Consider the following 288,358-nt stretch of genomic DNA (forward strand, 5'->3'; position numbering starts at 1 on the left):
TATAACTGTAGTTGCACTGTAGTGGAACTGATGTGCACTGTGATGGCACCTATGTGGCACTGTGATGGCACTGGTGAGCACTCCAAATCCACTCATGCTGCTGCCCTGATAAGCACTTACTGATGGGCACTGATGAGCACTGTAGTGGCACCGTAAGGCACTGATGTGCACTTTAGGACACTGATGAGCACTGTGGGCACTCCAAATCCAACCCACTCACACTGATGTACCGATGGCACTGATAAGCACTCACTGGGCACTGTAGTGGCACTGATGAGCACTGTAGTAACACTATAGGGCAATGGTTCTCAACTTCAGTCCTCAAGTACCCCCAACGGGTCATGTTTTGGGAGTTTCCCTTGGATAAAATACCTCTTATCAAAACCATATCATTGATATTTATTTAATGCAGCTGTGCAAAGTAAAGGAAAACCTGGACCGTTGGGGGTACTTGAGGACTGAGGTTGAGAACCACTGCTGTAGGGCACTAATGACACTGTAGTGGCACTGATTAGCATAGAGATGGCACTAATGAGCACTCCAAATCCAGCCCACTCACATTGCTGTACTGATGGCACTGATAAGGGAGGTAGGTTGATGCTTAAATCTGCTAAACGTATCTTAGGGATCTGTCTGAAACATATAACAGAGGCCCCCCTCTTATTCCCCAATACTCCATTGTGGTTCAACCCTTGTCTGAAAAATTTTTTCCATCTCGAGGATGGCTATAAATGGTCTAAATTTGGACTCATGTACCTTCACCAATTATATGATGCGGGTGACATCAAAACGTTTGCAACTGAGAGTTTCTGACTCCTGGGCATTCCAATATACCAGACTAAAACATGTGGCACAAACTCAGTTCGGGACTGAATCAATATCCTTAGAAAATACAAACCTGGAAAAACTCCTTGGCACCCCTGACCACACTAAATTAATATCTAGCTATTATAGTCTATTGATAGGCAAAGAAAACCCAAAAGAGAAGAAAATTAGGGAAGGATGGACCACTATTATACCTAAGCTAACGGAGGAACAGTGGGAGACAGTGTTGGCCTCATATACGCCCACAGTTATCTCGGCCAGGGACAAAATGATACAACTCAGGTACTTGTACCAAATGTACTACACACAACTTAGACTGTATAAAATGGGCAGAAGAGACTCTCCCACATGTCATAAATGTTTGGCAGCAGAGGGGTCATTTCTCAATATGGTGTGGGACTGTAACAGGATACGCCTTCTCTGGTCACAGGTGACCCAATTTATTGCCGATAGATTAGACCTCCCAAATATTTGTAGCCCATTATTGGGACGTGTAGGCATTTTTCAGGATGAAGTTATGAGTAACAACATGAGGACTTTGCTGTAATTACTATTCTATGTCCGTAAGCTGATCATCAATTGGATTAAGAGAGACCATCTTACATTAACCTCCTGGAAGGGCCTGGTTAATGCCAGTGTAACATTATATAAAATTAATGTATTTATTGGCATATAACACGGACTTCTTCACCCTGAAAATCGGGTTCAAATATTGTGTGCGTGTTATACGCCGATACTGCAATTTGGGCTGCCTAGGAGGGAACCGGGACGAGCGCCATCAGATTACATACAGCGAGAATCTCCTGTTTACCCAGCGGCCTCTGTAATAGGAAGTCCCATCTCCTGGGCTGGCATTGGACCAGTGTTCTGTCTATCATAGAAGTCAGTCCAGGAGGCGGGACTTTGTATTAAAGAGGCTGCCGATTAAACAGGAGATTCTCGCTGTATGTAATCTGACCGCTCTCGTCCCACCCCCCTCCATGTTCCCTCCGAGGCAGCAGTAATCTGAATTGAGGCTGCAGATGGGCATTGATCAGGCTGCATTCATGGCAATGGTGAGGCTGCAGATGGGCATTGATCAAGTTGCATTGATGGACAATTGTGAGGCTGCAAATGGGCAATGGTGATGCTGCATTGATTTTGCTTCAAAGTTCTTTAAAAAAATTTATTTTAACTTAAATTTTAAATAACGTTTTTTTTCCTGAAACTTCTCTCCTAAAATGAAGGTGCGTGTTATATGCCGATAAATACGGTACTTATGAAGCCAGAGGAGGCTTAAAAAAATTCAATAGAGTTTGGGGTAAATGGCCTAATTCTGGACATACTGTACAAACTGACACTTAAGATGCATTGTAATATGAGAATATGCTTTATAGATAATGGATGAATAACAGCACACATCACGAGAGTTTACTGAGGAATTTACCTCTGGATTAGTTTTATTTCTTCTTTACATGACTATGTTATACGTTATACATAGGATGGTAACAAAAACAAAACAGAAAAAGTGCTATTTGTACTATTGGCTATATTAAGTTTAGAAATATGGATGTCTAGGACTTCATAAAGAAAATGATGTGATATTATGTAGACTTACGATTGTAACCTGCTTTCATTTTTTCCTACTATGTATGTACACTTGGCAAATAAAGACATTAAAAAAAAATAGCAGAAAAATGGTACTGGTGGAAGTGAAAAAGACAATTCCCTTTCTCAGGGTGGGTCCCAGTCCAACCTTTTTTTGGCAATAGTAATCACTTTTAGAAAAACAACCTAAGAATTTACTAATATTGCTAAGTTACTAATTTGTAATAATTAGGAAACAATCCAATAGAAAGCTGATCCATCCCATTAAAATAGGCAAGTGACAGGTGTTCTTTATTAATGGATTTGTCAAGCTTTAAATACATTGAATGGATATGTTGGTGGTGGCACAGGTGGTGGTTGAGTATAGGTGTTAGTTACAGGAACGGGAAAGGCACCAGGATTCACAGCACGGCCGGCATCATTTTGTATCACAAACACCTTCAGAAGTGAAAAGAACAAGAAAATAAAGGATATTATTTTTGGGGAGAAAGACAAAATATTATGACCAAGGTTTAAGGCTAGAGGGTATGAAGACAAATTTCTGATAAATGTGAATCATAGAAGGAAAGCTCTTAGACATGAACATAATCCACAATAAAGAATAACAAACAAGATGAAGCTTCTATTTGTTTTATTCCCAGGTTTTTAAAACAATCCTAAGGTAAAAAAAAAAAGTGGTTCCAGGAAGGTCTGGTTATATCTAAACTTGTTTGAGATAGTGGAATATTTGGTGCTGGAACATTAGGTGGATGCTACTTGGTACATTTGATTGGTTTTATCAAAACTATACTGATACTGTCTTAATGGACCATCTCAGAGATATGTGGGCGGATTTTGTACATCGAAGACCTCCCTGGAAACCTTGGGATGTAAATGTAGTAGTTAGGTTATGGATAAAATCTGGAAAATTGTATATTAAAGAATCTCTGTGCTCTTAAGGAGCTGATACCTGTTGCAGCCCATGATCCAAGTCCTTAACAGCCTCTCTTTTAGGCCCTGATGAAGGGAGCAAAGTGTGGCCCCCAAAATGTGATGGCTATTAAGTTTACTACATGCTTGGAATAAAATCTTTTTTGGAATTCAACATATTGTTGTGGCGCTCCAATCTTCTGATCCAGTTATTACATATCTAAGCTTGTGACACCTTTCCCTTACCATCTATTATATATATACATCTACACTCGACAGGGGATCATAAGTTTGGAGTCACTTTTGTATAAATGACTAATTATGCTAAAATAAGGGCACCTATAAACGTGGGGCCTGTTCAACTTACAAATTTGTATACACTGGCATATGGATTGATTTATTGAATTGAAAAACTTTGACTTCTAGACATTTTGCTAACTGCAACACAGAGTTATTTATCTCCTCCTTCCTGGTTACTGTGGCTTTTTATGGTAGTAAGACAAAATGTCCATTTACAGTGCAAATGTAATCAATTACTCCGAAGATTCTATCTTGGGGTAGGGAATGAGGTATAGTCATGTAAATAAAATGGAAAATTGTATACTCACCCTTCTGTAATTTTCCTTTCCTGGTGCATCTTCATGGCAGCATACACATGGGTTGTGACTCCGCCCCCACAACCTGATAGGACTGGTTAACTATAAATCAAAGACAGACCACAGCATTCTCTGTAACTCTCACCATTTGGGTGGGCATTTGTATGCTGCCATGAAGATGCACCAGGAAAGGAAAATTACGGAAAGGTGTGTATACAATTTTCCGTTTTCCTGGTGCATCATGGCAGCATACACATGGGGACTAACTCGCCTACGGGAGGGTGTAAGAAAAATTTTGTAATCATCAGTAGCGGAAGAATGCACCATGAATTTTCCAAATTTTACTGTCACGAGCCGGGTTCACCTATTAAAGTGTAATGAAGGTGTCCTGGGAGGACCATATTGCTGACTTGCAAATAACCTCAGGAGACACTCAGCACTGAGCTGTCCATAGAATGGCACTGCCCTAGTTAAATGTGCTCTTAGGACCTCCAAAACAGGAAGACCTTGAAGGTGTCAGAGGAATAATCCTTCCAGTCACACCAGCCGTGTCCCTGCGCACATGCACGGCAGAACAGCGCTCCGGCGCATGCGCATTCATGGCCCGACGCTACGGAGCACGCACATGTGCACTGGCACACGCCCAACGTGACCCTTGGGGCTGTCCTATAAAAGTTGCTCTTGTGCTCAGACAAATTGCTGGTTCATCTTCAGCTTCCTGTTAAAACTTGATCCTGTTTCTTGTGCCTGATTACCTGTTGTAACCCGGATTGCTACTGACTCCTCTGCTCTTCTCCTAGACCTGACCCTTGGCTTGTTTAACGGATCTCCGCCTATCTCCTGTGTTTGACCCTCTGCCTGTGACCCGTATTTGCCTCCTGTCTCCTTGCCTTGACCGCCTGCTTGTGACCTGGACTTGCCTGGTGTCTTCCAGACACCATCCCTCAGCCTGCGGTTGGATTTACTGATCTTTGTGTTTGACCCTCAGCCTGGTTCTGGACTTTCTGTTTGTTCTCTTCCAGCAAGTTATCCTGTTTGCCAGTCTCTGCACAGCGGCTCATTCCTACAAGGACCACCAGGCAAGTCTACACCTGTCCACTGGGTAGCCTGTGCCTCTTTGTGCCAATCACTCCCTGTACCACCTCCAGGGGGCGGACTGCTCTTAGTCGCAAGGGTGAACTGCTCTCGGCATCTCGGCCTCAGTAAGTACTTTCCTGACAGTAGGCTCTTTTAATTGTCTTAGTAATCTAGGAGGTGACTGAATGTGTTGATGCTGACTGACCCTGCCTTAAGCCACGCTGGAACCAAGAACATATTTCAGCTTTCCTGAATGAAAAAGGTAGCTGCCAAGCAGGTCACCAGCGTTAGCTCAACATCCAGGGGGATGTGGTTCTCTCACTCAACCAAGGAACAGGGCAAATTGACTTCCTGGTTAATTTGGAAGGAGAAAGACACCCCATGGATAAAAGCAGTCTGGAGTTTTAGGACTATCATGTCCGGGTAGAACGTTAAGTGAGGCTCCTTGAGTACAAAGCCTGCAGTTCTGACATCCCTTTTCACAGAGGCTGTAGCAACCAGAAATACGGTCTTTAGGGTTTGCAGAGTGTAGTCAATTCTGTAGGATAGAAATGAGGCCTTGATAGAAATGAGAACCATAAGCAATTTCCACATAGGGAACAATGGTTTCTTGGGAGGTCTATAACTTCATGCAAGCCTTTTAAGAATTGCATCACTAAAGGGTTAAGGTCTGCTTAAACCCTTGCAAGTGCAGACAAGGCTGAACTTTGAGCTTTAAACATATTTGAACCTAGGCCCCTGTTCAGCCCCAGTTGTAAGAACTGTAGAACCTTGGTTGGTTTAGGTAATAAAGGACTCCAGGCTTTTGCTCTGTGAGATCTGCATCATTTTCCCATATTCTTTGGTAAATCTTATTCATGAAGACCTCTCTGGTTTGACACAAGGTAGGTACTACCTGCACTGAGCATGCTTGACTTGGTAGCCACTGCTTCTCAACTTCCATGCTATCAAAAGTAGTCTCTTGGAGCTGGATGGCAAAACTGTCCATTAGAGAGCGAATCCGTCATCACTGGAAGAGGCAGTGGTGATTCAATGCTTAAGAGTAGGAGAGAGAGCCTCAGAAAAGAGGAGGGGGGATGACGTGAGACGTGCGACGGCATCTGACGGGGAGGGAGGAGCCTGGGTGTGCTGGCAGGCCGGCCGCGAGCGTCGATGGGGAAGCCGCAGAGGGAATGAGAAGGGGGAGAGAGAAGCCGGAGCCAAGATCTAGCCCTGTCGGAAGCACTCTGGCCCTCTGAGGCGCTGGAACACCTATCCACATCGTGGAGCACGAGGCGGGCACTGTGCAGCCTGGGCGGCGAGACATACTGTTCGGGTCCGGCGTCCGTTCCCCTCCACCCCCCCCCCCGGATCCCCGTTCATGGTGGCTCTGTGTTGGAGCAGGGAGGCTGAGCGTGGATGAAAGGACGAATAAGCTAACTGCTTTGCTATGGAAGGAGAAACTCCCTAGCCCCACCGATAGGCTCTCTGTATGTACAGCGCTGACACCTAAAACCCCGGGAGAGAGAGGTAAGAGTGGATTACTCCATACCGTGAAGATCAAGATATGACTGTCTTCCATGGAGTGTAATTGATGTAAGACGTTTTTCCATTCCGGCGGGGTGGTCTCATTGAAAGTACTCAGGAGTATGCTTTGTAACCGAAGGGGGCTGAAAGGAGGAGTGCATAAACAACTACAATTGGTCTTGCCGACTTGCTGAACTTCTGATTTACTTTTGAATGATTTATGAATTATTGAATCACTGAATATTGCTGTTAGTAGCATTATACCTGATTCTCTGCAGGGATAAGTCGGGGGGGTCTGCAACATTTGATCTTTGAATTACTTTTGAATCATATATGAACATTTCAACTATCGAAACCTGCTGTCAGTAGCACCTTACCTGATTTGTCTGCAGGGGATGTCAGAGGGGTTTGCAACATTTGCTGAACTTTGAATTATTTTTAAATCGTATATGAACTTTTGAAATTTTGAAACTCGCTGTCAGTAGCACTATACCTGATTTCTCTGTAGGGTGAAGTCGGAGGGGGCCGCAACACTGGCTGAACTCCTGAACTACTTTTGAATTATTTTTGAATCGCTGAAAACTTGCTGATAACAGTGCAATACCTGACTTCTCTGCAGGGAGAAGCCGGAGGGGTCTGTATAGTAAAGGAGGCAAGGGCAGTCTGTGAATAGGACCCTCGTGTTGAGGATTGCGGGTACAAGTATAAGGGAATAAAAAAGCTCAATAAGCGGGTATACCAATAAGGAAAACCAAGATCGAACACCTAGATTGTAGGGGGGGTCTGCTGACCCACCATGAGTAAATCCTTGTCTAAAGCCGCCGGGGGGGGCACCTAAAACCCCAAGGGATAACACCTCGGGAAGTACAATCAAACAGTACCTGGCCCAGGGGCTTAGCCCAAATAACAGCAATTCAGTACCCCAAAAGCAAGGTAAAGTGGACAAGAAGAAGGGATCTGAGGAGAGGAAAGAAGGTACCCCAAATCAGTCTAAAGAGGACTTAGCAATTGAAAACGAACTAGAATCAACTACACTAGAAGATCAAAGGACGGAGGCCCAACTCCCCACAAAAGGAGATATCCTGGCAATGTTCACGAGATTAGAAAATTCCATAAAAACTGAGATTAACATGCTGAGGTCTGACCTGGGACACCTACTGGCTAGAACTGAGACGGCAGAAGATACATTGGATAAACAAGCCCTGGAGATATGTGCTCTTAAAGATCAAATTAAAAACATTCATCTTAACCAGGCCAAATTCCTTTACAGGTTAGAAGATCAAGAGAACAGAAACAGAAGACAGAATTTGAGACTGCGCTCTGTACCGGAAAGAAGGGGGGGAAGACCTCAGGAAGGTTATAGGAGAGTTATTCTCCCCAGTACTCGGTGTAGGCATGGAGGACTTTCCGAACATCGAACGGGCACACCAGGTGGGGAGATTTGATTCTAACAGGCCCAATAGAATGCGAGATATTATTGTAAGATTCAGATTTTACGAAGATAGAGCTAGGATTTGGGCAAACTTAAGAGGGAAAACTCCACTGCAGTTTGAGGGAGCTGAAATCCAGGTTTTTTTCGAACTTGGCACCTGAGACACTGGCTAGAAGACGTATGCTAAAACCCCTTTTACACCAAATGAGGACACAGAATATAAAGTACAGTTGGGGCTTCCCTGCTTGCCTCCTCGGGTCAAAAGATGGGAAATCAGCTAGGCTAAGATTCCCTGATGAACTTGGGAACTTTTGTAAAAAACTAGACATGCAAGAACCACAGTTGCCAGAATGGTTTAATGTGTGGGGAGAGGAGGGGGTTATGGGATCTGGTTAGAAATTTAGTATGTCAGCAAAATGACGGGTGGGGTTGGGGGAGGGGGGTGTGGAGGGATGGGAGAGCATAACGAGGAAAGGTTAGGTGGATTTGGAAGGGGTGCACGGGGGGTGACCGGCCAACTTCCTCTAAAACCCACTCTGTAACGGACGTGGAGGAAGATGGGGCACACCGAGAGGTCCACCTCTGGATTTGGAGACCTTCTGAGGTACATGAATTATCGTGTTCTTTGAGGGTCTATGGGCCTGATTGGGGCTGGGGGGGGGGGGAGGGAGGATGGGTGGAACAGGGAGGATGGGGAGGAGGGATACCTCTGCTACATTGTCCGTAAACACACTTAAAATTAGCTATAGATCAAAAAGGAATGACAACAATTCATTTTATGACCTACAACGTTAGGGGACTGAACATTCCCAGTAAGAAACACACGATAATGAAAGAGCTCAAACGGTACGGGGCGGAAGTGTTTTTTCTTCAAGAGACACATATCTCCCACGAGTCAAAAGTTAAACATCCAGGGACTTTCCGCTATGGTTTTATGGGGACACAGGTACTAAAAGAGCGAGGGGGGGTTGCAATTGGATTCGCAAATGGAATCCGTTTTGTATTGAAAGATAGGCTAACCGATCCCGAGGGCAGATTCCTGTTTTTAAAAGGGAAATTAGGCGACGAGGAATATACACTGGTAAACATTTACGCCCCCAATAAAAACCCGATGAAATATCCTCAAGGTATCTTGGCAAAGCTGGGGGATTTCAGGCAAGGACATACGATCATGATGGGTGATTTGAACTTCTGTTTGACACCGGGTCTGGATAGTGAGACCCGTGCGCGGGAGACTACTTGCGTTCAACTTAAAGAGGTTAAACAAAAACTGTATGCCAGCCAAATGGTTGACATTTGGAGGATTCAACATCCTAAAACACAAGATTTTACGTTTTACTCCCCCGTGCACGGGTCCTACTCCAGGATAGATTACATTTTTGTAGAACATAGGGATATAGATAGGGTGTTGGAGTCTAAGATTAAAATCTCTACGTTATCGGATCATGCCCCGGTGAGTATGAAAATGTCAGCATCAGGGAAAGTAGGCCAGCGGGCCGGTTGGCATTTGAACAAAGAGCTGATTCGAGATAAGGAAGGCTCCACATTGGTAGCAAGGGAACTTGAAAACAATTTTTCATATAATGACACAGGAGAAGTAACGGGGTCAGCCTTGTGGGAGGCTCATAAGGCCTACATCAGGGGGATCTTGATAGAGCTAGGGTCACGGAAAAAAAAAGGAGAGATCTGAGAAAATATGTATACTTATTAATGAATTAAGAAAAGCTGAACAAGAACATAAAAAACACCCGGCCCGCCATCAAGAGTTATATCAAAAGGTAATAAATAAAAGAACTGAGTTAAAGGAATTATTAGACCATGAAACTAAGATGGTTTTGAATAGGACTGCAAGGGATAGATATAAGTGGGGTAATAAACCTAGTAAACATCTGGCAAAAATTTTACAAAAGAAAAAAAACATCAATTATATAGAGAAAATTCAAACTAAGGATGGCAACATGGTCTACTCGCCTAAAGGAATTGCAGAAATATTTAGAACTTATTACCAAGAACTATACTCAGTACAGCAGCAGGAAGTCAGACCTGGGGATAAGAATAGGAAAATAATTAATTTTCTTAGGAATGCAGGACTCCCGAAAATAGCCAAATAGGCCGGGAAAGCGCTGGAGGCCCCGATCTCCGAGGAAGAAATAGGGAAGGCCCTGTCAGAATCGGCTCCGGGGAAAAGTCCTGGCCCGGATGGATTTACAATATTTTATTATAAAAAATTTAAAACAATCCTGGTCCCAAGGCTTTGCCAATATATGAATGGCCTGGGGGTAGAACATAAAATTAGCAAGGAGGCTTTGACGCGGACATAAAACTTTTCGCCAAAGTTTTGGCTGGGAGGATGAAGGGACTAATGAACACACTAGTAAACCCAGATCAGGTCGGTTTCACCCCTAAAAGGGAGGGGAGAGATAATGGGGTAAAAACTGTACTCCTGCTCCAAATGATAAAAGAAAGGGGACCCCCAGGACTGCTACTGTCGATTGATGCCAAAAAGGCCTTCGACAGGGTAGACTGGGGGTTCATGATCCAGACTCTTGAGACAATGGGCATCGGCCCTAGAATGATCGGTTGGATTAAATCACTGTACCATCACCCAATCGCATCAATAAAAGTAAACGGTCTAATGTCTCTCCCTTTCGAGATGAAAAATGGGATAAGGCAGGGATGTCCCCTGTCCCCAATGCTATTCGTCCTATCCCTGGAACCACTTCTGGCCACGATACGTAACGACTCTAGTATATCTGGATTCAAGCTGGGAAAGGAAGAGCATAAACTCTCCGCTTTTGCAGACGACATACTGTTTTATGTCACAAACCCCCGGAATACAATGCGTAATCTAAAAAATACCCTGAAACAATATGGGGAAATCTCTAACTTTAAAATAAATCTTGCAAAATCTGAGATACTAAATATCAATATAAGCCAGACAGAAGTAAGAGCACTAAAAAACGAGTTTAAATTTACTTGGACAAAAGAATTAAAATATTTGGGAATTAAACTAGCAAACACAAGGGAGCAGATTTATAAAAAAATTATATCCCCCTACTAGACGAAGTTAGGTCTGACTGTAATAAACTCCTCGGAACGTCACTATCTTGGTTGGGACAAATTAACAGCATAAAAATGATGATCCTCCCTAAGGTCATGTACAGATTTCAGATGGTGCCGGTGGCCCTTCCTCAACAGTACCTGAGAAAAATGTTGCTATCGAATTTAATTTGGAAATATAAAAAACCGAGAGTCTCCCTTCAAACGTTGAAACAGGGGAAAAGGAAAGGAGGTCTAGCGGTCCCTGACATCTCAACCTACTACAAAGCTGTTGTGTTGTCCAGAGTGGTAGAATGGGCCAGGGAAAAAAATGAGAAAAAATGGGTTAGTATAGAAAAAACACTAAGTAAAGCACAATTGGGTAGTATTATGTGGAACCCCCCACAATATAGAAGATTATGTGTCAGTGTTTTCATCTAATGTCTTTAAAATTTGGGATGGGATATATAAACGGGTTAATGGTAAATATAATTCACCTTTAATTATACTGATAGACAATGAATATTTTCCACCAGGAATGAATAGCATAGGAGGAGTTTGGTTAAAAAAGGACGTCACACAATTAAGGGACATAGTAAACAAAGGAAAAATGATCCCTTCACAGGATTTGATGCACAATAATCTTGCACGGGGGATGGTAGAATTGCGGTCTCTCCAGTTGAGTCACTTTGTTACAAACTTAACCCAACCTATTAGATCCGGTGACGACCTTTCCATTTTTGAACGTGGAAGAGGATCCGAGAAACACTATATCAAAAATGTACAAAGTATTGTTGAGGGCGGACGAACTGGAGACACCGCCATTCATTAGTAAATGGGAGAGGGAATTGGGCACATTGCATGATAAGAAGCTCATCGGAAAAATCTTTAATCTTGCTCATGCTTCCGCAGTGGACAGCAGAACAGCAGAGATGAATTATAAGTGCCTTTTAAGGTGGTACGCTACCCCAGATAAAATAAGCAAATTCCAGTGCAATACATCAGTAGAGTGTTGGAGAGGATGTAAAGAGGTGGGCACCATGACACGACACATTTGTGGTGGGAATGCCCTAAAATTAGGGAATTCTGGGAAAAAAATTCTGCAACTGACCAAGGAGATTACAAAAAAAGAAGTAGTGGAAGACCCATGGGTGGTGCTGTTCCACGGAGGGGCAGGTGACATAAAGCAGTATAAAAGATCCCTGATCCCTCACCTCTTAAATGCTGCTAAGAGACTCATACCCAAGAATTGGCAAAAAAAGGAAGCACCTTTTATTTGGGAGTGGATAGATATGGTTGAGGAAACATATATCATGGAATGCTGGGGAAGCACTTTGGAGGAGGAGATTGACAGAGCTACGGCAAAATGGGAGGGATGGATAGCTTTTAAAGACATGGAGTTACGCCCAGGAATTGAGATTGTAGATCTTGGGTAAGGAGTCGAATGGTCTAGGCTTTAACCTTGCGACCGGATGGATAGCAGAGGTGGGAAGAGGTTAATGGGGTAGGGGTAAAGGGGGTATATTGAGTATTGTGTCTTATTTGTTATGTTGAAAACTGTAGGTAAATTTTGTTGCTTTTAAAATTGCTACGATGATGTGACAATATTGGGACGGGAAAGATGATCGGCAAGGCTCATTCAAGTCCCTCATTGCTGACTGCTGAAGTGGCAAAAAAAAAAAGAGTAGGAGAGAGAGAGAGAGACTAGAGCCTCCTAAGCCAAAATGGTATATTTGGAATTATTGATACAGAAAGCTCCACTGACAGCCTAAGAATTCTACCATTCCACTGCTGTCTAGGCACAGTACAAATCTTGCTCCTCTTGCTAAAAGGAGTGAATGACAGAAGTGCTTTGAACACTACTTGGTTCAAGAAAATTCAATACTATTCCTCATAAGCTTAACATCCTATGACTTTGAGCAGCCTGCTCTTTGAAATGTGTCCCCCAACCTTTCTAGCTGGGGTCTGATGTGATAATGTTCCATCTGAATACAACTGGTCAGTTACGAAGATCCAAGGATACTCCGCCACTATTCTGCTGGAAGAGACTTCACTCCCAAAGCACCTTTGGCTTTCTCTATCAGAGGACGGAAATTCCCTTGTGGAAGTTCTACTGAATTTTTCCTGTCGCTATTGCAGACAGTAAGACCTTTGTGAATGCCCTGGGGGAGATGTACAGACCGAAGGGGAAAGGAATCAAACCGGTAGAGGAATTGAAGATGAATTGGGACAAGTAGGTGTCTGATAAACCTACAGGAGAATCCAGTCTCCCAGATTTATGAATAATATAATTGATTGGAGGTTTTCCATCTTGCACGACTGTAACTTCCTGTGCTGTTTGTCAATTTTTTTTTTCAAATTTTAGCACTGGGCACAGATTACCTGGTTTTTATTTTTTATTGATTCATTTTTTTTTTTTTTGCTAGGAACAGAGGTGAAGCAAATCCTCATCTCCTCTGGGTAACTAGAACCTTCACGATTGTTCGTTTTTTTTTTTTTTTTTTAATCCAGCTACAAACTGGACCAGAATTATTTTTACTTTTCCAGTCAGCCAGGCTACCAGAGTTCATGGAAGAAATTGAAAGGTGGACTTCCCACCTGTCAATGTTATATGATCGTTATGCTCATTGAATTATGCCCCTGCATTGGGTGAGTCTGTCATGATGTTATACTTTTTCAATAAAAATTATTATTATACCAGAAAGGCGGACCTCCCTTAAACTTCCACCAATGTCACGCCAATATAGCTGATATGGCCCACTGATCCTGAAGGTTTTCCATCCAGGTGTGTACGTAAAGCTTCGCACAGGCACCCCCTGGATTAGTGCGCCCTTAAAATGGACTTCCACTGTTCTCCTAAGACAGGAGCCTTAGATCTTTAAGGCTTCAATAATGAAGATTGGGTACTTCTCCAGTTCGTTTACTAATCTTTTCCCCAGTCCGTAGGATTTTGCCTCCTGGTATCTACTTTGGAGTCGCCACCTGTATGCTGGACCTTCTGGAATTTTCTGTTTTTTTATCAGATGATATTCGCCCTGACCTGCTCATGGTCACCCTTGAGATGGCTGTATCCTGTCTACTCCCAAATAGATTGAATCTGTGTTCTGGTGTCTTGCACCATTTTTTTTTTTTGGCGGGATCCACCAACCATGGCTTCAGCCATAATGCACTCCTTGCCATGACCGCGGGGAACACCGCTCTTCAAAAACATCAATTGACGTCACATCCACCACAGAGTATGCCCCCAATTTCAGCTCTTACAAAGCTGTTACCACCCTGTCTCTTCACTTCTTCCAGACAGGGTTATTTAACCACTTAAGCCCATTTGGCTGGCCAAAGACCAGAGCACTTTTTGCGATTCGGCACTGTATCGCTTTAACTGATAATTGCGCAGTCGTGCTCCCAAACAAAATTGATGTCCTGCTTGTATGACTGGCTCACTGATTTTCCCAGAAGTCTGCACCAAGATAAGCCAGATTTTTTGGCATCCACTGCAATAAAAATGTCATTTTTGATGTGATTCCCTATAGGGAGTATCTTGTTTGAGGAAAATGACAGGGTCTGCATCCCTTTAGATTCCTGCAGGTGCAGCATCTGGTTGATAATTATGCAACCACTCCCATTAGACTCACTCAGCACATGGGCTGGTTATTGCTGGTGTGCCAGCACCTGCAGATGCTACAGTATGTAGGAGCACTTCAGATTTAGATCTAATTTTCGGACTAGAGCCTCCTTGAATGTGACATGTTTTGCCAGCTACATTCATGATGCATCCATCATCAGAGGAGACTGCAGCAGGTTGACCTTTAGCTTTTTCAGGGTATACAGTTTTGACAGCCTGTTTATAAGGGCATTTTTTTCTGACCCCTTCAATTCCTACTGGATTAACTCTTCCAGTTGTTCAGTGAAGGAAATTAGTACTTTCTAACCTTGTGGAGAGTTTCCTCCATTTCAACCCAGGCAATTGCGTCCTTAGCTGCCCTTACAAAAAAGTCTCTATTGGGCAATCTTCAAAGCTTGTGGCCCCTTTAATGCTTTATTCTCATGGCAAGCTTTCCTATTTGGACACCACCTACTGGCTCTGGTTGGAAGTGCTAGGCAATTCACACACTGTAGCTTGTCAAGCAATGGCTTTCCATCACGAATGCAGCAACCATTAGTGCTGGTAATCTGTGGTGTTTGTAAACGGGGAGCAAACAAAATGAGAGGCGAGATGATGACATTTATCAATGTTGCCTGTATGTCTGCGCTTGAGCGTTGACTGTTCTGGCTTTTAGCAGGCTCTCTTCACCTTGAGGTCCTTGCAGGGCTGTATAGTGCTTGTTTCAGGCAGATTTGACATACTAGCTTGGCAGGCAATGACTTTCCACAACAAATTCAGCGACTATTAGGGCTGGTAACTTGTGATGCTTGTAAACGGAGAGCAATGATAATGAGGGGTGAGATGATGAGCTTAATCAACATTGCCTGGATGTCTGTTCTTAGATAGTGACTTGTCTTGACTGTCAGAAAGCTCCCTCCATCTTGTAGTCCTTACAGGACTATAGATATTGGCTCTCTTTTTCTCAATCTTCACTACTTACCTAATCCCTATACCTTAAAGGCAATGAGTGGTCTGACTGGACAGCGTTTCCCATAGAAACAGAGCAAAGCAGCAGACTGAAATGAAAAAACAGCATAATGTTAAGTCTCCACTATTGCGACCTGAAAGTTGTATGATTTTGCCGCAAATTTGATGCGACTTGAAGCAATGCCTGTGTTTTCTTGAGGTCTATGGACGGTACTCATTGGAAATCATGGGGTACGACTTTGCAGTGACAAATTGCACTAGTGGAAACTGAGCCCAACACAGTGATCCCAGAGCAAGCATTGAAAAGGGGATAGGAAGAGCCCAGGTGAATGCCTTAAAGAGCAAAATGATTCTAGAGCAACACTGAGAAGGAGATAGGAAAGTCACAGGTGAATGCCATAAAAAGGAAAACATACCTGCAAACAATGACCACATAAGCATCCAGCATGCATGAGTAGAGAGCTCCACCATTTGTTGCCCAAAAATGCCATAAAACCATTTAGAACTTAAATTTGCCATTAGTGATGATATCAGTGCCTGAGCGTGTTCAGATCACCATCCTGGAAAGCTCTAGCCAGGAAACACAGAGGCCGCATCACTTCCTGCCTCTCATGCTCAGAGTGTACTTGCACTGCTGCAGCCATCTTGGGAGTGGCAAACGCCCATAACACAGAGAAAAGTAGTAAAAAGCATATGGAAAGCAAAAGTAAACGCTGTCACTTACGTCAAAGCTTGTTTAAAGCTTTCTTTGAGAAGCCTGCACCACCAGAATGGGGCTCCAACCATATAGCTCATTTAGAGACTGTAGAGGAAGGACTTCCGTCCAGGAGAGGCTGAAATATGCCCCCCAGACCACCAGAATGGGGTTCCAACCATATAGCTCATTTAGAGACTGTACAGGAAGGACTTCCACCCAGGAGAGGTTGAACCTAGCTTGGTGCGACAACCGGTAAGGGAAACCTCGCGATTTCAGTCCTGATCAGGTGAGGAAAAAAAGGAGAATGCTGTGAGCCAGGTCTGTCTTTGATTCATAGTTAACCGGTCCTATCAGGTTGTGGGGGCAGAGTCACAACCCATGTGTATGCTGCCATGATGCACCAGGAAAGTTCTTTGCTACTTTAGTAAATTTTCTTGATTTTTACATGGACGCATATGTCCTTTCTTTCAAGGAACATCTGAAACGTCACATATTATTAACCCTTTGAATTAAAACAAAATGTGGTCAGTAGGTTTCATAAAGACTTAAAGCCTAACATATAACATTTACTTTGGAGTGGGGCAGAGGTAGGTTCTACCAGGATCTAATTTCCATCTGTGACCACATTGGGGAGTTGTTCCCCTCATTTCCTGTGCCTGTGATACTCATAGAAAGGTAAGGGAGCTGTCATCAGATCAGTAATTCATGGACCTCATTCTGCTAAAAATATGTTTTGAGAACTTCCGGTTCCGGCGCCGCATGGAGTAGCTGCATCTCCTCACAGCTCCCGCTCTGAGGACACTAAATAGGCCTAAAAAATCTGCCCAGAAGCCTAACAACACCCTCGGCCACCTTGGGCACATACACCCGCTTTATGGACCGATTCGTGGAGGTCCTCGGCTCCCGCTCCAATACGGCCCTGACGGCGCCGCCGGCCCAGCCGCAAATCGAGGCCCCGGCTTCGGCCTACACGGCAGCTCACACAGGCGCGCAGCAGCAGCAGTCGGCGGAGATGGAAGTAAGTGGAAGCACAGCTCCACACACATCCCTTCAGGCATCTCCTGCCCAACCACACTCCCAAGCCTCCTCTCCTCAAGCACCCTCCTCCCAGGCCTTCTCCATGTCAGCCACATCTCCACAGCTTGCCGGGGACCATAAGACAGAGCGCATTGCACAGGCAGTGGCCCATGATATCTGCATCAGTGAAAAAGGCAGTAAACGCGGGGATGAAACAGATAAAGGCCCAGCTAGGAGAACATAGCACTAGGCTAAACGAGCTAGAACAACGCCAATCAAGCATGGAAGAAGAGATGTACCAAGCTCAAGCCACGGAACAAGCACAAGACAAGACAAATCAATACATAATCCAAAAACTTGACGATCTGGAAAACAGATCCAGAAGGAGCAACCTGCGATTCGTGGGGATTCCCGAATCGCTCCAAGCATCTGCCTTAACAGACTTCTGCTCTCAACGCATCCCCGAGGCGCTAGGCCTAACAGGCTCCTGCACGGTGGAACGCGCTCACAGGATGGGGTCGTATAGTGAAGAACGCAAAAACCCTCGGCCCATCATAGCCAAATATCTCAATTACGCTGATAAGGCTCTAATCCTCCAAAAATTCAGACAAACCCGCTCGCTTCAAATTGACGGGGTGAGGGTCCTGATTTTTGCTGACTATTCCATCGAAGTCTCCAAGAAACGCAAGGCCTTTCAACAGATATGCTCTGAACTCTTTAAACAACAAATCAAATTCACCCTAGCCTTCCCGGCTACCCTACGCCTTAAGACACCTAGCGGGGACCAGCTCTCCTTCCAGGAACCCTCAGAAGCAGAAGCCTACATACAGTCTTTGTTCCCCAACGCTCAACAACACACCTCTTCAAAAGGCACTCAACTCAACCGCTCCCTGGATCAACGAAGCCCGCGCAAAGACTCTCCCAAGCGCTTCAGATCCTCGGTTCCGGACCAGCACCGCTACACTCCTCGCTGAACAGAAACCGGCATCCTACCTCTCTGGTCTCAAAATTTTTTTTTTCTTTTGGACAGTAGATTCCTCTGTCCCCCCTCAGGTTCCTCCTATCCTCTGTCGCACAACAACACGTAATGTATAATGTTTTTATATACAGCTGTTTTTCAATCTTCTAGGTTACATCTTAGTAGTTACTTCTCTGAAATATGTTCTTCACTTCCTCCTGGCCTCACTGTGTACGGCTAACTACACCCCACCTCCCCTTTCACCCAAAGCCATGACCCCTTGGAGCCTACACAAACACCTGTCTCAATTCCAAAGGCTCTCTGGGGATATACCGCAACTGTCCTGATATGGGAGTTGACCTACACAGTGACTCCATGCGGAAAAAAGCGAAGTTTCCATGTTTAATGGTTTTAATTGTGATACTCTCCTGTATGTTACTCCCCTTATATGTTATAACCCCTCCCCCTCCTCCCTCTCTCCTCCAAGGCCCTTACCAAATTAAGTGCACTTTTGTTCTAATTCACTTCCCATATAACATCATCATGCCCCCGGCCACAGCTGGTACATCACCATACCACACACATAATGTTACACCAAACCTTTCAACACATACCCCCTTTCAACCTCCCTTAATATGAAAATAATCTCATGGAACGTAAAGGGTCTCAGATCCCCCCAAAAGAGAATGAAAATCCTAAGGCATCTCAAACGGCTCAAAGCCGATATAGCACTACTACAGGAATCACACCTATCAGCCCCAGACTTTCATCGCATGAAGAAGCTCTGGGTAGGCACTGTTCTAGGCTCAGAGGCAGCTGGACGCAAAGCTGGCGTCCTCCTACTCATACATAAGAACCTCCCTTGCACAGTCCTGTCTGCAAAAAATGACACACAGGGCCGCCTCCTCACGGCTCACGTCAAAATAGGCTCTAAAGAGCTAGTAATAACTAATGTTTACGCCCCCAATAACCCAGGCAGACAATTTTACACTGAACTAACCAGTTGGCTACTAGACAACACGCATCTCCCCCATCTGATCGGAGGAGATTTTAATGACACTCTCCATCAGCTAGATGACAGATCCTCTCCGAAAGGACCAAAACAGGGCACTAACCCCCCAGCCCCCTCCCTCCTAGCCAACACCATGGATTCCATCCACCTCCAGGATTTATGGCGCCTCTCCCACCCGGAAGACAGGGAATTCACTTTCTACTCCAATCCACACAAAATATTTACTAGGATAGACTATTTCTTTGGCTCGGACAACCTTCTCCCTTTCCTCCAAAACTCCACTATCCACGACATAACCATTTCTGACCATGCCCCTTTAGAGGTGACTAGGGATGAGCTTCGAGTTCGAGTCGAACTCATGTTCGACTCGAACATTGGCTGTTCGCAAGTTCACCGAACAGCGAACAATTTGGGGTGTTCGCGGCAAATTCGAATGCCGCGGAACACCCTTTAAAAGTCTATGGGAGAAATCAAAAGTGCTAATTTTAAAGGCTAATATGCAAGTTATTGTCATAAAAAGTATTTGGGGACCTGGGTCCTGCCCCAGGGGACATGGATCAATGCAAAAAAAAGTTTTAAAAACGGCCGTTTTTTCAGGAGCAGTGATTTTAATAATACTTAAAGTCAATCAATAAAAGTGTAATATCCCTTTAAATTTCGTACCTGGGGGGTGTCTATAGTATGCCTGTAAAGGGGCGCATGTTTCCTGTGTTTAGAACAGTCTGACAGCAAAATGACATTTTGAAGGAAAAAACTCATTTAAAACTACCCGCGGCTATTGCATTGCCGACAATACACATAGAAGTTCATTGATAAAAACGGCATGGGAATTCCCCAAAGGGGAACCCCGAACCAAAATAAAAAAAAAAAAATGACGTGGGGGTCCCCCTAAATTCCATACCAGGCCCTTCAGGTCTGGTATGGATATTAAGGGGAACCCCGGCCAAAATTTAAAAAAAAAAAATGACGTGGGGTTCCCCCTAAATTCCATACCAGACCCTTCAGGTCTGGTATGGATTTTAAGGGGAACCCCGTGCCAAAAAAAAAAAAAAAAACGGCGTGGGGTCCCCCCAAAAATCCATACCAGACCCTTATCCGAGCACGCAACCTGGCAGGCCGCAGGAAAAGAGGGGGGGACAAGAGTGCGGCCCCCCCTCCCTCCTGAACCGTACCAGGCCACATGCCCTCAACATTGGGAGGGTGCTTTGGGGTAGCCCCCCAAAACACCTTGTCCCCATGTTGATGAGGACAAGGGCCTCATCCCCACAACCCTGGCCGGTGGTTGTGGGGGTCTGCGGGCGGGGGGCTTATCGGAATCTGGAAGCCCCCTTTAACAAGGTGACCCCCAGATCCCGCCCCCCCCCTGTGTGAAATGGTAAGGGGGTACATAAGCACCCCTACCATTTCACGAAAAAAGTGTCAAAAATGTTAAAAATGACAAGAGACAGTTTTTGACAATTCCTTTATTTAAATGCTTCTTCTTTCTTCTATCTTCCTTCATCTTCTGGTTCTTCTGGCTCTTCTGGTTCTTCTGGTTCTTCCTCCGGCGTTCTCGTCCAGCATCTCCTCCGCGGCGTCTTCTGTCTTCTTCTCCTCGGGCCGCTCCGCACCCATGGCATGGGGGGGAGGCTCCCGCTCTTCTCTTCTTCTCTTCTTCTTTTCTTCTTTTCTTCTTTTCTTCTCTTCTTCATTTTCTTCTCCGGGCCGCTCCGCAATCCATGCTGGCATGGAGGGAGGCTCCCGCTGTGTGACGGCGCTCCTCGTCTGACAGTTCTTAAATAACGGGGGGGCGGGGCCACCCGGTGACCCCGCCCCCCTCTGACGCACGGTGACTTGACGGGACTTCCCTGTGGCATTCCCCGTGACGTCACAGGGAAGTCCCGTCAAGTCACCGTGCGTCAGAGGGGGGCGGGGTCACCGGGTGGCCCCGCCCCCCCGTTATTTAAGAACTGTCAGACGAGGAGCGCCGTCACACAGCGGGAGCCTCCCTCCATGCCAGCATGGATTGCGGAGCGGCCCGGAGAAGAAAATGAAGAAGAAGAGAAGAAGAGAAGAAAAGAAGAAAAGAAGAAAAGAAGAAGAGAAGAAGAGAAGAGCGGGAGCCTCCCCCCCATGCCATGGGTGCGGAGCGGCCCGAGGAGAAGAAGACAGAACAAGCCGCGGAGGAGATGCTGGACGAGAACGCCGGAGGAAGAACCAGAAGAACCAGAAGAGCCAGAAGAACCAGAAGATGAAGGAAGATAGAAGAAAGAAGAAGCATTTAAATAAAGGAATTGTCAAAAACTGTCTCTTGTCATTTTTAACATTTTTGACACTTTTTTTCGTGAAATGGTAGGGGTGCTTATGTACCCCCTTACCATTTCACACAGGGGGGGGGCCGGGATCTGGGGGTCACCTTGTTAAAGGGGGCTTCCAGATTCCGATAAGCCCCCCGCCCGCAGACCCCCACAACCACCGGCCAGGGTTGTGGGGATGAGGCCCTTGTCCTCATCAACATGGGGACAAGGTGTTTTGGGGGGCTACCCCAAAGCACCCTCCCAATGTTGAGGGCATGTGGCCTGGTACGGTTCAGGAGGGAGGGGGGGCCGCACTCTCGTCCCCCCCTCTTTTCCTGCGGCCTGCCAGGTTGCGTGCTCGGATAAGGGTCTGGTATGGATTTTTGGGGGGACCCCACGCCGTTTTTTTTTTTTTTTTTGGCGCGGGGTTCCCCTTAAAATCCATACCAGACCTGAAGGGTCTGGTATGGAATTTAGGGGGAACCCCACGTCATTTTTTTTTTTAAATTTTGGCCGGGGTTCCCCTTAATATCCATACCAGACCTGAAGGGCCTGGTATGGAATTTAGGGGGACCCCCACGTCATTTTTTTTTTTTAATTTTGGTTCGGGGTTCCCCTTTGGGGAATTCCCATGCCGTTTTTATCAATGAACTTCTATGTGTATTGTCGGCAATGCAATAGCCGCGGGTAGTTTTAAATGAGTTTTTTCCTTCAAAATGTCATTTTGCTGTCAGACTGTTCTAAACACAGGAAACATGCGCCCCTTTACAGGCACACTATAGACACCCCCCAGGTACGAAATTTAAAGGGATATTACACTTTTATTGTTTGACTTTAAGCATTATTAAAATCACTGCTCCTGAAAAAACGGCCGTTTTTAAAACTTTTTTTTGCATTGATCCATGTCCCCTGGGGCAGGACCCAGGTCCCCAAACACTTTTTATGACAATAACTTGCATATAAGCCTTGAAAATTAGCACTTTTGATTATTCATGTTCGTGTCCCATAGACTTTAACGGTGTTCGCATGTTCGAACGAACTTTATTCCTGTTCGCATGTTCTGGTGCGAACCGAACAGGGGGGTGTTCGGCTCATCCCTAGAGGTGACACTAGACCAGTGTTTCTCAACTCCAGTCCTCAAGGCGCCCCAACAGGTCATGTTTTCAGGCTTACCATTATTTTGCACAGGTGATGTGATCAGTTTCACTGCCTTAGTAATTACCACAGCTATTTCATCTGAGGGAAATCCTGAAAACATGACCTGTTGGGGCGCCTTGAGGACTGGAGTTGAGAAACACTGCACTAGACAACCTAGATTTACCCCCACACCCCAATATATGGCGATTCCCATCCTACCTGCATAACAACACTGACTTTCAACAATATATCTCAGACGCATGGGCAGAATACTCCTCAAACAACTCCCCACACATGCACGACCCCAACCTATTCTGGGACGCTGGTAAAGCATTCCTAAGGGGCCGTATCATATCCTATGCAACCTCCTACAAACGCAACACCCTAACTAAATACAAAGAGGCTAGCTCTCGCTTACATCAAGCACAACGAGAACTGTACACAAAGGACTCCCCAGCTGCACGCTCTGAATGGCATGTAGCAAAAAGAGAATTTGACACTTGGGTAAACACCCTGGAAAAAACCAAGAAGGCCTATTTAGATGCTACATTCCATAAATTTGGAAACAAAGCAGGAAAACTCCTATCCAGATTATGCAAAGGTCCATACCGCCCCACCCACATCATATCTCTACGAGATGACACAGGCGCCATCCACACCACTCCACTTCCAATTAACAAAGTCATGCAAAAATTCTACTCCACTCTTTATGCCTCAGATCCCATAGATACACAAAAAGCATGCGCTTTTCTCGAAAAAATAACCCTACCCAAAATTTCCCCAACACAACTAGAAGCCCTTAATGCACCTATCACGCTCCCTGAACTCTCGACAACCATCCGTAACCTAACCCTATCTAAGGCCCCAGGCCCAGATGGTTTCACCAGTGAATTTTATAAAACCCTACAACCCCTCCTAGAACCCACTCTTCTCCAAGTTTATCAGCACATATGGATAGGAGGTGCATACCTACAATCAAGGAACCAAGCCATTATAAAACTGTTGGCAAAAAAGGGCAAAGACCCCCAGGAACCGGGTTCATACAGGCCCATATCACTTCTCAACCTAGATGTGAAAATCCTCTCAAAAATCGTTGCCACTAGGCTGGCAGATATTATGCCCTCTCTAATCCACCCCGCCCAATCAGGCTTTATTAAGGGAAGAACTGCCACCCTTAACACCCGCAAAGTTATGCTGGCCCTCGAACATGCACTTCATTCCCCGAACACTGATCATGCCATCATCACGTTAGATGCGGAAAAAGCTTTCGATAACGTCAGTTTCGACTGGTTATCCATGACAATGTCAGCAATGGGTTTCACGGGTCCCTTCCATCATCTTATTACCGCCATGTACACAGCTCCGACAGCAAGGTTAGTGGTAGCAGGTCTTCTGTCAGAAGAACTCCGCCTCCATAAGGGCACACGCCAAGGTTGCCCCCTATCCCCGCTCCTCTTCAATATCGCACTAGAACCACTCTCCAGGTATCTAACATTAATAGCCCCCCTACATGGCATAAAGATAGGTACACACGACTTACGTACCTCCCTATTTGCAGACGACTTCCTCATATTCTCAGCCAACCCCACTTCTGATATGCTTACCATAAAAAATGTTTTCGATGAATTTCGCCTGTGCTCTGGTCTCCGTATTAACTACAGCAAAAGCGAAATTCTACCCATCGGTTCTCACGCCCTACCAAAATGGACCCAGCAATCAATCTTCCCTGTTGCTAAATCTCATATAACCTACTTGGGAATAAAAATAGGAAAACTCCCTTCTTCATTATACCACCTCAACTAACCCCCTTTATTGTCAAGAATAACTCAGGAACTAAATACCTGGATGGATCTGCCCCTCTCGCTTTTGGGAAGATGTCATCTAGTGAAAATGGTCAGTTTTGCAAGACTACTATACCCAATGCAAACTATCCCACTACTTCTCCATCATAAAGATGTGAATTCACTCAATAACTCTATATCTAAATTCATATGGCAAAACAAACGACCACGTATAGCTTTCAAAAAACTATATCTTCCCAGACGCAAAGGGGGCATCAGTCTCCCTCATATCAGAATTTACAACATAGCATGTTTGCTTAGAACTAGTCTAGACTGGATAACACAGTCTTCCCGGTACTCAAATTTCTCCTTGGAATCTGACATGGCCCATCCTTACTCTCTAGTAGCCCTCCTACACTGCAGATGGAAGTCAGTCCCCCTTCCCCACCAACACAATCTCCTATTAAGAGATACCGCAGTGGCATGGAGAGAAGACCGGAAAATTCTCAAGATATCCCCCTTTGTGTCAGTTCACCTCCCGATTCAAGGAAATCCAGCTTTTCCGCCGAGTCTAGAGCACAAATCTTTCAAAACATGGGAACAGAAAGGCCTAACTAAATTCGCCCTTCTCTGCAACATTCGGACAGGTCAACCATTACCCTTTGCCAGTATTGCGGAAACCTTCTCTCTACCCTCAACACATAACTTCTACTATGGTCAACGCACCAGTTTTTTAAGGGAGGCGTGCAAACAAGTCGACAAGAGGTTCCAAACAAACGTCACAGACCAAATGATCTCGCATAACTCATACAAAATCTCTGACATATACAAACCTCTTCTCAACAAGTCCTCTTTGCCTCTCTCATCATCATCAATTAAAAACTGGAACAAAGACTTCCCTGACCCAAACCTAGTGGAAAAAATCCTCCATGGACTCAATTCTGTACAAAAGTTAACACCCAACGAAATATGGAGAGAAACACCGCTGAAAATAGCCCACAGAGCATATATGCCTTTCCTATCATCAAAAACGGACAAAAGCAAAGCCTTCTGCCCACTATGCAACCATCAGAAACCATCCCTGGCTCATCGTTTTTGGGACTGTTCTTACATATCCACATTCTGGGAACAAGTTCTTGCCTACATTTTTGAAGTGACCCTAATTAAACTACCCAAGGATCCTTTGCTTCTCATCTTCGGCCACTGGGACCCAATACTCCTGCCTTGGTCCAAAACCGCCAACATCTGTACTGGACCCACAATGATCTCGAAAGATGCCACCCCACACAAAGTGTGGTCCTTGACATGCCTCTTAATCGCAAGAAGAACTATCTTGAAAAACTGGATTTCACCTGTATGCCCCAACATCACCCAAATCAAACGAGATCTCATGCATCTAATTATCAAAGACCGCCTAAACACGGATTTCAAACAGGAAAACGCCTCAGAACACTTCCACTCCAAAAGGCACGCCTTTATGCACTCTTCTCTCTCACAAGAGGAAATAGCAAATTTCAGCCTAACCTCATTCTTCTACTATGACTCCTCTCATCGGATGCCATCTCAAGTGAGCTCAAACGGAACCCCATTCTAAACTCTGACACCACCCTGATCAATGTCAATGGGACAATATAAACCTGGACAATCATAAGCTGCACTATATTATACCAACTCTCTTATTTTCCTTATTCTATTTTAGGGCCTCCCCCCCCCCCCCCCCGGTTTTGTTCTTCTTCTCTGTATTATTATTATCGCATAAGTTAATATACTTAGGGATTTCCCAAACAGATCCATCCAGGTATCCATTAATTATAATCAATTGTGGAAATGTTACGATCTGACAAAATGTATTCTTTTAGCCAACTCATATGGGCAAATACACTGGAAACCCTCCTCTACTTAGACCTAAGTTTGTACAAAGTACTCCTTTCTTTTGTCGCCTCTGTACATGCTACAAAATCTGACTGTACACAATACTATACTGTTAATGTATTATTTGAAAATCAAATATATATTTTTTTTTTTTTCAAAAAGTTTTTATGTTTTTGTTTTGTCTGTGCTGTAGGTGGAGTGCAACGTGGTGTGGCAATAATAATGTCACACAGTCAGGTGCAGTGAAGAACTTGTATTAAAATAGTAAAGCAGCAGTTCAACAAACCCCGTGGGAAGGTTGCCCAACTGGGTGCACTCATGGTTTACAGTAATGTGAAGCATGAAAACAGTTATCAGACAAATTGAAAGTTTCTGTTCAGAGAGCAGAATGTGGCCTGGCCATCTTGTGCCCAAACAGGAGGAGTCCCTTCTCGTCAGGAACCTTTCCCTTACCACTAGTCCTCTCTCTAACAGGCAGGGTACCTATTCCTACTTTACCAACTCACAAAAAGTGCACCAAGCCTGGGAGCCAGGGCTTTATAAAGTCTCTGCCTGACCCAGAATGGCTGCTAGGGTCACCGGGGGTGACAGTGTCCAATAGGATAGCTTCCCTAGTGACCCAGGAAAACATAGAGGTTTTTTTGACTTCCTCTCCAACAACAGTGCTGATACAGAAGAGCTCCAACTGCAGTGGAGAAAGCAGACTGCACCTTCTTATAGTGCCCCCATTGGAGAGCTTTCCCATCTTTTTTTTTTTTTTAAATCACTTCATTTTTTATTATTGTTTTTTTCATACAAACAATAACTGAAACAACAAAGAGCATACAACCCCGGCACATAATAAAAACACATAAAAAAAGACACCCCTCTTACGCCCGTACTCTTCTCTCTCCCCCCCTCCCTATTCCGTCCTCCAATTACATATCCAAAATATCAAGCCATCTTCTCCATATCTTTTCAAAATTCCCTGGGAGTCCTCTATGCAGACAAATATATTTTTCCTTAACAAGGGTTTCCCTTATTTGTATCTTCCATTCTGCTAATGTAGGTGGAAATGGTGATGTCCACTTTTGCGCTATAAGCTTAAGAGCCTGAAATAGGCTCCTAATTATTGAAATCCTGTATTCCCCTGGGATTTCTCCTTCATCCAGGATACCCAAGAAGCATCCCCCTGATTCTGGAGAAAACCCTGTCCCAAAAACGCTATTAATCGTAAACACCACCTCATTCCAGTAATGATAGAGTTTGGGACATCTCCATAGCATATGGATTAAGTTAGCGGGGGTCCCTTAATATTTAGGACATTGCGCTGCATCCCTACATTTCCATTTGAGTAATTTCTCTGGTGTGTAATAAGCCCTATGTAATATAAATAATTGTGTTAGGTTTTTTGTTGAAGATAAAGATGCCAGCGGTGTTACCGATAGTGCCACTGTCCATTGTTCATCTGAGATTGGCCCTATATCACCAGACCAAGCTGACCTTGCTGGTATGTCCTCTGTTCCCCTAAATGTATCATATAATATATCATATATGTGTGATATCAAATCCTTTTTCTTTTCTGTCTTTTCCAGCAGGGTTATTACCTCTGATTTATAAAATTGCAATTCATACATTCGGGCCTGTGCTTGTAATGCATGTGTAGCACCCTCTACCAATAGGTAGGTGCTAGTAATGTTTTTTTACTAGGGATTGTCAACACAGGCAAATTTAGGCAGGCCTATGCTGCAAGCTAGGCCTGTCTGTTTGATCTGGGGACTGGGAGTGGTCAGAGTAGCAGTGGGTGTGATCACCTGTGCTCTAGTTCTGGGGCGCCTCCCCTGCTTCCAGAGAGAAGATTCTGGAAGAGGGGCTGGGCCTGGAACTGGAGTGGTAGGCAGCTCATGTGGGAGCCCTGACCAATCCCCAATTGGTATTGGCAGGGGGCGGGCCTCCTGTATAAGCTGAGGGTATATGCCACTGGGAGGAGTTGTTGGCTGGGTGAAGTGAGGAATGGAATGCTAGGCAGCAGCAGGAGGGCACTCCCATCTGGGGGGGTGTACCGATCGCAGGAGGAGGCCCAGAGAGAGCTGTGAAGGAACTTTGCCTCTACACGGTCATTGGCAATGTCTTTGCCACCACACGGTCGGTGGTAAAGAACTCCTGGAGCAGAGGGGCAGGTGAAGCTGTCGGAATGCATGGTCCGGTCACGTTCCTCATCAAGGACTCAGGGCAGTAGAAGGTCGGTGAGTGTTACCACAGTGGAGGGCTGGATGTGCCAGGAAGTCTGTGAGGGATCGCTGCTTCTACACGGTCATTAGCAGAGTCTTCATCATGCATACGGTGAATGATGGGGAGTCCTAGATCAGAGAAGAGACTGTGGGGATCAGAGTTAAAAATGATGTGGCCTGAGGGCGCAGGATTTGCAAGTTGGGCTGGCTGGGAACAGTAGGCCACAATCCAAAGAAATGCCTCCGGGGAGAGATACTGCAGGCCTCAGGCCTAGTAGCAGCAGGCAACCAGGACCCGGTTTAGGGGCTTATTCAGAGTGGGTCCCTATTGCCAAAAAGAAGAAGATGTGTCATTACTTTACCTCAGAAATTACAAGTTTGTGCAGGAGGAAATAAGTTTGTGCAGAAGGAAACAAGTTTGGAGTTCTGAGACCATCACTTTTACACAGTCAAAAGTGATGTCTTCATCCCTCACACAGTGAGGGATGGGGAATTCTCAGAAGAAATAGTCTGTGGAAGTTAAGCAGAGGAGGAGCAACAGTCTGCATGGAGATGCAGGAGGAGATTCATACTCAGTATTAATGCGCATACAATCTTCTGGCTCCAACTATTTGCTGTTGTGCTTAAATCTTAAAATATGATGGCAATTAAAGATTCTATGGGCATCCCATATTCCTATACCCTATCCAAGTTGTACCTCCCAAAAGACTGTTCATTGTCTCTGAAAGTGATGTATGAAGTCTGGCAGCGGGGTGAATTGATGGATTGTTTGTTGCTAGTGGCAACTACATCTCTACACATGCCTGAGCTGTAAAAAATTGAAAGAATCTTTAATTTGGAATATTATATTCATTTCTTAGTTCAGTAAAAGTTTTTAGAACATCTTCCTGGAATAGTTGTATCATATACCTTAGTCCCTTAAGCCTCCATGTCTTAAACCCTTCCAATTTCAACAATTCCCCATAACTACTATTGTTCCAGATAAGGGTGTATACGGTATCGCCATTTTTTTCATTTCCTTCCATACCTTGTCAAACAATTTACCCGAAACAAATCCCTTATTGGACAATTGATTTTGCGTCTCTAATAAAGAAATCAGTGGGTAATCAGGATAAACTGATAATAGCAAACCTTGTATAGGATCAGAACCTGATATTACCGTCCATCCAAAAAAATGTTGTATTTGTAAAGCTAAATGATAACTTTTTGGATGGGGAATCGCCAGTCCTCCCGCCTCTTTATTTAACAGTAATGTTGTTAACTGTATACGTGGTTGTTTTTTCTTCCAGATAAATTCTCTAAAAAGAGATTCTATTTTTTTAAACCAGAGTACTGTTATCCATACGGGTGAATTGTTAAACACATAAAGTAATTGTGGAGTCCAAATCATTTTAACAAGATTTGCTCTATCTATCACTAATAGTGGTAACTTACACCAACTTCGGCATTTATCCTTATCTTTATCCTATGTCAGATATTTACTGCTGCTTGTGTCTCTAAGATGGGAAAAAGGTTTTAACTTCCCCGTTCTATACTAAACAGAATTAAACATTTGGCTGGCATTAGGCTTTAGTTTACTGAAACTTGATACGACAGTTTTGGGTGATGGTTGGCAAACTTCTTCTTAAAACATTGGAAGAGACCAAGGTGAAGTCAGCAGCACAAAACTATCTCCCTTTTCTTGTTTAGTGGTGTGTATGTTTAAAGTATATTTAAAGCCCCAATTCATTTTGAATAGAGTAAGGGTTAAAACCACTACCATTTTTTTTTTTTTACCATCTGTGTCTCAGGTGATTTCCTTTCACTTCCTGTAGACTGAGTAGGATGTGAGAAGATATAATTCCAATGTGAGGGAAATCCCTTCTAAGGCTTTATGTACCCTAGCCTACACTGGCAGATCCTAAACTTTGAGTTAAGGAGTAGGGATGAGCTTCGAGTTCGAGTCGAACTCATGTTCGACTCGAACATTGGCTGTTCGCAAGTTCGCCGAACAGCGAACAATTTGGGGTTTTCGCGGCAAATTCGAATGCCGCGGAACACCCTTTAAAAGTCTATGGGAGAAATCAAAAGTGCTAATTTTAAAGGCTAATATGCAAGTTATTGTCATAAAAAGTGTTTGGGGACCCAGGTCCTGCCCCAGGGGACATGGATCAATACAAAAAAAAGTTTTAAAAACGGCCGTTTTTTCAGGAGCAGTGATTTTAATAATGCTTAAAGTCAAACAATAAAAGTGTAATATCCCTTTAAATTTCGTACCTGGGGGGTGTCTATAGTATAAGAAAAATAAAAGGTTGCGCTAATACTAGTAGTGCGTAATGTAAAATCCACAGTGCAAAAGGTTTATACCGTGATCATACATAACAAATAAATAAATATAAAAATAAACCAATGTGCAAAACATATGGTAATGGTGAAAGAAAACAGTCCCATCCAATGAGGCATCAAAAAAGTATCATAGTGAGTTTGGATCACCAAAAAATAAAAAATAAAAGTCCAAGTGACAATAGGTATATTTCTGTAATAGCGAAGAGAGGTCCACCACCAGAGAATAGAAGGGGTTACTTCTTACCAGAAGGCCATGACCCCCCACCACAGAGGGTCACAGCAAGCAGAAAACTTTAAAAGCCAAAGGATGAGAACTGCCAGCGGTGTCCACCAGAGGTCATCTCAACATCAGCCACACCAACGAACCCATATCAAAGGTATCATGGAATATAGAAGGGGCTCACATAGTGTAAAACTGATAAAATTTATTGAAATGTAATAAAAAATAAATGAACATCATCACGTCTTCCAGGGGCACTAATAGATAAAACAGCCTTAAGTCCGGCTCCGTGGCCACCGGAGCTCAGACAAACCCGTCCTACTGGAATAAGCTCGCTCGGGGGTGACGTCAGCGTGTCGTCTGGCTCCGCCCTACGCGTTTCGTGACATCATCACGTCTTCCAGGGGCACTAATAGATAAAACAGCCTTAAGTCCGGCTCTGTGGCCACCGGAGCTCGGACAAACCCGTCCTACTGGAATAAGCTCGCTCGGGGGTGATGTCAGCGCGTCGTCTGGCTCCGCCCTACGCGTTTCATGACATCATCACGTCTTCCAGGGGCACTAATGTCTATAGTATGCCTGTAAAGGGGCGCATGTTTCCTGTGTTTAGAACAGTCTGACAGCAAAATGACATTTTGAAGGAAAAAACTCATTTAAAACTACCCGCGGCTATTGCATTGCCGACATACACATAGAAGTTCATTGATAAAAACGGCATGGGAATTCCCCAAAGGGGAACCCCGAACCAAAATTAAAAAAAAAAAAATGACGTGGGAGTCCCCCTAAATTCTATACCAGGCCCTTCAAGTCTGATATGGATATTAAGGGGAACCCCGGCCAAAATTTAAAAAAAAAAATTACGTGGGGTTCCCCCTAAATTCCATACCAGACCCTTCAGGTCTGGTATGGATTTTAAGGGGAACCCCGCGCCAAAAAAAAAAAAAAACGGCGTGGGGTCCCCCCAATAATCCATACCAGACCCTTATCCGAGCACGCAACCTGGCAGGACGCAGGAAAAGAGGGGGGGACGAGAGTGCGGCCCCCCCCCTCCTGAACCGTACCAGGCCACATGCCCTCAAAACACCTTGTCCCCATGTTGATGAGGACAAGGGCCTCATCCCCACAACCCTGGCCGGTGGTTGTGGGGGTCTGCGGGCGGGGGGTTTATCGGAATCTGGAAGCCCCCTTTAACAAGGGGACCCCCAGATCCCGGCCCCCCCCTGTGTGAAATGGTAAGGGGGTACAAAAGTACACCTACCATTTCACTAAAAAACTGTCAAAAATGTTAAAAATGACAAGAGACAGTTTTTGACAATTCCTTTATTTAAATACTTCTTCTTTCTTCTATCTTCCTTCATCTTCTGGTTCTTCTGGTTCTTCTGGCTCTTCTGGTTCTTCCTCCGGCGTTCTCGTCCAGCATCTCCTCCGCGGCATCTTCTATCTTCTTCTCCTCGGGCCGCTCCGCACCCATGACATGGGGGGAGGCTCCCGCTCTTCTCTTCTTCTTCATCTTCTTCTCTTCTTCTCTTCTTCTTTTCTTCTCTTCTTCATTTTCTTCTCCGGGCCGCTCCGCACCCATGCTGGCATGGAGGGAGGCTCCCGCTGTGTGACGGCGCTCCTCGTCTGACAGTTCTTAAATAATGGGGGGCGGGGCCACCCGGTGACCCCGCCCCCCTCTGACGCACGGTGACTTGACGGGACTTCCCTGTGACGTCACGGGGAATGCCACAGGGAAGTCCCGTCATGTCCCGTGCGTCAGAGGGGGGCGGGGTCACTGGGTGGCCCCGCCCCCCGTTATTTAAGAACTGTCAGACGAGGAGCGCCGGTGTCTTGTCAAATACAGTCCCCTATCATATAGTGTCCGCCCTGTACTGCGCAGGCGCAGTACGCAGGACAAACGAGACGCCGAAAGTCTCCGAAGTTTAACAGCTGATCATCACCTGTACACGGCGCCTGCGCTTTTATTCTCACCCTATGTCCAGGTTCATTCCCTACTATCCAAGTGGACATAGAGTGAGAATAATAGTTGCCGAGTGCAGCGAGGCCGTGCCCGAAGCGTGGCGAGCGAAGCGAGCCTGCGAGGGGCCCTCTTACACTGCCATCGCTAAGAAGTGCCCAAGCGCCGTGTACAGCTGATGGTCAGCTGATCAACTTCGGACACTTTCGGCATCTCCTTCTGCTCCGTACTGCGCAAGCGCTGCGCCTGCGCAGTACGGAGCGGACACTATCCGATAGGTGGACAGTATATGTCAGAACACCGTCACACAGCGGGAGCCTCCCTCCATGCCAGCATGGGTGCGGAGCGGCCCGGAGAAGAAAATGAAGAAAAGAAGAAGAGAAGAAGATGAAGAAGATGAAGAGAAGAGCGGGAGCCTCCCCCCATGCCATGGGTGCGGAGCGGCCCGAGGAGAAGAAGATAGAAGACGCCGCGGAGGAGATGCTGGACGAGAACGTCGGAGGAAGAACCAGAAGAGCCAGTAGAACCAGAAGAACCAGAAGATGAAGGAAGATAGAAGAAAGAAGAAGTATTTAAATAAAGGAATTGTCAAAAACTGTCTCTTGTCATTTTTAACATTTTTGACAGTTTTTTAGTGAAATGGTAGGGGTACTTTTGTACCCCCTTACCATTTCACACAGGGGGGGGCGGGATCTGGGGGTCCCCTTGTTAAAGGGGGCTTCCAGATTCCGATAAGCCCCCCGCCTGCAGACCCCCACAACCACTGGCCAGGGTTGTGGGGATGAGGCCCTTGTCCTCATCAACAAGGGAACAAGGTGTTTTGGGAGGCTACCCCAAAGCACCCTCCCAATGTTGAGGGCATGTGGCCTGGTACGGTTCAGGAGGGGGGGGCGCACTCTTGTCCCCCCCTCTTTTCCTGCGGCCTGCCAGGTTGCGTGCTCGGATAAGGGTCTGGTATGGATTTTTGGGGGGACCCCACGCCGTTTTTTTTTTGTTTTTTTTGGCGCGGGGTTCCCCTTAAAATCCACACCAGACCTGAAGGGTCTGGTATGGAATTTAGGGGGAACCCCACGTCATTTTTTTTTTTTTAATTTTGGCCGGGGTTCCCCTTAATATCCATACCAGACCTGAAGGGCCTGGTATGGAATTTAGGGGGACTCCCACGTCATTTTTTTTTTTTTAATTTTGGTTCGGGGTTCCCCTTTGGGGAATTCCCATGCCGTTTTTATCAATGAACTTCTATGTGTATTGTCGGCAATGCAATAGGCGCGGGTAGTTTTAAATGAGTTTTTTCCTTCAAAATGTAATTTTGCTGTCAGACTGTTCTAAACACAGAAAACATGCGCCCCTTTACAGGGATACTATAGACACCCCCCAGGTACGAAATTTAAAGGGATATTACACTTTTATTGTTTGACTTTAAGCATTATTAAAATCACTGCTCCTGAAAAAACGGCTGTTTTTAAAACTTTTTTTTGCATTGATCCATGTCCCCTGGGGCAGGACCCAGGTCCCCAAACACTTTTTATGACAATAACTTGCATATTAGCCTTTAAAATTAGCACTTTTGATTATTCATGTTCGTGTCCCATAGACTTTAACGGTGTTCGCGTGTTCGAACGAACTTTTTTCCTGTTCGCATGTTCTGGTGCGAACCGAGCAGGGGGGTGTTCGGCTCATCCCTATTTAGGAGCATTTGGCATTTTTTTGCCAAAGCTCCTAAACTCAACTCCATAAAAGCCTACGTTTCAATGTACACATAGGCTTTTAGCAGAGTTTAGGACCTGCCGTATTTAGGTGAGTTTTAACCTCCGTCTCCTGAAGAATCACGTTCAGGATAGGAACGTTTTGACCTAAAAATGAGTAGAGAAAATGCAAAACATGGCAAAAACATATTGAGATTTTGTGAAAATATATAATCTAAATGGAAAAAGGGTAATAAAAAATGAATGAAGCTTCTATACACAAAGTGCTAAACACGTGACAATACATAAATACAGCGCTTACAAACATAGACCTATGGTAAGTGAAAACATAAAGTCCATATTAAACTATAAAGGTGCTTCACATCTAGTGATGTGCAAAGTTGCAGGAAGTGCTTCACATCTGTTGTGCAAAAAGTGCAAAGAAAATGTTGCAGATAAATTTTCAGGCATACCAAGACACCCCCACATGTGTCCCCACTCACCAGGTCACGATGACACCTTTTCAGTCTGGGAGTCAATACATGCTTATAGCGATATCCAAAGGATGTCACAGGATGGCAGGTTCACTGATGATGTTTGTAATGTTTATGGTTTATCTGTTCCCATGACACCAGAACTGACGTCAAATCATGATGAAGTTTATCTAACCAATGCTATGGCGTTTTAGTCCCTCATATGGATTGTGCTCTATCCATATGGGCGACATGTTTTCCCAACCAACAAAATGGCTGCTGTTTCCTATTTGATTGGTGGGAGGAAGGGGAGTGTACTCTCTCTTTTGTTATTTAAGGCAGTCAGTCCCAATCGGAGGTTAGGTCCTTTGATGACGCCGTGTGGGAGGGCGAAATGCATTGGCTCAACACACTTCCGGTACTGACGTCACTTCCGGTCTCGTGGAACGCCAACAACCACATTTGCTGCATTCTGTTACCATTTCCATGTCTGTTTTTAACATACGTCTGTAAATATGTCCTTTTATGCACAATAAATATCCTTTCTTAACATACTTCACTATTGGTCCCCTTTTTTTCTTTTATGGGTACCTGTTTTTCATGGCTGAGAATTAACGTTGAAGGATCGTGTATCATCCAATCTCATCAGTGAACCTGCCATCCTGTGACATCCTTTGGATATCGCTATAAGCATGTATTGACTCCCAGACTGAACAGCTGGGTGTCATCGTGATCTGGTGAGTGGGGACACATTTGGGGGTGTCTTGGTACGCCTGAAAATTTGTCTGCAACATTTTCTTTGCACTTTTTGCACACCAGATGTGAAGCACTTCCTGCAACTTTGCATACTAGATGTGAAGCACCTATATAGTTTTAAATGGACTTTATGTTTTTGTTTTCACTTACCATGGGTCTATGTTTGTAAGCTCTGTATTTATGTATTGTCAATACAGAGATTTTGCCGGATTTTGCTTTCTGCCATGGTCACAGCAAATGTAGGCCAGTGTACACAAAGCCTTAGACAGCTTTTGCGGGAACAAGTGTCACCATTGGAAGATTTCCTCTCTATTCCTGTTCTGGTGGCAACTCAAATTTTTGGATTTACCCTCAGTACCATTACTGGTGACATTGGTGATTGGGGCAAATAAAGGAAGTGGATCTCCCTAACAAGGACTAAGACAGCAATACAAATTGTAACTTGGGTTATGCTATCTGCTCCCCACATTGCTTTTATTATTGTGATCACTTTTTATGTATTATGGGTTTTAATAAACCTATATTATTGACCTGCACTATTGGAGTCCCCCTCTCTTCTTTTATACATATTAATTTTGAGGAGAGTTGCTGTGGCGTGTTTTCTTAGATACATTGTGCCTCCAGTCCTGCAGAGCTTCATGAGGCTGTTCGGTGACATCCGTGGAGACCCCGGACTTCCATTTCCATCTGAGGGAGCCACTGTTTCGATCATCTAAGCCTTATTGACCCAGTGTCGCTGACATCTGGGTCCACCCTATCCGGTAAGAGTACCTCATCTTTTTCATCTCTTGGATCCACCACTGTTGAAGTCCCATGAGGCCGTGTGCACGATAGAAGATTGACCCTTCATTATCACACTCTTCCTTTGGACTTTGTTTATTTATTTTTATTTTGAACTTTTCACTTTGGGATCAATTGTCTCACTTTGGGTCTATTCCCCGCATTTGTCCCCCCTTTTTTCCCTTTGCACTGTATCACAGAGCATATATTCTGTTAGCACTCCAAAATTTTAATAGTTTTCGTTTAAATTTTGGTCACATTTTGTGTAGCAGCTGTCACTATTCATTGATATTTGCGCAGTATTTTTTTCACCTCCCCAGCAATACAAATTGGACAGTGGTTCTAACCCCTCACCACAGATCTAAAAGAAAAGAAGCTTAGCCCCTGGTTACACTTTAAGTAGCTCCATCTATAAAGTGTAAGTATAGCACAAACTTTTTAAAGTCTTGAATAGAGTAGGAAAGGCTGAAAACCTTGTCAGATAATTTTTTTTGCTTATTTTGTGTCATGCTGGGGAGTTTCCACTTCTTCCTATTGCATCTCCAGGAAAGAAGGGAGATTTTCTTCTTCACTTCAAGTGAGATGAGATCCACTCTTAGGGTTTGTTTACACCCTAAGGGTGGTCTGTGGTGGGTTGCTTTTCATAGCTGTGCAGTTGCAGATGATAGGCATTCAGGAGGCAATGCTGTCACCTCTTGAATGTTTTCTGTGGTATCCCCATTGGAAGATGTCCAATACATACAGGTACACTTTTAGATTTACAACCTAACCTCTCCAATATGAATAGTTCTATATATTTTTTACTAAAAAAAAATCATCTGATTAAAGAGGAGGAGCCTGTGGTGTTATCATTCATAAGTAGACTGTCCCACCCCCTAATGCTAGTATTTATATCTCCACCCCCTGATGTCTCAGATCAGGTGACCTGACAAAGGGGTTAATCCCCGAAACATGTAGTACCTGACTGAGCTCTGGCACTTCTCCATATCATCCGCACCTTTCCCTCCATTGCCTTATGGATTGTGCCTGTTGGTGCTTGCCGCTGCCTTTCTATGCACCAACCTGGATGCTGGCTCTCTTGTCTGCTCCCGTTGTTCCCCAGATTGGGACTGACTAGTCCTGCAATATCTCCCTGACCATCGGGAGTGGAGCGCGCTCCTCCAGAATTCTCAGCCTTCCTCCAGGAGCTCCATGATTTTTCTACAGCCTCCTTCCATCTGGCACTGCTGGAGACTCAGAAGTGTAGCCTGCATTTCTCCAGGTTCACCATCCCTCCTCCACAGGATTAGGGTATCTGACAGCCATCCATCCCTTTCTTGTGGTTCTTTGGAGTATACTACGGCAGCCATTAGTCACTATGTTCACTGAGCACTTTCTTTTTACTGCTTAACAATTGACATTTGTTACATGTTTTGCTACTGTTGCCATTAAAGATCTAAATGTTTAATTCCATTGTTTGCTTCTACTAAATCACCGGAACAGCCCTCTCTGTGTCAAATTTTCTAATCTGTCTCAGCTGGTCTCTTGAGTTTGGGAGCAGCGGCCGGAGTACATTACTAGTCATTTACAGGCAACTTTGATTACATTCATGTGCCTAGTCCCTGTGTTGGTTATCATTCATAAGTACCTAGAGCAGGGTGATGGCTAAACACAATACTAGTTAAGGCCACAGAGGAGAGCTGGGACAGGGATCTCAAAGCAAATGGGTTTTCCAAAGATGGTGGATGTTAGACCTTTCTGGTGCCTTGACTTGACACTTTTTTTACAGTAATCTCGTATGTCTCTTACCTGGGTGGCTGGCTGTACTTTGGAGAGAGATCGGATTTCAAAAACAGAGATGGAAATGGTGACACAGAAGAGCAGCAAATTTATCACAAGCAGTAGAGAAAGAACTGCATAACTACCTTTCTGTAAAAACACAAAAACAAAAAAAAGGTTAATAAATCAGTGGCTTATTCTTTTAGGGAATTTTTATTTTCTAGTTTATTTATATATTTTACAGGACGCCGAGGCTGTGTCCTGGATGGCAGGTACCTTTCTCTATTATTTGGATTGTGGTCCCCTTTAACCCTTTCGCTGCCAGAGCTGTTTTTGCATTTTTCTGTTTACCTTCCAAATAAATCATTTTAGGCCTGAAGATTACGTTGTACATAAAACCCCCAAAACATTACGTAGTTTCTAAAAGCATTTAATAGGGGAGAGAAGATATGGTTACGTAGAATAGCAGATTTACATAGAGGGGGTGGGAACAGAAAGTGAAGTGAAACTTAAAAAAAAAAGGTTTACACGCGGCTTACTGCTGGGTGGAAATAAAAAAGTTCTTCACAAGATTTATCTGACAATCCATCATTGCTTCCACAAAATCTACATGGGGACAGAAGTGAGATCGCTGAAACATCATGGCTCAGGATCTATGTGTTATACAACCCCTAATCTTTGATAATGACATTGTTAACAACTGGCTGAAATTCAAAAGAGAATGGGACGTGTACAGCAAAGCAGGACTCACAGACAAGTCAAAAAAGGTACAAGCTTACACTCTTCTTAATTTTGCTGGTTCAGATGCACTAGATAAATATCAGTCATTTCATTTTTAAGACAATGAGGACAAAGAGGATCCTGATGTCTTAATCAAGAAATTTGATGAGATATGCTTACCACAATGTTACAATAGACAGACATGCATTTAACATGATGGCTCAGAAACCTGATGAAAGAATACAATCCTATGCAGCCACACTGAGACTGCTGGCTAAAAAATTTGTATGGGGTATCTACAATGATGCAGTTCGTGCTCAGTTGTTAAGGGAGAAAGATTTAACACTGGGATCAGCCATCAGAATATGTATGTTGTTTGAACATTCTGAAAGGACCACTAAGGAACTAAAAAGAGAGGAAGAAGTGTTTGCGGTGCAACAGAACAAAAGCCAATGCAGCAACTGTGATAGTAAACACGCTACTGAGCTCAACAAGTGTCTGACTTTTTAACAAAGGGTGTAACTCATGCAACAATTGGAATCATTTTGTAAAATGTTGTAGGTCCAAGCCTCAAAATAGAGGTTCGTGGAAGACACCATCTAGTGACACTAAACAACAAAATGTGCACAGAATTAATGGAGTGGAATGTTATGATCACGAAAATGTGTTTTTATTGTGAAAGTGTGGACCTTATTTCAAATAAAGGAGACATATTCACAACCTTCTGAACAGCATGCAACAAACATGTCAAGTTGAAAATTGACCACTCAAATAGGTCAGCTGTTGTGATAGACCATGACATTGGACATGACATTGCATTTGACACCAGTGTCAAACAAAGATTACCTGGTCTTGGTAGATTCATACTCTGGCTGGTGGGAATTTAATGTCCTCCAAAACACCTCAAGCAACACAGTGATCAGGACATTAAAGCAGATATTCTCTACACACGGAATTCCCTATCAATTGATGACTGACAATGCAACATCGTTTTCAAGTAGAGAATTCAAGAACTTTGCCCACCAATGGGATTTTCAGCATGTCACTAGCAGTCCCAATTACCCTATATCCAATAGTCTTGCGGAGCGTAGTGTAAGGTCGGCTAAGCATCTCCTATAAAAATGTGCATGTGATGGTTCTGACGTTTATGCAGCCCTACTCAACCTCCACAACACACCCAGGGATGGCATGCCTTCTCCAGCACAGCGTTTACTATCACGTCGAACCAGGACTCTGATTCCCATGGTCCCATCCCAGCTTCTGCCAAAGGTTGAGACTGATGTTCAGGCTGCTTTATTTACACTCAGGCACAAAGGTAAGATAAGCCATTACAAATTGGCCAGACGCATATCCCCTCTGGAGCCGGGGCAGGTGGTAAAGATGGAGACAACCCGTGGGTTTGACAAACTGGCCACAGTTCATGGAAAGGCCTGTCAACCAAACAGCTTGTCCATTCTGATGGTGGGACCTATGTAAGGAACCATCATCACCTCCTACAGGTACCTGAATTATACTGTACTGCTGCTGCCCATGTGCCTATGATCACTTTAGAGCCCCAAGCACAGCCATCTGCTGCTGTGGCAATTGACACTTCCAAAAATGGATGTAACACACAACCACGACAAAATTATGATGGTGACAGGCAAGAGGCTTCAGACTCACTCTTCCAGATCAAGTAACAACTTGTTGGGCTTGTGTGTAAACCCAATCCAAAGTTTGAAAACTTTATCACACACTGACTCTTAGCATTTTGTGTTTTATATTGTAGTTTGTTATTGATCCTTGCTAAGCTGCAGTCCTTGATGGTTCTATAATACAATTCATTTATATATGCATATCTTTTCTTTAAGGCCTTATGCACACGAGACGCCGGTGCAAACTCTACTGTACATATGTTTTTAAAAGCTGAAACCGGCGTTTAGAAACACCTGTTTTGCAGCGTTTGCATTCCGCGTTTAGCCGCGCTTTACCGCGTTTGCGTCTAGAAGCGTCTGCAGAGCAGAGAATTACATTTTCTGACCTGACTTTAGGGCCCCATATCTTGGGGGCCAGTTGGTGCTAGGAACCCCAAATTCCGTGTGCCAACACAGTGGAACTGGCACTACAACATACCCAAAGCTGAGGTTATTAGCACCAAGTGGCCCTGAGATATGGGGCCCCAAAGTCGGGTCACAAAATGTCATTCTCTGCTGCAGTTTACCATCATATTTCTGTGTTTTCTGGTCCAGAAAATAGGGTTCCTTTAAAAACACTTATAAACGCAAACGTGGCTAAATGCGGTACCGGCATGTGGTTCACTGCTTGCTGGAAATAAACAAGTTCTTTACAAGATTCATCTGTGTACTCATCATTGCATCCACAAAATCTACAGGTTGAAAGAGAGCGGGCCATCATTCTTATGCCCCGTACACACGGTCGGATTTTCCGACGGAAAATGTGTGATCGGAGCGTGTTGTAGGAAATTCCGACCGTGTGTGGGCTCCATCGGACTTTTTCCATCGGATTTTCGGACACACAAAGTTTGAGAGCAGGCTATAAAATTTTCCGACAACAACATCTGTTGTCGGAATTTCCGATCGTGTGTACACAAATCCGACGCACAAAGTGCCACGCATGCTCAGAATAAATAAAGAGATGAAAGCTATTGGCTACTGCCCCGTTTATAGTCCCGACGTATGTGTTTTACGTCACCGCATTCAAAATGATCGGATTTTCTGACAACTTTGTGTGACCGTGTGTATGCGACCACGGCATGAGGATCAGATCTGTGTGGAGACAGTGGACGGATCTGTAGACAGACTTCAATCCCTTATGTGAAACCATACCCTAAATGGGTGTATACAAAACTATGAGTGCCGAAAAAAATTTTATATGTAAATAATGACAAAATATTGACAAAAAGTTCATATATGTGGCTATATAGACGTGTCAAAAAATATTTTGAATAAAAAAAGTTCATAAATGTGACAAGATGAAAGTGTTGAATCCACAAACGAGCCAAATAAAGCGTCCGGAGTTACATGATCCACCATCAGTGCAGCCCACCACCAGATGATAAATTTGGAGGCTTACCAGAAAGCCTGCGACTGCCCTTACTCAGGGGGGGTCAAAACAGGCTTAGTAGTGGAAGATGAACTCCTAGATATATCCCACAATGGACTCCTTACGTTGTCCTACCGGTCTCCTCTTTCCACGGCTGATCCGCAATAGCAGGGGCACCAATGTGGAGGAAATAATCCTCAGAGTTCCTTCCGATATTCCCGTCCGGACTTTTTCCAGGCGGATTTGTAGGGCCCGGTACGCCGCTCTCTTTCTCTCCTTTTGCTTCTCAGCTATTCACCCCCCACAGCTGCTCACTGCCTCATTCCAATATGGCCCAGAGGCATGCACAGTGACAGCCTGAGAAAGCCGATCATGCTCCCATCCAAATCCCAGACACAAACAAAGGAGGCTGTTTTGGGCCCTTCCATCCTACATTAGAACTACCTCATACCTTATGATTCACAAGGACGTGATGCGTGAGGGGTAGGGGAGGGGCCTCGCAGTGGGGTGGCGGAGGACAGAGGAGGAGGTGAATGATGAGGGAGACAGCGTGAGGTGAGAGCAGCGCTGAGCTCCGGGAAACAGCTGAGCTAACAGCTGAGCTAACAGCACAGAAGCGCCAGGCATCCGGCAGGGGATTGGAACTTATTCCTGAACCCGGAACTAGGACATAGACCGGCCTTAGCAGCAGCACGGAGAGCCTCGGGAGCCCTAGGACTGTCATAGATGCTGGCTGCCGCGGCGGTTCGTTTCCCGCCCCCCCCACCCCCTACCTAGCGTGGAGAAAGACCTGAGCAGCATCCCCTCCCTGCCTCTCTCCCTTTCCTCTCTTCCCCTCTCCTGTTTGTAGTGGGAGAGGGAATAGGACATTTTGGCCCTGTATTACAGTACACCAGCACCGACAGGTGCAAATACCAGTGCATGAAGCGAGACTGTGGAGTCAGTGGAGCCCTGGAAGCAGTGGAGAACGTCCCCGAGGAGAAAACCCCTGTCAGCTCTGTGAAAGGAGGAACACCAGCTCTGTGACCCCTGCCTCAAGACAACACCAGGTAAGAAAAAGCGGATGCTGATTGAATTCCTGAGTGTTATGTGCGTGTAGAAATCTGAGGCAAGAAGATAAGGAGAAACACAATTAGGGGGTGCAGAGTGAAGTAAGGAGACACAGGAAGCAATACAAGAGAAGTGCAGAGTGGGGGGAGAAGAATATGAAAGGACGCTGCAGAGGTGAAAAAATCAAGGGAAAGTTTAAACACAAGTACCATCCAGAAATATATGACAGAAATACAATCTAGAAGCCCCAGTATGGATAACAAACAACAAAGTGGTAAAGACAAAAAGAAAGACCCCCCTAAAAATAAAGCCGCAGATCCTGGGTACAAGTTACTTGTCCTTTTTCTCTTGCCTTTTTTTTTCTTTTTTTCCTTCATTCTCCGCTTATTTTTGTTCCTTCGCTTCCCTGTGTAATGGTGACAGGCTAACTCAGGGAAAAGTTGAGGTGAACTCGAGGGATATGAGAGCACATATAATGAGGGGCGGTAATGGAAATTAGATGCTTGTCATTTAATGTGAAAGGACTTAACTCACCAGGGAAAAGGCGCAAATTAGGTCAAGAATTAAAGAGAATGGAAATAGATATTGCCTTTTTGCAGGAAACACACTTAGTGCATGAGGAGGGTATTAAGCTGACCTCAAGGGGTCACCCGGTATGGATATATGGTGATTCCCCCTCTAAAAGGGCGAAGGGAGTGGCTATCGGATTCTCTAAGCGGATGAAATTTAATTTAGTGGATAAGCGGGTGGATCCAGAGGGATGATTTTTGTTTGTGCAAATAAAAACAAAGGAAAAGATTTATACATTAGCTAATGTGTATTGTTCAAACAGAGACCCGATAAAATACCTCTTCCGGACCTTGATTAGTTTGGAGGAAATCAAAGAGGGGAACGTGATCCTGGTGGGTGATTTTAATTTTGCTTTAGATCCAGCCGTGGATAGGTCAGTGGGTTCTGTGTGGGCAGATAAAAAGGGATGCTTTAGAATTAGGAAGAGATTGCAAGACCAGCAGCTGATTGATGTATGGAGGGTGATGCACCCAAAGGAGAGGGATTACACCTTCTATTCACGGGTCCATGGGACCTATTCAAGGCTGGACTACCTGTTAGTAAATCATAGTTTACTGGACGCTGTAGTGAGTTCAGAGATAGAGATCCAGACTTGGTCCGATCACGTCCCTGTGGTGATGACACTGGAGATTGAGGGTTTTCAAAGGATCCCATATACATGGCAGTTAAATGATTTCCTGTTAGAGAAAGAGCATAATGTAGAAAAGGCTCAGAGGGAGATCGAAGGGTTTTTTCATAATAAAGAATCCGAAGAGGTCTAGGGACAATCATTTGGGACACCTTCAAGGCCCATATAAGGGGGGTGCTAATATCGATCGGTGCGGGGGAGAAGAGAGAAAGAGTGAAAGAGCAAGAGAGTCTAATAGAAAAGATCTATAATTTAGAACAACTTCATAAAGCTAACAAGGAAAAGGACAGAAAGGTATTTAGTGAACTGACAATAAAAAGGGAGGAGTTGAGAGAACTGTTTGAAGGAGAAGCCCTCAAAAAAGGTATACATACTGTAAAGACCTCCATATAAAGGGGAATAAAGTAGGGAATCATCTGGCCGCAACTATTAAGAAAAAGAAGGTGGAGAATTATATAGAGAAGGTCAAGAATAAAAAAGGAGAATTAAGACACTCAACGAAAGAAATAGCAGAGGAATTTAGAAGGTATTTTTCTTCCCTTTATTCAGTGGGGCAAAGAGATAAACGGGGGGGAGAGAGAGCAGAGGGTAAGAGAATTTTTAAAGGAAGCAGCCCTCCCAATATTGTCACAAATAGATTCAATAGAAATGGAGAGACCAATTACGGAAGATGAGGTGCTGAGAGCTTTGAAGCATTCGCCCGGGGGCAAAAGTCCTGGGCCGGATGGCTTTACAGTAAGTTTTTATAAAAAATTTAAGGATTTCCTGGTCCCAAGGCTTCGCCGGATGTGGAACGGCCTGGGAAATCAGGAAATGTGTGGGGAAGCCTTACTGGCAGCAGTGACGCTAATTCCCAAGGAAGGGAAAGACCACACCCTATGTTTGAGTTATCGGCCAATTGCGTTATTAAACGCAGATACCAAACTGTATGCGAAAGTGTTGGCACTCCGGTTGAGGGAGAAAATGGCCCACCTGGTTCATCCGGACCAGGTGGGATTTGTCCCCGGAAGAGAAGGAAGAGACAATGGGGTGCGGTCTCTCCTTATAATGGAGGCATTTAAGGCAAGTGGATCCCCAGGGCTACTTCTGTCGATCGATGCCGAAAAGGCGTTCGACAGAGTAGACCTGGGATTTATGTTCAACACACTGGAGGCAATGGGAGTGGGGCCAATAATGTTAAAATGGATAAAAATCCTATATAACCATCCAGCGGCCTTCGTGAGGGTGAATAATGTACCTTCTGCATGGTTTGTCATGCAGAATGGTACCAGGCAGGGCTGTCCGCTGTCCCCGCTCCTATTTGTTTTGGCTTTAGAGCCACTCCTGAACACGATCAGAAGACATCCGGACATTAGGGGATGTGCGGTAGGCGAGGAGGAGCACAAATTGGCGGCATTCGCCGATGATATACTCTTCTATATCTCGAATCCTAGAATCTCAATTCCAAACGTTTTGGCCATAATGAGGAAATATAGTGAACTCTCAAACTTTAAAATAAATATAGAAAAGTCTGAAGCTTTAAAGATTAATATCAACGAACTAGAAGCTAATAGATTAGCCGAGATGTTCCATTTTCCGTGGAGAGATAATATTAAGTACCTAGGAGTGAAGTTGACGAGCTCTAGGGGTAAACTGTATAAGATAAATTTTATACCTCTCCTGAACGAAATAAGAGTGGAAATAAAGAGAATATCGTATGGCCCTGTCTCGTGGACGGGGCGAATAAATATTGTGAAAATGGTGCTAGCACCTAAAGTGCTATATAAAATACAGATGTTGCCCATCCCGGTCCCCCGGGAGTTCTTCAGGATCCTGTCGGAGTTAATAAATAGATATGTGTGGGGTAATAAGAAACCGAGAATTGCGCACGGGGTGTTGTGTAGAGAGAAAGCACGAGGGGGGTTAGCGCTCTCCGACTTTAGAAATTATTATAAAGCAATTGTAATAGCGCGGGCACTTGAGTAGGGCAAGAGTAGTAAAAATAAAAGGTGGGTGAATTTAGAAACAGGGTTGAGTAAGGTAAGTTTGAGTCATATGATTTGGAATCCACCACACTACAGGAATTTAGGTAAAGAGACACATTATATAACACACCATACACTTAAAATATGGGACCAGATTCACTATTTAAATAATTGGGAGTATAACTCACCATTAATTTTTATAAAGGACAACCCGTTTTTTCCCCCAGGGATGGGATCGATAGGAGGGAATTGGATTTTTGAGAAGGGAACACAGATAAGGGACATAATAAGTAGAGGTAAATTAAAAACATTTCAAGAATTAAATGCACTAAGGGAGGTATTGTCAGTGAACGGGTGGCGGTATAATCAATTAAAGCACTTTATTAGAAGTCTTCCAGGCCCCTTAAGGGAGGAGGCGGATTATAGGGGGTTGGAGAAATTAGCATGTAGGGAAGAATTAAAATGACAGTTTCTGAGGTTTATAAAATTCTGATGAGCAGGGGCGGACAGGATCTGCCCACGTTCATCAGAAAATGGGGGGAGGACTTGGGGACCCACTGTGACAAGGAAATGGAGAAATGTATCCTGGGGGCAACGCATGGGACAGCAGTAGATATGAAAACAAGGGAGAGTAATTACAAGTGCCTGGCCAGGTGGTATATGACCCCAGCTAGAGTGAGCAAATTCTCATTAGATAAATATCCCAACTGTTAGCGAGGGTGTGGAGGTCTAGGAACAATGGCGCACTTTTGGTGGGAATGCCCTAAAATTAAAACTTACTGGCAGGAAGTGATAAGGTTAATAGAGGAGATAACAAGTAAGAGTATAGGATTCGACCCCTGGAGCTGTCTGTTTCATGGCCTGGAAGGAGGGAAGAAGGGGTATAAGTCCTCATTAAAACCAATTTTACTTAACGCTGCAAAAAATGTAATCCCAAAGAAATGGCAGGAAGAGGAGCCTCCAAAAATTAAGGACTGGATAGTGAAAGTAAATGAAATTTATAGATTAGAGAGAGTTGAACATCTGGATGGAAATAAAGAGGAAGAGAAGGGAAAGTGGAGTCCTTGGGGGGCATTTAAAAAAACTGATAGATTTGTAGAAGCAGTGTTAAGATAGCACATGGGGTTTAAATCAAGGTTGCTTAGGACTAGAAGAGAAGGAAAGGGTCTGCGGGGGAGAGGGGAGAGGCGGGGGGGGGGTTTGGGGGGGAGGAAGGGGGGTGGGGGGTCCAGTGGGGGAGGTAGACTTATTAAGTAGATCAGGGAATCAGGGAAAATGGAAAAGATGATGCCATGAGAGGTACGGAGACCCTCCCAGCTGGAGGGGTTTTATATGTATGTTAAAATATTTGTTTTTTGTGAAAATTAAATAAAGATTTATAAACCTCATGCCATGGTAACCCCCCCCCCCCCCCCCCTGGCCCCAGTCTGTTTGTACTCCGTTTGTGTGAGTAATAGAGACATATTTGAGCACAGTTTATATACCTCTTGGCTATACTTTTATGTTCATCCATTGTGACACTTTTTAGTTATGCCTTAACAAACTTTTCTGCCATTTCTTAGTATTGGACATGTGACAGGATATGCAGCCTCTTTGTATGCAATAGTTACATGTATCATATTGATTTTAGCTGCACTCCATGCTCATCTATATAACCTTTGCCTTTTACAACACATAAGTATTGTGCTCTTATATGGTTACAACATGAGTTTTTATGCTCAGACATTGTTGATTCCCCTAATTTTTTCACTCCCCTTTTCTTTACCAGATTCCTTGTGATCCCATAGTGGCCATGCATGATGTGACCCTATTTGGTCCTTGCCTCCCTCTGTGTATTTGGAATTAGCTGTCTTCCTGCTGCTGTGATGGGAGCTGTTGTTGGTTTTTAATGTGTTTGGCTGTTGTATAGATGCCTTTAGCCTTATAGGGACATGTAAGTGTATAGTATTACATACACACACATATATATATATATATATATATATATATATATATATATATATATATATATATATATATATATATATATATATATAAAGAAAGTTCTCTGCTACTGTATGTATTTGCAGGTTTCTTGGATATATTTTTCTATGTATTTGTTCTATAAACAAAAGAATATTTTAAGTACAGATACTTACCTTACTGCTACTAACCCCCTGAAGAGGGAATCATTATTCTAAAATGCGTCAGGTTCTTGTGTATGTAGCAGTCGTGTCTCATCTACTATGAGACCAACAACATATGTGTAATTTTCTGTATCTGTGTTTCTTGCCTTGTTGTTGTTTTAGCCGTTACACCAGCCATTCATTGCTTCTTCTTTTAAATTTGTTGCAACAATAAAGTTTTAAATAAAACAAAGAGTCTTACGAGCCACAATAATCCAGTGCCCAATAAAAACCGCAGATGTAGGTACCCAGCAGCAAACGCAGACCACGTTTCCTAACCGTGCAAATCAATATAGAACAAGATTGCGCTGCGCTAGAGTAAATCACATTATAATATGAACTTCTCAACGTGACTATAATACCAAAAAAATTATTTTTTAGAAAAAGTATATAACTAAAGGATTATAAAAAGTGTTTACACAAAATTGCACAGAAGTGCAATGTGCACATAAATTATGTATGAGTTTTCCAACATGCAATCATGAAATAACACACAAATGTACTGTGCAAATAAATATGGATACATAATGTATATATAAATTCATAAAAAACGTGTAATAATTCTTATGGAGTGCAACATGTATATACTATAGTATAAGTAAAAGGCAAAATACACAAAAGTGCCAAGTGAACCATATATAAATTATATAAACTTATAAAAGTATCTGTGCAAAAATCGCCCAAAAAAGTGCATATACCAGTGTCAAAAAATAACCAAAAAAGTTGTACATATATTAGTGTCCAAAAATAGCATTAAATGTCCAAATTAAGTGTTATCCAGCGTGCTTGATCCAAGTGTTGCAAAACCATGCCACGGTGCACCTCGGTGACCCCCCAAAGTGATTGCGCTCACCTTAGAGCGTGTGACACAGTGATTAGCTGTGTCAAAACACGCTGTGGAGCCACCCCCGGGCTCTATATGGCTAATTAGATGCGGTCTCCAACCTGGATCAATGTAGCTCCATAGGCTCCATACCATAAATAGAAAGAGAGACTGTATAGTGTAATACTGTAAAAAATGTCTTTATTTAAACATAAACCCACTCCCCACAAAGGGGTACTCATATTTCCCTGGTGCATGAGTGCACCATTCAGTACAAGCCTTCATAAAAACCGCCAGTCGCGTTTAGTATAGTATGCGCTTCTCCCAGCTATGCTCAGTGCTGCTCACTCCGTCCTGGCCCCTCCCCTACGCGTGTTCGACACATGGGTCACGTGTCTTCATCGGGGGTCACCGAGGTACACCGTGGCATGGTTTTGCAACACTTGGATCAAGCACGCTGGATAACACTTAATTTGGACATTTAATGCTATTTTTGGACACTAATATATGTACAACTTTTTTGGTTATTTTTTGACACTGGTATATGCACTTTTTTGGGCGATTTTTGCACAGATACTTTTATAGGTTTATTTAATTTATATATGGTTCACTTGGCACTTTTGTGTATTTTGCCTTTTACTTATACTATAGTATATGCATGTTGCACTATATAAGAATTATTACACGTTTTTTATGAATTTATATATACATTATGTATCCATATTTATTTGCACAGTACATTTGTGTGTGATTTCATGATTGCATGTTGGAAAACTCATACTTAATTTATGTGCACATTGCACTTCTGTGCAATTTTGTGTAAACACTTTTTATAATCCTTTAGTTATCTACTTTTTCTAAAAAATAATTTTTTTGGTATTATAGTCACGTTGAGAAGTTCATATGATAATGTGATTTACTCTAGCGCAGCGCAATCTTGTTCAATAAAGTTTTAAATACTGCTTTATACATATCTGTCTTGCTACTTTCTTTGTACACTTCGAACCCACATAATCCCATCAATCTGGGGGCTTCTTCCTTGTCTAGTTTCTAAAAGCAGACACCCTAGAGAGTAAAATAGTAGTTTAGGAAAGTTAATATTAGGGTACAAAAACACAATAAATTACCCAATGTCTGATAAAATATAAAATATGAGGTTGTGCCCAGTAAATAGATACCCAATAAACTGCATGCACCCGTGAAACGCCAACAAACTTCAGTACCTTACAGTATATTTTCCACAAACACAAACTAAAGGGAGAGTGGGCTGCTCTAAGTGTAGTATTATTTATGAAATAAAATGATAAATGGTAAAAATTTACTAACATGTGGTAAGTAAAGCAACAGGCAATATGCCAAAAACTTCCAGGAGATGGCATTATTTCATGGGTCCCAATGCATAGTCAATCCTGGATGGTCATAGGTGGATAAGTATGCCAAGAAACACTTCTTCTTGGTTTTCAGACTATGAGAGACAAATTGTAGTGTTGTTGGCATATGACCCCTGATTGCGTGTCCCTGTGTGCTCCTAACGTGTCCCTATTGTGTTGTTGGGGCTGTAGGGAGCGGGGTACCTTACTTCACATTTGCTAGACTTGCCCTCTCATGTATGTCTTGATTAGAACTGTTCTGACTGTGTCCCTGGCGCATAACCTGTGGAAAGCTTATTAACATAACCCTATAGTAACTCTGACCAAAATCAGCGGAGATGGGTGGGCTTTGTTTTCTCCTGAATTCCATTTTCCTGGTGGCAACAGTTCCTCAACATAGCTGAGGTTAAGCATCAACTCATGGTGCACAAGAAGCTCACCTCCCATTGGGTGCACGCATACCCAATTTTTGAAAATGTGGGAGCCATGGCTCACACATAATGCTGATTTGCACCTAGACTGTTCTGTGATTTCAACCTGAGGACGCTGATAAAACTCCCGTTGTGGATATGTGATGGTCTCCCATGGGACCCTCCCCCTTCCCTCCTTTCTTTTCTTCCCCCTCCCCTTTCTTCTGTCTCTTCTTCTTTCTCCTCATCTGCCGTGTTTTTTATTTTTATTGTTTTGGGATCTTATGGGCCAGTTCGTCCAGAGAATATAGCCTTCTCCTTAAGGTTGCCGTGGCCGTGGCCCCGATCAATCACGAGACGGAAACCCCGCAAGTTCAAATACTCCTGCACAGCTGTATATTTGAAGCCTGGTTTTGTGTTTTTTTCGGCTGTTATTGTACCAATAGCTGTTTTGTGTTACAATTCAATATGGGCCAAGCAGTCAATAATGGCAAGAGCAGTGCATTATATTATTTTGTTTTCTTGCTACTTTTACCTTTTGTATTGAGATCTTGTGCTGTATGTTATTTTTGAAAATCTCAATAAATATTTTGTAAAAGAGAGACTATAGTGTTTCTTGGCATACCTATCCATCTATGACCATCCAGAACTGGCTATCCATTGGACCCAATGATACAATGCCAACTGCTGGAAGTTTTTGGGTGCATTTTTATCATTTATCCTTTTATTTAATAAACAATACTACACTTATGGTGGCAAAAAACATAAAAATAGGTTAGCTTAATCTCCCCTTGGTTTATATCTACTGAAGAGACCATTCACTAGCGGCAGCTCCCTATCCACCCTCCATACATCTCCATTGAGTACCATCAGAAGGATGCCACCTGTTGGATACCTTGAGTAATGCCTGTGCTACACAATCTTCCAATTAGAAGGATGCAGGGTGGATTTGAATTAAATCAACTCAATTTAAATCATCATTTTTAAAGAGCTACTGTCATCTCTGTTCCTCAGCGGCTCCTCCTCTGACCAGCTGTTGACTCACCGAAAGTCCCATTCACTTTAATGGGACGACTGGTGATTGGGGCAGTGACACAACAATATTAAATAAATTGTAGCGCTAAAACACACATGCGCAAAATAAGTAAATATAAATCAAAAGTCTCCGTGCATGTGAACATAGTGTCCCAAGATGACGTGTTGTCAAAGTAAAAAGAGTCCACAGTGAATGTGAATAATCCGGGTGTCAGTTCTATCTGCTTCTCAACTGTCAGCTCAGATGTCATCAAACTTGACGAATAGATGGGATACGCTTACCGGAAATGTTGGATTCTACTGCCATGAGCATAGAATCGATTGAGCTTTGTGCCACCCAGGGCAAAGGTGTAGAGCGTTGGAGGCAGGGTAGAGCCTCTGCAAAACCGAGATGTCACCTCTTGATCTACGGAAGCAAGGCAAGATGGGTTTCAAGGTAAAAAGTGGTTTCTCAGTTCCCCGGAATATGTGGAAAGAAAGAGGAATGCTTCCACATAGTGTAACTCAGGGTATTTTATTACTAAAAAAAACGCAATACATAAAAAGGTGATCATGAATATGTATGTGTACAGGGTATGTAAAAGCCGCCCTACGCGTTTCGGTCCAATGACCTTCAACAGGGGCATATATGATATATGCCCCATATATGAAACACATAGGGCGGCTTTTACATACCCTGTACACTGCCTTTTATTTGTGATCACCTTTTTATGTATTGCGTTTTTTTTAGTAATAAAATACCCTGAGTTACACTATGTGGAAGCATTCCTCTATGCTCATGGCAGTAGAATCCAACATTTCCAGTAAGCGTATCCCATCTATTTGTCAAGTTTGATGACATCTGAGCTGACGGTTGAGAAGCAGATAGAACTGACACCCGGATTATTCACATTCACTGTGGACTCTTTTTACTTTGACAACACGTCATCTTGGGACACTATGTTCACATGCACAGAGACTTTTGATTTATATTTACTTATATTGCGCATGTGTGTTTTAGCGCTACAATTTATTTAATATTCGTTCACATTTTTGTCACATGGTTTGTAGCAGCTTGTTCAGTTTTTTCTGGGTAGCGCATTAATCATCCCCCTTTCCATTGCCAGTGACACAACAAGGTGAGGGACGTGGCGGCAGCAGGTGAGTGGATGACCGCTAACAAGCGCTACCATGATGGATCTAAAATGACAGATGCCCTTTAAATGTAAGGACTCATTCTTGCTGGTAGTTGGAATCTTTAATATTCGCAAACAAAATGAAGGTTTCCTATTTAGAATAATAAGCTGTCATGTTAGTAAAACTGCGATATCAGAACCAATTCAATCATACAGTTTGTAGTGTACATAGATTTACAAAACAATAGAATAAAGAAATATTCCTGAACTTTGTTTTAGCTCATGGTTACTGTGAAATTGTGTGAATGCATCAATGTAGTGCATGTTATCTCAGCTTGCAGAGCTTGGATTCATTGAATGAGTTTACCAAAAATGCAAATATTGCAGAATATACAGCCTCATGCTACATAACTAAGCTCCATTTCATGCTGAAAAAAACTAAATTATTAATGTATCTTAAAGCGGGGGTTCACCCACACCGCCCAAAAAAAAAATATTAAAAGCCAGCAGCTACAAATACTGCAGCTGCTGACTTTTAATACATGGCCACTTACCTATCCCAGGGTCCAGCGATGTCGGCAGGGGACGCCGAGAACCCGCTCAGTTCTCGGCAGCTGCCGCCACCATCCTAGGTGAGGGAATCAGGAAGTGAAGCGTTGTGGCTTCACTTCCCGGTTCCCTACTGCGCATATGCGAGTCGCGCTGCGCCTCCCAAGTGGTCCCCGCTCTCTCCTGGGAGCTGTGTGTTCCCAGGAGACAGCGCGGTGGGGACGAGAAGAGGCGTAGACTCCCATGGGAGTCTATGCCGGAAGTGGGTGCAAATACCTGTCTTAGACAGGTATCTGCACCCCCCTCCCCCCTGAAAGGTGCCAAATGTGACACCGGAGGGGGGGAGGGTTCCGAAAAGCGGAAGTTCCATTTTTGTGTGGAACTCCGCTTTAAATGGAAAACTATATTTAGACAGCATTTTATTAAAATAAATTTGATAAAAAGCAAAAAAATCTGATTAAAAAAAAATCTGTAATTACCCGTAAATCAAAAACATACCTTGAGTAATGCCTGTGTTACACAATCTTCCATCAGAAGGATGCCACCTATCGGATGCCTTGAGTAATGCCTGTATTTTGTGTATTTATATTATAGTGTGTCTGCTTCAGGGTACAGGAATAGCCACAGGAGTTCAGCAGTCAGGAACCTTGGCTCAGTCGTGGGATTGTTATACCAGCGATGAGCTGTAATCTTGTTTGCAATATACAGTCAGGTACATAAATACTGGAACATCGACACAATTCTAATCTTTTTGGCTCTATACACCACCACAATGGATTTGAAATGAAACAAACAAGATGTCCTTTAACTGCAGACTTTCAGCTATAATTTGAGGGTATTTACATCCAAATCAGGTGAACGGTGTAGGAATTACAACAGTTTGTATATGTGCCTCCCACTTTTTAAGGGACCAGAACTAATGGGACAGATTAACAATCATCCATCAAACTTTCACTTTTTAATACTTGGTTGCAAATCCTTTGCAGTCAATTACAGCCTGAAGTCTGGAAAGCATAGACATCACCAGACGCTGGGTTTCATCCCTGGTGATGCTCTTCCAGGCCTCTACTGCAACTGTCTTCAGTTCCTGCTTGTTCTTGGGGCATTTTCCCTTCAGTTTTGTCTTCAGCAAATGAAATGCATGCTCAATCGGATTCAGGTCAGGTGATTGACTTGGCCATTGCATAACATTCCACTTCTTTCCTTTAAAAAACTCTTTGGTTGCTTTCCCACTAAGCTTCGGGTCATTGTCCATCTGCACTGTGAAGCGCCGTCCAATGAGTTCTGAAGCATTTTGCTGAATATGAGCAGATAATATTGCCCGAAACGCTTCAGAATTCATCCTGCTGCTTTTGTCAGCAGTCACATCATCAATAAATACAAGAGAACCAGTTCCATTGGCAGCCATACATGCCCACGCCATGACACTACCACCACCATGCTTCACTGATGAGGTGGTATGCTTTGGATCAGGAGCAGTTCCTTTCCTACTCCATACTCTTCTCTTCCCATCACTCTGGTACAAGTTGATCTTGGTCTCATCTGTCCATAGGATGTTGTTCCAGAACTGTGAAGGCTTTTTTAGATGTTGTTTGGCAGACTCTAATCTGGCCTTACTGTTTTTGAGGCTCACCAATGGTTTACATCTTTTGGTGAACCCTCTGTATTCACTCTGGTGAAGTCTTCTCTTGATTGTTGACTTTGACACACATACACCTACCTCCTGGAGAGTGTTCTTGATCTGGCCAACTGTTGTGAAGGGTATTTTCTTCACCAGGGAAAGAATTCTTCGGTCATTCACCACAGTTGTTTTCGGTGGTTTTCCGGGTCTTTTGGTGTTGCTGAGCTCACCGGTGCATTCTTTCTTTTTTAAGGATGTTCCAAACAGTTGATTTGGCCACACCTAATGTTTTTGCTATCTCTCTGATGGGTTTGTTTTGTTTTTTCAGCCTAATGATGGCTTGCTTCACTGACAGTGACAGCTCTTTGCATTTGGAATCTGTTGCTGTCAACTCTCAATATGAGATCCAAATAGCACACTTGAAATGAACTCTGGACCTTTTATCTGCTCCTTTTAAATGGGATAATGAGGAAATAACAAACACCTGGCCATGGAAGAGCTGAGCAGCCAATTGACCCATTACTTTTGGTCCCTTAAAAAGTGGGAGGCACATATACAAACTGTTGTTATTCCTACACTGTTTACCTGATTTGGATGTAAATGCCCTCAAATTAAAACTAAAAGTCTGCAGTTAAAGCACATCTTGTTCGTTTTGTTTCAAATCCTTTGTGGTGGTGTATAGAACCAAAAAGATTAGAATTGTATCAATGTCCCAATATTTATGGACCTGACTGTACCAGAATAGGGACTGTTTGTGTTTGCTTTGCTGAAGAAAGCTGTTTTTTGTTCCCTTTATTTAGGAACAATAAAGACTGCTTTCACATTCCAGTCTTATTACACCATCTTTCCCCTTCCTCCAGAGTCTGGTCTACTTGCCTCTTCTCTCTCCCTCCTCCAACATCTGGTTCCACTGCCTTTTGAAAACACACACCACCTTACCACCCCCTCCCCATCCGCCATACCACTACACCCCCACTTACAGCCACCACCCTATGACCCTCCCCACCAAAACAGCAATAACATCAAAGGACCTAAAAATGTAAAAAATATACACTCACTAGGAACTTTATTAGGTACACCTGTTCAATTGCTTGGTAACACAAATTGCTAATCAGCCAATGACATGGCAGAAACGCAATGCATTTAGGCATCTAAATGTGGTGAAAACGACTTGCTGAAGTTCAAACCGAGCATCAAAATGGGGAAGAAAGGAGATTTAAATGACTTTGAACATGGCATGGTTGTTGGTGCCAGACGTGCTGGTCTGAGTATTTCAAAAACTGCTGATCTACTGGAATTTTCACGCACAGCCATCTCTAGGGTTTACAGAAAATGGGCCAAAAAAGAGAAAATATCCAGTGAGCAGCAGTTTACAAAAATGCCTTGTTGATGTTAGGGGTCAGAGGAGAATGGGCAGACTGGTTTGAGATGATAGAAAAGCAACAGTAACTCAAATAACCACTCATTACAACCAAGGTTTGCAGAATACTATCTCTGAATGCACAACACATTGAACATTGAAGCAGATGACCACACCAGGTGCCACTCCTGCCAAGTAAGAACCAGAAACTGAGGCTACAATTTGCACAGGCTCACCAAAATTGGACAATAGAAGATTGGAGAATTGTTGCTTGGTCTAATGAGTCTTAATTTCAGCTGCAACATTCAGATGGTGGGGTCAGAATTTGGCGTAAACAACATGAAAACATGGATCCATCCTGCCTTGTATTAGCGGCTCAGGCTGGTGGTGTTATAGTGTGGGGGATATTTAATGGCACACTTTGATGCTCAATTGGTATGAAGGGGCCCAATTAAAAGCTAGATACCTGAGTATTGTTTCTAACCATGTCCACCCCTTTATGATTACAGCATACTCATCTACTGATGGCTACTTCCAGCAGGATAATGTGCCATGTCACAAAGCTCAAATCATCTCACCACTGGTTTCTAGAACATGGACAATGAAGTCACTGTACTCCAATACAATAGAGCACCTTTGGGATGTGATTAAATGGGAGATTTGCATCATGGATGTGATGCCGACAAATCTGGAGCAACTGCGTGATGCTATCATGTCAATATGGACCAAAATCTCTAAGGAATGTTTCCAACACCTTGTTGAATCTGTGCCATGAAGAATTAAGGCAGTTCTGAAAGGGGGTCAAACTCTGTACTAGCAAGGTGTACCTAATAAAGGGGCCAGTGAGTGTATGTCAACATATAGAAAAAACAAAGTTAATTTAGCAATTGCAATATCCCATGCAGGATGGTTGCAAAGGCCAGTGGTGATATGTTGCAATGTCGCAATGACAAAAAAACAAATAAAATAAATTAAAGATACCTCTAGCATACAATATGACAGGTAACAAATGGAACAAGGTAAACAAATTACAGGGCATAATGTTAGGACAAGGATAAGTGTAGAAAGTCATGCTGGGGATGGTGGGAGGGAGTGTGGAAGGTAGTGGGGTTTGAGATTCCCCTTTATCCAAACCTTCCAGAGACCAGTGGTTCAGAGCATTTCACTTGGGGGAAGCCATTCTGCTATTGTTAGGCCCAGTGTCTCATAAATCTGTGGAGTTTAGGTTGGACCTTGGCAAATGAGTGCTCCATTAGAAAATGATCATTAAGAATTTGGATAACGTCCTGGAGGTGTAGTGGGTTTGTAGATTCTCATCTCCTTGATATAGCCAGTAGGGCTGCTATGAGGACATGTGTGGTAAATGCTTGCAAGGGTTTAGGCATGTCGGTTATTCCCACTCCAAGTAGGGCTAGGCATGAGAAAATAAGAAAAGGGATGTGGGTGACAGAGCCATTGAACTCACGAATGTAATGAGAGCCAGGCAAGTCCACCAGGTGTAGTACAGGGGTGCCACATTAACCAGAGTTGCGCCAACAGTATGGCAATTGATTTGTGAAAATGGAGGCCAGTCAGGAGGTATTGTAATACCACCTATGGAATATTTTTTGGAGTGATTCCCTATGTGAGAGGCATTTAGAAAATGGTCACAGTTTTGCAAATGTTGAGTACCATTGGGTGGTAGGAATTGAGAAATGGAGGAGGTCTTCCCAAAAGGTCATCAAATCTACCTGTAATTTATTTTGGGAAGCATGTTTGAGGATTAGATGATAGAAAAAGGAAATGCCTAAGACCTAAGGTAACCCTGGAGGAGCTGCAAAGTTCCACAGCAGAGACTGGAGTATCTGTACATAGGACGACAAATAAGCTCCAAAGAGTTGGGCTTTATGGCAGAGTGGCCAGAAGAAAGCCATTACTTTCAGCAAAAAACAAAATGGCACATTTTGAGTTTGCGAAAAGGCATGTGGGAGACTCACAAAATGTATGGAGGAAGGTGCTCTGGTCTGATGAGACTAAAATTGGACTTTTTGGCCATCAAAAAAACGCTATGTCTGGTGCAAACCCAACACATCACATCACCCAAAGAACACCATTTCCCACAGTGAAACAAGGTGGTGGCAGCATCATGCTGTGGGGATGTTTTTCAGCAGTCGGGACTGGGGTTGAGGGAAAGATGGATGGTGCTAAATACAGGGATATTCTTGAGCAAAACCTGTAGCACTCTGTGTGTGATTTGAGGCTAGGACGGAGGTTCACCTTCCAGCAGGACAATGACCCCAAACACACTGCTAAAGCAACACTTGAGTGGTTTAAGGGGAAACATCAGTGGCGGCCCGTCCATAGGGGGTTCATGGGAGTTGCCCCCCCCCCCCCTCCTCCAGGCAGTCAAAAAAAAAATGTAAAAAAAAAAATACTGGCCCTTTAAAAAAAAATACAAAAAAAAAGGGCCTTAAGTGCACTGTGGTGACGCCGGACACAGTGCACTTATGGGAAGCGCCACGTCTGCCCGGCGCTTGTAGTAATATATTACTACGGCCGGGCGGTTTGATTGACATCTCAGTTTGATGTCACTTCCTGTTTCATTCTCCCATTGCGCCTGGGAGAAAGGAAACAGGAAGTACTATGAGAGGAACGGACGGACCTCTTTATCGCTGCTGTGGAACAGGACACCACAGGACAGGAGAGGACACCACACAGCAAGGTAAGTAGTACCGCTGTGCTACCGGGGGGGTTCGATGTGACACAGGCAAGGCTGCATTTGGGGGACACAGGAGGCTGCATTTGGGGGACATAGGAGGCTGCAATTAAGGGACACATGCTGCATTTAAGGGACACATGAGGCTGCATTTGGGGGACACAGGAGGCTGCATTTAAGGGACACATGCTGCATTTAAGGGACACAGGAGGCTGCATTTGGGGGACACAGGCGGCTGCATTTGGGGGACACAGGTGGCTGCATTTGGGGGACACATGCGGCTGCATTTGGGGGACACAGGAGGCTGCATTTAAGGGACACAGGAGGCTGCATTTGGGGGACACAGGAGGCTGCATTTGGGGGACACATGCTGCATTTGGGGGACACAGGAGGCTGCATTTAAGGGACACATGAGGCTGCATTTGGGGGACACAGGAGGCTGCATTTGGGGGACACAGGAGGCTGCATTTGAGGGACACATGCTGCATTTGGGGGACACAGGAGGCTGCATTTGGAGGACACAGGCGGCTGCATTTGGGGGGCACAGGAGGCTGCATTTGAGGGACACATGCTGCATTTGGGGGGCACAGGAGGCTGCATTTGAGGGACACATGCTGCATTTGGGGGGCACAGGAGGCTGCATTTAAGGGACACATGCTGCATTTGGGGGACACAGGAGGCTGCATTTGGGGGACACAGGAGTCTGCATTTGGTGTGACAGAGGCTGCATGTAAGGACAGACTCCGCTGGGGACACCTGATGGCATCTGGTGGCAGGCAACGTGGCAGGTGACACACTCAGGGCTCCCGCTGATTCTGCATTATGGTGAGTTGAATGATTTAATTTTATATTACATTGTAATGATAGAAATAATGCGCTTCAATCATCCTGACACCATAATAACCATGGTGCCGGGATGATTGAAGTGCTAACACCAGGTGTTTGGAATATATTTATCTGCTGATTGTTAAACTTTCTAGAATACACATTTCTATTGTTGTGTAGGATCTGGGTCTGCTGTCCCTTCATCCCTCTCTCCCTCTCCCTCCATCCCTCGTTCATCTCAGACGCTAACCACACCACCTTAGAGCCACACCCACTATTTCGCTGAAACCACGCCCATTTTCACCAAGTGGAAGGGGTCAAAAAGGAAGGGCGGGGTCTGGCGCCCCCCCATCCTAAAACTTCACCAGCCGCCACTGGAAACAAGTAAATGTGTTTAAATGGCCTAGTCAAAGCCCAGACCTCAATCCAATAGAAAATATGTGGTCAGACTTAAAGATTGCTGTCCACAAGCGCAAACCATCCAACTTGAAGGAGCTGGAGCAGTTTTGCAAAGAGGAATGGGCAAAAATCCCAGTGGTAAGATGTGGCAAGCTCATAGAGACTTATCCGACTTGGAGTTGTGATAGCCGCAAAAGGTGGCTCTACAAAGTATTGACTTTAGCGGGGTGAATAGTTCAAACAATCCATGTTAATTCCAGGTTGTGAGGCAACAGAACACGAAAAATGCCAAGGGGGGTGAATACTTTTGCAAGGCACTGTATTTTCAGCGATTTGTATAGAAAGCCCACTGATCAAATCAACTACTGCATTATTCCACCATTATTTTCACCCTCCTGGGGTATTTAAATTGATCCCTCAGAGTCAATTGACACGTATATCAAGGATCGTGGGTGACACTGAGACTCGTGAGATGAGATTGAATGAGACGGAGGGTAGACTCCGACAGCGGGGTTATCCTAAAGAGGTTGTTAAAGGAGCACAACATGATTTGCATTGTAAAAAAGTGAACACTGTGGGTCGTAGGTAGGGATGGGCGAACGATTCGACCCGAGCATTAGTTTGGGCCGAACTTTCGTTGTTCGGACGTTCGGCTAACAGCCAAACAAACGGGTCGTTTGACCATTTGTTCGGCCCCCCGAACCGACCACAATGCATTGTGGCGTTAAACAGTGCATTGCAAGCCCTGATTGGCTGAAGCAGTGAAAGCTTCAGCCAATCAGGGCACAGAGCACTGTCAGAGTCATGATTGGACACTGTCATCATGACTTTATTCAATCATGGCTCATTCCCGCCCCACAGTATCAAAGTATTCTTTCATTGGCAGCCATTTTCAGTGTGATTTTGGCGTGGAGAGAGATATAACAGGGCTCTGTTCAGTGCTATTAGTTAGTGTGTTATACTGTGCTATTTTACTTCAATTGTCAGTTTAGAATTTTAGTTTAGTGTCAGTCTAGGGATAGTGTGAGTGTAGTGAGGAGGACCATCAATCAGATTTTGATAGTGTGCAGCTAGAGTAGGGACAGCTCAGATAGTTTCAGTATAGTGTAGTGAGACAGTGTCAGTAATCTTGACATTAGTATATAGCTAGATTAGGGACAGTTCAGATAGCTTCAGTGTAGTTACGGACGGTTGAACACGTCTATTTGATTGTGTTACTGCCAGTTTATTGCCATATCGTATTGCGTGTGTTACTGCCAGTTTAACGCCATATAGTTCTGTGTGCATTACTACAAGTTTAACACCATATAGTTTTGTGCGTTACTGCCAGTTTAATGCCATATCGTTTTGCGTGCGTTACTGCCAGTTTAACGCCATATAGTTTTGCATGCGTAACTGCCAGTTTAAAGCCATATAGTTTTGCGTGCGTTACTGCCAGTTTAACGCCATATAGTTTTGCGTGCATTACTACAAGTTTAACGCCATAAAGTTTTGTGCATTACTGCCAGTTTAACACCATATAGTTCTGTGCATCACTGTATGTTTGGCGCATTATATTGCAGTATATTATATTGTATCCGTGGAGTGTGTCTGTGTAGTGTGAGTACTCAAATTAAATGGCACCAAACACCTCTTTAAATTGATTAAAGTGCATCTACGTGCAGATTTCAACTTCTCCTTTACATTTTCTTATAAGCACCGCCCTTCCCTCCCAATAATGTCTGGGAGAACAACAAGAAGAGGCAGACGTTCCCTTGGGACTGTAAGGGGGCCAGTAACAAATGTGTCCACATGCAAAGGTGGACGTGGTGGTCAGTCCTCAGGCAGGGCATCATTTCCTCTGTTTAGTGAGTTTGCCCGTGCTATCAAGCCACAGCATGCAGAGGATGTGGTGGACTGACTTACTAAACCTTCCTCATCCTCCTCATCCTCTGTCACACAAGCAGAGACAAGTGTGCAGTCCCCTGCAGTTGCCAGAGTGGATAAACCTGCCTCTTAGTCCACATCTATTCCTGCCATAGCCCCAACATCAGCCATTGAGGAATCAGCTGAGTTATTTGACCACATCATCAGCCACTTGCTCCTTGATGATGCCCAGCCATTACTGCATTCAGATGCTGGTTTTGAGGTTGAGGATGACAGGAACATGATCCTAGAGAGAGGGAGGAACACTGGTAGACAAATTGGCATTCATGTTCCCCAAGCCGAAGCGTATTACCAAGTTGTCTCCAGTGGTAATGATGAAGATGGAGGAGATGGAGATGATGATGATGAGGTCACTGATGCGACTTGGGTGCCAGATAGAGCAGAGGAGGAAACTGAAGGTGAGGCGGCACAACCCAAAGGAGGTCTGCATCAAGAAAGAGTAGAAAGCAGCCACCCTATTCCATCACATTCTGCAGCTGTTATCTCCCGGCCCACTCCCCACAGCTCAGCTGTCTGGGCCTTTTTCAGCACAACTGCAGCAGATCGCACTGTTGCTATCTGCAAACTGTGTCACAGGCACATCAAACAAGGCAAAAACACCAACCATTTGGGTACCACATGCCTAACAAGGCATTTAACGTCCAACCACTTAGCCCATTGGCAAGAGCACCTAAAAGCCACACAAAAGGGGCACAAATCTGTCCCTCCTCCTCTTCCTCCTTACCCACTTCAGTCTGCCCCTGTGATACCGAGTCATTACCTTTCAGCAGCCTCCACTGACAGGGATGATGGTATAGCACAGGGTGTCCAAGGTCCTAGCAGCTCATCTACCAGCAGCACATCACCAGCTGTAGACTGTAGCCGGCAAATTTCTCTGCCCCATCGTCTGCAGCAAAAAAAAAATACAGTCCCTGCCACCCACATGCTCAGCGCCTGAATGCAAGCTTGTCAAAGCTGTTGGCTCTCCAACTTCTGCCTTCCAGCCTGGTGGATTCTGCCCCCTTCTGTGAATTCGCACAACGTGCTGTACCACAATGGCAGGTTCTCAGTCGATACTACTTTTCACGTAAGGCTGTTCCATCTCTCTACCATCATGTGGAAGGGAATGTTCTGGCATCGTTGGGCAAGGCAGTCAGCCGTAAAATCCACCTTACTGTTGACACATGGTCCAGCAAGCATTAGCAGGGACGATATATTTCGTTCACAGCACACTGGGTAACGCTGCTTGCAACTCGAAAGGATGCAGGACAGGGCTCAGTGCTGCAGCTTGTTGTGCCCCCACGTTTCCATACAGCTGGTGGTGATGATGCCAGACCTGTGAGCTCTACCCCCTCCTCCATGCCCTCCTCTGCAGAATTGTCTTATGAACATCAGGTACCCCCTAAGCGTTCAAAGGGCTTTTCCCAGAGTCAGGCTAAAAGGTGCCATACAGTGCTTCAGCTGGTGTGTTTAGTGGACAGGAACCACACCAGAGCAGAGATTCTTGCAGCTCTGCAAGGACAGGCCCACAGGTGGTTCACACCACGCAAGCTGGATCCAGGAATGGTGGTGTCTGATAATGGCTCAAACCTCCTGTCCACCCTTAGACAGGGAAAGTTGACACATGTGTCATGCCTGGCACATGTCCTCAATTTGATGGTGCAGCATTTCCTAAGTACATACCTAGGTTTGCAAGATGTACTAAAGCAGGCCAGAAGAGTCTGTAGCCATTTCAGGCGGTCAAACACAGCCAGTGCCCCGTTGGCTGAAATTCAGCCGGAATTCCACCTGCCCGTAAACCGCCTAATTTGTGAGGGCCGTCAACAAGTACTTGTGTCAGTACGGCACGACAACAGGCTCAGGCCGCCTTGGCTTTTTTTCCCCATGCCAATGGCTGATCATTAAGGATTAATGCACTGTATTGTCACCATTTGAGGAGGCCACAAGGATGGTGAGCGGTGACAGTGCATGTATCAGTGACACAATCCCTGTTGTGTTTCTGCTGGAGCAGACTCTGCGTGGCATTATGGACAGGGCACTGGAGGCAGAGCAGCAGGAGGAAGAGGAGGACTTCCTTTCCTCTCAAGGCCCACTTTATGCAGACACCATCATTCCTATGTCACAGAACACACAGGAGGATTCTGGCACTTTCATAGGCTTTGAAGAAGAGGAAGACATGCGCCAATCTGTAAGCGATGGCTTTGCAACCCCAGGACCCTTGGGAGTAGTACATGGCTGGAAGGAAGTTCCAGATGCTGTCATCCTGAGTGACCGCGTTGAGTCTGCTTCTCAAGCTTCTACTAATTTGAGGCGCACGGGCAACCTCATGCTTCAAAGCCTGCAAAAGGACCCAAGAATACGTGGCATAAAGGAGAAGGATGATTACTGGTTGGCAATCCTCCTTGACCACCGTTATAAGGGGAAGGTCTCTGCACTCTCTGTGGGGACGGAATGAGTTCAGAGGATAAAATCTCTTGAGGACACATTAAAGAGGATTTTATTGAACGTTTTTCCTAACTCTAGTAGGTTACAGTGTGGTGGAAAATGCCGTTTTGAGACTTCTGTTGGTCAAGAAAGGAGCGTTGGAGAAGGCATCCATCTAATTGAGGCATTTCAGAATTTTTTTAGTCCTTGCCACCCAGGGCTGTCAGCTTCCACATCCCATCGGCAGCGTCTGCATCACATGGTGGATGATTACCTCGGGGCCAAAACAGAGATGGAGAGCTTTCCAGCTGACGATCCACTGGCTTACTGGGTCATGAGAATAGACCACCGGCCAGAACTTGCCCAGTATGCTATTGTTGGGCTGCCCTGCATCCAGTGTGCTTTCAGAACGGGCATTCAGTGCTGCAGGAGGTTTTGTTACTGATCATAGAACGCGTCTATTCACAGACTCTGTGGACCATTTGACTTTTATAAAAATAAATCAGTTCTGGATTACCAGCTATGAAGCCCCTGATGCCGATGTCACTGATTAAGTCTTTTTGGGATGTGGAATCTCTGCAGGACTTCGAGGCTGCCTAGCTTTGAGGGTGTTCAATCATTTCATCTGCAAGAATGTTTTTGGTATAGGTTTCATGGGCACAATTAACACCCAAAGACCAATTTTCCTACACCTGTCTGACAGGTGCATATCATTGCAATTTTTTACAGCAAGGCAAATTCTTGCTTTCATCAAGAGTACCTCTTAAGGTGGGAAGGCACCACCGACACCCAAAGACCAATTTTAACGCACGCGTTACTTCTATCCAAAGTCACAGTGACACCAGAATGTATCCAAAAAATCTCTAATCTTGTTCCCAGTGCACTACATTGTGGCCTCATCATACACACTGTCTCCCCAGCTGTTGCTGAGCAAAATAAAGGCAGCTTGCAGGAAAAATGTCATTTTTTTTTTACCTTTCTAAATTCAATTATTACTGCAGCAGATTCTAGACATGGTACAGATCTGCCACCTTACAGTTAGACTAAGGGGACCCCCCCTGGCACTATATTAGAAGGAATTTTTCATTTTTAGGCTTTAACTTTAAAAATCAAAAAATCACTGCTCATTTAAAAATGACATTTTTCACAAACTTTTTTTTATTGATCCATGTCCCCCAGCGCAGGACCCGGACCCCTATAACCATTGTATGCCTAAATACTTGCATTTAAGCCATCAAAATAGGCACTTTTGATATTTGACATTCGGGTCCTATTGACTTTAATTGGGTTCGTTGTTCGGGTCCGAACGTTCGCGTTGTTCGGAAGTTCTGGTCCGAACCGAACAGGGGTCCCTTCGGCCCATCCCTAGTCGTAGGATACCCTTCATTTCCCAAGTTCATCTTTTTTCTAATAGTCTATTTAATATAGTTAAAAAAACACTGGTCTAAAAATTACCCATTAGTTACAGAATTTTATGCTCTTCCTTTAACTTCTTACTGCCAAGGAAGGACCATACATGATCGCAGACTGCACCAATTACATTTTTAGGTCCATGTAATAAGGGTTCTTATCCTTGTTTAAGTTGTATTCATTGTACCAATATGATAAAGGGAAAATCTTTTTCCCATCCAGATAAAGGTTATAGTATAGCGATAAAAGATCATTGCACATGTCAATCTTCTTATGGGGTGTATATCATTAAGTGCCCATACGGGTTCTTCTATGTGGGGGAGATTACTCAAATATTCTGAGTAGTCTCCCCCACATAAATATTCTGTGTCATGCAATCCTCTCTTTAATCCTCTGTTAGAGACAAACTTGACAAATTGCTATTGGCAAGACATTTTTTTGGAAAAGGGACATCATGCATCACAGTTAAAGTATATGGTCATTGATGGTATACCACGCAATCGACGAGGTGGGAATAGAGAGAACTTGCTTTAAAAAACAAGAAGATACACTGTTTAGACACTTTGAGCCCAAAAGGGTTAAACTGTGATTTTGATCTATATTTATTTTTGTAATGATGTAATACATGTGTGTATTCGGCTATTTATTTGTATTTTTCATTTTCTTTTATTTTAATTTTTATTATTTTCGTTTTTATTTTTATTTATATTTTTTTTTTTACTTATTTTTACTTATTTAGTTTTTGTTTGTAATAAGTTGTAGTATTTTTTTTTTTTTTCGATTATATGTTTGGTTCAGAATTCAGTGCATACATCCAGTATATGTGTATTTTTCTACTTTTTTGATAATAGGTGCCTTTTCCTGGTATCTTCATGATGTGTGGGGAACGCATTACACCTGATGGGTCTGTCGTTCCAATCATTATGCTAATTTCTATGTTTATGATTATTTAGTGAATGATTAATTAATTGGTTCCAGATGATTATTGTGAATATATGTAATGAACTTGTATCTTGATATCATTTATGCTTTTGGTCTGAAGAAGGGAGTTATCGTCTTAGCGAAACTGTCACCTTGCATAACATGGAAAGTATGTAACTTTTTTTCTAATTGTTTTGAATAAACATTCTATTTGTGCAGCAATCCCTCTCCTTTTTCTCTATATATGGCCCCTGGGAAGGCCCGATTGCTTTGCACGTGCATCTGCGTGATGTACCTCACCCTTTTCAGTATTTGATATATATATCTCATACACACACTATATTACCAAAATTATTGGGACGGCTGCCTTTACACACACACGAACTTTAATGGCATCCCAGTCTTAGTCTGTAGGGTTCAGAATTGAGTTGGCCCACCCCTGACAGCTATAACAGCTTCAACTCTTCTGGGAGGACTGTCCATTAGGTTTAGGAGTGTGTCTATGGGAATGTTTGACCATTCTTCCAGAAGTGCATTTGTGAGGTCAGGCACTGATGTTGGATGAAAAGGCCTGGCTTGCAGTCCCCACTCTAATTCATCCCAAAGGTGTTCTATCAGGTTGAGGTCAGGACTCTGTGCAGGCCAGTCAAGTTCCTCCACCCCAAACTCACTCATCCATGTCTTTATGGACCTTGCTTTGTGCACTGGTCCAAATCATTTGGTGGAGGGAGGATTATGGTGTGGGGTTGTTTTTCAGGGGTTGGGCTTGGCCCCTTAGTTCCAGTAAGGGGGACTCTAAAGCATCAGCACACCAAGATATTTTGGACAATTTCTTGCTCCCAACTTTGTGGGAACAGTTTGGGGATGGCCCCTTCCTGTTCTAACATGACTGTACACCAGTGCATATAGCAAGGTCCATAAAGACATGGATAAGTGAGTTTGGGTTGGACGAACTTGACTGGCCTGCACAAAGTCCTGATCTCACTGTACTCAAATGAAAATTTTATCATTTTGTTCACACAAATAGAGCTTTATTTTGGTGGTATTAATTCCCAAAAAGTTTTTTTATTTTTTGCTATATAAGCGAAAAAAGAGCAGAAATTTAAAAAGAAAACAATATTTTCTACTTTCTGTTTTAAAAGAAATCCAATAAAATCAAATTTTGTCATAAATTTAAGCCAAAATGTATTCTTCTACATGTCTTTGGTAAAAAAAAAAAAATGCCGTTAAATACCATGAACCATACCAGGCCACATGCTCCTGTGTGAATTTGTAATGGGGTACCCCTACCATTTCACAAAAAAAGTGTCAAAATGGTAAAAAAGACAAGACACAGCTTGGGACAAGTCCTTTATTAAAAAAAAATAAAATAAAGATGTCCCACGAAGTGACCAATCCGCCGTGACTGGTCTGCCTCCATGGGAGGCGTTCGCCATCTGACGCATCTTCGCTTTGACAGCTCTTATATAACTGAGGGCCGGGTTACGTCACCGGGTGGCCCCACCCCCTCTGACACCACAGGGACTTCCCCATGGCTTCCCCGTGGCGTCAGAGGGGGCGGTGTCACCCGTATATGTCACCGGGTGGCCTAGCCCCCCTGACGCCACGGGGAAGCCATGGAGAAGTCATTGTGGTGTCAGAGGAGGGCGGGTCACTCAGTTATGTCACCGGGTGGCCCCGTCCTCAGTTATATAAGAGCTGTCAAAGCGAAGACGTGTCAGACAGCAGGAGCCTCCCATGGACCAATTTCTGTTTCGGTCCATCTGGCGCCGTTAACTTACTTCATGGGACATATTTCTTTTTCTATTTTTTAATAAAGGACGTGTCCCAAGCTGTGTTTTGTCTTTTTCACCATTTTGACACTTTTTTATGAAATGCTAGGGGTACATTTGTACCCCGTTACCAATTCACACAGGGGGGAGGCCGGGATCTGGGGGTCCCCTTGTTAAAGGGGGATTCCAGATTCCGATAAGCCCCCCACCCACGGACCCCCACAACCACCGGGCAAGGGTTGTGGGGATGAGGCCCTTGTCCCCATCAACATGGGGACAAGGTGCTTTGGGGGGCTATCCTAAAGCACCCTCCCCATGTTGAGGGCATGTGTCCTGGTACGGTTCAGGAGGGGGGTGCTCTCTCATCCCCCCTCTTTTCCTGTGGCCTGCCAGGTTCCGTGCTCAGGTAAGGGTCTGGTATGGATTTTGAGGGGGACCCCTACGCCATTTTTTTTTAATTTGGCGCCGGGTTCCCCTTAATTTCCATATTAAAGCCGAAGGGCCTGGTATGGATTTTAGGGGGACCCCCATACAATATTTTTTAAAATTTTGATTCAGGGTTCCCCTTAATATTCATACCAGACCCAAATGGCCTGGTAATGGACGGGGGGATCCCATGTTTTTTTTTTCAATTATCTGTATCTATATTGCCGAGACCCGACAATTCATTGCAGCTGCGATCAGTTTTAAATGACAATTTTTCCTTTAGAAATGTTATTTTGCTGTGGTACTATTCTAAACACGGGAAAAATACGCCACTTTACAGGCATATTATAGACACCCCCCAGGCATGATAATTTAGGGAATATTTTATTTTTATTGTTTCACTTTAAGCATTAAAAAAAACACTGCTCCAGAAAAAACGGATGTTTTAAAAAAAAAATGTTGCATTGATACATGTCCCCTGGGACAGGACTCAGGTCCCCAAACACTTTTTATGACAATAACTTGCATATAAGCCTTTACAATTAGCACTTTTGATTATTCATGTTCGTGTCCCATAGACTTTAATGGTGTTCGTGTGTTCTGCCAAATTTTTTGCCTGTTCGCATGTTCTGCTGCAAACTGAGCAGGAGGGTGTTCGGCTCATCCCTACCTCCAAATAGACTGGGGTTCATTCCCTGAAGATACTAAAAGTTTGATAGAAGCTGCCTGGGACTTGGTCGGGAGATGTGATAGATCCAATGTGGGTATCCCTGATAAATGGTAGAAGATATTTGTTGACCAGAAAAAAGATACATTTTTGAGGATTTTTAGTATGGGATTAGAAGGTATAGTCCTCTTCTGTATCATCAAGGCACTGGCAATGATCATAAAGATCTGTGAAGGAAGTAACGGAAGGAAGGGAGAGTGGTAGTTATTTTTCTGTGTGTATTAAAGGAGTCAAATGTGGGATCAGTAACTTTATTGAAATGTTTGCATAAGATTCTCTGATGAAACGTTGGAGTTTATTCATAAGGGACTTATGGAATCTGTGACAGACACAATCGTGAGAGAGGATTTTAGAGGGGACTGCAGGCTAGCTTCTTGTCTACTCACTATAGTTCCTGGCTTTTAAGGGAGCACTACACTTTGGGAGGCGTGTGCCTGGGGGACCCTTGCAGTAATGTCACTTTGGATTCAAGTCCATGTCTCCCCAAAACACACAGACTTTGGGAACTGGAGGACCCATATACATATTTGGAGTCTCTAGACCCAAAACAGAAATGACTGCTTCACACTGTGAGACTCAGAGCAGATGTTAATATCATCAGCTCAAAGCAACCTGTCTGGGGTCTCCTGCTAAAATGTGTTTTATTGTAAGGAGGTCTCTCCCATAGTGTGCCTTCTAGGTGTCTTTGTCCCATTGGTAATTGTGTTAACCACTTGCCGACCGCCCACATTCGATTGGCAGGGGCAGAATGGCACTCCTGTGCGAATCCACCTTAGCTGTACCTCGGGCGCTTTAAGGAGTATAGGCCACGTGCACCTGCCATGTGACAAAGGAGCATGTGCACGCGGCTGGCGGCCTCGATGTCCATCGGCTAACCGTGATTGCTCCTGAGCAGGACAGAATGGAGATCTGTCAATGTAAACAGACAGATCTCCGTTCTGTCAGGGGTGAGGAGAGCGATCTGTTGTTCCTCCAACTTATGAACAACAATCAGTCTCCTTCCCCATGCAGTCCCATCCCCCTACAGTTAGAATCACTTCCTAGGACACACATTTAACCCCTTGATCAGCCCCTAGTGTTAACCCCTTCTTTGCCAGTGACATTTATACAGTAATCAATGGCTATTTATGGCTCGGATCGCTGTATAAATGTCAATGGTCCCAAAATAGTGTGAAAAGTGTCCGATCTGTCCGCCGCAATGTCGCAGTCCCAATATAAACCGCACATTGCCGCCATTACTATTAAAAAAGAATTATAATAAAAATGCCATAAATCTATCCCCTATTTTGTTGACGCTAAAACCAATCAATATACACTTATTGCGTTTTAATTTACCAACAATTTGTAGAAGAATACATATTGGCCTAAACTGAGGAAGAAATGTATTTTTTTTATATATTTTTGGGGGATATTTATTATAGCAAAAAGTAAAATTTTTTGTTTATAGTGCAAAAAATAAAAACCGCAGAGGTGATCAAATACCAGTATACAAGTGAAGGCGCAAAATCTGGAGAAATATAAAAAAACCATAATATGCAGACAGTATGTATAAAATACTAGTATATGTAGATTTAACAACACATTTTTTAGGGAAAGGGGGAATTAGTCCATAGTCTATGAAGGTCCATAATTAAAAACAAGGGGAGAGGGGATGATGGTGGAAAATCCACATACAGGGCTGCCTTCAAAGGAGAACTGAAACCAGGTTCCAAAAATCTAAGAGAAAGCACAAGGAGATGTAAAAAGCAATTTATTAAAATCATATATACAGGCAACTCACATTTATGTAGTCATCAATAGGCATGTAGTGAGGGTAAAAACAGATGGTTGGCAGGCGAGGAGAGATGACGTCACTGGAAAGCGACGCGTTTCATGAGCGTACGGGCTGCAATGACGTGCCACGCCCCCTGAATTGTATAGGTTCTGGACTCAGCTGAAAGTCAGGAGGAGTATTGCTCCACACAGAGATGAAGACAACTTGAAAATTAAACTACGATTTGTTTTTTTTTTCTGAATGAAGATGGTTGATGAGTAGACCAAGCTGGGATACTGCGAACTGAGAAACCAAGCCATAGAGGAGGGAGCTAGTATAGCCTTGAGCTTGAGCAGGACGGAGGAGGAGGACGGAGCCAGAGCGGAAAGAAGGCTATACTAGCTCCCTCCTCCATGGCTTGGTTTCTCGGTTGATGAGTAGACCAAGCTGGGATACTGCGAACAGAGAAACCAAGCCATAGAGGAGGGAGCTAGTATAGCCTTCTTTCCGCTCTGGCTCCGTCCTTCTCCTCCGTCCCACTCAAGCTCAAGGCTATACTAGCTCCCTCCTCTATGGCTTGGTTTCTCAGTACGCAGTATCCCAGCTTGGTCTACTCATCAACCATCTTCATTCAGAAAAAAAAACACATTGTAGTTTCATTTTCAAGTTGTCTTCATCTCTGTGTGGAGCAATACTCCTCCTGACTTTTAGCTGAGTCCAGAACCTATACAGTTCAGGGGGCATGGCACGTCATTGCAGCCCATCCGCTCATGAAATGCGTCGCTTGCCAGTGACGTCATCTCACCTCGCCTGCCATCCATCTGCACTCCTGGCCTTGATTTGAGTTTCATCTCCACCGCGGCTGGCTTTACCATCTAGCAGTGTTCAGCATATACAGCCACACGCCCAGCAAGCAGGAAGAGATCTTCTGACCGATCTGATGACTACTCCCACAATGGATGTTTTTAACCTCACTACATGCCTATTGATGACTACATAAATGTGAGTTGCCTGTATATATGATTTTAATAAATTGCTTTTTACATCTACATCCAGAGGCGCCTTTCTCCTTGTGCGTGATCAAATACCACCAAAAGAAAGCTCTATTTGTGGGGAAAAAAAGGATGTCAATTTTGTTTGAGTACAGCGTTGCATGACTGCACAATTGTCTAAAATTGAAGCGGTGCCCTATCTCAAAAAATGGCCCGGTCAGGAAGGGGGTAAATTCTTCCGGGGCTGAAGTGGTTAATTAAAGGGTTTGTTATTTAAAAAAAAAAAAATTAAATAAATTTTACTTTTCCAAAATGTCTATACTTACCTTCTCTTTTTGCCAGGAACCTCCTCTTTTTGGGTCCCCCTGCAGGTGGCGCTCCAGGCCCCTCCTCTCTGTCCAGTGCCCCCATGGGAAGCGGCTTCCCATGGGGGTACTCGTGTGTGCTCGCACCTGAGTCCCTCTGCTGCGTCCATTGACAAAGACAGAGGGGCTCTGCCCCACCCCCTGGTACGTCATCACTGGCTCTGATTGACAGTACTGGGAGCCAATGGCTCTGTGTGCCCCAGCAAAGCCAACGAGACCTGGAAAAGAGGGGAGAAATTATCTGTGGACGTGCACGGGGCAGGATCCAAAGGGGTCTCAGGTAAGTAAAGGGGGCTGAGGGGGCGATGCTAACACCTAAACATTTTTTTTGCCTTAATGCATTCCTTGCATTAAGGTAAAAAGTGTTTTAGTGTCAGCATCGCCCCCTCACCCCCTCTTTACTTACATGACACCTAAACATTTTTTACCTTAAAGGGGTTGTAAAGTCTAAACATTTTTTACCTTAATGAATTCCTTGCATTAAGTCACCTATTGTTTCTGTCTGATTATCTCTTACAGAGCCGATTGAAATTGTGACCACTGTACCTTGTTATTAAACCATTGTAGGTTGGTTATGTGGTTATACTTATGATAATGTGTAATGTACTTTGTATCCAGGGTGGAGGGGCTTGGTGCCGAATAGTCTTTGTGGGCACTGAGTCACCCAGGTGGCTAGTTGTTTAATTAACTTAGCCAAACAGCTAAAATATACTATTAGCACTATGTTGATTGTGTTCCTGTTTACAGTTTGTATTGTTAGGGTAATATGATCAGGAGGGGAATATCCTCCTGCAGGGTATAAAGTATGTATATGAGTTTCAATAGCAGTGTTTCCTTTGGAGTTCACCTCACATCTTGTCTGTGTACGACGTTTGGGGTAAAAATAGACTGGTATTAGCTCTCGGTCTGCTCAGAGTGGTTTGGAGGGCAGAAGGCACTGTTTGGCTGAAGGAACCACCTAATCGGGGTGGCAAGTGGTTCCCGTCACAGAATCTTTTATGGTGCGTGTTGGATGCATAGACGTTGACTATGACTAGGGGGTTTATTGAAAGAGGATGAGAGAATGATATATTGACCCTGGGGATCAGGATCTACATGGTGTAACTGAAAAGAAACTGAGTTTCGGAGTGCTATCATTACTCCATGCTTCTTACGGTCTGCGTTTGTCTCCTGGGCACATAGTATAAACTTCCTTCCAAAGTACTTGTCAGTTAAATAGGCTGTGAAGTGCTTTAACATTACGATTTTGTATTATTTGTATTATATCCAACCTTGTCCATTTTGGTAGTATAGCATATAATATTATTTGAATCAGTATACATATTTTTAGTAATTAATGTATTAAAAAAATTAATCAAACATATATACAAAACTATATATTCTATTTATATAATGATCAGAAAAACACTTACAAGTTTCTGTTGGCATAGACTCAGACCTTCATAGTCATCAAAATAGTACCCTTGGTAAAAGTAACTGTAAAGGTAGCACTGCAGGATTGCCAAATCGATACAATTTAAAATCACAGCTACCATGCTGAAAAGGGAGCTAATAATGTTCAGGGACAGAGAGCCTTTGAGCTGTAAAGTGAAAACAGGAAGAATAAACCAATGATACAACAATACCATAGACACCCTTATTTATAACATTTGCAAAGTGTTAAAGCGGTATAAAAAACAAAAATGTAATACAGTATATTGCAGCTTATCATTTATTAGGTGTAGTGGCTGCATTTCTTTCTTTAATGCTTTTTTTCACTCTGTTTTCACCTGGTGATCTACCCAGTAACACACCCCCTGTATTAGAGTGCCCCCACTCCTGGGTGAAGGAGAACAGGGGGCACCTTTGGACAGCAGCATTTTTAGTTTTGTTCCTTTTAGGATAAAGATTTTATATAAATAAATAAAAGCTGATCACACCCGGTGGCCCTCCAGCCATTTCAGAACTACAAGTCCTATTATGCCTCTGGGAGTCATGCTTGTAACTGGCAGTCTTGCAATGCCTCATGCGACATGTAGTTCCACAACAGCTGAAGGGCTACAGTTTGCACCACTCCTTTAACTGCTACATCTGGGTGCTTGTTCTGTTGAAACAAACAAACAACAGACTAACTGACTAGACCACCATGGGAAAATTAAAGAAATGAAGCTTAAAAAAGATAACTAATGCAGCCATCACATCTAAGAAGTGGTAAGCTGCAATATAATAGATTTTTGGGTTTAATATCACTTTAAATCAGTTACAAAACATCAAAAGTGATATTTTATTTTGTCGGTAGAACCTGATGGATTTAAGCTAGCCAAACATGCATAGATTTCTCCATCCACCCCAAACTGCGTACATGGAGCGATTTCCCTTGCTGGCTGCTATATTCAGACAACTGCAACACCTGTGGCTGTCTGAATAGCTGTATAGTCATTTGAGCCAATTACTGGAGGCACTAATCCCAGTGCCAGCTCTTCAGGCACTGCCAACCCACCTGGCTGCAGCTGCTTCTCTCACTAGCCCTCCTGGCTACTTCTCCACAGTCCTCCCAGACTGTACACTCACCAGCCCACCCAGCTGACTTCTCCTGGAGAACTCCTGGGCGTGATGACCTGCTCCTGCTGTCCTCACACTTGCTCTTATGCCTCCAGGAAAGATTCCTTCATGTGTTGTAGAGGATCCCTCCAGCACCCGAGCCCCAGGCTCGAGTCCCCCCCCCCCCTCCAAAATAGGGGGCGCCCTCAAGGACCACTGACAGCCTCCTCAGCACTCCACCCAACTGCCCCTTGCTGGCATGACCTGGGTGCCCGCCCCCTTCCAGCCCACTTGAATTGGCTGGGGCCCTCATCAATACTACAAGCAGCTGCTCCTAGGCTCCCTAATCCACTTCTGGAAGCTTCTCCAAGGCTCCAGAGTGCAGGCAGAGTTACCATAGGGGCTGCATGATGAGTCACCCAGCCTCTCTGAGTCATTCAGCCCTGACGCAGATTCAACTCAGGCCTGGCTCTCAGCCAGGCCAATATACCTACACTAACAACTATGTACACTAATCCAGCACACTAGCTAAAAGGTGCTACACTAGTGACTTTAGGGCTAATGTAGCACCCTCCTAGTTAGGCTGCTAGGTAAATTGAGTCTTGGCTTCCACTGTAATCACAGGAGCAGTGATTGTTTGGTATGGTCTGCTCAGAACTTCAGAGACTGAGAGTTTGATTACTTCCCCCTGCCTCTAGGAGACGTTTCTAGAGCTTAGGGTTGGAGCATTGAAATGTCCAGTCTGAATATTCAGCAGGGCCTAGCCAATATCTGGGGAGGTGTGCCCAGATGGAGCTAGGTTGCTGGTAAATAGTCTTGAGCCCTGAGGAGATTGTTCTCCAACCCCCCCCCCCCCCCCCGTGGGATTGAATCCATGACAGGAGAGGGGGTACATGCCCCTGGAGCCCTATGGACTGAATGCTGGATCACTTTGTAAGAGGCTGCATCTATGGACTGTGTATGTACCAGGATCTAGTGCGTAAAGCCTTTACCTGTGCTCATAGCTCCCAACTGTTCCTGATTTGGAACAAAGTCCCTCTGTCCCTCTTTCCTCCTTATTTGTCCCTCATTTTGATCTGATCTATATAGTTGTATATAAAATGCACTTTTTATCTTTAAAGTGTTTCCCAGTGCTAAACCTTTCATTCAATTTCTAAACTACTGCATCTGTAAATTTTGAAAGCCAGAATAAAGAAATAGCAGTGGAAAAAAAAGCCCTTATGTGTTTAACCAATAATTTTTTGTATAATTCTCCTTTAAGGGGGCGTGCCCTATACCTACATAAATTTGCTAATAGGTGTCCCTCATTCCCATCTCAAAAAGTTGGGAGGTACGTATGTGCTCCTGCTACTTCATGGCCCCAGCCGTGACCCGTGGACTGTTCCAGTGTGCCTTTGCCTGTACTCCACGGTTCATGGATGGGGACTATGAATCAGTATGACTGTTCCAGTGTGTCTTTACCTGTGCTTATATTACTTCATGGTCCCCAGCTGTGAACTGGACTGTTCCAGTCTGCCTATACAGTATAGTGCTACAGCTGCTAAGCTAGAAGTGTCCCCTGCTAGCAATACTCTAAAGGCCCGTACACATGATCGGACTTTTTGACAACAAACATTCAAATTAGCTGTTTTGGAGCAACATCCGACCGTGTGTACGCTCCATCGGACAAACTTTTTCTGTTTCCATCGGACTTTTGTTGGCTGTGCGTACGCACAAACTTTCCAGCAACAAAAGTCCGATGGATCAAAGTCCGATCGTGTGTACACAAAACCATCAGACTTTTGTACAAACTACAGTACGCAGCCACAAGAATCTGGTTCTCGGCGACAGGGTACTGTACATCTCGCGCTGGCTGCAATAGGAAAAACACATTTTCTTACTGCGGCAAGCGCGAGAGGGAATTCCTCTCTGGGGGAATTCCAGGCCTTTCAGTCTGGTATGGATTTTAAGGGGAACCCCCTACGCCGAACAAAATGGCGTGGGGCCCCCCAAAATCCATACCAGACCCTTATTTGAGCACGCAGCCCAGCCATTCAGGAAAGGGGATGGGGACGCGCAAGCGCCCCCCCCTCCTTAACCGTGCCAGGCCGCATGCCCTCAACATGGGGGGTGGGTGCTTTGGGGGAAGGGGGCGCCCTGACCCCCCACCCCAAAGCACCTTGTCCCCATGTTGATGAGGACAAGGGCCTCTTCCCGACAACCCTGGCCGTTGGTTGTCGGGGTCTGCAGGCGAGGGGCTTATCGGAATCCAGGAGCCCCCTTTAATAAGGTGGCCCCCAGATCCCTTCCCCCCACCCTATGTGAATGAGTATGGGGTACATCGTACCCCTACCCATTCACCTAGGGAAAAAAAGTGTCAATAAAAAAACACACTAGACAGGTTTTTAAAGTAATTTATTAGGCAGCTCCGGGGTCTTCTTACGACTTCGGGGGTCTTCTTACGATTTCGGGGGTCTCTCTGGCCTCTTCTCCCGGTGTTCAACCTCTTCTCCCAGTGCCTGGTTCTTCTGCCGGCTCCTCCGCTATCTTCTGCCGCTCTTTTGCTAGCGGTGGCCCGGACTTCTGCGTCGTCTTCTTCCCTCTTCTCTTCTTCCAATGTTGACACGACGCTCTCTCCCACTGTAATGCTGTCTGAGCGCTCCGCTAAGACTTATTTAGGCAGTGACCCCGTCCCCTCATGACGTCACAGTCCCGGGGCATGCTGGGACTGTGATGTCATAAGGGGGCGTGGTCATCGGGTGACATGACCATGCCCCCTTATGACGTCATAGTCCCAGCATGCCCCGGGACTGTGACATCATAAGGGGGTGGGGTCACCGCCTATATAAGTAATTGTGGAGCGCACAGACAGCATTACAGTGGGAGAGAGTGTTGTGTCAACATCGGAAGAAGAGAAGAGGGAAGAAGACGATGCAGAAGTCCGGGCCACCTCTAGCAAAATAGCGTCAGAAGATAGTGGAGGAGCTGGCAGAAGAACCGGACACTGGGAGAAGAGGTCGAACAACGGGAGAAGAGGCCGGAGAGCGGTAGAAGAGGCCGGAGAGAGCGGGGAAGTCAGAAGAAGACCCCCGAAGTCGGAAGAAGACCCCCGGAGCTGTCTAATGAATTACTATAAAAAACTGTGTAGTGTGTTGGTTTTTATTGACACTTTTTTCCCTAGGTGAATGGGTAGGAGTACGATGTACCCGATACTCATTCACATAAGGTGGGGGGCCGGGATCTGGGGGCCCCCTTATTAAAGGGGGCTTCCGGATTCCGATAAGCCCCTCGCCCGCAGACCCCGACAACCAACGGCCAGGGTTTTCGGGAAGAGGCCCTTGAACTCATCCACATGGGGACAAGGTGCTTTGGGGTGCCCCTCCCCCAAAGCACCCACCCCCCTATGTTGAGGGCATGCGGCCTGGTACGATTCAGGAGGGGGGGGTGCTCGCTCGTCCTCACCCCTTTCTTGACCGGTCGGGCTGCGTGCTCGGATAAGGGTCTGGTATGGATTTGGGGTTTTTTTTCGGCGTAGGGGTTCCCTTTAAAATCCATACCAGACCTAAGGGCCTGGTATGCCCCTGGAGGGGAACCCATGCCGGTTTTTTATTTAAAATTTGGCGTTGAGTTCCCCCTCAAGATTTATACCAAACACAGTGCCTGACATTGGCAGGGATTTTGGGGGGACCCCCACCCTGTTTTTACGGCGTAGGGGTTCCCTCTAAAATCCATACCAGACCTAAGGGCCTGGTATGCGCCTGGAGGGGAACCCATGCACTTTTTTTATTTAAAATTTGGCCTGGCATTGGCGGGGATCCAAGTCGGATCCCCGCACCAGTGTGAACCCGGCTCGCAAGGTGTCAATCTCGCCAATAAAAGTGGTGAGATTGACACAATATCAGACAACAAAACAGAAGTTGACCAAAGGGTTGTGGTAAAGAGCTGAAAAACCACGTGATTTGGTGAAAGTTGGCTGAAAAAGTTCTGCCGTGTGTATGCAATACAAACTTATGGCCAACGCCCTTTGTACAAAAATCCAAGGGAAAGTTTGTACAAAGTCCTATCATGTGTATGAAGCTTAAGACTGATTACTGATCCGGAGTGAATGGACTGTTGTGTGCATGGCTGCCTCTGCACTGTTGGGTAAAGAGCCTGTCTGCAGCTCCTTCTGGGGTAGCGCTACATGAACAGTCACGAGCTGTTTTTTTTTGCTTTTGCAGTTGCTGCTTGACATTCACTGTAAGTACTGCTATTCAATCAGTTTAGCCCAGCTAAATAATCATTTTTTTAATCTTTGGAAAACATTTATACACATCTTATCGCAATGTTACTTTGCTACGTAGAAAATGAAAACCAAAACCCACAAAGCAGATGTTGGGTTTTGTCTGAGCTGCAAGTGTCAGAGATCCGGCAATGATGTACTGCAATAAAAAAAAATGAAAAAAACATAAATAATAAGTAAGAACACAACTGCACATCATTCTAAAACATTACTTGCACACATTTCAGAAGGATTTGTGCAAACTGAACAAGATGTCACAGTTTTTTCAGAGAAATTCTTGTATTGTTAGCGCCATTTAGTGGCCAAAATGCAGTCTAGTTTTCTGAAATCTGATATAAAGTGTATAGTGACAATCAGCTGCAAAAAATCTAAAGTGCAATGTGCATAAAACTATATAGATATCAAAATGAATATGAAAAAAATATATACATATAAAAAAAAAAAAACCTACAGCTGCTATGACACTCACTGTGATTCACCACACCAATTGGACAATTGTTTCCTTATAGTGAAGCGCTGTATAGCATTTACATATTTATATAATTTTTTTTTTCTAAATTAATGAATTAGTAATCAACTTATATTCAAAAGAGTGATTGATATACCAGTGAAACCAGTCCATATGTGTATAACATCTATTAGTAAAAAAAAAAATTCATCAGGCTGATGAAGCCCAATCAGAGGGTGCCACGCGTATAGAGGGGAGGAGCCGAGCCCGTGATGTCACACAGTCACCGTGAATCCATGGTAGTGGTGAACGAGTGGACGTTTATTCTTCTGTTGTTTTTATCCTTGGATCCTGTAAGTGTGCTTAATTTTAGGGGCTGTTTTTAATAAAGTAATAAGCAGAAAGCACTATGGAGATTGTGTTTATTATTACATGTGAACGATCGATTTGAGAGAGAAGCGGAGCTGAGCTGTTAGCGGTGATTACATGTTAATGATCGATTGGAGAGAGAAGCAGAGCTGAGCTGCAAGTGATGAGGAAAGGAGAAATTGCCTCGATTTAATCTCTGCAAAGCTGTCAGCGTGTGCATACTGTTTGGAGAGTGTAGGAGGATCAGCTGTTGTGGCGTGGAGGAGAGAGATTGTGGAGGAGAGGAAAGGAGTGACCATTATATGAGTTTTTTTGCTCATCTGTGAGGTGAGCAGGCAATTTGGCTGGTGAAGGATACACAAGTATTGATCTCAGTTAGGACGGATAAGCACAGCGGTGGATTATTTTATACCCTGTGATAAATAAACTTTTTTTATTTTATTTTTTCATTTTTTTTTACTAATAGATGTTATACACATATGGACTGGTTTCACTGGGATATCAATCATTCTTTTGAATATATATAAGTTGATTACTAATAATTTTTTTTATACAAATATGTAAATGCTATACAGAGCTTCACTATAAGATAAAAATAAAAAATAAATAGTTTTCTGAAATACCTCAACCAGAAAACTATGCTGCATTTTGGCCACTAGATGGTACAGGAATTAATCTTACATAGTTACATAGTAGGTGAGGTTGAAAAAAGACACAAGTCCATCAAGTCCAACCTGTGTGTCCGCTTTTATGTCAGTATTACATTGTATATCCATGTATGTTGTGGTCGTTCAGGTGCCTATCTAATAATTTTTTGAAATTATTGATGCTCCCTAATGAAACCACTGCCTGTGGAAGAGAATTCCACATCCTTACCGCTCTTAAAGTAAAGAACACTCTACGCAGTTTAAGGGTAAACCGCGTCTCTTCTAATTTTAGTGAATGGCCGCGTGTCTTTTTAAATTCCCTTTCGCAGAAAAGTTTTATCTCTATTGTGGGGTCACCAGTAGGGATGGGCTGTCTGTTCAGATCGAACATGAGTTCGACTCGAACATTGGCTGTTCGCCCGTAAGCCGAATAGTGAACAATTGGGGGTGTTCGCGGCAAATTCGAAACCCGCGGAACACCCTTTAAAAGTCTATGGGAGAAATCAAAAGTGCTAATTTTAAAGGTTAATATGCAAGCAATTGTCATAAAAATAGTTTGGGGACCCGGGTCCTGCCCCAGGGGACATGTATCAATGCAAAAAAAAGTTTTTTCGGGAGCAGTGAATTTAATAATGCTTAAAGTGAAACAATAAAAGTGAAATATTCCTTTAAATTTGGTACCTGGGGGGTGTCTATAGTATGCCTGTAAAGTGGCGCATGTTTCCCGTGTTTACAACAGTCCGAGAGCAAAATGACATTTCTAAAGGAAAAAAAAGTCATTCAAAAGTACTTGCGGCTATTAATGAATTGTCGGGTCTCTGCAATACACATAAAAGTCATTGAAAAAAACGGCCTGGGATTCCCCCACAGTGCATTACCAGGCCCTTTGGGTCTGGTATGAATATTAAGGGGAACCCCAAACCAAAATTTAAAAAAATAAAAATGAATGGGGGTCCCCCCAAATTAAATACCAGGCCCTTCAGGTCTAGTATGGATATTAAGGGGAACCCCGCGCCAAAATTTAAAAAAAAGGGCATGGGGTCCCCTAAAAATCCATACCAGACCCTTATTCGAGCACGCAACCTGGCAGGCCGCAGGAAAAGAGGGGGGACGAGAGAGAACCCCCCTCCTGAACCGTAACAGGCCACATTCCCTCAACATGGGGAGGATGTCCCCATGTTGATGGGGACAAGGGCCTCATCCCCACAACCCTTGCCTGGTGGTTGTGGGGGTCTGCGGGCGGGGTGCTTATCGGAATCTGGAAGCCCCCTTTAACAAGGGGACCCCCAAATCCCGGCCCCCCCTGTGTGAATTGGTAATGGGGTACAAATGTACCCCTACCATTTCACAAAAAAAAGTGTCAAAAATGTTAAAGACAAAAGCCGGTTTTTGACAATTCCTTTATTAATTGTGAAAAAATATATTAAAATGAACCAAAGCGCCAAAGGATGAAAGTAAGTGAAAAAACCTCATGTATGTGTTATTATGGATAAAGAAAACTAATTGCTTTACCACATAATTACAGTAGCTGCAGTGTGAAATTGATGTGAACAATTAAAAAATGATAAAAAGTATACCGAGCTAAATGCTAAAAAATTACATACAGGTAATAGATATAGGTGATGCACTGGTAACAATTAATACAATTAATAAAACAGTCCCCAGTAAAAAAAAAAAAAAGTACTTGTGCTAGTGGGACAGTATCCAGTGCTGTGACTTGAATAATAGATGGATGATTCCGTGCTTCTAAAGTGCTTAAAATAGGGTGCCCCCCCTGTTGGATGTGCACTCACCCCTGGGAGTGGATCAACTATCGCTAGTTAAGTCAAATGCGCGTGTGGGGCGACCCCTGTGGATGTCCTCTGGTCTGATGATTGGCTGCGGTGAATGTTCCTCATATAAATAGATATAATAGAAAAAGCCTCATTGCACAGTACCGTTGATAAAGAGCGTTTTATTCCAAAAAATATAATGGTATTCAACTCAATGTATGAGTGCCTAATGTCCTGACACCCGGAGTGAACAGCAGGTATAAGTAAATCCGTGAAATCCGCCTGATTAGTTCATACAGCCGCTGGCTTCAGTGAAGGCTTGATTTCCGGGTTGAATGTGTGGGCGGAAGTGTGTCACGATAACGTGACTCAACCTCTATGCATTTCGGCCTATCAGATTGGCTGTCCTCAGGAAGTGGGTTGTAAACACGGGAAACATGCGCCATTTTACAGGCATACTATAGACACCCCCCAGGTCCGAAATTTAAAGGAATATTTCACTTTTATTGTTTCACATTAAGCATTATTAAAATCGCTGCTCTTTTTAAAACTTTTTTTTGCATTGATACATGTCCCCTGGGGCAGGACTCGGGTCCCCAAACACTTTTTATGACAATACCTTGCATATAGGCCTCTAAAATTAGCACTTTTGATTATTCATGTTCGTGTCCCATAGACTTTAACGGTGTTCGCGTGTTCAAACAAATTTTTTGCCTGTTCGCATGTTCTGCTGCGAACCGAACCGGGGGTGGTGTTCAGCCCATCCCCAGTCACCAGTATGGTATTTGTAAATTGAAATCATATTCCCTCTCAAGCGTCTCTTCTCCAGAGAGAATACGTTTTGTGGTCGTAATCTTTCCTCATGAGTAGGGATGAGCTTCGAGTTCGAGTCGAACCCATGTTCGACTCGAACATCGCCTGTTCGACCGTTCGTCGAATTGCGAACGTTATGGGCCGTTCGCGCCAAATTCGATTGGTGCGTCACGGCCCATAATTCACTGCGGCATCACAGTGCATTGCTGGCTGATGACTGCCCACGCATGCACTATGACCCGCATGCTTGGCCAATCACAGCGCCGTCTGTACAGAGAGCTGTAATTGGCCAAAGCCAGGGTGGCTTTGGCCAATTTTGGCTCAGGGGGTTTAGTACACGCCCCACACTATATAAGGCCACCTACGTGGCGGCCTTGTGTAGTGTGTTGCGGCGGCAGAGAGAGATAGACAGAGAGAGAGACAGTGTCATTTGATTTAAGTTAGATAGAGTAGGCAGGCGAGTTAGTTAGCTGCACTTACAGTGTATTGTGTATGTATATGCATCCCAGGTGTTGTGTGTATATATATATATATATATATATATATATATATACTGTATTCAGTTTAGCTAGATCCGTTCCTGTTATTCTCTTCCTAATATACTGACAGGCAGGCAGGTGTTTTTACAGTATTTACAGTTAGTGCACAGTGTGCACCTATAGCTACTTGAAGACAAGTGCTGGTGTTCTTCTTCTGATCCTATTAATACCACGGGCAGGCAGCTTTAAGTATTTACAGTTAGTGTACTGTGTACCCTGCACAGTGTGCACCTAAAGCTATATGAAGACAATTACTGGTGTTCTCATACTAATACTACTACAGGCAGGCAGTTGATTCTGCTAGCTGCAGTATAATCAGTATATATATATACATCCCAGTTTTGTGCAGCTACATCTCACTGCAGGCCATTAGTATGTCTGGAAGGCCAACAAGGAGAGGCAGACAGTCACAAGCCAATAAAAGAGGGCAAGCGGGCTCTGTGTCTTGAGGTTACAGTGCTGGTCGTGGACACTGTGCATCCTCATCAGCACGTGGCCGAGGGACACGCTTGTCCTTTTTTCTGCAGCTGGCCGCGTTGAACCGCAACATGCGGAAGACTTGGTAGAGTGGATGACCAAGCCATCCTCATCCTCCTCATCCTCTCTCACCCAGGTGCAGGTTACTTTGTCTGGCAAAGCAGCTGCCAACGCCGCTTCTTTCCTCGGCTTAATGGCATCAGTCACTCCTTCCCTAGCCCCACCATGTCCTCCTGAGGAGTCCCCAGAACCATTTGACCACAGTGTTGGGTACATGTTCCAGGAGGATGCCCAGCGTTTTGAAGGCTCCGATGATGGTACCCAGCTAGAGGAAGGCAGTAACTTGAGCCCAGAGAGAGGGGGTGCCCAAGAAGGACAGCAATCTGGCAGTCATGTTCCCCCAGCTGTAGCATACTGCCAGCTTTGCTCCAGTGATGAGGAGGGAGGGGATGATGAGGTTACTGACTCCACGTGGGTGCCTGATAGGAGAGAGGAGGTGGAGGAGGAGGTACATCACCAACGAGGCAGGATGCCCTCCAGGGGCCAGCTTAAGGGCAGCACACCGACTGCATCACACCGCAGAGGTCTGCATGTGCAGGGTGCTGCTATCTCTGCACGTTATTCCAAAAGTTCTTTGGTGTGGGCCTTTTTTGAGATGAGTGCATCAGATCCCACCGCTGCTATTTGCAACATATGTCTCAAGCGTATCTCGCGTGGACAAAACATCACCCGCTTGGGCACCACATGCTTGACCAGACATATGTCGACCTGCCATGCAGTTTATTGGCAAACGTACCTAAAAGACCCACACCAAAGAACAAAGAGGACCTCTCCTTGCTCCTCATCAGCTGGGATCTCCAACCCCACTATACCTTCAGTCCTCTCTGAGACCTGCACTGAGAGGAATGAAGGTGTAGAATTAGGTGTGTCACAGCCAAGTACTTGCGGGCAATCTGCTATCGGTACACCGACGTCAGATTGTACCAGGCAAATTTCCCTGCCCCAGCTGCTGCACCGCCGAAAGAAGTTCCCTCCCAGCCATCCACATGCCCAGCGGTTGAATAAATTGCTAGCACTTCAACTGCTGCTTTTTCAGTTGGTAGACTCTGCCCCCTTCCGTGAGTTTGAGTTTGTGGAATGTGCGGTTCCTCAGTGGCAGGTTCCCAAACGCCACTTTTTCTCATGGAAGGCGATTCCGGCTCTCTACCGGCATATGGAAGGCAATGTCTTGGCCTCGCTGGACAGGGCGGTCAGTGGTAAGGTGCATATTACCACTGACTCATGGTCCAGCAGGCATGAACAGGGACGTTACCTATCTTTCACAGCGCATTGGGTGACTCTGCTGGCAGCTGGGAAGGATGCAGGACAAGGTGCAGTAGTGTTGGAGGTTGTTCCACCACCATGCCTCCAAAATGCTACTACTGGTGATTCTGACACACACCTCTCTCCTCTACCCCCTCCTCTTCTTCTTCCTCCATGGCCTCTTCCTGTGCTTTGTCCTCGGAACCAGCGGTGCTCCGTAGGTGTTCAAAGGGCTACGCATGTATGCAGGCCAAAAGATGCCATGCGGTGCTTGAGCTGGTGTGCTTGGGGGACAGGAGCCCACTGGGGCAGAGATTCTGTCAGCTCTGCAGGGGCAGGTTCAGAGATTGTTGACGCCACACCAGCTTAAGGCAGGAATGGTGGTTTGTGACAATGGCACCAACCTCCTCTCTGCCCTCCGACAGGGACAACTGACCCATGTGCCCTGTTTGGCTCACGTCCTTAACTTGGTGGTGCAGCGGTTCTTGGGCAGGTACCCGGGCTTACATTATGTCCTGAGGCAGGCTAGGAAAGTCTGTGTGCATTTCCGCTGGTCATATAATGCCAGTGCTCGGCTGACGGACCTCCAAAAGGAATTTAACCTGCCCAAGAACCGCCTAATCTGTGACATGCCCACTAGGTGGAACTAAACGTTGGCCATGCTGCAGGGGCTGCACACGCAGCAGAGGGCCATCAATGAGTACCTGTGCGACTATGGCACCAGGACAGGGTCAGGGTCAGGGGAGCTTGTTTTTTTTTTCCTCACGCCAGTGGGCCATGATCAGGGATGCATGCACTGTCCTGTCACCATTTGAGGAGGCCATGAGGATGGTGAGCAGTAACAGTGCATGCATCAGTGACACTGTCCCCTTTGTCTACCTGTTGGAGCACACGCTGCGTGGAATAATGGACAGGGCACTTGAGGCAGAACAGAGGCAGGAAGAGGAAGACTTCCTTAGCTCTCAAGGCCCCCTTTATCCAGACAGTGTCCCTACGTGCCCGCCAATCACACAGGAAGAGGAGGAGGATTGTGTCAGCATGGAGGTGGAGCCTGGCACTCAGCATCAGCAGCAGTCTTCAAGGGATCCTTTACAGTCCCAAGAAACCCATCAACTTGTACGTGGCTGGGAGGAGGTGGCTACGGATCATGTCGTCCTTAGTGACCCAGAGGACTCCGGACCAAATGCCTAAGCAAACCTACGCTGCATGGCCTCCCTGATCCTGCAAAGCCTGCGGAAGGATCCTCGTATTCGTGGTATCAAGGAGAGGGATCATTACTGCCTGGCAAAGCTCCTTGATCCACGTTACAAGGGTAAGGTTGCGGACCTTATCTTGCCATCGCAGAGGGAGCAGAGGATGAAACATCTTCAGGAGGCCTTGCAGAAAGGTCTGTGCAACGCGTTCCCAGAGACTTAGAGGTTACAAACTCCTGTTCCTGGACAACGTGTTGCTGAGGCTTCGGTCAGTCAAAGAAGGAGCGGTGGAGAAGGCGGCCATCTGACCGATGCGTTCAGACAATTTTTTTAGTCTGCAGCCCCAAGGTATGATCGGTTCCAGCACCATCGCCAGCGTCTGTTTTACATGGTGCAGGAATACCTAGGGGCAAGATCTGACTTGGACACCTTTCCCACCGAAAATCCTCTGGGTTACTGGGTCTTGAGGATGGATCACTGGCCAGAGCCTGCACAGTATGCAATTGAGCTACTGGCCTGTCCTGCATCCAGTGTTCTTTCGGAACGAACATTCAGTGCTGCTGGAGGCTTTGTAACCGATCACAGGGTGTGCCTGTCCACCGACTCGGTCGATCGACTGACCATCTTAAAAATGAATCAGTCTTGGATCACCACCAGCTACCAAGCACCTAATGCTGATGTAACCGAATAATTTTTTTTGAAATGTCAGATCCCTTCAAGACTGCCTATGCTGATGGTGAGTGACTATCCTGTTATGCTGAGTGACTATCCTCTTCCTCTTCAATGATCATGCGGGTCATGTAATTACAATTTTTGATGCAATATTTTGCAAGAGGGTTCGTTGCTGCGCTTAACTAGAGTATCTGTGAGGGGTTGCAGTGTTGTGGCACCAGTGCCTAAGGCCCAATTTTTCAGCCCCTGTTTAACAGGGGCATGACATTACAATTTTTGATGCGATACTTTGCAACAGGGCTCGTTCCTACACTCCAACTAGAGTATCTGTGAGGGGTTGCAGTGTTGTGGCACCAGCACTAGTGCCTAAGGCCCAATTTTTCAGCCCCTGTTTAACAGGGGCGTGAAATTACAATTTTTGATGCAATACTTTGCAGCAGGGCTCATTCCTGCACTCCAAATAAAGCATCTGTGAGGGGTTGCAGTGTTGTTGCACCAGTGCCTAAGGCTTAATTTTTCTGCCCCTGTTCATCAGGGACATGTAATTACAATTCTTGATCATATATTTCACAGCAGGGCATGTTTCTGCGCCCACCAAGAGTAACTGTGAGGACTTACAGTGTTGTGGCACCAGCACCACCACCACCAAAGGCCCCATTTTTCCACCACTGTTCAACAATGGCATGTAATTACAATTCTTGATCTAATATTTCACAGCAGGGCCCGTTCCTGCGCCCACCAAGAGTTATTGTGAGGGCTTACAGTGTTGTGGCAACACCAACATCTAAGGCCCAAATTTCTGCAGAGTATATAGGGCAGGCCCCTACTTTCAAACATCCAACTTACAAATGACTCCTACTTGCAAACGGAAGGAGACAGCAGGAAGTGAGATGAAGTCTACCCCTAGGAAGGGAAATTCTCTCCTGTAAGAGTTAATATGGGAAAAAAGTGTGTCCTCTCCACTGATGCTTTATTATCAATCCTTGTTTCACTAAAAACCCCAAATTTTCAAAAAACATTTGTCAATGGGACAGAAAGTGAGGTGAATTCTTCTGAAGAGGTGCACAGACAGCAAAACAAATGTTACAGGGGTGATAACCCTTCCCTATGTTTTCCAAAAAGTTTAAAAATAGATTTTTTGGCTGGAGCTACACTTTAAAAATGTACCAGTTCAAAATTACAAACAGATTCTACTTAACAACAAACCTACAGTCCCTGTCTTGTTTGCACTGCCTCTATACTGCTGTTCAGAGTATATAGGGCCTGGGGGCCCCACGCCTTTCCTTTTTTTAATTTGGGTGCGGGGTTCCCCTTGATATCCATACAAGACCCAAAGGGCCTGGTAATGGATTGGGGGGGTACCTATGCTGTTTGTCTCACTGATTTTCATCCATATTGCCGGGACCCGACATTACATTAAAGCCGCAAGCAGTTTTAAATTACTTTTATTCCTTTAAAAATGTCATTTTGTGCAGGGACTGTTCTAAGCACAGGAAACAGGCACCACTTTACAGGCATACTATAGACACCCCCCAGGTACGATATTTAAAGGAATATTTCACTTTTTTTTCCACTTTAAGCATCATTAAAATCACTGCTCCCTAAAAAACGGCCGTTTTTAAAACTTTTTTTTGCATTGATACATGTCCCCTCGGGCAGGACCCGGGTCTCCAAACCCTTTTTAGGACAATAACTTTCATATTAGCTTTTAAAATTAGCACTTTTGATTTTGAACGTTCGAGTCCCATAGACTTTAATGGGATTCTAAAGTTTGCGAGAACTTTCGGTCCGTTCGCAGGTTCTGGTGCCAACCGAACCAGGGGGTGTTCAGCTCATCCCTACTCATGAGTCATAACTAACATCCTCCAGACCCTTTATTAGCTTTGTTGCCCTTCTCTGGACTCCAGTTCCAGCACATCCTTTCTGAGGACTGGTGCCCAGAACTGGACGGCATACTCTAGGTGCGACTGGACCAGAGTCTTGTGGAGCTGGAGAATTATTGTTTTATCTCTGGAGTTAATCCTCTTTTTTAATGCATGCCAATATTCTGTTTGCTTTGCTGTCAGCAGCTTGGCATTGCATGCCATTGCTGAGCCTATCTTCTACTAGGACCCCCAGGTCCTTTTCCATCCTAGATTCCCCCAGAGGTTCTCCCCCTAGTGAGTAGATTCCATTGATATTTTTGCCTCTCAAATGCATTATTTTATATTTTCTACATTCAACCTCATTTGCCATGTAATTGCCCACCACATTAATTTGTTCTGATCTTCTTGCAAGGTTTCCACAACCTGTGGAGAAATTATTGCCCTGCTTAGCTTAGTATCGTCCGCAAATACTGAGATTGAGCTGTTTATCCCTTCCTCCAGGTCGTTTATGAATAGATTAAATAGTATTGCACCCAGAACAGAACTCTGGGGGACCCCACTTTCTACACTGGACAATTCTGAGTACTCCCTATTAATCACTACCCTCTGACCTCGCCCCTGTAGCCAGCTTTCAATTCATGTACTCACTAGACATGTGCATTCGTTTTCATCCGAATGCATTTTCGTCCGAATTTCAGGTATTTTCGTTATCATCTTAACAAATGATAACGAAAGTGCAGAATCTGAAAAACGAAAGATTCAACATAAACCAATGCTTTATTTTCGTTTTCATTGCTACATAAGTTTGTTATTGTCATCATTATGTCGAATCACCTATCTATATCAATCTGTGTCCATCAAACCTGTGGTCGAATATGCCTAACCTTAACTCTATTAGTCCAAGATTATTCTACATAGAGAGAAAAGATTCGACGTAGGGGAGAAAAGTTTCGACGTAGGGGAGAAAAGATTCGACGTAGGGGAGAAAAGATGAATAAAAATAATGATGATGAATGTTATTGGCTGATTGTAACCAAAGAGGAGGAGCAGTAAAATAGCTAGAACTAAGTACACACGTACTTTGGCTTATGGTGTCTGTTGAAAGTTCTAAGAATATTCGACAGAGCAGGTAAACTATATGGCGTCATACAGTTTAGCTGCTCCGTCGAATCTTCTTTGAACATTCGACAGACACTATAAGCCTTCAATGACAGATTTGACCTTAATTTGGATTTTTCGGACGATTTTCGGGAGTAACTAAATAAATTTATTTTTCGGACGAAAACGAAATTCCGAAACGAAATATTTCAGTGTGCACATGTCTAGTACTCACCCTATGGTCCATGCCGACAGACCTTAGTTTGTACAGTAAATGTTTATGGGGAACTGTTTTAAATGCCTTTGCTAAATCCAGATACATCACAGCTACAGGCCTTCCTTTATCTAGATGGCAGCTCACCTCCTCATATAAGGTTATTAGGATGGTTTGGCAAGAACGATTCGTCATAAATCCATGCCGATTACTGCTAATGATACCGTTTTCATTACTAAAATGTTGTATATAGTCCTTTATCATCCCCTCCAACATCTTGCATACTATTGATGTTAGGCTAACTGGTCTGTAATTCCCAGGGATGTATCTTGGCCCTTTTTTAAATATTGGAGCTACATTGGCTTTTCTCCAATCTGCTGGTACCATTCCAGTCAGTAGACTGTATGGGTGCAACAGATCAAAAAACTCACAGATCGTATCGTTCCTCGGATCAGAGTCACGGATCGGATCATTTTTCGGATCAGCAAATAATAATTGAATTTGCAAAAACCTGTTCCACCACCATATAGTCCCCACTGTAATATCCACGTCATCTCCCCCACTGTAATATCCACGTCATCTCCCCCACTGTAATATTCACGTTATCTCCCCCACTGTAATATTGGCTGAGTATGGCTGGATACGGCTGAGCATGGCTTGGTACGGCTGGGTATCTATACTAAATGAGCATTCATGTATCTATGGGCGTTTCAACTAGGTGGGAGTAATTATGTATTGGATTGATGTCTGCCCCTGTTCCCCTTCAGCCAATGAATGCGCTATGCCACTGTAGCGCTTGTGTATTTATAGCGCATGCGCGAGCGTGGTCACGTACCCCTGATGACGTCAGTTGTGACGAAACAGCCGTAGGGTCACAACGCCGACACGCATCGCGCATGCGCGAATTGATTTTAAACAGCTAAGAAGTTTTTTGCACTGTCACTTTGCTGTAAGTGCTTTTGTTGTGTTTTAAGCCCAATAAATCGACCCCCCTTTTTAGTCAATCTGCACTATTGGAGTCCCTTTTGTTTTCTTTTGGGATCTGTGGATTTTTCATGCCTGGCCCCTCCGGGGAGGAGTATTGATGGAATCCATGGGAGCACCTTTTCCATATTGGAGTCCCCATTGCTGAGGACCATCCACATTTGTTTGGTGAGGAGAGCGTGAGAACGGTCCAGGGAACACACCATGTTCGGATATTTTCCACTACTAAGCCTGTATTGACCCCACTGAGTAAGGGCGGTGGAAGGCTTTCTGGTAAGCCTTTAATTTTACCATCTGGTGGTGGGCTGCACTAAAGGTGGATCATGCAATCCTGATCTTCGCAATAGCCTCTCTGGATTTCGTCTGGATTCATCCTCTCATTTGAGATACCTATGAACTTTATTGTTTATTTTTGCACTTTTTTTCTCTATATACACCCTTTAGGGTATGGACTCGTAATATAAGTCATATGAGTGATGACCCTTATAAAAGTATTATTTATGACGGTATAGATTTCAGGTGAATAATTCACAAGTGTCCTTATTATATATGTGTATTGTATCACTTTAAACCAGTGTCACACTGATTATTGTTTAGTATCACTTATTGACTCATATGTTAATATGTGTAAATATGCCAAGACCCACAAAATTATCATGTGTTTCTTTTCACTAGTCTAGCGCTACACTGTTTTTCTTTCTGTTATTCTATGTGCCCTTGTATTGGGGTTATTGTGTTTTAGCTGCAAGACTTCCTTCTCAGTCCTTTATTTCAGTTTTTATTATCATTTATATCTAGCACCTAGCGCAATCCCCCCCCCCCCCTTTTGTATTACCGAGTATTGCAGAGTATGGCTGAGTATGGCTGCGTATGGCTGAGTATGGCTGCGTATTGCAGAGTATGGCTTGGTATTGCAGGGTATTGCAGAGTATTGCAAGGTACGGCAGAGTATTGCTGGGTATTGCAGAGTATGGCAGGGTATTGCAGAGTATGGTAGGGTATGGCAGAGTACTGCAAGGTACGGCAGAGTATTGCTGGGTATTGCAGGGTATTGCAGAGTATTGCAGAGTATGGCTGGGTATTGCAGGTTATGGCTGGGTATTGCAGGGTATAGCTGGGTATTGCAGGGCATGGCTGGGTATTGCAGGGTATGGCTGGTTATTGCAGAGTATGGCTGGGTATTGCAGAGTATGGAAGGGTATTGCAGAGTATGGAAGGGTATTACAAGGTACGGTATTGCTGGGTATTCCAGCCTTGTGCATTAACTTTTAAAACATTTATTTGATAAAAAATAGTAAAGGAAATAACTCACAGGCGATAGGTGGAGGAGGCACAACATAAAATCGCACCGGTGGACAGTCTGCGATTTGACTGCATAGCTCTGAGGAAGAGGGGACTTTCCCCTTGAAACGCGTTAGCGGATTGCAGCGTCTGTGCGTTCCTCCACGACCCCTGGAAGGTTCCGCTAATCCCAAATCGCAGACTATCCACCGGTGCGATTTTATGTTGTGCCTCCTCCACCTATCGCCTGTGAGTTATTTCCTTTACTATTTTTTATCAAATAAATGTTTTAAAAGTTAATGCACAAGGCTGGTGCGCCCTTGTCTTCTTTTTATTTCGGTTTCCAATAGGATCCCCATCCTTGAGGGCAGCAAGGCCAGTGCTTACCTACTATATATGGTGATCCACCTGTGCGCAGAAGTTGCTTTTTTTTTCTCTTTTGCTACTGTATTGCTGGGTATTGCAGGGTATGGCTGGTTATTTCAGAGTATGGCTGGGTATTGCAGAGTATGGAAGAGTATTACAAGGTACGGCAGTGTATTGCTGGGTATTGCAGGGTATTGCATAGTATGGCAGAGTATTGGCAGGGTATGGCAGAGTATTGGCAGGGTATGGCAGAGTATTGGCAGGGTATGGCAGAGTATGGCAGGGTATTGCAGAGTATGACAGGGTGTTGCAGAGTATGGCAGGGTATTGCAGAGTATGGCAGAGTATTGCAAGGTACGGCAGAGTATTGCTGGGTATTGCAGAGTAATGCTGGGTATTGCAGTGTATGGCTGGGTATGGCAGAGTATTGGCAGGGTATTGCAGAGTATTGTCAGGATGTTGCAGAGTATTGGCTGGGTATTGCAGAGTATTGGCAGGGTATTGCAGAGTATTGGCAAGGTTTTGCAGAGTATTGGCAGGGTATTGCAGAGTATTGGAAGGGTATGGCAGAGTATTGCAGAGTATTGCAGGGTATTGGCAGAGTATGGCAGGGTATTGGCAGAGTATGGAGGGATGGCTGAGCATGGATGGATGGATCCATGGATGTGACTGCAATTGTCACACAGCAGCATTGTGGGCACTACAGATCCAGCCCACAGCGCTGCTGCCATGCGATCTCTCCCCTCCACTGTACAGATCAGCACACAGAGGGGAGAGAGGATTCGACATCATGACATGAAGCTGGTTTGTTTACAAGTTTACTAAGGCCGAAGCAGCAGAGTGCTCCGCGGATCGCGTAGTGTGCCGATTCGAACAGGTTGACCCGTTCAGATCATGGATCGGTGACAATCCATTGCACCCCTAGTAGACTGCCAGACCAATGTTCCTAATTTTTACGAACAATTACTTGACTGAGTTCCTTAAAGTGGTGTTCCACCCTAAAAAAAAAATGCATGACTGTGTCTAAAAAAAAAATGTAAAAAAATATTTGGAAATTATTTTTTTTTTAACTTACCTCTAAATGCCTGTTGCTAGGGGGTCCTTCGTAGTCTGCCTCTTTCAGTGCCTGGGCTGGTGACATCACTTCCCTCTCAGCACAGGAAGGACTCAGCTCTGTTCCTTCCCACTTGTCAATCATCTGGGACCCAATACAGCTGCCAATCACAGCGCGCTGCGCCGCTCGCGCATTCGCAGTGGGTGCCAGGCTGTAAAGCCACAGCCCGGCGCCCACAGTTGCAATGCCGGCGCCGCCGAACGGAGGGGGAGACGAGCGGGGCTTCAATCCCCCGCATCGTTCGACCCTGGGACAGGTAAGTGTCCAATTAAAAGTCAGCAGCTGCAGTATTTGTATCTGCTGACTTTTAATTTTTTTTTTTTTTAATGGGCCCTCCTCTTTAAGGACCCTCGGGTGCAAACCATCTGGTCCTGGTGACTTATTAATGTTATGTTTTTCAAGTCTATTTCTAATTCTATCCTCTGTTAGCCATGAGGGTGTTTCCTGTGATGTGTCATGAGGATAAACATTGCTGTTTTGGTTTTCCCAGCGAAGACTGAGAAGAAAAAATTCAATACCTTCGCCATCTCTCCATCCTTAGTAACCAGATTCCCTTCATCATTCTTTATGGGACCAATATGATTTGACCTCCCTTTCTTACTATTTATATACTTTTTACATTTATTTTTAAATTTATTTTTATATATAAGAATTTCTTTTACTCTCCTCCGCTACTTGCCTTTTGTGTTCAATCTGCCCTGATTGCACCATTACATTTCCTGTTGTATTCTTTTTAAATTTGGAATGCTGATGATGATCCCTCAGCCTTGTATTTTTTGAAGGCCTTCTCCTTTGCTTTTATATGCATTTTTACGTTGGAGTTAAGCCACCCAGGACTTTTATTAGCTCTTTTAAATTTATTTTCCATTGGGATGCACTGGCTAATACCCTTATTTAATATGCTCTTAAAGCATACCCATTTTTCCTCCATGTTTTTTGTTCCTAAGATTTTATCCCATTTAGTATCTTCTAGTAAGGATCGTAGTTTAGGAAAGTTGGCACTTTTGAAATTAAGTGTCTTTGTATTTCCTTTATGTTTCCTATTTGTGTGATTTATACTGAAACTAATTGACCTGTGATCGCTGTTTCCTAAATTGCCCCATATTTCCACATCCGTGATCAAGTCTGTATTGTTGGTAATCAGTAGGTCTAGTAATGCTTTGTTTCTAGTTGGTGCATTTACCATCTGACCCATGAAATTGTCTTGCAAGACATTTAGGAAATGGCGAGCTTTGGATGAATGCGCGGCTCCTTCCACCCAGTCAATGTCTGGATAATTAAAATCCCCCATTATAATAACACTTCCCATCTTTGCCGCTAATCCAAATTGTGATAGGAGGTCCACCTCCCCCTCCTCCCTCTGGTTAATAGAGGGAGTATGCTATAGGCCCCCTAATTTCCCCTTAGTTTCCTCCCTTTGTAGCTCTACCCAAAAGGATTCCACCTCCTCCCTAGCTCCCTTAGTGATGTCATCTCTCACATTCACTTGTACATCATTTTTGATATACAGGCATACCCCTCCCCCTTTTTTACCCTCGCTATCCCTGCAATATAGGGAATACCCTTGAATGGTTGCCAGCCAATCATGAGAGCTGTTGAACCAAGTCTATGAAATTCTCCTCGTACAACAGTAGCTCTAGTTTTCCCATCTTGTCCGCCAGACTCCTGGCATTGGTGAACATGCCACGTAGTTTAGACCGGTTGCATACTATCTCCTTATTGGGTGTTCTGAGGTAGCAAATAGGACTTGTTACTGTACTTACCTCGAGTTTAGGTGCTTTAGTCAACCTACCACTAATGCCCCCAATACTACCTTCTGGAATTTGTTCCGCGCTGACTATCTATACTTCTGGACACCCCCCCCCCATCGCCTAGTTTAAAAGCCCCTCTAACTTGTCGGCCATCTTCACTCACAGCCAATCTGCACCTTCCCCATTTAGGTGCAGTCCGTCCCTGCTAAAGAGCTGGTAACCGACTGAGAAGTCGGCCCAGTTCTCCAGGAACCCAAACCCCTCCTTTCTACACCAGCTCCTCGGCCACTTGTTTACTTCTCTAATCTCCCTCTGCCTTTCTGGTGTGGCTCGAGGTATACCGGTAGTATTTCTGAGAATACTACCTTTGGAGGTCCTTTTCCTCAATTTAGCTCCTAAGTCCCTAAAATCATTTTTTTAGGACATTCCACCTTCCTCTGACTTTGTCATTGGTGCCAATATGCACCAATCTCTTTAAAAAAATACGGTGGCATTTTGTTCAGTTTGCACAAATGCACAACAGCTAACCACACTGGGTGGATGACATGCTCTTATCCTTATGTATCTTCTGAGTTGCCATTTGTTATTTTTATTAAAGTATTTTCCTATATACTGTATTTAGTTGGCGCCCTCTGCTGTTTCCTTTATATATTGCAGAGATCACTTCAGTCTCATTGAGGAGCTGCTACGGATATTTTTGGACCTATGGACTTTCTAGTTTAATCCTACAACTCCACTGCACATGCATGTGTAGGATTATTTTTTTTTTAGCTCAGCTGTATCCTTATCTGCTCCATTTTTGATTATTCCTTCTGTGACCTATATACTGCACTTAGTTGGTGCCCTCTGCTTTTTCCTTTGTTGAAACACTTGTGCATATTTAGATGGCAAATTTTCACTTATGACTATCTTAAGTGAAACTCCAGCCAAGTTTCTTTTTGGATACCATAGGCAAGGGTTGGAACTTTTTCATGCTATTCTTTTTGTCTTTGTTCTTATTGAGGAAGATTTAAATTCCATTTTCTGTCCAAGTGATCGAATGGCAGTGGTCAACAACATCTTACATTGATTCAAACATTCTCAGCTACATTGGTGAAAGTTAATCGATGATTGGCTAATAGGTGAAACTGCAGGCTGATGCTTTTTTGCACCCAGTTATTACACATCACAAACAGCAAATTGTAAAGGTACTTACAAACACTGGGCCCCAAAAAGGAATGCCACTTAAAAGTGTGTAACTAAGGATAAGGAAGGCCAATGCAATGCCGAGAGCAATCTCCAAGATGGCTGCAACAATGAGCAGAATCTGAAGTGGAAAAGAACAAGGCTTAATTAGTTTGATGCAGCTTTGCACAATACTCTGCTAAATGCCATTGATATCTAATGGTCTACTAGAGATAAATGAAAAGATTTGCCTAGTTGATGATTCAACCCAGATGGGGATTCTTTCAAGGCAAGTTCAAGTTCCTCAAAGAACTTTTCTCATTTTTTTCAAACAGCAATTTGAACCTGACGTGACATTTGCTAGGATCCCTGTACAGACTTATATCTGCCCATCATCAGCCTATACCTTTTTTAATTCTGTTCTTAAATCAATCTCTAGCACATCTGCCAGAACATGCGCAGCTTCTCCATTTCCCAGGAAACCATTGTGACCAAACCACTATGAGGTCCAAGTTAAAAGCTGAATACCAGGTACCAACTGGGATTATCTTGGTCGGAGATATACAAAAGATCAAGGAGCACCTCAAAAGCTACCATCCATACGGATTATACCCCTGAGGGGAAGGCGTGAATAGACCCAATTGGGGGTTTTAAGGGGAGGTGAGTGCATAAGTTGACTGGTGGAGGGTCCTTATCACCTTGAAGAGTTCTTTCACAGAAAGATTCCAATATTTTCACAGTTGGCAAGGACTATCATCACTTTAGCCACAGGGTGGCACTGTTCCACAGCTTTTTAACTTTATGTATAGTTTTTTAAAGTTACCATTATTTTGTTTTATTTAGGTAGCGCTTCACTGTTTGATTATTACCATGTGATAGCTGTGGGCCAATCACAGCATAGGAAACAGCTATTTTGAATGAATTCATTCATAACAGCTTTGTTGACACTGTGATTGCATAGCGATCACATAAACATGGGGCCCTGAGTACCAGGATACACAGTCTGCTGTGTCCAGTGCGCTGCACGCCCCTAACCCAAAGCAGGCTGGATGACATACATGTATGTGATCCTGCCTGCCTGCCTGCTCCGCCCACCTGCAGTAAAAGTATTGTGGGCAGTTGGCAAGGGCTTAAACCTTCTTTTGCATTCCAATACATTTGCTTTCTTCATGGAATGTTCACCATAAACTTTTTGTAACCAAGCTAGTTTTACTCGCACTTTTGCCAATTTTCACGCAAAATTTGATGTTAATCCTCTGCTTCAGGTTTCTGTCGCTCTTTTTCAGCACACATTTTATTTCTTCTGTTACTCCATAAGTCTGAGTCAACTGGTCTGCAACCAAAGCAAGTGCAAGTTAGAAGATGTCAGAACTTGAGTGAGAATGGCTGTGTGACCACCATAGTGCTACGCCCCAGACATTTTGAGAATTTAATTGTCACACCTCCTATATTTCTGTGTGCTAACAGTGCTGAATTATGGATTACATGGAAAATACAAGGACAACAAGTAGGTAAAACACTTTTAACTCAATTTGAAAAAGAAAAACAGTTTGCCCCACTTATAAGTTTGACAATTGCTGGAGCTGTTAACACTCAGAACTAAATCTTAAAGTGGTTCTAATGGCAGAAGGTTTTTTATCTTTCAGTTCAATAATTTTTATTGAAAGAGAACATTTTTCAGATTTAACAAAAAAGAAGATAACAAGACAAATACAAGATTACAGAAATATAGGAAATGATGCCAAGTTGGTGAACATTACATTTCAAGACATTGAATATGTATGAACATTTACATGGTCTGATATCAGGAAACACATTTATCAAACTTTCATCAGCTAACTGAGTCACAAGTATGGTGGTACTATTATCCATCTATATAGTCTACACTTCGCCTGAGTGCAGACCGCCCCTCATGAGTGTATTTTTCCGGTTCCACCCCGGGCATCCAACGCCCCAATGAGATCATACTGCATCCGACGCCCGGGATCGACCGGGTCACTCTGTTTATTCCATTAGTGACTTACATGAAATTTTTGTTATACCAAACTGGAAGAATTTGTGTACTCCATATTAGTAGTGCATACAATACTCAAGGTTATCAAGATGCCACAAAATTTACATAGCTAATTGTTAAACTATATATCTGTGAAGAGGTTTTCTCCATTATGCTAAGTATTCCAGTGAGCCTTGTTATTTTGAAACCATTCAAGCCACAGACTCCAGATATGGTATTGATAGTTACCCTGGGAAGCAGCGAACATCATCTCATAGGTTATGTGTAGATTAGCAGAACTTATTACTTCTATGAGAGATGGGGTTTCAGTGTTTTTCCACTTCCTAACTATCGCTAGTCTAGCACCCACAAGGACATGAAAGACTATGTTTCTAAGAGGTGGTGGGACTTTCTCTATTCCTAATGATAGAATAGCAAGTTCTGGATTTTTGGGAAGGGGGGTGTCAGGGAGTTTTTTTATTAGACGTGACCAGAAGGTCTTTAGTGATGGGCAAGCCCATAATATATGCATGAGTGAACCCCTGTGTCCACATTGTCTCCAGAAGAGTGGAGGTGTTTGGGAATGAAATCCAGCTATCCCTGTGGGTGTTAGATACCATCTTAGGAGTATTTTGTTGGAAAGTTCCCATAAATTGACGCATTTGGTAGCTACATAGGTGATCTTAAGTGAATTTTGCCATTGCTCTGTAGAGTCGGAAGATATTATTATTATTATTATTATTATAATACAGGATTTATATAGCGCCGACAGTTTACGCAGCGCTTTACAACATTAGGGCAGACAGTACAAGTACAAAACAATTCAATACAGGAGGAATCAGAGGGCCCTGCTCGTTAGAGCTTACAATCTAGGAGGGAGGTTTTAAAGGGGTTGTAAAGGTAAAAATGTTTTCACCTTAATGCATTCTATGCATTAAGGTGAAAAAACTACTAATCATACCGCTGTCCCCAGCCCCCCCGTTTTACTTACCTGACCCCTCGAAATTCGGCTGCTCGTTCACGTCCTCGATTCCGCTGCTCAGCCTGGCCGCTGATTGGCTACAGTGGATGGATTGGAAGCAGCGCAGCCATTGGCTCGCGCTGCTGTCAATCACATCCAATGACGCGGCGCGCTGGGGGGCGGGGCCGAGTGATACAGCAAGCGGCTATAGCCGCCGGCTGTATCACGGGAGCGCGTCCACAATAACTAACCACCATGTGAGCGAGCTCGCATTAAGGTGGTTAATTATTGCGGGGAGGAGCTGAGACAGCCGCCGAGGGACCCCAGAAGAGCAGGTTCAGGGCCATTCTGTGCAGAACGAGCTACACAGTGAAGGTAAGTATAACATGTTTGTTATTTTTAAAAAATAAAAAAAATACCTTTACAACCCCTTTAAATCTACTTCCCAAGTTTTCATGGATGGAGTTCAGATTTTTGGTTCAAGAAGTTGTAGAAAAGGCATATACCTTTAATGGAAGTGACAGGGTTAGTTAGATATAGGAAGATCCTAATTGGTATAGAAATGTAAGGTGTGGGAATGACTGATAATAGATGTGATATTTGGTTATAAGTATATAGGTCCTTTGGTTCTAGGCCATGATCTATTTGAATTGCTCTGAATGTTTTAATTGACGGACCAATGGTGATATCTTCTACGGTAGTAATGCCCCTTGACGTCCATTTTCATACATTTAAGTCAGGGATTAGTAATTTTAGGCTCGAGATGGGTAATGGTATGGATTTGGTGTTATGTGTGGACATAGAGGTATTTAGGAGTATGTTCCATGCTCGAAGCGTGGCTTTCATACTGGGTGACATATTACCTGCTTTCAAAGGGTTAAAGGTGCTTGTTAGGAGCAGGTCGTATGTATTACTGTTAATGCATTGAGATTTCTCTAATTCTATCAATCTGGGTGGTTTTGCGGGAACCACTGTTTTGCTTGAGCTAGGATGGCGGCTAAGTAGTAATCTTTCAGCAGTATGTGACCTACCCCCCTTCTCTCCTAGATTTGATCAATTTTTGAAATGCACACCTAGCTTTTTTCTTTTGCTATAAGTATGTAATAATTACTGATTGGGCTTTGAAGAAGAAGATTTTGAGGCCCGAAATAGGGAGGACTCTAAATAGATAAATGAATTGGGGTAGGACCATTATTTTAAATGCCGCTAATCTTCCCGACCATGTCATTTCTGTTTTAGTTATATTGCAAAGTTTCGAGTTAAGACCTTGGAGGAAAGGCGTGTAATTTGCGCTAAATAGTTGTTCGGTCTGTTCAGTTAATGTTGTGCCTAAGTATTGTATTCCCGTTGAACTCCAAGCATAAGGGAATTACTTCTGAAGTCTAGTTTTCGTATGGTCATCTACTCCTAATCCTAATATTTGGGACTTACTTTCATTAACCTTGTAATATGATATTTGATTAAACAAAGAAAGAGCTTCATGTGCTGCAGCCAGGGAATGTTCCACTTCTGAAAAAATCATGATAACATCATCAGCAAATAGGCTGATGGGGCGATCAGTACCACCAGCTGAAAATCCTGTGATTTGTGGATGCAATCTAATATGGATAGCAAGGGGTTCCATCAATAAGTTAAACATTAGAGGGAATAGGGGGCATCCTTGCCTTGTTCCATTGGATATAAAGAAGGGAGAGGATAGCATACCTGATAAATACACCCTGGCGGACGGTTTGGAGTATAGAGCCATGATGGCCGAAAGTATGTTCCCTCCAAATCCAAATGTTTCTAGCACCTTAACCAAATACTGCCAGTGTATACGGTCGATGGCCTTCTCTGCATTCAGCGTTAGGAGCAGAGAAGGCCTTTTCTTTAGCTCCGCTAAGTGTATAATATTGATTAGTCTCCGGGTGGCATTGGACGTCTGTCTATTTTTGGTGAAAATCGGTTTGATCGGGATGAATAAGCGTTGGTAATATGTCTACTAGGTGGGGGGGCTATTCATTTTGCATAGATCTTCAGGTCAATATTCAGAAGTGAAATTGGCCTGAAGTTCGGAGGGGAGTCTGGTTCCTTCCCTGGCTTAGGTAAAGTTACAATAAGTGCTTCTAACATTTCAGGAGGGAAAGAGGCAGAGGCAGCGGGGGTATTGAAAATTTGGTTTAAATGTGAAGATAAAATGGGACGGTGTAAGTAGAGCAGTGGAGGGGGGTTGTACTAGAATTGGAGATTGGGGCAGTTCTATGGGGGAGGAGCCGGATGTGGGCGGAGTTTAGACGCCGTGGCTGAGTCTGGGTGGCTCGGCGTCCCTCTAGCTGAGATACTCGCACCGAGCGGCTCCCGGATCGCGCTCTGACCCCTGGTCGCCCCCCCCTCTCTGAAACGCTTAGCTCTGCGTGCCGTTCCTCCGCTACACCACCCAGGTATTCGGTCTCGAGGGTCGGCTGCGGTGGACGGAGGTGGTGGGAGCAGTGTGCCCGTGAATGGGCTCACAGCGACAGGCGGCGGTCGCAGTCTGGGGCCCGATCGGGGATGCCGTGCTTCCCCCAGCGTATGTTGACAACCATAGGCCGAGGAGAGAAGAGGTGAAGAGGCAGGATCTAACGTGGAGCGGGCTTGGCAGGGATGAACTGAAGGAGTTGAGGAAGAAGTCCTACAAATGAAACAAGGGAACATCTACTGACAGGTGAAAAGCCCCAGGAGTCCCACAGGTGAAGCGTAAGCACTGCACGGGTAAGAGTTTGGTCTTTCTCTATATGGAAAGGAGGGTAAGTGTCCTGCTGGAACAAATATCTTATCTCAAAAATCTTATGGATGCTCCCACGCAGGGGACTGTGATGCATTTTTGTATTGCTATCAATAATCTTTTAAATATGCAAGTATAAAAGCCATGGAAAGCAGCGTCCTGCTGAGCCTGAACTGTTAAATTGGGAATGTGATAGAGTTCTCTATGTTGGCGGCCGGAGGTGAGCAAGTTCTCGAGGTGGCGGAGCAACAGTGGTGAGACCCTCCTGACTGAAGAGCCCCGGGGAGAATAGGAGCTTTTTTAGGGCAGAGATTTAGATACTGTCTGTATAGTGACTTTTTTTTTTCTACCCTGCACCAACGAGACCCCCTCCCCCTCCCCTCCTAAAACCACTCACACAAACGAACATAAGTGCTCTTGGTAGGGAGATACAGGGCGCCCGGGGTGGAGGGGTTAAGGGGCGAACTGCACAATTTACCGTGGGAACCTGGTTCTGCCATTTTTTACGCCCTCTCTAGCGGGGAAAAAAGGAAATGAGAGGCAAATCAGCAAGAGGGGCCACGGCGAATCCGCCTAGACTAAGCGCTAGCCCAGGAGCCATCAGGAAGTACATGGTGAATGAGCCTAATAAAGTCAGCTCTGACAACGCAACTGGGACTAAAAATAAAACACCAGAATGCCCAGTCAAAGTCGGGACTAGGAGCCAGGTGGTAGATACCGAAATAAGACCCCCCATTGGTGAAATAGAAGCAGAAGCGCTAATGCTACCCCAACAGGAAAAACATCTCCCCTCTAAAGGGGAAATCGCAGAGATGTTTGCGAAACTGGAGGCCTCAAACAAAGAGGAGATTAGCACTGCGCATGAGAATATGAGCCATATTTTAAAAAGAGTGGAGGAAGTTGAAAACACAATGGACAAACAAGAGGTAGAAATCAAAAACCTGATAACTCAGATGGAAGCACTGCGGAGGGAACAGAGAAATACAAGGTATAGAATGGAAGACCAAGAGAATCGCAGTAGAAGAAAGAACCTTCGGATTAGAGGCCTCCCGGAAACGCACGGGGACAAAGAGAATCTACAGGACAAAATGGAGGTAATGTTCAAGGATCTGAGAAAACTGAGTGACGACAGCAATAAATTAAAAATGGACAGAGTGCATAGGATTAGAAAACCAGCGGAAATTAGAGAGGACGTCCCGCGTGATGTCATTGTGCGATTCCACAATTATCAAGACAAAGAAGAGATTAGTTTCAATCTGAGGAAAAACATGCAGGCAAAATATGGGGAAACAAACCTGCAAGTTTTTCAAGACCTGTCAGTAGAAACACTCAATAGAAGAAGAATTTTGAAACCATTACTTGCGACCCTAATAACACATGAGGTGCAATACTCCTGGGGCTTCCCTGCCTGCCTAATTGGTCGCAAAGAGGGCCGGTCGGCCACGCTGAGATTCCCGGAAGAAACACAACAATTCTGTCAACGCCTAGGAATTCCCCTGGTGGAGATCCCGGGTTGGTGGGAAAAAATTGCCAACCAGGAATCTACAGGGGAATCAACTACCTGGAAACCAATAATCTCTGTAAAAGAGTATAGGGGCCAAAAAGTGCAGAGGCACCAATAAGGACAGAAAAAGGACATAAAGAAAGAAGGGAAAGAAAAAAAAAAAAAGAAGAGAAAAAGAGAGGAGGGGCTCAGCTGTGCCCGCTGTATGCCGGGGGGGGGTGGGGGGGGGATTCCGGGGGGTGCGGGTGGGAGGGATGACCGGGCCTGGTAAATCTTATCACCCAGGGTCAGTTTCCAGGTCTGACTAGCTCCCCTACCGAGCTCAACCTCAGGGGGCAAACCGGGGGGCGAGGTGGAGCTGGAGAGCCACGGTTTTTTTGTTAGGCCCAAGGGGGGCCAGTTTTTCCCCCAACGGGAATGGGGAAGGAGGGAGGGGGGGGAGGGGTGTGGAGGGGTAGGGGAGGGGGGGTGAAGAGGGGTGGGGGGTGAGGGAGGGGGCAGGAAAGGGGGGGAGCCCTATTGCTAGCTGGGTTTCGAGTCTATACCACAAAAAAGAGGGTCTAACCTATGTAAAAGTACCAGGAGCTTGTTCTTCAGAAGGGAGAAAACAAACAAGAGTGAGTGATGACACCTAATTTAAAAGTTATTTCTTACAATGTAAGGGGACTGAATGCTTGTGTAAAACGTGCTAATATTTTAGGGGAATTGAAGTTCCTGAAGGCTGGGGTCGCTATGCTCCAAGAGACTCACTTAAGTACCAACAAGAACCAAAAAATCTTCTCTAGGGACTTCCCAGTTTGGTACTATAGTGACTCACCAATTAGGGGTGCAAGGGGAGTGGCCATAGGGTTTGCCAGGGAGATCAGATTTGAACTTGAGGAGGCATTATCGGACCCGGAGGGTCGGTACCTCTTCTTGAAAGGCAAAATCAATGGTCTGAAGTACTCCCTGGCAAACATCTATGGGCCAAATAAAAACACATACAGAAAAGTAATAAGTATACTGACTAAATTTGAAGAATTCAAGACGGGGAGAGCTATAGTTGCAGGGGATTTTAATCTCTGTCTAGACCCCGAGAGGGATTGTATGTCGCATGACAGGGGGAGGGGGGGAGTGTGGGCTGGGAAACTCAAAAAGAAACTGCACCAACTTCAGTTGGTGGATGTATGGAGGATCCAGCAAGGAGACATAAGGGATTACACTTACTACTCTCCCGTGCATGCGACATACTCGAGACTCGATTTTTTTTTGGTAGAGCATAGGTTGCTAGAAGAGGTCACAGAAGCAGCCATCGGTAATATGACATTCTCGGACCATGCACCTGTGAGCATACAGTTAAAATTAGGTGAAACTGACTTACAGGGCATGGGATGGAGACTGAATGAAGATCTATTAAAAGACAAAGACATCTTAAAAAGAATTAAGGAAGAGCTGGAGTGGTTTTTTAAAATTAATACCCCCGGGGAGGTAAACGAGGCTACAATCTGGGAAGCCCACAAAGCCTATATTAGGGGTATACTTATGATGGTAGGGGGGGGGGGAAATAAGAGATTGAAAATTGAAAGGACAGCCCTTACTAGAGAGATCCAGGAACTAGAACAACAACATAAAGTATCAGGTGGAAGGGAAGTATGGATAAACCTACTGAAAAGAAGAGAAGAGATGAGGGCCTCCTTAGAACAGGAAACACGTAAAACCTATAACATGGTCAAGAAAGAGAGATACATCTTTGGTAATAAACCAGGTAGGCTTCTGGCAAGGGTCCTGAAAAAAAAGAAAATGAGCAATTACATCGAAAAAATTAGGACCAAGTCGGGGGAGATCAAACATAAAACGCGGGACATAGCGAAAGCTTTTCAAGAGTTCTATGGGGCATTGTACGCAATTAATGCAGATAACTCCCAGAAATCGGATAATTGTAAACGAGAGGCCAATAAAACATTCTTGAAAGAGGCTAACTTAACTAAAATAACGGAAGAAGACAGTGATATGTTAGATGCCCCAGTGACCCTACAGGAACTAAGGAAGGCTATCCAGAATATCCCAAATGGGAAAAGCCCAGGGCCTGATGGACTGACCGCCCTGTACTATAAAAAATTACAGGAACCATTGCTCCCCATATTGTGTTCTTACATCAATGGGATTGGGGAAGGTTGGGAGATGAGAAAGGAAGCACTTGAAGCGAGGATCGCTGTCATAGGGAAGGAGGGAAAGGATAGCACCTTGTGCTCAAGTTACAGACCCATTTCCCTCTTGAATGTCGATACGAAGATCTTTGCAAAGATTCTCGCCGACAGACTGAAAAAGATAGTGAAGGAGGTGGTCCACTCCGACCAAGTAGGCTTCATACCTGGGAGGGAAGGAAGAGATAATAGTATTAAAACACTAATGGTGACCCAGACAATGAAGGAAAGGGGAGCCCCAGGACTACTCCTGTCGATGGACGCTGAAAAAGCATTCGACAGGGTAGACTGGGGCTTCATGTGGAATACTCTGGAAGGATTTGGCATAGGCAACAAAATGATAGGAAGGATAAAGGCCCTGTATACCGCCCCCACCGCCAGAGTCAAAATAAATGGCACCCTGTCCGACCCCATTGTACTGCAAAATGGTACCAGACAGGGGTGCCCGCTGTCCCCGCTGCTTTTTGTGTTGACATTGGAACCGTTGTTGGCTAGGATAAGACTTAGCCCAGACATCAGTGGAGTCAAAATTGGGGAAGAAGAATTCAAACTAGCCGCCTTTGCCGATGACGTCCTATTGTATGTCACGCGCCCGAGGATCTCCCTTCCCAACCTACTCGAGATGGTCAGGAATTACGGTAGACTATCAAATTTCCGTGTAAATGCAACCAAGTCGGAAATACTGGAAGTTGTAGAGGATAAAGTCAGGGATAAAGCCTACCAAAAATGCCTCCCATTTAAATGGGGGATAAAAGAACTTAACTATCTAGGAGTCAAAATATCAGCAGCAAAAGAGACACTGTTCCAAGCCAACTACATGACCCTCCTCAATGAGATCATTGAGATTATCTTGGGGAGGTAGGATAAATTTACTTAAAATGTCAGTTCTCTTCAAAGTCACATATAAAATCCAAATGCTCCCAATAGCAAAACCACTGAGTTTTCTGAATAAATTACACACACTGTTTCTAAGGTTTATATGGAGGGGGAAGAAACCACGAATTAAGTATGCACAATTAGTGAATGTTAAGAAGAGGGGGGGTTGGGGGGCACCAGATATTAAAAAATATTATACTGCAATAGTTCTATCACGTATTCCAGATTGGATAAATAATAATAAAGATTAGCAATGGGTGAAAATAGAGAACATAACGAGTGGGATTGATTTAGGTAAAAATGTATGGATACCACCACAATATAGAAAACTGTGCACGAAAACAATGGACATCACCAAACACGCCTTAAACACATGGGATAAAATACACACTAGGGAGAAGTGGGGATACAATTCACGACTAGTCCCGTTAAAGGATACAGATTACTTCCCGCCAGGGAGGGAAGAATTGTCTGGGAGATGGATTCTACGTGAAGAAGCCCAACTCAAAGATATTACTAGTATGGGGATACTATGCTCCTACCAGGAACAAAAAGCTAAAGATAATTGGTTTGTTATGGATAGTTGGAAATACAGGCAGATGAAACACTTTGTTGAATCCCTCCCGCAGCCAATAAGGTCAATAGAAGACCTTCGCCCCCTTGAAAAAGTATGTATTAAGAAAAGTAGGAGAGGAGGAATGTCCAGGATTTACAGAATACTGATTAGAATGGGAGAGGTGGAGCGTCCAGGATAGTTCATGAAATGGGAGGAGGAATTAGGCAAAAAGATCAGTGAAAATGAGACTGGGAGGGTCCTGAATAGAGTAAACTCCACATCAGCAAATTACAGGATAGCAGAAATGAATTTTAGAATTCTTGCCAGAATGTATGTCACTCCGGATATAGCGCATAAAATGCAGGAAGAAACTTCGCAGTATTGCTGGAGGGGGTGTAAGGAGATTGGGACAATGGCGCATATTTGGTGGATGTGCCCGGTAATGAAAAAATATTGGGGGGAGATAAGGGGGAATATACATGTGATCACGAACAAGAAGGTCCCAGATGACCCCTGGGTATGTTTGCACCATGGAAGCGATATGCCCTCTAGGATCTATTTGAAAACACTGCTACCACACCTTCTCAATGCAGCTAAAAGTCTTATCCCTAAATATTGGCTGGACAGTAGGAGACCTTCAATGCGGGAGTGGTTCAACAAAGTAGAGGAAATTCACTGCTTAGAATATCTAAGATACAGTGAAGGGTTGGAGATGGAGGAATATGAAGAAACGTGGAGAGACTGGGCAAGGTATAAGTTCTCCAACCAGGCGGCTGAGGTGTGGGATGGGGAGTCAGATAACTCACCTTAAACAAAAACACAACCTCCAAATCGAGTTAAAACATCTAAACAGGCATTAAGAGTAGGTGGCGGATTGGCAGAGGCAAGGCTAAGGCTCTCTTGGGGAGGGTGGAGGGGGGGAAGGGGGGGGTGACTGGTTTTGGGGGGGGCAAGGGGGGGGGGATATTGCTCCCCGGGATAGAGATAAGATATAAGTATAATTATATATCATCAGGAAAGAGAAAAAAAAAAAAGACTATGCACAAAAAGAAAATGCCACAAGGATGTGAAAGTATCAAGGGATAAGTTTGACTTGTAAGTTGAAATAATACCCCTTTATGAAAAGTACTTGGCTGACGTGGCAAAAAAAAAAAAAAAAAATGTGAAGATAAAATGGTTTTAAATTCCTTGTAGTATTCCCCGCTAAATCCATCAGGACCTGGGGATTTATTTGGAGGTAGGGAATCAATTATTCTATGGATCTTTGATCCAGTGATCAGGGCATTCAGGGATTCCAATTGGCTATTCGTCAATTTTGGTATGGACAGCTGGGAAAGGAATTTGTTAATTGCTTCTGGGGTTGGTTAATGAGTCATAGGGTCATTTTTCAGAAGGTTTTTTATCTTAACCACTTCAGCCTCGGAAGGATTTACCCCCTTCCTGACCAGAGCACTTTTTACAATTTGGCATTGCGTCGCTTTAACTGCTAATTGAGCGGTCATGCAATGGTGTACCCAAACGAAATTTGCGTCCTTTTCTTCCCACAAATAGAGCTTTCTTTTGATGGTATTTGATCACCTCTGCCATTTTTATTTTTTGCGCTATAAACGGAAAAAGACCGAAAATTTTGAAAACAAATGATATTTTCTACTTTTTGTTATAAAAAAAATACAATAAACTCAATTTTAGTCATACATTTAGGCCAAAATGTATTCGGCCACATGTCTTTGGTAAAAAAAAAGTCAATAAGCGTATATTTATTGGTTTGCGCAAAAGTTATAGCGCCTACAAACTAGGGTACATTTTCTGGAATTTACACAGCTTTTAGTTTATGACTGCCTATGTCATTTCTTGAGGTGCTAAAATCGCAGGGCAGTACAAAACCCCCCCAAATGACCCCATTTTGGAAAGTAGACACCCCAAGGAAATTGCTGAGAGGCATGTTGAACCCATTGAATATTTATTTTTTTTGTCCCAGGTGATTGAATAATGACAAAAAAAAATTTAAAAAATAAAAAATTTACAAAAAGTTTCCACTAAATGATATATTGCTCACACAGGCCATGGGCATATGTGGAATTGCACCCCAAAATACATTCAGCTGCTTCTCCTGAGTACGGGGATACCACATGTGTGGGACTTTTTGGGAGCCTAGCCGCGTACGGGGCCCCGAAAACCCAGCACCGCCTTCGGGATTTCTAAGGGCATAGATTTTTGATTACACTCCTCACTACCTGTCACAGTTTTGAAGGCCATAAAATGCCAAGATGGCACAAAACCCCCCCAAATGACCCCATTTTGGAAAGTAGACACCCCAAGCTATTTGCTGAGAGGTATATTGAGTCCATGGAATATTTTATTTTTTGACACAAGTTGTGGGAATGTGACAATTTTTTTTTTTTTTGCACAAAGTTGTCACTAAATGATATATTGCTCACACAGGCCATGGGCATATGTGGAATTGTACCCCAAAATACATTTAGCTGCTTCTCCTGAGTATGGGGATACCACATGTGTGGGACTTTTTGGGAGCCTAGCCGCGTACGGGGCCCCGAAAACCAATCACCGCCTTTAGGATTTCTAAGGGCATAAATTTTTTATTTCACTCCTCACTACTTATCAGAGTTTTGAAGGCCATAAAATGCCAAGATGGCACAAAACCCCCCCAAATGACCCCATTTTGGAAAGTAGACACCCCAAGCTATTTGCTGAGAGGTATGTTGAGTCCATGGAATATTTTATATTTTGACACAAGTTGCGGGAAAGTGACAATTTTTTTTTTTTTTTTTTTTTGCACAAAGTTGTCACTAAATGATATATTGCTCAAACATGCCATGGGCATATGTGGAATTACACCCCAAAATACATTCTGCTGCTTCTCCTGAGTACGGGGATACCACATGTGTGGGACTTTTTGGGAGCCTAGTTGCGTACGGGGCCCCAAAAACCAAGCACCGCCTTCAGGATTTCTAAGGGCATAAATTTTTGATTTCACTCCTCACTACCTATCACAGTTTTGAAGGCCATAAAATGCCAAGATGGCACAAAACCCCCCCAAATGACCCCATTTTGGAAAGTAGACACCCCAAGCTATTTGCTGAGAGGCATGGTGAGTATTTTGCAGCTCTCATTTGTTTTTGAAAATGAAGAAAGACAAGAAAAACGTATTTTTTTTTTTCTTTTTTCAATTTTCAAAAGTTTGTGACAAAAAGTGAGGTCTGCAAAATACTCACTATACCTCTCAGCAAATAGCTTTGGGTGTCTATTTTCCAAAATGGGGTCATTTGGGGGGGGGGTTTGTGCCATCTGGGCATTCCATGGCCTCCGAAACTGTGATAGGCAGTGAAGAGTGAAATCAAAAATTTACGCCCTTAGAAAGCCTGAAGGCGGGGCTTGGTTTTCGGGGTCCCGTACACGGCTAGGCTCCCAAAACGTCTCACACATGTGGTATCCCCATACTCAGGAGAAGCAACAGAATGTATTTTGGGGTGTCATTTCACATATTCCCATGGCATGTTTGAGCAAAATATCATTTAGTGACAACTTTGTGCAAAAAAAAAAAAAAAATTTGTCTTTTTCCCGCAACTTGTGTCACAATATAAAATATTCCATGGACTCGACATGCCTCCCAGCAAATAGCTTGGGGTGTCTACTTTCCAAAATGGGGTCATTTGGGGGGGGTTTGAACTGTCCTGGCATTTTATGCACAGCATTTAGAAGCTTATGTCACACATCGACCACTCTTCTAATCACTTGAAGACAAAGCCCTTTCTGACACTTTTTGTTTACATGAAAAAATTATTTTTTTTGCAAAAAAATTACTTTGAACCCCCAAACATTATATATTTTTTTAAAGCAAATGCCCTACAGATTAAAATGGTGGGTGTTTAATTTTTTTTTTTTTCACACAGTATTTGCGCAGCGATTTTTCAAACGCATTTTTTGGGGAAAAAACACACTTTTTTAAATTTTAATACACTAAAACACACTATTTTGTCAAAATGTTTGATGTAATAAAAAAGATGATCTTAAGCCGAGTACATGGATACCAAACATGACATGCTTTAAAATTGCGCACAAACGTGCAGTGGCGACAAACTAAATACATTTTTAAAAGCCTTTAAAAGCCTTTACAGGTTACCACTTTAGATTTACAGAGGAGGTCTACTGCTAAAATTACTGCCCTCGATCTGACCTTCGCGGTGATACCTCACATGCATGGTGCAATTGCTGTTTACATTTGACGCCAGACCGACGCTTGCGTTTGCCTTTGTGCGAGAGCAGGGGGGGGGGGGGCAGGGGTGCTTTTTTTTTTAATTATTTTTTTGCTTTTTTATCTTATTTTTAAACTGTTCCTTTCATTTTTATTTTTTTTTTTATCATTTTTATTGTTATCTCAGGGAATGTAAATATCCCCTATGATAGCAATAGGTAGTGACAGGTACTCTTTTTAGAAAAAATTGGGGTCTATTAGACCCTAGATCTCTCCTCTGCCCTCAAAGCATCTGACCACACCAAGATTGGTGTGATAAAATGCTTTCCCAATTTCCCAATGGCGCTGTTTACATCCGGTGAAATCTAAGTCATGAAATGCTCGTAGCTTCCGGTTTCTTAGGCCATAGAGATGTTTGGAGCCATTCTGGTCTCTGATCAGCTCTATGGTCAGCTGGCTGAATCACCGGCTGCATTCTCAAGTTCCCTGTTGGGACAGGAGAGCCAGAGAAAAACATGGAAGACGGTGGGGGGGGGGCATTCCCTCCCACTGCTTGTAAAAGCAGTCTAGAGGCTAATTAGCCGCTAGGATTGCTTTTACATGAAAGCCGACCACTGGCTGAAAAGAATGATACCAAGATGATACCTAAACCTGCAGGCATCATTCTGGCATAACCACTCAAAGTCCAGCAACATACCAGTACGTTGCTGGTCCTTGTTGGGCATACATTGTAAACTTTTTTTTCATGCAGCCTATGGGCTGAACGAAAAAAAGATATTGATCGGTGGGTATGCCCACCATTACAATACCTCCCTTCATCCACCCACTTCTAATGATGGGCATACGTGCACCGTATATATATGCCGAAGCATGGGGGCATCCTACCGCAAAAGGCAGGAGCAAATCGCTCCTCCACCCACTGCTGCCCCCACGCTTCGGCATATATGCTGAAGTATGTAACTGTGGTGGTGAAATCACCTCTGACAGCGCTGGAGTCACGGCTTTATGTATCGTGGGAGCAAACGCTGTTGCTGTCAAGATAAATAAATCCGTGCTGCAACTGAATGGCGTACCTGCTAAGCAAATGATGGTTAACAAAAAACAAAGTAACATTACAGTATAACAGTAATACTTACCATACCTGCAAAGCAAAATACAAAAAAAACATAGTAAAAAATAAAACATTTAACGCAACCTGTGCCTACCTAAAAAATATATATGCCGAAGCATGGGGGCATCCTCCCGCAAAAGGCAGGAGCAAATCGCTCCTCCACCCACTGCTGCCCCCACGCTTCGGCATATTTGCTGAAGTATGTAACTGTGGTGGTGAAATCACCTCCGACAGCGCTGGAGTCACGGCTTTATGTATCGTGGGAGCAAACGCTGTTGCTGTCAAGATAAATAAATCCGCTCTGCAGCTGAATGGCGTACCTGAAAACAAAAAAGTGGTTAACAATAAAAAAAACAAAGTATAAAAAAATTGCATACCTATAAAGCAAACATGATAAAAACATAACAATAAAACATTGCAGTATAGAATGCAGAACAATAGAGAATAGAGAGAGAACAATAAAACAACAACTATTTTTGTTTTTTTTATTTTATATATTTTTTTGTGTTTTTTTCTTTTTTTTTTTTTTACTTTGTTTTGTTTTTTTTACACTTTTTTTTGTAACTTTAACTTTTTTAACTGGTACCAGGTTTGGGTCTCTCAAAATGCAACAGCATCTTGGGAGACCCTGTGGAAGTGTGTCCTAGTCTGTGCAGTGCTGTACCCTACGCTAATACTCCACTAGTGTATGGTAGCGTTCAAAACATTCACCAATGCAAAGACCAGGATTGCCAGGACAGAGGGGACAATAATACCGGGTGTCACGCCTAAATCCGCGCTTGCTGCAGACACAACATCTTTTTTGGGGGGTTCGTTGGGTAGGGGTACTCGGGAGGGCATAAAGAAAATGCCTCTCATGCAGCTGGCTTACTGCATTTGGTTGGGGATGGTGAGGTGGAGCACCGTCTGGATACAGAAGGGCTCTGACGATCTCTTCCTGGAATTTAAGGAAGGATCCAGTCCGTCCTGAAGCTCTGTATAGCACATAAGCATTCAGCAAAGCCAATTGAAATAAATAAACACTTTTTTGTACCTGCGTCTGGCCTTACGGGCAATTAGGTACGGCGCCAACAACTGGTCGTTGAGGTCCACCCCTCCCATATTAAGGTTATATTCGTGGACAAAGAGGGGTTTCTCCACAACACCAGTCGCCGTAGGAATTTGGACCATCGTGTCTGCATGAAGGGAGGTGAGAACGAAAACATTCTTCTTATCCCTCCACTTCATAGCGAGCAAATTATTATACTTCAAGCAGGCTCTCTCCCCCAGCCTAAGACGGGAATCTACAAGCCGCTGGGGAAAGCCCCGGCGATTAGGTCGCACGGTGCCACATGCTCCAATCTGATGATCAAAAAGGTGGCTAAAAAGTGGCACGCTCGTATAATAATTGTCCACGTACAAGTGGTACCCCTTTCCGAATAAGGGTGACACCAAGTCCCACACTATCTTGCCAGCGCTTCCTATGTAGTCAGGGCAGTTTGTCGGCTCTACGTGACTATCTTTGCCCTCGTAAACCATAAAACTATATGTATAGCCTGTGGCCCTGTCACAGAGCTTATACATCTTGACCCCGTATCTGGCACGCTTGCTGGGAAGGTACTGTTTGAATGACAAGCGGCCAGAAAATTTAACCAGGGACTCATCAACGCAGAAAACTTGATGGGGAGTAAACAAGTCTGCAAAACGTTGGTTGAAGTGGTTTACGAGGGGCCGAATTTTGTAGAGCCGATCGTATGCAGGGTCTCCACGAGGACGACAGAGTTCATTGTCGTTGAAGTGCATGAACCGCAAAATCTGCTCGTATCGTGCCCTGGCCATGGAGGCAGAGAACAAGGGCGAATGGTAAATTGGGTCAGTGGACCAATATGACCGCAACTCACTCTTTTTATTCAACCCCATGAGGAGGGAAAGGCCCAGAAAGATCTTAAATTCGGAAACCGTAATTGGTTTCCAATCTCTGGCAAGGGAGGACTGGGGAATAGTGGCGATGTGTTGACCAGCGTACAAATTGCTTTGGTCCACAATAGATCTATAGAGATCTTCAGTGTAAAAAAGGGAATAAAAATCCAGTGGCGTAAAGTCAAATGTTTCCACCTGAATTCCGGGTTGGCCAGTGAAAGGGGGAAGTACGGGTGCTGCAGAAGTGGTGGGTACCCAATTCGGATTGGCGAATGCAGCAGGAAGGGCACTATGGGCACGACGGGCCTGTGTTCGTCTTCTTGGTGACAGCGGGACACTACTTGTGCTTGCCACCTCGCCAACTTGAACTGCACTTATAGGACTCGCCACGTCACCAAGTGTTACTGCAGTGCTGGATGTACGACCAGGGTGTACTAGGCCGCTGGTGCTTGCCAGTTCACCAGAAGGAATAGCGGCACTAGTACTTCTCTGCTCCATACGAGAGCCCTGCGGTTCTTGCACTTCAAGGACAGAATAAGTTCGGGGTCTGGTACGCCTGACCTTAGCAGGGACCACAACTCCGTCGTCAGAGCTATCTGTCATGGAGCCGCTGTCCTCTACAGGATCGTATTCTGAGCCTGAACTTGACAGATGAGTGACTTCCTCTTCACTATCTGTCATGCTCAGAAACCTGTAGGCCTCTTCACTAGTGTACCTTCGATTTGCCATTTTGGGCTCTAAATTTAGGGGTACACTAGTGAGACTCACAGGCAAAAAAGCTCCTGACTGTCAGCGACTGATTCAAAACGCTACCAAAAAACTGTTAGCGATCGCAGGGATCAGGCCTGACTCTGCGAACGCTGCAGTTATGTGTGCTTAGTGTTTTGTAAGTGTCAGTTATCGATCGATACTGCACTTGGGTGGGCTGGGCTGGGCCGAGGAGCAAAACGCAGGTGCTAGCAGGTATCTGGGCTGATCCCGCTAACACTGCGTTTCAGGGAACCCTAAACTGCTGGGGAGTATAGATCTGATCGGATCAGATATCGATCCGTTCAGATACTATAGCACTAAGGGAGGTGTATGCTGCGTGCGTGGGTTTTAGCGGTACTGGCACTAACCTGGGGCGACGCAGACCTTATCTGATCCTAAAAACTTAACTTCTATCACCGCCGGGCAATTAGGGGGTTAAACCTTTATAAGGTAATAAACGGCAGGTGCCCTAAAACTATAATAAACTATAATAAACTACAAAAAACAAACTATCTAACCAGCGTCACCCGTAACACTTATACGCTGATCGCTGGTGAAAGGGTTAACTAGGGGGCAATCAGGGGGTTAAAACCTTTAGCAGGTAGTATATGGGGGTCCCTGTCGCTATAAAACACTGACAGCGAACCTATATACTTACCTCCCTAAACTAGCGTCACCTGTGTCACTAATACAGCGATCAGAAAAATGATCGCTTAGCGACACTGGTGACGGGGGGTGATCACGGGGTTAACCTTTATTAGGGGGGGTTAGGGGGGTACCCTAGACCTAAAGGGGGCTAACCTAACTGCCCTAACACTTATAACTGTCACAAACTGACACCAATAGCAGTGTTTTTTTTTTTGCATTGGTGTCAGAGTGACAGGGGGTACAGGGGGGTGATCGGGGGGTGACAGGGGGGTGAAAAGTGTGCCTGCGTGTTCTACTGGAAGTGTAGTGTTGGTGCACTTACTTGGATGTCTTCTCTCCTCGGCGCCGGATCAAAAAGACCGGCTCCAGGAGGGATGACATCACTTCTTCTCCCTCTGTTTACATTACAGAGGGAGAGGAAGCATTTGATTCGCTGGGAGCGATCGGGAGGGGGTGGCCATCAATGGATGGCCTCCCCCTGACCTCTCATCGCCCGCGAACAAGAGGCGACCGCCTACGGCACCGGGGGGGGTCCGATTGGACCCCCCGCCCGCGGGAAGGCATCATGTATCAGGTACGTGATTTTGCCTGCCCGTGCTGCTCTGTTCACGTATATAGGTGTGAGGCGGTCGGCAAGTGGTTAATGCATTCTATGCTTTAAGATAAAAAACCTTCTGTTTGCAGAAGCCCCCCGAATACTTACTTGAGCCCCTTGATCTAGCAATGTGCATGAGAGCCTTAGCTGTCCACGACTCTCCGTCTTGATTGGCTGAGACACAGCAGCAGTGCCATTGGCTCCCGCTGCTGTCAATCAAAGTCAGTTAGCCAATGAGGAGAGAGAGGGGGCGGGGCTGGACCACAGCTCCGTGTCTGAATGGACAAAGAGCAGCGGCTTGGCTCGGGTGCCCTCATAGCAAGCTACTTGCTGTGGGGGCACTCGACAGGAGGGAGGGGCCAGGAGTGCCAACGAGAGACCCGAGAAGAGGAGGATCCGGGCTGCTCTGTGCAAAACAACTACACAGAGCAGGTAAGCATAACATGTTTGTTATTTTTAAAGAATAAAAAAACAAGACTTCAGTATCACTTTAAAGTATTTGTGAACATGGTGGGGTTGATTTACTAAAACCAGAGAGTGCAAAATCTGGTGCAGCTGTGCATGGTAGCTAATCGGCTTCTAACTTCAGTTTGTTCAATTAAGCTTTGACAAAAAAAAAAGCCTGGAAGCTGATTGTAATGTCTGGTGCAGCTCTGCAGAGAAACCACTCTCCAGTTCTAGTAAATCAACCATTGCTACACAAGAAAATACAATTAAAAGAAATAGGATTTTACAGTAAGTGTACCCACTATTATTTTTGTAACAAACATTTTTTTATTTACTTATTTTTAATGTGTTTTTCCATGGTCATGTGACTGCACAGCCACCCCCTCTCTTACTTCCTCATAGTAAGTGGGCTGACTTCACATACACAGATGGGGAAAGTACTTCCCATCTGTATTTGCTATGGGCAGCTTCAGATTGACAGTGATGCGCCTATTTGGGGGCCGCTGTCAGTCAACTACGGAGAGCTAGGCAGGCAGCATGGTTATTAAATGTAATATTGAGATCTTTATTGTAGATCTTTATAGATACAGGACCCTATCTTGATACACAAGATCTACCTGTATCTCCATTTCTACTCTCCCCCTACACATCATATTGTCTATTGCAAAAGGACAGGTACACGTTTAGATGTGGTTCACATAATTTCCTGGGCTCCCTGTATGACTAAACTGTCTGCCATATGGTCACTTTTAATACTTACTCCCAGAGCCTTTGGTTGACCCTTCAAAAATGTTTGGAAAAATGGTACAGATGGGTCCATATTTTGGGGCATGATGGCGGACTGCTGCGATTGTGGTGCCACAGTGGGATCACTCCAGGTCTGGGTTGCAGGAGGGCCCTTGTACATGGGGGGTTGTGGACTGACATGCTTGAAATAAGATTGTACAGGCACATTTGACGCTGGGACTGCAGGTGTGTATTCAGGTGGAGCGCTGCTCACTGCAGTCTCATAGATATTAGATACGATTTCACTCTCATAATCTGACATCATGAAATCTAAAATAAAAGAAAGAGGTTTAAAAAGTTAAGACCAGGGTTTTGCATGCCTTCCCTAATAAATCAACAAAACAGTGTGACAATATTTTGCTGAACCACTGTATTAGGAGTAGGGATGAGCTTCGAGTTCGAGTCAAACTCATGTTCGACTCGAACATCGGCTGTTCACCAGTTCGCCGAACAGCGAACAATTTGGGGTGTTCGCAGGCAAATTCGAAAGCTGCGGAACACCCTTTAAAAGTCTATGGGAGAAATCAAAAGTGCTAATTTTAAAGGCTTATATGCATGGTATTGTCATAAAAAGTGTTTGGGGACCCGGGTCCTGCCCCAGGGGACATGTATCAATGCAAAACAAGTTTTAAAAACGGCAGTTTTTTCGGGAGCAGTGATTTTAATAATGTTTAAAGTGAAACAATAAAAGTGTAATATTCCTTTAAATTTCATACCTGGGGGGTGTCTATAGTATGCCTGTAAAGTGGCACATGTTTCCCGTGTTTAGAACAGTCTGACAGCAAAATTACATTTCAAAGGAAAAAAGTCACTTAAAACTACTCGCGGCTATTAATGAATTGCCGGTCCGACAATACACATAAAAGTTCATTGATAAAAACGGCATGGGAATTCCCCACAGGGGAACCCCGAACCAAAATTAATAAAAAAACTGGCGTGGGGGTCCCCCTTAGTTTCATACCAGACCCATCAGGTCTGGTATGGATATTAAGGGGAACCCCGCGCCAAAATTAAAAAAAAAATGACGTAGGGGTCCCCCTCAAAATGCACACCAGACCCTACAGGTCTGGTATGGATTTTAAGGGGAACCCCGCACCAAAATTTAAAAAAAAATTGGCGTGGGGTCCCACCAAAAATCCATACTGGACCCTTACCCGAGCACGATACCTGGCAGGCAGCAGGAAAAGAGGGGGGACGATAGAGCGGCGCCCCCCCCTCCTGAGCCGTACCAGGCCACATGCCCTCAACATTGGGAGGGTGCTTTGGGGTCCCCCCCAAAGCACCTTGTCCCCATGTTGATGAGGACAAGGGCCTCATCCCCGCAACCCTTGGCCGGTGGTTGTGGGGGTCTGCGGGCGGGGGGGCTTATCGGAATCTGGAAGCCCCCTTTAACAAGGGGACACCCAGATCCCAGCCCCCCCCCTGTGTGAAATGGTAAGGGGGTACAAAAGTACCCTTACCATTTCACAAAAAAGCTGTCAAAAATGTTAAAAAATGACAAGAGACAGTTTTTGACAATTCCTTTATTTAAATGCTTCATCTTTCCATCTTCTTTCTTCTATCCTCTTTCTTCTATCTTCCTTCGGTTTCTTCTGGGTCTTCTGGTTCTTCCTCCGGTGTTCTCGTCCGGCATCTTCCTCCACGGCGTCTTCTTCCCTTCTTCGTTCTCGGGCTGCTCCACATCCATGGGAGGCTCCCACTGTGTGACGCTTCTCATCTTCTGACACTTCGTAATAACGGAGGGCAGGGCCACCTGGTGACCCCACCCCCCTCTGACGCATGGGGACTTGACAGGGACTTCCCTGTGGCATTCCCCGTGATGTCAGAGGGGGGCGGGGTCACCCGTTACATAACGGGTGACCCCCTCTGACGTCACAGAGAATACCACAGGGAAGTCCCCGTCAAGTCCCCGTGCGTCAGAGGGGGGCAGGGTCACCGGGTGGCCCCGCCCTCCATTGTTTAAGAAGTGTCAGAAGACGAGAAGCATCACACAGCGGTAGCCTCCCATCATGGATGCGGAGCGGCCCGAGGAGAAGAAGGGAAGAAGATGCCACGGAGGAAGATGCCGGACGAGAACACCGGAGGAAGAACCAGAAGAAGAAGAAGATGGTGGAAGAAACCGAAGGAAGATAGAAGAAAGAAGATAGAAGAAAGAAGATGGAAAAAAGAAGCATTTAAATAAAGGAATTGTCAAAAACTGTCTCTTGTCATTTTTAACATTTTTGACAGTTTTTTTGTGAAATGGTAGGGTACAAAAGTACCCCCTTACCATTTCACACGGGGGGCGAGATCTGGGGGTCCCCTTGTTAAAGGGGGCTTCCAGATTCCGATAAGCCCCCCCGCCCGCAGACCCCCACAAACACCGGCCAAGGGTTGTGGGATGAGGCTCTTGTCCTGATCAACATGGGGACAAGGTGCTTTGGGGGGACCCCAAAGCACCCTCCCAATGTTGAGAGCATGAGGCCTGGTACGGTTCAGGAGGGGGGGCGCTCTATCGTCCCCCCCTCCTTTCCTGCGGCCTGCCAGGTTGCGTGCTCGGATAAGGGTCTGGTATGGATTTTTTTCAATTTTGGCACGGGGTTCCCCTTAAAATGCATACCAGACCTGAAGGATGTGGTATGAATTTTGAGGGGGACACCTATGTCATTTTTTTTTAAATTTTTGGCGTGGTGTTCCCCTTAATATCCATACCAGACCTGAAGGGCCTGGTATGGAATTTAGGGGGACCCCCACGCCAGTTTTTTTTTAAATCTTGGTTCGGGGTTCCCCTATGGGGAAATCCCATGCAGTTTTTATCAATTAACTTTTATGTGTATTGTCGGACCGGCAATTCATTAAAAGCCGGGTGTAGTTTTAAATGATTTTTTTTCCTTTGAAATGTCATTTTGCTGTCAGTCTGTTCTAAAGACGGGAAACATGGGCCCCTTTACAGGCATACTATAGACACCCCCAGGTATGAAATTTAAACGGAATATTACACTTTTTTTGTTTCACTTTAAAGTAGAGTTCCACCCACTTTTACAACTCTTCAGCATCCCTCACTAAACTGTGCACTGTAAACGAATTGGATATTTTAATTTTTTTTTTTTCTCAGCACCTACTGTATATCTGCTGTATTCATTTTTCACTTCCTCCTCCCTGGCCGTGGCCCATCGCATCATTTCCTGTTTGCAATGCCTTCTGGGAAGGGGCGGCAACTTCCTTTGACACTGCCGTTGCTATGGAAACCTGACCTGAAACCTATTATACAGCTTGTGCTGCACTGAGCATGTGCGAGATCTGCAAGGATGAGATCCAGGAAGAAACACAGTCTGGCTTCAGATGCCCACACTTAAGATGGCCACGGCCTGCTGTAAGTTTATAAAATAACAAACTACTGCTATAAACTAACAAAACAGACCTTAGTTTACAGACTAATGCCCCATACACACGGTCACATTTTCCGACAGAAAATGTGTGATAGGACCTTGTTGTCGGAAATTCCGACCGTGTGTAGGCTCCATCACACATTTTCCATCGGATTTTCTGACACACAAAGTTTGTGAGCAGGATATAAAATTTTCCGACAACAAAATCCGTTGTCGGAAATTCCGATCGTGTTTACACAAATCCGACGGACAAAGTGCCACGCATGCTCAGAATAAATAAAGAGATGAAAGCTATTGGCCACTGCCCCGTTTTTAGTCCCGACGTACATGTTTTACGTCACCGCGTTCAGAATGATCGGATTTTCCGACAACTTTGTGTGACCGTGTGTATGCAAGACAAGTTTGAGCCAACATCCTAGGATTTTGTTGTCGGAATGTCCGAACAAAGTCCGACCGTGTGTACGGGGCATTACTTTACTAGAATACATTAAGCTTGTTTATTATAGTGGGATTTTTATTTAAAAAGTATAATTTTGGCTGGAACACCACTTTAAGCATTATTAAAATCACTGCTCCCGAAAAAACGTCCGTTTTTAAAACTTTTTTTTGCATTGATACCCAGGTCCCCAAACACTTTTTTAGGACAATACCATGCAAATTAGCCTTTAAAACAGTGGTTCTCAACCTTCCTAGTGCCATGACCCCTAACAGTAAAATTATTTTCGTAGCGTTGGTTGTCAGCACCCAAAGCAAGACAAGTAATTTGTGCCCCTAACCCATGGACATTTGGCGCTCCCTGAGTTTCTTTCACGTGTACAGTATTAAAACCCCTTATGGTACATTACATCTTTCTCTTATTCTTTCTCCCCCTTTTTCTTTGTTCCTTCCCCTCTTTTCCTCTCCCTTCCATGTATTCTCTATTTTTATTCCCTCTCTTATTCCTTGGTGGGGGGGGAGGGGAATGGGATGAGTGACATTGCTGGCAGGGAGTTGGGATGAGTGGCAATGCTGGTGGGGGTTGGGATGAGTGGCATTGCTGGGGGGAGTTCTGATCAGTCAACTTAGGTGCTCTTGATCAAGGTCATCTTCTGATCTGAGAACTGTAGTGAGGACTTTTAATGGAAACTCTAATAACAGGTGTGTCTCAGGATTCACTGTGTTTCCGACTTTGTGGTGTCTCGCAGCAGTGACACCTATGCCGAAATCAGGAGATTCCTCCAGCCCCACCCATTTCATTCCTCACCAGTCAGATGACCCCTAGTGCCCCCCAGCCATGCCGTGAACTGAATGGGCAGCTGTGAAGAGGCTGAGTGGGCGGCCGCGGGCTCCACGGATAGCCCTGCTGGGCGCCCGCGAAAAGGCTGGGAGAGCATTTTGGCTTCAGGAACAGCCCAGGATTCGGTGACCCCTGGCAAATCGCCATTTGACCCCCAGGTTGAGAACCACTGCTTTAAAATGAGCACTTTTGATTTTGAACGTTAGAACCCCATTGAAGTCTATGGGACTCGAACGTTCATGCAAAGTTTTGGTCTGTTCGCAAGTTCTGGTGCGAACCGAACCGGGGGGTGTTGGGCTCATCCTTAATTAGGAGAAGGATCCTAATATAAATGTAGCAAGGTCCCGGGTCCCCTTTGGTCTAATGAGAATCTCCAGCTAGGGACAGCTGACATCCTTCTGTGTAGAGTGGGTTACAAGTCATAGTGGGTGTGATCCAAGATAGATTCATGGGCTCCACACGCTTCTTGAATGCAAAGACATTTATTTTCTCTTGAACAGAACTGTGGGAGAGAGAGTTTAGGGCCAGGACACCCTTTAGAGGTTGCAATGTTAATTAACAGACTCTGAGACTACTATAGGTAGACAGCCATGCAGGAAAAGGAACCCAGCAGGACACCACATCTACATATGTAGACACACTGTCTCCTATGGTACAGTCTTATAACAGTTTTTGTTGTGCTGCAAATACTGTTATACTGCAAATAAACAGGTACAACAGAACAGTATAACTTATGTAGGAGGATTTGTTTCATCTCTGTGTACCACCTGAGGCCAGTCACTCTACTGGATATATGTAAGGGACTATAACCAAGTTCTGTGCAGGGTACAAAATAAACCTCCTCCATCAACCCTTATAGAAAGTTTGCTTTTCACCGAAGCACAGTTTCCCACTCTCCTGCATGAGCTGGATTTAATGGAAACGTGCTTTTTTTAAAACATATGGGACAAGAATCCCTGACTGTTACTGTCCTTGTAACTGTAGCGCTACCACTGCAGGAGCCACTGGTGAATGTTGGTTATCTCCCACCCTGCACAGCCAGGCACATACATTTTCCAATCACTCCTGAGACAAGTAGCAGTCTTGTAGCTTTGTTTGTTTTTTTTTTTATTTTTTATTTAAGAGGATTAAACTTGGATGGGAAGGAATGTTATGGGATGCCCATTTGATCGTGATAAACTCTTCAGAGACTAAACTATATACTTCCAGTATATACACACTTCTCCTTCTTCTACCTCCAGCACAGACTTGCTTGTAGAACTACAACTCCCAGGACCAGCTAGCACTGATAGTTTGATCCAACACAAACTAAGTTAGATCCTTGTAAATGCCCTTTACAGGTAGGGACTGCGGGTCCCTTTAGTAGTGCAGCAAACATAGAGGTTTTTGGTGCTATCTGTCCTATTGCTGTGGCTACTGCTCCCAGTACCACCTCTTCAGGCACTGCCTGCCTGCCCACAGTCCTCCCAGACTGACTATGCATCCATCCCAGACTGCTTACACCCAGTCCCTTCAGGCATGCCTCTCAGTCTTCTGACTGCAACGCTCACCAGCCCTTTTGGCTGCCTTCCTTCCTGGAGATTTGCCCGGCTGTGTTCTCCTGCTGTCCTCTTTTTGCTCCCGTGCCTTTTGGTCAGGATCCTTCTGTGTGTCATGAGAAGGGGTCCCCCCCCGCACGCAAGCCCAGGCCTGAGTTTACCCCCCCAAACTGGGAAGCTACTCTCAAAGGCCCGGACAGCCTAACACTCCATCTTCCACTCAAACTTCACACTACCCCAGCTGGGCTGACCCTAAGTATTTGAGGGGGCTGCCCCTGCCAACCCTTCTGCTGGGAATGGGTCAGGGCCCTCAGAACACCACAGCTAGTTCCTCCTAGACCCCTCCCAACTGCTTCTGGAATCTTTTCAAAGTTTCCAGCTAGCAGGGAGAGTCACCAGAGAAGCTTCTGATGAGTCATCCAGCCTACCTGAGTCAATCAAACCCTGAAGAAAGCAATAAATACACCTCTGTTACAGATGCTGACCAATGTACTTAAAAACATAAAGAAACGGCTTGAACGAGGTGACACCAGTGAAAGGAACGGATACCATTATCTCAAGAAATTCCCCACAGTACAAGTTGTCCTTTAAATGTCCAGCTGTGAGAACTATTGCCGTTTGAAGGGTTAGATCAGTGGTTCTCTATTATCTTTATTTGTTCTGTTATTGTAAAACTCTCAATAAACATATTGAAAGAGACAGTGGTTCTCAACCCTCCTAGTGCCATGACCCCGTGATGAAATTTCCCAAGTTGTGGGGACCCCTAACAGTAAAATTATTTTCGTAGCGTGGGTTGTCAGCACCCAAAGCAAGACAAGTAATTTGCGCCCCTAACCCACGGACATTTAGTGCTTCCTGAGTCTCTTTCACTTGTACAGTATTAAAACCCCTTATGGTACATTGCATCTTTCTCTTTTTCTCCTTTCTTTCCCTTTTATCTTTCTCTATGCTCATTTCTTGTCCCCCCCCCCCCCATCCCTCTCTCTAGCCGTCTTTCTTGATCTTTCTCTTATTCTTTCTCCCCCTTTTTCTTTGTTCCTTCCCCTCTTTTCCTCTCCCTTCCATGTATTCTCTTTTTTTATTCCCTCTCTTATTCCTTGGGGGGGGGGGGGGGGGATGAGTGACAGTGCTGGCAGGGAGTCGGGATGAGTGGCAGTGCTGGGGGGAGTTCTGATCAGTCAACTTAGGTGCTCTTGATCAAGGTCATCTTCTGATCTGAGAACTGTAGTGGGGAATTTTAATGGCAACTCTAATCACAGGTGTGTCTCAGGCTTCACTGTGTTTCCGACTTTGTGGTGTCTCACAGCAGTGACACCTATGCCAAAATCAGGAATTCCTCCAGCCCCACCCACTCCATTCCTCACCAGTCAGCTGACCTCTAGTCTCCGCAGCTGCCCATTCAGTTCACGGCATGGCTGGGGGGCAAAGAGGCCGAGTGGGGGGGCAAAGAGGCTGATTGGAGCGGCCGCGGGCTCCAGGGATAGCCCTGCTGGGCGCCCGCGAAAAGGCTGGGAGAGCATTTTGGCTTCAGGAACAGCCCAGGATTCGGTGACCCCTGGCAAATCGTCATTTGACCCCCGAGGGCGTCCCGACCCCCAGGTTGAGAACCACTGGGTTAGATGTTATGTGCAAAAGCTCATGGATCCTCAAAAGTGGGTAGACATTTTTGCTGATAAAGGGGTTAGTCAAAGTCCCATCCATCATATTTAGTAGCAGCCTAGCCATTCTATTAACATTGGAGTAGAGCTTCAGACCCAGGTCTAGTCACTGAAACATCTTACACAGACATCATATGAGGTGCTAGAGTGATGTGAACGTAGGTTAACATTTTAAATTCTCAACCACCCATATTGGCATTGCATGTCTATTAAAGCATGTCGTGGATCAGAGGGTTACTAGGGGAATACATGAACAAGGGAGCCACATCGTCCATAAGGTATTGCTGTTCGTTAATTGTGTTTGGAAGTCACCCAGCATGGAAAATTATCACAAGGACCTCAAGCTTCTCCCAATGCAGGCAATGGTAGTAGCTATAAACTCCACAACAAGCACCAGCTAATATTTAATCTGCCACTATCCAGAAATTACAGGCTTGTGGGAAACCTTATGCCTGACACCTCTGATCAGCACACTTGGCTCACAAGTAGACTGGTACACAGGATTTGAAGACCACATACACTGATCTCACTATCAGTTACAGGTTAGCTAAGCAAGGCAATATTCCTTCTATAGTTAGTACAACACCCACTCATGATATCTTACCACCAGCCACCAAAAGAGGAGACTCACCCAAAATCTAGCTGGCTGGACACACGCAGGCAAATCTAAATGTTGCATCCAGTCTGATGTACTCCGATAGCTGTGTGGTAGCCGGAGTAATTTCCTCATTCCCCTGATGGTTGTTTTGGTAGCTTAAAGTATTTCCTCATTCCTCTGAGATGTCCCAAGCTATTCTGTGAGATACAGACCCTCTGTCTGACAATGAGATCTGTCAATGCCTGTGATAACTTCCACACACTGGTACTAATCTGCATGCAATCAGACTGGACATCGTGTTCTGTGTCAGCCAATTGCTGCAATACAGAGAACATGAGAGCACATCCACATAACGCAGTCTGATACAAATAACCACTTGCCAACCGCCCTATAGCAGTTTTACTGGCTACAGCACAGGCACGAGTGCGCACCACTGGCGGCACGCTCCCGCTGTGGTTCTCCACAGCAGGAGCTGATCAACATTTCCCGATGTCCGTTGGCACCCGCTGATCATTCGGTACACAGGCAGAACGGCAATCTGTCTATGTAAACAAGGCAGTTTGCCATTCTGTCAGTAAGGAAGGCATGGATCTTGTGTTCCTGCAAAGCAGGGACACAGATCTATGCCTTCCCTTAGTAAAAGCACCTCCCACACTACAGTAAAACACCAGCTAGGCACACAGTTAACCCTTTGATTGCCCCTGATGTTAACCCCTTCTCAGTCAGTGTAATTAGTACAGTGGCAGTGCATATTTTTAGTACTGATCACTGTATCAGTGTCACTGGTCCCCAAAAAAGAGTCAGTGCCCGATTTGTCCGCCGTAATATCACGGTTCAGCTACAAGGCGCTGCTCGCCGTCATTACTAGCAAAAAAGAAATAAATAATAAAAATTCCATAAATCTATCCCATAGTTTTTAGACACTATAACTTTTGCGCATACCAATCAATATACGCTTATTCAGATTTTTTTTTTTTTTACCAAAAATATGTAGCAGAATACATATTAGCCTAAATTGATGAAGAAATTTGATTTTTTATATTTTCTTATTGAATGTGTTTTATAGCAGAAAGTAAAGAAATATTTTCTTTTTTTTTTTTTTCAAAAATTTTTTATAGCACAAAAAAAAACACAGTAGTGATCAAATACCACCAAAAGAAAGCTTTATTTGTGGACAAAAAAAAAAGTCCAAAAATTTTAATTGGGTTCAGTGTCGCACGGCCGCCCAATTGTCAGTTAAAGTAACGCAGTGCTGTATGGCAAAAAATGGCCTGGTCAGGAAGGGGGGTAAATCTTCTGGAGCTGAAGTGGTTAACAACAATTAACAACTGAGCTGATGGTACAGCACAACAATCATACAATAGTCCTTTTTAACATGGAGGAACCCTTAAAATAACGTTCTGGCCCTGCTCATAATTATCGTATATAGTTTAGTTATTCTGCGCTCACCAAACTTAATGATATGATCAATATTATATAAAATATGATATTATAAGTGAAAAAAATTAAAAATATATATGTGTATATGTATGCTGCTATCTCCAAGAATTAAATACTTAATTCAACATATATAGATAGTAATGTGTTTTTAGGTTTGCGCAATCTTCTTTTTTCATGCAAAAACACATAACATGTGAATGAATCAGTCCTTGTGAATCAATTGTTAATGTGAAAAAAAGTCGCAAAAAAACAAAAATATATTTTTTTTTAAAATGTGACAAATAAAAGCAATTTCTGATTTTTTTAGTTACAAAAGTCCCAAATCTCACGAGAAAAATGAAGTAACATGAAGGCAACTTCTGGTGCAGCACCTAGAAATCTTCATATTACAACCCCTCCAGTTGGCATTGCAAAGACAGATTTCCAGAAGGGAAACCCGATGGATTTTTGACCTTTGCTCCTACAATCCTATGGGGCTCAACATAGAATGGGACATTAATTGTTATATTAACACCATCTGTTTTTGCATTTTTTTTTTTTTTTTTGGCATATGTTGTATTAACCCCGTCTTTAGGGGCTGTTGGACGGGATAGTTATACGGCTAGAATGTCATTATTAACTGATTATTTTTATGTGGGTATTATCCAATATTACATTTGAATTTAAATATTTCCTTTTAATTTTTTAATTTTAATAATCTGTGAAGGTTTATTATATACATAGTGGTTAGACTGTTCTGTGTATTACTAATATCACTTTGTGATACTACTACTTGTCAGATTAAATTAATTAATTATTGGATAACATTCTGATGAACAGTATATCTGACTGATCCAAAATATGTCTTATAAGTAATTTTTGGTATGTGACATCCCTTTACGGAAAATACATCTGTATTTATACAACATTGTATGTTTAAGAGTCTGTCTGACATTCCAAGGAAAGGACAATGCAAATCGTTGGCATGCCATCAGCCAAACTGGATTTTCATGTTTCTGAACCTTAGACCTCACTTCTGTGTTCTATAGTTACATTTAAAAAAAAATAAACATAACAATACAGATCAATCAATATAAAAAAAAATAGAAAACCTCTATATACACTATCCTTTACCCATACAGTAGTTGATCCAGAGGAAGGCAAAAGAAAACACCAATAAAACATGGTCCGATTTGCTCCAGTGGGGGAGGGGGGGGATCCTTCCTGATCCCCCAGGAAGCAATCAGATATTCCCTAAATTAACTACCCCTGGTGTCATTACCTATAAATATTAGTATCCAGTTAAGTTGTATTCCACATTTTAACCGCTCTTACTGTTAAGAAGCCCTTCCTTACCTGGAAATCTCTTCCTTTAGACGTAAATAGTGCCCCCTTGTCCTCTGTAATGACCTGAAATTGAATAACTCAACAACACATTCAATATTAGACATGTGCAATTCATTTCGTTATGAATCAAAATTCAGCTGAATTTAGAATCTTTCGGATATTCAGATGCATCCGAATGTTCGAAGAAAAAAATAAGGAATTTCAACTAATACGAAAGAAATTATAGCGAAAAAACAAATTAACGACATGATTTGTTTGTACGTTAAAGATCCAATGTAACAAAAGGTCAATTTAGAGTAAAGCTTACAGTCCAATCAGCTGATTAATTTTGTGCTGGAGGTTGGATTACTGGAAAAGTGCATTCCGGAGAACTGAGTGAGAAGGTTGTTATATTGTCATTGTGTGTGTTAATCGATTCAATGAACAAATACAATACCTCTTCCCCTCTGCTCAAATCACTTTCCAAACTACGAATCATTATAACGAATATACATACAAAACAAATCGATATAACGAATATTGACTCCCTACAAAATAACGTTAGGTAAATTCGTTTTTGAATAATTTAACGAATATAACAGTACGAAATTATGTATTTTACGAATGAAAACGAAAGAAAACAAAATTTTTCCATTGTGCACAAGTCTATTCACTATATGGACCCCTTATATATTTGTACATGTTGATCATATCCCCCTCTAATCTCCTCTTCTCAAGAGAGAATACATTCAGTTCCTGTAATCTTTCCTCATAGCTGAGCTCCTTCATGCCTCTTATCAGTTTGGTTGCCCTTCTCTGCACTTTCTCCAGTTCCCCGATATCCTTTTTGAGAACTGGTGCCCAAAACTGAACTGCATATTCCAGATGAGGTCTTACTAATGATTTGTACAGGGGCAAAATGATATCTCTCTTACTGGAGTCCATACCTCTCTTAATATAAGAAAGGATTTTGCTAGCTTTAGAAACTGCAGCTGTCACGAAAGGCTTGCCCATAGTGCAAATGTAGTCTTCCGGGGCATACATATGCGCATGTGCAGGCCGGCAACTGGCCGGGCGGATGTGCATGGATGTGGGGATAGGTGTGCACACTTGCCTGTCCCCAATGCTGGCACCAAATGGGCTATTTAAATAGGCTGCAGTATTGGCTCATTGCTGTTTGGTCTACAGCTTCTGTGTTCTCGTTCTTGATTTCTGTGTTTGACCTTTCCTTGACAGGCTTGCTCCTGACCTTAGTTTGTCTGCTTCCTGCCTCCTGTTCTTGCCTGATTTACCTCCCATTGCTGACTTGCCTTGTGACCCAACTATCCTGCTGCCTGCCGTCTATGCCTGATCTGACTGACTGTTACCGACCCGGCTTCTCTGACCCTGCATCTTGTTCATCCAGCCTGCTACAGCTCTTCAGTCCAGCGAGTTCACATCTGGTTCCTGCTGCATACCCACAGTCTGCCACCAGCCAAGCTCTGTGCCACCAGTTGTTGTCATCAAAATCCCAGCGAGTTTAAGTTTTTCAATACAAAATATTCATATGCAATAGTTCATTTTTAAAGAAAAGGTTTAGAGGTGCATCCGGTGTAGAAGTACATGTAGAAGAGGTTATATTTTAGGAAGTTTATTGGAGAACTTAGTTCACAGGTAAAAAGCCAATGCATTTCTGGGGAATTGCCTCCCCCTTCATCAGGCCTCTGTAAGTTGATGTGTTCAATACAGGTCTGGAACTGGAGATCAACTGCAGGTGAGAGCCTTTCTGGTGCTGACATATCAAACCTGTTAAACCTGAGAATCAACAATCTGACAGCAACAAGAAGGCTCTCACTTGAAGTTCATCTCTGGTTTCAGACCTGTACCGACCACATCAACCTACAGAGCCCTGATGAAGGGGGAGGCAATTCTCCCAAAATGCAATGGCTTTTTAACTGTGAACTAAGTTCTCCTATAAATTTCTTATATCCAACCTCAGTTTTGACGTACTTGTACATTAGGTTCACCTCTAAACCTGTTCTAGATCATCCCCTGGAGTATCTGTCACTTTCAGAGAGGCAGCAGCCAGAGCCCTAAACCAGTCTCACCAACACCATACCCTCATCAGCTACGGAACTCTCTGAAGGACAAATTAGCCCTGTTTTCCTTCACTTAATACTCAACCATAAATGGGTCCAGTGCTGTCATACACACACATTGGATTTTTAAAGAAAAGGAGTTTTTAAAATGATTTTGTAGCCCTGACAATAAAATAAAAAATGCTCTTTGTAACAAGTAGACCTGGGCTTTGGGTCACATGAACAAGCTCAAGAACAACATTGTTTTACCCATAGCTTAAAAAAAAACCTTTTTACTAACAACAATCATGTGATTTGGCAAAGCTGACACCTTCCCTAATGTAATTTACCTTTTTAATCCTTTGCCCTCTTTAAAACTGATTGCAAATTTTAACCTCTTCCTGCCAACAATCTAAACCCCTTCCCACCGCACATCCCACCCCTTTAAGAGCTTCTAAATGGCAGGAGGCGGAGATGGGCATTCGGGTCATGTGACATGGTTGGAAAGCTCCCGATCGCAAGTATGCATTAGGACCTTTCCGGTCCCCACCGGTAACTGCACTGGGAGCACGCAGGGTGCACGCTCTCAGCACAAAAAAAGTTTTTACATACAATGCCTTGAAAAAGTATTCATACCCCTTGAAATTTTCCACATTTTGGCATGTTATAACCAAAAACATAAATGTATTTTATTGGGATTTTATGTGACAGACCAACACAAAGTGGCACATAATTGTGAAGTGGAAGGAAAATGATAAATGGTTTTCAATTTTTTTTACAAATAATTATGTGAAAAGTGTGGCGTGAATTTGTATTCAGCCCCCTTGACTCTGATACCCCTAACTAAAATCTAGTGGAACCAATTGCCCTCAGAAGTCACCTAATTAGTAAATGGAGTCCATCTGTGTGTAATTTAATCTCAGTATAAATGCAGCTGTTCTGTCAGAGGTTTTTTAGATAACTTTAGTGAACAAACAGCATCATGAAGGCCAAAGAACACATCTGACCTGTCAGGAATAAAGTTGTGGAGAAGTTCAAAGCTTGGGATATTTTTTTTATAACCTAACCCTACTTTAAACATCTCACAGAGCACTGTTCAATCCATCATCCAAAAACGGAAAGAGTATGGCACAACTGCAAACCTACCAAGACATGGCCGTCCACCCAAACTGACAGGCCGGGCAAGGAGAGCATTAATCAGGGAAGCAGCCAAGAGGCCCATGGTAACTCTGGAGGAGCTGCAGAGATCCACAGCTCAGGTGGGAGTTGTCCTGTGGTCAGATTCTATTAGTTGTGCACTCCATAAATTCGGCCTTCATGGAAGATTAGCAAGGGAAAGCCATTGTTAAAAGAAAGCCATAAGAAGTCCTGATTGCAGTTTGCGAGAAGCCATGTGGGGAACACAGCAAACATGTGGAAGAAGGTGCTCTGGTCAGATGAGACTAAAATTTAACTTTTTGGCCTAAAAGCAAAATGCTATGTTTGGTGGAAAACTAACAATGCACATCACCCTGACACACCATCTCCACCGTGAAACATGATTCCTTCAGCAGGAACAGGGAAACTGGTCAGAGTTGATTGGAAGATGGATGGAGCCAAATACAGGGCAATCTTAAAAGAAAACCTGTTAGAGTCTGCAAAAGACTTGAGACTGTGGCGAAGGTTCACCTTCCAGCAGGACAACGACCTTAAACATACAGCCAGAGCTACAATAGAATGGCTTAGATCAAAGCATATTCATGTGTTAGAATGGCCCAGTCAAGGTCCAGACCTAAATCCAATTGAGAATCTGTGACAAGACTTGAAAATTGCTGTTCAGACGCTTTCCATCCTATCTGACAGAGCTTGAGCTATTTTGCAAACAAGAATTGGCAACATTTTCACTCTCTAGATGTGCAAAGCTGGTAGAGATGCCTAAAAAGACTTGCAGCTGTAGATGCAGTGAAAGGTGGTTCTACAAAGTATTGACTCGGGGGTCTGAATACAAATGCAAGCCACACTTTTCAGATATTTATTAGTAAAAAGTTTTGGAAACCATTTATCATTTTACTTCCACTTCACAATTATGTGCCACTTTGTGTTGATCTATCACATAAAATCTCCAAAAAATACATTTACATTTTTGGTTGTAGCATGACAAAATGTGAAAATGTCAAAGGGAATGAATACTTTTTTAAGGCGCTGTATACAGGTAGCTGGATTTTTTTACCTTTTATTTGGTTTATCCATGTGATGCACATGAGGGCCTCTTGACCCCCTCCCAGGGAAAGAGAGCCTTGACTGATGGGGGCATGGCCAGGTGCAGGGCAAGGTGGATGAGTGGTCACCAGGGATTGGGGGTTATGGGGGATGGGCTGGGCCTGAGCTCATAAAAGTTTTGTTCCCAGGGAATTCTGGGTTTTTCGAGGAATGTGGCTGGAAGAGCTGAAGAGACCCTGTCCCTCCATCGTGGGTACCGAACTCCTGCTGGCCGGGGTCCACGAACTGGCCCTGCAAGGTCAGGTAGACTGGCTGTTTGCCCTCCTCTCCCCTGCCGTGCCTTCCTCTCCCCCCCCCTCTCCTGAGGGCTCTGCTTCGGGGCTCCTGGAGGCGAGCCCGCCTTCCATCCCGTTTAGCCCAAGTCCTTTCTGGGCCACTTGCATGCTTGCCTGCCCTCCCTGCTCCCCCAAAGCCACTGCTTATCCGGGTGCTGGCTCTTCCCCACCTAGGAGGCTCCATACACCTGCCCGCCGCCACCGGAGTTCCGCCCGGTGGGCTCAGTCCCAGCCAGTGTCCTCTGCAGCCCAGGTCTCTGTCAGTTATCCCCGCTCCCGGAGCCCCAGAGCCAGCCCCCCCGGGCTCCTCCAGCGTTTTCCTGTGTCCGGACAGACAGGTGCTGCGGCACTCCCCGCCCCCATGCCTCACTCAAGTGTGCCCACAGCTGCCGTACCTGGTGTTGGCTCCGCTCCCCCGGCACGCGGGGGGGCTGCCGGGGCGCCACGCAGATCCGCACGGGTGTCTTCTGCCAGGACAGCCCGTCCAATAGCTCACCATCTGGGAGTCTCTTCTGGGTCCCCGCAGGCCGCCCACTCACATCTCTGTGCGGGCAGTTCTTCGGCTCTCCCGGCATCTGCGTTGCTGCCCCCAGTGGCTCATTCTCTCCCTGCGCCCAGCAGGGCGGGAGATTTGAATGTGCCAGCTCTCTTCTCAACCTATGCTGCTTGATCTGCATCTCCCTGCGCCCGGCTGGGTGGGAGACAGTCGAGCTGCTCCGGCTGTCCTCCCCTCCTCGCAGACCCCTGCATACCTGCACCTCCCTGCGCCCGGCTGGGTGGGAGATTCCCGCAGGCTGCCCGCCACCACAGCCCAGCCTCAGTCTGCTGCATGGTCTCATCTCCCTGCGCCTGGCAAGGCGGGAGATTTGAATGTGCCAGCTCTCTTCTCAACCTATGCTGCTTGATCTGCATCTCCCTGCGCCCGGCTGGGTGGGAGATCCCACTGCATTCCATGCTACCCACTCACTGCTCATGTCTCCTGACTGCACAGGTCCCCCTGCGCCCGGCTGGGCGGGGGACGGCCGCTCCACTCATGCCACACACCTCTACCAGCTGACCCATGTACACCAAAGTCTCCCTGTGCCCGGCTGGGTGGGAAACGGTCAAGCTGCTCTGGCTGTCCTCACGGACCCCTGCATACCCACACCTCCCTGCGCCCGGCTGGGCGGGAGATTCCCGTGGGCCGCCCAGCACCACAGCCCAGCCTTAGTCTGCTACACGGTCTCATCTCCCTGCGCCCGGCAGGGCGGGAGATTTGAATGTGCCAGCTCTCTTCTCAACCTATGCTGCTTGATCTGCATCTCCCTGCACCCGGCTGGGTGGGAGATCCCACTGCATTCCATGCTGCCCACTCACTGCTCATGTCTCCTGACTGCACAGGTCCCCCTGCGCCCGGCGGGGCGGGGGACGGCCGCTCCAGCGTAACAAATAGACTGCCTGTGTTGTCTTATGGTATGAATGGCAGTCTATTTGTTACGCTGTTACCTGGACAACTAAGAGCCGGCATATTCACGTATGTAAATGTGAGGGCTATATAAGCTATTTGTCGAGGTTATGGCGCATGCTCTGAAGAAATCCCTGTGACGGTTGAAACTCATCAGAATGACGCCATCACGCTCAACTTAGCATACACACCGATCCACCCACAAGCCCTGGGTATCCCGTCCACCTGCTGGTGAAGCCTGCTGCATAGAATCAGGAAGTGGATGATGACCTATACCGCCTACATGCGGCACGCCTCAACACGCCTCCACTCCCGACGATCCTTGCTGGCATCCCACTAAACAGATGAACGCTGAGCCGCACCAAGTTGGCCTGAGAAGGATCTAGCTGTCCTGTACAGTGTGAGATGGTCTGAAAAGGACCGGAGTGCTTTGCATGCCTGCCGTACATCGATGTCCATGGATTGGTGAGACTGTACCTGTTTATTCCTTACCCGTGATTGCTGAACCCATAGCAATACATGTGTCTCTCTCCCCATGATCCAGCAACCATGCTGTGACTACTCACAATCATCCATGCAGGCACACTCCCATCTCTACCTATGCACAGCCTCTATATAGCATCAACCCCACATTACCATTTAGTGTGAGGTATCTAGTTACACTTGCTGCAATCAGATCTTGCAGTATGGGCCATGAAGGTAGCTATTTAAAGTCTGTTATTAGCATTTCGCTGGGTGGACCCCCATTACTTACGGCTGCACACACCTACCCCCGTCCAGTGTTGCCAACCTACCAGATTGAAATTTACTGACACAACACCCAAAATTTACTGGCACAGCCAAGTTTTACTGGCATTTCCAACAGTTACAAAATTACAGTTTTAAGCGCAAATTACAATATTTAGTCTACAAACAAATACCATATGCAATTAGCAATTTGAATTAAGGTAGATAATAAGGCAAAAAAACATATTTCTTATTTTATTTTTCGATATAGTAAGTAAGTAGCTCAGGGACAGGACTCGGGAGAGCAAAAAATTTGAATGGGGACACATAAAATTAACTCTCACAGTAACACCGACAGCAGTGTGCAGCAGCACAGATGATGATGATGATGATGATGTGACCTCACTGACACAACACACAGGGCTGGTGCAAGGATTTTTGACACCCTAGGGGAAACCTAATTTTGCCGCCCCCATTGGCTCCACCCCCGACTCCACGCCCTTTGCCCTGCCCATGTGACAGAAGGCGTTACTATACAGGAAGCATCGGCTCTGCTTCCTCTAGCGCTGGCTCCAGTGCCATGTTGCACCTCTAATTACACTACCGATTGTACTGAGTTAGTTACATGCTGCAGCCTGCAAAGCATGCAGACGTGGAGGGAAACCAGCGGCCGAGCGCCCCTAGGCAGCAGTGCTCCCTAGGCGGCTGCCTAGTTTGCCTAGTGGTAGCACCGGCCCTGACAACACACCACCTCCTGAGTCACAGTGACAGTCTCTCTTCAAGCCAAGTGGTTCCTATAGTCCACTCCAGGCTAAACAGTAATGACAGTCCTGGTCCCAGCCCACCTTGCTCCCATACCGCAGACCCGCACACGAGGCTCAGGCCACTCTGCTTGGCTCCACTGCACCATAACATCACATGACATGCTCAGGTACCGCCTCCGCCACAGCCACCCAATCACACTGTAGCAGGCACTCAGATGGTCTCAGCCGGCTCTGGACCAAGTCGAGCATCATAGCCATATTTTTTACTGGCAACATTTTACTTTTACTGGCATTTACTGGCAGGAGAAAATGTCTTGTTTTTTACTGGCTGTCAGTAAAAATACTGACGGTTGGCAACACTGCCCCTGTCCCATCCAGTATTTTTCAGATATACATCCAGAAGACTGTCTTTTCAATTTTTGACCCAGCTGGGTGTATGTGTGTGTTTGGTGGTGGCCATCTGTGTGTTATTCTGTTTTTAGACAACGTTGTCTATTTTTATTTTTTAGTGGAGGTTTTTGGTTCATTAATTGTCACATTGTTTGTTTGATTTTTTGATTGGTGTATATGTGGAGTTGCTTTTCTAAATAAACTTATTTATATTTTTGCTATATTGCTGGTTCCTTGTTGAAGAATTCTTGGGTGGAACTGGTATTCTATCCCTCTGCAATCCACAGACCCCCTGGATGTTCGCAAATAGCTTTATGCATATATAGGTGTTGTAAGTCAATTATCCTTACCTGTTGTTACTTATATTGAATTAAGCAAAGTTTTTTGGTTCATATATTCTCTCCTTTTTGTTCAGGCTAACCAACAGTCAGCTAGCTCCCCTCCGGTTGCGTCGTTTTTTAGTTTTAAAATGCTTGCAGTTCATCATTTGTTTTAGAGCTAGGCATGCCCCGGGGACGGCTAACGATATCACTGAAGCTCTCTCTCGCTTACAGTTTGACCGCTTCTGCTCCCTGGCCCCATCGGCTTCCCTGGGGGGCCTCCACTGTCCGGCCCACTTGTGGAACCTCGTTTCCGATGTTTGCTAGACCTCCTTTGAGCGTCACTGTCTCCGCAGATGTGGGCGTCATACTGTCGGGTGTGGAACAAACGGGTCCAAGTATCGAGTTCTTAATTTCGCCTCAACATGACAGACTCATGGCTTTGTTTTCTTACCTTGTTCATTTGCTTCATAAAGGTTCTTCGGGTTTCCATGGTCTTGTTGTCCATGTCTGCATTGTCCTTTTGTTTTCATCTTTTTGGGTGGGAAGACATAAAAAAAAAAAAAGCGTTTCCTGTCTGATGGGTCCTGCAGGGCTGGAGGCGTGCTATCAATTCCCCTGATTCTCGGCGCCCGGTATCCCTCCATATCCTCCCCGGCATCCTTTCCCTTTTGCCATCTGTGCCTCCTGTTTTAAATTGTTTCAGATTGTTACCCGGCTCCGATCTGGATAGTTGGAGATTCCTTCATCTACTGGGCCGCTCGTCGATCGGAAGTTCGGAGCTATGGGAAGAATTTGGGATTCACCCATGATCTTGCCAGGATCCGCTGGCTTGGGTGCCCTGGATTACGCTGGCATCAGGTTCTTCTGGAGTGTTTGCACCTTCGTGCACATGTTTCTGGCCCCATTGTCTTGATACTTCATGCTGGAGGGAATGACGTGGGTTATATACTTTCTGTGGATTTGATCTCCACTATCAAGCGAGACATCGCCCAGAGTTATGCAGCATATACTAATTTGATTCTCATTTCGTCGGAAATCGTGCCTCGTAAGTTATGGGCCCGGGTGTTTCCGGGCCCCCACCTGGAATGTTTTTGTTGCAAGGTTAACGCCCAGGTCGCCAAGTTTGTTCGGCAGATTGGGGGGTTTGTGATCCGGCACATGGATTTGGAGGGTGCTAATGATGATCTGCTGAGATCGGATGGTGGTCACCTAATGATATTGGTTTTGGATACCTTTAACCTTGGCCTTCAGCGTAGTGTAGAAAAGGAGCTGGCTGCGGTGGGGCGCCCGTCAGTTATTCACTGACGGGCGGGTGGCGGTTTCTTGACCTTGCCAGCATAAAAGTGGCTGTAATGGGCTATGCCCTTGATGGAAATCGGAAGTAGCAATTATGGTAAGAACATGCCCCCCTCCTTTGGAATTGTGTGCTCACAGAACAACTGTGACTGGCACTGGTTTAAAGTGTTAACATGTTATGTGTTGGATTTTAATAAAGCTGTGGCCTTGCCCTTTCCAACCTAATGGTTATAAGTGTGTTGATTGGGGTGAAGGGGCAAGAGTGAAGGTTTCTATACATTATGTTACATTTAATTTGTACCGGGCCCATTGCGCCTCAGCAGTCATGAGGGCCTCTTGACCCCCCCCTAGGGAAAGAGAGCCTTGACTGATGGGGGCATGGCCAGGTGCAGGACAAGGTGGATGAGTGGTCACCAGGGATTGGTGGTTATGGGGGATGGGCTGGGCCTGAGCTCAGAAAAGTTTTGTTCCCAGGGAATTCTGGGTCTTTCGAGGAACGTGGCTGGAAGAGCTGCCCACCCCTTTTTTCTATGGTATGTCACAGCTTGCTGCGGTTTCTTGACCTTGCCAGCATAAAAGTGGCTGTGATGTTTTATACCCTTGATGGAAATCGGAAGTAGGCGGTCTGTCCAGCACTTATGGTAAGGACAGGCCCTCCTCCTTTGGAATTGTGTGCTCACGGTACAACTGTGACTGGCACTGGTTTAAAGTGTTAACATGTTATGTGTTGGATTTTAATAAAGCTGTGGCCTTGCCCTTTCCAACCTAATGGTCTAAGTGTGTTGATTTAATGGGGTGAAGGTTTCTATACATTATGTTACATTTAATTTGTACCGGGCCCATTGCGCCTCAGCAGTAGTAGTGCATACATCTTGATGTCAATGTGCATTATGGTGCATTATGGTGCAACATGTGGTGTTATATCGCACCTCCCACCACAATGCAAGAAGAATGTGACCTTTGAAAAAAAAAAAAAACATATTGTGTTTTCCCCCTTGATGTTCTAACCCCCTTCTGACAGAGCTACTGGACCTGTGTGTTGTCGCTATTATTATTTCTGTCAGCAGGATTCATAACCTTCTTCTTACATAAATGTTGTAAAGTGTACAGTTAGTGGTAGGATACGATGTTTGTCTGTTTTGCAGGACTCTTCAGGATGTGACGGCTGTCTATCTATCCCTGGCTGGAGCAACGGATCCTGTGGACAGAGGATTTCTCCTGAGGGGGAGGTGATATGGTCCTAATATGTGTGTAAATTGTTTGTAGCTGTAGGAACTTATGGTTAGGAATACAATGTACATACTGTAAATGCTAAGAGAAGATCTATATTTTTGATATGTAATTTATTTGTATATGTGTAGCGATACCCCCGTGGTTGCAGGAACAACTAGTAAATGGTGGTTAGACCTGACACTGGCTCAGTCAGGCCTAAGTAACTTGCCCTTGGCAGGCAGGGACCGCAGGCCCCTATAGTGTAGCAGAAAATATCTTAAGGCTCTTCAGTGCTAGCTGTCCTAACCAATGGACTACTGCTCCCAGTCAGCCCTCCAGGCTGCAGCTGCCCAACTCCACTGCCCGTAACATCACAGTCCTTACTGCTGGCTCTGCACCCATCCCAGACTGCACACTCCCTGTCCTCCCAGGCATTGCCTCCCCAGTCCTCCTGACTGTCCATGTCACTCACCAGCCTTCCTGGCTGCGACCGGTGGTTCCGTCCTGAAGACTTGCCTGGCAGTACTAGCTCCTGCTGTCCTCTCTGACTCCTCCTGTGCCTCCTGTTCAGATCCTTTATGAGTTCTTGAAGGGCTCCGTCCTGCACCCAAGTCCCAGGCCCAAAGTCGCCCACCCACCCACCCCATCCCCACCCCCCCAGACTGGGGAGCTCTCTCAAAGGCCCCTGAAAGCCTAGTACTCCATCCTCAGTTCTTCCACCCGACAACTCCCCCCAGCTGGGCTGACTCTAGGTATTTCAAGGAGGCCTGCCCCCTGACAGTCCTAGTTGGGGATTGGTCAGGGCTTCCTGAGACACCCCAGACAGCTCCATCTCTCTTCCCCTCCTCTTCTTCTAGAACCTGCTAGAAGAAAGAGGGAGGTAACAGTGAGGCGATGCTGTCTGTGAGTCATAGCTGCTACTCTGAGCCACTCCCAGCCCACACAAACTAAAACAAATAGGCTTAGCTTCCAGCCAAACTGGCCTAAATTTATCTACACTTACCAAAAGAAACTTGCTCTAGCACCTACCTACGTAGAGGGTACTACATACTGTATGTCCCATCCAAGTTTGTTCCCTTTTTCCCACTCCCAACTTACTATATGGGATGCCCTTGCTCCTGGACCAAAGAGCAATTTTTCAAAATTTTTCTAAATTCCCCAGTCAAGGGACGGACTGGATTTTGGTGGGGGGTGAGTGTAGCACCCTCTAGTTAGGTAGGTGCTAGAGTGAGGATTTTTATTGGCAGAGTAGGTACATCTAGGCAGGCCTAGCTAGTTGCTAGGCCTGTTTGTTTTCATTCTGGGCTGGGAGTGGCTCAGGGTAGCAGTTGGTGACTCATAGGCGGCATCACTTCACTGTCACCTCCCTCATCCTTCTAGAAAGTGCTAGAAGGAGAGCCTGGGGTATCTTAGGAAGCCTCGACCAATCCCCAACTTCGATTGGCAGGCCTCTTTTTAAATACCTGGTGTCAGCCCAACTGGGGAGGAGTTGTCGGGTGGAAGAGCTGGAGTGAGAGAGTGTGGAGGCTGTCGACACCCACAGGGAGCTCCCCAGTCTGGGGGGGGTTTACCCTGGGCTGGGGCTTGGGTGCATCCAGGAGGAGTGACGAGATCCTGGAAGGAGAGGCACATGAGAGAAGTGAAGTGCTGGAGGAGGAATAGCCTGCAAGCAAAGAAAGTGCCGGGGGAGACTGAAGTAGTAATATGGTAAAAAAGGGAAAGCAAACGCTCTGTTTCTATGAATGATGTACAGTAGCAGCCAGCAGAACGAAGGATCAATTTGTAGATAAATTCAGCGCTGCATGTTACCACATATATAGCGTATTTAACAATATTGAAAAGTGATTTCAACTAAACACAATGTATACAAAAATTACTTGTATGCATAAAAAAAAAACTTAAAAAATACAAAAGATATTACTGGTGAACAAAATATTTGGCATACACAAAAGAGTTAGTGCGAAATGCACAAATTAAAGTGTCTGGGCTCTGCTGATGCCACTGCGTCATTACATTTTATCAAAAGCCCTTTTTAAACCTTCTCAAATGTGAGTGTCCATTTTTTATATCTTCAATAAATTCTCTCTGCTTAAAGTGGAATTACACTATGTGGCCTATTTATTATTTCTGCATTTAGGACTGCATCCAGCTCTTTTTTAAAACAGTCTGCTGAGCTGGCCAGAACTAATTCTTGAGGGAGTCTATTCCACATTTTCAAAGCTCTTACTGTGAAGAAGCCTTTCTGTAGGTGGTGGCAAAATCTCTTTTCCTCCAGACGTAAAGACTGAGCCCTTTTCCTCTATATTTAATTGAAAGTGAATAACTCACCACCAAGTTCACTGTATGGACCCCTTATGTATTTATACATTTTGATCATATCAATCTCCTCTTCTCAAGAGAAGGTGAGATTCTTTAACGGGGGGGGGGGGGGGGGGTATAAACAGCAGTAGAAACCTGACAGGTGTTCTAATCCCTCTCCATTCTATCCAAAACTAGCATAAAAGTTTTGCCTTTAGCCTAGGTTCCCATGTATGCGGTTGTGGTTGATGCAGTTTTCAGTCGTGTTTTGCGGTGCACTTTGCGTTTTTAAACCCATATTTTTGATGCGTTATTGCATGCAGTTTCATGCATTTTGCCATTTTGTTTTTTTTTCCTCTTTAACCACTTGCCGACCAGCCACCGTCATTATACTGAAGCAGGTCGGCACGTTCCCACGAATCGCCGTAGCTGTTCGTCGGCTTCTTTAAGAGCCATAGCAGGTGTGCCCACGTCCGCTGCACAGCAGTGGGACACTATGCGCGTGGCCGGCGGTTGCGATGTCCACTGGCCACACGCCATTGCGGCCATGAGAGCCAGAACGGGGATGTGTGTGTGTAAAAACACACACACATCCCCATTCTATCAGGAGAGGAGAGATAGATCGTGTTCTAAGTAGGAACAGCAATCTGGCTCCTCCTCTAGTAAGTCCCATCCCCATACAGGTAAAAACATCTAACAGGGAACGCATTTAACCCCTTGATCGCCCCTACTGTTAACCCCTTCCCTACCATTGACCTTTATACAGCGATCAGTGCTGATTATTGTGTAAACGTCAATGGTCCCAAAAATGTGTCAAAAGTGTCCGATCTGTCCGCCGCAATGTCCCAGTCCCGATAAAAATTGCAGATCGCTGCCATTACTAGTAAAAAAAAAAAAAAAAAAAAAAATGCCATATATCTATTCCCTATTTTTTAGACACTATAACTTTTGTGCAAACCAATCAATATATGCTTATTGTGATTTTTTTTTTTTACCAAAAATATGTAGACGAATATATATTGGCCTAAACTGAAGAAGAAATTTGTTTTTTTTTATATTTTTGGGGGGATATTTATTATAGCAAAAAGTAAAAAATATTGCGCTTTTTTTTCAATATTGACGTTCTTTTTTGTTTATAGCGCAAAAAGTAAAAACCGCAGAGGTGATCAAATTCCACCAAAAGAAAGTTTTACTTGTGGCAAAAAAAGAATGTAAATTTTGTTTGGGTACAGTTTTGCATGACTGCAATTGTCTGCTAAAGTCACGCAGTGCTGTATCACGAAAAATGGCCTGGTCATTAAGGGGGAAATTCTTCTGATCCTTAACGTGTTAACCACTTGCCCACCGGGCACTTATATCCCCTTCCTAACCAGGCCAATTTTCAGCTTTCAGCGCTCTCACATTTTCAATAACAATTACTCAGTCATGCAACACTGTACTCACATGAAATGTTTATTTGTGGGAAAAAAAGGACAGAGATTTCTTTTGGTGATATTTAATCACCACTGGGTTTTTCATTTTTTGCGCTATAAATAAAAAAAGACACAAAATTTTCCAAAAAAAAATGCATTTCTTGTAACAAAATTCTCAAACAGAAATAAACTACTGTATATACTCGAGTATAAGCCGAGTTTTTCAGCCCATTTTTTTGGCTGAAACCCCCCCCCCCTCGGCTTATACTCGAGTGAGTCGTAACTTCCATTAGTAAAACAGCGTGTGTCTCCCGATGTGTATGTAGTCTGTTTCGCCGTCCATTGTAACAAAGCCCCGCCTCCTCCTAGCACGGTGACACTAGAGATGGGCACAGTGACACTAGAGATGGGCACAGTGAGACTACAGATGGGCACAATTAGACTGCAAATGGGCACAGTGAGGCTGCAGATGGGCATTGTTTACCCAGTAGCTGCTGCATTTTCCCACCCTCGGCTTATACTCGAGTCAATATGTTTTCCCAGTTTTTTGTGGTAAAATTAGATGCCTCAGCTTATATTCGGGTCGACCTATACTCGAGTATATATACGGTAGTATTTTTTCTTTATACATTTTGGCCAAAATGTATACTGCTACATATCTTTGGTAAAAATAGCCAAAATCAGTGTGTATTATTTGGTCTTTGTGAAAGTTATAGAGTCCACAAGCTATGGTGCCAATCATTGAAAATTGATCACACCTGATGTACTGATGGCCTATCTCATTTCTTGAGACACTAATGGCCCATACACTTGATCCGAAAATCGTACGAAAAATACTGCTTTCGAAGCAATCATTCGATAATTTGATCATTAGTACAGAGCTTTCGAGAGCCGATCACGACAGTTCATTCGATATTATCCGATCGGACAAGCACGAAAATTATTCTCATAAGATACCAGATCGTACGATTTTCATTTAATCAGTACAGTTACAATAGGCATTTTTATTATAATTTTTTTTTTTTACTGTTAATGTCGGTGATCAGCAATTTTTAGGGGGACTGCGACATTGCGCCGGACAGATTGGATACTGTTGACACTTTTTTGGGACCAGTGACATTTATACAGTGGTCAGAGCTAAAGATAGCCACTGATTACTGTATTAATGTCACTGGCAAGGAAGGTATTAACACTAGGGGGCGATCAAGTGGTTAAGTGTTCCCTAGGGAGGTGTTTCTAACTGTGGGGGAGTGGACTGATAGGGATTAAAGAGAGAAATCGCTGTTCCTAATCACTAGGAACAACAGATCTCTCTCTACTTCCCTGACAGAATGGGGATCTGTCTATTTACATTGACAGATCCCCGTCTGGCTCTCTGAGGAGCGGATGTGGGTCATCGTGGTCATCACGCCACTGGCCACGCGCATCGGCTCCAGGGTTGCCCCACGGGCGCGCCCCCTATATCTCTTAAAGTGTCCGCCGTACAGCTACGGCGATTCGCCCAGCAGTGCAGGCTGATTGGCAAGCAGTTAAAAACACCTGTAAATGAAACGCAGCTAAACGCGAGTTACCGCCTTTACAAGCTGTTACAGGCATTTGACGTTTCAACTGCCTCTGAACATCTGTCCTGAACGTGTTTTGTTTTTGCTTTCCAAAAAATTATTCTAACCTCAACTATCTGGATAAGACTATAAACGACCCTGTGTACATGTGCTGGTAAGATAACATAGAGGAGAGTATTGATGAGCACTCACTGATGGCACTAATGAGCACTTACTGATGGCACTGATGAGCACTCACTGATGGCACTGTATGGCACTGATATAACTGTAGTTGCACTGTAGTGGAACTGATGTGCACTGTGATGGCACTTATGTGGCACTGATGAGCACTCCAAATCCACTCACACTGCTGCCCTGATGGCACTGATAAGCACTTACTGACGGGCATTGATGAGCACTGTAGTGGCACCGTAAGGCACTGATGTGCACTATAATGGCACTGTAGGATACTGATGGCACTGTAGTGGCACTGTGATGGCACTAATGAGCACTGTGATGGCACTGATGAGCATTGTGATGGCACTGATGTGGCATCAATGAGCACTGTGGGCACTCCAAATCCAGCCCACTCACGCTGCTTTACTGATGGCACTGATAAGCACTGTAGTAGCACTATAGGGCAGTGGTTCACAACTTCAGTCCTCAAGTACCCCCAACGGGTCATGTTTTGGGAATTTCCCTTAGATAAAATACCTCTTATCAATACCATATCATTGATATTTACTTTGCACAGCTGCATTAAATCAAGGAAAACCTGAAAACATGGACCGTTGGGGGTACTTGAGGACTGAGGTTGAGAACCACTGCTGTAGTGGCACTGATGACACTGTAGGGGCACTGATGGGCACAGATATGGCACTATAGGTCACTGATGAGCATTGTGATGGCACTGATTTGGCACTAATGAGCACTATGATGGCACTGATGAGCACTCTGGGCACTCCAAATCCAGCCCACACTTGCTGCTGCACTGATAAGCACACACTGATGAGCATTGTGGGCACTCCAAATCCAGCCCACTCACATTGCTGCACTGATGGCACTAATAAGCACTCACTGATAAGCACTGTAATGGCACTGATGAGGGAGGTAGGTTGATGCTTAAATCTGCTAAACGTATCTTAGGGATTGGTCTGAAACATAACGATGTCCCCCTTCACTTATTCCCCAATACTCCATTATGTTCAACACGTGTCTGAAAAAATTTTTCCATCTCAAGGATGGCTATAAATTGTCTAAATTTGGACTCATGTACCTTCACCAATTATATGATGCGGGTGACATCAAAACGTTTGCAACTGAGGAGGGAACTGAGAGTTTCTGACCCCTGGGCATTCCAATATACCAGACTAAAACATGTGGCACAAACTCAGTTCAGGACTGAATCAATATCCTTAGAAAATACGAACCTGGAAAAACTCCTTGGCACCCCTGACCACACTAAATTAATATCTAGCTATTATAGTCTATTGATAGGCAAAGAAAACCCAAAAGAGAAGAAAATCAGGGAAGGATGGACCACTATTATACCTGAGCTAATGGAGGAACAGTGGGAGACAGTGTTGGCCTCATATACACCCACAGTTATCTCGGCCAGGGACAAAATGATACAACTCAGGTACTTGCACCAAATGTACTACACACCCCTTAGACTGTATAAAATGGGCAGAAGAGACTCTCCCACATGTCATAAATGTTTGGCAGCAGAGGGGTCATTTCTCCATATGGTGTGGGACTGTAACAGGATATGCCCTCTCTGGTCACAGGTGACCTAATTTATTGCTGATACATTTGACCTCCCAAATATTTGTAGCCCATTATTGGGACGTCTAGGCATTTTTCAGGATGTAGTTATGAGTAACAACATGAAGACTTTGCTGAGATTACTATTCTATGTCCGTAAGCTGATTGTCATCAATTGGATTAAGAGAGACCATCTTACATTAACTTCCTGGAAGGGCCTGGTTAATGCCAATGTAACATTATATAAAATGACAGGACTTATGAAGCCAAAGGATGCTTAAAAAAATTCAATAGAGTTTGGGGTAAGTGGCCTAATTCTGGACATACTGTACAAACTGAAACTTAAGATGCATTGTAATATGAGAATATGCTTTTTAGATAATGGATGAATAACAGCACATCACAAGAGTTTACTGAGGAATTTACCTCTGGATTAGTTTTATTTCTTCTTTACATGACTATGTTATACATTATTCCTAGGATGGTAATAAAAACAAAATAGAAAAAGTGCTATTTGTTCTATTGGCTATATTGAGTTTAGAAATATGGATGTCTAGGACTTCATAAAGAAAATTATGTGATATTATGTACACTTACGATTGTAACCTGCTTTCATTTGAAAAAGACAATTCCCTTTCTCAAGGTGGGTCCCATTCCAACCTTTTTTTTGGCAATAGTAATCACTTTTAGAAAAACAACCTAATAATTTACTAATATTGCTAAGTTAGTAATTCATAATAATTAGGAAACAATCCAATAAAAAGCTGACCATCCCATTAAAATAGGCAAGTGACAGGTGTTCTTTATTAATGGATTTGTCAAGGTTTAACTACATTGAATGGATATGGATATGTTGGTGGTGGCGCCGGTGATGGTTGAGCATAAGTGGTAGTTACAGGAAAGGGAAAGGCACCAGGATTCATAGCACGGCCGGCATCATTTTGTATCACAAACACCTTCAGAAGGGAAAAGAACAAGAAAATAAAGGATATTATTTTTGAGGAGAAAGCCAAAATATTATGACCAAGGTTTAGTACTAGAGGGTATGAAGACAAATTTCTGATAAAATTGAATCCTAGAAGGAAAGCTCTTAGACGTGAACATAATCCACAATAACGAACAACAAACAAGATGAAGCTTCTATTTGTTTAATTCCCAGGTTTTTAAAAAAATCCTAACTTAAAAAAAAAAAAAAAATCTCAGTGGTTCCAGGAAGGTCTGGTTATATCTAAACTTGTTTGAGGTTGTGGAATTTTTGCTGCTGGAACCTTAGGTGAATGTTACTTGGTACATATAATTGGTTTTATCAAAACTATACTAATACTGTCTTAATGGGGCATCTCGGAGATATGTGAGCTGATTTTGTACACCGAAGACCTCCCTGGAAACCTTGGGATGTAAATGTAGTAGTTGGATCATGGGCTGCAACAGTTGTCCGCTCCTGAAGAGGACAGAGATTCTTTAATATACAATTTTCCAGATTTTATCCATAACCTAAGTCCTTAACAGCCTCTCTTTTAGGCCCTGATGAAGGGAGCAAAGTGTGGCCCCCAAAATGTGTTGGCTATTAGATTTTATTCCAAGCATGTAGTAAGCTTCTTTTTTTGGATTTCAACATATTGTTGTGGTGCTCCAATCTTCTGATCCAGTTATTACTTATCTAAGCTTGTATATATGTAATAGATGGTAAGAGAAAGGTGTCCCATCTACACTCGACACTCGACAGGGGGTCATAAGTCTGGAGTCACTTTTGTATAAATCACTAATTATGCTGAACTAAGGGCACCTATAAACGTGGGGCCTGTTTCACTTGCAAATTTGTATACACTGGCATATGGATTGATTTATTGAATTGAAAAACTTTGACTTCTAGACATTTTGCTAACTGCAACACAGAGTTATTTATCTCCTCCTTCGTGGTTACTGTGGCTTTTTATGGCAGTAAGACAAAATATCCATTTACAGTGCAAATTTAATCAATTAATCCAAAAGGTTCTATCTTGGTGTAGGGAATGAGGTATAGTCATGTAAATAAAGTTCTTTGCTACTTTAGTAAATGTTTTTGATTTTTACATAGACACACGTCCTTTCTTTTGAGGAACATCTGAAACTTCACATATTATTAACCCTTTGAATTAAAATAAATGTGGTCAGTAGGTTTCATAAAGACTTAAAGCCTAACATAAAACATTTACTTTGGAGTGGGGCAGAGGTAGGTTCTACCAGAATCCAATTTCCATCTGTGACCACATTGGGGAGTTTTTCCCTCATTTCCTGTGCCTGTGATACTCATAGAAAGGTAAGGGAGCTGTCATCAGATCAGTAATTCATGGATCTCATCCTGCTAAAAATATGTTTTTGTTTTGTCTGTGCTGTAGGTGGAGTGCAGCGTGGTGTGGCAATAATAATGTCACACATTCAGATGCAGTGAAGAACTTGTATTAAAATGGTAAAGCAGCAGTTCAACAAACCCCGTGGGAAGGCTGCCCAACTGGGTGCACTCACAGTTTACAGTAATGTGAAGCATGAGAACAGTTATCAGTCAGATTGAAAGTTTCTGTTCAGGTAGCAGAATGTGGCCTGAAGTCCCTCTTCGTCAGTAGGGATGAGCTTCGAGTTCGAGTCGAACTCATGTTCGACTCGAACATTGGCTGTTCGCAAGTTTGCCGAACAGCGAACAATTTGGGGTGTTCGCGGCAAATTCGAATGCCGCGGAACACCCTTTAAAAGTCTATGGGAGAAATCAAAAGTGCTAATCTTAAAGGCTTATATGCAAGTTATTGTCATAAAAAGTGTTTGGGGACCTGGGTCCTGCCCCACATGTATCAATACAAAAAGAAGTTTTAAAAACTGACTTTAAGCATTATTAAAATCACTGCTCCTAAAACAACGTCTAACAATAAAAGTGTAATATCCCTTTAAATTTCGTAACTGGGGGGTGTCTATAGTATGCCTGTAAAGGGGCGCATGTTTCCCGTGTTTAGAACAGTCTGACAGCAAAATTACATTTCAAAGGAAAAAAGTTATTTAAAACTACTCGCGGCTATTGCATTGCCGGTCCGACAATACACATAGAAGTTCATTGATAAAAACGGCATGGGAATTCCCCACAGGGGAACCCCGGCCAAAATTTTTTTTAAAAATGACATAGGGGTCCCCCTAAATTTGGATTTTTAAGGGGAACTCCACGCCAAAAAAAAACAAAACACGTGGGGTCCCCCCAAAAATCCATACCAGACCCTTATCCAAGCACGCAACCTGGCAGGCCGCAGGAAAAGAGGGGGGGACGAGAGAGCACCCCCCCTCCTGAACCGTACCAGGCCACATGCCCTCAACATTGGGAGGGTGCTTTGGGGTAGCCCCCCAAAAGACCTTGTCTCCATGTTGATGAGGACAAGGGCCTCATTCCCACAACCCTGGCCGCTGGTTGTGGGGGTCTGCGGGCGGGGGGCTTATCAGAATCTGGAAGCCCCCTTTACCAAGGGGACCCCCAGATCCCACCCCCCCTGTGTGAAATGGTAAGGGGGTACTTGTACCCCTACCATTTCACTAAAAAACTGTCAAAAATGTTAAAAATGACAAGAGACAGTTTTTGACAATTCCTTTATTTAAATGCTTCTTCTTTCTTCTATCTTCCTTCATCTTCTGGTTCTTCTGGTTCTTCCTCCGGCGTTCTCGTCCAGCATCTCCTCCGCGGCGTCTTCTATCCTCTTCTCCTCGGGCCGCTCCGCACCCATGGCATGGGGGGAGGCTCCCGCTCTTCTCTTCATCTTCTTCTCTTCTTCTTCATCTTCTTCTTCATCTTCTTCTCTTCTTCTTTTTCTTCTCCAGGCCGCTCCGCATCAATGCTGGCATGGAGGGAGGCTCCCGTTGTGTGACGGCGTCTCCTCTTCTGACGGTTCTTAAATAACGGGGGCGGGGCCACCTGGTGACCCCGCCCCCTCTGACGCACGGGACATGACGGGACTTCCCTGATGTTCCCTGACTTCCCGTGATGTCACAGGGAAGTCCCGTCAAGTCACCGTGCGTCAGAGGGGGCGGGGTCACCGGGTGGCCCTGCCCCCCGTTATTTAAGAATCGTCAGAAGAGGAGATGCCGTCACACAGCGGGAGCCTCCCTCCATGCCAGCATGGGTGCGGAGCGGCCCGGAGAAGAAGATGAAGAAGAGAAGAAGAGAAGAAGAGAAGAAGATGAAGAAGATGAAGAAGAAGATGAAGAAGAGAAGAAGATGAAGAGAACAGCGGGAGCCTCCCCCATGCCATGGGTGCGGAGCGGCCCGAGGAGAAGAAGAAGATGCTGCGGAGGAGATGCTGGACGAGAACGCCGGAGGAAGAACCAGAAGAGCCAGAAGAACCAGAAGAAGATGAAGGAAGATAGAAGAAAGAAGAAGCATTTAAATAAAGGAATTGTCAAAAACTGTCTCTTGTCATTTTTAACATTCTTGACAGTTTTTTAGTGAAATGGTAGGGGTACAAGTACCCCCTTACCATTTCACACAGTGGGGGGCCGGGATCTGGGGGTCCCCTTGTTAAAGGGGGCTTCCAGATTCCGATAAGCCCCCTTCCCGCAGACCCCCACAACCACCGGCCAGGGTTGTGGGGATGAGGCCCTTGTCCTCATCAACATGGGGACAAGGTGTTTTGGGGCCCAAAGCACCCTCCCAATGTTGAGGGCATGTGGCCTGGTACAGTTCAGGAGGGGGGGCGCTCTCTCGTCCCCCCCTCTTTTCCTGCGGCCTGCCAGGTTTCGTGCTCGGATAAGGGTCTGGTATGGATTCTTGGGGGGACCCCACGCCGTTTTTTTTTTGTTTTTTTTTGGCGCGGGGTTCCCCTTAATATCCATACCAGACCTGAAGGGCCTGGTATGGAATTTAGGGGGACCCCCACGTCATTTTTTAAAAAATTTTGGTTCCGGGGGTTCACCTGTGGGGAATTCCCATGCCGTTTTTATCAATGAACTTCTATGTGTATTGTCGGACTGGCAATGCAATAGCCGCGAGTAGTTTTAAATAACTTTTTTCCTTTGAAATGTCATTTTGCTGTCAGACTGTTCTAAACACGGGAAACATGCGCCCCTTTACAGGCATACTATAGACACCCCCCAGCTATGAAATTTAAAGGGATATTACACTTTTTTTTTTGTTTGACTTTAAGCATTATTAAAATCACTGCTCCTGAAAAACGTCTGTTTTTAAAACTTCTTTTTGCATTGATACATGTCCCCTGGGGCAGGACCCAGGTCCCCAAACACTTTTTATGACAATACCATGAATATAAGCCTTTAAAATGAGCACTTTTGATTATTCATATTCGTGCCCCATAGACTTTAACGGTGTTCGCGTGTTCGAACGAACTTTTTTCCTGTTCGCATGTTCTGGTGCGAACCGAACAGGGGGGTGTTCGGCTCATCCCTACTCGTCAGGAACCTTTCCCTTACCGCTAGTCCTCTCTCTAACAGGCAGGGTACCTATTCCTACTTTTCCAACTGGCAAAAAGTGCAACAAGCCTGGGAGCCAGGGTCTTATAAAGCCTCTGCCTGACCCAGAATGGCTGCTAGGGTCACCGGAGGTGACAGTGTCCGATAGGATAGCTTCCCCAGTGACCCAGGAAACCATAGAGGTTTTTTTGACTTCCTCTCCAACAACAGTGCTGATACAGAAGAGCTCCAACTGCAGTGGAGAAAGCAGACTGCACCTGCCTACAGTGCCCCCATTGGAGAGATTTCCCATCTTAGAGACACAAGCGGCAATATATATCTGACAAAGGTTTTAACTTCCCCGTTCTATACTAAACAGAATTAAACATTTGGCTGGCATTAGGCTTTAGTTTACTGAAGCTTGATATGACAGTTTTGGGTGATGGTTGGCAAACTTCTTCTTAAAACATTGGAAGATACCAAGGTGAAGTCAGCAGCACAAAACTATCTCCCTTTTCTTGTTTAGTGGTGTGTATGTTTAAAGTATATTTAAAGCCAAAAATCATTTTGCATAGAGTAAGTTGAGTAAGGGTTAAAACCACTACTATTTTAATTTTTTTTTTTTTTTTTTACCATCTGTGTCTCAGGAGATTTCCTTTCACTTCCTGTAGACTGAGTAGGATGTGAGAGGATATCATTTCATTGTGGGGGAAATCCATTCTAAGGCTTTATGTACCCTAGCCTACACTGGCAGATCCTAAACTTGAGTTTAGGAGCATTTGGTGTTTTTAGTGCTCCATAAAAGCCTGCGTATCAATGTACACATAGGCTTTTAGCAGAGTTTAGGACCTGTCGCATTTAGGTGAGCTTTACCCTCCGTCTTCTGAAGAATCGTGTTCAGGATAGGAACATTTTGACCAAAAAATGAGATGAGAAAATGCAAAACACGGCAAAAACATACAGAGATTTTGCCGCATTTTGCATTTTCCCATGGTCACAGCAAATGTAGGCCAGTGTACACGAAGCCTTAGACAGCTGTTGCGGGAACAAGTGTCACCATTGGACGATTTCCTCTCGATTCCTGTTCTGGTGGCAACTCAAATTTTTGTATTTACCCTCAGTACCATTACTGGTGACATTGGTGATTGGGGCAAATAAAGAAAGTGGATCTCCCTAACAAGGACTAAGACAGCAATACAAATTGTGAGACAAGTAAAAGAAGGCGCAATACAAAATACCTTATATACCATTGCCTATGCACACAGGGGCAGGATCCATACAAATATATATATGACATATATATGGGTGGAATACAGAGTCATTCAGGGCAGCCGCCAAAAAGAACCAAAAAGCCGGGTCCAACGTGCTAGAGAAAAACAAGGAAGAGGGGCGCCACTGAATATGTATCAAATTAAATTTATTATTAAAAACAATATCCACTCACATGTAAAACTGAAGTATAGATCTCAGGTACATCTCATAACACAAGAAGGAGCGGAGGACTACAAGTGGCAGCAAGTCCAAATGCACTGACATCACCTCTCATAGGCTGGAGATGAGCTGCACTGAGCCAATGTTGTAGTCCATAAACACACCAAAATCAGGAGAGCAGGGGAGCCGTCTAGGGTGGTGTGGGTTCCAGGAAAGGAGGGTGAGGGCGTCCAAGCTGGTACTTGCGTGTAAAGCGATGGGTCCCAAAGTCTCGTCCGGCGTCCGTGATGGAAGTGAAGCACGGCCGTGTGATCGGAGCCAGAACGAGGCTTGGATCGCAAACACTGTGGTGCCGAGCTGTGACGTCACTCCTGTGCGACGCATTTCTGAGATAGCTCAGGAGTGACGTCACAGCTCGGCGCCACAGTGTTTGCAATCCAAGCCTCATTCTGGCTCTGATCACACGGCTGTGCTTCACTTCCATCACGGACGCCGGACGAGACTTTGGGACCCATGGCTTTACATGGAAGTACCAGCTTGGACGCCCTCACCCTCCTTTCCTGGAACCCACACCATCCTAGACGGCTCCCCTGCTCTCCTGCTTTTGGTGTGTTTATGGACTACAACATTGGCTCAGTGCAGCTCATCTCCAGCCTATGAGAGGTTATGTCAGTGCATTTGGAATTGCTGCCACTTGTAGTCCTCCGCTCCTTCTTGTGTTATGAGATGTACCTGAGATCTACACTTCAGTTTTACATGTGAGTGGATATTGTTTTTAATAATAAATTTAATTTGATACATATTCAGTGGCGCCCCTCTTCCTTGTTTTTCTCTATCAATACAAATTGGACAGTGGTTCTAACCCCTCACCACAGATCTAAAAGAAAAGAAGCTTAGCCTCTGGTTACACTTTATGGATGGAGCTACTTAAAGTGTAAGTATAGCACAAACTTTTTAAAGTCATGAATAGAGTAGAGAAGGCTGAAAACCCTTGCCAGGTAAATTATTTTACTTATTCTATGTCCTGCTGGGGAATTTCCACTTAACTTCCTTTCCTGGAGATGCAATAGGAAGAAGAAGAAAATCTCCCTTAAGTGAGCTGAGATCCACTCTAATGCCGCGTACACACGATCGGACTTTCCGCCAACAAAACCATGTATTTTTTTTCTGAAGGATGTTGGCTCAAACTTGTCTTGCATACACACGGTTACACAAATGTTGTCGGAAATTCCGAACGTCAAGAACGCGGTGACATACAAGACTTACGGCGAGCCGAGAAAAATGAAGTTCAATAGCCAGTGAGGCTCTTCTGCTTGATTCCGAGCATGCGTGGACTTTTCTGTGTACACTTGTGTACACACACTCGAAATTTGAGAGCAGGTTCTCAAATTTTCCGCCAAACATTTGTGTGCAGAAATTGCAACAGCGTAAGTTCGATGGAGCATACTCACGGTCAGACTTTCCGACCACAAGCTCACATCGAACATTTCCCTTCGGAAATTCCGACCGCATGTACGCGGAATTAGGGTTTGTTTACACCCTAAGGGTGGTCTGTGGTGGGTTGCTTTTCACAGCTGTGCAGCTGCAGATGATAGGCATTCAGGAGGCAATACTGTCACCTCTTGAATGTTGTTTTCTGCGGTATCCCCATTGGAAGATGTCCAATACATACAGGTACACTTTTAGGTTTACAACCTATCCTCTCCAATATGAATATTTCTATTTATTTTTTACTGAAAAAAATCATCTGATTAAAGAGGTGGAGCCTGTGGTGTTATTCAAAATTAGACTGTCCCACCCCCTAATGCTAGTATTTATATCTCCACCCCTGATGTCTCAGATCAGGTGACTTGACAAAGGGGTTAATCCCCGAAACATGTAGTCCCTGACTGAGCTTCGGTACTTCTCCATATCATCCGCACCTTTCCCTCCATTGCCCTATGGATTGAGCCTGTTGGTGCTTGCCGCTGCCTTTCTATGCACCGACCTGGACACCAGCTCCCTTGTCTGTTCCTGTTGTCCCCAGATTGGGACTGACTAGTCTTGCAATATCTCCCTGACCATCGGGAGTAGAGAGCGCTCCTCCAGGATTCTCAGCCTTCCTCCAGGAGCTCCATGATTTTTCTACAGCCTCCTTCCATCTGGCACTGCTCGAGACTCAGGAGTGTAGCCTGCATTTCTCCGGGTTCACCATCCTTCCTCCACAGGATTAGGGTATCTGGCAGCCATCCATCCCTTTCTTATGGCTCTGTGGAGGATACTACTGCAGCCATTAGTCACTATGTTCACTGGGCACTTTCTTTTTACTGCTTAACAGTTGACATTCGTCACATGTTTTGATACTGTTGCCATTACAGATCTAAACGTTTAATTCCTTCGTTTGCTTCTACTAAATCACCGGAACAGTGCTCCCTGTGTCAAATTTTCTAATCTGTCTCAGCTGGTCTCATGAGTTTGGGAGCAGCGACCGGAGTACATTACTAGTCATTAGGGATGAGCTTCGTGTTCGAGTCGAACCCATGTTCGACTCGAACATCGGCTGTTCGATCGTTCGCCGAATTGCGAACGTTATGGGCCGTTCGCGCTAAATTCGTGTGGCGCATCACGGCCCATAATTCACTGCGGCATCGCAGTGCATTGCTGGCTGATGATTGGCCAAGCATGCACTATGACCCGCATGCTTGGCCAATCACAGCGCCGTCAGTATAGAGAGCTGTAATTGGCCAAAGCCAGGGTGGCTTTGGCCAATTATGGCTCAGGGGATTTAGTACACACCCCACACTATATAAGGCCGCCTGCACGGCGGCCCTGTGTAGTGTGTGTTCCGGTGTGCTGAGAGACAGAGAGAGAGAGAGACAGTGTCATTTGATTTGAGTTAGATAGATTAGGCAGAACAGTCAGTCAGTTAGCTGCACTTACAGTGTATTGTGTATATATATGCATCCCAGGTGTTGCATATATATATATACACTGTATTCAGTTTAGCTAGATCCGTTCCTGTTATCTTCTATCTAGACTATTTACATTTAATGCAGTGCGTCCTGCTCACAGTGTTCAGCTAGATCCGTTCCTGCTATTTACATTTAGTGCAGTGCGTCCTGCTCACAGTGTTCAGCTAGATCCGTTCCTGCTATTTACATTTAGTGCAGTGCGTCCTGCTCACAGTGTTCAGCTAGATCCGTTCCTGCTATTTACATTTAGTGCAGTGCGTCCTGCTCACAGTGTTCAGCTAGATCCGTTCCTGCTATTTACATTTAGTGCAGTGCGTCCTGCTCACAGTGTTCAGCTAGATCCGTTCCTGTTATCTTCTAGACTATTTACATTTAGTGCAGTGCGTCCTGCTCACAGTGTTCAGCTAGATCCGTTCCTGCAATTTACATTTAGTGCAGTGCGTCCTGCTCACAGTGTTCAGCTAGATCCGTTCCTGCTATTTACATTTAGTGCAGTGCGTCCTGCTCACAGTGTTCAGCTAGATCCGTTCCTGCTATTTACATTTAGTGCAGTGCGTCCTGCTCACAGTGTTCAGCTAGATCCGTTCCTGCTATTTACATTTAGTGCAGTGCGTCCTGCTCACAGTGTTCAGCTAGATCCGTTCCTGCTATTTACATTTAGTGCAGTGCGTCCTGCTCACAGTGTTCAGCTAGATCCGTTCCTGTTAAATTCCTACTGACCGGCAGGCTTGTCTGGTTACAGTATATAAAGCTACCTGAAGAAAATTACAGGTGTTCTATTTGATCCTATTAGTACCACGGTCAGGCAGCTAGACTATTTACATTTAGTACAGTGCGTCCTGCTCACAGTGTTCAGCTAGATCCGTTCCTGTTATCTTCCTACTGACAGGCAGGCTTGTCTGGTTACAGTATATAAAGCTACCTGAAGAAAATTACAGGTGTTCTATTTGATCCTATTAGTACCACGGTCAGGCAGCTAGACTATTTACATTTAGTACAGTGCGTCCTGCTCACAGTGTACAGCTAGATCCGTTCCTGTTATCTTCCTACTGACAGGCAGGCTTGTCTGGTTACAGTATATAAAGCTACCTGAAGAAAATTACAGGTGTTCTATTTGATCCTATTAGTACCACGGTCAGGCAGCTAGACTATTTACATTTAGTACAGTGCGTCCTGCTCACAGTGTTCAGCTAGATCCGTTCCTGTTATCTTCCTACTGACAGGCAGGCTTGTCTGGTTACAGTATATAAAGCTACTTGAAGAAAATTACAGGTGTTCTATCCCAGCTTAGTGCAGCTACAGGCCATTAGTATGTCTGGAAGGCCAAGAAGGAGAGGCAGACAGTCACAAGCCAATAAGAGAGGGCAAGCAGGCTCTGTGTCTAGTGCTGGTCGTGGAGACGGTGCATCCTCATCAGCACGTGGCCATGGGACACGCTTGGCCTTTTTTTCGGCAGCTGGCCATGTTGAGCCGCAACATGCGGAAGACTTGGTCGAGTGGATGACCAAGCCGTCCTCATCCTCCTCATCCTCTCTCACCCATGCCCAGGGTGCTTTGTCTGGCAAAGCAGCGGCCTCTTCCCTCAGCTCAATGTCATCAGTGACTCCTTCCCTAGCTCCACCATGTCCTCATGAGGATTCCCTCGAACTGTTTGACCACAGTGTTGGGTACATGCTCCAGGAGGATGCCCAGCGTTTGGAAGGCTCTGATGACGATACTGAGCTCGATGAAGGCAGTAACATGAGCGCGGACAGAGGGGGTGCCCAAGAAGGACAGCAATCTGGCAGTCATGCTCCCCCTGCTGCAGCATACTGCCAGGTTTGCTCCAGTGATGAGGAGGGAGGGGATGATGAGGTCACTGACTCAACGTGGGTGCCTGATAGGAGAGAGGAGGAGGAGGAGGAGGAGGAGGAGGAGGAGGAGGAGGCGGCAGCACATCACCAACGAGGCAGGATGCCCTCCAGGGGCCAGCCTAAGGGCAGCACATTGACTGCATCACACCCCAAAGCTCCACATGTGCAGGGCGCTGCAGTCTCTGCGCGTTATTCAAAAAGTTCTTTGGTGTGGGCCTTTTTTGAGACGAGTGCATCAGATCGCACCGCTGCTATTTGCAACATATGTCTCAAGCGTATCTCGCGTGGCCAAAATATCTCCCGCTTGGGTACCACATGCTTGACCAGACATATGTTGACCTGCCATGCAGTTCATTGGCAAGCGTATCTAAAAGACCCACACCAAAGAACAAAGAGGATCTCTCCTTGCTCCTCATCAGCTGAGATTTCCAACCCCACTAGACCTTCAGTCCTCTCTGAGACCTGCAGTGAGAGGAATGAAGGTGTAGAATTAGGTGTGTCACAGCCAAGTACTTGTGGGCAATCTGCTTTTGGTACACCGACGTCAGATTGTACCAGGCAAATTTCCCTGCCCCAGCTGCTGCACCGCCGAAAGAAGTTTGCTCCCAGCCATCCACATGCCCAGCGGTTGAATGCTAGCTTGGCAAAATTGCTAGCACTTCAACTGCTGCCTTTTCAGTTGGTAGACTCTGCCCCCTTCCGTGAGTTTGTGGAATGTGCGGTTCCTCAGTGGCAGGTACCCAAACGCCACTTTTTCTCACGGAAGGCGATTCCGGCTCTCTACCGGCATGTGGAAGGCAATGTCCATGCCTCGCTGGACAGGGCGGTCAGCGGTAAGGTGCATATTACCGCTGACTCATGGTCCAGCAGGCATGGACAGGGACGTTACCTAAGTTTCACGGCGCATTGGGTGACTCTGCTGGCAGCTGGGAAGGATGCAGGACAAGGTGCAGTAGTGTTGGAGGTTGTTCCGCCACCACGCCTCCAAAATGCTGATTGTGACACACCTCTCTCCTCCACCCCCTCCTCTTCTTCTTCCTCCATGGCCTCTTCCTCGGAACCAGCGGTGCTCCGTAGGCGTTCAAGGGGCTACGCAAGTACGCAGGCCAAAAGATGCCATGCGGTGCTTGAGCTGGTGTGCTTGGGGGACAGGAGCCACACTGGGGCAGAGGTTCTGTCAGCTCTGCAGGGGCAGGTTCAGAGGTGGTTGACGCCACGCCAACTTAAGGCAGGAATGGTGGTTTGCGACAATGGCACCAACCTCCTCTCTGCCCTCCGACAGGGACAAATGACCCATGTGCCCTGTTTGGCTCACGTCCTTAACTTGGTGGTGCAGCGGTTCTTGGGCAGGTACCCGGGCTTACAGGATGTCCTGAGGCAGGCCAGGAAAGTCTGTGTGCATTTCCGCCGGTCATATAATGCCAGTGCTCGGCTGACGGACCTCCAAAAGGAGTTTAACCTGCCCAAGAACCGCCTAATCTGTGACATGCCCACCAGGTGGAACTCAACGTTGGCCATGCTGCAGCGGCTGCACACGCAGCAGAGGGCCATCAATGAGTACCTGTGCGACTATGGCACCAGGACAGGGTCAGGGGAGCTTGTTTTTTTTTCCCCACGCCAGTGGGCTATGATCAGGGATGCATGCACTGTCCTGTCACCATTCGAGGAGGCCACGAGGATGGTGAGCAGTGACAGTGCATGCATCAGTGACACTGTCCCCCTTGTCCACCTGTTGGAGCACACGCTGCGTGGAATAATGGACAGGGCACTTGAGGCAGAACAGAGGCAGGAAGAGGAGGACTTCCTTAGCTCTCAAGGCCCCCTTTATCCAGACAGTGTTCCTGCGTGCCCGCCGATCACACAGGAAGAGGACGAGGAGGAAGAGGAGGAGGAGGAAGATTGTGTCAGTATGGAGGTGGAGCCTGGCACTCAGCATCAGCAGCAGTCTTTAAGGGATCAGTCCCAAGAAACACATGGACTTGTACGTGGCTGGGAGGAGGTGGCTGCGGACCATGTCGTTCTTAGTGACCCAGAGGACTCCGGACCGAATGCCTCAGCAAACCTACGCTGCATGGCCTCCCTGATCCTGCAAAGCCTGCGTAAGGATCCTCGTATTCGTGGTATCAAGGAGAAGGACCAATACTGGCTGGCAACCCTCCTTGATCCACGTTACAAGGGTAAGGTTGCGGACCTTATCTTGCCATCGCAGAGGGAGCAGAGGATGAAACATCTTCGGGAGGCCTTGCAGAAAGGTCTGTGCAACGCGTTCCCAGAGACTGGGAGGTTACAAACTCCTGTTTCTGGACAACGTGTTGCTGAGGCTTCGGTCAGTCAAAGAAGGAGCGGTGGAGAAGGTGGCCGTCTGACCGATGCGTTCAGACAATTTTTTGGTCCGCAGCCCCAAGGTATGATCGGTTCCAGCAACCATCGCCAGCGTCTGTTTTACATGGTGCAGGAATACCTAGGGGCAAGATCAGACTTGGACACCTTTCCCACCGAAAATCCTCTGGGTTACTGGGTCTTGAGGATGGATCACTGGCCAGAGCTTGCACAGTATGCAATTGAGCTACTGGCCTGTCCTGCATCCAGCGTTCTTTCGGAACGCACATTCAGTGCTGCTGGAGGCGTGGTAACCGATCACAGGGTGCGTCTGTCCACCGACTCGGTCGATCGGCTGACCTTCATAAAAATGAATGAGTCTTGGATCACCACCAGCTACCAAGCACCTGATGCTGATGTAACCGAATAATTTTTTTTGAAATCTCAGATCCCTTCAAAGACTGCCTATGCTGATGCTGAGTGACTATCCCTGAGTAATTATCCTCTTCCTCCTCAATCATCACGCTGATAGCTTGTAAGAACATTTTTGGTTCTGGGCGCCACCACCAGTGCCTAAGGCACAATTTTTCAGCCCCTGTTTAACAGGGGCGTGTAATTACAATTTTTGATGTAATACTTTGCAGCAGGGCTCGTTCCTGCATTCCAACTAGAGTGTCTGTGAGGGGTTGCAGTGTTGTGGCACCAGCACCAGTGCCTAGGGCCCAATTTTTCTGCCCCTGTCTAACAGGGGCGTGTAATTACAATTTTTGATGCAATACTTTGCAGCAGGGCTCGTTCCTGCGTTCCAACTAGAGTGTCTGTGAGGGGTTGCAGTGTTGTGGCACAGCACCAGTGCCTAAGGCCCAATTTTTCTGCCCCTGTCTAACAGGGGCGTGTAATTACAATTTTTGAAGCAATAATTTGCAGCAGGGCTCGTTCCTGCGTTCCAACTAGAGTGTCTGTGAGGGGTTGCAGTGTTGTGGCACCAGCACCAGTGCCTAAGGCCTAATTTTTCAGCTCCTGTTCAACAGGGGCATGTAATTACAATTCTTGATCTAATATTTCACAGCAGGGCCCTGTGAGGGCTTACAGTGTTGTGGCCACAGCAACACCTAAGGCCCAAATTTCTGCTGAGTATATAGGGCAGGACCCTACTTTCAAACATCTAACTTACAAACGACTCCTACTTGCAAACGGAAGGAGACAACAGGAAGTGAGATGAAATCTACCCCTAGGAAGGGAAATTCTCTCCTGTAAGAGTTAATATGGGAAAACAATTTCTCCTTTCCACTGATGCTTTCCAATCCTTGTTCCACAAAAAAACCCAAATTTTCAAAAAACATTTTTCATTGGGACAAAAAAGTGAGGTGAAATCTTCTGAAGAGGAGGAAAGACAGCAAAACAAATGTCACAGGGGTGATAACCCTTCCCTATGTTTTCCAAAAAGCTTAGAAAAGATTTTTTGGCTGGAGCTAAACACGTTAAAAATGTTCAAAATTACAAACAGATTCTACTTAACAACAAACCTACAGTCCCTGTCTTGTTTGCACCGCCTGTATACTGCTGTTCAGAGTATATAGGGCCTGGTGGCCCCACACCTTTCCTTATTTTAATTTGGGTGCAGGGTTCCCCTTAATATCCATACAAGACCCAAAGGGCCTGGTAATGGACTGGGGGGTACCCATGCCGTTTGTCTCACTGATTTTCATCCATATTGCCATGACCCGACATGACATTAAACCCGCAAGCAGTTTTAAATGAGATTTTTTCCTTTAAAAATGACATTTGGTGCAGGGACTGTTCTAAACATGGGAAACACGCGTCACTTTACAGGCATACTATAGACACCCCCCAGGTACGATATTTAAAGGAATATTTCACTTTTTTTTTTTTACTTTAAGCATCATTAAAATCACTGCTCCCGAAAAAACGGCCGTTTTTAAAAGTTTTTTTTGCATTGATACATGTCCCCTGGGGTAGGACCCGGGTCCCCAAACCCTTTTTAGGACAATACCATGCAAATTAGCCTTTAAAATGAGCACTTTTGATTTCGAACGTTCGAGTCCCATAGACGTCAATGGGGTTCTAACGTTCGTGCGAACTTTTGGTCCGTTCGCGGGTTCTGGTGCGAACCGAACCGGGGGGTGTTCGGCTCATCCCTACTAGTCATTTACGGGCAACTTTGATTACATTCATGCGCCTCGTCCCTGTGTTGGTTATCATTCATAAGTACCTAGAGCAGGGTGATGGCTAAACACAATACTAGTTAAGGCCACAGAGGAGAGCTGCGACAAGGATCTCAAAGCAAATGGGTTTTCAAAAGATGGTGGATGTTAGACCTTTCTAGTGCCTTGACTTGACACTTTTTATACAGTAATCTTGTATGTCTCTTACCTGGTTGACTGGGTGACCTGGCTGTACTTTGGAGAGAGACCGGCATTCAAAAACAGAGGTGGAAACGGTGACACAGAAGAGCAGCAAATTTATCACAAGCAGTAGAGAAAGGACAGCATAACCACCATCCTGAAAAAAAAAAGCTGTTAGTAAATCAGTGGTTTATTCTTTTAGGGAATTTTTATTTTCTAGTTTATTTATATATTTTTCAGGACACCGAGGATGTGTCCTGAACGGCAGGTACCTTTCGGCTCAGAAACCTGAACTAAAAAAAAGTTTTACATGTGGTTCACTGCTGGCTGGAAATAAACAAGTTCTTTTCATCTGAGGACTCATCATTGCTTCCACAAAATCTACAGGTTGAAAGAGAGCGGGCCATCATCCTTAGATGGGGATAGACAAGGAAGAAGCCCCCCAGATTGATGAGATTATGTGGGCCCAAAGTGTACAAAAAAGTAGCAAAACATATGTAAAAAGCAGTATTATAAACGTTATTGTTACAACAAATTTAAAAGAAGAAGCAATAAATGGCTGGTGTAATGGCTAAAAAACCAACAAGGCAAGAAACACAGATACAGAAAATTCCACATATGTTGTTGGTCTCATAGTGGATGATACATGACTGCTACATACACCATTTAAGAATAATGATTCCTTCTGTTCTGTTTCCCCTAGCCACCATGGTGACCGGACACTGAGACCACGGCATTGGGATCGGATCTGTGTGGAGACAGTAAGCGGATCTGTAGACAGGCTCCAATCCCTGCCAGAAGCATACACAAAACCACGCCCTGCTCCCTTCCTGCAGCACAGCTTGTTTTTTTTTTTTACATATTGCATGCTGTTGTAGTTGCAGAGCATGCAACTACAGCCTGCAGAAACTAGCCAGCATTCTTTTGTTTAAATTTCATCTGCCGGCAGGGGAATACCACTGACAGCTGAAATGTCATCGTTTGTTAATGATGGGGCGACCCCGCTCCTTAACAACCGATAATTGCTGGCATTCTTTTGTTTACATTTCAGTTGTCAGGGCGGAATCCCACTGACGGATGAAAGAACCGAGCCTTGGGTTATCGGTTTCAGGTATCGGTGCATTTGCTTGAGTACCAATATTTGTGCAAATTCTTAGTATCAGCACTGATACCGGTATCGGTGCAACCCTAGTTCTAATGCAGGGTGGAGGGGCCCAAAACGGCCTCCTCTGCTTGTGTCTGGAATGGATGGGAGCATGATGGCAAGGAGCCTGTCTCTCTCATAAAGCCCGTCTGATGGGAAATCACCCCTGGCCGACTTCCCCAGCACTTCCTGTGCAGCAGGTGTGTGTTCCAGCTTGGTCCTCTGGACACAGGGTGTGTGCTGTGGCCCCGCCCAGCAAGGGCAGGATGACGTCACGCGTCAATTGTTCACTGGCGCATGTAGGGAGATGGGGACACAGTAAGAAGATTTCTCAGTGGTCACAAGTTTCAGGTGCCAATCTTGGCTACTTATCTCCAGATAGACAAAAAGTACCACCCAACGGTAAGAGAAGGCAGGTCAGTAGCCTGCGCACAGGTTTGGCTTCCAAAAAAAAAGTGTGTGAAATTGGGACTAGGATGAAAAAGAGAAAAAAGGAAGAAAAAAACACCTGCTGTGGATGGATATCCTGAGTAATCAATCTACCAAAACATAATAAGGTCAATGAAAATACAAACATGACACAAAATAAACAAAAATACAATCAGGTTCAATTACAGAACATCTGTATATAAGTGCCAATACTATAACACCGTTGGAAGAAAAACACAACATTTAAAAAAGAAAGGGGACAGAGAAATAATGCTGATTAAAAGATGATGTGGGACAAGATTATTGGTAGTGTCAGGAAAAGCCCTCTTGCAAATATCCCAGCAAACTAAAGTTCAAAGGAATGCCTGTGCACAGAAGCGCCGACCGGCGCTCGCGCGCGCGCAATAGCGCCAATAGCGCTAACGTGCGTACGCGCATGCGCAATAGCGCCAATAGTGCTAACGTGCATACGCGCATGCACAATAGCGCCAATAGCGGCGCCCTGTGACAGCACTTGGCGCCAAAGGGGCTATTTAAAGAGGACTGTTCCACTGCTGCCTTGCTGTCCGGTCTACAGCGTTCCTGAAGACCCTTTGTGCCCTGTTACTTGCATTTGCTACCTGATACCTGTTGGACTGTTCCTGACTACTCTGTTTGCTGCCTGCCCTGATCCCGGCTTTTGGACTTTGACTACTCTGTTTGCTGCCTGCCCTGATCTCAGCTTTTGGACTTTGACTATTCTCCCGGATTTACCTTCTGTACCTGATCTGCCCGTCTGTGTTTGACCCGGCTTGCCTGCACCCTGCTGTCTACATCCTGCTGCTGGACTACAAGACACCTCCCTGCTGTCTGCATCCTGCTGCTGGACTACAAGACACCTCCCTGCTGTCTACATCCTGCTGCTGGACTACAAGACACCTCCCTGCTGTCTACATCCTGCTGCTGGACTACAGAACACCTCCCAGCTGACTACCTGATTCAGCTCTCTGCTCCAGCCTTCCAGTCAGGCACTTGTGCCCCTTCGCACTCCCGAGCCCCTGTCATCACTACCAGGGGTTCCCAAGTTGGAGGTATACGAGAGGCCGTTCCCTGCATTCCGGGCTCCACCTACCAGGTACGTGACAGGTAGTGATCATTGGGTACTCATTCATTTATATCTTCATTTACATATTAAAAATGGTTTGAAGTTGGTGGTAACCTCATTCAAACCATGAGGAGAGGTTGCTCCAGGTTGAATTGAAATGGATCTTCAACCTGTCGGCAACCTCTTATTCCAATCCCTGCCACGTGGGGGGATGCACCCTGTCCAAAATGAGGATATGAATTTAGAATTTTGGTTAAAATACCGTTGTGAACATTTGTTACATGGCGACCCCAAGGCAGGTTTGGGTTACACATCCTCATACTCAAGATATGACTGTAGGCTCTTTTCCAACATTTTTGGATAGTTTTGTCTACATAAAAGCAACCACACTCACATGCAAATCAACCACACCTTTCATTTTACAGTTGGCGTAATGTCGGTGTTAAAAAGTGTTCCCATTGGGTAATTTAATTAGTTTGCCTACTCTCATATATTGGCAGTAACTCCAACCACCACAGCAAAATATACCTAGAGTTTTGCATGGATCCCTTCAGGTGTTAACCTTTATATTCACTATGTACCAGGCGATCGCCAACAGACTTGGCATATCTGTATGTGATAGCAGGTCAATCTGGTACAAAGGGACTAATGGATGGGTCCATGCTCAAAAGGTGCCAATATTTTGATATGATGTTTCTAACATGTGAGTGCTGATTGCTGTTGTTTCACCAACCTCTTTTTGGGAAGCCAAGCCTGGCACACGGGGGGCCACTCACCTGCCTTCTCTGGCCACATTGGGTGGTACTTTTTGTTCATCTGGAGATTGGCAATTGGCACTTGTGTCCACTGAGAAATCTTATCACTGTGTCCCTATCTCCCTATGCGTGACCTTGAACGCTCGACGTGTGACGTACTGGAACGCATGCTGGCCACACAGGAAGTGCCAGGGAAGCCGCCTGGCAGCAATTCTCTACCGGGTAGGCTTTATGAGAAAGCCGATAATGCACCCATCCATCCTGGAAACAAACAGAGGCGTCTGTTTTGGGCCCTTCCACCCTACATTAGAACTACCTCATGCCGTGGTAACCCCCCGGCCCCAGTCTGTTTGTACCCTGTTTTTGTGAGTAATAGAGACATATTTGAGCACAATTAATATACCTCTTGGCTATACTTTTATGTACATCTGTTGTGACACTTTTTAGTTATGCCTTAAAGGACTTTTCTGCCATTTCTTAGTATTGGACATGTGACAGGATATGCAGCCGTTTTGTATGCAATAGTTGCATGTATCATTTTTATTTTAGCTGCGCTCCATGCCCATCTATATAAACTTTGCCTTTTACAACACATAAGTATTGTGCTCTTATATGGTTACAACATGTGTATTTATTAGTTTGTTGAGCATGAGTTTTTATGCTCAGACATTGTTGATTCCCCTAATTTTTTCACTCCCCCTTTTCTTGACCAGACTCCTTGTGGTCCTGTAGTGGCCATGCATGATTTAACCCCATTTGGTCCTTACTTTAAGCTTCCCTCTGTGTATTTGGGATTAGCTGTCTTCCTGCTGCTGTGATGGATGCCGTTGTTGGTTTTTAATCTGTTTGGCTGTTGTATAGATGCCTTTAGCCTTATAAGGACATGAAAGTGTATAGTATTATACATATATATATATATAGAAAGTTCTCTGCTACTGTATGTATGTGCAGTTTTCTAGGATATATTTTTCTATGTATTTGTCTGTACTTATATATTCTTTTGTATGTAGAACAGATACTTACCTTACTGCTACTATCCCCTGAAGAAGGAATCATTATTCTAAAACGTGTCAGTGTCTTGTATATGTATCAGTTGTGTCTCACCTACTATGAGACAACCAACATATGTGGAATTTTCTGTATCTGTGTTTCTTGCCTTGTTGGTGTTTTAGCCGTTACACCAGCCATTCATTGCTTCTTCTCTTAAATTTGTTGCAACAATAACGTTTTAAATACTGCTTTTGACATATCTGTCTCGCTACTTTCTTTGTACACTTTGGGCCCACATAATCCCATCAATCTGGGGGCTTCTTTCCTTGTCTAGTTTCTAAAAGCAGACACCCTAGAGAGTAAAATAATAGTAGTTCCAATTTTTTGTCACACGATATTTGTGCAACTGTTTAGGAAAGTTAATATTAGGGTACAAAAACACAATAAATTACCCAATGTTTGATAAAATATAAAATATGAGGTTGTGCCCAGTATATAGACACCCAATAAACTGCATGCACCTGTGAAACGCCAATAAACTTCAGTACCTTACAGTATATTTTCCACAAACACAAACCAAAGGGAGAGTGGGCTGCTCTACGTGTAGTATTATTTATGTAATAAAAAAGATAAATGGTAAAAATTTACTAACATGTGGTAAGTAAAGCAACAGGCAATATGCCAAAAACTTCCAGGAGTTGGCATTATTTCATGGGTCCCAATGAATAGTCAATCCTGGATGGTCATAGGTGGATAAGTATGCCAAGAAACACTTGTTCTTAGTTCTCAGACTATGAGAGACAAATCGTAGTGTTGTTGGCATATGACCCCTGATTGCGTGTCCCGGTGTGCTCCTAACGTGTGCCCAATGTGTTTTTGGGGCTGTAGGGAGCGGGATGCCTTACTTCACATTTGCTAGACTTGCCCTCTCATGTATGTCTTGATTAGAACTGTCCTGACTGTGTCCCTGACGCATAATCTGTGGGAAGTTTATTAACATAAATCTATAGTAACTCTGACCAAACACCAGCGGAGATGGGTGGGCTTTGTTTTCTCCTGAATGCCATTTTCCTGGTGGCAACAGTTCCTCAACATAGCTGAGGTTAAGCATCAACTCATGGTGTCCAAGAAGCTCACCTCTCATTGGGTGCATGCACACCCAATTTTTGAAAGTGTGGGAGCCATGGCTCACACATAATGCTGATTTGGACCTAGACTGTTCGGTGCTTTCAACCTGAGGACGCTGATAAAACTCTCGTTGTGGCTATGTGGTGGTCTCCCATGGGACCCTCTCCCTTCCCTCCTTTCTCTTCTTCCCTCTCCCCTTTCTCCTCATCTGCTGTCTTTTTTTTTATTGTTTTGGGATCTTATGGGCTAGTTCGTTCAGAGGGCGAATACGGCCACCTCCTAAAGGTTGCTGTGGCCTGATCAATCACAAGATGGAGACCCCGCAAGTTCAAATACTCCTGCATAGCTCTATATTTGAAGCCTGGTTTTGTGGTCTTTTCGGCCGTTATTGTACCAATAGCTGTTTTGTGTTGCACTGCTCTCGCCATTATTGACCGTTTGGCCCATATTAAATTGTATTATATTATTTTGTTTTCTTGCTACTCTTTTACCTTTTGTATTGTTCTGTATGTTATTTTTGAAAATCTCAAGAAATATTTTGTAAAAGAGAGACTATAGTGTTAATTGGCATACCTATCCATCTATGACCATCCAGAACTGGCTATCCATTGGACCCAATGATACAATGCCAACTGCTGGAAGTTTTTGAGTGCATTCTTATCATTTATCCTTTTATTTAATAAATAATACTACACTTATGGTGGCAAAAAACATAAACCAAGGGGAGATTGAGCTAACCTATTTTTATATCTACTGAGGAGACCATTCACTAGGAGCAGCTCCCTATCCACCCTCCATACATTTCCATTGAGTATCATCAGAAGGATGCCACCTGTTGGATACCTTGAGTAATGCCTGTGCTACACAATCTTCCAGTTAGAAGGATGCAGGGTGGATTTAATTTAAATCGAGTCGATTTAAATCACTAGTAAAAAGGCTTGATTTAAATCAACTTGATTTAAATCATAATTTTTAAAGAGCTTCTGTCATCTCTGTCCCACAGCGGCTCCTCCTCTGACCAGCTGTTGACTCACCAAAAGTCCCACTGGGGCAGTGACACAACAAGGTGAGGGACGTGGCGACAGCAGGTGAGTGGATGACCTCTAACAGACGCTACCATGATGGATCCAAAATGACAGGTGCCCTTTAAATGTAAGGACTCATTCTTGCTGGTAGTTGGAATCTTTAATATTCACAAACAAAATAAAGATTTCCTATTTAGAATAATAAGCTGTCAGGTTAGTAAAACCGCAATATCAAAATCAATTCAATCATACAGTTTGCAGTGTACATAGATTTACAAAACAATAGGATAAAGGAGTATTCCTAAACTTTGTTTTAGCTCATGGTTACTGTAAATTTATGTGACTGACTGCATCAATGTAGTGCATGTTATCTCAGCTTGCAGAGCTTGGATTCATTGAATGAGTTTACCAAAAATGCAAATATTGCAGAATATACAGCCTCATGCTACATAACTAAGTTCCATTTTATGCTGAATAAACTAAATAGTTTTCTATTTAAGATACATTAATAATTTAGACAGCATTTTATTAAAATACATTTGATAAAAAGCAAAAAAAATCTGATTACAAAAAAAAAAATAATCAGTAATTAAATTTAAAAAAATCTATTTTTTTATTTTGTTTTTTAAAAATCATTGCTTTTTATTCGCCCTGGAAGGATGCTACCTGTTGTATACCTTGAGTAATGCCTGTATTTTGTGTGTTTATATTATAGTGTGCTTCAGGGTACAGGAATAGCCACAGGAGTTCAGCAGACAAGATCCTTGGCTCAGTCGTGGAATTGGTACACCAGCAATGAGCCGTAATTTTGTTTGCAATATACCAGAATAGGGACTGTTTGTATTTGCTTTGCTAAAGAAAGCTGTTTTATTTGCCTGATTTTGAAGGAACAATAAAGACTGCTTTCACAGTCCAGTCTTATTACACCATCTTCCCCCTTCCTCCAGAGTCTGGTCTACTTGCCTCTTCTCTCTCCCTCCTCCAACATCTGGTTCCACTGCCTTTTGCAAAACACACCACCTTACCACTCCCTCCCCATCCGCCATACCACTATACCCCCCACTTACAGCCACCACCCTATGACCCTCCCCACCAAAACAGCAATAACATCAAAGGACCTAAAAATGTAAAAAATATACACTCACCAGGAACTTTATTAGGTACACCTGTTCAATTGCTTGGTAACACAAATTGCTAATCAGCCAATGACATGGCAGAAACGCAATGCATTTAGGCATCTACACGTGGTGAAAACGACTTGCTGAAGTTCAAACCGAGCATCAGAATGGGGAAGAAAGGAGATTTAAGTGACTTTGAACATGGCATGGTTGTTGGTGCCAGACGTGCTGGTCTGAGTATTTCAAAAACTGCTGATCTACTGGGATTTTCACGCACAGCCATCTCTAGGGTTTACAGAAAATGGGCCAAAAGAGAGAAAATATCCAGTGAGTAGCAGTTGTGTTGACGAAAATGCCTTTTTGATGTCAGAGGTCAAAGGAGAATGGGCAGACTGGTTTGAGATGATAGAAAAGCAACAGTAATGCCGCGCACACACGGGCGGACTTTTCGACCGGACTGGTCCGACAAACTTTACAGCGGACTTTCGACGGACTTTTGACAGACTTTCTAATGAACGGACTTGCCTACACACGATCACACCAAAGTCTGACGGATTTGTACGTGATGACGTACACCGGACTTAAATAAGGAAGTTGATAGCCAGTAGCCAATAGCTGCCCTAGCGTGGGTTTTTGTCCGTCGGACTAGCATACAAATGAGCGGATTTCTGGGTCCAGCGGAGTTACGACGTAAAGATTTGAAGCATGTTCCAAATCTAAAGTTCGTCAGATTTGCGACTGGAAAAGTCCGCTGAAGGTCCGGTGAAGCCCACACACGATCGGATTGTCTGACGGATTTGGTCCGTTGGCGTCCGTCAGACCAGCCCAATCGAAAAGTCTGACCGTGTGTAAGCCCCATAACTCAAATAACCACTCATTACAACCAAGGTATGGAGAATACCATCCCTGAATGCACAACACATCGAACATTGAAGCAGATGGGCTACAGCAGCAGAAGACCACACCAGCAGCAGCAGAAGACCACATCAGGTGCCACTCCTGTTTGCTAAGAACAGGAAACTGAGGCTAAAATTTGCACAGGCTCACCAAAATTGGACAATAGAAGATTGGAGAATTGTTGCTTGGTCTAATGAGTCTTGATTTCAGCTGCAACATTCAGTCCAGAATATTTTGGAGCTGGAGATATTTGTCTGTGTTGTCAATATAGTATCTAGATCCTAATTCCTAAAAAATGTTGATGGCTGCAAAGTGGAGCAAGTTACCAACAGATTGAATGCCAGCAGTGACTCAGCTTTGTAAATATATGTCAGGAGTGTTGGGATACAGGGGTTGATCTATTAAAGGCAAATAGACTGTGCACTTTGCAAGCACACCTGCTCCTGAGCTTAGTAAATGAGGTAAAGCTTCACTTTGCAAAGAATACCCAATCACATGCCAAGAAAATAAAAAAAAAACACAGCATTTTTGCTTGCACGTGATTGGATGATACCAAATGAGCGGAAGCCAGCAGAGCTTCTGCTCATTTGCTATCATTCAAAGTTCTGGAGCAACTGCACTTGCAAAGGTCAGGGAACAGTCTATTTGCCTTTAGTAAATCAACCCCACAGTGTTCATGTATTTTATGCAACAACTACATCAGTATTCAGTAGGAATATATTCTTCAACCAGTAGATGGCAGTGTTTATAAGTTTGTAGCTGCTCTATGGTAAAACTCTGTCTTTTCTCTGAATAAAGATTCCTGTTTCCTGTTTGCAGTGTAGCAGCAGATAAACACATGTGGAATGTGCACTGTCTGTGGTCTGTTCTGTAGGGCTATATACGGAATCTCTAACATGTTATGGGCTCAGACATCCAGTCATAGCCTGATACAGCAAATAAGTGCAAGATACAGCCACAGAAAGAAGATTGGGACATAATAAAAGAAAATGGTCAGTACACAGATGCAACAAAGCTTTCATTTGCAAAGCTGACAAACCAAAGATACCAGTCTGCTAGTAAGAGAAGGTATGTGGAAATGTATAAATGATGTCAGGCCAGAACACCCTTCAGATGAGTGGATAGAGAAAGATCAGAAAGCTCAGAGCACAACAAGCTCTCTTAGTATAGAAAATGATCAAATCATACCTATACTGTATGTAAATGTGAAACTGCTGAGATTAGCTCTTTCATGCACCTTTTGTAATCCTCCCCACATTTCTTTAGCAATAAACTGTATTTGATTAGATAGCTATACTAAATTAAGCTGATGAAAGGCCAGATTATGCAGGATTACATAAAGCACACCTTGGAAATGGTTGAATGCCTGAGAGTTATAGGAGAAGAAATCAAAGATTTTCACGCCATAGCACTATTACTTAGTGTTTTACCAGAAAGTTATGAAACGCTTGTCACAGCACTTGATGTACATGCAGATGATGAACTGACATTGGAATATGTTAAGGGCAAGCTGGTGGTTGAATATAAGCATAAAACAGAAAGCATTAATAGTGACGGTGCTTCTGTCACAAAGTCCACTTTAAACAGTAACAAGAAACACGTGATTGTGAATTTAAAAGCAGATTGCAAAATCTGGAAAGCTAGAATGCAAAACAAAACTACAAAAGGCCAAAAGTGTGAAGGAAGAAACAGATTTTTCCTCAGCTAGCGAATATGTTTTTCAATCCAAAAGTTGTACCTCATCTTTGCAGGAATGGTGTGTTACATAGTTACATAGTAGGCGAGGTTGAAAAAAGACACAAGTCCATCAAGTCCAACCTATGTGTGATTATGTGTCAGTATTACATTGTATATCCCTGTATGTTGCGGTCAATCAGGTGCTTATCTAATAGTTTCTTGAAGCTATCGATGCTCCCCGCTGACACCACCGCCTGTGGAAGGGAAGGGATTCAGGAGCTATGAGTCACATGACAAATTACAGAAATTTCTTTTTTCACCTTGACCAGGGTAAAGCATAAAAAGAATCACCACAGATAATGGGCAAATAAATAATGGAATCAGAAGGAATAAGAGACAGTTTTCTTTACTGTCCTATTTCCCAGAGTGTTACCAGAAAGATACCTGTGAAAAATGTCCTCTATGTCCCTGCACTTGAAACTAATCTTTTGTCAGTGAAGAAGCTCACAAAACAAGGCAATGTAGTGACCTTCCAAGATGACAGTTGTGCCATCACATAAGGGGATATCTTACTTGCAAAGGCTAAAATTACAGATGAACTGTATCAGCTGAACTGCAATGATGTGGTTAATACTGCCAAGGAGGAAAAACATTAACATTGCATTCACACATGGCACAGATGACTTGGGTACACAAGTCCTGACATAATAAAGAAATTAACTAAAAATGACTATGCAAATGGAATAAAAATGAGTCCATGTGATCAAACAATGAAATAGACCAGCTGTATAAAAGGAAAAAGAACAGACAAGAAAAGTAACAGCAGAGCTAAAACACCTCTAGACTTAAAGAAGAACTAAGGTCAAAACTAAAATGTAATATGTGATAAAACTTAGCAGACTGTAAAACATGTCTTTCATTGTTTGTAATATAAATATAAGGATATAGAAATGTACCTGCTCCCTCTCCAGCTTGTCAGCTTCCTTTATTCTGGGGACAACGGAGCTTCCTCTCGTTTTAAATGGTTCCGTTGTCCCCTCTTGCGTTATGCCGTTGTTCAAGGACCTACATCGCGGTGCCGTGACGTCATTGCCATTGCTTCCTTTACTTACAAATCCCTGGTGTGTCAGTCCTCTTTGAAGACACACCAAGGCTCCGCCCACTTCTCATGTCTGGCCCACCTATGCCCCGCCTCTGCCACTGACCAACTGCCCAATGACCCATGGGAAATATAGTTTATTGTGGGAGATGCAGATGCTAGGATAGTGGAAGGCAACAACGTGCTAGCTCTGCAAAACTCCTCCCACCATCACTATCAGGATCCAGCAACAGTGACACAGAAGGAGGGATTAGAGCAAGCATATGGGTGTATTCTGAGGTAAATATGATTTTATTTATGGTACTCATTAAAATGTGGCACTTTCATGAGCTTTATTTACAGTACACTAAAAATATGTAGGCTGCCTTTAGTACTTTAATTCAGATCTTTGTAGTCCAATGGAAAAATTGACCCTAGGAAAGAAGAGGTATTTTCTCACTTTTATAGATGATTACTCCAGGTATACTACACTATATCTGCTATACAACAAAATCGAAGTACCAGAGAAACGTGAACAGTATTTGCCTCAAGTAAGCAAACAAATTGTGTGCAATGCCAAGACAATGGAACTGAATATACAAGCGATGACACACAGGCGATTCTCAGAAAGCATGACATAATATTTCAAACTACTGTATCATACAATCCAGAACAAACAAGGTTGCAGAAGGAATAAACTGTACTATATGTGAGAGTGGAAGAACCATTCAGTTTGATGCAGATATGCCAACCACATACTGGGGGGAGGCAATTATGACAGCAAAAAAAACTCCATATGAACTGTGGAATGGAAAGGACCCAAATTTGAACCATCTTGAAGCATGGAAGCAAAGCCCATGTGCATGTCCCAAAAAAAAAAAACATACAAAATGGAATGCTTGCGCAAAGGAAGGTGTACTTGTGGGGTATAGTGAATCTCAAAAGGGATACAGAATTCTACACCAAAACACAAACAAGGGAACCTTCAGTAGAAGTGTAATTGTCGATGAAACTGAAGTGTTTGTGTTACTTTATTAAATTTTGAACACACTTAAACTGAGGAAAATTCTACATCAGTGTCACATGAAGATAAGCAACACAGTGACACCGAAACAGAAATAAATACGAACAATCCAAATACTGTAAAAGAAGAAACCAGGCCTCAGGAGCCTTCAATCAGGAAATCCACCAGAAGCAATAAAGGCATCTCAGCCAAACGTCTGTCCTATGTTGCTTACGTACCATTAAAACCAGAGCCAGATTCATGAGATGCAAAGACTTCCAACCCATAAGAAACAAAAGTGGAGCAGATGCTTTGACGAAACTGCTTACAAGAAACAGATTTCTAAAATGGAGATCCGAAATGGAACTAATATAAGAAGCAGTTGTTGAGTGGGGGTGTTGGAATACAGTGTCCATGTATTTTATGCAGCAAGTACATCAGTATTCAGTAGAGATATACTGTATTCTTCAACTAGTAGTAGGCAGTGTTTTTATTTTGTTTGTAGCTCCTCTATGGTAAAACTCTATGTCTTTTCTCTGAATAAAGTTTCCTGTTTCTTGTTTGCAGTGTACTACTCAGCACATGCTGAACACTTTTTATTGTTTGGTTACGCAGACATCAATTGCCTAGACGTCCGGACGTTTTGTTTGTTTGTTGGTCAGTTTTGATTACATGTCTTTTGTCCCCCCTGTCTGTGTTATTTTTTTGATCGGGTTTTTAAGTGCCGATCATTTTTATCAGGGCAATGCAATTATCGGTTCATGCTCTTATGTCTACATGTATCTATTTGTGCACCACAATAAACACTTGTTTAATTATTTACATTTACTCAGATTGCCTTTCATTGGAGCCCTACTTTTTCTTGGTCCCCCCTCTGTTGGGGACAATTGTTGATTTGTTTGCAGTGTAGCAGCAGATAAACACATGTAGACTGTGCACGGAATGACTGTTTGTTCTGTAGGGCTCTATACAGAATCTCTAACAAGGAGAGAGCAGGTTTAGTGACTGTAGTGGTAATAGAGAAAGGAGATGATTAGAAATGCCTTTACTCATAGTGTTCCTAAGGAATAGTCTGGGTTGAAGTAATAAGGCACTCAGTATGGTCTCTGGTGAGGATGAAAGAGCTTTCTGCTCTATCTGTGTCCAGGATGGTGCTGATGATGACATCCACAGAATCTGGTTTAGTTTAGGGTGACCACTCTATAATACACTAGGACATTAGGGGCCCGTAGTCCAGCCTGTGAAGCAGGGGTGAATAGCAACAAGCTGCCTATATGTGGTTGCTTTTTGTCCCATATAAATGAGTTTAGGATAGATTGTAGTTTCCGAATGTGTGTGGGCAACATGGAAATGGGTAGGGTCCTAAACATATGGAGAATATGTGGCAAAAGGAACATTTTCAATATAGCTATACTGCCAGCCCATAATGCCTTAGTTAAATGGAAGTCCTGACAGATGATGTACAATAATGGTATACAACCCATAGCAGCTATGGGTTCTAATGTTGCCCCACCATACGCAAATGCATTTATGGACATGGTAGAGAATGCGTTTTTCTATGGTTGTAATTTATTCATGAAAAACTGAACCTGCTTGTACAGATTTATAGATGACACCCTTGCTGTGTGGGTGGGCAACATGGAATCTTTAATGCTGTTTAACTACTTCAATACAGGGCACTTACACCCAGTTCCTGCCCAGACCAATTTTCAGCTTTCAGCGCTCTCACACTTTGAATGACATTTACTCAGTCATGCAACACTGTACCCATATGAAATGTGCATCCTTTTTTTCACACAAATAGAGCTTTCCTTTGGTGGTATTTAATCACTAGTGGGTTTTTTATTTTTTTGTGCTATAAATAAATTTTAAATAAGTAATCCTGTCATAAAATTTTGCAAATTAGTAATTTTTCCTCATAAATTTTGCCCAAAAATTATACTGCTACATATCTTTGGTAAAAATAACCCACATTAGTGTATATTATTTGGTCTTTGTAAAAGTTATAAAGTCTACAAACTATGGTGCCAATCACTGAAAATTGATCACATCTGATCACACCTGATGTACTGAAGGCCTAACTCATTTCTTGAGACACTAATGCCCCGTACACACGATCAGACTTTTCGACAACAAAATCGTGGATTTTTGTTCGAAGGATGTTGGCTCCAACTTGTCTTGCATACACATGGTCACGCAAATGTTGCCCAACACGAACGTAGTGACGTACAAGACGTACGTAATATCTCCCTTACGAATGCTAGTTATATCTCTGGCTCATACTTTATTCCGATCATGCGTGGACTTTTGTCTGACGGACTTGTGTACTCACGATCGGAATGTCCGACAACAAACATTTGTTGGCGGAAAATCTGAGAACCTGCTTGCCAATATTTGTTGCCGGATAGTCCGACAACAAATGTTCGATGGAGCATATACGCGGTCAGACTTTCTGCCAACAAGCTCACATCCAACATTTGTTGTTGGAAAATCTGATTGTGTGTACGGGGCATTACAAGTCAGGAAAGTACAAATATCCCCTAAATGACCCCTTTTTAGAAAGTAGACATTCCAAGGTATTAAGTATGTAGCATGGTGAGTTTTCTAAGTTGTAATTTTTTCCCACAATTCTTTGCAAAAGGATTTAAAATTGTCATATTTACAGGTTATTTCTCTCACAGAGCATATGCATACAACAAATTACACCCCAAAATACATTCTGCTTCTCCTGAGTATGGCGATACCACATGTGTGAGACTTTTACACAGCCTGGCCACATACAGAGGCTCAACATTGAAGTAGCACCTTCAAGCGTTCTACAAGCATAAATGACACATCTCATTTCTCAACCACCAACACTTTGGAAGACCCTGGAGCACCAGGACAATGGAATTGCCCACAAAATGACCCCATTTTGGAAAGCAAACACCCAACGTATAATCTATGAGGCATAATGAGTCTTTTGAACGGTTCATTTTTTCCAGAAGTTTTTGGAAAGTGTGGGAAAAAAATGAAAACACATTTTTTTTACACAAAGTTGTCCATTTATAAGATATTTCCAACACATAGGAGGAGTATCAGAATGTATTTTGGGGTGTCATTTTTGCTATGTACATGCTGAGTATGGCGATACCACATGTGTGAGCCTTTTACACAGCCTGGCCACATACAGAGGCCCAACATCCAAGTAGCACCATCAGGCATTCTAGGAGCATAAATTACATATATAATTTCCTGGCAACCTATCATTTTTGAAGGCCCTTCATATTTCTAACACATAGCATGTACATACCAAGAATTACAATCCATAATAAATTCTATTGCGGAAAGATTAAAAAAAAAAAAGCATTACCTGTGCTTTCTAGTAGTGTCCACAGAGGAGAGCACTGGTCTGATGTACTTAGCGACAGCAATAGTAATTATCCAGGCAGCAGGCAGGAATATTGTCTATAGTCAGCACAAGGATATTCTCAGCACACTCCATAGAAATTGTCCAGGCAGAGACAGCCAGCACAGCCATAATATTGGTCCTGGTACACTGTTACTTGCAGACACTCATTATATTACCACTCTCCAGTGTGATTTGAGGCTAGGATGGAGGTTCACCTTCCAGCAGGACAATGACCCCAAACACACTGCTAATGCAACACTTGAGTGGTTTAAGGGGAAACGTGTAAATGTATTGGAATGGCCTAGTCAAAGCCCAGACCTCAATCCAATAGAAAATCTGTGGTCAGACTTAAAGATTGCTGTTCACAAGCGCAAACCATCCAACTTGAAGGAGCTGGAGCAGTTTTGCAAAGAGGAATGGGCAAAAATCCCAGTGGTGAGATGTGGCAAGCTCATAGAGACTTATCCAACGTGAATTGGAGCTGTGATAGCCGCAAAAGGTGGCTCTACAAAGTATTGACTTTAGGGGGATGAATAGTTCAAACAATGCATGTTAATTCCAGGTTGTGAGGCAACAGAACATGAAAAATGCCAAGGGGGTGAATACTTTTGCAAGGCACTGTATTATCAGTGATTTGTATAGGAAGCCCACTGATCAAATCAACTACTGCATTATTCCAGTTTTCACCCTCCTGGGGTATTTAAATTGGTCCCTCAGAGTCAATTGACACGTATATCAAGGATTGTGGGTGACACTGAGACTTGTGAGATGAGATTGGATGAGACGGAGGGTAGACTCAGACAGCGGGGTTATCCTAAAGAGGTTGTTAAAGGAGCACAACATGATTTGCATTGTAAAAAAGCAAACACTGTGGGTCGTAGGTAGGGATGGGCGAACGGTTCAGCCCAAGCATTAGTTTGGGCCGAACTTTCATTGTTCGGACGTTCGGCTAACAGCCGAACAAACGGGTCGTTCGACCTTTGTTTGCCCCCCTCCGAACCGACCACAAAGCATTGTGGCATTAAACAGTGCATTGCAAGCCCTGATTGGCTGAAGCAGTGAAAGCTTCAGCTAATCAGGGCACATACCACTGTCAGAGTCATGATTGGACACTGTCATCATGACTTTATCCAATCATGGCTCATTCTCACCCCACAGTATAAAAGTATTCTTTCAATGGCAGCCATTTTCTTTTTTTTTAACAGAAGTTTTTTTATTTGTCTCCAGAAGGAGGAAGATTTAGGTATACAAATATAAAAACATAAAATACAAACGAAAAAAAAGAAAATTAAAGTGCTGCTACATGATGAATGGATACAGTCATAGTGAATAGTTTAGATTCAGAAGACTACAGTTATCATAATGCAAAGTTGTATATGATTTGTAGTACATATGCAATATTACATAAGAGCGTAAAAGACAAATCCTAACTACATATATAAAGTTCGGGTTCTATCTTCCATCTGACATCACCTTCATTTGGTGGGTTAGGTTGTAATGTTGTCTATTTGTCAGGGTATCTGTATATAGGATAGAGAATGATCAAGGGGTTGAGGGGGGGGGAATGAGAGGAGGGGGGGGGGAATGAGAGGAGGGGGGGGGAATGAGAGGAGGGGGGGGGGAATGAGAGGAGGGGGGGGGAATGAGAGGAGGGGGGGGGAATGAGAGGAGGGGGGGGGAATGAGAGGAGGGGGGGGGGAATGAGAGGAGGGGGGGGGAATGAGAGGAGGGGGGGGGGAATGAGAGGAGGGGGGGGGAATGAGAGGAGGGGGGGGGAATGAGAGGGGAGGGGGGGGAATTAGAGGGGAGGGGGGGGAATGAGAGGGGAGGGGGGGAATGAGAGGGGGGGGATGGGAGGGGGGGAGAGGACATATCAACCTAGGGCACATCTCACACCTCATCAGGCCATGGCAATCTTACTGCTTGGACCATGTTCCCCAGATCTTTGTGAATTTCTTAGGGCATTTGTAGTTAATATAAGTGAGTTTATAAAGTGGTAATGTGGAGTCTACCAAGGCTTTCCATTGGGAGACCGTAGGAGGATCGGGCTGCTTCCATTTAATCAGTATAGTTTTTCTAACATAAAATGAGGCATAAAACACAAACAATCTCTTGTGTGTGTTAGATATAATGTTGTCACATACTCCCAGAAGTAGAGTAATCAGGTTCACATATGCAGGTTACCCACCAAATAGATAACGTCTACTACTTCTGACCAGAACTGCTGTATAATAGTACGCTCTATTGGGGAATTTGAGCTAAACATATCTATCCCTTGCTGAAACCATAAGGGGAATGTACTGTTGTATCCCTTCCTCCCAGTCATCAGCTGCCAGGGCAGGCAAATCCTCCTTCCACTTGTCATATAGCTTGGTCCCCTCAGACGGCTCGCCACTTACTACTCGAATATATAGAGAGGACAGTATGCGATCTATGTTTTTGGAGATCAGGAAGGTCTCTACCCCATGAGACTGTAAAGTAATCCCTGCCTGGTTATGGGCCTGAACTGCATGACGCAATTGTAGGTATCGAAAGAACAATCGTGAGGGCAGTTGAAAGTTATGTTTTAGAGTATCATAAGGGAGGATTCTACCCCCTGACATTATTTGTTGTAATATCTTAATCTCGTAACCTGCCCATAAGGCTGGGTCTGGGATTGTTTGTAGATGTTTTAGTTTGGGATTGCCCCATAATGGTGTGTACGGGGAAATGGTGTTGGGTCCAGTGAGTTTCCTCGACATTTGTTCCCAGACTCTAACCGTTGTTTTTCGCATTGGAATTTTCATGTCTGGATGTGCCCTGGGGCCCATAAACACCAAATTACTCGGTGCTGAATAGGATCCCAATATAGCAGCCTCCAGGTTGACTACTGGATTGGACTTTGACTGGGAGAACCACCAACGGACGGTTATGACAACCGCCGCCCAGTAATATTTTTTAAAACAGGGGAGTGCCAGACCCCCTAATGACAGGGGGAGCTGTAAGGTGGACCGGGCGACTCTAGGGGCTAGTCCCCCTCATACAAATGTGTTAACTATTTGATCTATCTTGGCAAAAAAGGAGTTGGGGATGGGAATAGGAATATTACGAAAGACATAAATGAACTTGGGGAGAAACGTCATCTTAAGAATATTAATCCTTCTTACATGTGAGAGGTAAAGAGATTTCCAAGACTGACATCTGGTGGCAAGTTGGTGTAGGATCGGATATATATTGTCTGTTTGAAACTCAAAGAGAACCATCTTTATATCTATCCCCAAGTACCTGAACTTAGACACCATGGTCAGCGGTATCAACGGTTCCACGGGGGGCGGGGTCTGGGATAGGGAAAATAGAGTCGATTTGGTCCAGTTGATCCGAATGCCTGAGAAGAATCCATATTCGTTAATAATCTCTAGAGCTGCCAATAATGAAGTAGATGCATCTGGAAGGTATAATAATGCATCATCAGCATATAATGAGAGCTTCTCAGTCAATGGACCGACCGTTATTCCTCTGACCGTTGGAGATGCTCTAAGTAGGATAGCCAGGGGTTCCATAGCTAGGGCAAACAGCCCTGGGGAGAGTGGGCACCCCTGTCTAGTTCCCCTGCCCAAGGAGAAGGGAGAGGAAAGTATTCCGTTTGTGCGGACTCTTGCGGAGGGTTTGCTCTACAGGAGTTTTATCCAGGAGACAAACTTGGGGCCAAAATTGAAACGTTCGAGAACCTGCCACAAGAACTCCCACTCCACCGAGTCGAAGGCCTTCTCGGCATCTAGAAAGGCCACCACACCCGGGGAGTCTGCCCTCTCTGCACGGGATATGTTAGTATAAAGTCGACGTAAGTTAATGTCGGTACCTTTGCCCGGCATGAAGCCCGTCTGATCTCTGTAAATTATAGAAAGGATGACTGAATTGAGCCTAGTGGAGAGTACTTTAGTGGTTATTTTAGCATCTACATTTAAAAGCGATATGGGGCGATAGGAGGCACACGATGTGGGGTCCTTATTAGGTTTGGCTATAACCACAATTACCGCCTCTGACATAGAGGGAGGGAGACACCCCTCCTCTAGCATTGTCAGGAGCAGGGAGTGGAATTTAGGGACAAGAAGTTCACTGTTTGTTTTATAAAATTCTGCCGGTAAACCGTCAGGGCCTGGGGTTTTTGCTGACTGAAGTGCTCCTACCGCTGCTTGAACCTCCGTGACAGTAATTGGGGCATCTAATGTGTTTCGGGCCTCTTCTGAAAGTTGTGGGAAGTATATTTGATTTAGAAAGTTGTGTAGGCTCCCCCTGGAGAAGGCAGCCCTAGAAGTGTAAAGATTCTCATAATATCTAGCGAATTGGTTGTTTATACCAAGGGGGTCAGAATGAAGCACTCCCCTGTCATCCACTATGTGGGCAATATGTGATGAGGAGGAGCGTTCCTTAGCCAGCCACGCTAACAATCTACCTGTCTTCTCCCCCTGTTCAAAAATTCTCTGTGATTGAGCAAGTAACTGTTTCTTGGTGGTCTCAACCCTCATTAGGGCAATTTCTGTGTGTAGGGATTGCATGGCATCATATGTCAGGGCGTCTTTAGTGTGCACATATTTGTCTTCTAACAGGAGAACCTTCCTTTCTGCCTCTGCCAATGCCAGACTCGTGTCTTTTCTAACCTTCCCAATCTCAGTTTTTTATTGTCCCCGGGTGTATGCCTTAAAGGCATCCCAAAGTACCGGTGGGGGGACCGTAGCACCGTACCCTCATTAAGTGCCCAGTAGACTCCCAGCTCTCCCTCCACCAGGGGGGTCACCCTCTCATCTGTGATCCATAGACCCGGGAACCGCCATAGTGCAGAGCCCGCCAGCGAGTCTGTTTGTAATTTAAATAGAAGGGGTGCATGATCCGAGATGCCGCGTGGCAAGATCTCAACCTCCTGTATCGGGGGGGAGCAGGGAGTCAGTGGTATAAACTAAGTCAATTCTGGAGAAAGAGGCAAAAGTAGCCGAGTGACATGTATATTGTTTCTTGTCCTGGGTGCTTAATTTTCCACACATCATTTAATCCATCATTTCTGCCCACTGGGATAGGGGGGATATGCTGGGTGGTACTAGACTAAGTCTGTCCAGGACAGAGTTAGGGGTCATGTTAAAATCTCCAGTCAAGATGACTCCAGCCGATGGATATTGTGTTATTATTGGAACAAGCTTCTTAAGGATGTCAATCGTGGCCGGAGGGGGAACATATACTCCTACAAGCAACAATTCTAATCTGTCACACATTGCATGAAGGGCCACATATCTCCCCTCTGGATCTAGGTGGAGATCCAATAGAGTGAACCCAAGCAACTTGTGGACCAGGATACTGACACCCCTAGAATAAGAGGAATAGGTTGAGCGATAGTATGCTCCTACCCAGGGTTTCCGGAGTGCCAGCGTCCTGCTCCCAACTAAATGTGTCTCCTGGAGCACACATATATGTGGATTATATTTCTTCAGAAAGTTAAATACCAAAGACCTTTTAATCTTGGAGTTCAAGCCTCGAACATTCCAAGATAAAATAGTCAGGGGAGTCACTGAAGTCTTATAGGGATTAAATGAGGGCAGCATATTACCATTATCAGATTAATTACGAGCATACACCAGAGTAGTAGAATCTTATTTACCATTTTTAAAATATCATCAGGGAGACCTCTCACTCCATCTAGTGGAGATATAGCAGAGCAGCACCGATCCCTGATGTGGAAAACATAAGTACAGAGTCTAACACATATGTAGCAGCAAAAAAAGTCTCAACAAAGAGCAAAACCATGTGCTCCAACCCTGTCCCCCATCCCCCCACCCCGCACCACCCCCGAACTTTGGTGTGCTTCTTTCCCAGGAACCGTCATGGCAACTGCCAATGGGGGAAATGAACAAAAGGACACCCGAGTGTCACAGTACTATTACTTTTTACTATTACATTTTTAACTTTGTTTACGTGCCTTAAAAGTCCACCTTTAGGGGGTCCCTCTTTTTGTTTATGTCCCTTCTTATAAGACTAATATCTAACTGCATCTGTTCAATCTTGCCCGTGAGGGTTGATTGGCAAGTAGTGATTGCCTGCATGAGAGCCTCAAAGTTAGACTGCTCCTTCTCTCCAGGGTCAGTCTCACTGTCCCCGGTCTGAGACGCCATATTTGACCCAGTGGCTGGACGGGAGCTCCGTGCAGCGGCGCCTGGAGCGGCTTTGTGGGATTTTCGGGTGGATAGGGACCCCCCCCCTGGTCATACCGTTCTCCGCCGTTGATGCAGCCCTTCTAGGCTGTGTAGGATCGCCGGTCTGCAGGGAAGCAGGACTTAAAGCCGGTGACTGAGCGGAGCTCCTTTACTGCACGTCTGCTCAGGTCTCCATCTTGGACACGCCCAAATGGCAGCCATTTTCAGTGTGATTTTGGTGTGGAGAGAGATAGAACAGGGCTCTGTTCAGTGCTATTAGTTAGTGTGCTAGACTGTGCTATTTTGCTTCAATTGTCAGTGTAGAATATTAGTTTAGTGTCAGTCTAGGGTTAGTGTGAGTGTAGTGAGGAGGACCATCATTCAGCTTTTCATAGTGGGAAGCTAGAGTAGGGACAGCTCAGATAGTTTCAGTGTAGTGTAGTGAGACCGTGTCAGTGATCTTGACATTAGTATATAGCTAGAGTAGGGACAGTTCAGATAGCTTCAGTGTAGTTACGGACGGTTGAACACGTCTATTTAATTGCGTTACTGCCAGTTTAATGCCATATCGTATTGTGTGTGTTACTGCCAGTTTAACGCCATATAGTTCTGTGTGCGTTAATACAAGTTTAACACCATATAGTTTTGTGCGTTACTGCCAGTTTAACGCCATATCGTTTTGCGTGCGTTACTGCCAGTTTAAGGCCATATAGTTTTGCACGCTTTACTGCCAGTTTAACGCCATATCGTATTGCGTGCATTACTGCCAGTTTAAGGCCACATAGTTTTGCGTGCGTTACTGCCTGTTTAACGCCATATAGTTTTGCGTGCGTTACTGCCAGTTTAAGGCCACATAGTTTTGCGTGCGTTACTGCCAGTTTAAGGCCACATAGTTTTGCGTGCGCTACTGCCTGTTTAACGCCATATAGTTTTGCGTGTGTTACTGCCAGTTTAAGGCCACATAGTTTTGCGTGCGTTACTGCCAGTTTAAGTCCACATAGTTTTGCATGCGTTACTGCCTGTTTATCGCCATATAGTTCTGTGTGTGTTACTACAAGTTTAACGCCATATAGTTTTGTGCGTTACTGCCAGTTTAATGCCATTTACTTCTGTGTGCGTTACTGCCAGTTTAACGCCATATAGTTCTGTGCATCACTGTACATTTGGCACATTATATTGCAGTATATTATATTGTATCCGTGGAGTGTGTCTGTGTAGTGTGAGTACTTAAATTAAAGGGCACCAAACACCTCTTTACATTGATTAAAGTGCATCTACGTACAGACTTCAACTTCTACTTTACATTTGCTTATAAGCACCGCCCCCTCCCTCCCAATAATGTCTGGGAGAACAACAAGGAGAGGCAGACGTTCCCTTGGCACTGTAAGGGGGCCAGCAACAAATGTGTCCACAGGCAAAGGTGGACATGGTGATCAGTCCTCAGGCAGGGCATCATTTCCTCTGTTTAGTGAGTTTGCCCATGCTATCCAGCCACAGCATGCAGAGGAGGTGGTGGACTGGCTTACTAAACCTTCCTCATCCTCCTCATCCTCTGTCACACAAGCAGAGACAAGTGTGCAGTCCCCTGCAGTTGCCAGAGTGGATAAACCTGCCTCTTTGTCCACATCTATTCCTGCCATAGCCCTAACATCAGCCATTGAAGAGTCAGCTGAGTTATTTGACCACAGTGTCAGCCACTTGCTCCTTGATGATGCCCAGCCATTACTGGATTCAGATGCTGGTTCTGAGGTTGAGGATGACAGGAACATGACCCTAGAGAGAGGGAGGAACACTGGTAGACAAATTGGCATTCATGTTCCCCAAGCCGCAGCGTATTGCCAAGTTGTCTCCAGTGGTAATGATGAAGATGGAGGAGATGGAGATGATGATGATGATGAGGTCACTGATGCGACTTGGAAGCCAGATAGAGCAGAGGAGGAAACTGAAGGTGAGGCGGCACAACCCCAAGGAGGTCAGCATCAAGAAAGAGTAGAGAGCAGCCACCCTATTCCATCATATTCTGCAGCTGTTATCTCCCAGCCCACTGCCCACAGCTCAGCTGTCTGGGCCTTTTTCAGCACATCTGCAGCAGATCGCACTGTTGCTATCTGCAAACTGTGTCACAGGCACATTAAACGTTGCAAAAACACCAACCATTTGGGTACCACATGCCTAACAAGGCATTTAATGTCCAACCACTCAGCCCGTTGGCAAGAGCACCTAAAAGCCGCACAAATCTGTCCCGCCTCCTCCTTACCCACTTCAGTCTGCCCCTGCGATATCGAGTCATTACCTTTTAGCAGCCTCCACTGACAGGAATGATGGTATAGCACAGGGTGTCCAAGGTCCTAGCAGCTCATCTACCAGCAGCACACCACCAGCTGTAGACTGTAGCCGGCAAATTTCTACGCCCCATCTTCTGCAGCGGAAAAAAAAATACAGTCCCTGCCACCCACAGGCCCAGAGCCTGAATGCAAGCTTGTCAAAGCTGTTGACTCTCCAACTTCTGCCTTTCAGCCTGGTGGATTCTGCCCCCTTCCGTGAATTCGCACAATGTGCTGTACCACAATGCCAGGTTCCCAGGCGATACTACTTTTCATGTAAGGCCGTTAAATCTCTCTACCATCATGTGGAAGGGAATGTTCTGGCATCGTTGGGCAAGGCAGTCAGCCATAAAATCCACCTTACTGTTGACACGTGGTCCAGTAAGCATGGTCAGGGACGATATATTTTGTTCACAGCACACTGGGTAACGCTGCTTGCAACTCGAAAGAATGCAGGACAGGACTCAGTGCTGCAGCTTGTTGTGCCCCCACATCTCCATACAGCTGGTGGTGATGATGCCAGACCTGTGAGCTTTACCCCCTTCTCCTCCGCCACCTCCATGCCCTCCTCTGCAGAATTGTCCTATGAACATCAGGTACCCCCTAAGCGTTCAAAGGGCTTTTCCCAGAGTCAGGCTAAAAGGTGCCATGCAGTGTTTCAGCTGGTGTATTTAGGGGACAGGAACCACAATGGAGCAGAGATTTTTGCAGCTCTGCAAGGACAGGCCCAGAGGTGGTTCACACCACGCCAGCCGGAGCCAGGAATGGTGGTGTCTGATAATGGCTCAAACCTCAGACAGGGAAAGTTGACACATGTGCCATGCCTGGCACATGTCCTCAATTTGGTGGTGCAGCATTTCCTAAGTACATACCCAGGGTTGCAAGATGTACTAAAGCAGGCCAGAAGAGTCTGTAGCCATTTCAGACGGTCATACACAGCCAGTGCTCGGTTGGCTTAAATTCAGGCCCACTTTATGCAGACACCATCATTCCTATGTCACAGAACACACAGGAGGAGAGAGGGGAGGAGGAGGAGGATTCTGGCACTTTCGTAGGCTTTGAAGAAGAGGAAGACATACGTCAATCTGTAAGCGATGGCTTTCCAACCCCAGGACCCTTGGGAGTAGTACGTGGCTGGGAGAAGGAACTTCCAGATGCTGTCATCCTGAGTGACCCGGGGGAGTCTGCTTCTCAAGCCTCTACAAATTTGAGGCGCATGGGCAACCTCATGCTTCAAAGCCTGTGAAAGGACCCAAGAATACGTGGCATAAAGGAGAAGGATGATTACTGGTTGGCAACACTCCTTGACCACCGTTAAAAGGGGAAGGTCTCTGAACTCGTTCCGTCCCCACAGAGAGTGCAGAGGATAAAATCACTTGAGGACACATTAAAGAGGATTTTATTGAATGTTTTTCCTGACTCTAGTAGGTTACAGTGTGGTGGAAAACATCGTTTTGAGTCATCCGTTGGTCAAGAAAGGAGCGTTGGAGAAGGCATCCGCCTAAATGAGGCATTTCGGAATTTTTTTAGTCCAAGCCGCCCAGGGCTGTCAGCTTCCACATCCCATCGGCAGCGTCTGCATCACATGGTGGATGATTACCTCGGGGCCAATACAGAGATGGAGAGCTTTCCAGCTGACAATCCACTGGCTTACTTGGTCATGAGAATAGACCACTGGCCAGAACTCACCCAGTATGCTATTGAGATGTTGGGCTGCCCTGCATCCAGTGTGCTTTCAGAACGAGCATTCAGTGCTGCAGGAGGTTTCATTACTGATCATAGAATGCGTCTGTCCACAGACTCTGTGGACCGTTTGACTTTTATAAAAATGAATCAGTCCTGGATTACCAGCTATGAAGCCCCTGATGCCGATTTCACTGATTAAGTCTTTTTGGGATGTGGAATCTCTGCAGGACTTCAAGGCTGCCTAGCTTTGAGGGTGTTCAATCATTTCATCTGGAAGAATGTTTTTGGTATAGGTTTCATGGGCACAATTAACACCCAAAGACCAATTTTTCTACACCTGTCTGACAGGTGCATATCATTGCAATTTTTTACAGCAAGGCAAATTCTTGCTTGCATCAAGAGTGTTACGCTGGGAAGGCATCACCGACACCGAAAGACCAATTTTTCTGCACCTGTTTGTCAGGTGCAGATCATTGCAATTTTTTACAGCAAGGCAAATTCTTGCTTTCATCAAGATTAGCTCTATAGGGTTACAGTGGAGAGGCGCCACCGACACCCAAAGACCAATTTTAACGCACCCGTTACTTCTTTCCAAAGTCAAAGTGACACCAGAATGTATCCAAAAAATCTCTAATCTTGTTCCCAGTGCACTACATTGTGGCCTCATCATACACACTGGCTCCCCAGCTGTTGCTGAGCAAAATAAAGGCAGCTTGCAGGAAAAATGTCATTTTTTTGGGCTTTATAAATTCAATTATTGCTGCAGCAGATTCTAGACATTGTACAGATCTGCCACCTTACAGTTAGACTAAGGAGACCCCCCTAGCACTATATTGGAAGGACTTTTTCATTTTTAGGCTTTAACTTTAAAAATCAAAAAATCACTGCTCATTTAAAAATGATGTTTTTCACAAACTATTTTTATTGATCCATGTCTCCCAGGGCAGGACCCGGACCCCTATAACCATTGTATGCCTAATTACTTGCATTTAAGCCTTCAAAATGGGCACTTTTGATATTTGACGTTCGGGTCCCATTGACTTTAATTGGGTTCGTTGTTCGGGTCCGAACGCTTGCGATGTTCGGAAGTTCTGGTCCGAACCGAACAGGGGTCCGTTCGACCCATCCCTAGTCGTAGGATACCCTTCATCTCCCAAGTTCATCTTTTTTCTAATAGTCTATTTAATATAGTTAGAAAACACTGGTCTATATTATCTAAAAATTACCCATTGGTTCCAGAATTTTATGCTCTTCCTTTACCTTCTTACTGCCGAGGAAGGACCATACATGATCAATTGGTAAAATCCGACCAATATCGGTCGCAGACTGCACCAATTAAATTTTTAGGTCCATGTAATAAGGGTTCTTATCCTTGTTTAAGTTGTATTCATTGTACCAATATGATAAAGGGAAAATCTTTTTCCCATCTACATAAAGGTTATAGCATAGCGATATAAGATCATTGCACATGTCAATCGTCTTATGGGGTGTATATCATTAAGTGCCCATACAGGTTCTTATATGTGGGGGAGACTACTCAGAATATTTATGTTGTGCAATTCTCTCTTTAACCTTCTATTAGGGACAAACTTGACAAATTGCTATTGGCAAGACATTTTTTGGAAAAGGGACATCATGTATCACAGTTAAAGTATATGGTCATTGATGGTATACCACACAATCGACGAGGTGGGAATAGAGAGAACTTGCTTTAAAAAAACAAGATACACTGTTTAAACAATTTGAGCCCAAAAGGGTTAACTGTGATTTTGATCTATATTTATTTTTGTAATGATGTAATACATGTGTGTTTTCGGCTATTTATTTGTGTTTTTCATTTTCTTTTATTTTAATTTGTATTATTTTCATTTTTATTTATATTTTTTTACTTATTTTTTTACTTATTTAGTTTTTGTTTTATCTCTTTACATTTCATTTTATTTTTATTTTTGTTTGTAATAAGTTGTATTTTTTTTGATTATATGTTTGGTTCAGAATTCAGTGTATACATCCAGTATATGTGTATGATTCTCCTTTTTTTGATAATAGGTGCCTTTTCCTGGTATCTTTATGATGTGTGGGGAATGCATTACACCTGATGGGTCTGTCGTTCCAATCATTATGCTACTTTCTATGTTTATGATTATTTAGTGAATGCTTAATTAATTAATTGGTTCCATATGATTATTGTGAATATATGTAGTGAACTTGTATCTTGATGTCATTTATGCTTTTGGTCTGAAGAAGGGAGTTATCGTGTTAGCGAAACTGTCACCTTGCATAACATGGAAAGTATGTAACTTTTTTCTATATTGTTTTGAATGAACATTCTATTTGTGCAGCAATCCCTCTCCTCTTTCTCTATACATGGCCCCGGTAAGGCCTGATTGCTTTGCACTTGCATCTGCCGTGATGTACCTCACCCTCTTCAGTATTTGATATATATATATATATCATACACACACTATATTACCAAAATTATTGGGACGGCTGCCTTTACACACACACGAACTTTAATGGCATCCCGGTCTTAGTCTGTAGGGTTCATAATGGAGTTGGCCCACCCCTGACAGCTATAACAGATTCAACTCTTCTGGGAGGGCTGTCCATTAGGTTTAGGAGTGTGTCTATGGAAATGTTTGACCATTCTTCAAGAAGTGCATTTGTGAGGTCAGGCACTGATGTTGGACGAAAAGGCCTGGCTTACAGTCTCCACTCTAATTCATCCCAAAGGTGTTCTATCGGATTGAGGTCAGAACTCAAGTGCAGGCCAGTCAAGTTCCTCCACCCCAAGCTCACTCATCCATGTCTTTTTGGACCTTGCTTTGTGCACTGGTCCAAATCATTTGGTGGAGGTAGGATTATGGTGTGAGGTTGTTTTTCAGGAGTTGGGCTTGGCCCCTTAGTTCCAGTAAAGGGAACTCTTAAGGCATCAGCACACCAAAACATTTTGGACAATTTCTTGCTCCCAACTTTGTGGGAACAGTTTGGGGAAGGCCCCTTCCTGTTCTAACATGACTGCACACCGGTGCACATAGCAAGGTCCATAAAGACATGGACTGAGCGAGTTTGGGTTGGACGAACTTGACTGGCCTGCACAAAGTTTAAAAAAAAAACAATATTTTCTACTTTCTGTTTTAAAAGAAATCCAAAAAAATCAAATTTTGTCATAAATTTAAGCCAAAATGTATTCTGCTACATGTCTTTGGTAAAAAAAAAATCCCGTTAAGTGTATAATAATTGGTTTGTGTGATCACAGACATATGTACGCAGATGATCATGTGCATATGTGTGCAGATGATCACTGGGACATATAATTTTACTGTTACATATGTGGGACAGGTGTTTTTACTGTGTGGGGACAGTCTTTTGGGGACACTATGTAGGGGACATTGTGTGGGGACACTGGGCCAGTGATCAGTGTGTAAAAAGCTGTAAAAAAACAGCTTATCCTCACTGATCACAGGCTGGCTGCAGCGATTCCCCTCTCCTCTCCTCACTGACAACTTCCGTGTGAGGAGAGGAGAGCCGATCGCCTAGCAACCAGCTCTCTGTTTACATCACATGACGGCTGCGATTGGACACAGTCGTCATGTGATCAGGAGGGCCAATCACAGAGCCCTCCTGCCGATGGGATATGCTCCGTGTCCGGGTGACACAAGCGCATCGGGATCGCGCTGCTGCTCGGGCGTGCAATCCCCCTCCGTCTGAGGGACGTTCCTGAACGTCCACTCAGAAGGAAGAAGCTCCCACCCGGCCGTATATGTGCAGTGGCCAGGTGGGAATTGGTTAAACCCTATGGATTAAGACTGGGGTGCTATTAAAATTCATGTGCGTGTAAAGGCAGGTGTCCCAATACTTTTGGTAATATACACTGTGTGTGTCTATAAATATATCTATACACATTTTTTTTATATTATTTTGAATATGTTGTTGATACTATAAAATGATTTTGAATGATGTTTCGAGTTTGATCCGAGTTCAATTGGTGAATCAGATTCTTTCTGGCAGTGGATCAGTGGAGTGTATGTTTCATGTACTGCAGCCGGGTTTTATTTTTGATACTGGCTGTTTTTAATTGGCTAGTTCACCTGTAACCTAATGATGACACATTGAAGCACTATATACGTAGGTGATTGTGGTGACTAGTTCCAATCGATAATGACTAAGCGCTAACATCTACGCAAAACGCATCTACCGCTTTGTCCCCTGCTCCATCTGTTAACCACCTTCGCATGAAGCTTAAATAAAGAGAATTTTTGGAAGTGCAGCCATATGGAATCTTTGCTTTATGATGCACAGCATGCAAGCTGACTAATGTGCGTGGGGATTAACTGGAGACTCACTCACCTGGAGCCGCTTGCTTGGTGAATTACTCATGAAACAAGAGTTTATTCTTCTAGGAACCAATTTTGATAAGCAGACCTCTAATGAAAGCTTTATGTGTGTTCCACAATGTTACAGCATCAGAACCAACAATAATTCAAATAAATACAATTATCTCGGGCTTGATCTTTTCCCAGTAAGAAAGATGAGTAAGCAGGGATGTAGTTACCTCCAAATAGGGATGAGCACGATGTTCGCGTCGAACATCGGGTGTTCGCCTGTTCGCCGAACAGCAAACAATATGCGGTTTTCGCGGAAAAATTCAAAAACATGAAAAATCAAAAGTGTTAATTTTTAAGGCTTATATGCAAGTTATTGTCATAAAAAGTGTTTGGGGACCTGCCCCATGTATCAATGCAAACATTTTTTTTTAAAATGGGTGTTTTTTCGGGAGCAGTGATTTTTTTTTTTTTTTTTTAATGCCTAAAGTGAAACAATAAAAATGAATTATACCTTTAAATATCGTGCCTGGGGGGTGTCTATAGTATACCTTAAAGTGGCACATTTTTCCTGTGTTTAGAACAGTACCACAGCAAAATGACATTTCTAAACGAAAAAATTGGCATTTAAAAGTGATCACGGCTGTAATGAATTGTTGGGTCTCGGCAATACAGATAATTAAAAAAAAGAGCATGGGACCCCCCCATCCATTACCAAGCCCTTTGGGTCTGGTATGAGTATTAAGGGGAACCCCGATTTAGGAAAAAATGGCGTGGGGGTCCCCCTGAAATCAATATCAGGCCCTTTGGGTCTATTACGGAAATAAAGGGGAACCCTGCGCCAAATTTAAAAAACAATGGCGTGGGGTCCCCCCAAAATCCATACCAGACCCTCATCAGAGCACACAACCTGGCAGGCCACAGGAAAAGAGGGGGGACGAGAGAGCATCCCCCACCTGAACCATAACAGGCCACATGCCCTCAACATGGGGAGGGTGCTTTGGTGTAGGCCCCCAAAGCACCTTGTCCCCATGTTGATGGGGACAAGGGCCTCATTCCCACAACCCTTGCCCGGTGGTTGTGGGGGGCGGAGGGCTTATCGGAATCTGGAAGCCCCCTTTAACAGGGGGATCCCCAGATCCCGGCCTCCCCCCTGTGTGAATTGGTAATGGGGTACAAATGTACTCCTACCATTTCACAAAAAAAGTGTCAAAATGGTAAAAAAGACAGGACACAGCTTGGGACAAGTCCTTTATTAAAAAAAAAAAAAAAAGTCCCACAAAGTTAGTTCACGCCGCTGACGGACCGAAAAAGAAAAAAAAAAAAGCTGCGATCGATCCGCCTCCATGGGAGGCTCCCGCCGTCTGACACGTCTTCGCTTTGACAACTCTTATATAACTAAGGGCGGGGCCACCCGGTGACGTAACGGGTATCCCCACCCCCTCTGACACCACAGGGACTTCCCCGTGGCGTCAGAGGGGGCGGTGTCACCCGTTTACGTCACCGGGTGGCCCCGCCCCCCTGACGCTACAGGGAAGCCATGAAGAAGTCATTGTGGCGTCAGAGGAGGGCGGGGTCACCCGGTTATTTCACCGGGTGGCCCCGCCCTCAGTTATATAAGAAATGTCAAAGCAAAGACCTGTCAGGCGGCGGGAGCCTCCCATGGACCATTTTCGGTCCATCGGGTGCCGTGAACTTACTTCATGGGACATTTTTATTTTTTTATTTTTTAATAAAGGACGTGTCTTGTCTTTTTCACCATTTTGACACTTTTTTGTGAAATGGTAGCAGTACATTTGTACCCCATTACCAATTCACACAGGGGGGAGGCCGGGATCTGGGTGTCCCCTTGTTAAAGGAGGCTTCCAGATTCCGATAAGCCCCCCCGCCCACAGACCCCCACAACCACCGGGCAAGGTTTGTGGGGATGAGGCCCTTGTCCCCATCAACATGGGGACAAGGTGCTTTGGGGGGCTATCCCAAAGCACCCTCTCCATGTTGAGGGGAATGTGGCCTGGTACGGTTCAGGAGGGGGGGCACTCTCTCATCCCCTCTCTTTTCCTGCAGCCTGCCAGGTTGCGTGCTCGGATAAGGGTCTGGTATGGATTTTGAGGGGGATATTTTCTACTTTTTGTTATTAAAAAAATCTAATAAAGTCAATTTTAGTCATACATTTAAGCCAAAATGTATTCGACCACATGTCTTTGGTAAAAAAAATGTCAATAACTGTATATTTATTAGTTTGCGCAAAAGTTTTATAGCGCCTACAAACTAGGGTACATTTTCTGGAATTTACACAGCCTTTAATTTATGACTGCCTATGTAATTTCTTGAGGTGCTAAAATGGCAGGGCAGTACAAACCCCCCCAAATGACCCCATTTTGGAAAGTAGACACCCCAAGGAAATTGCTGAGAGGCACGTTGAGCCCATTGAATATTTATTTTTTTTGTCCCAAGTGATTGAATAATGACAAAAAAAAAAATTACAAACAGTTGTCACTAAATGAAATATTGCTCACACAGGCCATGGACATATGTGGAATTGCACCCCAAAATACATTTAGCTGCTTCTCCTGAGTACGGGGATACCACATGTGTGGGACTTTTTAGGAGCCTAGCCGCGTACGGGGCCCCGAAAACCAAGCACCGCCTTCAGGATTTCTAAGGGCGTAAATTTTTGATTTCACTCTTCACTGCCTATCACAGTTTCGGAGGCCATGGAATGCCCAGGTGGCACAACCCCCCCCCCCCATTTTGGAAAGTGGACACCCCAAGCTATTTGCTGAGAGGCATTGTGAGTATTTTGCAGCTCTCATTTGTTTTTGAAAATAAAGAAAGACAAGAAAAATTTTTTTTTTTTTCAATTTTCAAAACTTTGTGACAAAAAGTGAGGTCTGCAAAATACTCACTATACCTCTCAGCAAATAGCTTGGGGTGTCTACTTTCCAAAATAGGGTCATTTGGGGGTGGGGTTTTGTGCCACCTGGGCATTCTATGGCCTCCGAAACAGTGATAGGCAGTGAAGAGTGAAATCAAAAATGTATGCCCTTAGAAAGCCTGAAGGCGGTGCTTGGTTTTCGGGGCTCCGTACGAGGCTAGGCTCCCAAAAAGTCTCACACATGTGGTATCCACATACTCAGGAGAAGCAACAGAATGTATTTTGGGGTGTAATTTCACATATTCCCATGGCATGTTTGAGCAACATATCATTTAGTGACAACTTTGTGCAAAAAAAAAAAAAATTGTCTTTTTCCCGCAACTTGTGTCACAATATAAAATATTCCATGGACTCGACATGCCTCTCTCAGCAAATAGCTTGGGGTGTCTACTTTCCAAAATGGGGTCATTTGCGGGGGGGTTTGAACTGTCCTGGCATTTTATGCACAACATTTAGAAGCTTATGTCACACATCACCCACTCTTCTAAAAACTTGAAGACCTTTCTGACACTTTAATTTATTCATGTAAACAAATTTTTTTTTGCAAGAAAATTACTTTGAACCCCCAAACATTATATATTTTTATAAAGCAAATGCCCTACAGATTAAAATGGTGGGTGTTTCATTTTTTTTTTCACACAGTATTTGCGCAGCGATTTTTCAAATGCTTTTTTTTTGGGAAAAAATACACTTTTTTAAAATTTTAATGCACTAAAACACACTATATTGCCCAAATGTTTGATGAAATAAAAAAGATGATCTTAGGCCGAGTACATGGATACCAAACATGACATGCTTTAAAATTGCGCACAAACGTGCGGTGGCAACAAAATAAATACATTTTTAAAAGCCTTTAAAAGCCTTTACAGGTTACCACTTTAGATTTACAGAGGAGGTCTACTGCTAAAATTACTGCCCTCGATCTGACCTTCGCGGTGATACTTCACATGCATGGTGCAATTGCTGTTTACATTTGACGCCAGACCGACGCTTGCGTTCACCTTTGCACGAGAGCAGGGGGGGATAGGGGTGTTTTTTTTAAGAAAAAAAAACAAAAAAAACAAAAAAATAAAAAAATGAAAGGAACAGTTTAAAAATAAGATAAAAAAGCAAAAAAATAATAATCATTTTTATTGTTATCTCAGGGAATGTAAATATCCCCTATGATAGCAATAGGTAGTGACAGGTACTCTTTTTTGAAAAAATTGGGGTCTATTGGACCCTAGATCTCTCCTCTGCCCTCAAAGCATCTGACCACACCAAGATCGTTGTGATAAAATGCCTTCCCAATTTCCCAATGGCGCTGTTTACATCCAGCGAAATCTAAGTCATGAAATGCTCGTAGCATCCGGTTTCTTAGGCCATAGAGATGTTTGGAGCCACTCTGGTCTCTGATCAGCTCTATGGTCAGCTGGCTGAATCACCGGCTGCATTCTCAGGTTCCCTGTTGGGACAGGAGAGCCAGAGAAAAACATGGAAGGCGGTGGGGGAGGGCATTCCCTCCCACTGCTTGTAAAAGCAGTCTAAAGGCTAATTAGCCACTAGGATTGCTTTTACATGAAAGCCGACCGCTAGCTGAAAAGAATGATACCAAGATGATACCTAAACCTGCAGGCATCATTCTGGTATAATCACTCAAAGTCCAGCAACATACCAGTACGTTGCTGGTCCTTGTTGCCTTATTGGGCATATATTGTAATCTTTTTTTTTTTCATGTAGCCTGTGGGCTGAACGAAAAAAAGAGATTGATCGGTGGGTATGCCCACCATTAGAATACCTTCCTTCATCCACCCACTTCTAATGATGGGCATACATGCACCATTTATATATGCCGAAGCAGGGGGGCATCCTCCCACAAAAGGTAGGAGCAAATCGCTTCTCTGCCCCTGCTGTCCCCACGCTTCGGCATATATCGCCTGTAACTTTTGTAACTGGAACCAGTTCCAGGTTTGGGTCTCTCAAAATGCGATGGCATCTTGGGAGACCCTGTGAAAGTGTGCCTAGTCTGTGCAATGCTGTACCCTACGCTAATACTCAACTAGTGTATGGTAGCGTTCAAAACATTCAACAATGCAAAGGCCGCTGGTGCTTGCCAGTTCACCAAAACGCTACCAAAAAAACTGTTAGCGATCGCAGGGATCAGGCCTGACTCTGCGAATGCTGAAGTTATGCGTTTAGTGTTTTGTAAGTGACAGTGATCGATCGATGCTGCACTTGAGTGGCCTGGGCCAGGCAGAGGGCCTGGGCCAGGCGGAGGGGCAAGACGCAGGTGCTAGCAGATATCTAGGGTTCCCAAAAACGCAGTGTTAGCGGGATTAGCCCAAACTGCTGGGGATGCTAGTATAGATCTGATCAGATCAGATATTGATCCGTTCAGAAACTATACCACTAAGGGAGGTGTATGCTGCGTGCGTGGGTGTTAGCGCTACTGGCGCTAACCTGACGCTGCCTGGGGCGATGCAGACTCTATCTGACCCTAAAACATAACTTATATCACCGCCGGGCGATCAGGGGGCTAAACCTTTATTAGGTAATAAACGGCGGGTGCCCTGACACTATAAAAAATAAACGAACTAACCAGCATCACCCGTAACAGTTATACATTGATCAGTGGTGAAAGGGTTAACTAGGGGGCAATCAAGGGGTTAAAACCTTTATTAGGTAGTATATGGGGATCCCTGACGCTATAAAACGCTGACGGCGAACCTATATATTTACCTCCCTAACTAGCGTCACCAGTGACACTAATACAGCGATCAGAAAAAAGATCGCTTAGTGACACTGGCGACGGGGGGTGATCAAGGGGTTAAAACTTTATTAGGGGGGGGTTAGGGGGTAACCTAGACCTAAAGGGGGCTAACACTAACTGCCCTACCACACGAACTGTCACAAACTGACACCAATGCAGTAATCAGAAAAAAAAACTGCTTGGTGTCACTGTGACGGGGGGGGGTGATTGGGGGGTGATCAGGGGGTGATCGGGGGGGGGATCGGGGGGTGATGGGGGTGTAATGTATGCCTGGCGTGTTCTACTGTGTGTGTTGTGTTTGTGCACTCACATCGATGTCTTCTCTCCTCGGCGCCGGAACGGAAAATACCGAGCCGAGGAGAGATGACATCATTTCCTCTGCCTCTGTTTACTATACAGAGGCAGAGGAAAATTCTCATTGGCTGGGAGCGATCGCGAGGGGGGGGGAACGAATGGATGGCCTCCCCCTCACGTCTGATCGCTCCCGGACAGAAGCCGACCGCCTTGGGCACCGGGGGGGTCCAATCGGACCCCCCGCCCGCGGGCAGGCAAGGACTTATATAGAAGTCCTTATGCCTGCCCGTGCCATTGTGCCGACGTACATCGTCGTTTGGCGGTCGGCAAGTGGTTAAAAAAACACTGCTCCAGAAAAAAACGTTAGTTTTTTCTGGGTCCTGTCCCCTGGGGCAGGACCCAGGTCCCCAAACACTTTATATGACAATAACTTGCATATAAGCCTTTAAAATTAGCACTTTTGATTATTCATGTTCGTGTCCCATAGACTTTAACGGTGTTCGTGTGTTCTGCCAAATTTTTTGCCTGTTCGCATGTTCTGCTGCAAACCGAACAGGAGGGTGTTCGGCTCATCCCTACCTCCAAATAGACTGGGGTTCATTCCCTGAAGATACTAAAAGTTTGATAGAAGCTGCCTGGTACTTGGTCAGACAATGTGATGGATCCAATGAGGGTATCACCAGGGCCAGGGCTACCACTAGGCAAACTAGGCAGCCGCCTAGGGTGACCGGCTGCCTAGGGCGCCTGGCCACTGTTTTTTCTACTCTCTTCACTCTGCAGCAAGAAACTACGTTTCAGCATCAGCAGGCAGCTGCCGCTCTGTTCGCACATAGTGTCAGACACAGACACAGTCCTCCGCCACCACTGTGCCTCTGTGTCCTGACTCCCGAATGAATGTGAGCAAGCAAACATTTATTGTTGGGCGCTGGTAGGCTGCATTGATGGGCGCTAATGAGGCTGCATTTGATGGGCGCTGGTGAGGCTGCATTTGATGGGCGCTTCATTAAAAAGGTGGGGTTTACATGGGCAGGGAAAAGGGGGTGGAGTTAGGGGTGGAGTCAGGGGGGCAGCAAAATTAGGTTTTGCTTAGGGTGTCAAAAATCCTTGGACCAGCCCTGGGTATCACTGATAAATGGTAGAAGATATTTGTTGACCAGAAAAAAAGATACATTTTTGAGGATTTTGAGTATGGGATTAGAAGGTATAGTCCTCTTCTGTATCATCAAGGCAATGGCAACGATCATAAAGATCTGTGAAGGAAGTGACGGAAGGAAGGGAGAGTGGTAGTTATTTTTCTGTGTGTATTAAAGGAGTCAAATGTGGGATCAATAACTTTATTGAAATGTTTACATAAGATTCTCTGATGTAAGGTTTATTCATAAGGGACTTATGGAATCTGTGACAGACTCAACCGTGAGAGAGGATTTTAGAGGGGACTGCAGGCTAACTTCTTGTCTACTGACTGACTATAGTTCCTGGCTTTTAAGGGAGCACTACACTTTGGGAGGCGTGTGCCTGGGGGACCCTTGGAGTAATGTTACTTTGGATTCAAGTCCACGTCTCCCCAAAACACACAGACTCTGGGAACTGGAGGACCCATATACATATTTGGAGTCTCTAGACCCAAACCAGAAATGACTGCTTCACACTGTGAGACTCAGAGCAGATGTTAATATCATCAGCTCAAATCAACCTGTCTGGGGTCTCCTGCTAAAATGTGTTTTATTGTAAGTAGGTCTCTGCCATAGTGTGTTTTCTAGGTGTTTTTGTCCCATTGGTAATTGTGTTAACCGTTTGCCGACCGCCCACCTTCGATTGGCAGAGGCAGAATGGCACTCCTGCGCGAATCGACCAAAGCTGTACCTCAGGCGCTTTAAGGAGTATAGGGCGCACGCGCCTGCCGCATGACGTAGGAGCTCGTGCGCGTGGCTGGCGGCCTCAATGTCCATCAGCTGACCGTGATTGCTTCTGAGAAGGAGAGAATGGAGATCTGTCAATGTAAACAGACAGATCTCCGTTCTGTCAGGGGTGAGGAGAGCGATCTGGTGTTCCTACAGCTTATGAACAACAATCGGTCTCCTTCCCCATGCAGTCCTAGAATCACTCCCTAGGACACACATTTAACCCCTTGATCAGCCCCTAGTGTTAACCCCTTCTTTGCCAGTGACATTTATACAGTAATCAATGGCTATTTATGGCTTGGATCGCTGTATAAATGTCAATGGTCACAAAATAGTGTGAAAAGTGTCCGATCTGTCTGCCGCAATGTCGCAGTCCCAATATAAACCGCACATCGCCGCCATTACTAGTAAAAAAAAAAAAAAATAATAAAAATGCCATAAATCTATCCCCTATTTTGTAGACGCTAAAACGTTTGTGCAAACCAATCTATATACGCATATTGCGTTTTAATTTACCAATAATTTTTAGAAGAATACATATTGGCCTAAACTGAGGAAGAAATGTATTTTTTTAATATATTTTTGGGGGATATTTAATGTAGCAAAAAGTAAAAAATATTGCTTTTTTTTTTTCAAAATAGTCTTTTTTTGTTTATAGTGCAAAAAATAAAAACCACAGAGGTGATCAAATACCACCAAAAGAAAGCTCTATTCGTGGGAAAAAAAAGAACATCAATTTTGTTTGGGTACAGCGTTGCACGGCCACTCATTTGTCAGTTACAACGAAGTACTGCCGTATCGCAAAAAATGGCCCAGTCAGGAAGGGGGTAAATTCATCCGGGGCTGAAGTGGTTAATTAAAGGGTTTGTTATTTTAAAAAAAAATAATAAATTTACTTTTACAAACATGTCTATACTTACCTATACTTTTTGCCGGGAACCTCCTCTTTTTGGGTCCCCCCGCAGGCGGCGCTCCAGGCCCCTCCTATCTGTCCAGTGCCCCCATGTTAAGCCGCTTCCCATGGGGGGTACTCGTGCGTGCTCGCACCCGAGTCCCTCTGCTGCATCCATTGACACAGACAGAGGGGCTCTGCCCCGCCCTCTGGCCTGTCATCACTGGCTCTGATTGACAGCACTGTGAGCCAATGTCTCTGTGTGCCCCAACAAAGCCAGCGAGACCCGGAAGTGAGGGGAGAAATGATCTGTGGCCCCCCTCAGGCCTCCTTTACTTACATGACACCTAAACATTTTTTACCTTAATGCAAGGAATGCATTAAAGTAAAAAAAAATTTAGACTTTACAACCCCTTTAAGTCACCTATTGTTTCTGTCTGTCTGATCATCTCTTGCAGAGGTGATTGATATTGTGACCACTGTACCTTGTTATTGAACCATTGTGGGTTGGTTATACTTATGATAATGTGTAACATACTACTTTGTATCCAGGGTGGAGGAGCTTGGTGTCAAATAGTCTGGGTGAGTCACCCAGGTGGCTAGTTGTTTAATTCAATTAACCAAACAGCCAAAATATACTATAAGCACTATGTTGATTGTGTTCCTGTTTACAGTTTGTATTGTTAGGGTAATATGATCAGGAGGGGAATATCCTCCTGCAGGGTATAAAGTATGTATTGGAGTTTCAATAAACAGTGTTTCCTTTGGAGTTCACCTCCACATCTTGTCTGTGTACGATGGGGTAAAAAAGGGCTGGTATTAGCTCTCGGTCTGCTCGGAATGGTTTGGAGGGCAGAAGGCACTGTTTGGCAGAAGGTGCGTGTTGGATGCATAGATGTTGACTATGACTAGGGGGTTTATTGAAAGAGGATGAGAGAATTATGTATTGACCCTGAGAATCAGGATCTACATGGTGTAACTGAAAAGAAACTGAGTGCTATGAGTGCTATCAATACTCCATGCTTCTTACGGTCTGCGTTTGTCTCCTGGGCACATAGTATAAACTCCCTTCCAAAGTACTTGTCATTTAAATAGGCTGTTAAGTGCTTTAACATTACGATTTTATATTATTTGTGTTATATCCAACCTTGTCCATTTTGGTAGTATAGCATAAAATATGTATAATGATTCAAATAATATTATTAGTAATTAATGTATTAAAGAAATTAAACATATATACAAAACTTTATATTCTATTTCTATAATGATCAGAATAACACTTACAAGTTTCTGTTGGCATAGACTCAGAGCTGCATAGTCATTATAATAGTACCCATAGTAATAGTAACTGTAAAGGTAGCACTGCATGGTTGCCAAATCGATAATATTTAGAATCACAGCTATCATGCTGAAAATGGAGCTAATGATGTTCAGGGACAGAGAGCCTTTGATCTGTAAAGTGAAAACAGGAAGAATAAACCAATGATACAACAATACCATAGACACCCTTATTTCTAACATTTGCAAAGTGTTAAAGCGGTATAAAAAACAAACATGTAATACAGTATATTGCAGCTTATCATTTATTAGGTGTGGTGGCTGCATTTCTTTTTTAATGCTTTTTTTCACTCTGTTTTCACCTGGTGATCTACCCAGTAACACACCCCCTGTATTAGAGTGCCCCCACTCCTGGATGAAGGAGAACAGGGGGCACCTTTGGACAGCAGCATTTGTAGTTTTGTTCCTTTTAGGATAAAGATTTTATATAAATAAATAAAAGCTGATCACACCCTGTGGCCCTCCAGCCATTTCAGAACTACAAGTCCTATTATGCCTCTGGGAGTCATGCTTGTAACTGGCAGTCTTGCAATGCCTCATGGGACATGTAGTTCCACAACAGCTGAAGGGCTATAGTTTGCACCACTCCTTTAACTGCTACATCTGGGTGCTTGTTCTGTTGAAACAAACAAACAACAGACTAACTGGCTAGATCACCATGGGAAAATTAAAGTAATAAAGCTTAAAAAAGATAACTAATGCAGCCATCACATCTAAGAAGTGGTAAGCTGCAATATAATAGATGTTTGATTTAAAGTGATATTAATCCCAAAAGCAGTTAGAAAACATCACCCCCCCCCCAAAGTGAAATTTTATTTGTCGGTACAACCTGATGGATTTAAGCTAGCCAAACATGCATAGATTTCTCCATCCACCCCAAACTGCGTACATGGAGAGGTTTCCCTTGCTGGCTGCTATATTCAGACAAGTGCAACACCTGTGGCTGTCTGAATAGCTGTACAGTCATTTGAGCCAATTACTGGAGGCACTAATCCCAGTGCCAGCTCTTCAGGCACTGCCAACCCACCTGGCTGCAGCTGCTTCTCTCACTAGCCCTCCTGGCTACTTCTCCACAGTCCTCCCAGACTGTACACTCACCAGCCCACCCAGCTGACTTCTCCTGGAGAACTCCTGGGCGTGATGACCTGCTCCTGCTGTCCTCACAATTGCTCCCATGCCTCCAGGAAAGATTCCTTCATGTGTTGTAGAGGATCCCTCCAGCACCCGAGCCCCAGGCTCGAGTCCCTCCCCCCCAAAAATAGGGGGTGCCCTCAAGCACTCCACCCAACTGCCCCTTGTTGGCATGACCCTGGGGTATTAAAGAGGTGCCCGCCCCCTTCCAACCCACTTGGATTGGCTGGGGCCCTCATCAATACTACAAGCAGCTGCTCCTAGGCTCCCTAATCCACTTCTGGAAGCTTCTCCAAGGTTCCAGAGTGCAGGCAGAGTTACCATAGGGGCTGCATGATGAGTCATCCAGCCTCTCTGAGTCATTCAGCCCTGATGCAGATTCAACTCAGACCTCTCAGCCAGGCCAATTTACCTACACTAACAACTAATGTACACTAATCCAGCACACTAGCTAAAGGGTGCTACATTAGTGACTATAGGGCTAATGTAGCACCCTCCTAGTTAGGCTGCTAGGTAAATCGAGTCTTGGCTTCCACTGTAATCACAGGAGCAGTGATTGTTTGGTATGGTCTGCTCAGAACTTCACAGACTGAGAGTTTGATTACTTCCCCCTGCCTCTAGGAGAAGTTTCTAGAGCTTAGGGTTGGAGGATTGAAATGTCCAGTCTGAATATTCAGCAGGGCCTAGCCAATATCAGGGGAGGTGTGCCCAGATGGAGCTAGATTGCTGGTAAATAGTCTGGAGCCCTGAGGAGATAGATCCAACCCCACGGGGGGGGGAAGAACAAAGAGAGGAGAGGGGCTACATGCCCCTGGAGCCCTATGGCCTGAATGCTGGATCACTTTGTAAGAGGCTGCATCTATGGACTGTCTTGTACCAGGATCTAGTGCGTAAAGCCTTTACCTGTGCTCATAGCTCCCAACTGTCCCAGATTTCGAGGGACTGTCTCTGATTTGGAACAAAGTCCCTCTGTCCCTCTTTCCTCCTCATTTGTCCCTCATTTTTGTCTGATCTATTTTAGTTGTATATAAAATGCACTTTTTATCCTTAAAGTGTTTCCCAGTGCTAAACCTTTCATTTAATTTCTAAACTACTGCATCTGTAAATTTCGAAAGCCAGAATAAAGAAATAGCAGTGGAAAAAAAAACCATTATGCGTTTAACAAATAATTTTTTGTATAATTCTCCTATATTCTCCTATAAGGAGTGTGCCCTATACCTACATATTTTTGCTAATAAGTGTCCCTCATTACCATCTCAAAAAGTTGGGAGGTATGTGCTTCATGGCCTCAGCCGTGAACCGTGGACTGTTCCAGTGTGCCTTTGCCTGTACTCCACGGTTCATGGCTGGGGACTATGAATCAGTATGACTGTTCCAGTGTGTCTTTACCTGTGCTTATATTACTTCATGGTCCCCAGCTGTAAACTGTAGACTGTTCCAGTCTGCTTATACAGTATAGTGCTACAGCAACAAGTGTCCCCTTCTAGCAATACTCTAATGCCGCGTACACACGACCGGTTTTTCCGTCGTAATAAACTCTGAAGGTTTCTCCGACGGAACTCCGACGGACTTCCATTCAAGCGGTCTTACCTACAAACGGTCAAACCAATGTCCGACCAAAGTCCGACTGTCAAGAACACGGTGACGTACAACACTTACGACGGGACTAGAAAAAGGAAGTTCAATAGACAGTAGCCAATAGCTTCTGTCTCGTACTTGCTTCAGAGCATGCATAGTTTTTGGTCCGTCGGAACAGCATACAGACGATCGGTTTTCCCGATTGGAATTGATCGGAAATATCTAGAACATGTTCCATTTATAGGGCTGTCGGAATTTTTAGAAAAACAAAGTTCGATGTGGCCTACACACGATCGGAATAGACGATGAAAAGCTTCCATCTGACTTTTTCTGTCGGACATTCCGCTTGTGTGTATGCGGCTTTAGTCTGATTACTGATCCGGAGTGAATGGACTGTTGTGTGCCTGGCTGCCTCTGCACTGTTGGGTAAAGAGCCTGTCTAATCTACAGCAGCTCCTTCTGGGGTAGCGCTACATGAACAGTCAGGAGCTGCTTTTTTTTGCTTTTGCAGTTGCTGCTTGACATTCACTGTAAGTACTGCTATTCAATCAGTCTATCCCAGCTAAATAATCATTTTTTTAATCTTTGGAAAACATTTATACACATCTTATCGCAATGTTACTTTGCTACGTAGAAAATGAAAACAAAAACCCACCAAGCAGATGTTGGGTTTTGTCAGAGCTGCAAGTGTCAGAGATCCGGCAATGATGTACTGCAATAAAAAAAATTAAAAAAACATAAATAATAACTAAGAACACAACTGCACATTATTCTAATATATTACTTGCACAAATTTCAGAAGGATTTGTGCAAACTGAACAAGATGTCACAGTTTTTTCAGAGAAATTCTTGTATTGTTAGCACAATTTAGTGGCCAAAATGCAGGCTAGTTTTCTGAAATCTGATATAAAGTGTAAAGTGACAATCGGCGGCAAAAAATCTAAAGTGCAATGTGCATAAAACTATATAGATATCAATATTAATATGAATAAAATATATGCATATGAAAAAAAAAAACTACAGCTGCTATGACACTCACTGTGATTCACCACACCAATTGAACAATTGTCTCCTTATAGTGAAGCGCTGTATAGCTTTTACATATTTATATAATTTTTTTTTTTTTAAATTAATGAATTAGTAATCAACTTATATATATTCAAAAGAATGATAGATGTTAGACACATATGGACTGGTTTCACTGGTATATCAATTAGTTTAAAAAAAAAAATTCATCAGTCTGATGAAGCCCAATCAGAGAGCGCCACGTGTATAGAGGGGAGGAGCCGAGCCCGTGATATCACACAGTCACCGTCAATCCATGATAGTGGTGAACGAGTGGACGTTTATTCTTCTGTTGTTTTTATCCTTGGGTACTGTAATGCCACGTACACATGATCGGTTTTCTCATCGGAAAAAGACATGACGGCTTTTCTGACGGGATTCCGCTCAAGTTTGCCTTGCATAAACACGGTCACGCAAAAGTGTGCTGAAATTACGACCTTGAAGAACACGGTGACGTACAACACTACGACGAGCCGAGAAAATGACGTTCAATGCTTCCGAGCATGCGTCAAATTGTTTCCGAGCATGCGTAGGGATTTTGCGAGTCGGAATTGCCACAGACGATTGCATTTTCGGGTAGGAACTTTTCCCGATGGAAAAATTGAGAGCATGCTCTCAATCTTTTGCTGGCTGGAATTTCACCAGCAAAAGACCGATGGAGCATACACATGGTTGCATTTTCCGATGAAAAAAATCTTATCAGTCTTTCGCGGGCCGAAATTCCAACCGTGTGTATGCAAAATTTGTGTGCTTAATTTTAGGGGCTGTTTTTAATAAAGTAATAAACAGAGAGCACTATGGAGATTGTGTTTATTATTACATGTGAACGATCGATTTGAGAGAGAAGCGGAGCTGAGCTGTTAGCGGTGATTACATGTTAATGATCGATTGGAGAGAGAAGCAGAGCTGAGCTGCAAGTGATGAGGAAAGGAGAAATTGCCTCGATTTAATCTCTGTGAAGCTGTCAGCGTGCGCATACTGTTTGGAGAGTGTAAAAGGATCAGCTGTTGTGGCGTGGAGGAGAGAGATCGTGGAGGAGAGGAAAGGAGTGACCATTATATGAGTTTTTTACTCATCTGTGAGGTGAGCAGGCAATTTGGCTGGTGACAGATACACAAGTATTGATCTTAGTTAGGACGGATAAGCACAGTGGTGGATTATTTTATACACTGTGATAAATGAACTTTTTTTATTTTATTTTTTTTACTAATAGATGTATGGACTGGTTTTACTGGGATATATAGTTACATAGTAGGTGAGGTTGAAAAAAGACACAAGTCCATCAAGTCCAACCTATGTGTGTGATTATGTGTCAGTATTACATTATATATCCCTGTATGTTGCGGTCATTCAGGTGCTTATCTAATAGTTTCTTGAAGCTTTCAATGCTCCCCGCTGAGACCACTGCCTGTGGAAGGGAATTCCACATCCTTGCCGCTCTAACAGTAAAGAACCCTCTACGGTTTAAGGTTAAACCTCTTTTCTTCTAATTTTAATGTGTGGCCACGAGTCTTGTTAAACTCTCTTCTGCGAAAAAGTTTTATCCCTATTGTGGGGTCACCAGTACGGTATTTGTATCTTGAAATCATCTTGAATTTGTATCATGTATCTTGAATTTGTATTTTGAAATCATATCTCCTCTCAAGCGTCTCTTCTCCAGAGAGAATAAGTTCAGTGCTCGCAACCTTTCCTCATAACTAAGATCCTTCAGACCCTTTATTAGCTTTGTTGCCCTTCTTTGTACTCGCTCCATTTCCAGTACATCTTTCCTGAGGACTGGTGCCCAGAACTGGACAAAATACTCCAGGTGCGGCCGGACCGGAGCCTTGTAGAGCGGGAGAATTATCGTTTTATCTCTGGAGTTGATCCCTTTTTTAATGCATGCCAATATTCTGTTTGCTTTGCTATCAGCAGCTTGGCATTGCATGCCATTGCTGAGCCTATCATCTACTAGGACCCCCAGGTCCTTTTCCATCCTAGATTCCCACAGAGGTTCTCCCCCTAGTGAGTAGATTGCATTGATATTTTTGCCATCCAAATGTAATATTTTAAATTTTTCTACATTCAACCTCATTTGCCATGTAGTTGCCCACCACATTAATTTGTTCTGATCTTCTTGCAATGTTTCCACAACCTGTGGAGAAATTATTGCCCTGCTTAGCTTAGTATCGTCCGCAAATACTGAGATTGAGCTGTTTATCCCATCCTCCAGGTCGTTTATGAATAAATTAAATAGGATTGGTCCCAGAACAGAACCCTGTGGGACCCCACTTCCTACACCAAACCATTCTGAGTACTCCCTATTAATCACTCCCCTCTGACCTCGCCCCTGTAGCCAGTTTTCAATCCATGTACTCACCCTATGGTCCATGCCGACAGACCTTAGTTCCCCATAAACATTTTACTGTACAAACTGTTTTAAATGCCTTTGCATAATAGGTTGGTTTGGCAAGAACGATTCTTCATGAATCCATGCTGATTACTGCTAATGATACAGTTTTCATTACTAAAATCTTGTATATAATCCCTTATCATCCCCTCCAAGAGCTTGCATACTATTGATGTTAGGCTAACTGGTCTGTAATTCCCAGGGATGTATCTTGGCCCTTTTTTAAATATTGGAGCTACATTGGTACTCTGCTGGTACCATTCCAGTCAGTAGACTGCCAGACTATTGTTCCTAATTTTTTACGAACAATTACTTGACTGAGTTCCTTAAGGACCCTCGGGTGCAAACCATCTGGTCCTGGTGACTTATTAATGTTACGTTTTTCAAGTCTATTTCTAATTCTATCCTCTGTTAGCCATGAGGGTGTTTCCTGTGATGTGTCATGAGGATAAACTTTGCAGTTTTGGTTTTCCCCGCCAAGACTGAGAAGAAATAATTTAATATTTTCGCCATCTCTCCATCCTTAGTAACCAGATTCCCTTCATCATTCTTTATAAGACCAATATGATTTGACCTCCCTTTCTTACTATTTATATACTTTATAAATTTATTTTTAAATGTATTTTTATATATAAGAATTTCTTAGGATTTTTTTTTACTCTCCTCCGCTATGTGCCTTTCGTGTTCTATCTGCGCTGATTGCACCCTTACATTTCCTGTTTGTGTTCTTTTAAAGTTGGAATGCTGATGATGATCCCTCAGCCTTGTATTTTTTGAAGGCCTTCTCCTTTGCTTTTATATGCATATTTACGTTGGAGTTAAGCCACCCAGGACTTTTATTAGCTCTTTTAAATTTATTTCCCATTGGGATGCACTGGCTAATACCCGTATTTAATATGCTCTTTAAGCATACCCATTTTTCCTCTGTGTTTTTTGTTCCTAAGATTTTATCCCATTTAGTATCTTCTAGCAAGGATCGTAGTTTAGGAAAGTTGGCTCCTGCTTTGCTTTTATGATATGCATACCTAATGCTAGTTGTCTATTATTTGGTCAGATGGACATAGATAGCTAACCTGATAATTTTATTGGATAAGATAAAGTAGTTGAACATATAACAAATACTACACTGAGATTAATTCAGGATCTATGGGTATATATAAAGTAAAAAATTGTATATTGACATGTGTTGGGCATATGGGGTCACTAAATGAACTGGGTGTCTACCACCCTGAAATGAGCAAGATGCACAGGTACATAAACTGGGAGGAGCTTTTGGCTGCACTCGCGTTGTCTCCATCCTGACGGGATGATCCACCTTTCACCCCGTTCAGACTTCTCAGGTATGTAGAGAACCTCCCAGAATATAGAAACACACACACATACGCACACACACATACATATACACACTCACATACACACACATACATACACACACATTCATACACACACACTTATACGCCTTCACACACTCCCTCATTTACTTTCTTTTACACTTACACTCACACCATACACTTATTTAGTTTCCTCTTATGTGTTTCAGGGTTTATCGATGGACACTCCACTATTGGTTGTGCCCATTGTACAGCCTTTTCATCATATCCTGGGTCTTCAGACCCTCCACCCTGGTCTCAGGCTGTGGTCGATCACTCCTCCTCTCGGCTGTCTGGCCCGGTGACCCACCCAGTCCGCCCGTGTACACGGGCAGGGCGGTGCGGATGCATACATTGGTGTGGGTTCACCCGCTTCAACCCCAGATGAGACAAACGTTTCCTGGCCATGTTCGTTCCACCTAAGTAGCAGTAGGTCTATACCCATGAGATACTCCATAGGTAAAGTATTATCACTACACTATACCCTTTGTCTCTCATTTGGAGAGAAAGATGTACCTAATACACTAGAATTTGGTCTATTTATTTATTTATTCATTATTTTATTTATCTCTTAGCATCCTACTCCTGATGATTGGCTTTAAACGCCATGAAAAGCGTTGAATCCACACTCAAGGGTGCCAGGTTATAGCTTGTATCAGCATGAATTAATTCTACTATCCTTTGTGATTTCTTTTATTCCAATTATGCCTTTTACAATATGTATTGTTTACTATGCCAATTTTGTATTATATTATATTTTTGCCATTATCTTTTGTATCAATCATGTCCTCTTCATGTTTAATTAATAAATATGTGACTATTTGCGTCGAATCATTATAGGGACTACTGAATGGGGATTGTTTACAATCAATTTTTGCTATTAATATGATTAATTTATACACCTACCCTCATCAACAGAGACATCTATATATCCTCTGGGGATGGAGGCATGTCTCTTCTGTGTTCGGGCCGACCTAGGGTTACTTTCTGTTTTTTATCTAAAATCCCCCATTATAATGACACTTCCCATCCTTGCCGCTAATCCAAATTGTGATAGGGGGTCCACCTCCCCCTCCTCCCTCTGGTTAGTTTCCTCCCTTTGTAGCTCATAAGTAGGGATGAGCTTCGTGTTCGAGTCGAACTCATGTTCGACTCGAACATCGTCTGTTCGCCCGTTCGCCGAATTGCGAACGATATGGGCCGTTCGCGCCAAATTCGTGTGGCGCGTCACGGCCCATAATTCACTGCGGCATCGCAGTGCATTGCTGGCTGATGATGACCCGCATGCTTGGCCAATCACAGCGCCGTCTGAACAGAGAGCCGTAATTGGCCAAAGCCAAGGAGGCTTTGGCCAATTATGGCTCAGGGGATTTAGTACACGCCCCACACTATATAAGGCCGCCTGCACGGCGGCCCTGTGTAGTGTGTGTCCCTGCGTTCATTGAGAGAGAGAGAGAGAGAGAGAGACAGTGACATTTGATTTGAGTTAGATAGATTAGGCAGAACAGTCAGTCAGTTAGCTGCACTTACAGTGTATTGTGTATATATATGCATCCCAGGTGTTGCATATTTATATATATATACACTGTATTCAGTTTAGCTAGATCCGTTCCTGTTATCTTCCTACTGACAGGCAGGCTTGTCTTGTTACAGTATTTACAGCTACCTGAAGAAAATTACTGGTGTTCTTTTGATCCTATTAGTACCACAGTCAGGCAGCTAGACTATTTACAGTTAGTGCAGTGCGTCCTGCTCACAGTGTTCAGCTAAACCTAAAAGTTAGTGGGGTGCGTCCTGCTCACAGTGTTCAGCTAAACCTACAAGTTAGTGGGGTGCGTCCTGCTCACAGTGTTCAGCTAAACCTAGAAGTTAGTGGGGTGCGTCCTGCTCACAGTGTTCAGCTAAACCTACAAGTTAGTGGGGTGCGTCCTGCTCACAGTGTTCAGCTAAACCTACAAGTTAGTGGGGTGCGTCCACCTCACAGTGTTCAGCTAAAGCTACCTGTAGAAGGTTGGTGGTGTTCTCATACTACAGAAAGGCAGTTGATTTTGCTAGCTGCAGTATCAGTACATATATATATATATATATATATATATATATATATATATATATATATATCCCAGCTTAGTGCAGCTACAGGCCATTAGTATATCTGGAAGGCCATCACAAGCCAATAAGAGAGGGCAAGCAGGCTCTGTGTCTAGTGCTGGTCGTGGAGACGGTGCATCCTCATCAGCACGTGGCTGTGGGACACGCTTGGCCTTTTTTTCGGCAGCTGGCCGTGTTGAGCCGCAACATGCGGAAGACTTGGTCGAGTGGATGACCAAGCCGTCCTCATCCTCCTCATCCTCTCTCACCCATGCCCAGGGTACTTTGTCTGGCAAAGCAGCGGCCTCTTCCCTCGGCTCAATGTCATCAGTGACTTATTCCCTAGCCCCACCATGTCCTCCCGAGGAGTCCCTCGAACTGTTTGACCACAGTGTTGGGTACATGCTCCAGGAGGATGCCCAGTGTTTGGAAGGCTCTGATGATGATACTGAGCTCGATGAAGGCAGTAACATGAGCACGGACAGAGGGGGTGCCCAAGAAGGACAGCAATCTGGCAGTCATGCTCCCCCTGCTGCAGCATACTGCCAGATTTGCTCCAGTGATGAGGAGGGAGGGGATGATGAGGTCACTGACTCAACGTGGGTGCCTGATAGGAGAGAGGAGGAGGAGGAGGCGGCACATCATCAACGAGGCAGGATGCCCTCCAGGGGCCAGCCTAAGGGCAGCACATTGACTGCATCACACCCCAAAGCTCCACATGTGCAGGGCGCTGCAATCTCTGCGCTTTATTCAAAAAGTTGTTTGGTGTGGGCCTTTTTTGAGACGAGTGCATCAGATCGCACCGCTGCTATTTGCAACATATGTCTCAAGCGTATCTCGCGTGGCCAAAACATCTCCCGCTTGGGTACCACATGCTTGACCAGACATATGTTGACCTGCCATGCAGTTCGTTGGCAAGCGTATGTAAAAGACCCACACCAAAGAACAAAGAGGACCTCTCCTTGCTCCTCATCAGCTGGGATCTCCAACCCCACTATACCTTCAGTCCTCTCTGAGACCTGCACTGAGAGGAATGAAGGTGTAGAATTAGGTGTGTCACAGCCAAGTACTTGTGGGCAATCTGCTTTTGGTACACCGAGGTCAGATTGTACCAGGCAAATTTCCCTGCCCCAGCTGCTGCACCGCCGAAAGAAGTTTGCTCCCAGCCATCCACATGCCCAGCGGTTGAATGCTAGCTTGGCAAAATTGCTAGCACTTCAACTGCTGCCTTTTCAGTTGGTAGACTCTGCCCCCTTCCGTGAGTTTGTGGAATGAGCGGTTCCTCAGTGGCAGGTACCCAAACTCCACTTTTTCTCACGGTAGGCGATTCCGGCTCTCTACCGGCATGTGGAAGGCAATGTCCATGCCTCGCTGGACAGGGCGGTCAGCGGTAAGGTGCATATTACCGCTGACTCATGGTCCAGCAGGCATGGACAGGGACGTTACCTATGTTTCACGGCGCATTGGGTGACTCTGCTGGCAGCTGGGAAGGATGCAGGACAAGGTGCAGTAGTGTTGGAGGTTGTTCCGCCACCACGCCTCCAAAATGCTAATGATTGTGACACACCTCTCTCCTCCACCACCTCCTCTTCTTCTTCCTCCATGGCCTCTTTCTGTGCTTTGTCCTCGGAACCAGCGGTGCTCCGTAGCCGTTCAAGGGGCTACGCAAGTACGCAGGCCAAAAGATGCCATGCGGTGCTTGAGCTGGTGTGCTTGGGGGACAGGAGCCACAATGGGGCAGAGGTTCTGTCAGCTCTGCAGGGGCAGGTTCAGAGGTGGTTGATGCCATGCCAACTTAAGGCAGGAATGGTGGTTTGCGACAATGGCACCAACCTCCTCTCTGCCCTCTGACAGGGACAAATGACCCATGTGCCCTGTTTGGCTCACGTCCTTAACTTGGTGGTTCTTGGGCAGGTACCCAGGCTTACAGGATGTCCTGAGGCAGGCCAGGAAAGTCTGTGTGCATTTCCGCCAGTCATATAATGCCAGTGCTCGGCTGACGGACCTCCAAAAGGAGTTTAACCTTCCCAAGAACCGCCTAATCTGTGACATGCCCACCAGGTGGAACTCAACGTTGGCCATGCTGCAGCGGCTGCACTCGCAGCAGAGGGCCATCAATGAGTACCTGTGCGACTATGGCGCCAGGACAGGGTCAGGGGAGCTTGTTTTTTTTTCCCCACGCCAGTGGGCCATGATCAGGGGTGCATGCACTGTCCTGTCCCCATTTGAGGAGGCCACGAGGATGGTGAGCAGTGACAGTGCATGCATCAGTGACACTGTCCCCCTTGTCCACCTGTTGGAGCACACGCTGCGTGGAATAATGGACAGGGCACTTGAGGCAGAACAGAGGCAGGAAGAGGAGGACTTCATTAGCTCTCAAGGCCCCCTTTATCCAGACAGTGTTCCTGCGTGCCCGCCGATCACACAGGAAGAGGACGAGGAGGAAGATTGTGTCAGTATGGAGGTGGAGCCTGGCACTCAGCATCAGCAGCAGTCTTCAAGGGATCAGTCCCAAGAAACCCATGGACTTGTACGTAGCTGGGAGGAGGTGGCTGCGGACCATGTCGTCCTTAGTGACCCAGAGGACTCCGGACCGAATGCCTCAGCAAACCTACGCTGCATGGCCTCCCTGATCCTGCAAAGCCTGCGTAAGGATCCTCGTATTCGTGGTATCAAGGAGAAGGACCAATACTGGCTGGCAACCCTCCTTAATCCACGTTACAAGGGTAAAGTTGGGGACCTTATCTTGCCATCGCAGAGGGAGCAGAGGATGAAACATCTTCGGGAGGCCTTGCAGAAAGGTCTGTGCAATGCGTTCCCAGAGACTGGGAGGTTACAAACTCCTGTTTCTGGACAACGTGTTGCTGAGGCTTCGGTCAGTCAAAGAAGGAACGGTGGAGAAGGTGGCCGTCTGACCGATGCGTTCAGACAATTTTTTGGTCCACAGCCCCAAGGTATGATCGGTTCCAGCAACCTTCGCCAGCGTCTGTTTTACATGGTGCAGGAATACCTAGGGGCAAGATCAGACTTGGACACCTTTCCCACCAAAAATCCTCTGGGTTACTGGGTCTTGAGGATGGATCACTGGCCAGAGCTTGCACAGTATGCAATTGAGCTACTGGCCTGTCCTGCATCCAGCGTTCTTTCGGAACGCACATTCAGTGCTGCTGGAGGCGTGGTAACCGATCACAGGGTGCGTCTGTCCACCGACTCGGTCGATCGACTGACCTTCATAAAAATGAATCAGTCTTGGATCACCACCAGCTACCAAGCACCTGATGCTGATGTAACCGAATAATTTTTTTTGAAATCTCAGATCCCTTCAAAGACTGCCTATGCTGATGCTGAGTGACTATCCCTGAGTAATTATCCTCTTCCTCCTCAATGATCACACTGATAGCTTGTAAGAACATTTTTGGTTCTGGGCGCCACCACCAGTGCCTAAGGCACAATTTTTCAGCCCCTGTTTAACAGGGGCGTGTAATTACAATTTTTGATGCAATAATTTGCAGCAGGGCTCGTTCCTGCGTTCCAACTAGAGTGTCTGTGAGGGGTTGCAGTGTTGTGGCACCAGCACCAGTGCCTAAGGCCCAATTTTTCAGCCCTTGTTTAACAGGGGCGTGTAATTACAATTTTTGATGCAATACTTTGCAGCAGGGCTCGTTCCTGCGTTCCAACTAGAGTGTCTGTGAGGGGTTGCAGTGTTGTGGCACCAGCACCAGTGCCTAAGGCCTAATTTTTAAGCCCCCGTTCAACAGGGGCATGTAATTACAATTCTTGATCTAATATTTCACAGCAGGGCCCATTTCTGCACCCACCAAGAGCGAGTGAGGACTTACAGTGTTGTGGCACCACCACCACCACCACCACCAAAGGCCCAATTTTTCTGCCCTTGTTCAACAGGGGCATGTAATTACAATTCTTGATCTAATATTTCACAGCAGGGCCCATTTCTGCACCCACCAGAGCGAGTGAGGACTTTACAGTGTTGTGGCACCAGCACCACCACCACCACCAAAGGCCCAGTTTTTCTGCCCCTGTTCAACAGGGGCATGTACCGTATATACTCGTGTATAAGTCGAATTTTTCAGCCCCTTTTTTGGGGCTGAAAGTGCCTCCTTCGACTTATACACGAGTCACCGCCGTCTGCCTACATGATCAGCGTGTCATGCAGGCAGACGGCGGCCAGCATGTGATACAATCTAGTGTACTCGGCAGCGGCTCTCACAGTTCAAAAGCCGCGCCTCCTTGTCTGTGATAGGCAGTCAGTGTACAGCCTATCACGGACATTCTCTCATCTTCGTCCGTGGTATGAGGATGAGAGAATGTCCGTGACTGGCTGACCGCTAACTGCTGGGAAATTGAGTTTTTTGGACGAGGAGGCGGCGCGGCTTTTGAACAGTGAATGGCCGTCGGTGCAGAGCGGCACACGGAGGATGCACAGGACACAGGTAGAATGCACACACACACACACACACAGACACATGCACACAGGTACATATACACATGACAGATACACAGGACACAGGTACATGACACAGGTACATATACACATGACACATATGCACAGGACACATATGCACAGGACACATATGCACAGGACACATGACAAATATGCACAGGACACAGGGAGGTATACAGCTGCAGATGGGCATTGTTGACCCTCTTTTTCCACTTACAGTAGCTGCTGCATTTCTCACCCTCGTCTTATACTCGGGTCAATAAGTTTTTCCCATTTTTTTGTGGTAAATTAGGGTCACGACTTATACTCGAGTATATACGGTAATTACAATTCTCGATCTAATATTTCACAGCAGGGCCCTGTGAGGGCTTACAGTGTTGTGGCCACAACAACACCTAAGGCCCAAATTTCTGCTGAGTATATAGGGCAGGCCCCTACTTTCAAACATCTAACTTACAAACGACTCCTACTTGCAAACGGAAGGAGACAACAGGAAGTGAGATGAAATCTACCCCTAGGAAGGGAAATTCTCTCCTGTAAGAGTTAATATGGGAAAAACATTTCTCCTTTCCACTGATGCTTTCCAATCCTTGTTCCACAAAAAACCCCAAATTTTCAAAAAACATTTGTCATTGGGACAAAAAGTGAGGTAAAATCTTCTGAAGAGGAGGAAAGACAGCAAAACAAATGTCACAGGGGTGATAACCCTTCCCTATGTTTTCCAAAAAGCTTAAAAAATTTTTTGGCTGGAGCTAAACACGTTAAAAATGTACCCGTTCAAAATTACAAACAGATTCTACTTAACAACAAACCTACAGTCCCTGTCTTGTTTGCACCGCCTGTATACTGCTGTTCAGAGTATATAGGGCCTGGTGGCCCCACACCTTTCCTTATTTTAATTTGGGTGCGGGGTTCCCCTTAATATCCATACAAGACCCAAAGGGCCTGGTAATGGACTGGGGGGTACCCATGCCGTTTGTCTCACTGATTTTCATCCATATTGCCAGGACCCAACATTACATTAAACCCGCAAGCAGTTTTAAATGAGATTTTTTCCTTTAAAAATGACATTTGGTGCAGGGACTGTTCTAAACACGGGAAACACACGCCACTTTACAGGCATACTATAGACACCCCCCAGGTACGATATTTAAAGGAACATTTCACTTTTTTTTTTTTTTACTTTAAGCATCATTAAAATCACTGCTCCCGAAAAAACGGCCGTTTTTAAAAGGTTTTTTTGCATTGATACATGTCCCCTGGGGTAGGACCCGGGTCCCCAAACCCTTTTAAGGACAATACCATGCAAATTAGCCTTTAAAATTAGCACTTTTGATTTTGAACGTTCGAGTCCCATAGACGTCAATGGGGTTCTAACGTTTGTGCGAATTTTCGGTCCGTTCGCAGGTTCTGGTGCGAACCGAACCTGGGGGTGTTCGGCTCATCCCTACTCATAAGTATTCCACCTCCTCCCTTGCTCCATTAGTGATGTCATCTCTCACATTCACTTGTACATCATTTTTGATATACAGGCATACCCCTCCCCCTTTTTTCCCCTCTTTATCCCTGTGATATAGGGAATACCCTTGAATGGTTGCCAGCCAATCATGAGAGCTGTTGAACCAAGTCTCTGAAATTCCTACAAATATCTAAATTCTCCTTGTACAACAGTAGCTCTATTTCTCCCATCTTTTCCGCCAGACTCCTGGCATTGGTGAACATGCCACGTAGTTTAGACCGGTCGCATACTATCTCCTTATTGGGTGTTCTGAGGTTGCAAATAGGACTTGTTACTGTACTTACCTCGAGTTTAGGTGCTTTAGTCAACCTACCACTAATGCCCCCAATACTACCCTCTGGAATTTGTTCCGTGCTGACTATCTCTACCTCTGGACCCTCTTCCCCATCGCCTAGATTAAAAGCCCCTCTAACTTGTCGGCCATATTCACTCCCAGTCAATCTTCACCTTCTCCATTTAGGTGCAGTCCGTCCCTGCTAAAGAGCTGGTAACCGACTGAGAAGTCAGCCCAGTTCTCCAGGAAATCAAACCCCTACTTTCTACAACAGCTCCTCTGCCACTTGTTTACTTCCCTAATCTCCCTCTGCCTTTTTGGTGTGGCTCGATGTACCGGTAGTATTTCTGAGAATACTACCTTGGGGGTCCTTTTCCTCAATTTAGCTCCTAAGTCCCTAAAATCATTTTTTAGGACGTTCTACCTTCCTCTGACTTTGTCATTGGTGCCAACGTGCACCCATCTCTTTAAAAAAATACGGTGGCATTTTGTTCAGTTTGCATGAATGCACAACAGCTAACCACACTGGGTGGATGACATGCTCTTATCGTTATGTATCTTCTGAGTTGCCATTTGTTATTTTTATTAAAGTCATTTTCTATATACTGCATTTAGTTGGCGCCCTCTACTGTTTCCTTTATATATTGCAGATATCACTTCAGTCTCATTGAGGAGCTGCTACGGATATTTTTGGACCTATGGACTTTCTAGTTTAATCCTACACCCCCACTCCACATTCATGTGTAGGATTATTTTTTTTTAGCTCAGCTGTATCCCTATCTGCACCATTTTCAATTATTCCTTCTGTGACCTATATACTGCACGTAGCTGCTGCCCTCTGCTGTTTCCTTTGTTGAAACACTGCATATTTAGATGGCAAATTTTCACTTATGACTATCTTAAGTGAAACTCCAGCCAAGTTTCTTTTTTGGATACCATAGGCAAGGGTTGGAACTTTTTCATGCTATTCTTTTTGTCTTTATTCTTATTGAGGAAGATTTAAATCCCATTTCCTGTCCAAGTGATCGAATGGCAGTGGTCAACAACATCCCACGTTGATTCAAACATTCTCAGCTACATTGGTGAAAGTTAATCTATGATTGGCTAATAGGTGAAACTGCAGGCCAATGCTTTTTTGCACACAGTTATTACACATCACAAACAGCAAATTGTAAAGGTACTTACAAACACTGGGCCCCAAAAAGGAATGCCACTTAAAAGTGTGGCACCAAGGACAAGGAAGGCCAATGCAATGCCGAGAGCAATCTCCAAGATGGCTGCCACAATGACCAGAATCTGAAGTGGAAAAGAACAAGGCTTAATTAGTTTGATGCAGCTTTGCACAATACTCTGCTAAGTGCCATTGATATCTAATGGTCTACTAGCGATAAATGAAAAGATTTGCCTAGTTGATGATTCAGCCCAGAGGGGGATTCTTTCAAGGCAAGTTCAAGTTCCTCAAAGAACTTTTTTCATTTTTTACCAAAAGTCAAACAGCCATTTGAAACTGACATGACATTTGTTAGGATCCCTGTACAGACTTATATCTAGCCCATCATCTGCCTATACCTTTTTTAACTCTGTTCTTAAATCAATCTCTAGCACATCTACCAGAACACGCGCAGCTTCTCCATTTCCCAGGAAACCATTGTGACCAAACCCCTATGAGGTCCAAGTTAAAGCTGAATACCAGGTGCCAACTGGGATTATCTTGGTCGGAGATATTCGAAAGATCAAGGAGCACCTCGGAGCACCTCAAAAGCTACCATCCATACGGATTATACCCCTGAGGGGAAGGCGTGAATAGACCCCATTAGGGGTCTTAAGGGAAGGTGAGCTCATAAGTTGACTGGTGGAGGGTCCTTATCATCTTTCACAGAAAGATTCCAATATTTTCACAGTTGGCAAGGACTATCATCACTTTAGCCACAGGGTGGCACTGTTCCACAGCTTTTTAATTTTATGCATAAGTTACCATTATTTTGTTTTATTTAGGTAGAGCTTCACTGTTTGATTATTACCATGTGATAGCTGTGGGCCAATCACAGCATAGGAAACAGCTGTTATGAATGAATTCATTCATAACAGCTTTGTTGACACTGTGATCGCATAGCGATCACATGATCACGGGGCCCTGAGTACCAGGATCCACAGTCTGCTGTGTCCAGTGCGCCGCGCGCCCCTAACCCAGAGCAGGCTGGATCACATACATGTATGTGATCCTGCCTGCCTGCTCCGCCCACCTGCAGTAAAAGTATTGTGGGCAGTTGGCAAGGGCTTAAACCTTCTATTGCATTCCAATACATTTGCTTTCTTCATGGAATGGTCACCATAAACTTTTTGTAACCAAGCTAGTTTTACTCGCACATTTGCCAATTTTCACGCAAAATTTGATGTTAATCCTCTGCTTCAGGTTTCTGTCACTCTTTTTCAGCACACATTTTATTTCTTCTGTTACTCCATAAGTCTGAGTCAACTGGTCTGCAACCAAAGCGAGTGCAAGTTAGAAGGTGTCAGAACTTGAGTGAGAATGGCTGTGTGACCACCATAGTGCTACGCTGCGGGCATTCCGAGAATTACATTGTCACACCTCCTATATTTCTGTGTGCTAACAGTGCTGAATTATGGTTTACATGGAAAATACAAGGACAACAAGTAGGTAAAACACTTTGAACTCAATTTGAAAAAAAAAAATAGTTTGCCCCACTTATAAGTTTGACAGTTGCTGGAGCTGTTAACACTCAGAAGTAAATCTTAAAGTGGTTCTAACGGCAGAAGGTTTTTTATCTTTCAGTTCAATAATTTTTATTGAAAGAAAATTTTTCAGATTTAACAAAAAAAGAAGATAACAAGACAAATACAAAAGTACAGAAATATAGGAAATGATGCCAAGTTGATGAACATTACATTTCAGGACAGTGCAGATCGCCCCTTAATGAGTGTACTTTTCCAGTTCCACCCCGGGCATCGAACGCCCCAATGGGATGATACTGCATGCGATGCCCGAGATCGTCCGGGTCACTCTGTTTATTCTATTAGTGAGTTACATTAAATTTTTGTTATACCAAACCGGAAGAATTTGTGTACTCAACCTTGAGTATTGTATGCACTACTAATATGATCAAGATGCCACAACATTTACATAGCATAATGGAGAAAACCTCTTCACAGATATATAGTTTAACAATTAGCTAAATATTCCAGTGAGCCTTGTTATTTTGAAACCATTCAAGCCACGGACTTCAGCTATGGTATTTTGATTGATAGTTATCCTGGGAAGCAGCGAACATCATCTGATAGGTTATGTGTAGATTAGCAGTCCTTATTACTTCTATGAGAGTTGGGTTTTCAGTGTTTTTCCACTTCCTAACTATTGCTAGTCTAGCACCCACAAGGACATGAAAGACTATGTTTCTAAGGACTGGTGGGACTTTCTTTATTCCTAATGATAGAATACCAAGTTCTGGATTTTTGGGAAGGGGAGTGTCAGTGAGTTTTCTTATTAGATCAAAGACATGTTACCAGAAGGTCTTTAATGATGGGCAAGCCCATAGTATATGCATGAGTGAACCCCTGTGTCCACATTGTCTCCAGAAGAGTGGAGATGTTTGGGAATGAAATCCAGCTATCCTTGTGGGTGTTAGATACCATCTTAGGAGTCATTTCTTGGAAACTTCCCATAAATTGACACATTTGGTAGCTACATAGGTGATCTTAAGTGAATTTTGCCATTGCTCTATAGAGTAGGAAGACATTAAATCTAGTTCCCAAGTTTTCATGGATGGGGTTTTGGAGAGTTCAGATTTTTGGTTCAAGAAGTTGTAGAAAAGTGATATGCCTTTAATAGAAGCGACAGGGTTAGTAAGATATAGGAAGATCCTGTTTGGTATAGAAATGTAAGGTGTGGGAATGACTGATAATAGATGTGCTATTTGGTTATAAGTATATAGGTCCTTTGGTTCTAGGCCATGATCTTTTTGAATTGCTCTGAATGTTTTAATTGACGGACCAATTGTGATATCTTCTACGGTAGTAATGCCCCTCGACGTCCATTTTCGTACATTTAAGTCAGGGATTAGTAATTGTAGGCTCGAGATGGGTAATGGTATGGATTTGGTGTTATGTGTGGACATAGCGCTATTTAGGAGTATGTTCCATGCTCGAAGCGTGGCTTTCATAGTGGGTGACATATTACCTGCTTTCGAGGGGTTAAAGGTGCTTGTTAGGAGCAGGTCATATGTATTACTGTTAATGCATTGAGATTTCTCTAATTCTATCCATCTAGGTGTTTGGTTTTGTGGGAACCACTGTTTTGCTTGAGCTAGCATGGCGGCTAAGTAGTAATCTTTCAGCAGCATGTGACCTACCCCCCCTGCTCTCCTAGATTTGATCAATTTTTGAAATGCACACCTAGCTTTTTTCTTTTGCCATAAGTACGGTATGTATTAATTACTGATTGGGCTTTAGAGAAGAAGATTTCGGGGACCAGAATAGGGAGGACTCATGAGGGACTTAAATGCCGCTAATCTTCGCGACCATGTCATTTCTGTTTTCATTATATTGCAAAGTTTCGAGTTAAGACCTTGGAGGAAAAGCGTGTATTTTGCGCTAAATAGTTGTTCGGTCTTTTCAGTTAATGTTGTGCCTACGTATTGTATTCCCGTTGAACTCCAAGTATAAGGGAATTGCTTCTGAAGTCTAGTTTTCGTATGGTCATCTATTCCTAATCCTAATATTTGGGACTTACTTTCATTTACCTTGTAATATGATATTTGATTAAACAAAGAAAGAGCTTCATGTGCTGCAGCCAGGGAAGGTTCCACTTCTGATAAAATCATGATAACATCATCAGCAAATAGGTTGATGGTGTGATCAGTACCACCAGCTGAAAATCCTGTGATTTGGGGATGCGATCTAATGTGGATAGCAAGGGGTTCCATCAATAAGTTAAAAATTAGAGGGGATAGGGGGCATCCTTGCCTTGTTCCATTGGATATAGAGAAGGGAGAGGATAGTATACCTGATAAATACACCCTGGCGGACGGTTTGGAGTATAGAGCCATGATGGCCGAAAGTATGTTCCCTCCAAATTCAAATGTTTCTAGCACCTTAACCAAATACTGCCAATGTATACGGTTGATGGCCTTCTCTGCATTCAGCGTTAGCGGAGGTAAGGAAAAGGCCTTCTCTGCTCCTAAGTGTATAATATTGATTAGTCTTCGGGTGGCATCGGACGTCTGTCTATTTTTGGTGAAACCCGTTTGATCGGGATGAATAAGCGTTGATAATATGTCTATTAGGCAGGCGGCTATTAATTTCACATAGATCTTCAGGTCAATATTCAAAAGTCAATATACAACATGTGGATGTGAGCGCTGTGTTCAACACAATTAGAGACAGTTGTAACCCCCCAGACTTATTGCTCTTGGTAGAGAGAGGATAAAGTGGTTGGGAAGATTAATACACAGCTACACACGTTAATAACAAACTTGAAACTATAATAATATAATGGGTAATTAAAACAAAACAGACTCTAAGCTGCTAAAAGTCCAAAAAAACTTGATTATAGTCCATTTTATTTGAAAGCAACTATAGAAGGCAGCCCTGTAGATATGGAAGAAGCAATCCTCTGGGTACTTAAGAAAAAGAACAACAAGAGCGCCACTCTAAGTGCAGTAATAAAAACAAATTTAATATATCTTTAAAATAGGTACTCACAAGGGTACATGTAAACAGGCATGTGGGTAACAAATGGGTGGTGTCAGGTGTCCCGAGAGTAGTGTCCAGTCACATCGTGTAGTGGCGTTCTTCTTCACATGACAGGCTGCGCTGCTGAATGATCGGTATTTCCTGCCGCTGGAACGCACTGCTTGTGATCAGGGGAACGGGGTCACTTCCTGGTTCATGCAGAGATAGGCAGATAGGCTATCTGTACCCTTGTGAGTACCTATTTTAAAGATATATTAAATTCGTTTTTAATACTGCACTTAGAGTGGCGCTCTTGTTGTTCTTTTTCTTCAATATTCAAAAGTGAAATTGGCCTGAAGTTTGTAGGGGAGTCTGGTTCTTTCCCTGGCTTAGGTAAAGTTAAAATAATGCCCCGTACACATGAGCGGAAATTCCGCCAGCAAAAGTCCGATGAGAGCTTTTGGTCGGAAATTGCGACCGTGTGTATGCTCCATCGGACTTTTGCTGGCAGAATTCCAGCCAGCTGTGGGGGCACTTGACAGGAGGGAGGGGCCAGGAGTGCCAACGAGAGACCCGAGAAGAGGAGGATCCAGGCTGCTCTGTGCAAAACAACTGCACAGAGCAGGTAAGTATAACAGGTTTGTTATTTTTAAAGAAGAAAAAAAACAAGACTTTAGTATTTAAAGTATTTGTGAACATGGTGGGGTTGATTTACTAAAACCAGAGAGTGCAAAATCTGGTGCAGCTGTGCATGGTAGCCAATCATCTTCTAACTTCAGTTTGTTCAATTAAGCTTTGACAAAAAAAAAAGCCTGGAAGCTGATTGATTTCTCTGCAATGCTGCACCAGATATTACACTTTCCAGTTTTAGTAAATCAACCATTGCTACACAAGAAAATACAATTAAAAGAAATAGGATTTTACAGTAAGTGTACCCACTATTATTTTTGTAACAAACATTTTTTATGTAGTTATTTTTAATTGTGTTTTTCCATGGTCATGTGACCGCACAGCCACCCCCTCTCTTACTTCCTCATAGTAAGTGGGCTGACTTCACATACAGATGGGAAGTATTTCCCCATTTGTTTTGGCTATGGGCAGCTTCAGATTGACAGCGAGGCGCCTATTGGGGGGCCGCTGTCAGTCAACTCAGGAGGGCTAGGCAGACGGCATGGTTATTAAATTTATTATTGAGATACATGTAGATCTTTGTAGATACAGGACCCTGTCTTGATACACAAGATCTACCTGTATCTCCATTTCTTCTCTCCCCCTATACACGTTTAGGTGTGGTTCCCATAATTTCCTGGGCTCCCTGTATGATTAAACTGTTTGCCATATGGTCACCTTTAATACTTACTCCCAGAGCCTTTGGTTTACCCTTCAGAAACGTTTGGAAAAATGGTACAGATGGGTCTATATTTTGGGGTATGATGGCGGTCAGCTGCGATTGTGTTGCCACAGTGGGGACACTCCAGGTCTGGGTTGCAGGAGGGCCGTTGTACATGGGGGGTTGTGGACTGACATTCTTATGATAAGATACTACAGGCACATTTGACGCTGGGACTGCAGATGGGTATTCAGGTGGAGCGCTGCTCATTGGAGTCTCATAGATATGAGATACGATTTCACTCGCATAATCTGACATCATGAAATCTAAAATAGAAGAAAGAGGTTTAAAAAGTTAAAATCAGGGTTTTGCATGCCTTCCCAAATAAATCAACAAAACAGTGTGACAATATTTTGCTGAACCACTGTATTAGGAGAAGGATCCTAATATAAATGTAGCAAGGTCCTGGGTTCCCTTTGGTCTAATCAGAATCTCCAGTTAGGTACAGCTGACATCCTTCTGTGTAGAGTGGGTTACAAGGCATGGTGGCTGTGATCCAAGATAGATTCATGGGCTCCAAACACTTCTTGAATGCAAAGACATTTATTTTCTCTTGAACAGAACTGTGGGAGAGAGGGTTTAGGGCAAGGACACCCTTTAGTGGTTGCAATGTTAATTAACAGACTCCGAGACTTCTATAGGTAGACAGCCATGCAGGAAAAGGCACCCAGCAGGGCACCACATCTACATATGTAGACACACTGTCTCCTATGGCACAGTCTTATAACAGTTTCTGTTATGCTGCAAATACTGTTATACTGCAAATAAACAGGTACAACAGAACAGTATAACTTATGTAGGAGGACTTGTTTCATCGCTGTGTACCACCTGAGGCCAGTCACTCCACTGGATATGTAAGGGTCTACAACCACGTTCTGTACAGGGTACAAAATAAAACTCCTCGATCAACCCTTATAGAAAGTTTTCTTTTCACTGAAGCACAGGTTCCCACTCCCCTGTATGAGCTGGATTTCATGGAAACATGCTTATTTTAACACATATGGGACAAGAATCCCTGACTCTGAGATGTTACTGTCCTTATAACTGTAGCGCTACCCCCGCAGGAGCCACTGGTGAATGTTGGTTATCTCCCACTCTGCACAGCCAGACACATACATTTTCTAATCACTCCTGAGACAAGTAGCAGTCCTGTAGCTTTGTTTGTTTTTTTTATTTTGTTACTTAACCAGTTGCCGACCACCGCACACCGATGTACGTTGGTACAATGGCACGGGCAGGCATAAGGGCTTACCTGTACGTCCTTGCCTGCCCGCGGGCGGGGGGTCCGATCAGACCCCCTCCCGGTGCCTGCGGCGGTCGGATTAGCGTCAGGAGTGATCCGAGCTGAGGGGGAGGCCACTGATTCATGGCCACCCCCTCATGATCGCTCCTGGCGAATGATAATATTCCTCTGCTACTGTAATGTAAACAGCGTCAGAGGAAGTGATGTCATCGCTCCTTGTGAAGCCTTTTCGTTTCGGCTTCCGAGGAGAGAAGACATCAAGTAAGTCTGCACAACACTACACATACAGTAGAACACTCTACTCACCCTCCGATCACCCCCCTGCACCGCCTGTCACAGTGACACCAATAGCAGTTTTTTTTTTTACTGATTATTGCATTGGTGTCATCTGTGACAGTTAGACCCCTTTCACACTGGGGCGTTTTTCAGGCGCTTTAGCATTAAAAAAAGCGCACGTAAAGCGCCTGAAAGAAGCCTCATCTGTAACTACAATGTGAAAGCCCAAGCCCTTTCACACTGCGAGTACCCGAAAAATGCTGGTAAACCGCCGCTTAAGACCCCTTTCACACTGGGGCGTTTTTCAGGTGTTTTTCGGGCCCTGGCTGCGTGAAAGGGCTCGGGCCATCGGCGCACCCAGCCCGGTGGCAAAAACACGAAAGCGCTGCAAAGAAGCTGCTTGCAGGACTTTTTTTGACGCCCTGCCAACGCAGCGCCCCAGTGTGAAAGCACTCGGACTTTCACATTGGGATTGCAGATGAGGCTTCTTTCAGGCGCTTTACAGGTGCTTTTTTTAATGCTAAAACGCCTGAAAAACGTCCCAGTGTGAAGGGGGCTTATAAGTGGTAGGGCAGTTGGTGGTATGTTCCTTTAGGTCTAGGGTAACCCCCTAACCCCTCCAATAAAGTTTTAACCCCTTGATCATCCCCCGTCGCCAATGTCACTAAGCGATCATTTATCTGATCGCTGTATTAGTGTCACAGGTGACGCTAGTTAGGCAGGTAAGTATTTAAGTTCGCCGTCAGGTTTTTATAGCATCAGGTACCCCCATATACTACCTAGTAAAGGTTTTAACCCCCTAATTGCCCCCTAGTTAACCCTTTCATCAGTGATCACTATATAACTGTTACGGGTGACGCTGGTTAGTTAGTTCATTTTTTATAGTGTCAGGGCAACCGCCGTTTATTACCGAATAAAGGTTTAACCCCCTGATCGCCCAGCGGGTGATATAAGTTAGGTTTTAGGATCAGATAGGGTCTGTGTCGCCCCAGGCAGTGTCAGGTTAGTGCCAGTACCGCTAACATCCACGCACGCAGCATATACCTCCCTTAGTGGTTTAGTGTCTGAACGGATCAATATCTGATCTGATCAGATCTATACTAGCGTCCCCAGCAGTTTAGGGTTCCCAAAAATGCAGTGTTAGCGGGATCAGCCCAGATACCTGCCAGCACCTGCGTTTTGCCCCTCCGCCCAGCCCAGCCCAGCCCAGCCCACCCAAGTGCAGTATCGATCGATCACTGTCACTTACAAAACACTAAACACATAACTGCAGCGTTCGCAGAGTCAGGCCTGATCCCTGCGATCGCTAACAGTTTTTTTGGTAGCATTTTGATACAGTCACTAACAGTCAGGAGCTTTTTTACCTGTGAGTCTCACTACTGTACCACTAAATTTAGAGCCCAAAATGGCAAATCGAAGGTACAGTAGTGAAGAGGCCTGCAAATTTCTGAGAATGACAGATAGTGAAGAGGAAGTCACTCATCTGTCAGATTCAGGCTCAGAATACGAACCTGTAGACAGCAGCCGCTCCATGACAGATAGCTCTGACGACGGAGTTGTGGTCCCTGCCAAGGTCAGGCGTACCAGGCCCCAATCTTCTTCTGCTGTTGAGGTGCAAGAACCGCAGAGCTCTCGTATGGAGCAGAGAAGTACTAGCGCCGCTATTCCTTCTGGTGAACTGGAAAGCACCAGCAGCCTAGTACACCCTGGTCGTACATCCAGCACTGCAGTAACACGTGGTGATGTGGCGAGTCCCATAAGTTCAGTTCAAGCTGGCGAGGTGGCAAGCACAAGTAGTGTCCCGCTGCCACCAAGAAGACGAACAAAGGCCCGTCGTGCCCATAGTGCCCTTCCTGCTGCATTCGCCAATCCTAATTGGGAACCCACTACTTCTGCAGCACCCGTACTTCCCCCATTCACTGGCCAACCCAGCATTCAGGTGGAAACAGTTGATTTTACGTCACTTGATTTTTATTCGCTGTTTTTCACCGAAGATCTCTATAGATCTATTGTGTTGACAAGCGTACAAATTGCTTTGGTCCACATCACTTTTTAGTCACTTGTTTGATCATCAGATTGGAGCATGTGGTACCGTGCGATCTAATCGCCAGGGCTTTCCCCAGTGGCTTGTAGATTCCTGTCTTAGGCTGGGGGAGAGAGCCTGCATGAAGTGTAATAACTTGCTCGCTATGAAGTGGAGGGATAATAAGAATGTTTTCGTTCTTACCTCCCTTCATGCAGACACGACTGTCCAAATTACTACGGCGACTGGTGTTGTGGAGAAACCCCTCTGTGTTCACGAATATAACCAAAATATGGGAGGGGTGGACCTCAACGACCAGTTGTTGGCGCCGTACTTAGTTGCCCGTAAGGCCAGACACTGGTGAAAAAAAGTGTCTGTATACTTATTTCAATTGGCTTTGCTGAACACTCATGTGCTATACAGAGCTTCAGGAAGGACTGGATCCTTCCTTAAATTCCAGGAAGAGATCGTCAGAGCCCTTCTGTTTCCAGACGGTGCTCCACCTCACCTTCCCCAACTAACTGCAGTATGGCGGCTGCATGAGAGGCATTTTCCTTATGTCCTCCCGAGTACCCCTACCCAACGAGCCCCCCAAAGAAAATGTTGTGTCTGTAGAAAGCGCAGATATAGGTGTGACACCTGCTATTATTGTCCCTTCTGTCCTGACAATCCTGGTCTTTGCATTGGTGAATGTTTTGAGCGCTACCATACACTAGTCGAGTTTTAGCATAGGGTACAGCATTGCACAGACTAGGCACACTTTCACAAGGTCTCCCAAGATGCCATCGCATTTTGAGAGACCCAAACCTGCAACCGGTTACAGTTACAAGAGTTACAGTTACAAAAAAAAGTGTAAAAAAAAAAAAATACACAAAAAAATATAAAATAAAAAAACAAAAATAGTTGTCGTTTTTTGTTCTCTCTCTCTCTCTCTCTCTCTCTCTCTATTTTCTCTCTATTGTTCTGCTCTTTTTTACTGTATTCTATTCTGCAATGTTGTATTGTTATTATGGTTTATCATGTTTGCTTTTCAGGTATGTCATTTTTTTATACTTTACTGTTTACTGTGTTTTATTGTTAACCATCATTTGCTTAGCAGGTAAGCCATTCAGTTGCAGCGCGGATTTATTTATCTTGACAGCAACAGCGTTTGCTCCCACGATACATAAAGCCGTGACTCCAGCGCTGTAGGGGGTGATTTCACCACCACAGTTAAAAAAAAAGAGCATATATGCTGAAGCATGGGGCAGCAGGGGCGGAGGAGCGATTTGCACCTAACTTTTGGGGCGGATGCCGCCATGCTTCGGCAAATATAAATGGTTCATGTATGCCCATCATTAGAAGTGGGTGGATGAAGGGAGGTTGATCGGTGGGTATGCCCACCATTAGAATCTTTTTCTTTCATTCAGCCCACAGGCTGCATGAAAAAAAAGATTACAATATATGCCTAACAAGGACCAGCAACGTACTGGTATGTTGCTGGACTTTGAGTAGTTATACCAGAACGATGCCTGCAGGTTTAGGTATCATCTTGGTATCATTCTTTTCAGCCAGCGGTCGGCTTTCTTGTAAAAGCAATCCTAGTGGCTAATTCCCTCCAACTGCTTGTAAAAGCAGTCTAGAGGCTAATGCCCCCCCCCCCCCCCACCGCCTTCCATGGTTTTCTCTGGCTCTTCTGTCCCAACAGGGAACCCGAGAATGCAGCCGGTGATTCAGCCAGCTGATCATAGAGCTGATCAGGGACCAGAATGGCTCCAATCATCTCTATGGCCTAAGAAACCGGAAGCCACGAGCATTTCATGACTTAGATTTCGCCGGATGTAAACAGCGCCATTGGGAAATTGGGAAAGCATTTTATCACACCAATCTTGGTGTGGTCAGATGCTTTGAGGGCAGAGGAGATATCTAGGGTCTAATAGACCCCAATTTTTTCAAAAAAGAGTACCTGTCACTACCTATTGCTATCATAATATTTACATTCCCTGAGATAACAATAACAATTATTAAACAAAAATGAAAGGAACAGTTTAAAAATAAGATAAAAAAGCAAAAAAAAAAAAAAAAGACCCCTGTCCCCCCCTGCTCTCATGCAAAGGCGAACACAAGCGTCGGTCTGGCGTCAAATGTAAACAGCAATTGCACCATGCATGTGAGGTATCACCGTGAAGGCCAGATCGAGGGCAGTAATTTTAGCAGTAGACCTCCTCTGTAAATCTAAAGTGGTAACCTGTAAAGGCTTTTAAAAATGTATGTAGTTTGTCGCCACTGCACGTTTGTGCGCAATTTTAAAGCATGTCATGTTTGGTATCCATGTACTCGGCCTAAGATCATCTTTTTTATTTCATCAAACATTTGGGCAATATAGTGTGTTTTAGTGCATTAAAACTGCTACTTGCCAGCCAAGCCTGACAATTTACTTAACCTAACAATAATCCTATCACTTAGCACTCTAGCCATGCTAGAGGGTGCTATATAACAAAGGACTACACTTCCATACCAGGTTCTACCCTAATAAAAAATACAGCGGTTTCTAATTAGAGCACTGACATTAGTCTTACCCCAGAATTGCCTGTGCTGATATAAGTGGGATCTCTATTGGGTCCTCCTCATACTGGTGAGGTGATCAAAGATCACTGGTAAGGAGCAGGTAACCTGCAGTCAATAAAATACAGTCTATGTCAGGGACATACAAAGCACGCCTTCAAAAGGAAGAGTTTCATGGTTTTGTGGAACTAGTCTTGGCAAACTGCAGGTTGGCCAGTTCACCCAAACCAGTTTTCTATATGAAGGGTCACAGTTTACGTTCAGTTCTGATTACCAGGTAGGTACTGGTTTATGGTATAAAGACAACTGCTTTCTAAAATGTTCACAGAAGGGACCTGACAGCATGCACAAGGTGGAGAACAGACAGCTTCAACAAGTTGCCAAACAATGCCATGCTATAGACTCTAATTCATAAGAACCATCCAAAATGTGCACTTTCTGTCTTTTAAATGTCCTCCTTTACACCTCCTATTAGAACAACCTTCTCTAATCAACTTAATAGAATGATAAAATTATTCGAATAACAAGCACAATAAAGGATTTGGAAGGAAGGGACTTTTGATATCGGGCCCTCCAACTATATTCACTGGTACCACATCCCTTTTTAAATGCAATGTTGAAAAACAGAAAACCATAACAGGAGAAAACTAATTGGAATTTTTTTCACGGTACCACACCCAATTTTTTAAAAAGTAGTTAACTCTAAAAATAGTCATACAAACATTAAAATGTCCTGCATACAGGGCATATACTGTAGAGGTACATCTATACATAATGCAAATATTACATGGTGCAGCCATCAAGGAGAAATATAATCTAGGGTGTAATCTTCAATTATGATATGTATAAGGAGTGTTAATTCCCTATAACTTCTTCAACGTGTTTCGCGAGACAAGCACCCACTTCTTAAGGAAGAAAGCAATAAATACACCTCTGTTACAGATGCTGACCAATGTACTTAAAAACATAAAGAAACGGCTTGCACGAGGTGATACCAGTGAAAGGAACGGATACCAGTATCTCAAGAAATTCCCCACAGTGCAAATTGTCCTTCAAATGTCCAGCTGTGAGAACTATTGTCGTTTGAAGGGTTAGATGTTACGTGCAAAAAACTCATGGATCCTCAATAGTGGGTAGACATTTTTGCTGACAAAGGGGATAATCAAAGTCCCATCCATCAAATTTAGTAGCAGCCTAGCCATTCTATTAACATTGGAGTAGAGCTTCAGACCCAGCTCTAGTCACTGAAACATCTTACACAGACATCTTATGAGGTGCTAAAGTGATGTGGACGTAGGTTAACATTTTAAATTCTCAACCACCCATATTGGCATTGTATGTCTATTAAAGCATGTCACGGATCAGAGGGTTACTAGGGGAATACATGAACAATGGAGCCACATGGTCCATAAAGTATCGCTGTTGGTTAATCGTGTTTGGAAGTCAACCAGCATGGACAATTATCACAAGGACCCCAAGCTTCTCCCAATGTGGACAATGGTGGTAGCTATAAACACCACAACAAGCACCAGCTAATATTTAATCTGCCACCATCCAGAAATTACAGGCTTGTGGGAAACCTTATGCCTGACACCTCTGATCAGTGCACTCGGCTCTCAAGTAGACTGGTACACAGGATTTGCAGACCACATACATTGCTCTCACTATCAGTTACAGGTTAGCTAAACAAGGCAATATTCCTTCTATAGTTAGTACAACACCCACTCATGATATCTTACCACCAGCCACCAAAAGAGGAGACTCACCCAAAATCTAGCTGGCTGGACACACACAGGCAAATCTAAATGTTGCATCCAGTCTGATGTACTCTGACTGCTCTGTGGTAGCCAGGGTAATTTCCTCATTCGTCTGATGGTTGTTTGGTAGCTTAAAGTATTTCCTCATTCCTCTGAGATGCCCCAAGCTATTCTGTGAGATATATTCATACACCCTCTGTCTGACAATGAGATCTGTCAATGCCTACGATAACTTCCACACACTGGTACTAATCTGCATGCAATCAGACTGGACATCGTGTTCTGTGTCAGCCAACTCCTGCAATACAGAGAATGTGAGAGCACATCCACATAACGCAGTCTGATACAAATTAACCGCTTGCCAACTGCCCTATAGCAGTTTTACTGGCTACAGTGCAGGCCGCGCTGCACATGATCACGTGTGTGTATATATATATATGTGATCCTGCACTTCTGGGTATCGGGCACGAGTGCGCACCACTGGTGGCTCACTCCCGCTGTGATTCTCCACAGCAGGAGCTGATCAACATTTCCCGATGTCTGCCGGCATCTGCTGATCATTCGGTACACAGGCAGAATGGCAATCTGTCTATGTAAAGCAGATCGCCGTTCTGTCAGTAAGGAAGACATGGATCCTGTGTTCCTGCAAAGCAGGGACACAGATCTATGCCTTCCCTTAGTAAAAGCACCTCCCACGCTACAGTAAAAAACACCAGCTAGGCACACAGTTAACCCTTTGATTGCCCCTGATGTTAACCCCTTCCCAGTCAGTGTCATTAGTACAGTGACAGTGCATATTTTTAGCACTGATCACTGTATCAGTGTCACTGGTCCCCAAAAAAGAGTCAGTGTCCAATTTCTCCACCGCAATATCGCGCTTCTGTCGCTGATCGCCGTCATTACTAGCAAAAAATAAATAAATAAAAGTTCCATAAATCTATCCCCTGGTTTGTAGACGCTATAACTTTTGTGCATACCAATCAATATACGCTTTTTCAGATTTTTTTTTTTTTTTTTTACCAAAAATATGTGGCAGAATACATATTGGCCTAAATTGATGAAGAAAATAGATTTTTTTACATTTTCTTATTGAATGCGTTTTATAGCAGAAAGTAAAAAAATATTGTTTTTTTCTATCTAAATAATTATCGTATGAACAGCTCATGGTACATTAATAGGATGATCACTGGGAAATGATCAAGAGGCTTGCTATCAAGGTCACTCGGCAGAGGGGGGGTGGTGGACAGGACCACTGGCGAAAGACCCAAAAAGAAGAGGATCGTGGCTGCTCTGTGCAAAACCATTTTACGGAGCAGCAGTGGCGGCTGATGCTCAAAGATTTGGGGGGGGTCACAAACTAACAACACCCCCCCACGCACTTGCGAGACCGGCGGAGATCCTGAGCCCACACTTTTTTAAATCCTATTAGAGCCCCTGCGCCCTGTTTGTTATTTAAAAAAAATACAACCTTAATGCCCCGTACACATGAGCGGAAATTTCGCCAGCAAAAGTCTGATGAGAGCTTTTGGTCGAAAATTGCGACCGTGTGTATGCTCCATCGGACTTTTGCTGGCAGAATTCCAGCTAGCAAAAGATTGAGAGCAGGTTCTCTATTTTTCGGTTGGAAAAAGTTCCTATCCGAAAATGCATTCGGACGCGCAAAAAATCACGCATGCTCGGAAACAATTCAACGCATGTTCGGAAGCATTAAACTTAATTTTCTCGGCCCGTCATAGTGTTGTACGTCACCGCGTTCTTGACGGTCGAAAGTTCAGAGAACTTTTGTGTGACCGTGTGTATGCAAGCCAAGCTTGAGCGGAATTGCGCTCAAGTTTGGCTTGCATACACAAGGTCACACAAATTCTGCTCGTGTGTACGGGGCATTAGAATCACTTTAAGCTGATGACCCCCCCCCCCCTTGATATATAGTTGAATGTTTTTGAGAATGATTTGTATATACCAACATTACATTTTTACATTTTGCAATATATTTAATGGTAATTGTATTGGCCACGTATAAATATCACTGACATCCCTATACGGAAAATACAATGTAGCATAACTACAGATTTATGTTTAAAAGTCTGTCTGACATTCTAAGTAAAGGAAAATGCAAATATTTGGCGTGCCATCAGCCAAACTGGATTTTCAATTAAGGTTCAATTTCTGAACCTTATGCTGTGTACACATGACCGGACTTTTCGACCGAACTGGAACGAATCCATCGGGCCATTCGGTCATGTGTGGGCTTCATCGGACCTTTTCTGTTTAAAAATCTGTCGGACTTTAGAAATAGAACATGTTTCAAATCTTTCCGATGGACTCGAGTCCTATTGAAAAATCCATTCGTCTGTATGCTAGTCCGACGGACAAAAAAGGACGCAAGAGTAGCTATTGGCTACTGGCTATGAACTTCCTTATTCTAGTCCGGTCGTACGTCATTACGTTCAAAACGATCGGACTTTGGTGTGATCGTGTGTAGGCAAGTCCATTTCGTTGGAACTCCATCGGAACTCTGTCGAAAAGTCCTTTGGAGTTCAGTCCGACGAAAAGTCCGGTTGTGTGTGTACACGGCATTAGACCTCACTTCTGTGTTCTATAGTTACATAGTCACAGGTTGAAAAAAGACATAACAATACAGATCAATCAATATAAAAAAACATAAAACAAATAGAAAACCTCTATATACACTATCCTTTACCCATAGTTGATCCAGAGGAAGGCAAAAGAAAATACCAATAAAACATGGTCTGATTTGCTCCAGTGGGGGAATAAATCTTTCCTGATCCCCCAGGAAGCAACCAGATATTCCCTAGATTAACTACCCCTGGTGTCATTACCTATAAGTATTAGTATCCAGTTACATTTTGTGCATTTAGCAATACCTATGCCTTTCTGTATTCGGAAATCTCTTTTCCATTAGACGTAAATAGTGCCTCCTTGTCCTCTGTAATATCCTGAAATTGAATAACTCAACAACACATTCAATATTAGACATGTGCAATTCATTTTGTAATGAATCAAAATTCAGCTGAATTTTGCATCTTTCTTACATTCGGATGCATCCGAATGTCCGAAGAAAAAGAATTATAGTGAAAATAACAAATTAACGACATGATTCGTTTGTTCGTTAAAGGTCCAATGAAACAAAAGGTCAATTTAGAGTACATCTTACACTCCAATCAGCTGATTATTTTTGTGCTGGAGGTTGGATTACTGGCAAAGTGCATTCCTGAGAAGGGGGTTGTACTGTATTTGTTTATTGAATCCATTAACACACACAATGACAATATCTCTTCCCCTCTGCTTAAACGGCTTTCCAAACTATGAAACGTTATGACAAATATATATACATACATAAAAATCAAATCAATATACATACAAAACAAATCGATATAACGAATATCGACCCCCCTACAGAAATAACATGTTAAATTATCCGAAAACGAAATAACGTAACAAATATAACAGAACGAAATTATGTATTTTACGAATGAAAACGAAACAATATTTTCCTAGTGCACAAGTCTATTCACTATTAGGGATGAGCCGAACACCCCCCGGTTCGGTTCTCAGCAGAACATGCGAAACAGGCAAAAAATTTGTTCAAACACGCAAACAACATTAAAATGGGACACGAACACGAATAATCCAAAGTGCTAATTTTAAAGGCTTATATGCAGGTTATTGTCATAAAAAGTGTTTGGGGACCTGGGTCCTGCCCCAGGGGACATGTATCAATGCAGAAAAAAGTTTTAAAAATGGCCATTTTTTCGGGAGCAGTGATTTTAATAATGCTTAAAGTGAAACAATAAAAGTGAAATATTCCTTTAAATTTCATACCTGGGGGGTACCTATAGTATGCTTGTAAAGTGGCGCATGTTTCCCGTGTTTACAACAGTCCCTGCACAAAATTACATTTCTTTTTTTTTTTTAATACTTTATTTGATATTTTTCCATACAAAACCAATCCCCTCGATATACAAAAGCAAATACAAATTCATTAACAGAGTTCATCCTACTCCCCCCCCAAAACCCCCATTCCCACCCCACCCCCGTTCCTGCAGAAGGATCTATAAGGAGGCCCATGGAGCATTCATGGACACATAACCATGTCCACTTCGCCGACCCCTCAAGTATTGTCTAAAAATTCCTCGGCATAAATTACATTTCTAAAGGAAAAAAGTCATTTAAAAGTACTCGCAGCTAAAATGAATTGTGGGTCCTGGCAATACACATAAAAGTCATTGAAAAAAACGGCATGGGATTCCCCCACAGTCCATTACCAGGCCCTTTTGGGTCTGGTATGAATATTAAGGGGAACCCCGAACCAAAATTTAAAAAAAAATGGCGTGAGGGCTCCCCCAAAAACCCATATCAGACCCTTATCTGAGCACGCAACCTGGCAGGCCGCAGGAAAAGAGGGGGGACGAGAGAGCGCCCCCCTCCTGAACCATACCAGGCCACATGCCCTCAACATGGGAAGGGTGCTTTGGGGTAGCCCCCCAAAGCACCGTGTCTCCATGTTGATGGGGACAAGGGCCTCACTCCCACAACCCTTGCCTGATGGCCCCGCCCCCTCTGACTCTACGGTGAAGCCATAGGGATGTTCCTGTTCGTCAGAGGGGACGGAGTCACCTAGCGACGTCACCGTGTGGCTCCGCCCTCAGTTATAAAAGAACTGTCACCTGCGAGGATGCGTCATTTGGCGAGTGCCTCCCATGGAGGCGGGTCGGTGCGGCTTTTTTTTTTTTTCTTTTCCGGTTCGTCGGCAGAGCAAGAGAAGAAGAAGAAGACTTCATGGGACATATAATTTTTTATTTTTTAATAAAGGACTTGTCCCAAGCCATGTCATGTCATTTTTACCATTTTGACACTTTTTTTGTGACATGGTAGGGGTACATTTGTACCCCGTTACCATTTCACACAGTGGGGGAGGCTGGAATCTGGGAGTCCCCTTGTTAAAGAGGGCTTCCAGATTCTGATAAGCCCCCCGCCCGCAGACCCCCACAACCACCGGGCAAGGGTTGTGGGGATGAGGCCCTTGTCCCCATCAACATGGGGACAAGGTGCTTTGGGGGGCTACCCCAAAGCACTTGCCCCATGTTGAGGGCATGTGGCTGGTATGGTTCAAGAGGGGGGGTGCTCTCTCGTCCCCCCTTTTCCTGCGGCCTGCCAAGTTGCGTGCTCGGATAAGGGTCTGGTATGGATATTTGGGGGGACCTCCACGCCATTTTTTTTTAATTCTGGTGCGGGGTTCCCCTTAAAATCCATACCAGACCTGAAGGGTTCGGTATGGATTTTGAGGGGGACCCCCACGCAATTTTTTTTTAAATTTTGGTTCAGGGTTCCCCTTAATATTCATACCAGACCCAAAGGGCCTGGTAATGGACTGTAAGGGAATCCCATGCCGTTTTTTTCAATGACTTTTATTTGTATTGCCGACACCCAACAATTCATTATAGCCGCGAGTAGTTTTAAATGACTTTTTTTCCTTCAGAAATGTCATTTTGTGCAGGGACTGTTCTAAACACGGGAAACATGTGCTACTTTACAGGCATACTATAGACACCCCCCCAGGTATGAAATTTAAAGGAATAGAGGCATCAGCCAGAGACCTAAACCAGTCTCATTAATACCATACCCCCATCAGCTACAGAACTCTGAAGGAAAACAGGGCTAATTTGTCCTTCAGACTTTTTTTATTTTTATTTTTTCTTTATTAAATTGCATTTCAATATAACAAAAAATAACACAAACTGCACAACAGTTTTCTTCTTCACAATACATTTAAACCCCCCCCCCCCCCAGGCCCTCCTCTCTCTCGGTCGAGTCAAATGAGTTATGACCTTATGTACTTTCTCCATAATCTCCACAAGTCATAACCTCAACATATCTCCATGTCTTCTTGAACTCCTGCCAGCAGTCCCACTGATCCATTGATCCTTCTCTTGTCCTTACAGCCTCTCCAGCACTCATGATTTCTCCAAATGATATTTACTTAGTTTGTCAGGGGTAGCTTACCACTTTGTCAGACATTTGTAGTTCATTTCGGCCGTCCTAATATCTGTGACAGAACTATGTGTTAAATTCAAAATCTTCCCAGTCTTGTGTTTGTACTCAAGTGACCCTAATTCTTTTCCCCATTTTGTTAAGAATGGCGGTACCTCCAGTTCATCATTTGCCAATAGCATTCTGTAAATCCGAGAAATGTCCTTTTTTGCCTTTCTAATGCCCTGTACACACGGTCGGATTTTCCAACGGAAAATGTGTGATAGGACCTTGTCGGAAATTCCGACCGTGTGTAGGCTCCATCACACATTTTCCATCGGATTTTCCGACACACAAAGTTTGGGAGCAGGTTGTAAAATTTTCCAACAACAAAATCCGTTGTCGGAATTTCCGATCGTGTGTACACAAATCCGACGCACAAAGTGCCACGCATGCTCAGAATATATAAAGAGATGAAACCTATTGGCTAGTGCCCTGTTTATAGTCCCGACGTACGTGTTTTACGTCACTGCGTTCAGAATGATCGGATTTTCCGACAACTTTGTGTGATTGTGTGTATGCAAGACAAGTTTGAGCCAACATCCGTCGGAAAAAATCCTAGGATTTTGTTGTCGGAATGTCTGATCAATGTCCGACTGTGTGTACGGGGCATTACTGTACATAACCGCTCAAATGGCATTAGTTACTATCTACTTATCTACTGTTCTTATTGGTTGAGGCAGATTTTCCACAAAATGCTTTAACTGGAGGTAGCGCCATTCATTAATCAACATTAGATCTGTGTTTTGTTGTAACTCAAGAAACGTGCTTACTTTCCCCTTATTGGTTATATCCCTTATTTGTGCGTTTTCCCTTTTTATCCAATTCCCTCCTATTATCCTTTTCCGTGGTGCAAAGTAATTGTTATCTTTCAAACAAATTAGGGGTGAGTTATATTTCCATTTGCTTTGTTTATGAGTCAAATCCCATATATCAAGTGCATTACGTGTAATCTCGTGCGTTTTGGCTCCCAGTACCCTGTGTTGTGAGGGATTCCATAATAAACTATTTAACCATGCTTCACACAAATTTTCTATTTTAACCCATCGTTTTTCACTTTTCTTTCTAGCCCACTCCACCACTCGTGATAATACCACTGCGTAATAATATTTTTTAACGTCGGGGACCGCTAAACCACCTTGTTTTTTTCCCCTGTCGCAGAACTGAAAAAGAGATTCTAGGCTTTTTATTTTGCCAAATAAATGTCATTAGTATAGATTTAAGGGTTTTGAAATAATAGTGCGGTAATGCTATGGGCAACATTTGAAACTTATATGTCATCTTAGGGCAAATAAACACGGCCAAGATTGTTTTACTCCCAATCTACGAAAGGGGTCTTACTGACATTTTTTTAATTTCGTTTTTAATTTCATCTAATAGAGGGATATAATTTACTTTATATATTTTTTTGAGAGAAGTCATCAACTTTACCCCTAGATATTTTAAACCCTCCTTCTTCCAAGGAAACTGAAATTCCTTTTGAAGACTCTTGTTTACTTATGTTTATGTTTAAAATCTCAGATTTGTTAAGGTTTATTTTGAAATTTGAAAGTTCTCCATATTGTTTTTCAAAGGGGGTAGACAACTCTCCATTAATTTTTATAGCGACGGTTGGATGTTTATATAGGACTTGGATCCACTGGATCACTCTAGGGCCAAGTCCCATGAATTCCAGTGTTTTTATCATGAGTCCCCAGTCTACCCTGTCGAAGGCTTTTTCAGCATCTATCGACAGGAATAGACCTGGGGACCCACTAGTCTTTATTTCCTGGAGGAGGAGCAAAGTCCTAACTCCATTGTCTCTCCCCTCCCTCCCCGGGTTAAATCCAACCTGATCCGGGTAAACAAGTTCATTCATCGGATCTTTTATCCTTGTGGCTAAGACTTTTGCATATAATTTTGTGTCAGCATTCAGAAGAGATATTGGCCTATAACTTGAGCAGAGTGCCCCATCTTTCCCCTTCTTCAAAATGACTGTTTTTGAAGCCAACAGGGCTTCTCTACTCGAGTCATACTCCACACTCTATCCATTCATATTTTGACAAAGCCTTGATATTAAGATACCCTTGAACTTTTTTAAGTAGTAGGTCGTGAACCCGTCTCGTCCAGGGCGTTTTCCCAGGGCAGAATCTTGTAGTGCTTTATTAATTTCTTCTTCAGTTATGGGTTTATCTAGCATGCCCCTGTCGCTCTCAGATATTTGGGGAAGCCCCACTCTAGCTAAAAACTCTTCCATTTTCCTTGCTTTATCTTTACCTTGGTGCCCTGTATGGTTTACTGAATACAATGCTCCATAGTAACATCTGAACACATTCGCTATCTCCTTTGTCTTATGTACCATTTCCCCATGTTTATTTTGGATCTTTTCTATGTAATTTATTGATTTTTTTTTTTTTTTCTTTTTTAGCATCCTGGCCAGATAGATATCAATGGGGTAATATGTCTTTTAGTATTCTATTAAATGTCCTTTTTGTGTCCTGTACCATAGGATCCTTTAATTCATCTCTATTTACTACCAACTCATGAAGAATTTCCTGGTGTTTACCCTTATGTTTTTTATGTGCTTGTTCTAATCTATATATTTCATCTATTGCTAATTTCATATTTTTTGTTCTTTCTTTTTTTCCCCGCCCCTATGGAGATGAGAATGCCCCTAATATAGGCCTTGTGGGCCTCCCATAGGGTAGCGTAGGAGATATCTTTCGTATCATTGGACCAAAAATAACTCTCCAGCTCCTTTGGACTATTTCTACTTTTTTTTTACTTTGTATTAATGATTCATTTAATCGCCAGGTATAAGGTGGTCTTTGTAATCCTGTTACTCTCATTTTCATAGTTACTGGGTAGTGATCCAATAGCGTGGCTATTTCTATATTTGTTTCAGTTACCAACTCCAGTGCTTTATGATCTACCGTTATATAATCGATTCTAATGTACGTCCCGTGTACAGGGGAGTAGAACGTGTAATCTTGCGTTTTAGGGTGTATGATCCTCCATACATCTGATAATTGATGTTGATACATTTTCTGTTTAATCATTTTTAGAGGTGCGCTTCTAATCACCTGCACACGAGACGTACTATCCAGTCCGGGTTCCATGCCAAAGTTCAGATCTCCCGTCATTATCACGATTCCTTTCTTAAAATCCATCAGTTTCTCCATAACCTCTTTCAGGTATTTTATTGGGTTCAAATTGGGGGCATATATGTCTGCCAATGTGGATTCCATTTCCCTCAGGAAGCCCCTCAAAAAGAGGTATCTGCCTTCGGGGTCAGTGATCCTATCCCCCAACTTGAACCTTACCCCAGCTGCGAATCCAATTGCCACTCTTTTAGCTCTCTTTGTAGTCAAGTCGGTATAGTACCATGTCGGGAAGTTTTTAGAGAATAGTTTAACATTTGTGTCCTGTGATAAGCGGGTCTCCTGTAAGAAAACTACTTCTGTGCCATAGGATTTTAATCCTTTCAAAATTTTATGTCTCTTAGTGGGAGTGTTCAGTCCGCAAACGTTATATGTCAGGAATTTAGTTGTTATCTTCTACTAATAAATTACATATTTGGTTGAGAGGTACCTCTTCCCCCCACTCCCCCTTTCCCTCCCCTCTCTCCTCCCAACTCCTCCATCCCCTCCCCTCCCTTTTTTTTTGGCCTCTTCTGGCCTCTGAACCAAAAGTGGAATAGTACTCCATTTCCACCAATGGTTCTCCTACATTGAGGTGAGGCTCTGACCCTGTCCCCAGTCCCCCCCCCACTTCCACCTAATATAGGGGGGATGGGCAAGAAATGCACCAGTGATCACGAAATAGTCATACTCAGACCCCCTTTATTCCATCCTCATCCTCCCCTCCCACCCCCACACATCGTAAACTCATCCCTGATTTATAGGAGTGTTATGGAACATTTCCTGAGGGAAAAAAAGAACCCCTCAGTTGTCCATCGTTCCAAAGAAAACTTTCTCCCTCCGGTCAGGCTGGTATCTATTCTCTGGAACATGTAAGTCCACCTTAGTACAGAAATCCCGTAGATCTTCCGGAAATCTCAGTCTCGAAGATCTACCATCCTTGTAGCCTATCAGGCATGCCCGAAATCCCCAATTATACTTTGATATTCGCATTTGCTCTAGCAATGGTTTGAGGAATCGTCGCCTGGCAAGTGTTTTCGGTGCAAGGTCTGCAAAAATTTGGAGCTCAACCCCTTTATACTTTATAGGTGGTCTTTCCCTCATTTTACCCCAGATTTCTGCTTTATCCTCGTACTTCTGGAATCTAACTAGAATGTCTCTAGGGCGATCTGCTGCTATGTTTTTAGGTTTTCTAACCCGGTGGATTCTATTGATCTTTAGTCTATCATCGACGCCTTTATCCAACAAAGGGTTAAAAATTAATTTCATAATTTTCCTTAGGTCTTCACCATTCTCCTCAGGAAGAGCTCGAATTCTCAGATTTTGTCTTCTACTTTGATTTTCCTGATCTTCCAATTTATAGAGAATTTTTCTTTGGTTTATTTGCATTGTTTTCACTTGCTCTTTGAGCTTATTGAGTTCCTGAGCTTGTTTATCTGTTTGCTCTTCCGTCTCTTCTACTCTAGTCAGCAGCATTCTCAAGTCTGTTTGTAGTGCAGTGATTTTGCCTTTTTAATTGAATTTTCTAATCTCCATAGCATCTCTGACATTTCTAGCTTTGTTGGAATTTGGGCTCCTTCATTCTGGACGTCCATCCTGCTTGTTTCTGGTTCGCTCTCTGTACTTATATTATCTCTAGAGAGGTCAGAGGTCTCTCTTTTCTTTTTTCAAGTTCTTTTTTCTTATCTTGTTTTATCTGCTGTTGTTGCCTGCCAGATCCTAAGCTCTTAGGGGTTTTAAGATCGTTTCCCTTTGAGGTCCTGCCTTTGATACTGTTTTTTTTTAGTTGTGGTTTTACGTTTCCCCAGTTTTATGTATTTTAATTCTTCTTTAGGAGAGACGTTCCAGTGGTTCGAACAGTAATTGTTCTCTACCTCCCTTCTGGTCGTCTGCCCAGGCAGTATATTATACAAGTTTATTTAGGTGAAAAGCTAGGTCCACAGGTCTGCAGGAGAGCTGAAACTGCCCATACTAGTTCTTGCGAGGTTTAAAGTATTATTACACATCAAAACAGGTTGGGATTAATTCCCTCTGTATAACTGAGGACTTACAAGTAGGTATGCTGGTCCAACCGGCTAACCGACAAGCAGTTATACACAAATACGAATAATTAGGCCAGCTGATTGTAAGAGTACCTATCATTAAAGTCCCAGATGCTAATAGCCAGTGCACCTAAATACGGCCCAAGGGGATACTGTAAGACAGGTATATGCTGGTTTCCTCTAATTTTGTGCTGGAAAGTACGTTTACATGCGGTTAAGACTGAATATTGTGAATATTAGTACTTTTAACAAGCAAAATACATCCACAGAATCCAGCACAGATAAAAAAAAAACAAAATAAGTCAAAAATAGGCAAGTATTTGTAGATATATACTGACATATACAGAGAAAAAGAAAAAATGCAGGGTTTCACATGTGTATATAAACTGTAGCAAGTCCTGAATCTATTCAAAATGTATGCTGAGACATACAATTATGTTCCAGACTCCGCTGGCTTGCTATGGTATTTGTAGATAAATTCGTAGTAGTCACACCAACACAGTCTGTTGGTGTTTATAACCTTGTGCTGATTTAAATGCAGATATATGCAGATGTATATATCAATATGTATATCAAAATGTGCGCCAGGTTAAAGTCCTTTCAGTCAAACGTGTAAACAAAATTCAAGTCCGCATGTGTAACCTGGAGATAGAGAGCAGACCCTGAGTCCTCTGACATTCCCCTGTGATCCAGTAGTCAGCCTGACTCCCGGGCTAGATGAAGGGTCTCTGGAAGGCCTCCGGGGGAGCGCTGGGTCTTCATCATAGATCACCGCTGCCTCTCACTCAGAGGCTCCGCCACGGCTTTCCCCGGATCACCACGTGTGCTCCGTCGGCAGCACGGTCAGGCCCCTCCCCCTGTGAGGCACGTCACGTCCTCATCGTTATCCGTTTTCCTTCACTTGATACCCAACCATAAACAGGTCCAGTGCTGTCATACACACACATTGGATTCTTCAAGAAAAGGAGTTTTTTAAATTATTTTGTAGCCCTGACAATAAAATAAAAAAATTGAAATCGTACTTTTCCTTTAAACAAGCACATTGCTCTTTGTAACAAGTAGACCTGTCACTTCCGGTTCCGGCGCTGCATGGAGTAGCTGTCTCTCCTCACAGCTCCCGCAACCAGGACAAAAAACCTGCTTATAAAACCGGCCCTGAAGCCCGAATTCACCCTCGGCTACCTCGGGCACCAGTACTCACTACATGGACCGGTTCGTGGAAGTCCGCGGCCCCCGCTCCAACACGGCCCAAACGGCGCCGCCGCCCCAGCCGCAAATCGAGGCCCCGGCTTCGGCCTACACGGACCTGCAAACAGGCGCGCAGCCAGCAGATATGGAAGTAAGTGGCAGCGCGGCCCCTCACACATCTTCACAAGCTTCCCAAGCTCAGCCACGACCCCAAGCCGCCTCTCCTCTAGCCCCTCTCCCCCAGGCCTTTCAAACGTCGGCCCCCTCTCAAGAGCATGCAGGGGACCATAATACAGAGCGCATCGCACAAGCAGTAGCAGCTCTCCTGTCCCCCATGATTGCAACATCTGTGGAGAAAGCTGTAAATTCAGGGATGCAACAAATTAAAGCCCAGCTAGGAGAACATAACACCAGGCTACATGATCTGGAACACCGCCTTTCCAGTATGGAAGAAGAGATGTACCAAGCCCAAGCCACGGAACAAGCGCAGGACAAGACAAACCAATACATAATACAAAAACTCGATGATTTGGAAAATAGGTCCAGAAGGAGCAACCTGCGATTCGTGGGGTTACCCGAATCGCTACAATCATCTGCTCTAACAGAATTTTGCTCCCACCGCATCCCTGAAGCGCTAGGCCTAACAGGCCCCTACGCGGTGGAGCGCGCCCACAGAATGGGACCATATAGTGAAGAGCGCAAGAGCCCTCGCCCCATCATAGCCAAATATCTAAACTACGCAGACAAAGCACTCATTCTCCAAAAATTTAGACAAACCCGCACACTCCAAATTGATGGTGTGAGGGTTCTGATCTTTGCCGACTACTCCATCGAGGTCTCCAAGAAACGCAAAGCCTTCCAACAGGTATGCACAGAACTCTTCAAGCAACAAATCAAATTTACTCTAGCATTCCCAGCCACCCTATGCCTCAAGACTCCCAACGGTGACCAGTTATCCTTTCAGGATCCACCAGAAGCGGAAGCCTACGTGCGATCGTTACTCTCCAACAATCAACAGCACACCCCCTCCAAGGGCACCCCACTCAGCCGCTCCCTGGACCAACGGAGCCCACGTAAAGACTCTCCCAAACGCTTCAGATCCTCATTTCCTGACCAGCATCGCTTCACTCCTCGCTGAACTGTGACTCGCAACCGCCATCGCGGGCTACCCAATTTACGGACAGTACCCCAACCTGTCCCCTCTCAGGTTTTTTTTTTACCTTCCTTCCACGGTATCACGTAATGTATAACGCTATATTGTTATGATTGGCTCTCAGTTTTAAGAGGCATTGTTTTTTTTTTCCTTTCTTATCCAGAACAATATTTGTTTGAAAACAGTTTTCTTATACGGTTATGTCCTCCTGGCTTCACTGTGTACGGCAACATGCATCCCCCCCCCCCCCCCCTAATTTCTACTTTCTAACCTCAAGTGCATGCATAGATGCCTGTCACCCTTCCACGGGCCTTTCGGGCCCCACTCCGTAACTGTCCTGTTATGGGAGCTGACCTACACAGTGAACCCATGCGGAAAAAAGTGAAGTGCTTAGGCTTAATGGCTATGTTAGTCCCAATGTTACTTCCCCTCCATGGTTTACCCCCCCCTCCTTCTACCCCCTTCCACGGGGCCCAAACCATCTCCCCCACACATCCAATGTGACTCTTGATCATTATGAAAATGGCATGAATCCTGTCATAGCTGGTGTCTCAACCCATCATACACAAATTGATAAATTGACAATATCTGCTCATACCCCTCACAACCCCCCCCCTAACATGAAAATAATTTCCTGGAACGTAAAGGGTCTCAGATCCCCTCAAAAAAGAATGAAAATTCTCAGGCATCTTAAACGGCTCAAAACAGATATAGCCCTACTCCAGGAATCGCACCTGCCAGCCTCAGACTTCCACCGCATGCAGAAGCTCTGGGTTGGAACTGTTCTAGGATCTGAGGCAGCAGGACGCAAAGCTGGCGTCCTCCTACTCATTCACAAAAATCTCCCCTGCTCAATTCTGTCGACAAAAACTGACCACCAGGGCCGCCTGCTCACCACACATGTCAAAATAGGCTCCAAAGAGCTCATAATCACAAACGTCTACGCCCCTAACAGCCCCAATAAACAGTTCTACTCCGAGCTTTCCAGTTGGCTTCTAGAGAACACTCACCTCCCCCACCTGATCGGAGGGGACTTTAATGACACCCTTCATCCGATAGACGACAGATCCTCACCAAAAAGTCCAAACCCACGTTCCAACCCACCAGCCCCTTCCCTCTTCGCAAACACCATGGATTCTATCCATTTCCAGGACCTTTGGCGCCTCTCCCACCCAACAGACAGGGAATTTACATTCTACTCCAACCCACACAAAATTTTCACAAGGATCGACTATTTCTTTGGTTCCGACAACTTAATCCCTCTCCTCCAGAACACCACTATACACGACATAACCATCTCCGACCACGCACCTATAGAAGTAACTCTCGACAATCTAAACCTACCCCCACATCCCAACATCTGGCGGTTTCCTTCTTTCCTCCATAATAACACTGACTTCCAACAATACATGTCCGATGCTTGGACGGAATACTCCTCCAACAATGCCCCCCACATACACGACCCTAACCTATTCTGGGACGCCGGTAAAGCCTACCTAAGAGACCGTATCCTCCCGCTACTCAAACTTCTCCCTGGAATCGGACATGGCCCATCCCTACTCGCTAGCAGGTCTCCTCCACTGCAGATGGAAGTCAGTCCCCCCCCTCACCAACATAATCTACTGTTGAGAGACACAGCGGTGGCTTGGAGAGAAGCTAGGAAAATACTTAAGATATCCCCTTTCGTGTCATCTCATCTCCCGATTCAAGGAAATCCGGCCTTCCCACAGGGACTAGAACATAAACCTTTCAAAATATGGGAACGGAAAGGCCTAACAAAATTCTCCTCCCTTTGCAACATTCAGACGGGTCGACCACTGCCTTTTACCAACATTGCCGAAACCTTCGCTCTTCCCACCTCACATTCTTTCCATTATGGGCAATGCATCAGCTTCCTAAAGGAGACATGTACACAAGCAGAGAAAAGGTTTCCGACAAACATCATAGACCTAATGATATCAAACAACTCATACAAAACCTCGGACATTTACAAACCCCTCCTACTTAAATCATCTCCACCTCTTTCAACATCATCAATAACAAACTGGACTAAAGACTTCCCGGACTCTAACCTAGTGGAAAAAATCGTGCAAGGCCTCAACTCCGTACAAAAGCTTACACCCAATGAAGTTTGGAGAGAAACGCAATTGAAAATAGCCCACAGAGCTTATATGCCCTTTTCTCTGTCAAAGACGGACACTAGCAAAGCCTTTTGCCCACTATGCCACCTCCGGAAACCTACCTTGGCCCACCGCTTCTGGGACTGCTCATACATCTCAACTTTTTGGGACCAAGTTCTTGCCTACATATTTGAAGTGACCCTATTAAAATTACCCAAAGACCCGCTACTCCTCATATTCGGCTACTGGGACCCACTACTCCTACCCTGGTCAAAATTCGCCAACGGCGACACAAGCCCCTCAGGAAACTTGAAAGTCAACGCCCCACACAAAGGGTGGTTCCTAACCTGTCTCCTAATCGCAAGAAGGAATATCTTAAAACATTGGATATCTCCACCCCACCCCAACATCGCCCAAGTCAAAAGAGAGCTTTTACATCTACTCATCAAAGACCGCATTAATACGGACTTCAAACAGAAAACCTCCTCAGACCGCTTCCACTCTAAATGGCACACCTTTATGCTCTCATCTCTCTCTCAAGAAGAAATAGCAAATATGAGCCAATCCACCTTCTCCTACCACGACTCCTACCAGCAGCTGCGAAACAAGAAAATCCCCCCATAAGAGGTGACCCCCCCTGAACCATTCTAAATCATCCCGACCGCGGCGTGAACTACTCAACTCACATATCCAAGATCACCGTCAGTTCCACACGAAACCTAAAGACTACCAGCTACCTTACTAGCAAAATGTCCGTAATATGGTACAATGTCTATGATCATTCGGATACTATACCCTCACTAACTGTCTCTCTCTCATTCATCTCAGGGCCCCCCCCCCCCTCCCACCCCTCCCCTGGTTTGAGTTCCTACCATACCTACAGGTATTTGATTGATATTAAATAAGTTGGTACTCGCAGAATTAGTATTGATTGGTTCCATCCAGGCTTCCACCACATTACTCTATTATTTACTAGGTTTGGGATCTGTCTAATCTTATCCATTTTACCACCCCTTTTCACTCCTATACTCCTGAAAAATTATTGTCCCACCCTTCCTAGATCAGAGTTAATACCGAAATGTCTCCCATATCTGTGAATGTACAAGTATATCAAAATATCTGTATACATCAAAATATCTGTATACAACACTATATTTTATACCTTCTGTTATATGTTTGAAAAGCGAAATAAAAACTTTTTGAAAAAAAAAAAAAAAACAAGTAGACCTGGGCTTTGGGTCACATGAGCAAGCTCAAGAACAACATTTTTTCAACCATAGCTTAAAAAAAAACTTTTTACTAACGCCGCACATCCCACCCCTTTAAGAGCTTCTAAATGGCAGGAGGCGGAGGTGGGCATTCGGGTCATGTGACCGCTGTGATCGGCCCGTAACATGGTCGGAAAGCTCCTGATCGCAAGTATGCATCAGGACCTTTCCGATCCTGGCCGGTAACTGTGCTGAGAGCGTGCACCCTGCGTGCTCCCAGTGCAAAGACATTTTTACATACAATGGCTTGAAAAATTATTCATACCCCTTGACATTTTCCACAAATTTTGGCATGTTATAACCAAAAATGTAAATGTATTTTTTGGGACAGATCAACACAAAGTGGCACATAATTGTGAAGTGGAAAGAAAATGATAAATGTTTTTCAATTTTTTTTACAAATAAATATGTGAAAAGTGTGGCGTGCATTTGTATTCAGTCCCCTTTACTCTGATACCCCTAACTAAAATCTAGTAGAATCAAATGCCTTCAGAAGTCACCTAATTAGTAAATAGAGTCCATCTGTGTGTAACTTAATCTCAGTATAAACACAGCTGTTCTGTGAAACCCTCAGAGGTTTGTTAGAGAACTTTAGTGAACAAACAGCATCATGAAGGCCAAAGAACGCACCTGACCTGTCAGGTATATAGTTGTAGAGAAGTTCAAAGCTTGGGATATTTTTTATAATCTAAACATCTCACGGAGCAGTGTTCAATCCATCATCCAAAAATGGAAAGAGTATGGCACAACTGCAAAACTACCAAGACATGGCTGTCCACCGAAACTGACAGGCCGGGCAAGGAGAGCATTAATCAGGGAAGCAGCCAAGAGGCCCATGGTAACTCTGGAGGAGCTGCAGAGATCCACAGCTCAGGTGGGAGAATCTGTCCACAGGACAACTATTAGTTGCTACACTTCCATAAAGGCCAGATTTATGGAGTGCACAAGAGAAAGCCATTGTTGAAAGAAAGCCATGAGAAGTCCTGTTTGCAGTTTGCAAGAAGCCATGTGGGGAACACAGCAAACACATGGAAGAAGGTGCTCTGGTCAGATGATACCAAAATTGAACTTTTTGACCTAAAAGCAAAACACTATGTGTGGCGGAAAACTAACACTGCACATCACCCTGAACACTCCATTCCCATGGTGGTGGCAGCATCATGTTGTGGTGATGCTTTTCTTCAGCAGGGACAGGGAAGCTGGTCAGAGTAGATGGGAAAATGGATGGAGCCAAATACAGAACAATCTTAGAAGAAAACTTGTTAGAGCCTGCAAAAGACTTGAGACTGAGGCGGAGGTTCACTTTCCAGCAGGACAACGACCCTAAACATACAGCCAGAGCTACAATGGAATGGTTTAGAGCAAAGCATATTAATGTGTTAGAATAGCCCAGTCAAAGTCCAGACCTAAATCCAATTGAGAATCTGTGGCAAGACTTGAAAATTGCTGTTCATGGATGCTCTCCATCCAATCTGACAGAGCTTGAGCTATTTTGCAAAGAACAACCCTGGGCGATGGCCCCCAGATCCCACCCCCATGTGAATGAGTATAGGGTACATAGTATCCCTACCCATTCATCAAAATGTGTAAAAAGTGAATAAAGACAGTAAATTAGTTGTTGACAATTCCTTTATTAAAAAAATAAAAAACAACATCTCCCGATATAGATCCATCTTACGCTGCCCTCTGCACCACCGAACCCGGAAATAGAAAACCTCCGGCCTCGTTGAACTCTTCCCGCGGACAGTGGGGAAGCCAGCTGACAGCTGATGTCTCATCAGTTGTTAAGGACCCGGCGGCCAGCTTCCCGGCCTGCTGTCTAACCACTGCAATACAGGGCACTTCCCCCCTTCCTGTACAAGACCAATTTTCAGCTTTTTTAAATGACAATTGCGTGGTCATACAACATTGTAGCCAAACAAAATATTTATCATTTATCACTTATTTGATTTTATTTGTTTCTTAGAGAGCATTTACATTTATTTGCCAGATCTCATGGTTTGCTTAGTCCACAAAAGAATTACTAGAGCCCTGAAATTCAGCTTTGAAGCAGGGTTGTTTTTTTTTTTTTTGGGGGGGGGTTCTTTCTACTTAAGGACTTGCATGTGTGCACAACCAAATACTTTTTTATGCAACTTGACTTACTAAAGATTTGAAGGGGTATGAATAGTTTGACTTTTGCGGACTATAAGTGCATATTTTTATTTAAGTGTAAACAAAGCAAAAAAGAATCAACTTTTTATTTCAACATTAGTATAAACATTTGTTACATTAATATACTTGGGCAAAAAAAAATAATAAAAGGCATGGAAATGATGCCCCAGCATTTGACAATGTAGTTAGAAGGGCCCTGCTCAAAATCTAATGTGTAGTGTTCTACCCTTGTAGACACATTAAACAAATCACTTTAGAAAAGCAGGGATATCACGTAGGGGGAGAACCTGGTCTCTCGCACCCAGCTCCATGAACAGAATATGACTGCCCGTCTTGCCTGATTGCCCCCCCCCCCGCCTCGTTCCACCCCCTCCTGCCGTAAGGGGAACATCTCGGCCACGTTGACTGAAGCCGAGCTTGGATGCCGGTGTGATGGAGTTTCCGAGCTGTGGGGACTGGACCGGACTGCTGGCGCACTCCAGCTGGAAGTCTACCCTCATCAGCACACTAGCACTCCGACCGAAGGTCCCTCCTCTATAGGGGCATAGGTAAAGGAGCAGCGTGTGGCAGCACCGCCGAAGGAGAAGGATCTCCTCTTTCTCCTCCTAGGAACATCCCGCTGAGCAGCCGATGGGCGATGGAGCAGCGGCTGAGGACACACCATCGGAAAGGGGAAGGTCCCAGAGATGATACGAGGCTATTCGGCCACTCGGGGACCATTGAGGAGCTGAGGAGCCGGTGAGGGGAGTCCCAGTGTCTATGCGAAGGTGTCCATGCGGAGGAAGGAGGGAAGGAGAGAAGGCAGGGGATTCCAAGGTGGCCCCCCCGCCACCCTAGCCTGTTTGCTTTTTTCTCTGTTTTGGGCCTCAGAAAGCAAGGAATTCATGAACCAGGAGAAACAGCTACCTTGTCCATTCAATCTCTTTGGCTTCATTTGAATTTAACTTACAACGCATGTGGGTGCGATTTGGTGAGTACCACAAAAGACATTGTATTTAAAAAATAAAAATTGTGTTATGTGCAGGAATACTCTTATTACTATAGTATTTCAGTCAGAGTAAACCATATAAGAACAGAGATAACACAATCAAGTATAAACAGACAATGTGTGAGAAGTGGAGAAATAATTGAGAGAAACATGAGGGGTAAGGCGGCAAGAGGAGGAGCAATTCCCGAATTGCCCCGTTTAACCTGACCACCAGCCCGGGCCCGATGAACAAATATGCCACCCAGGTGGGAACTGTAGAGAAGCAAGCACTCGAAAAACAGCAGACTATTAAAAGTAATCAGATGGAGAGATGAAGAAGAAAGAAAAGAAAAAGGCTCAAAATAAAACACTTATAGAGACTGATACATTATCAGAATCTAGAATAAATCAAGAAATAGACATAGAATGTGAACTAAGGGGAGAAGAGGAATCTCAAGACAAAGCCCCCCTACCAACAAAAATTGAAATTGAATCCATGTTTGCGGCTTTGGAAAAATCACTAAAAATTGAAATGGAGAGAATACAAGGAAACCTTGGTCACATTCTCGAACGAGTTGAGGAGGTGGAAAAGAAAACGGAAACCAACAGTATTAGTTTAAGAAAACTAGAAGGAGAAATTAAATCCATTAAAAAAGCACAAGAGGACTTCCGGTTCCGGCACCGCATGAGGTGGAGGTAGGAACCCTCAGCTCCCGCCACACTCTCCGTATATATGGCCATAAAAGCCCAGCAAACGCCTCGGGGAGACCCCCCCTTACACTGGTGAACAGAAGAGACACATATGGATCGCTTTGTAGACCGATCATATGCACGAGCGGCATCCTCCTCACTGACACAGACAGGAGGGACAGAGACAGGCGCAGCTAAAATGGCAGCCATGATTTCTTCAGCGGAACAGCTGCAGCCGCCTCCACTGCCTACACAGCCATCCTCGCTGCACCCCTCAGCCCCAGTAACGGTAGCCGCCGACCCTGCCTCACCTGAAGGCATAGCCCAGGCAGTTGTAGCACTGCTGGGACCTACACTTGCTGCCACAGTAGACACAGCAGTGAACAGAGGGCTGGAGCTGCTACATGTAGAAGTTCAGGCACAAGCACAAAGGATTACACTCACAGAGGAACGGATCTCCTCTCTGAAAGATGAAGCTGCTGCTACATCTGCTGCAGTAGCACGTATGAGCATTACACACAGAGAGATTTGGGATAAACTCGACGATCTCGAAAATCGTTCGAGACGAAACAATTTAAGGATAATAGGACTTCCTGAATCAATCACTACTCAACATCTAACAAACATATGTGCAAAGATCATTCCCGAACAACTGGGCCTCCGCATACCATGCATAGTGGAAAGAGCGCATCGCATTGGACAATACTCGGAAACCCGTATCAAGCCCCGACATGTTATTGTCAAATATTTGAACTATGCAGATAAGAATGCCATTATGCAAAACAGTGGATGGCGCAAAACTGCTATTGTTCGCGGATTACTCTGTTGAGGTCATGAATAAGCGCAAGGCATTTTCTCCAATATGCTCCATTTTGTACAACAATCAACTCAGATTCTCCTTGGCCTACCCGGCAACCCTTCGCGTTCAAACACATGATGGGGAACAACTCACTTTCACCACGCCTGATGAAGCGGAAAAATTTGTCTCTACTCTGGGCACAGAAATGGAACATATCAACTCTACAGAGGACTATGCTACAACATCGATGACCCCTCCATCTTCATCCGCTAAGCCCCAACGTAGTCTAACCAAACCCCCATACAAGCGCCTTCGTGCTACGCAAAAAGAAGATCGTTCAGGACACCGCTGATGACCTACAAGGACCAGATGCTGTTACACTTATCTGGGAGACGGGTAGTATTACTCCCCCCACATGCTCCCTTTCTTCTTTCCTTGCATTGTTTCTACAACTCCTATACCCTATATGCCTAAGTGAACTGCCGCAGTTAGTATTATAACATGCTGCTATGTTTAGGCATGGTTATGTTTGCTCAATGTTTGCTCGGTTAACCATAGATATATGGCTTTGTAAAATTCACACTGTTTACGGGTTTAGTTGTTTGACCACCAAAGAGGCTTCAGTTACAGATCCGCTCCTCTGATTCCCCCTATTTCTAGTTCTAATTCACAAGATATAGTCCTTTATTGGCGCCTCCCTCCTATGTGAGGAGTCGATACGCTCCATTTAAAACCTCAGTCCTTATGACTTGCAATTTATTCACATCTCCTCCCCCATGCCCTTCTACCCCCCTCCCTCTGGCTTAACACCTGCAGCCAAGAGAGGAATGGGAGATTTATGGGAGCCATGAAAAGTAGTTGAACCTCATGTGGAAAAAAGTGAAGCTTATAATATATGTTAAAGGTTTTTCCCATTTAACTTTTGCCAAGCTGTTTTTTTTTTTTCCATAGCTATGTTTATTTATCGAATGTATTCACCTGTTCAATACTTGTAACCTCAGGAAACTTTAGTAACCTTCAGATTGCATATGCATTGTCTGATTGGGGGCCTTATTACACACCCTCAACCCAATATACTTCTCAACGTCAGACATGGCCTCTTCAACCGGTGAGAACCACTTAAAGTTTACTTCATGGAATGTCAAGGGACTCCGCTCTCCATGTAAGTGGATGGCTATTCTTAGACATCTGAAGCGTCTTCGGACAGATGTGGCCCTACTTCAGGAAACACACCTGTCTGCAGATGATCTAACCCGCTTACGTAAATTGTGGGTGGGTACGGTGTATGGATCGCCTGCACTTGGCCGCAAAGCGGGTGTGGCTATCTTAATACATAAGAATTTAAAACACACGTTAAGGGACGTTAGGATTGACTCGTCAGGCCGCAAAATGACCCTACACATGACTTTAGACAACAAACAAGTGGCTATCACTAACATCTATGCTCCTAACGCGCCAGACATCTCTTTTTTCCAAGACATGGTGCAATGGATACTCTCCGCTCCTGAAACACTGCACTTAGTAGGCGGGGATTTCAATTCGGTCATGTCCACATTGGCAGACCGTACAAAAGACTCAACCCACCGAACACATAACTCCACATCGCAAACATCCGACTCTACTCTCCTGGCACAAGCCGTTACTTCCATGCAATATGTGGATACTTGGCGTCTGAACCACCCCACTGATAGGGAGTATACTTTCTTCTTACCCCCACACAACTCCTTTTCACGCATCGATTACTTCTTTGCCTCCCCTGCACTAATCAACACCTTATGCAAATCAGAGATTTTAGACGCTAGGATATCAGATCATAGCCCCATCTCTATACACATGTCACAGACCACACCTTCATCTCCCTCGCCCATATGGCACTTTCCATCTTACTTGATGGACAACCAAGATTTTCACCACACACTAAACACAGCATGGAACGACTATGTCTCCACTAATGGAGCTCATATCACCGAACCCAATCTCTTTTGGGAAGCTGGCAAAGCCTTCTTAAGAGGGACGATCATTTCCTATACCACACAATTTAAAAAACACACTAAACAGCAATACAGACAAGCTAGTGAAGCTTTACGTACAGCCCATGAATGCTTAACTTTAAATCGTACACTTGATAATATCCGAACGTGGAGACAAGCTAAGTGAACGTTTGATCCTTTGGGCGGAACAACAGGAGGCAGCTAAAATGGCATACTCTAAATTGCATTTTCACAGGTATGGCAACAAAGCGGGCAAGCTACTGGCTAAACTGTGTGCAGGAACGAGATGACCCACTCGCATCTCTACTTTGAGAAATGTGGATGGATCCCTAACTACATCTACTGATGAAATCAGCAATATAATTACGAAATACTACACAGACTTATATGCCACTGACCAAACTGATCCAGCCACTACTGAAGCTCTCCTGTCCAAAGTACGTCTACCCAGACTTCAAACTGCACAACTAGAGGCACTCAATGCACCTATCACAACCGACGTGAACGATCAAAACTATGTCATCTAATAAAGCCCCAGGTCTTGACGGATACACGGCCGAATTTTATAAAATGACCAACGATTTTCTCCCCGACACCCTAAAACATGTATACGCAGCCATGTGGGATGGGGGACCATATCTTCCTACAGGGACGCAAGCCCACATCAAACTGATATCTAAAAAAGGAAAAGACCCCCAACTGCCAGGTTCTTACCGCCCAATATCCCTAATAAATGTGGATGTCAAAATCCTCTCTAAAATCGTTGCGTCACGCTTAGCCCATCTTCTCTCTTCATTGCTACACCCAGCCCAATCGGGATTTGTTTTGGGTCGATCAGCCACTTTAAATATACGAAAAGTGCTAATGGCGTTACACTACGCTACAACACACCCTGATCAAGATGTCGCTATTATATCACTAGATGCCGAAAAAGCTTTCAAAAACATTAGTTTGTCCTGGCTGTTTCGAGTATTACAACAGTTCGGCTTCACAGGTCCTATCTTGAGTTTTCTTCAACAAATGTATGCATCTCCGACAGCGCGACTTGTCACTCCTGACTTCGTATCTGACTCGATCCCTCTGACTAAGGGAACGAGACAGGGCTGCCCACTTTCCCCCTTACTTTTTAACTTAGCCATAGAACCACTATCCAGAATACTCAACTCACAAGATGGAGTCAGCGGGATCGAAATAGGAGACCAAGTTCTCAGATCCGCTTTATTTGCAGATGACATACTGTTGTTCTCCACTAACCCTCTTTCAGACTTTGACAGACTACGAGAACTTTTTGCGGCTTTTCGACTGAGCTCGGGCTTTCGAATAAACTTTGACAAAAGCGAAATTCTAGCACTACACCCACGATTATCAATTAAATGGAAACATCTATCACCATTCTTTTTGGCAACCCAATATATCACTTATCTAGGCATACACATAGGGCGTGAACCCTCTACTCTCTATGTACTTAACTACCCACCCTTAATAACTAAGATTGTGCAGGAGTTGGAAGCTTGGGCGGCCCTCCCCCTCTCGCTCTTTGGGAGATGCCACTTATTCAAAATGGTGTCATTTGCACGCTTGCTTTACCCAATGCAGACCATACCTTTATTATTAAAACACTCAGATGTACAGAAAATTCATAAAGCATTAACAACTTTTATTTGGTCTCGCAAAAAAAACACGTATTGCGCTACAAAAACTATGCCTCTCGAAGTCCGAGGGTGGGGCGGGTCTGCCCAATTTACATTTTTATAATCTTTCTTGTTTGCTTAGGCAGGGTTTGGATTGGCTGAACGGAAAGTCCAAATATTGCAACACTCTCCTTGAAGGTGCAATGACCTCACCTCACGCACTGTCAGCTGTCCTCCACTCTAATCTCAACGCTCTACCACCTCACCTCAAGTCAAATATACTCATCAGAGATACTATAATTGCCTGGAGAGAAGTACGAAAATTATTGGGGCTCCCTTCAAATATTTCGAGACATTTACCCATTCAAGGAAACCCTATGTTTCTCCCATCCACGATGCACAAAGCATTTGTTCAATGGGGATCCAATGGCCTCACGAAAGTAGCCTCCATATACCAAGGCACATCGGGAGACTTCAAACCTTTCCGATCACTAGCAAGCGAATTTTCCCTACCATCAGCACACATCTTCTTCTACTATCAATTGATCGATTATTTGAAGTCCTGCTATGGGCCAAGATCTGATCCCTTCCAGAAATCATTCATAGACACGGTTGTACAGCAAAAATGACTACTCCATCACCAATTTATATTCCTATCTCATCGAACATCAATCAGCAAAATACCACCTCAAACCATTTCATAAATGGTCTGTTATCCTAGGAGATGATGAACTGTCAGTAAAAATACTTGAAGGATACAGGCAAATCCGCAAACTTACGATATCTGAAACATGGCGGGAAACCCAATTCAAGATTATACACAGAGCCTACTACCCTTTCTACTTCACCAAGGACAATCCAAGTCAAATGAAATGCCCTTGGTGTTCTGAACCACGCCCCACCTTATTGCACTGTCTTTGGGAATGCACAGCCATAACCACATTTTGGAATTCTGTCTTGGATCACATTGGTAAAATCAGTAAAGCACAAATCCCAAAGGATCAATTATTATGCCTATTTGGATACACGCCCCAAACATCCCCCCCAACAACCAGAGGACCTATGAATATTCCCCAATGGGCACATCTACTCCTTCTAGTGACCCGCAGAACGATAATGAAACACTGGATTTCAATGACTCCACCTGCCCTACCCAAAGTGAAAAAAGCTATGATGTCACTTTTCTACATGGAACGGCTCGACACTATTACACTGAACTTTTGCTCTACTTCGCGCTTCTTCATGAGATGGCGTAAATATATAGAAGCCACGTTAACCCAGACCAGATCTACAAGACGTCATGCGCCCATTCCGATACACGGACTGGTACCTGAAAAGAGATATCTCAAACTCTCTGGGCAACCTTAAAATTAAAATTCCTACGCAGACTGACCCCCCCAACTTCCAACCACCATAATTCTTCACAAGGTCATTACAGCTCCTTGACTTCCATATCTCCCTTATCTCTGACACTGGTAACTCTCACTGCTTACATTGTTACTGTTAGAACATAATGCATCCTTATAGGACATTGTTGTCTACACTTTGCTTCCACTCCTGAGGTTATAAAGATACAAGCACCCATTGTACTATGTAAAATGCTAGTTAGCTATTATTTTTTTTTTTAAGAGAAAGTAATCCGCTTGGCATACCCCCCTTCCCCCCCCCCTTTTTTTTAATTTTTTTATTTATTGTTTATAAGTTAGTTTCTTTTTTATTTCTACTTTATATATACTGAGAAATATGCATTTATATGTATGTATATGAGCTAACCTGCCTTGGTATTACTGCACTGTAACTGTTTATAATATGTAAACCTCAATAAAAAAATTTTCAAAAAAAAAAAAAGCACTAGAAGAAGCTTATAAACTAGAGGATCAAGAGAATAGGGACCGAAGAAGAAATATGAAGATTTAACAGAAATAATAAAGAAGATCTGTAATCCACTGATGGATAAAGAAATAACAAGTCCAATAAAAATTGAGAGAGTACATAGATTAAGAAAGACCAAAAGAAATTCCACAGGAGAATCCAAGAGACATCATAGTGTGATTTGAAAACTGGGAAGAGAAAAGCCAACTCTGGAGAAACCTGAGGGGAAAGTCGCCAATAAAGTTTGAAAGGAATAATATTCAAGTGTTTCAAGATCTGTCACAGGAGACTTTGAAAAGGAGGTGAACGTTAAGGCCTCTATTGGCGATCTTACAGTAAAATGAAGTCCAATATAACTGGGGCTTCCCCTCATGTTTTATTGGGAGGAAAAATGGCCATACAGCCAGACTGAGATTTATCAAAGGGATTTCTGAATTTTGCAGTAAATTGGAGAATCCCATATCAGAAGACTGTTTGGAGAAAAGGCCAAGATAAAGAAACACCATAAATGGATAGAGTAACTAATACTGACTTAAAAAGAAACTCCCCCTTTTTTTTCCTTCTTCCCTATGCTCTCTTGTGCTCCACTTGAACTTAAGGGTGGGGGGAAGTGAGGGGGGTGGGGAGGTTTTGAAAGGTGGGATCGGGAGGCAGCAGAAAAGTTTATAAATAAATATCAGGGGCGTAGAGACCCAGACTTTTGGCGTGCTCTGGAATCTCCTCTCTAGAAGTAAGGGAGGTGATTTTGACAGCGCCACACAGAACTCCACCTCAGGTCAAAGGGAGCAGGGGGACAAGGTGGTCCCTAAGGAAGTGCTCGGGACCATGGGGTCAAGATACCAGCAGAGGAGTGGGGAGGGGGGTAGATCTGCAGGGGAGGAGGGAAAGATCTGTTTGTCCTTATTTTTCTATTGAACCAAGAAAGGAGGATAAGAGAAGAAAAAATAAATAATGACTGACGTTAAGTTTATTACATACAATGTAAGAGGGCTGAATTCCCCGGGAAAAAGACATGCAGTGTTAAGAGAGTTGGAAATGTATTCCGCTGAGATAATCTTCCTGCAGGAGACACACATAGCACTGGATTCAAATATCAAATTATACTCACGGGGGATCCCAACTTGGTTCTACGGCAACTCCCCAAATAAAACGGCAAAAGGAGTCACCATAGGAATAGCGAAAAACATTAGTTTTATTTTGCAAGAAAGGAAAGTCAACCCTGACGGTCGCTTTTTGTTCCTGAGAGGGTCCCTCCAAGGGAAAAGGTATACATTAGCAAATGTTTACTGTCCCAACAGATACCCCAACAAATATCTAAAGGGGATTCTCAATGCCCTAATGGAGTTTAAACAAGGCCACTTAGTTTTTGCAGGCGATTTAAACTTCTCAATAGATCATGATCTTGATAGTACGTCTGGTGCACCGAGAGAAAATAAACAACTAAGATTGATTAAAAAAAAATGTACAGTCAACAGTTAGTTGACGTATGGAGAATAACATCCCAGTAAAAAGGATTACACTTTTCACTCAACAGTGCACGATACATACTCAAGATTAGATTACATTCTGGTGGATCATGAAATACTGGAGTATGTAGTAGAGGCATCATTTGGTATAATTTCAGTCTCTGATCATGCTCCGGTAACAGTAAGGATAAGATTCAACGATAAGGAGCATAGAAAAGGGAACTGGAGACTGAATGAAGACCTCATAGACGATGTAGAAATAGGAAAAATAACAACTGAAATTAAACAATACTTCAGCACGAATGACACACCAGACGTGACAAAGGCGACAATTTGGGAGGCCCATAAAGCCTATATAAGGGGGAAATTGATCTCTATATGAGCTGGGAAAAAGAAAGAAAGAGAAATAAAAATGTAATAAAAGAACTATATGAGTTGGAACAAAAACATAAAACACAATTACATATAGAAACGTATCAGAGGATTGTTATAAAAAGGGGTCAGTTAAGGGATATTATGGAAAAAGAGACTAGAAAAGTATTCAAAAACGTAGCAAAAGAAGGTATAAGTGGGGGAATAAGCCCGGGAAATATTTAGCAAAAATTATCAAAGGGAAAAAAAACCTTTAAATTATATAGAAAAGATAAAAAATGAGAAAGGCGAAATGAAATATAAAACAACTGAGATTGCAAATGCTTTTAAAACATACTACAGTGCATTATATGCAATTAGAAACAATGAAACACGACAGGAGGTGGAGAGTAGAAAATCTAAAATATAGGAGTATCTAGCGGAAGTCAATCTATCAAAAATAGCAACAGAAACTGCAGTGCTATTAGACGAACCAATTACTCAAGATGAAATTTATAAAGCTCTAAAGGAAACACCAGGGGGAAAAAGCCTAGGCCCGGATGGCTACGATTACATTTTACAAAAGATTTAAAGAACAACTAGTCCCAGTATTATGTAATTATTTAAACAAAATAGGGGAAAATGAGGAAATTAGAAAAGAATCTTTCTTAGCCAATATTTCAGTAATACCAAAAGTAGGAAAAGATAGAACCATTTGTTCCAATTACCACCCCATAGCGCTGTTAAACACAGACACAAAGCTATATGCAAAAATCCTGGCATTGAGACTAAAAAACCTCATGCCAGATTTGATAAATGTAGACCAAGCAGGCTTTGTGCCAGGAAGGGAGGGTAGGGATAATAGTATAAGAGCTATGATATTAATGAAGAGTAAATCCCCAATGCTTCTTATTTCGATCGATGCTGAAAAAGCATTTGACCGAGTAGACTGGGGATTTATGATGAATGCACTGCGGAGTATAGGATTGGGACCAAGAATTATGAGATGGATTAACAATCTATATAAACGCTCTACAGCCAGGGTTGGGTTCAATGGGAGTATGTCGTATGCCTTTAAGATGTTCAGTGGCACAAGGCAAGGATGCCCGCTCTCGCCACTCCTGTATGTAATTGCACTAGAACCATTACTAACAAAAATACGGAATAATATGGATATAGGTGGGGTCAAGGTGGGAGAAGAAGAACATAAGGTGGTGGCGTATGCAGACGACATACTCCTTTACATGACCAAACCAAGGCTGTCCCTACCCAGCCTAATAAAAGAACTGAAAGAATATAGCGAGCTTACGAATTTTAAGATTAATCCCACAAAAACAGTTATATTAAACCTAGGTTTAGATAAAAAAAGAGGAAAAAGCATTACAACAGGAATTCCCTTTTACCTGGGAGAGAGAAGAATTAGAATATTTAGGAATTCAAATAACACCTACCCTAGAGAAGTTATATCATGCTAATTAGTAATTATATTCCACTATTAAATGAAGTTAAAACAGAGATAAAAAATATATTTATCCTCCCTATCCATGAGATTGGTCTACTCAATATATTAAAAATCGTGATTTTACCAAAAATAATATATGAATTTCAAATGCTCCCGATAGAAATACCACAAGTCTCTTTAAAGATATAAAAACAATAATCTTGAAATTCATTTGGCAAAATAAAAAAGCTAGAGTAAATAACATCTTTTTACATCTGGAAGTGCCATCCCTCCTTTTTCTTTTTTCCTAGTTAGAAGAATATTATAAGGCGACCTATACTGGCAAGACTAATAGAATAAGCGAACACAAACACTAAAAAGAGATGGGTGAGAATGGAAGACACACTAAATATGACACAACTTTATAAAATTATTTGGATCCCACCGACATTGAGAACACATAGTAGAGACACACATGAGTTAGTGTTAGGACCACAGATATCAGGGTGCCTTGACGAGGCTCTGTGGCTTACGCATGCATTTTCAAAAGCGTGTGGACCAAACCCCTGTTTTTAACGCGTACTGTTAGACAGGTTCATTTGGTTGTCTGAGAGCTGGTGGTAAGTAGTAGGGATGAGCCGAACACCCCCCTGTTCGGTTCGCACCAGAACATGCGAACAGGAAAAAAGTTCGTTCGAACATGCGAACACCGTTAAAGTCTATGGGACACGAACATGAATAATCAAAAGTGCTAATTTTAAAGGCTTATATGAAAGTTATTGTCATAAAAAGTGTTTGGGGACCTGGGTCCTGCCCCAGGGGACATGGATCAATGCAAAAAAAAGTTTTAAAAACGGCCGTTTTTTCAGGAGCAGTGATTTTAATAATGCTTAAAGTCAAACAATAAAAGTGTAATATCCCTTTAAATTTCGTACCTGGGGGGTGTCTATAGTATGCCTGTAAAGGGGCGCATGTTTCCTGTGTTTAGAACAGTCTGACAGCAAAATGACATTTTGAAGGAAAAAACTCATTTAAAACTACTCGCGGCTATTGCATTGCCGACAATACACATAGAAGTTCATTGATAAAAACGGCATGGGAATTCCCCAAAGGGGAACCCCGAACCAAAATTAAAAAAAAAAAATGACGTGGGAGTCCTCCTAAATTCCATACCAGGCCCTTCAGGTCTGGTATGGATATTAAGGGGAACCCCGGCCAAAATAAAAAAAAAAAATGACGTGGGGTTCCCCCTAAATTCCATACCAGACCCTTCAGGTCTGGTATGGATTTTAAGGGGAACCCCGCGCCAAAAAAAAAAAAAAAAAAACGGCGTGGGGTCCCCCCAAAAATCCGTACCAGACCCTTATCCGAGCACGCAACCTGGCAGGCCGCAGGAAAAGAGGGGGGGACAAGAGTGCGGCCCCACCTCCCTCCTGAACCGTACCAGGCCACATGCCCTCAACATTGGGAGGGTGCTTTGGGGTAGCCCCCCAAAACACCTTGTCCCCATGTTGATGAGGACAAGGGCCTCATCCCCACAACCCTGGCCGGTGGTTGTGGGGGTCTGCGGGCGGGGGGCTTATCGGAATCTGGAAGCCCCCTTTAACAAGGTGACCCCCAGATCCCGGCCCCCCCCCTGTGTGAAATGGTAAGGGGGTACATAAGTACCCCTACCATTTCACAAAGAAAGTGTCAAAAATGTTAAAAATGACAAGAGACAGTTTTTGACAATTCCTTTATTTAAATGCTTCTTCTTTCTTCTATCTTCCTTCATCTTCTGGTTCTTCTGGTTCTTCTGGCTCTTCTGGTTCTTCCTCCGGCGTTCTCGTCCAGCATCTCCTCCGCGGCGTCTTCTGTCTTCTTCTCCTCGGGCCGCTCCGCACCCATGGCATGGGGGGGAGGCTCCCGCTCTTCTCTTCTTCTTTTCTTCTCTTCTTCTCTTCTTCTTTTCTTCTTTTCTTCTCCGGGCCGCTCCACAATCCATGCTGGCATGGAGGGAGGCTCCCGCTGTGTGACGGCGCTCCTCGTCTGACAGTTCTTAAATAACGAGGGGGGGCGGGGCCACCCGGTGACCCTGCCCCCCTCTGACGCACGGTGACTTGACGGGACTTCCCTGTGGCATTCCCCGTGACGTCACAGGGAAGTCCCGTCAAGTCACCGTGCGTCAGAGGGGGGCGGGGTCACCGGGTGGCCCCGCCCCCCCCCCGTTATTTAAGAACTGTCAGACGAGGAGCGCCGTCACACAGCGGGAGCCTCCCTCCATGCCAGCATGGATTGCGGAGCGGCCCGGAGAAGAAAAGAAGAAAAGAAGAAGAGAAGAAGAGAAGAAGAGAAGAAAAGAAGAAGAGAAGAGCGGGAGCCTCCCCCCCATGCCATGGGTGCGGAGCGGCCCGAGGAGAAGAAGATAGAAGACGCCGCGGAGGAGATGCTGGACGAGAACGCCGGAGGAAGAACCAGAAGAGCCAGAAGAACCAGAAGATGAAGGAAGATAGAAGAAAGAAGAAGCATTTAAATAAAGGAATTGTCAAAAACTGTCTCTTGTCATTTTTAACATTTTTGACACTTTCTTCGTGAAATGGTAGGGGTACTTATGTACCCCCTTACCATTTCACACAGGGGGGGGCCGGGATCTGGGGGTCACCTTGTTAAAGGGGGCTTCCAGATTCCGATAAGCCCCCCGCCCGCAGACCCCCACAACCACCGGCCAGGGTTGTGGGGATGAGGCCCTTGTCCTCATCAACATGGGGACAAGGTGTTTTGGGGGGCTACCCCAAAGCACCCTCCCAATGTTGAGGGCATGTGGCCTGGTATGGTTCAGGAGGGAGGGGGGGCCGCACTCTCGTCCCCCCCTCTTTTCCTGCGGCCTGCCAGGTTGCGTGCTCGGATAAGGGTCTGGTATGGATTTTTGGGGGGACCCCACGCCGTTTTTTTTTTTTTTTTTGGCGCGGGGTTCCCCTTAAAATCCATACCAGACCTGAAGGGTCTGGTATGGAATTTAGGGGGAACCCCACGTCATTTTTTTTTTTTAAATTTTGGCCGGGGTTCCCCTTAATATCCATACCAGACCTGAAGGGCCTGGTATGGAATTTAGGGGGACTCCCACGTCATTTTTTTTTTTAAATTTTGGTTCGGGGTTCCCCTTTGGGGAATTCCCATGCCGTTTTTATCAATGAACTTCTATGTGTATTGTCGGCAATGCAATAGCCGCGAGTAGTTTTAAATGAGTTTTTTCCTTCAAAATGTCATTTTGCTGTCAGACTGTTCTAAACACAGGAAACATGCGCCCCTTTACAGACACACTATAGACACCCCCCAGGTACGAAATTTAAAGGGATATTACACTTTTATTGATTGACTTTAAGCATTATTAAAATCACTGCTCCTGAAAAAACGGCCGTTTTTAAAACTTTTTTTTGCATTGATCCATGTCCCCTGGGGCAGGACCCAGGTCCCCAAACACTTTTTATGACAATAACTTGCATATTAGCCTTTAAAATTAGCACTTTTGATTTCTCCCATAGACTTTTAAAGGGTGTTCCGCGGCATTCGAATTTGCCGCGAACACCCCAAATTGTTCGCTGTTCGGTGAACTTGCGAACAGCCAATGTTCGAGTCGAACATGAGTTCGACTCGAACTCGAAGCTCATCCCTAGTAAGTAGGCTTTGTTTTTTTTTCCCTGGGCATTCCCCAGGCTTTTTTGCACACACGAGTTAACTAAAAATGTATTTAAGGTATGGGACACATTATATCGAAAAGAAAAATGGAAATATAACTCCCCTTTAATTTCACTAACGGGCACAAATTTCTTTACTCCAGGAATCGGGACACGGTTGGGAAACCAAATGGGAAATGCACAATTAAAGGAAATTATTATGCACAGTAAAATTAGGACAAAACAGGATATATATTTAGGATTAATAACTGCCCACGGGTGGCACCAGATTAATGACTGGGAATATTTGCAAATAAAACACTTATGCCCCGTACACACGGTCGGATTTTCCGATTGAAAATGTCCGATCGGAGCGTGTTGTCGGACATTCCGACCGTGTGTGGGCTCCATCGGACATTTTCCATCAGATTTTCCGACACACAAAGTTTGAGAGCAGGCTATAAAATTTTCCGACAACAAAATCCGATCGCGTCAATTCCGACCGTGTGTGGCCAGTTCCGACGCACAAAGTGCCACGCATGCTCAGAAGAAATTCCTAGACGGAACAGCTCGGTCTGGTAAAATTAGCATTCGGAATGGATACAGCACTTTCGTCATGCTGCAATGTTTCAAATAGTTTAATACAGCGCACTCTCTTCTTCTTTATAATGTGAAAAGAATGAAGTAGTGTTGCTGCTCATATTCACACAGACTTCTCACAAACTTATTTCTTTATTATTTATTGGGATTCCCTCAATATATTTTGATTTGTCACATCTGACCAAATATTTTTTGTGTTGTTTTTAAATATTTTTTGTTTTATTCTATGCTGTTTTTGTCTTTTTTTTGTTTTATTTATTTGTTTGAAGTCTGTTTTTTTTTGGGGGGGGCTTTATATTTTTTTCAAGGCTGTGTTTTTATTGTTGTTTTTTTGTGTTTTACGCCATAATATTTTTCTGTGTGTTTTGTGTGTCAAGTTACCACAACACCATTATTATCTTGTATTATTTAATCTCAATGAGGTTGCTTGGTGTTGGTGTCTCTTATTAATTTCACATTGTATTTTTGAAATGTACCTGCCTCCTCACAAACAAACTGTCCTTTCTGAAGGAAAACACACATAGGCGAGTATAATTGAAAACAAAAATCCTTTATTAAGGGCTCAGAAACAAACAAAGAGGGAGGCAACGCTGGATAAACAGCTGAAATTGGCGAAGCCTTTGACCCCCAGGGCAGACATCAATTCTTTTCCAGCAAAATTGGTGGCCTGAGGAGTCCATATCTAAGGGAGTGCAGTCTGGTCCAGAAGTACCAGAGATCCGGAAAGCAGCAGATGACATCTGTGTCCCCAGGCTGTGGTACTACAAGAGGCTGCATCTTTTGCCAGACCAGACTGAACCCTGGGCCATCACTCTCTGGTCTTCATTAGATGCTTCCTTCCACGCTGTGGCTCTGGTGTTGGAGGTGTGGCAGGAGGAGGAGTAGGACCTGGAGGAGGAGGAGGAGTAGGACCTAGAGGAGGAGGAGGAATAGGACCTGGAGGAGGAGGAGGAGGACTATGTGCGAGGTCACAAATGTGGGTAGCACATGTTATTTCGCCCCTCAACCCCTTATTGAGAGCTTCCAAAATTAGGAACTCACACAGGAGTCGTTGGACCTCCTCCATCTGCATCATTTTGCAGGTAGTTCTGCCAGCAAAGTCCTCCTCCACAGTGTGGGGGGTTCTCAGGGCCTCTGTAGCCTTCCAAAAGAGGGCTATGGCAGCCTCCTCCAGGTACTCCTCTTCCTGCCACTTTGTCTTTGCAGGTGTAGGGGAGGGACCTGGACATTAGGCAGCCTGCTTGGTCCGGCCACCTCCAGGCTGAGACTTCCCTGTGTATGAAAAAGGGACATGGTTTTAGTTTTTGCTTCATCAATCACAATCATAAATTAGCAATCCAAACTAACATCTAGTTAACATCATTGATTGGACAACCAGAAATATTTAGAAGAATGCTATACATGGCTCAAGCTGGGCTCCTCCACATGTTGCTGCCTGAAAGGCCCAGGTTGGGCGTCAGAAGCCTCAGCTGGGGGTGAAGGAAGCGTGGAAGGAAGACTGGAGAGTGATGACCCAGGTTCAGTCTGACCTGCCAGAAAATGCAGCCTGTCATAGTACCACAGCCTGGGGACATAGATGTCATCTGCTGCTCCGGATCTCTGGGAATCCTGGACCTTCTTGTGCTCCCTTAGATAAGTGCTCCTCAGGCCACCAATTAGGGCCTTCAAATAGGTGATGTCTGCCATGGGGATCACCTGCTTCACAAATTCCAACAAATTATCCAGCGCTGCCTTCCTCTTTGTTTGGTTCTTAAAATCAGGGTGGTTTATCTCCCATAGACAAGGCAGCTCCCTGAACATATCAATGAATATGGGCATAAATTCCTCATCCTTAAATAGATCCATTTTCACTGCAAGACACAACACAAGACAAAGCCTAATGTCCGCCTAAAGTCTACTAAACTTGTGCAAATACAGTCCTCAATATAGAAGCAGTATAGGCCCAATGTTAAATCTTACCTTCGCAATCACGATCGGCGCCTCCGTTACTCCTTTCTCCGCTCACAGATTGTATGTACTACGCACGCGTGTTACGCTTTATAGACACTGCGCATGCGTCAAACTCCACCCGCCCCTGACGTTCTTTCGAGTCTATTCCCCGCCTCTTCTCGTTCGTCGCAGTGGGGAAGAGCACATGGCGGAGACACAACAGGCGTCAGATAATTACACCAACGAGGAGGAGGAGGAGGAGGAGGAGGAAAGCCCGGAGGCAGAAACGTCCCGATCCAGAGGGAGACGATATAAGGCATCAAATATCTCCTTTGGGGAGATGTTGGAGATGGTCGACATAATGAAGAGGGCCGACTATGATGGAAAGTATGGACCTTACCCCAACCCCAATGTCAGAAAGGCCAAGATCATGGCGAAAGTGGTCTGACCGGAATTTTGGGGTATGACGATCGACAGATCAGCTCAGGACCTTAAATTAAGAGAGCATGAGCAGTACAGAAAGGTCCGGAGAGTGCTGCAAAAAAGTAAGTAGTTGTGCTGTGTTCCTATTCTTTATGTTTATTACGTTCGTGCTGCTCCATGTGCTTTTCTTAACTGTTATCCAGTTTAAAATGTCAACTTTCATGTTCATGGGCACATTGTTCGTTCGTATCAAACATTGTTCATTTGGCCTAGAAAACACCATTGTTTTGGCCATATGCATTTCCCCACATTTTTTAGGGCCTACTTGTCTGACAAATATTTGGTTGTGTAGATGGGTTTGTAACTAGAATGAAATGCAAACGAGATTCTGTGTAAGGAGAGGACACTCAGCAGCAGTTTACACATCTGGATGCTGGAGCACTAGTGTGGGACACAAGAACACCCTTTTTATTAGTGGCCCACGCAGGTGCTCCAGTGTATACTATAAGGGGGTCTCCATCTGTGAAGCTTCTACAAAACAGGTAAAGTATTGAAGCTTGACAAAGGACAAGAAAAATGCTACATCTTGGAACTCTGCCCACAAAAAAAAATTGTACCCCATTTCCAAACAATGTTTCATATTTATACTTCTGACATCAAATATCTGTGTGCTAAGTATACCATTTTTTTTCTACATGGGGGATAAAAGACTCGGAGGAGACCCCCCACCTCTGGAAGAAGGAGAAATCCTCCAAAGTCAAGCAGAGCAGGAGGAAGAAGACATGGTGGAGTATCTGCGACCACAGGCTCAGGTAAGAGATGAATGCCGGCATATTTATAATACATGGTGTTTTTTTGTTTATATCTTTTTAGGTGATCGTGATGTTGTGGATCCAGATCCATTCACCTCGGAAAGTGCCCAGATCCTGATCGGGGAGATCATGGGATGTAATAGGGACTTGGAAAACATCAAGAAAAACATCTATGATGTTCTTCAAAAAAATAAGAACATCATTGATGTTTTAGGGAGAGTTTAAAAGCCCTCCAAATCCCTTGTTTTTTCATGTGCTATAATTTTTTTACTTTTTTTTTGTCAAATTGTCGAAAAGCCAAATTTTGAAGAGGCACACAGTGTGTCAACATGTGCTATCTGCCATCACGGGACATCAATGGACGCGTTTTGGGGGTGCAACCCCTTCCTCAATAATAAAGTAGCTGTGAGGAAGGGCTTGCACCCCCAAAACACGTCCCTTGATCCCCCGTGATGGCAGGTAGCACATGTTGACATTCGGCTATTTGTGTGCATCTTCAAAATTTGGCTTTTCCTGGAGTGACTTCACCCCATCTGAACGCAATATCAAACACAGTTTCTAAATACTCATGTCTGATATTGCCTTTAATTTCTACCAAATGTGAACTTTGTAAGTTCAAGATTTGTGTTTTTCTAGTTGGATTTAAACATGCCTGTTTTGACTTGGAATGTGAGAGGTCTCAGGGCTAAGCCCAAGCGTAATGCAGCATTAGCATATCTTAAAACATTACATGCAGACATCATGGTCTTGGTCGAGACCCATCTCACAGGCCAACTCCAAATGGCGCTAAAAAAACCATGGGTGGGTTGGCTTTATCAAGCTCCCTACTCTGCTAATTCTAGGGGAGTGGCTATACTTGTGGCGAAGACAGTACAGTTTGTGTTATTAACGCTTACATCTGACCCACAGGGTAGATTTATATTTCTACATGCTAAAGTGAATGGGCTAGAATTGTTAATTTTGGCTTTTTACGTCCCACCTCCCTTTCAACTTAACGTTATACACGAAGGGATAGCGTCAGGCCCGGATTTACTCCCTTTGCCGCCCCAAGGCCGGGCCCTTCAATGCCGCCCCCCCACACACACACACCACCAGAAAGAGCCCCCAGACATAATACGGTCAAAGACTGCAGACATGATACAGGAGACGGTCAGAGACTGCAGACATAGTACAGGAGATGATCAGAGACTGCAGACATGATACAGGAGATGATCAGAGACTGCAGACATAATACAGGAGATGATCAGAGACTGCAGACATAGTACAGGAGATGATCAGAGACTGCAGACATAGTACAGGAGATGATCAGAGACTGCAGACATAGTACAGGAGATGATCAGAGACTGCAGACATAGTACAGGAGATAATCAGAGACTGCAGTTCCTATGGACATTAGTAAATAATGGCCAATCGGCCCTCTCACCTGACCCAGCGATACAGCAACGGTTCCTCTGATCAGGAGTCAGCTCACTCTGAATTGCCCGTAGCGACTCCGCTGGGTAGCACCCAGATCTGTATTCCTGCAATGACTCCATTCCTTTCTCTGCCAGGGATGGCACCAGGCTGTGTGGCTTTCCCTCTGGTGGCACAGGGCAGCGGGGTTCTCTCTCTAATGGTTTTCCCTCAGCAGTGTCCTCTCCCTCTGGAGCCCTGGGTGTACTTTTCTGGGTGTAGACCCCCCCAGGACAAACCACCCCCCTCCATTAGTACAGACCCCCCCAGGACAAATCCCCATCCATTAGTACAGACCCCCCCCCAGGACAAACCCCCCTCCCTTCATTAGTACAGATCCCCCCAGGTCAAACCCCCCTCCCTTCATTAGTACAGATCCCCCCAGGACAAACCCCCCTCCCTTCTATAGTACAGACCCCCCAGGACAAACTCCCCTCCCTTCATTAGTACAGACCCCCCCCAGGACAAACCCCCCTCCCTTCATTAGTACAGATCCCCCCCCAGGACAAACCCCCCTCCCTTCATTAGTACAGATCCCCCCAGGACAAACCCCCCTCCCTTCATTAGTACAGACCCCCCCAGGACAAACCCCCCTCCCTTCATTGGTACAGACCCCCCCAGGACAAACCCCCCTTCCTTCATTAGTACAGACTCCCCACAGGACAAACCCCCCTCCCTTCATTAGTACAGACCCCCCCAGGACAAACCCCCCTCCCTTCATTAGTACAGATCCCCCCAGGACAAACCCCCCTCCCTTCATTAGTACAGACCCCCCCCAGGACAAACCCCCCTCCCTTCATTAGTAAAGACCCCCCCAGGACAAACCCCCCTCCCTTCATTAGTACAGACCCCCCCAGGACAAACCCTCCTCCCTTCATTAGTACAGACCCCCCCAGGACAAACGCCCCTCTATTAGTACAAACCCCCCCCAGGACAACCCCCCTCCATTAGTACAAACCCCCCCAGGACAACCCCCCTCCATTAGTACATACCCCCCAGGACAACCCCCCCTCCATTAGTACAAACCCCCCAGGACAACCCCCCCTCCATTAGTACAAACCCCCCCGGACAACTCCCCCTCCATTAGTACAATCCCCCCAGGACAACCCCCTCTCCATTAGTACAACCCCCCCAGGTCAACCCCCTCCATTAGCACAGACTCCCCCAGGACAAACCACCCCTCCCTTCATTAGTACAGACCCCCCCAGGACAAACCCCCCTCCATTAGTACAGACCCCCAGGGCAAACCCCCCCTTCATTAGTACAAACCCCCCCGGACAACCCCCCTCCCCTTCATTAGTACAGACATCCCAAGACAAACCCCCCCTTCACTAGTACAGACCCCCAGGACAACCCTCCCTCCATTAGTGCAGACATCCCAGGACAAACCCCCCCTTCACTAGTACAGACCCCCAGGACAACCCCCCCTCCATTAGTACAGACATCCCAGGACAAACCCCCCCTTCACTAGTACAGACCCCCAGGACAACCCCCCCCTCCATTAGTGCAGACATCCCAGGACAAACCCCCCCTTCACTAGTACAGACCCCCAGGACAACCCCCCCTCCATTAGTGCAGACATCCCAGGACAAACCCCCCCTTCACTAGTACAGACCCCCAGGACAACCCCCCCTCCATTAGTACAGACCCCCCAGGACACCCCCCCTCCATAGGTGTACAGATGGAGACAGGCTTGGGCGGGAGTGAGAGACACAGGAGAACACGCCCCCCCCGCACAGAGACCAGCCGCTCCGATCTCCGGCGGCTGCTCTCCTTTGACAGGAGGAGGGAGGGGGGACAGGCTTGAGCCTCGAAAAAACCAGCAGCGGCGGCGGTGACCTGCGGAGGAAGCCGCCTCAGTCTGGACACAGAGAGGAGGAGGAGGGAGAGGAGCTGAATCACATGCTGCTATGTTAATGTGGGGGGCGGCCGAGAATTCTTTGCAGGAGCGGCGCCGCCCCTGTACCACTGCCGCCCCGAGGCCTGGCCTCGGTGGCCTTGTGGGAAATCCGGCCCTGGATAGCGTACATGTCTCAATTCCCTACTGTTCCTGCGATTTGGCTAGGAGATTTTAATAATATACTGAATAGGGAGCTAGACCGTCTATCACTGACGGCACAAGATATACCCAACCAACCCCACACAAGATTTGGCAAGATAATATCTGACCTGGCCCTAATAGACACATGGAGGCACCGCCATCCATTAGAGAAGGCATATTCCTGTTTTTCCACCTCTCACAATGCTATGTCGCGCATCAACCTCATCCTCATCTCTAGCACCATAGCCCCCCTACTCAGAATGCGCAGGTTAAATCCTACCTGTCGATCTGACCATGCCCCATACTGGATTACACTCAGGGTTGGCTCTCCCTCCGGGTCATACAGCTGGAGGCTTAACCCATTCTGGCTGACGGTTGTCCCAGACCTGGAGGAAGCAGCCAGCGAATGGGAATTCTTCTTTCAGATGAACAAGGGCACTGCACCTCCCGAGGTCATTTGGGACACTTTCAAATCTCATGCACGCATGATATTGTCGCAACGCATTTCCCGCTATCGCAAAACTTCCTCCCAGGTTCTCAGACAAGCTGAACAATCCCTTGTAGAGGCAGAACAGAAGTTCACAGCTGACCCATGTGCGGCAAAGGCAGATCAATTAAAATTGCAAACCAGAATAGTAAACAATCTATACTTTGAAAAAGCGGATAGGAAAATTTACTATAATAAGCAGAGGCACTACGAATGCGGAGAACGGGCGGGCCGGCTTCTGGCCTACCTAGCACACCTAGATCATAGACCTCCCACGGTGGTCGCACTTCGGGATGCAGATGGTAGGCTGCTGACCGAGCCTGACGCAGTGGCGGGGGAATTCTGCTCCTTCTTCGCATCCATATACTCCTCTAATGCTAATGCTTCTGTAGAAGAGACAAAAACATTGCTATCCAACATAGAACTACCCAGTCTTACTCAAACCCAGATAGACCAGTTAGAGGCCCCCATAAATGAGAGCGAGATAACTAAAGCCATCTCCTTGCTTAACCCATCAAAAGCGCCGGGGTCCGACGGATTGCCCCTAGAATTTTACAAAACTTATAGTGAGACACTGATTCCCAAGCTACGTGATTTATTTTCCCACATCTTTAAATCTGAGTTCCTACCCCCATCCATGCGCGAAGCAAACATAGTCCTGATACCTAAACCCCGGAAAAATCTTGAATTACCAGAGTCATATCGCCCGATATCCCTCCTTCAACTGGATATTAAGATATCGGCCAAGGTCCTGGCGCTCCGTCTAAATGCGGTGATCCTTTCATTGATCCACTCGGATCAAACCGGATTCATGCCGGCAAAAAACACGGCATACAACTTGCGTAGGCTCCATATGAATGTCCAGGCCGAACACAACACCATGGGCTCTAGAGTGGTGGTGTCCTTGGACGCCGCCAAGGCGTTTGATTCTGTAGAGTGGACATATCTGTGGGAGTGCCTCGCAAAATTCGGCTTTGGGCCCCGCTTTATTAAATGGATCCAATTACTGTATCAGGGTCCATGCGCCAGGATCTTGGTCAATGGGAGGGTTTCTGAACCGTTTCCTCTATCCAGGGGTACCCGGCAGGGATGCCCACTTTCCCCTCTATTGTATGCACTTGCGGTGGAACCCCTTGCTGCGTCCCTCAGAGTGCACCCAGGCATTATAGGACTATCCCACGAGAACCTGTCAGAAAAGATAAGCCTTTATGCTGACGATATGCTCCTTTACCTAGCAGACGCAGGTTCGTCCTTGCAGATGGCCCTAGAGGTAATCCAAAATTTTGGTAGACACTCGGGACTGAAAATTAATTGGGATAAATCCCAAATCCTCCCGATCGACATTGGCGCTCCAACCAAAGAACAATCCACATCCCCACTCCTTAGGGTCAGTGCTATGACATACTTAGGGATTGTGGTAACACGATCACCGGAAGACTATGTCCGCCTCAACCTAGAACCCTTGATAGCAACCCTGAAACACAAAACACAGACCTGGGCTAGGCTACCCCTTGGAGTGCTAGGGCGGATCAATTTAATTAAAATGGTTCTCCTCCCTAAATTTTTATATGTGCTGTGGCACTCCCCGATCTACCTGCCGTTAAGGATCTTTAAATCTATCGAAACCATCCTCAACTCATTTGTCTGGGGATCTAGCCGTCATAAACTATCCTGGCAGACGTTGAAGAATCCTACAGACTTGGGAGGTGCGGCCCTACCAGATTTTAACTTGTACTACCTAGCGGCACAACTGTCCCATTTTTTCCACCTAGATAAGCACGACAAACTCCGTTGTATATCCCTGCTATGTGCCCCATGGGGACGCAGAGTTTCACACCCCTTCCAGGCCCTTTTTAAAAGGTACCTACAAACTGGACAATAGAAAAGGACTACTTTACCACTACTGTAGAGTTTGGGAAGTAGTTAAAAACAAACTTAAAATACCACCCACGCATTCACATGCACCCCTATGGGAAAATCCAGACTTAGGAGAACTCCTAAAAGTGCCGAATCCCGAACTATGGCTTCACTATGGGGTAGGATTCCTCTCAGACGCCTACCAGGATAATGTCCTAAAATCATTTCAACAACTCAAAGCAGATTTTGACCTGCCCAATAATATGCTCTTTTGTTATTTCCAGCTCCGCCACGCTCTTAATACTCAATTCAGAGAGACCCCCCCCAATTTAGAGCAAGCGGATGTCCTATATATTATGTTGGGGTCCGACCACCGCAAACTTATTTCTGGATTCTACAATTCACTGCTAAGACCCACGGCAGTGGCAATAGCATATAAACTGAAAGACAGATGGTCGAGGGACGTGGGGGAGCTGGAAGATGATGAATGGGAGGATGCCCTTGAGACCTGTAAAAAAGTTTCCACCAAATTGTCAGATCGCCTCACACACTTATACATTCTACACAGATCCTATTGGACACCTCAGCGTATAACCAAATACAAGCCCAACCATAACCCAAATTGCCCCCGATGTAATAACCCCTCCAGCACTTTCTTTCATCTCCTCTGGCTATGTCCAGCAGTACAAGACTTTTGGTCCCAAATAGTAAAATTTATACATGACGAGATGGGATCCCCACTGACATTATGCCCTAAACAATGTTTGTTGGGGGTGTTTCCAGACCCTGACTCAGACAAATACCATAAGATATTTCTTCAAGAAACGTTATTCATAGCTAGATTGTTGATAGCTAGAAAATGGATGCAAACCGCTCCCCCAACGCTGGGCGAGTGGATAGCTAATATTAACGATGTACTCCCGTACAAAAAAGAAATCTACGCTCACAGGGGATGCCCGAACAAATATGGCAAAGTATGGGATACCTGGTTGGAAAGTGCCTCTACTTGTAACGCACCCGTTGAATAATCTATGCATGAAATTGGAAGCCCTTCTACAACACAAAAACCAGATGAATGTGGTCCATTTTGATGTACCTTTGATTACATGTTGGTCCTCTGATGGTGGGTGGGGGAGGGTGTGACGGGATACCCTAGGTTTGCTGAGAGCGTGTAAAGTGCTCTTGCTATATGATGGCTATGTATTTCTACCATGTATTCTATTGACTTCATTTTCTGCTGTATCCCAACTCCCTTTTTTAATGTACCATGAACGTCTATACTCTGTATGTAATTTACCATTTTCAATAAAAAACACCATGTCAACTGTAAAAAAAAAAAACATGCCTGTTTTATCTCAAATGGACATTTCTACTTTTTCTAATGTGAGCCCAAAAATTGTTATACAACAAACATGTTGGTTTGTTTTAAAAAACCTTTTACAAATGCACATGTGATTGTGCTGGTATTAAAAAGATTGTTAATCAAGATTGTGTGGATTATTGTCAACGCTACAAAACTTTTGTGGGGCTCTAATTGCTGTTTTCAGTGTCAATGGGTGTTATTTCCTAAGGGCAAATCCACTTTGCACTACAAGTGCATTTTCAAGTGCACTTGTAGTGCAAAGTGTCTTTGCCTTTGGTAAATAACACCCAACATTGCTTTGTAATGTTACACAATCATGCCATTTTCAGGACTCACCACATTTCTCTCAGGGTCAGCTAAAACAAACACAAGCAGTAAATGTCACAAAAGAATTTTATTCTTTTTTTTTATTTTAAAAAGGTTTTAGACATTGTCTGGCATATTGATAGCCCCCCTACCCGCAAAGAATTCAAGGTATCTTAGCCGGACATCACGGGCACTCAGGGGGGGCAAGCCAGGATGGCCACTTTCAAGTGCCGTCAGGGTTGGTTCATTTTGAATTCCGGCCTCAGCCCACCATAGTTGGCAGAATGTTGCCGTAAAAAGTTGTGTAGAACACAGCACGCCAGGATAATACGATTCAGTTTGTACTCCGCCGTATGTATGGGTGTAAGAAATAGGCGGAACAGGCTGGCCATGATTCCAGCCGCTAATTAAAAACCCTCTGGTCCAGGGTGAGGGTCCTCATCAGGAATGGCCGCATAAGATGGTCCCCCAGCGCAAATGCTTCATCCGCAACGAAGATGAATGGGAGTACTTCCACATTGTCTTCTGGAGGTGGCAAGTCCAAGCTGCCATTCTGGAGACGTCTGTAGAACTCTGTCTGGGCGATGACTCCACCATCGGACATCCGGCCATTCTTCTGCACGTCCACATACAGGAACTCATAAGTAGCCAACACCACTGCCAACATCACAATACTATTGAACCCCTTGTAGTTGTAATAGTACGACCCCGAGTTGGGTGGTGGGACGATGTGGATGTGTTTCCCATCAATTGCCCCTCCGCAGTTAGGAAAGTCCCACCGCTGGGCAAAGTGGGAGGCCACAGTCTGCCATTCCTGTGGCGTGGAAGGAAACTGTTGAGGAAAACCAAAAAAAAAATTAGTATTTTTGCACATAAACATGGAAAGCAGATTAGACACAAACATTCTTGGCCAACATCCAGATAACATTTATTAAGGGGAATTTTACAACACCAAAGTATAAGGTACACCTATCATATTCCCCCTCCCCCCTCTCATCGGCCATTTCTAACATTATAGGGGGGGATAATGGACAGGTAACCCTCTCCACTTAATTGAGAGATGAATGCCTAAATAATGGGTATTGCTTGGAACAGCCCCTCCTTAGTTACACTATTGGCAGCCCGCTGGACAGGTAAGAAGTGTCATAATACAAAGATATAAATATACACTGTACACATTTTAGCACATTTGGACATTCTGCTATTACCTATCAAGATAATAATAGTATACAAAAACTTTAAACAGTACCATTTGAAAGTATACAGGCTGGCCCTTGCACTACATGCTTTGGGGAATTTATCCATAAATCTGACCACTAAAGAGATGGGTATAGTGTGTATGGGTTTGGTAAAGTCAGCAGATAGATGATTGAGGATAGATAGAGAATTGGTATCAGCTGACTTAGCAGTTGGGGGGAGGGAGGGTTCAAAATGATTTGGGGACACCCAAAAAAAAGCCGCTGGCACTCTGCCTGAATTTAAAGCATAAATCACATTACAAAACATTTTAGGGGTGTTTGGGGTAAAGCACTACTATGGAGCTGCTAAAATACATTGTTAAGTGACTACATGAGGTGAATATAGGGCCAGGAGAGCATGCTGGGGAGGTAAGTGAAGGCAAATATGTATGAAGGACAAAATAAGAAAATTACAGAAAAATCCAGCATGCATGAGGACAAAGGGGACATTCACAGCATATTACAATCATGGTAATTAGGGAATGAGGAAAGAAATACAATATATTATCAAACATTAACATCACATTTTATTGTATATAAAGGATAAAAATCGTACCTTAATATACTCCTTCTGCAGGACCTGGATGATGGCAGAACAGGTCTCTGGGATAATGATCCCCAGAGCCTGGGGGGAGATGCCTGTCGAGAACTTCAAGTCCTGCAGGCTTCTCCCCGTCGCCAAGTACCGCAGGGTGGCGACCAGCCTCTGCTCCGGAGTGATGGCTTGCCTCATGCAGGTTTCCTGCCTGCTGATATAGGGGGTCAGCAAAGCCAACAAACGGTGAAATACGGGGTCCGTCATCCGGAGAAAGTTCCTGAAATCATCAGGATTATTCTCATGGATCTCACGGAGCAAAGGTATATGACAGTACTGGTCACGCTGAAGCAACCAATTCTTGGTCCATGAACTCCTCCCCACCCTGTTCATGGACTGGACTTGTGTCAAGGTCAGGACCCCAACACCAAGCCCCCGCACAGCACGAACTCTACGAGGAGTACGTATACGCAACATGGCTAGAAAACTGTCGGCTGCTCAGAATGCACTGAAGAACAGCAAGGCCTGTGAAGAGCGACCTGAAAAACAGTAACGAGCGGACAAGATTGCAATGAATAGTACAATACGAACTGACTGCACGCACTGAAGAACAGATACAAACCCACAAGCACAAACTGAACAGCAGAAAACAATCTGAAAACCACGAGTCTGAAAAAGCGCGAATCGTCTCTCACCAAACTTTTACTAACACGAGATTAGCAAAAGGAGCCCAAAGGGTGCCGCGCTTGGTTCTGAACTGCCCTTTTATAGTCTCGTCATACGTAGTGTACGTGACCGCATTCTTGGCGATCGGAAATTCCGACAACTTTGTGCGACCGTGTGTACGCAAAACAAGTTTGAGCCAACATCCGTCGGAAAAAACCCATGGATTTTGTTGTCGGAATGTCCGATCAATGTCCGACCGTGTGTACGGGGCATTAGTAATCACAATTCCTCAACCAATTAGAGACGAGAAAGCGTTAACCCCAATTGAAGCATTAACCCCAATTGGAAAGCTGTGTAATACAAAAATGCCTGTAAAACATGAAATATCTCAAATGTATAAAATACTAACAGAATTAGAAGGACACGGGACTTTACCCTTCATAGAAAAATGGGAACAGAGCCGAATTATAAGTGTATGGTGCGGTGGCATTTGACACCAGAGAGAATCAACAAATTCCAGCCAGACAGATCCCCTCAGTGTTGGAGGAACTGTAAACAAACAGGAACAACAATACACATATGGTGGGAGTGTCCAAAGATAAAAGATTATTGGCAGGAAATTTTAGAATATATTAGACATGTGCGCCGTCAATAAATTTGTTTCGTTTCTTTCTGTTTCATATTAGAATTAATTCGTATTTCGTAATTCGTGTCTGAAATTCAATTTGGATTTGTATGTAATACGAATTTTCGTTAACTTTTCGTAACAATTACGAATGTTCGTTATGATGAATTTATCATTATGAGGGCTCCCACCATCCCTGTGCTGTGCTGACTTCTGGGTTTTTATCTTTTAGGTTCGTTATCTTTTCGTAACAATTACGAATGTTCTTTATGATGAATTTATCATTATGAGGGGTCCCCACCATCCCTGTGCAGAGTTCCCAGGTCTGTAAGCCCACTGTGCCCATTATGAGGGGCTCCCACCATCCCTGTGCTGAGTTCCCGGGTCTGTACACCCGCCATGCCCATTATGAGGGGTTCCCACCATCCCTGTGCTGAGTTCACGGGTCTGTACACCCGCTATGCCCATTATGAGGGGTTCCCACCATCCTTGTGCTGAGTTCCCGGGTCTGTACACCCACTGCGTCCATTATAAGGGGTTCCCACCATCCCTGTGCTGAGTTCCCGGGTCTGTACACCCGCTATGCCCATTATGAGGGGTTCCCACCATCCCTGTGCTGAGTTCGGGTCTGTACACCCACTGCGTCCATTATAAGGGGTTCTCACCATCCCCGTGCTGAGTTCCCAGGTCTGTACACCCACTGTGCCCATTATGAGGGGTTAATTTTGTTTATTGAAAAATCTTACAAACAACAACTTATATACAACAAAACCATAATAAATAAATAAAACATATTTACAAAATAATTGAATATGATTATACAAAACAAGAACATAATAAATGGTACAAACCAAATTGCGCACAACACAATCCCTACGGGAGAGCCAGACTAAGGAACATCACCGTCACCATGCATGTAGCCTTTTATCAAAAATATATTTGATCTTGAAAATCTAGGGGAGTGAATTAAGAATACAAAGAAAAGCCGCACACCCTGAGATCAACAGGCAGCAGCTACAGAGTCCTGATATTCCTCCACGCCCTTATCCAGGCCTCCTGCTGCCACCTGCCTTTCTCAAGTCCCTGAATCTTCCCAACCTCACCCAGAATGTCCTGCACCACCACTTGGACAGGGAGGATTTTACTCCGTAAGGATACCTCACACCGTGCACTCCACGTGAAATAACGGACTACTAGACTAACTAAAAAAAGTGTTTCCAAATCATAATCCCGACGAGTCTGGAATGCCCCATACACCCACTCTGCATAACTCAAATGGGGGAGGAAGGGTATACTCAGAGCCCTCCCAACCCTCTTGTACACCTCTATATTAAAAGGGCATTGATGTAGAAAGTGATCCATGGACTCTACCAGTCCTCCACACTCCACTCTCGAGCAGCCCCGATCACTCATGGAAAGAAACTTCAAGTTGCCCTTCACATATAGTTTTCCATGAAAGGCAAGCCAAGCCTGATCCCTAAACTTCATTGGAATTCTCTCTAAATTAATCAATCGCAAACCCACCCTCAAAACCAGGTTTGGGCAATTCCTCAAGGCCAGTGGCTCGCAAAAAGCAGAGTACATGATCCGCTTCTCAAGAAGTTTCCATTATGAGGGGTTCCCACCATCCCTGTGTTGAGTTCTCAGGTCTGTACACCCACTGTGCCCATTATGAGGGGTTTCCACCATCTCTGTGCTGAGTTCCCGGATCTGTACACCTGCTGAATCCATTATGAGGGGTTCCCACCATCCCTGTGCTGAGTTCCCAGGTCTGAGTGTACACCCACTGTGCCCATTATGAGGGGCTCCCACCATCCCTGTACTGTGCTGACTTCCTGGTTTTTAACTTTTAGGTTTGTTAACTTTTCGTAACAATTATGAGTGTTCATTATGATGACTTTATCATTATGAGGGACTCCCACCATCCCCGTGCTGTGCTGACTTCCTGGGGTTTTTAACTTCATCATAACGGATAATCGTAATTAACGAACATTCTTATTTTGTCTGATTCTGTTGTAATGGAATTTGGATCCGAAGTTCGTAAACGAAATTTCGTATTTCGTACAAAATTCGTATGCATAAAAATTTGTATTTTGGATCCTCGCGAATGTATGAATGTCCGGAAATTCGTATGAATTTTCGATTCATACAAAACTAATCGCACATGTCTAGAATATATATCGAGGTTATAACTGGGGAGAATATCCCACAAAACCCCTGGAATTGTCTATTTCATGGGACAAATAAAACAAGAAAACAAAATAAGAAAACTTTGGTCCCGTTCCTGCTCAATGCAGCGAAAGGACTCATCCCAAAAAAATGGTTGTAGCCACTCTTTTATACTTGGTTTCCTTATATACAAAGAGTAGACCACATCTGTAATATGGAGTACCTTTGCAGCGGAGAACAGGGTAGGGCCGAAAGTTATAGAGCAATCTGGGAGAACTGGAATGTTTTCAAAACGTCAGAGAAAAATGCGCAGGGTATGATTGATATGGATTGAAGTAGAATGAGGACAACAGATCGGAAAGAGGGGAGGGGGAAGGGGATTAGAAATGAGAAGGTAGATGAAAGATTTTAAGATGTAATTGAAAGTTGTGCATTTTGTATGAAAAAAAATTCTAATAAAGATTAAATTATAAAAAAAGAAAGCAGGGATACAAATCAAGCCAATAACCATGACAAACATTTTTGAGGATCAGAACTTCTCACCCCAAACCTCTAAAGTGCAGGATTAAAATCAAAAACAGATAACATTATTACAAACTCAAAAAAGGCAGTGCACAAACAAAATCAATACACATTATGTTTGGAATTAGCATGAAGCTTAATTTTCATCTAAACCATTACATAAACTAGATTAACATTAATGCCCCGAACACACGGTCGGATTTTCCGACGGAAAATGTGTGATAGGACCTTGTTGTCGGAAATTCCGACCGTGTGTACACAAATTCGACGGACAAAGTGCCACGCATGCTCAGAATAAATAAAGAGATGAAAGCTATTGGCCACTGCCCCGTTTATAGTCCCGACGTAAGTGTTTTACGTCACCGCGTTTTGAACGATCGGATTTTCCGACAACTTTGTGTGACCATGTTTATGCAAGACAAGTTTGAGCCAACATCCGTCGGAAAAAATCCTAGGATTTTGTTGTCGGAATGTCCGAACAAAGTCTGACCGTGTGTACGGGGCATTACAGTTGTAAATCTAACATGTGAGAATTAGAAGTAACTAGAACAAGATAAAAGTTTGCTGAGGGACACAAACAAACACGTGGTCAGATTAGACAAAGACACGATCTGAAAACCATGCCCACCAAAACACACTTTTGAGTGCCTTAATGCAATACTATACCAGCAAACACATAAAGCAATCATCAAACCACAGCTTTAGTGGGGTGGGGGTTAGGCATTATGCACACACACCCCCCCCCCCCCCCAAAATAAATAAATAAATAAATAATATATATATAAATATATGTAAACCAATATAAGCACTACAGACTAGGGATGAGCTTCGTGTTCGAGTCGAACCCATGTTCGACTCGAACATCGGCTGTTCGATCGTTCGCCGAATTGCGAACGTTATGGGCCGTTCGCGCTAAATTCGTGTGGCGCGTCACGGCCCATAATTCACTGCGGCATCGCAGTGCATTGCTGGCTGATGATTGGCCAAGCATGCACTATGACCCGCATGCTTGGCCAATCACAGCGCTGTCAGTAGAGAGAGCTGTAATTGGCCAAAGCCAGGGTGGCTTTGGCCAATTACGGCTCAGGGCATTTAGTACACACCCCACACTATATAAGGCCGCCTGCACGGCGGCCCTGTGTAGTGTGTGTTCCGGTGTGCTGAGAGATAGAGAGAGAGAGAGACAGTGTCATTTGATTTGAGTTAGATAGATTAGGCAGAACAGTCAGTCAGTTAGCTGCACTTACAGTGTATTGTGTATATATATGCATCCCAGGTGTTGCATATATATATATACACTGTATTCAGTTTAGCTAGATCCGTTCCTGTTATCTTCTATCTAGACTATTTACATTTAATGCAGTGCGTCCT

General features: G+C 44.3%; 2 protein-coding genes across 3 annotated transcripts; both read right to left on the minus strand.

The window, feature by feature from the left end:
- Nucleotides 1–2,234: 2,234 nt before the first annotated feature.
- Nucleotides 2,235–128,211, minus strand: LOC141106396 (membrane-spanning 4-domains subfamily A member 6C-like). 2 transcript variants are annotated; one of them, XM_073597150.1, is made up of 7 exons: nucleotides 128,078–128,211; nucleotides 119,581–119,876; nucleotides 98,373–98,483; nucleotides 80,355–80,411; nucleotides 74,904–75,071; nucleotides 38,486–38,605; nucleotides 2,235–2,850 (listed from the first exon to the last, which is right to left on the minus strand). In XM_073597150.1, exons 2-7 carry the CDS (start codon nucleotides 119,869–119,871, stop codon nucleotides 2,719–2,721), a joined length of 879 nt encoding a protein of 292 aa, XP_073453251.1. In that variant the 5' UTR covers nucleotides 119,872–119,876; nucleotides 128,078–128,211; the 3' UTR covers nucleotides 2,235–2,718. The 2 variants fall into 2 exon arrangements, with proteins under 2 accessions (XP_073453251.1, XP_073453252.1); XM_073597151.1 differs by lacking the exon at nucleotides 38,486–38,605.
- A 20,800-nt stretch (nucleotides 128,212–149,011) lies between these two features.
- Nucleotides 149,012–225,923, minus strand: LOC141106735 (membrane-spanning 4-domains subfamily A member 8-like). The gene is made up of 6 exons (XM_073597666.1): nucleotides 225,843–225,923; nucleotides 222,271–222,438; nucleotides 208,574–208,630; nucleotides 205,156–205,323; nucleotides 164,914–165,042; nucleotides 149,012–149,506 (listed from the first exon to the last, which is right to left on the minus strand). The coding sequence occupies exons 1-6, from the start codon at nucleotides 225,921–225,923 to the stop codon at nucleotides 149,369–149,371; spliced, it is 741 nt and encodes a 246-aa protein (XP_073453767.1). The 3' UTR covers nucleotides 149,012–149,368.
- Nucleotides 225,924–288,358: the final 62,435 nt, after the last annotated feature.

Source organism: Aquarana catesbeiana, linkage group LG08 (assembly GCF_042186555.1).
Source record: "Aquarana catesbeiana isolate 2022-GZ linkage group LG08, ASM4218655v1, whole genome shotgun sequence".
NCBI classification, from domain to species: Eukaryota; Metazoa; Chordata; class Amphibia; order Anura; family Ranidae; genus Aquarana; species Aquarana catesbeiana.

Coding starts and splice junctions, on each gene's coding strand:
- LOC141106735 (XM_073597666.1), bottom strand. CDS start 225,923: ATGATTTTATCAGAAGTGGAACCTTCCCTGGCTGCAGCACATGAAGCT. Junction 222,439..225,842: donor ATCAAATATCATATTACAAG/GTAAATGAAAGT, acceptor AATGGCACTTAG/CAGAGTATTGTGCAAAGCTG. Junction 165,043..205,155: donor GTCTATGCCAACAGAAACTT/GTAAGTGTTATT, acceptor TTTTTTTTTCAG/GATGGTGGTTATGCTGTCCT.
- LOC141106396 (XM_073597150.1), bottom strand. CDS start 119,871: ATGATGTCAGATTATGAGAGTGAAATCGTATCTAATATCTATGAGACT. Junction 80,412..98,372: donor CTTTTTGGGGCCCAGTGTTT/GTAAGTACCTTT, acceptor TTTTTATTGCAG/TACATCATTGCCGGATCTCT. Junction 75,072..80,354: donor CAAAACCCAACATCTGCTTT/GTGGGTTTTGGT, acceptor TTCACTTTACAG/CTCAAAGGCTCTCTGTCCCT.